This window comes from Syngnathus scovelli, chromosome 3 (genome assembly GCF_024217435.2).
Source record: "Syngnathus scovelli strain Florida chromosome 3, RoL_Ssco_1.2, whole genome shotgun sequence".
Lineage (NCBI taxonomy): Eukaryota > Metazoa > Chordata > Actinopteri > Syngnathiformes > Syngnathidae > Syngnathus > Syngnathus scovelli.
Window position 1 is genome coordinate 18,967,232 of NC_090849.1, and position 253,509 is coordinate 19,220,740.

Here is a 253,509-nt window from a genome sequence, read left to right on the forward strand (position 1 = left end):
CGAAATGAAAAAAAAAAAGAATCATTGATAAGCGGCAAACACACAAAAGACAACAGATAAGCGTCGCATCTAAAAAAAAAAAAAAAGGGCTGCAACATCCTCTTATCGGTAGTGTTCTAAATCTAAAACATCCTCTTATCGGTTGCGCGCCATTTTAAGGCACTCAGGCCTATGCGAAACAAGAAGAATGGGGGCCAACTGAATGAGGATAATCAATGTGAAGGACAGAGAAGCACTGAGCTGGCTTTTATACCAAGCACTCTGTTTAAACCCAATTAAAGTTATTACCGTAGATAAATACTTGACTCCGATACATATTGCATGTCCTCCAAAACGTTGCCCTAGGCTTTAATAGATGCTATGCTGCAATTAGCACTAAATAACCATTTTTTTCCTTTCCCCTCACTCGGTTTTAGTTAGTGGTTGTCAAACTGAGGTCTGTGGGCTCCCATGGGTCCGGGACTGCAAACTAAATAAATTAATTCCCCTACATAGCTTGGAGCAAATGAATAGCTCTGATATAACTATGTCACATCATTGAGTCAAACTTGAGGCTGGGCGATCGATTTTTTTTTTTTCTAAAGCTGCATTTCTTGTTTTCTTTTTGGAGGTGACCCAAAAAAAAAAAAAACACCCCGTCACTTCTTGATGATTGTCTCCTCCTGCAAATATTTTGTTAAGACACCGAAGCATGAGATGGTACGTGATAACTTTTATCAGAAAAAGACAATATTCCCTGCCCATGTTTGCAGCTGCCAGTGAATTTCCCTTGAGCCTTGTCTTATCTTCTGACCTTCGACAGACACCGGAGTCACCATCGGCACTGTTGGATAAGCACTGGAAGGATGGCGCAGAACATTTTCAGAGGTACAATTCAGAATACTTAGTGGGTGGAGATAATGAGCTCATGCATCCACTTTCTGGGTTATTTTCCAATCCAGTGGTCGATAGGGATGAGTGCACTTCATTACCTGATAATTCACCGAATGGCATCTATTAAATGAACACGTTAAAAGACTTGTTTGCGAAAGATGTTCCTGGTAATTACGTCATCCACCTACTGAGATGTTTGGATGAGGGTCTGTCATCATCGCACAAGTCGGTTAAGTTCTGCAATGTGCTGAATGGTCACCTCTCTCCCCTGGAGGCTGATTGATGTCGGACATGTGGGAATTTTTGCCACCATCTTTTGAAACAAATGTGACAGACGGCAGGGTGTCGTCTGCTTCAAAGGGGTCACTTGATTAGCCTTGAAAAATATAGACATCTTTTTTTTCCCAACAGTATAGCACTCTGACAAAAATGAGATATACCAAACTGTTGAACTACCTCAGATTGCCTTTAAATTCTGATCACGGCCTTTTAGTATCGCAGACAGCATGATGATGTTCCTCTAAAAAAAAAAAAAAAAATGTCAGAAGCTTCTTAACTCCCACTGCCTCAGATAGTTTTATTCTTGTAAAGTGGAATTAATGTTTGCCTGTAGGTGCAGACATCTTTCTGAAATACTTGATGACTCCAATTTAATGTGAGGATTTTCATGCAGAGGAAGGGATTTGATGAGCGCCCGTCAATCGTCGGCCCCTTAGCATCACATGTGAGCATTATACTCCATGCAAATGATGCAACTCATTATTATTGTTATATTATCATCTATAATGGGATTATGCCTACAATAATGTTGGGGAGTGCAAGTTTCTAGTGTGATGTCCCCTCTGGAGATGTTCTGTAAAAAAAAAAAAAAAAAAAACGTCTGGGAATGTGTCTATATTTACCTTCTCCACATGACTGAAGGCTCTCATGCGCTCTTATGAAATATACTGCAGCGATTCATGCACCCCACTGAACTATGACATTTGCAATGATTGAAAATTTTCATCAAATTTATTGGTACCCGGCTGTTATTTTTATGTGAGCGGTCATAAGGGCGATCCGTGCAGACCCTCCAAATGTTAGCTGACCTGGAAGATGGAAACACAATACTTTGGGCATCTCATACTAGGGCCTGAGCTATTAACCCTGAAATAAATGATTTTTGTATTATTATTCAAAATAAACTATATCTCTTTTTTTTATTATGAAGCTGTTTTTTAATGTAAAATGTGATTGCTTAAAGATCTTTCTTTTTTTTTTCCCCACCAGTTGAGAGTAATACATCAAACTCTGTCACATGAATTCGACCATTTCCACTTTGAGGCTATTCAGGTGAGTGACTGCAGGTACAGAAGTGAGAAAATGTTTTAAAAATCCACCATCTATTTGTCATCCTAATAAGTTTTAATGTGGACATAAAACTAAGTTGGATTTAAAACACATCCAAGAGCTTGCCCATCTTTAGTTTCCCTTATATTAGAAAAATCTCCCTCACAGCACACCACCAACCAAAAAGGTCTTCAAATATGTTTACGCTGAAATACTGACATCTCAATTTACTTGCAATTGTACTTTCTCAAGTGTGAAATTTGGTCCTGTTTAGTTCAAAACAAAGCTTCTTGCCGTTTTAGTGGCAGAATTGAGCTGCATGGTACAAGCTTAGCGCAACATATTTCTTTATGGCCACTTTAAAAATATTGACTGTGCATATGCAACATACAATACTTTGATTTCCAATCATTTGTTTTCTTCCCAATTAGTAACCAATGTTTGTTTTGCTTTTTTCAAATGTAATAACACAAAAATGTGTATACATACATCATCAGACTCGATAAAAGTACGAATTATTTGAATTGTGCGCTTAATGAGTTTTTCCTTTCTTCACTTAAATGATGTCGTTCCCAAGATTCCAATTATCACATAATTGCTATATGCGTTATTCTCATTGACAAAATAGATTCTATTACTCTCGTCTCTTCACTTGGAAAGCTCTTACTGTACAAGTGAAAAGTCCCAGAAACTGGTATGGACACCCACAAGAACATTCTATTCCTTAGTGTAGCCTCCAGCAGAGCAAAAAGTACAGGCAGCTCTTTCCTCAGAGAACCTCTCTTACTTTGGCTTCAAAAAGCCTGACATCTATTCTATATTTCATAGGAGGCTTTAGAAGTCTCTCTTTAGATGCAGCTTAGGCTTATTTGCAGTCAGTTCTGCTGGAGTCCTATACACTAACCTTTGTGGTGAGGGGGGAGTTCTTCTTGCTGTACTGCGAGCTCCTGTTCTGCTATTGGAACTTTTTGTATGTGTTACTCACAATGCATCGTGACCTCTTCGGTCACAGTCTTCATGGCAGTGCTGACACATACCTGACTGACATCATACTTTATTCCTTGTTACGATCTTTCTTTTGTACATACGGTAGAGTGAGGGAAATCATTATTTTTTTCTCATAAAAATAAGTGAATTTTATTGGCATTCATTAATTATGGTAATAGAATGTCAGTCAAAATACATTTGGAAACTTCATAGTAAGGTAAGGCACAGTTGTGTTCTTTTCGTGCCACACAAACATCACATTGCCTTCTTGCGTCACACACTGCAGGTATCTTTTGTTTTTCTGCTCTAAATTAGCCCTCAGTACGGCTTTAAAGACACTGGAAATTTTATAGTCCTTTGAAATAATAAATATCCATCCATCCATTATCCAAATTCCAAAACACATTTTAGAAACGTTTTGTTGTTATTGTTTGTGTGTACTGATATTTATAAGGGGCAGTTTGGCTGCAAGATGGTGGGAGGGGAAATTAGAAATCATGATGTTTCCCTGGAGTGGTAATAATATTTTTTCCACACTTTACCGTGGATGAAAAAGAACTATACACAGTCTTTAATTGGCAACCTCGCTTCAAAGCATTAAATTGCTCTTATTTGCTCAGCATGTCTCCCTCAGTGGGAAGAAGGACCATTACTGGTGCTTGTGCTCTTTTCAAAACAATCCAATTGACATTGACAACTGCAAATCAATCAATACATGTGACCGATGAAGTATAATATCTCACAAAGGTCAAAATATCATTACCATTTTTTGTAAACATGTTTTTATGAAATGATATGTACTGTGCCTTCAAAATGAGCACAAAAGTATGTTTACTAAAAATGCTGAATTTACGCACACTTATCACTTTGGGGTATCCTCGCTTTTCTTGGAGTTATTATATTGAATTTACACAAAATAAGCTTACATTGTTGCAAAGTGGCGTTTATTTCCCCCCCATGAGAAGATATAATCAAATGTGAGGGCTGAGGCGCACCACCTTTTGTGAAATACTTAATACAGTGAACTTCTGTAGTTGACCGATCATGACATTTCCAAACCGTTTCGACTTTCATTTTCCCACTAGAATATGTGAGGCTACTCCGACTTGTATTCAAGCTACACTTATGAAAAATAGTAGCACAGAAGCTCAACCCCCTAAAAAGAAAGTTGTAAGTTGTACAGAAGGCCTCCATTGATTTCTCATCCATCATGCATGAAGGCCTTCCCCTTCAACATGTTTGCAAACATCTCCACGGTGGAGCTCCACTTGCCTCTGAGGCTTTTCCTCCAAGGTCCGATTTTTGGAGCTACTGTCACACTATACATATATAAATACCGCTAACCACCATCATGCATGTTAAATGAAAAACTCTCTTAACAGTGTCAAACAAACTCAAAAGCCCACTAAAAACAAACAACCAGGCTTGAGTCCTTTTATGGAAAAGAAATGTCACAACAGTGTGAATGGCCATAAAAATATGGTTCTCATCTCAAGTTAATTGGGAAGTATAACAATATTGACAGTGATTTATAATGACACCGTGATGATTTATTCAGTATATAAAGTGTTGATTTGCGTCCAATATTTTCTGGCCAAATCCTACGACCAGTGCTGTCACACTGCAGACAAGTTTTAGCTGTTGCCTGCTACCTTGCTTGTACTAGTGTCCACACGTGTGCACATAAATTAAAATCATAACTTTAAATTAAAGCCTCAGTCATCATACATATAGCAAATCATACAAAGTGTTTATGCACTACACAAGTGTCCCCAAGTAAACCAGCGTTCAGGGTTGTTTTTCCTCATGCGTGAAATATAACTAGGACGCTGTCAAGCCCTCCCTGTCGTTTTTCACATCAGTCGCAAACTGTGTTGACCTTGACTAAGAGAAGAAACATTATAGCGTACTGGACGTCATGTAGTGATTGATTGGTCGCCCATCGGTCTAAGCCCGGTGCAATTCCAGCGTCATGTGTCGTACTGCACACTTTAAGCGTTGTCAGATTAATGTCAGAGAACCGCTGTATATTACACTAAATTTCCCATCACCTGTATGGACAATCAATTCCTATTTTATGGAATGTGCTGAGTTGGCTTTTTTTTTAATTTATTTATTTATTTATTTATTTATTTATTTATTTATTTATTTATCTGTTTATTTATTTAATATTTATATAGGGCGGAGGTTAGGTAGGAAGATTATCACAGGATAAAATAGATAAGTTCAACAGAAATGTTTAATATCAGCAACTATTGTGAAGATTTGCATCTTTTGATTTTTCTTCTTTGGCTTTTTATGATGAGTAATGAGTAGTTTTACATTATTTTAGTTCTATTTTTACTGTGGTTAACATCTTCTACAACATCTGATGGATAATGATGTTGAAATGCCTTGCCTGTGTGGCTTTTAAAAGCTTTATGGACCCGGAAGAAATTAATTCACTCAATATGATTTCCTATGGGAAGAAAGATTTGAATTTAAAACGACTTGTAAGTCATCCTGCATCACAGAATGGATTATATTGGCCTTTGGAGCTTCCACTGTATTATTTTTATTTCATTTTTATTACAATTTCCATTTATTTTCCAGGTGGTGACACTCTTAAAAATGGGACTGGTGGACAGTTGGGAACTTTGCAGATAAACATGCCGACAGTGGCCATCCATCTCCCCCAGTCAAAGGAACCTCCACCCATTTATTTTCTGCCACCCTATCAATCTGTGTCACACACATGCACACACACACACACACACACACACACACACACACACACACACACACACACACACACACACACACACACGCATGCACACACACACATGCACGCACACACACACACACACACACACCATATGCATTGAAAAAGCCTGAGATCTAAGATCGTGACTCACTAGCAATCTTCAGTGATGATTCAGGTCCTAGCTTTCCGTGTTCTCTCGGTGTGTCTGAGTATGTCTAATACCATAAGTACACAGCCAAGTTATGTAATATTCAGTAGCTTATTAATATGGCAATAGTAAACTCCCCTGTGGCGCACATCTCCAAGTCCTCTTATGGTTCCATGTGCTGACAATGCGACTCTAAAATCCCACTCGCATGACAAAGGATACCTGACCTATTGTTTTTATGCTTGTTCAGCCTCACCATAAATGCACTAGCATGCTGGTGCCTTAGTCTGTCATAGTCTTAATCTGTCATCTTGTTGCCCTTTGTTTCTCTCTGTGGCATTCCACAAGGATCGCTCCTTGATCCTTTTATGTTTACCAATTGGATGTTGGGAGATAATGTTGCATGGATGCAGAATACAAATCATTTTTTTTCCTCAAATAGCAGTCTGCCTTGATTCTTAATGTTTCTGTATGTTTCTTATTATAAGATTTAAACTCCTGTTACACTTGACATGAAACTTGTAATGAAAAAGTGACCTCCAGCCTGTATGCAATTTCAAACCTCATCATTGCCTGCATCCACGTCACATTCACACTTGGCTACAATTGAGCCCCAGTGATATACTGTAGTAGATTCGGCTTTTTCGGACAGATGACTTTCATGTTGGTGATTCCAGGAAACATCTGGTCATGTGGATGTACTTATAACTGTGTCACTCTTGTGTGTTTAAATGTTGCTGCGTGTCTTAAATGTGCCCAGAAGTCTTGCCTGGCACGCTGACAAACTGACAGACGATGACATGTTGAAAATTGCTTTTGGAGCACCTGTATGACCCATCTTAACCAGGAAGTGATGGGCACAGCAGGCCCTGCATGTATTGTATGTCACTCAAATGCATGAATTTGAGCTCAATTCTATGTATGAACTACATATATGTGTATATATATATATATTCAGGACCTATTTTCCCAAGTGTGCCCAAAATCTCAGAGAAAACTATTTTCTCCTGTAGTCTTCTTTGAGCCCAATTCCATGTGACATCGTCCTGAAAAGAGTTTGCCTTGAGTGACACGGAGATGATTACCCAAGAGTACATGTCATTCATAACTGCAGTAACGTCAGCCTTCTTCTGCCGTGTGATAACTTAATTGTATTCACAAATTCATCTGTTAGTGGTCCTTTCTCATTATTCTTTCTAGCACATCAGGTTTTAATAATAATAATTGATAAGCCTTCTCAAACAGACTCATCCTTCAAATAAACGCTTCTCTCTCCCGCTGGAGCATTATGCAAACTTTTCTTCTTTCCCCTCATGTGAACCTTAGCCTCTGTCCCATCCACTCCTCTCTCTATTGCCATCATCTCCTGCTCCTCCTCTTCCTCATACCTCCCTGAAGCATCCCTCCCATGCACCTGCCATCAAGTGTGAAATGAGAGCGCAATGAGTTGACTTTCAACGCAGAGGGGATAAGCGTGATTGGTCTGTCACAGGAGAATGGTCGCAACTGGCTTGCCTCCTCCCCCCCACAAACGTGAAGGCCATCATAGACCAGTTCCAAGAATCCAGTCAATCCACCACAGAAAGATGAAGTGCAAGTCGCTAATCAATCAAGACATACCAGAGTTACACCAACTGCTATTCTGCATTGCACACAAACACACTAACGATGCATTTGAGGTCCATCAAGATGAGTTTACCCCGGTGTGAAGGAGCATCCCAAGCAGTAATAAATATCCATTAGAGGGTCTGACGCTAACAAGTCTTGACGTGAGGGTGACGAGGGGGTACAGCGGCGGCGTGGTTGGACTTTCTGCCTTTCGCCACCTGCGGCGTCTGTCCCACTGATCAATGCGCCACTTTCACGGCTCTAAATGAATCCATCTGTGTTCTTCACCCGAGTGGGAGTGTTGCAACCAATTACCAGGAATGAGAAGTAATGAAGTACAAGTACTCTAATTTAAAGACTCACATTTGACAGATATTTTCTTTTCCTTACCTACCTTTTCAAAATAGTGCTGAACCGTTCATCAACTTTAAATCGACATTGCGATGTAATAGAATACACTTTTCTCCAAGGCTGCATTTTTGGAAGACTTTGTCCATTTTTAGATTCATGTATATTATTTATAAAGGAGCTTGATAAGTTCTTATGTGAGGTTTGCCTCATTTTGAGAGTGTATGTTTGAGAGTTGTATCTCGGTCATGGCGAGGGATTTAACATATCATCAGCTGTGTCCCTTTGAATCATTGCGAGTTTGGGCCTTTTAACACTCGACAGCCTCATCAAAGGTGGCCAGCTACATGGCCATCACACCCAATCATGAAAATTGCCTCTGTTTAAATGGCGCAGCCCCTCTCGGTGGCTTCTCAAGTGGGCCTTGGTGAACGGGTCATTTTGGCGCTCTTTGAACCTTGCACGGGTCCTCGCACTTGATCCATATCAACTGGCTGCTTGATTCGCCCGCTTCACACACTGATTTAATTGCCTGCTGCAGAGCCTGGCCATGAATCTTTTAGCAGCCTGATGGTGGAAGAAGTTACAAGACAGACTTTCACATTGCTGATTATCTGCTGTGCTGTGTTGTACCTATAACCATCAATACTTCTTTTACTGGAGGCCATTTGTCAAAATTTGGAGTTTCCTCTTTGCAGAGGTTCCACTTTTTTTTCCACCAGTGTGTCAAAAGCGGCCATAATTGTATGTGACATACACACACGCCGCCATGATTTAAGCTATTCACAAAGTCCGTCACGTATATTACATGTGAAGTAATTTTTGTTTTTTTCCTCCCTCTGCCTCACTAAAGCGTATCTGAAATGACATTGATGGATGTGCATGCTCAGTTCTGACAGTTGAGGAGAAGCCCACATTGCATTACCTGGAGGGATTTTTTTTTCATTAGTTTGTATTATATTTATTTGACTGCAGTTGCTACATTAGCACGTAATAATGATTCACCTGTCATTTACTTTCCAGTGAAGCACATATCTTGATTGACTGCTGGCTGGCTGATATTTGTGTCACAGGGGTGGAGAAAGACTAATTGATTCTCTTCCACAAGACGTCCCAGAAGAACAATGAATTATGAAGCACGATCCATAACTATTGGGTTTCTTGCACTGTGCTGTTGTGCAACAGAAACGTCTTTTTCTAAAATATCAAATGTGCAACAAATCGAAATGATCAGAGGCGTTCAAACCAACAGGAAAGCAGGCTGTCTGAAATAAATCGTGGTTTAAATCATCGATTTAAACTGAACCACAAAAAAGTATATAGTTAAATTACTTGAGGATACTTGGCTGACAAACGCGACACACATACAGGACGGCTCGTGTGTCGTCATCGCTGGGTCACGCGTGAATGATGGCGCGGTCGGTACGTAACGAAGCAACGAGATCATACATCAGCCAGTAAAGGACAACATTATCAGTATTAGAAAGTGATGGATGTGTGCCGTCGCTATGGCAGATTGATGATTTGTTCTGAGCATGTTTGATGGACTGACAAAGAGAACTGGCAAGCATACGTACTGTTCTCGGTTATAAAAAAGATTGCACACTATATGGGGGAAAAAAAAGCTTAAACTGGGTTTGAAAGTAAGGCTTCAAACTCTTTGTTTCTGGTTTCAAAGTAGGAGTTCAAACTAGGTTTAGGATTTCAAAATAGAGCTTTAATATCCCCCTCCCTCATCTTTTCGATTGTCTTTAATTGCTTTATACATTTATACACCACACTGTGTTTTCAAAAGATACATAAGCTTTTTTGTTTTTATTCTACTGCCCCTTAAACAGAAGTTTGGCGCCATCAATTCTGGCTCTCTGCCTGTTCTCTCATCTTAATCTGGGGAAGAGAATACACGCGCACACACACTGTATATGTGAAATCGGAGACAAGGGGCAAAGAAGATAAAGAAGCACAAAAGCACACAGGATGCTAAGGAAAAAGAAGAGGCAGACCATGGTGTATGGGATTAAAGTGACAAAGTAAGAATGGAGTCAGCATGAATGCTTTTATACATTATGCACCACGCTGTGCATTTCATGCCATACACTATTGACAGGAGCTACCGTGAATAGACGAATGTTCCCAATGCACATTGTGTCGTTGTGAGCCTCGGTTCCACTTTGGGGGATCAATGGGGTTTTTTTTTTAAACAGAAATTCTATTCATTTTTAATATCTCATACAAGAAAACTTAGGAAATTGCCCAAATGCAAAAACCTATAGTGGTATTAAAGTTCATTTTAGATGTTCATTAAAGAAAATTGGATTGAGTGAACATCAGCAAGAACCTTTTAATAATATCTGACATATGCTTGCCAAGGAATTTTCAAACCTAATTACCCCAGTCCACCAAAATCTTTGAACCAATATTCAAGCTTTTATGTTAGGTAATGAAGAAAATTTTTGATTTGAATGACACTAAACTCAATTTAAAATGTATAGAAGAACATGGAATCTACCAGTTGTAATTTTCCACTTAGGAAGAAACCATTAATTGAAGTTCAAGTTCAGCAAGACATGAACATATTTCGAATGATTTCTGACATGCTTACCGTGGAATCCTCCATTCCAAAACCAAGTCCAAATTTCAACGTTAGTCATGATTTTAGACACGTCAAAGCAAAAAAAGCCGATTGATTACGAACGAGTGGCTCAATGTGGCTTGGGGGAACTGAGCTGAACGGGTCCCCCTGGAGTCATTTCTGTATGTCAAAGTTGAAATGTATATTTTGAATACCGTCTGATCCGAAATGCCGAGGTCATCTGCTGGCTTCCTTTCTGCTTGAGCGCTCTGCTGGTTTCCCTTTCAAACATGTTTTCCTCCCTGTTAATCTTTGATGGCCTCTAAGGATGACACCCTTCCTCGCTTCCCTTGCTGCACACAAAAACATGCTTCAGCTTCAAAGTCAGAATCTCTTGAACAGAATACACTTCAGAATCTCTTGTTTTTATTTACCCTCACCACCCCCCACTTAACACACACGGCATTTAAATTATAGATGCTCGAATGCACGTGCGCCCACAAGGATGTTCTACCCTGAGCGCAGCTGATGTATTGGAAAAATTGAAAATATCTCAGAAACGTCTCCAAGGCCTCACTTGAGGCCAGCGCCTCCTTCTGCTGTACACTTCCTTATCAAAGTAGGCTGATATTTATACTAGCATCGTGCGCTACCTTTATTTTTTTATGTACACTGTGATATGTGTGTGTGTGTGTGAGTGTGTTGTTTCTCTTGGCATGTTCTATTCTCATATCGGATAAAAAAAAACAAAAAAAAAAACAGTAGCAAGACCAAGATATGAGCACCAGCACGGTGCCACTTGGCATCCAGACTGCTGAGAAATAAAGTCCAAATAGCAGGAGTAGAAGAAATACAAGAAGCCATGGACAAACATTCAACACAATTGCTCTTTTATTTGTGTCCCGCGACAGTGCAAACTGCAGGTTGCTATCTAATTGAGAACCGTTTCCCAATCACGGAGTCCCCGGCTCCTCAACAGGGTGTTAAACACACACACGAGGATGTGCAATCTTAAATAATAAACAGGCTCAACAATTATAATTGTCACCCCGACTGTTTTCCAAGCAGATTGGGGAGAAAAATCACTCATGGATCCCACGCGACAGATTAATTACGCCCAAATCAGCACAATATTTTATTATTATTACTCACAAACAAAATCCACAATGAAATGCAACTGACTAACCAATCCTCAACAAACAACTATTCAGGCCATCCAAATACCAACCAAACAACTAACTATCACGACCAACACAACACTAACAACAAACTAAGAAAAGATCTAATTAGTCAACCAAACAACTAAGTAGTCAAACTCAAAACAAACTAGCTAACTAACCAATAAAAAACAAACATAACCCAACTAAATAACAAACAAACCAGACAAAAACAACTAACTAATCTAACAGCCAGACATGTAACAAAATAATTAATCAAACAACCAATACCGTAATGCACAAAACAAACAACTCGGCAAACATCAATCAAAACTCCAAACAAACCATTCTCCACAAAACCAAACAACAAACTAACCAACCACCTAAGATAACAATAAAACACTCACAAACTCATCCAACTAACAACAACACACAAAGAACTACAAAATACCAGCTGAACAAACAATCCACCCCAAAAAGAACAAATCCACCATACTAACGACTAAACTAACAAAAACCAGTGAGCCACTCTTTTGTGTCAACATTTTGGTTGTACAGCTTTTGCATCTCATGTATTTCAACGGTCCAGAATACATGTGCCTCTCAGAAAGAACCACTGATGCGTTTATAGCGAGGAAGCTAAAGATGAAGGTGGTGGGATAACGGCCGCATAGCGCACAGCGGGAGTGCAGGATGAAGTATATCCGTGAGAGCAGATGTCACACTACATATGACGTAAAAAGTCGTATGTGGGATGGCACTTGCACCAACATGCTGTGGATTAAACATCAAGCAGCAGAAGAAGGATTAGCACACAGCGGCCACCCACTCGCCGGATATTAAATCTTTCCTTGCAATTCTTGCTCCTTTAGCATGTATTAATTAGATGTTTGCCTCTCTGAACTTGGTCCTGTATATTAATCGTTAATCAGATCAGGGCGCTAATTGTGAAAAACGGGCAACATAAAAGGAAATTCATAGAAAGAAAATGTTAAATATTTATATTTCTTGCAAGGTGCTTAAATCGTTGTTGTTAATTATTCCGGGAAATCATGAACACGACTTCACACAGATTAACATCATTTTAATTAATAAATTATAATTAAAGACAATTTGAGCACATTTGTTTTGCAAGTGTGGAGCCCTTTGCATTAATCAGTACCCAATAAGACACTCACACACTTTGCGAGCCTACCACTAATTTGTTTAGCAAAAGTGCAAGCAAAATATCACAAACGACTTCCAATATTCCCACAAGTGACCTAGCGTGCGTGTGTGTGCGTGTGTGTGTGAGCGAGCGGCGTATAGGAGGAGAGTGCAGCATGTGTGACGTCAGTGGCGGGCAGGGGGCCAGAGTCAGAGCGCCGCCTGCGTGAAGGCTCCGGTCGACGAGGTCATCGCTCGCTCTGTGCAGCAAACAATGCAGCTCACCAGGTGGAGGTTCATGCTGCATGACAATGGATGTGTCACGTTATGCGTTACGTTATGTTGTGTCCAATTTGGAAGGAGGAATTGTTGCTTGAGCTTTACTGTAGCTTGTTCATGTTTTTTTTCTCTTGTAGCAAAGAAGCATCTTCTTTCTTTTATTGACCGTCATCCCAGTGCATACTGGTCGACATACACGCTGGGATCACTTAGTAGAAAGTACATTTGTAACCTGGACTTTCCGTATTTCTCCCTGAGCAACTGATTTTTCTCTCACTTGCAAAAGTATTGGCCTTCCTCGTCATCCGGTCCTCAGCGTAGATAAAAGAAATAATGAAATATTGTCCTGACAAGCTCACTCTGATTGAAGACTTCAGGGAGGACTCTGAGCCCCTTCTCCAATGGAGATGTTCCAGACCGCAAATAATTAGCATGTGCATGAAAGCCACTACAGGCAAATTCATGACGTGGTGAGTGACTGCTGTTGTGGAGGGAATTAGAAAAGCTTCGCTGTTGTGCACACGCTTTGACCAACAGCGTGTTCCGCAGGTGCTTCCTTTTTGTTGTTGTTTGCCCCCCCCCCCCCCCCCCCTGATTGGTCTCTTCATGAACTATAGGAGAATCAATTGCACAATAGCAGAAACAAGGCATTGCTTTGCTTGCTTGTCAAACTGTCTGAGTACAGACAACTACTGCCGTGTCCAATTGATTGGCGACCAGTCTCGAGTGTACCCGTCCACTTGATCAACGTCTGCCGGGATTGGCTCCAACTCACCTGCTAGCTTAATGAGGATAAGCCCTATAAAAAATGGATAGACGTGAAGCCAATATTTTGATTCCTCAAGTCAATTTTGGCTCATTTGTCAAAAATCGTGACCTCTGAATCACTTTTGATACCTTAAAGGTTCCGTTGAAATGTGACTTATTAGGAACAGCGGCTTTGTAGGTGGCCCAGTGGGTTGCACCCTGACCACATCCTGTGCTAGATCATTCCCAGTGGGTCATTTCCCTTGTTGAACTTTGCCAAGGATCCACATCTTGACTAAATTTTATTCATCCCTTGGGATTGCTTCCTCTGGAAATTCTGGTTCCAGTAGCTTGTACAGAACTAGTACGAACGAGAATATTGCACATCACTAACAAACAAAGCGGAGAGCAATAGATAAAAAAGTGTAGCGTGCAAAATAAATAATAACAATAATAATAAATAATTAAAATAAGTAATAAAGTGTTGAAGGTTTTTGGTATGCCAATCATGTGAGATCTCCCTTTGTCCCGGGTCCTATCAGCTCCTTCCCCCAATTGATGAAAGTACGTCTCAATGGATAATGAATAATTCCAGATTTTTTTTTTTTTTTTGTTAAGCCGTGTTGAAGTGAAAATGGCATCCTCGCTCTTTATAGAGCAGCATCGCAATCAACGTCGCGGCCGCCTTCTTGAAAATGTCAAGATGATCCGAGCGTGAGCCCTCGTGTGTCACTCCAAAGTTCTTATGATGCAGCCGTTGCGTATGTGTGTGTGTTTATCTGCTTGTTAGGAAGGACCTGCGCGCATGAGGTCATCATCTGCCTATGAGCAGCAGAACGGTCACCTCATCGATCTCCACCGCCTCAGGCCCCTTCAGGTAAACTGTTGTTGCCTGGAGCGGCTTTCTCCCTCTGAATAAGTCCAATTACTGTGGATGGTCATTCTGATCAGGTCAAAGATGAAATGTTTTGAAACCAAAAATCTTGTTTTCCCACTTGCGCTGAAGTCACTTTTTAATGCACCCGGCTTGCGCCCGTTCTCCCTTCCCGACCTCTAATCTAATTATTGCATCTTTATTCATATATGGAAAAAAACTGCATTCTAATAATGCAGTATGCCCCCCCTAATCAAACCCAAATGTATTCTCAAAAATGTATTTTTCATCTAAAATGACATTTTGTCATATTCTTCTTCTCTCCTGGGTGTGCATCATGAATGAATATTCCCCACTTGTCACACGCAAACGGTCCAGTTGTCCACCCTGCAACTATTTGCTTTTTAATGCCGTCGCCTCTTTGATGTCACTCGATAATTGCTCCGTTTCACAAAGTAGAAAGCAAAGAGGCCCTCTCATCATTCACGAGATGCTGCTGTATCCATGGCAACCAATTTGTTACCTCCCACTGCAAACAATTGTTGATTGTACCTTTGGGAGGAACATGACTTTTCTCGTAAAATTATAAACCTATGTATTTATCGACACAATACTACACTCTTTGATTTTTCTGAAATATATCAAATTCCAAGAATTCCTGCTGTGGCAGGATTATTGATTGTCATTCTCGTGTGTCCACATGTTAGCATATTCCATCAGCGCGGAAGGAGCCACATGACGAATGACGATGAAAAATTCCAGGTCATGCATGCCAATCGCCTTCACACTCCATTGCAACAATGAAATTGGCCATCTCACATATTGCACTTATTAGCATTGGATAGCGCCAAATGTAATTACAGCTGCCGTCTGCGGCCCGACTGTGCCAGCCCGCTCTATCAACTTTATTGTATCTCTGGCCGGTGATGATTTATTTCTATTTTCTGGACGGGTGGTGGTACGGCCAGCTCTGTTAATTCTCCCAACTGGACTTATTATTTTTTTTTCCTAGTCGTTCTGATGATGGGAAAGTGCTGAGGTGGTGGAACTTTCTTTCTTGGTGACAGTGAAAACTGTTTTCGAGCAATATTACGCTGGTGACAGGGCGATGACTCAGGGCGAGCGACCCGAGTGCCGTTGCAGTGTTGGACATGCGCTCAAAAGGATGATGGATGAAGCACAGTTGGGCGTTTTATTGTGTTAGATTGCTCTCTGGATGTTCTCCACGCTTCTGGGAAGGCTTTTTAAAAGATGTTTTGAGTGTACTTAGAATTTATTTTTGCAAGTCTACCACTTCCCAAAAGTGTTTGATGGGGTTGAAGTCAAGTTCTTCTAGCTCATTTTACGCCGTAGAATAGAAAAGAGTCTTTCCCAAACTGATATTGCTTATTGCCTTCTGGCACTGATGCTGGTTAGTCTAGTCATAACAAACTTGAATTTGAAGCTAGATGATATTTTTTGTGAGTTTAACTTGTCCCCTGAGCTTGGCAATTCTCTGAAAGGATTTTTTTTCTTCCCCAAACAGTGCTGTCTTTGTTTGTACTTTATTGGCAAAAGTGACATTTTTGAAATGCCAAATCCTCCACCGAGTTTTACTAAGAGTTTTCACTTCCTCTCAGGAGACTGACAATGAGGATTTCTAATTGAAATTCAGAGCGTAATGTTAAGGTAGGCAGGGGGAAGTTGCTTCGAAAATGCATCATCGCTCATCACAATTCTTCCTGCTGGCTCTAATAAACTTCTAGGCAAGTAAGGGTGTTCAGTGAAAGGTCATGCTTCATTTAAAATCAGGTAAAATCCAATCAGAGAAAGTGCACAAAATATTATTTGCTATTAGTCGCAGCTTTGTGTGCATAATTCATATGATGTATTCAAACAGCATGCAATATCGACTGCATCCTTTTTCTGTACGTTCCACCTCGAGTGTTTTAACACAGCTGGAGCTACTTCATCTGCAGGAAAATTCCATTTCCAGCATGCAGCCATTGATCACATCCGTACTTTAATAATGAGCATGGCGGGCACTCATATGAGACCATTTGAAATGTGCCCGATCCCAACTATAGACTTGAAAAAAAATAATGCATGGTAACCGCCATCTTGAACAATCGCAAAAAAAAAACTAAAAAAATCCAGTCAGATTCCAATGGCTTCATGTAAATCACACAATGCAATGACATCATCCATTTTGATCACATGATTTTTCTACGAAAGGACACAAAGCTGTTTGTTCAAGCCCATTGCCATAATTACAATCTTTATTTCCATGCGTGACACTGTGACCGTGCGACAATTCAAATGAGGCCTCGGGGTCATAGGATAAACTTTGTGGGATTAGGCGTGACCCCATTCATCCTCCACTCACTATTCAACTCCATGTGGTGTTTATGTCGAGGGCCAACCTTTGAGATAACAGTATTGAGCCACTTCACCCCGGCGTATCTTAATTCAACAATTTCAACTTTTTACTGAATCAAATCACTTTATAAAGGGATTCATAATTTAACAATCACAATTCGTCTTGTTTCTTACTTTTTTAAATTAAATTCTCAATCAAATTGCCACTAAATAATTAGTAAATTAGATCATTTTTAGCCACTTCCTCACAGCCCTTCTTGATTTATTATCCTTAAAATATGTAGACAATATATTTAACTGTATTCCAATAATAAATTTGAAACAATTGCGATCCTCCCACATTGTGTGCCAGTAATATATTTTACCATTATAATATTTCCACTTGTCTCGTTCATTGTGTTTGCTCCGTCGAACAACAAAAGCTGTGATGTCGGCCGCATTCAAGTGGTTTGACTCACGTTTGCGTACAGTGAGCATGTCCACTCAACTCAAAGGTAGCAAATCAAGTGATTGCCACGCAATTGTGTTGTACTTTAACAAGAGACACATTGTCTTTTTTTTTTTCACACTTAAAAACAGTTCCCAAGTGTCTTTTGGTCAAATTACACAAATATAACACTTCGAGTAACAACCACTTGTCACTCTGTTGAAATCGCTTGGTTTTAGGGGCAGAAGGTCAGTCAAGGACAGTTTACAAGCTTTCGGATGCTGCCGCTATCATGAGGACAAGCCCAAAGACATTTCCACACGGGTTTAACTGCAGCTTTAAAAGCTAAATAGAAAACGATAGCCATAAAAAGCGTAGCCTGCTTTGTATTTGCACCGAATGGAGGCTGCTTTGTCTCATCGGTGGCAGCCCAATTATTGTCCGGTAGAAAACGGCTTCTCTCGCCCCAAACGCTTTTCGTTTCCTCTTTGAAAATTAACCAGCTGTGATGATTGCTTCCATTTCCCATTTGCTTTGGACTGCGATGATTGACAGCTCCACTTACGTACATCTGCGCCGCTGTTGTTTCGGTCCCCTGTGAGGCCTGCAAGTTACCTTTGAAAAAATATTTTGCATTCCGCCATTTTAATGAAATTGGCTTTCTCATCTGATGGACTATGATTTTTTTTTTTTTAACACAGACCAATGATGGAGGGACGAAATAAGGACAGACGGACGAGGTTACCCATGTCGTGGACGAAGACTGGACGGGCAAAGTTTGGTAAAGTGCCCACCTGTGATGAAATGCACAACAAAATGTACATAATAATGTGCATCCATATCAATCTGTGTAGTTGACACTTAGCACATTTAGTACATTAGGAGTAAATCTCATTCTAATGGCACATAGATTATACTTGATGCACTGACTCTGCAAATAGCAGCATTACGTTTCTCCCGAGAGTAGATAATTAATGGAAAGCTGGCACACATTATGGAAATGCCCGATATAGATCCGTGCAGTAGCCATTCCAGACATTTTTAATCTTCCCTCTTTCCTGTAGGCAAAAAACAGATTGGAAAATTTTGAGAACGTTTCCCCCCTTTCTTTTTTTTTTTTTTTGCTAGAACGACGTCTGGATTTATTCACTTCAACTTTTTTGTAAGTTATTTTGACATAAGACATGACAGTGATGATTAAGTTTCTCGAACATCTTGCTGTATTTTTTAGTATTTCATTTTTTATATTCCTTGTTGACCAGGTAAAATAACACTGTTTACCTAGCAATTTTGTTTTCATCATTACACATGATGCTTTTTTTTGGGCAGTGTTGAGTGTTTATCTCTGTGCAGATACAGGCACAGCATGGCGGAGTTTATAAAGGACATTTGAAAACACAGCAGACTTGATTGGCTGCCACTCGCACATATTTCAATACACTCCGAGTCGCTAAAGGGCATCTCATCAAAAATATTTTTTATTTATGACTAAGATTGCTCAACTCCCTCCGCTCTCAACTGGCTGTCCAAACATTATTATAACAAGATATTCTCAATTGCTCTTGAATAGCTTCTGGCTCTCTGTGGACAACATGCAAAGGACTTCTTAACATTCAAGGTGAGCGCTCACTCGACAGTCTCAGAAAGAGAAAACAAGTACAGAAAGGTCAGGAGTTCAGGGCAGGCAGACAGCCAGTGGCTCTTGCTCTTCTCTGGCCTGTTTTTATTTATGGCAAGTGGCAAGTGGATGAGATGAAGGAAGGAGAGAAAAAGGTTAGGAGTGAAAAATGGAAAATAAAGAAAGCGTGCAAAGCTGCTTTTACTAAAAGGTTTCAGGGAAAAAAAGGCATTAGTCACCGACAATTTATGCAATCTTTCCAATTTTCTTGCCGCTTCTCAATCGTACGAATAATGGTCTGACCAGGATTTGTTCTTTGCTAAGTACATATAAATTGTGCAATGACAAAAATTATTATCTGTATCCTACTCGACAATGGAGGAAAGAGTGAAAGAACTAAAAGACTAATCGAAAGCTTCTGACCAGTACGAAAAAATAATTACATACGCTTCTCCTCAAGAAGGTCGCGGGCGTGCTGGAGCAGCCTGAACCACTCGCCAGCCGATCACAAACCAACTACAGTAAAGAGAAATTAAAATGCCTGAACAAAACAAAAAATGAATACCAGAAAGTACATCTAATTGAAATCAGTCAAAATCATGCTCCAATCTCCGAAGGTTAAATATTGATCACCATTGTGATCATTCAAGTCACAAGTAACATTTTCCAAGGCCAAGAGACACGATGGGAAACCCCCCCCCCCAAGCTCTGATCAAGGCTAGCCGGCTGGACCACATCCATGCTTCACGCCACATCTCCTCACATCATGCCATCGTCATGAATAGTGCACAGGAGCGTGTCTATCCTCACTTAAAATATGTTTGACCTTAATGCTATCTTCTGTATACAATGCACACGCATTTCTGTTTGCGCAAATTGCCACGCATGACTAGTCACCTCATTACATGGACTATAATTTCCCCTTACACACGTATAACACGGTTGCACGTCCCATATCATCCCCCCTGCTAAATGGCGTGGCCGGAGGATCATAGGATAAGCCCCATGGCATCTAATTGGCCTCCTTTAGAGACTCTGCGCACACATGATGAAGTGTCAGCCCACTCTCAGGCTGTGGAAATGTGCCGCTGCAAACGTTCTGTGACAGAGACTAATGGAGAGTCTTTGCCACAGGGATCGCTGCTGAAGCCCACGAGCATCAGTCAGTATTGAGTCGGCAACACGCACACGCATGCGCGCGCACACGAAGGAAGTTACTCGAAAACAACACTGCAAAGATAGTGGAGGAACTAAATCATTGCTCTGTATTCAATCTAAAATTCTGCATCTAAAAGAACTTGATGAGCGGTACAATGTGATTTTCATTGAAATTGCAGTGACGTCACTTTGCGTTACCGTGCCAGCCTCAGCATCTTATTGCCGACATAATTGAAGGCAAAGGTGACTCAGAGGATACGCATGCATATGTATAAAAACAAGGATGTTATGCATGCAGTAATGGCAGCTGGCTTATAAACGCTAAAAGCACTGATTAGTGGATTTTAGTTGGGTGGGGAAAGGGGACGGAAATGAAACATAAAAAAATAATAATTTTAAACATGGCCCTGAAGCCAAAAACTGTCATAAAAAATGAACCTGTTTACAGGACACAAAAGTGCAACGCAAGAGCTGGCAGCGCATGACAGCTGATTTCATTTTAAGGTAGTAAATCAAAAGCTTGTAAGGTGCATGATGATGAGCAATGGTGATGATGCAATAGGCCAAGCGACGTTTCCTCACCAAAATGCCTTTGTCTCTCATCCGTGGACCAGAAAAGGGGAAAGCTGCCTGAGCTGATGAAAGACCCAAGTGACTTTTTTTCTTTTTTTTTTACTTTATCGTGCATTTACCACTTATAATATGTTTAGTCGAATAATTTTAAATCCAGAAAGTAGAAACCCTGACATAGTTCGGCAACCAGCAGCTCCATGGAGCTCGCTCGTTTACCTGCTGTGTAGGGGAATTTTTTTTTTTCTAAAGTCAGTCTTTCATTCCGTTGCTTGAGGCTGTTTTTCAGTGATAACTTTGCTTCACACGTCATCCTGTTACAAAGATAGCTCGTGCAGGTCGATGCAAGTGAGTGCACGCTTGTACTGTACATGCACCATCGCTCTCTGACATTATTTAATGCGCTCAACATGAGAAAAGATTAATTTTCCAGCCGTGGCGCACTGCCTGCTTTTTGCCATGCGAGTGAACGTATGGAAACCCAAATTGGCCCACTTGAATCTCAGAATGAATTGTCAAAATCATTCTCTTTGTTGTCCTTATGCCATTAATTATTACTATTAATATATTTTTTATGACTCGTAAACTTGTCCTGAAACTTTCTTTTAGGCTGAAGGGAAGTACAAAGCAAGTGAAATCTGTAATCTCTGCATGTGGGACCTCTTTGGGTGAACAAGGGACTTCATGCGACCACCTACCTATTTTGTAACAATAATCCCACAGTGGGTGGGATTACTGCAGTCCTACATCACAAAACCTGCAAGTACAAGATTACAGTAGCTCATCCGTACAATATAATAATGATGATGATAAGCCCTCATCTCATCTCTCTGAGAGCCACATGGTAGTGATCTGGATGGTATTCTCTTTTGTCCGACAAATGAAAAATATACCCGAAAGTCCATGCACGATCAAGCGCTCTCCTAGGCTGCTGTCATTTCAGTTGCGGGTCAGTAATTTCAAATAAATTTCCCCCATGAGCACTTTTGGATGTGCTGATGTCACTGCCACCGCCCAGTGAATGTAGATGAAGATGAAGAAGAGTTTTTAAAGGTGGCAGATATTTAATGCAAGTTTCTTTTTGTCTTATCTAGATGTGTCAAAAGACTTCTGATAGCTGTAGACCAATCGCTCAATACAGTGAAATTCTACACCATTAATCTACAACCTTAATAATATATGTTTTATTAAATTGGCCAGTGATTTAGTCCTGTGAAGACAAATTCAAATTTGAAATCTTAAAAAATGTCCCATTGCGAGTATCGTCTCAGTGATTGATTCTGAAGGCCCTGAACAAATTATATGGATGGAAGCTGAAATCTGATTGGACAAAAAAAGTACACAGACAAGTTTCAGAGTCAATGCAGCCAATAAATGCTTGGTAATGAAGAGAATGTAGCAGACTGCACTTCTGGGAATAAATTAATACAATTTCATGGAACAAATAGGTTTTGAATTAGGTTAGTCCTTCTGATAGTATTGATCCAGTTAGCTTTTTGCCCATGAGCGCCAACCATTGGACAATACATATGATTACAGAAGTATAAAATTTGTACAATCTTAATCCAGCAAAAGAGTTTGGAAGCTTCTAATGATTTAGCCATAATTTAATCAGGTAATGATATTTAAAGGCTATCCGTATGATGCAGTGCACTTCTCCAGCCACAATAAACACTTTGTCCTGGTCTTGTGGCCAGTGAAATGGATTTGGGGTCCCTTCAAAGAACTTTAGTCTTTTCAAGTGTATATGTGTACATAATATATTGACTATTGAGTGTGATGTTCTGCATCATCTCTGCCACCTTTCATCATTGTTTGTATGCCACAGGTGTCGTCTCGACATTGTGATGCCGTCTGGCTTTCCTCTCTTTCCCCGCCTGGTTCTCCCTCCCTCCATCTGTCGCTGACTCTTGATGCTTTGGCTTTGATTTGTTGCCATGACGATGAGCTGAGTAATCAACCGACCGCCCCCTGTGGGCTGTGTACATCTCAACTGGGGCTTCCTTCTGAAACTCGTGTTTCTGCTCATCCGCTCTAAGTGGATTTGCGGCCGGGTTGGGCGTGAGAGAGCAGAGTTACGCCAGCGGGGCTTTCCTGCATATTCTCATTTATCATTATTATCGTAGTGCTATACTTGGTGGCACGGTGATAATCGGTTTACGCATACGCCTCGCAGTTCTGATGTTGGCGGTTCAGATTTGTGCGTAGAGTTTGGATGGTCTCTTATACTGCCTCTTACTCCCCAATTCCCCAAACATGCATGTTAAATTGCTTTCTGTGTCCATATGTTTCCTGAGAATAGTTGGCAAGAAGGTCATCTGGGATATAGGTTCCAGAACACACCTGCTCCCCTACTGAGGGTCAGTGGTATGGAAAATGGATGGACAGATGAAACACTGTACTACATTTGGTACGTCTGTGCCTGAATTAGGCTTAAAAGAAGAGTTTTATAATATATGCTGCGCATTTAAAAAAAATAATTCCTGTTATTCATGTTAGACATACTGAGAGCTGCCTCTAATATTTTGCTGAACAATGCAGCCAAAATATTACAAACACCTCTCAATATGATGATGACGTTGATATTTGCAACACTTTTTGATTTTAGATTATTTTTCAAAGGATGTAAATCGCTTAAAATTTTATTTTAAAAATGTTTAATGATCATTACCTTTCTTTGGTGATATACTATTAGAATTATAGTCCATGAAGTTCCACTTTGTAACATTACCTTTCTTTGTTATTTAGCTGTTGTTATGTTGTTGCTGCTGCAATACCTGTGTGGAATACAATTCCTGAACTTTTTAAAAGGCTCCAGTATTAATGTTTTAAGTGTTTGTTATTATTATCATTACAAATGTACAGGAGTGTACCTAATGTGGTGTCTTCTATGTGTATTACGGGGACTACAACACACTCTCTGCTTCCATTCATTCCGTCTATTGTCACTTTCTTGTTGTTGTTGCAAATAGATACGGGAAAGTCTATGTTCTGTTTGTGTCTATTTGCAGACTGGCCTTAGATACGCTGCAGATAACATCATCATCCTCATCTTCGTCCTCATCATCAGTATGATAAATTGCTTTGCGCCCCTCCCTCCTCAAGCTACACTACACAAGATAAATGCCATGTGATGCATATGAAGATTTATGAGCAGAAATAAGTTAATAACCAGCCTGCCTCATTGCTCTCCTTGTTTCCCCCAACACGCTACAAAAATGGACTCAAGTTATCTTAATAAGGAATGACTTGGATTGCGTTTTATTGTTTCAGTGCTACAAAGCTCGTGATGTCGACCTGCATGACAGAAATGCGTGGATGGAGAGCACTTGGCAACACTGGGGCGCCATTGCAGACAGCCAACAAACACAGTGAGCACAACACGAGATAAACGCACGTATGAAGAGTCCTCACAGGCCTTGTGACACACAGAGACAGAACCTGAATTCAAGTCTGTGCATTTGGATGGTTTATCTTTTGAGTTTTGTTTCTTTTTGCCCTTTATACTGTCAGTAGACATGTCCTCTTTTCCTTTGCGTAAGTCCCCAACACGTGGTTGACCATGTGTGCTCATGGCACACTTTGTTAGGTACACCTGCACAAATTCAAGAGCTGTATCCCCCAAAACATTTGCCTTTACAAATGGTATTGAACAATTGTTAATTTTCTTTATTAAAACCTATCAAATATGAATATTTAACAAATAAATAAATCATACAAATTGTAATTAAAATAAATAAATTCAAGGATTTTTTTAAGTCAGAGAAAATAATTATTACATAAAATAAATAAAATTACTGTAGAGTTAAGTAAAGTAAGTTAAGGTTAAAAACTGAACCCTAAAATAAATTACAATTAAATTCAAAATTATAAATAAATAAATAACTACTAGCATTGGTGTTTAAATAATACACCTCTGGCAGAATGAATTGCATATGAATACAAATAATACAAGAATATAAAGATGAATAATAAATACATAACATCAATAGGTAATGATACATAACTAATAACAAATTATTAAATGAATGCAAGTCAGTGTCAGTTCTTTTTGTTCAACTTTAAACCTGCAGAGGAAGCTCTGGAGGGTCAAAGAATAAAAATACAGTTTGGTGTCAACTTTGATGCTAAAGGTGGAAGCTAAGCTAAGCATCTGGCTGGTAATCTGTATTCTTTTTAACGCACACAATGTGATGCAATGCTTACTACAAACACAGTATTAAACATGGTTAATACCAACAACTGAGATAAGGCTCTGATTCTGATACAGCTCTTGCATTTGGACGCCTGTGGACAGTGCAGTAGGTGCAATCTGATGGAGCGTTGCGTTCACGGCCTGTGGAATTTGCACTTGACAATCTTTTTGAAAGCACTTTGGAAGTCCTTGTTGAAGTAGGCGTAGATGATTGGGTTGAGCAGGGAGTTGGAGTAGCCCAGCCAATTGATGACGGCGCCCAGCCATTCGGGCATGTAGCAGCTCTCTCCGCAGAAGGGCAGCACTAGGGCCACGATGAAGAACGGCAGCCAGCAGAAGATGAACGTGCCCATGATGATGCCCAGAGTCTTCACCGTCTTGCGCTCTCGGGCCAGCGCCAATTTGCGTTTGGCACCGCAGTTCCTCTCGCTGAGGTTCTCGTGCGAGGATGACTGCGGGGTGTTGGGCAGGGCCAGGTGGCTTTTGGAACTGCTCACCTCCATCACCTCCAGGCATTCGGCCTCGTCGCCAAACTGCACGGCGCCGTTGATGCACGGCCTACCGCTACCGGCCTCCCCGTTGCTCTTCTTGTGGAGCACCGCGGGGGATAATGTCAAGCAGCGCTCACCTTTGACCTTCTCTGTCTTCTTCACTGTCTTTCGGATCCGGAAGCGAGCCGCCTTGAAGATCCGCCCATAAAGGACCAGCATGAGGATGAGAGGGATGTAGAACGCCCCGAAGGTGGAGTAGATGGTGTAGCCCGGGTCCTGGCTGATGATGCAAGCGTCGGGGTCGGCTCGGTCCTCGGCGCTCCTCCAGCCCAACATGGGCGGGATGGATACGGAGAAGCCCACCAGCCAGGTAACGCTGATGAGGAGCGCGGCTCTCCTCGGGGTGCGCTTGTTGACATAGTCTATGGGGTCCGTGATGGCCCAGTAGCGGTCCAGAGCGATGGCGCACAGGTGCAGGATGGATGAGGTGCAGCACAACACGTCCAGAGAGATGAACAAGTCACAGATCCCCTGGCCCAGGGTCCACTTGTTCAACACCTGGTATAGGGCCGCCATGGGCAGCACCAGCACCGACACCATGAGGTCCGTCACAGCCAGGGATCCGATCAAGTAGTTGGCCACGTTTTGGAGGGACCTTTCCAGGGCGATAGCGGCCACCACGCACGCGTTACCGAAGATGGAGCACAGGATGAGCGCGCCCAGCAGAAGGGAGGTGACGATCTGATAGCCCAGTTGCACGAACGGAAAGGAGTAGGAACCGCCGGTGTTGTTGTTGTTGTTCTTGTGGCTGTCGTCGGAGCCCAGCCAGTCCGCCACCACCTCCACCCCGGGCGGGTACCCGACGGTGGCGTTGCTGTCGTTGCCTCTGGTGGGAAGGTAATCCATACTTTCCCGGCGAAGCGCGGGGAGGGCATGCAGCCAGCCCGGGAAGGTGTCGAGGTTGCGAGGCTGGCTGTCCCTCAGCCGCTGCTGGTCACGGTACCGGTGCTCATCCCGTGCGTCCTGGCGCGTTCCAGCCGAGCTGGCAAGTTACTCTCAGGACGCATGACGCACGCTTGGGTGCGCGCGCGTACTGTTTACATGTGTGTGCGCGTGTGTGCGTTTAAATCAGTTTTGTGTGTGCTTGTGAGAGTGTGCGTGTGTCCCGTGAGGGGTGACAGCCGTGCGCGCTCACTGGTGCCGAGAGTCATCTGAGCTTGGTGACCACGTGAATGATTTTATAGCATCAGCCCCTCCACACGTCAGATCCAGGAGGTCTCGCCCCCTTTAAAGAGGGGCTCCTCCACCGCCTGCTCCCCCATTTTTCTCTTTTTCTCTTCAACCTCGCACCTCACTCCGCTGGAAAAGCTGCTCTCCACTCTTTTCAACTTTCACTCACGAAGGAAAGCCTATTTCGATCAACACTGATATGAGGTTGTATAAATTGAAAACAACCATTCCTGGTTATAAACATCCACATGTAACGGGCAAAGTTTGAATGTGACGCGATGTTTTGGTGTTAAAAAAAAGTTCTAAATAGGAATTTCGTGAAAGAGTACGAGCAATTTCTCAACTTGTCTATAGGGGTGAACGGGCGGCAGCTGCTGCTATCTGCTGCACACAGCCAGTATTGCATCCAAATGTGGCGCTGTGGTTCTCAATCTTTAACTAGTCCACGACACATACTTTTCTATGACAAAATTTGCACAGTAACACCACCAGATAAATATGTCATGAAAAGTATACGCTACAAACTGAATGACGTCAGATAGAAGGACGGATGGACAGATGTAGAAAAATTGACCAATTGAGTGAAAATGGATAGTCTGCAAACCTGCTGGTGAAAAATGCCATAAAAAATATCGATGGATGGTTGGAATTATGATTGTTTATGTAAACATGTTAAATGTTTTTTCTCTATATTGGTTTTATCTTGATTGATTGAAGGGTATAGAGAGGTATCTGTTGGAAATTGCTGACAATATGTCGACTGTGTGTTGTTGTTTTATTTATCATCTAATGTTGAACAAGCCGTGGCCGCTCTGCACTCTACAAAAAGGGGCCATGAGCAGGCCTCATCCTATTGTGATCTATTGTAACAAGAGGGCACTGGGTAGGGCTGTGGATCTTTTTGTTCCACAGAACGTCCCAGTGGGCTCACTCGCAGTCTGTTGAGAGTTGCACGAGCAAAGGTCGGCTCCAGGGTTCACCACCTGCACACTGGAACCATCCCTGTGCGCTTAAAATTATCCAGAGGAAAAAGAAGCGAGTGAAATGTAAGGATGAAGAGGCAGAGTGTGGATGGGGCTTAAAGGTGCAGCCATGAGCTCCCATGTGGGGGTCAGCGGTGGGAACGAGAGCAGCATCCGTGGGGAGCAACTTCTGCGACCGGTGCTTCCAGGAAGGAAAGTCCACAGCGAGATAAGACGGGATGGAGATGAAAGAAGACAGGCAAGAAGTTGGGAGAAAAGAGGGAGACTCAGGAAGTGTGTCAGTATTGAAAATGTTGGCAATGGATCAGAAGAGGGAGGAAGCACAGAGAGTCTGTCCAGCTCTGGTTCAGATCAAGTGGAATCTGCAGTTGGGTCAAACGCAGTGGCTAGCGGCGGTGCCATCATGAATAAAACCGCTCTTCAGCATCCACAAGCAGCGGGGAGGTGTTCACCCCCATCTCTCACCTCCGTTCGAAACAGGTCACCCGTCCCCTCTCGCCCTCAGAGAGCTTCATCATCCGGGACCACCTCAGTGAGGCCACCCAGCCGTCCTCCCAGAGAGCCATGCTGGACACCTGGCGGCTTGTCACAGACTTTGACCAACGCTGAGGGAGAGACCCACTTGGACGAGGAGGAAGAGGGCGGAGGTGTGATGGACGTGACGAGCCCATCTCGGATCACGGTGCCGGAGAGGATGAGCAAGAAGGAGAGGAAGAGAATCAAATGTGCGAGGAGGAGGCAGAAGAGGAAGGAGCGATGGAGGCAAAGTCAGCTGCAGGTGATCCACGCTGTTCATCGAGATCTTTTATTTGTATTCACCCGACAGCAGGCCCTTTGTTTGGAGCCACCTCAGTTAGTGGTTAACTTGCTTGAATGCAATGTGTCATCTGCAACCAGGCTTTTATTTATTTCCAAAATGATGTTTGGCAAAATAGTCATGATTAGAGAAATTGTGGTTGTCGGCAGCCGTCGTCATGCTCACATCGCATCTCAATAGGCATTGTGAGCTCAGCCTGAAGTGGGCTTGTGTGTGAATTAGCCGCATGATGAGGCTCGGCTGCAGTGGGCTCTTCAAGCACAAAAACAGACAAAGGAGCAAGTTGTGCTTTGCATCTTCCATTGAATTGAATCTTACACGCGCTACAGTGTTTTGCAACAATTCATTGATCAATCTAAGATGGAAGATGTCTTAGTTAGTCCCACCTGAAATATGGTTTTGCTTCCCTTGTGCCAGACCAGACAATTAACTTTTGGGTACTTTCCAATTTTTCTGGATTTTTTTTCCACCCAACGCCTCAAAGTAAACATATAAATCAGATTTTATTTTTCTGAAGATTTTTTTGGTTTAGATTTTTTTCATCCTTGCCTCCTCATGGTCCCTCCAAGGAAATAATCCAAGCTCCACCAGTGACTCCAATGTCATTCTACAGATTTCTTCTTAATTGCTATCTATTTTGTGACAGTGCTTTTATTTTTTTTCAGTTTCAACTTCTCATAGTTTCACCCTCTCGGGCGCCACCAACCTTCATATTGTTTTTATGGTTTCTATTAAATTGGCAGAGTTTCAGCAAGTTGGAGAGGGAGCTCTATTTTCAATGTCAAAACTTTTTCACAGTGTTGGGGTGTCACAGTGGCAATCGAACCCGCGCTGTCCGAGGTTTGGTTTGTCCTTGTCCATTGATTCAAAGCCATATGAAACATTTTGGTGGTTTTGCCAAATAATTATGGACATGCGCACAATTACGTAAAACTCCTTTTTGGCGCACTCTCCTGTCACAAACAATCTGCAATGCCAGCTGTTGAATGAATCCATCCACACAAGCTCCTCATTTCATTGCCTTTTTGTTGCTTGAGTTGCTCATTTGAGTTGAAGCTTTCTCTCTTCAAGTGTAAATGAGACATCAACAAATCGTTTTCTCCGAAAACATGTTATCGAGGCTCACTCGAGTATTTTTTTTAAATTAAATAACTTGCTTTTTCATACAAAAAGAAAAAAACATGCTGATTTTCATTTGACTTGAGAAATAGCAGGCTAGCCAGAAACAGGAAAAATAGTAACAAAGTAGAATTGCAATTAAGGGCCATCATGTGTGAAATGAATGAATTACTCACAGTCACATTAATACACCCCCCCAAAAAATCCGTAAAAAAAAAAGGAAAAGAATTATAAAATCATCCCCCAATGTGTAGTTTTGGACTGATAGTAATCAAGATAAAAAAAAAAAAACTTCCCAAAGTTAGTCGTCTGAAATCACTGACACTGTAGTGGTTCACCCACCTGAATTTGGTGCAGGCAGGACTGGTTCAGCTCCTTCTCAGTGACTGTGTGAACGTGAGTGTGAAATGTTGTCTATTTTGATATGTGACCTGTCACCTCCATTTTCGCATGCAGTCGGCTTATGTAGTCAAAAGCTCCCTGTGACCCTGAACACAATAAGCATTCCAGAAAATGGATGTTCGAATGGACAAACTCTACCAATACTTGTGTCATACTTCTTTTTTACAAATACACCCCGGGGATTTGAAGCGGTAATTACTCTGGAAGCAACCCTTCGCTCCGCTCATATGTGAGGAGTCAACATGTGTCACTTGTGTTTACGTGGCACTATTTCAAGGTGAAGACGGGGGACTCGAGGGACAGATGTTGCCACAAAGTGACCTGGCGCAGCCGCCCGGATGATGTTGTGGATGTGTGCGTGTGTGTGTGTTTGTGTATGTGCAAGCTCTTGGGAGGGTTGACCCAAGGGGATATAAGCGGTACAGTGAGGGTGGTGCTGCAGAAACAGATGCAAAGCAGGTTAACAATATGCCATAAGCAGAATTATTGTGTTCCACCTAACGCTCCTTCTGTTTGCCCCGCATTTTAATGCAATCCCTGATGTGAGAAAACATTAGTGAGAGACAATCTCACTCTGTGAAAATCTCACCTGACATGGTACTTTTCAGTCACACATATTATCTTGTGCACGTGGGTGTCAAATAACAGAGACAAAACTCAGAGTACATCACACATAACCTCCACACACTAAAAGAAGACGCCCGTGTTAAAACTCCCAGGAGGAGGAAGGATATTTCATAGTGATGATAAATGTTTAAAAGCTTCACCGGTGGAGTGTTTAATCTCAGGTTAAAAAAATAAATAAAATAATGCATCTATCTACACCTAATTGCAAAAAAAACAAATGCAATTGACACCAGCCTCAACTTTGAAGCTAGATTATAAATGCCTTTATAAACAGATGAAATTGTAACCATACAATAAATTATTTAAAAAAAAAAAATGAGAATTTTCATTTTGGATTAAAAAAAATGCAATGGAAGTGTTCATGTACACACAGGGACAAAAATGTTATGCCCCTAATAAATAAATAAATAAATAAAATCATACACTGCTCTAGAATTGGAGCTCAATGGACTTATTCAAAAAAAGACATTCATGAACTAGGCACCCCTAAGCTTGAAAATAATTTGACCACGAGGACCAAGATGTGTCCTCAACTTAGTCTAACGAGTGCTCTCGCTCTTTCCTCCGCTTGACAGGGTTCCACAGGAAGCATTACCAGCAGCAGCGATGAGGATGAAGAAGACGTGAGCAAGGAGGGATACATGTGCGCCGTGTGCCTAGACGTCTACTTCAGCCCGTACATGTGTCAGCCATGCAAGCACATCTTTTGTGAACCTTGCCTGAGGACATTGGCCAAGAACTGTCCTGCGAGTACGCCCTGCCCTCTCTGCAGAACCATCATCACGCACGTCTTCTTCCAGAAGGGTGAGGCCACGGTGGGCCCTTTGTTGGAGCTCATTCGACGTAACTAATGTTGTGGTCAGTCAGCACTCACTAAACTGTAAATAAATAATGACATGGGACGATGCACATTTTTCCCCCTATGGGCCAACACATCCATAAAAAGAGAGAGGATGCGGTCACAAGGAAAACTCAACCACACAGATGAGAGCTCTTTGGTGCTTAGATGATGATGATGATAATTTAGTTCTTGTGTTGATTAGCCGAGGCAAGGTCACGCACGCAAAGAGTGTTGTCATGCGTCATGCTTTTGCTTGTATACTGAATGAATCATATTCATCTTATACAATATTTAGATTTTTTGGTGTTTTTTTTCCTCCACAGAGTTGAATCAAATGGTAAGGACGTTCTTCCCAAAGGAATACGCATGTCGGAAACAAAACTTCCAGAAAGCGACTTGTGCGAAATGGCCTCTGCCGAGCTGCAGAAAACTCTTCAGAATATTTGGAGGTACGCTGGAGTCTATCACGGCTGACTTTGGGAAAGAGATGGCCAACTTCAGGGTGCAGTTATAACCAAACACTGACAAGATGAGTTTTAAATGAATGTATGGGCACTAGCTGGTTACATAAAATATTTGCTTTTGCTATTTCATCTAATTTCGAAGTGAACTTGTTAGAAAAATTTTTTGAAAATGGATGGATGGAATAAATGCGAATACATGTTTTTGTTCCCCCCCTTTTCAAATATATGCAGAGGAAGGGACAGCAGGGGGCGACACAGCCTCACTTGCCTACCCTGACTACAAGTCCCTGCAAAAGTGAGCCAAGTAATCAAAAAAACGGAGTCAATACATTTTGTCTTCCGCCTTCCAGGTTTCAGGCCTTCCAGCCCCATGGCGCGACGTCAGTTGCCCCGTGCGGGCGGCGGCTTCCGTCTGAGCGCGTTGGATTTTGACGACGACGGCCGCGGGTGGCACTTTGACATGGATATGGTCATCATCTACATTTACTCTGTCAACTGGATTGTTGGCTTCTTCATAGTTTGCATCCTCTGTTATCTCTTTTTCCCCTCTTTTTGACAGTCTGATGATGATGATGATCATCATGATGATGACAGGTATATGAGATTGAGCCGTTTGCTGCACTGTGGAAACAAGCAGGTGGGATGTTGAGTGGAGCAGTGTCAGCTTGTTATCAGCCGTTAATAAACGATTGAAAGGGCATATTGTGTAGGAGGCACATTTGGGCATTCCATTTTCTCAGTGTGCACATGATAAACAACATGTTCTGTCCCGGAATTGCGGGGGGTAGATCAGAAGCATTGAAATAGAAGGGACATTTGCACTCGGCTGTTTATTGATAACTGCACTTGTGGTGATTGTGGTGGTTTGAATAAAGGCACCTTTATTTTTTTACAGTGGAAAAATCTTAGCGCACACAAAACAACACCCAAAAAACTATGACTACTGAAATAATGATGAAGTCGATTGTCTCAATTAACTCACAAAATGACTTATCCAATGCGAATTTTGGGCTGGTTTAATCATGCACAAAGCTGATATTGCGGCAGGAAGTCATAATTTATTCTGGCAACTACTTTAATGAAGGCTACCTTCTGCCTTCCAATGGAAGAAGAGACTATAATTGTGCTGTATGTCAATACATATCACCATAGATATTATAGAGCAAAGACTAACTATATGAGATTGGATTTTTTTTTGCAGATAATATCTCACAACACACCAGTGGGTGGGGATTACTATTATAAGATTATTTTTTAAACGTTCACTTTCACGCCTTATATCACGGCTTTTCACCTATCGGGGTGGGGATGTGTTTCTCTGTCCTTCCCCAGCAGTCTGCTACAAAATGCTCCTCCAAGGTTACAAGAGGAGGAACCACCGAAAGGGAGGGGGAGGAGGAGGGGGGAGAGAGATTTGTGAATGAATGTGCAGATCTGCACGCCAAAGTGCAACCCAAAATTTAAATAAATAAAAATTGTGAGACGGTGACGTTTACAGCCTTCAATGCTGCGAAGAGGCAGCAGATGCTTATCGGCCGGCCGCCTCTGCCAGTGGTGCTCGGTGCAAATCATGGACGGGTTGTGCTGGGTGATGCGCGAGGAGGAGATGAAGCAAGGAGCCCGCTTGTGAGCTGCATGCCGCGGAAGTGGAGGTGACTTGATGCGGAGAAGAGTAGCGCGTCTTTTGCCTCCTTATCCTCATCGTCCGTTCTTATCTGAGAGCACATCTGGCTCCACTCTAGGGAGGTGGCGTGAGGGCTGGGGTAAGGCAGGTTTGGGTCAGGAGAAAAGAGAGAGGACGGTGAAGAGTTGAAGAGGAGGAGGAGAGAGGTGGCGGTGGTGAGGGGGGGTGGGGCCGCAGCACACGGGAGCGATCGTTCCGTATCAGGACTGTTTTATTAGTGGGTGTGTATGCATGAGTTCTGCATCGAACGGGCGCAAAAACCGCCCCAGACCGGCCGGGTCCATCTTCCAGATCGGCAAGCCCCTCTACCGAGACCCCCAGCGGCGGGAGAGCACCGAGAGCAGCCGCAGAGCCCTGCGCGCCGTGGTCGACTGCAGGATGGTAAGTGGCGGACGTACGCGCGTCCATCCCGTGCACCGCTGCTCTCCTCCTCTTTGTGTCTCCTGCACGCTCATGCGCGTGACACATATGACGACAAATTGCTGCATGTATGACGTATTGCACTATAATGTGCATTCACAGCTGTGGGGTGCTGTGCTGCAGCGTTTTTTTTTGGGGGGGGAGGGGGGGTGGGGGGTAATTCTCCCAAACTGCATGAATGAGTGCTCTGATGATGATGATGATGATGATGATGATGGTGATGATGATGATTGATATACTGAGACACGGAGCATGTCAAGTGAACGTCATTTAAGGCTGCGTGCAATGAACACTCTGCAGAGCCGGCACGGAAGTCGAGCAGCTGTTATTTGACTGGGAGGGAGGGGGGGGGGGGGGGGGGTACTCTGAGGTGGTGCAAAGTCAATAGCACGATCGATAATCAATGGAGTCATTAAAGCAACCTCTGTGCTATTTTGATCAAGGATCATGTTGACTTTTTTTAGGCTGCTATTTTGCAACCTGCCTGTTCACTTTGCATGTTTTTTTTAATCCTAGTTAGTTTTCTAAAATTAAGTAATAATTATTATTAATATGACCATTATGTATATTATTGTTTTTTTGCACTGGCTGTGTTGTATGATCGTTTTCGCTTTTTCAAATTTACATTTTATGATTAATATTTTTTGCCTGTTAAATTACTTTATTTTTTAATTTAATATTACCATTTCTTTTTTAAAAAATGCACATGGGGCATTTATTTACCATGTCATTGTATTTTACAATTTCTATTATTTTATTTGGATTCCAGTGTATTCTTTTGATACTGGCACTATTCAGTGCAATGTAACGGGACATGGATTCACAGGCCCATGCATGCCTGCGTTGTCTAGTAAAGATCCAATACAAGAGTTGGAGAAAAAGAATAACATTTTATTTAACTGGAATACTTGTATCATGCATTCGTATGTACAAAACAATTGTGTGGCATGTTCAAGTGTAATGTGCCGATTTTGCCACAGAGTGGCGCTGCTTTAATAGTGCCATCATCCACTTGAGCTTTGTAATCATGAACAAATATAGATGCCAGCTGGAATATATTGGTGTGGTCCTGTAAGTTGGAGCATTGTTGTCTTTTTAAAGGCAGACTTGTAAATACAGCTCTCGCTTGATCATGCATGTGCAAATGAACATACTTTACATGAAGTAGTGTTTACTTTCTGCTTGCATCACAGATCGTGCAAGAGTTCAACACATTGGTGGCGCTGTACCGACAGCTGGTCATTTCCATCGGCGAGATCACCGTCGACTGTCCCAACTTGAGGGCCGACATGCTGAGGACTCGAACCAAAGGCTGCGAGATAGCCAGGGCCGCACATCACAGTCTCACATTGATTGCAGGGTCAGTGTGATCATATATGTCCTCCACTAAAAAAAAATCCTCAAAAAGCTCCAACGCAAGTTAACAAAAAAGTAGAAAAAAAATATTGAAAAATGTAATTGAAAAGAGAAAAAAAACATTTTAAACTATTTGTGCAATTTTCTATTTAATGTTTATTTCAGTACTTTCACTCACCAGTACACGCACAGTTATCATCTGCTGTAGATTGAAGCATATGTGATGCTGCTACAGAGTCTCATAAAAACTGGTGATGAGCGACCAGTGGGTAAATAAATCATACTTGATAGGCTTTTTATGTCAGCACATTTCATTACTGGTCCTCGGGAAGCTAAGCAAATTCTAAGATAAACAATATCATCAAGCAAAAATGAAATAGCAATTCTGTTGCTTATTTGTCAAATTTGTTTGGCTGAAGTGATCGTAATGCAGTTTTTACGCATTTTATTTTTCCCACAAGGATCAAGAATTATAGCACATGTAAAGACACCATGTGAATAAAAAATGCTCACAGACACATTTTCACATAAACAGATACGTCTTTGCTTGAATGTACACTTAGAGGGCACTATTTAGACCCAACAAATAAATAGATATAAAGTCAACTTTTATAAAAAGTCCACTGTGGGGAATCGCTAATTTCTTGATGTGCTTTAGGCCAGAGGATGGCGAGATTCACCCAGAGATCTGTCGGCTCTTCATCCAGCTCCAGTGCTGCTTGGAGATGTACATCACTGAGATGCTCAAGTCATTCTGCTTGCTGGGCTCTCTGCAGCTCCACAGAAAAGGTAAACACCCGAACCCTAGTTTGAAACGCTAACCCCTGACATTCTAACCCTAAAACGTGTCCCCCTAACCCCCCAGCCCTAACCCTAGCCATAACACCCTGACCCTAACCCTGATCCCGAATTAGAAGTACATGTTTCTTCAACTCTTTCTGCGGTATCAGGCAAAGATCCCTGTAGCCTTCCCTCAGTGGACAGAAAAGCCGACGAAAGCTCAGACGTCCCCATCCTTGAGGACACTTCCTCCTCGCCCACCGACGGCCCTCCATCCGCATGGCTGGTGGCGACGGACATAGAAAACATTGAAAAGTAGGTCCACAATTGTTCAATTGTGTGTATAATGATAGAAATACATTTCATTGCTACTCATCTAGTTTTAGCAACAAATTCACTGTGATATCAGAAGTCATGGAAAATAGTGATAAGCAAATAGGTCAGTATGAAATGTATGCAACTATTTTTCAATTTATGTTCAGAAGGGATTTGTTGTAGAAAAATGTATCTGCCAAAATATCACATTCAGCCCAAATACACACACTTTATATGCAACAAAAAAGCATCTTTATTTGTTGCAGGGACATGAGAGAAATGAAGAACCTTCTCACTAAACTCAGGGAGACGATGCCTTTACCACTAAAGAACCAAGGTGTGTTAGGACTGTGGGTTGAACTACTGAAAAGTTTCAGCTATATTTTCAGCTATATTTTTTCACCACAGTGGAAAGGTCCACGACTTTGTTTGTGCCATTGAAACATAAAGACATATTTTGACAGACAGGCAATGGAAAGAATATGAAATAAAAATCAGTTTGCAATACTTTCTCTATGTTCTTGTGGCTTCCAGACGACAGCAGTTTGCTGAACCTGTCTCCCTACCCGCTAATCCAACAAAGGAAGAGACGCTTCTTTGGCCTCTGTTGCTTGGTAACCAGTTGAGGTATCAACAACAACAGTATCAAAAGACAACATTGCCCTGTTCTGTCCTCCACTACTCTACTACTGCCATTTTCAAACAAACAAAATACTAGCAAGGCTGCCTATTTTGGGAATTTGCTTTGTTTCGTTTTGTTCTACATGGAATAAATGGCAATATGTTGCCATGGTTTTGAGGTCAATGAAGTTGAGGCTGTAATCCATTGTTTAATGTAAAAGAGAAAACACGTCCATGGGCAAAACACCTCCACTTTTATCATTATTATTTTTTTAACCCTCCTGTTATGTCATTTTTTATAACTTTCAAAGGGAGCCAGTGCATGTTTAGGCATTAAACAAAATGCAAAAAATGTTTAATTAAAAGAAATGAACAAAAATACTGCTGTAGACCCATTTTAGTTTTCTTTTTTTATTTAGTCTTCCATGAAAGGTAAATGTCTATCATAACTTTACAACTTCTAAGCGCAATATACTGTTTGATACAACAGAGAATTTTCTTTACACACAGACAGACACACACGCATACGCATGTAGACTTGTACATCCAGTTATTTATCCTGCCCTCTTAGTAAATTCGCTTTTAGTTGGTGGAGCGCTGGTGAGCACATCCGTCTGACAGTGCAAAGGTGCTGGATTCGATTCCTGCTGTGGGCCTCCAGTGTCTTTGAATGAATGCTTGTTAGTCTTTGTCTGCCCTGCAATTGGCTGGCATGGCGCCACCTTGTGGACGATTGTTGTTATATTTCTGGCCCATTGGACGTACAGTTCGGTACACGAGGATGATGTAGATCATTTTACATTATCAATAAAACCTTTTTTTTAATGAAAATAAAGGGTTGAGTGGATTATTTTTCTCTTAAACCTCCACTAGGGGGAGACAAATCACCACTAAAAATGGTAACCAAATATTATGCGGTGTTTTTGTTATTTGCTTTCATTTCTATGCATGCAATACAGTGACGTCTTCAGAGGACTATCGAGCGTATCAATTAAGAGGGTTACAAGCTTTGAAGTTATTACTTCGAATCTTTTAAGAATCACAGGGCATTGTATCCACAACTTTTTTTTTTCCTTGCAGCGCCTCATCCCTGCTTCACATTCACTCAATTAAGTAATTAATTACTTGAAATGTGTTGCAGTAGGATTAATGACAACTGTAAAAAATATTTAAAATACTTAAAGATCCAGTACAAATTTACAGAAACTTGAAAGTTACATGCAGTAACTAGTGCAGTAACTCTTCAAATCTCTAGAGGGAGCCCACGCACACAGTTGTGTCCATAAGGGTCCCTATATGTGATTTGCAGTAGCAAACACAGGAGGGCAATAGAGATTTAGATTCAATTTGCACTACATAGAAATTGTTTTGTAAAGCATTTAAGAGAGAACTAAGTGGCCTGTTATTAGGTACACCTAAAAATGGTGGTGTACCTTATAGAGTGTCTAAATGACGTCACAGATCAAACAGCCAATCAGAAAGCGGGGGTGAGGCTGGGTGTGGCAACTTTCACTCAAACCAGGGGTGTCGACCGCCAGTCCTCGAGGGGCCGCGTTCCAATATGTTTTCCAAGTTACCCTCGTTAAACACACCTGCGTGAAAACTTTTAGCCACTTTCACGTTCAAAAGGAGCTAAAACTTTTCACGCACCTGCACTTAACGAGGGAATCACACGGACACTCCATTAGGTACACCGCCATTTTCAAGTGTACCTAATAACAGGCCACTTTATTAGGGAAATATCATGGTCAAAGGTCACAGGTGTCAAGCTCTAGTCCTCGGGGCCGCGTTCCAACATGTTTTCCAAGTGACCCTCGTTAAGTGCAGGTGCGTGAAAACTTTTAGCCACTTTCACGTTCAAAAGGAGCTAAAACTTTTCACGCACCTGCACTTAACGAGGGAATCACACGGACACTCCATTAGGTACACCGCCATTTTCAAGTGTACCTAATAACAGGCCACTTTATTAGGGAAATATCATGGTCAAAGGTCCAGTTTCCAATGCAGTTTCCAAGTGACGTCACAGATCAAACAGCCAATCAGAAAGTGGGGGTGAGGGCGGGTGTGGCACTTTTCACTTTCATTTAAGCTTTGACCATGATTTTTCCCTAATGAAGTGGCCTGTCATTAGGTACACCTGAAAATGGCGGTGTACCTAATGGAGTGTCCTCCGCTATTGGATTTCAGCCCACCCGTGATCCATTGTTTTTCTCTCGGCCGACTTGGGGGCGGGGCCACCTTATGTATTTACACATAAATACTTGTAATTGTGAGGTTCCAATTCTAAAACCACGTCTGGGTCTATGCTCACATCCGGGATCGAACCTGGGTCAACCTGATCGAGAGCCCGTGTCACTAACCAGTCGGCTATTTCGGCCTAGCGCCCCTCAGCCGTCTGTACTGCTTTGTACTAGTGATGTGCATTCCAGTTTTTGAGTGAACTGAATCTTTAAAATTGGTTCACTCAAAAGATTTGTTCAAAAGAATCGTTCACCGAATCGTTCGCTACACTTTCTTATTTATTCTTTTTTTTTCTCTTTTTTTTTACCTCGTGTATTGTACCTATTGAAGTGTCCATGAGGTGTACCTATTCACAGGCCACTTCATTAGAGAAAAAGCTTAAGTGAAAGTGAGGGGGGGGGGGACGTATCGTTGAACAACTCGTTTGAACGAAAATCTTTTGAGTGAACTGATTCTAAAGATACAGTTCACTTAAAAGAACTGGAGATGCACATCACTAATTACAGCAGGACACATATGAAGATGGTTTCCATCGATTTTGAGGCAGTCCTTCTCATTACATGCTGGAAATCACTTTCAATAAAAAAAGAAAATTGAATGATTTCCTTTCAAATCGAGGAAGAAAAATCATTCATTGCTTTCCAATTTCAGACAAACTTGACACTTTTTTCCTAGTTGCATTATTTCCTACATCCACATTTCCATCACAACGCTGCTGTCAACCTCATCTAGGGGCTTCATGCAATTCCGAGCCATTACAAGCTGTCAGCTCCAGAGCCAGTGCCACCGAGCCACAGGGCATATTAAGTTGGGACAGTGACAGATGATTCTTTTTCCATATATAAACAAACTCTGGGCTACTGACAGATTTAGCACGTCCAAGTCATAACGCAAAATCAATTGGGAACAAGCTGCAAATGACAAGTTAGGTGTATTTTTAATATGGCAACAATGTGTGTGTGTGTGGGGGGGTGTTATTTTTTCAGGCAATAGCGGCGACGTATAATAGAGCCAATTAGAACACACAAGTGCAAACAAATGTTGCTAGTGTGTATGAGAGGGGGACAATTAAAGATTTTCTGCCATAAGCATCCTGTTTCAGAAACCGTTGTATACACAAATTGGTTGCTGTTTTGTGCATTGGTGTCTTTCTTGTTATGTCAAGGAAGAACCAAAATATGTGACTATGATAGCCACAATACACTAGTACATGATTAAGATAAAATATTTGGGGTTAGTGGGTAGGGTTATTTTTTATATTTTTTTGCCACTTACTGGTTTTATTTGCTTCCTGGTTTTCTCACAGATTTTTCTCGATTGAGCCGGATTGGACCGATTTGAACCGGCTCAAGCCGGTCTGATCCAGTTTTAATCAAATTGAACCGTTTTAAACCGGTTTGAGCCGGTTTTGGACGATGAATGCACAAGAGTAGAAGTCAGGTAAAGAGTGAGAGTGGGTCATATTTGGTATCTATAAAATCAACAGTCCTGTCTCAGGGCCTCGGGCTACAATAACAGTTGGCTCAGACACCAGGTCGGCAGACCGTGGCTTCCATTAGTGCCGCCACACAATGGTCACATGTCCCTTTTTGGCAACCATCTGTTCCTGAAAAATCCAGGGCGTACCAGTGAGAAGGTCTCCCATCTCTCGGGAAAAAGAGACTGATTCCGCTCTTGTCGATTCCATGAATGTGATGAGTCAGCTTGTTCTCCCTTTTTCAAATCAAGTGACAAAGTGCAATGAGGATGAGAAAACACTCCCCCATTCCAAAATAAACATTTTATTTGTGTCCATGCGCCACATACATGCACAGTATAGTGCAGTGGTCACAACTTTTATTTTTGCACCTCATACCAGTTTCACAAAGCGACTGAATATACTACAAAAATATTTAATTTTCAAACTGAGAAACATGGGTGCATCGCATCTGTTAGTGTTTGCTTTATTATATTCTAGAACATAATCTTTGTGTGTAACGTTCAGCTAAGAACTAAATTTAGTCTAAGTTATTAAACGGACAAAATACAAGAAAGCCATTGTTGCCATGCATGGACATTTTTTTCTAAATAAAATCTGCAAGCCATTTATTTTCAAAGGTAATGTTGTAAAATGAGTATAGATGAGATGAAACCAGTTTGAGATAACAATTTTTGTAATAAAATAGGCAATTAAAACAAATATTATGGCGTGCATCAATAACTAGCCTTCTTGCTATCCCTCGTGACCTGGTCACACAGAAGTAGAAAAAATGTTCCCAATCAAGGACAATAAATGAACGTGACACCATTATATTGGTCCAATTCCAGCATATGCTTTTATCATGCCCGAGTGAACATAAGAATCCGAACAATTCCCCTCATGTCCCCCACGTGTGTAGTAATGACTTCATCTTGGTCCATTTCGTCATTAAGTATCTACCCAAAGTGCTTTCGTAGGCACCCCAAGAAGTTTTACGGCACCTTCCCTCCAGTGAAAGTGCACCCCAGTGTACTGTTAGCTGCTGCTGATCCTTGCGATGAGATGATCAAGAGGCTCCACAGCTCTACTTTGTCTTTACATTCCAAACTTAACCAAAACAAAGTGGCACATTTAAATGTGTTGAAACATCTTAAAAATAAATACAAATAACAGTATTCCAAGACCAAGACATCACAGAAAGTAATGTTACAAGAATAAAGTTGTGCTATTATCAGAACCTATTACGCTTACGGTCAAAATATGACTAAGTCGTTAAAAAAATTACTTAAAAATGACTTAGTCGTTTCCTTTTTTTTTATTATGAAGGGTTGTCGTGTTTCGCTAGAACTCCAAATATTTCCATCTCCAAAAGAAAATTGCTTTTGTCAATATTGCTTGTCACCATGTACTCCAAACACGGATGTAAACAAACAAGCGCTCCAATTTCAAGTCAGGTCTGTTTTCAGCTGTTACGTTGAATGACATAGTGAATTACATGAATTATACAACACGTCTGCGTAAGGTCACCCCATGTGCCACCTCTCGCCTACTTTCATTCTCATCACCGTGGTAACTAGGAATGATTTTTGTTTTGTATTTATGGATATGTTTTTAGGATGCTCCTGTGTATGAAGGCAAACAAAAAGTTCAATTGCTGCTTGGTCCATTGTCACACGATGGGAAATGATGGAAATTACTTTTGTGATACAAACAAAGCAGACAGAAAGGCGTTTGACCATTTTCATATTCTTCATATGCAGCTCATGGTCCATGTACTAGGCGGAATATTCAAAATTTCAAAGTTATTTTCAATTAATGAAGTATCTTGTCAAATACTTATACCACTTGGGACAAGCAATGTAACGAGTGCAGCAATGAAGTTTACCAGTAAGACTCAATTGCTAACCAGTTGTCTAAATGTTGCACCAGTAGAAAAAAAATTGATGCTAGGAAAACACAGTTGTTCTACTAGTGTGCTGAATTGTCTCACTTGTGATAACAAAGCGTGTACTTATAGGCGACATGGATCACAATGAATAGAAATAATAATAATAATAATAAAATCATAATATATGATATATAATAAATAATACTATAAATAATATGGCGAGTCAATCAGTTCTCCAAACACAGGGAGAGATCAGGGAAAGCGTTCAGTGTTCGGGGCTTTTATTTATCTGCCACTCTAGGAACAAAGGTTTCAGTTTTACAACAGCAAATCACTTTTTTATTGTATTCTTATTTTATTTTTTTGTACACCATAACATAAAAGCAATGACAAGCTTTCAACAGGGAAGACAATAATGACCTCACAACACAGGTTTGTACGCCCTTATCAAGTCTCAAGTCATTTGTGCAGTTTCAGCCTTTTGACTGCAGTCAGGAGAGAAAAACACGTCTTAAAGTCATGCAACTTATAAATAATAAAATGGATGCACAAAAATTGAGCATCCAAATGGTACTTTAGGAAAGTTTTTTCCGCTCATGCTAAGCACTACCAAATTTGTATTTAAAAAAAAAAGAAGAAGAATCATAGTAAAGTGGTAAAGTCACTGAGCGCTTTACAATTTCTTGGCAATATTGTCTTACAATTAAAGTATGTACAAACACGATATAAAACATAAAAAGCGCAACAATTTGAAGACACCAATGCGTACAAACGGGACTTTTCATCAAAAGCACACAAAACAGCTGACTTTTAAGACACATTCGCCGATCCCTAATAGTTTTTGTGTAATGGTAGCGGATGACACAACAATCCTCACAGGATACATTCTGTGCAGAAAATGCTTCTTTTTTTTTTTCTAGGATGCAATGACACATTTCTGTTTGAGGTGCCATAGAAGCCAAAATTCATATTTACCTATTACACACACAAAAGCTCATACACACACTTTTAAATATCTCAGCCCTCCGTCACGTAAAAAACTCTCACTCACATTAAAAAACTCACAACAAATAAAAAAATTCGTACACTTCTCTACACATAATGCTTCACCAAAAATTGACACCCATTTTGTCTACGTAGTCACCCAAATTATTCACACCCCAACAAATGTTAAACATACAAAAGCTCGTACTAACACCTAAATAGTTTCAAACTTTCCCTCTCAAATACACATGAAAAAAACCCTCTTCCTCACAACAACAAATAATAAATATTTTTGGGGTTAAATTAAGTTAAATTTTTGGCATCTACGGAATCTCATACTTCTGTCAATGCATTGGTCACCTTATTTTCTTCTCTTTCTCGCAATATATTTAATGAACACATAATGGAACAACAATGCCAGATATTGTGAAATTCAGAGCTGTGGAGACATTCAAAGACACCCGATAAAGACACCAATGTGCTACTGTTATCTAAACACGTTGAAGCGGTGCTGCTAAAAAAAAAATGACAAAAAAGCCGACTTGAAATGAAGTTCACCTCTGAAATTTTGTGTCAGCAGAAAGACTACAAAATCATGATGGTGACTCATGAACGCTGCACCGCAATATTCGATACAGACGCACAAGGAGGGAATTGAAAGTATAAACAGATGCTGGATAGACTCTTGTGAGCAATATTTTTATACATCACGACTCAGCACCCACCACCAATTCATTCCGAGCCAGCAAACTCTTCACAAACCTTTACAGTAACACCTTGGTTATTTCAAAAACAGCATAATCTTATTTGCTTCCCCCAACTGAGCAAACTCTCAATGGTTTAAGGTGAAATTAAATACAAATAAATAATGCTAAAGTGCAATGAGAAATTTTGTTGTTTAATTTAATATTTGGGAGATTATTGTGGAATGAGGCAGGTTGGAATCGATAAAAATAAATATCAATTAAAAATCTACAATATGAGAATTTTGTGAAAATCTGTGTGAGTGAGCATGTTTAACTTTTTTTTAAACCAGATACTCCCAGTGGTATCATCAATAAATATATAGATATTAAAGAACATGATTTTGAAAATATATATAAATTCATACATTAAGAAATAGATATTTGTAAAAAAGTGAAAACTTGTTTTACTTTGTAATTGGTCATTTTCCTAGATCCTTTCAATGGTACGAGATGGGTTTGAATTAATCAACAAATATTCCATAAAAAATGTATATGGATTAAAAGTGTATAAGAAACCTTTTACAAGCTGTGCAACCTTGTTTAATTGATTTTTTAAAATGTAAAATCTTGTTTTATTAATTATGATTTGGGGGACCATTGAATGAACTATTTTAGAGACGTTGCCCCATACAGTACATTCAATGGGATGTAGTGGGTTGAAATCAATCAATAAATACTAAATAAAAACTTTAAAATGAAAAGTCCACACCCAGCCTCACCCCTCCAAAAAAGTTGAAAATTATTTAAATTAAAATAAATAACAAATGTAACAAAGGAAAATAAATGTGAAAAAAAAGACATTTTAAAATACTGTATTGAAATAACTATGTATCAATAAAAACATTTTTGAAAAAACAATTTGACTATTAGTTGGACTAATTTGTTGGGGTATACATTTAAATTATTTCACATATGACCTTTGTGATTAGAATCATGCTTTGCAAAGATACCTTATGAGGAACATATATATAAAAAAAGCTTTACCTTTGTATCATGAAAGCGCTCACGTTTACAGCTTGGGTGGGACATCTCACTTTAAAGAAGGGATATTTTTCTCCCTAAATTACCAGGCTGACACTGTCACAGTCCACCACAACGTTTCTTCTCTCAACTTGATCTCAGGTCATTCACCATTCCACGATAGCCCTAAATAAAGTGAAAGGAGCAGCACATCTCCTCTGAAACAAATGCCAAGGAGAAAAGAGGCAGAGCACAGACCAAGACCCCTGAGCGGCAGGGGTGGGGGGGCGACTTGTGCTCACTAATGACGCAGCCGACGGCTCTCAGGTGGCGTCGTCGTCGTCTTCGTCGTCCATGTGGTAGTTGAGGGTGATGACGGCACTGATGAACTCGCCTAGTTCAACAAAGTCGGCTGTGATGATGTTGACGCCGCTCTCGCCGGGTCGCTGCGACCGGATCCATTGCATCATTCCCGGCAAAGCCCTGACAGGTACATGACAGGGAATGACTGTGGAGTTTACTCTCTTGGTCTGGACATTATTTATGGTGTTCTCCAGTGGTGTCTGGTGGACTATATTATTTCAAACAATCTGCACTTATACGTGTCCACACATGCTCACCTTTCTGTGATTGTCTCTCGGAGTCCACTAGCCACACCCTTCATCACCGTGCTGGCCTTTGGTGTGAGGACCACCTGGGAAACAAAGAAGGTTCCCTTCCTCCTGCAGGAGACAAGCAGCCCATATGTTTTTCCAATTCATCAGGAATTGAGTAAGCCTTAAATAGTGCCACGGATAGGAATCCAAGTAAATCGTAGTGGCACTTGTGAATAACATTCCAAAACACATATTTACAGCAGCTTGCTAACCTGCGGTCAGTGACAGAAGCCTGGAGGAACTGAACCAGCTTCTCCGGGTCAGTGGTGTTGGCCCACGGGGAAGGCATCATCTGGCCAGGCCAAAGGAAGGGCACCTCCAGAGCCATGGGGTGATGGTAGAAGACCAGAACTTGGTACTCCTTCTCCCACAGATACTGCAGACTCACCTGAGGACACGAGAAAATAGACTTACCATCATCTGAAATCTTATTTTATTCTTATGATATACATGCAGTTAAAATATATAATTATATCTCTTCAAAAGCAAAAATATTAATTTATTCTGACTACAAAACTGGGGGTAAAAATATTAAAAATAAAAGTAAAAACCTTTGGCACTCATCAGTGCACTCAGTGTGATAATATACTAGTATTTGAAAAATACCCTGATGTAAAATACAGTATGTTCTGGCTTCTTTTGTGCATATTAATCTCGAAGCTGTCTTTAAACAGCTGCAGTGCAGAGCGTTGAATCTGCTTGAGGAGAATGAATGGAAGCTGCCTGGGGGGTGTTCTAATACCTGTGGAGGATAGCAGTCATTTATATGCGCCCCATCTTTTAAGTCTATTATTTGCACTGCTAGTCAAGCATTTCCTCTTATTCTTTGTACCCATGATTCAAATTGACTAGCAGGGGGTGGATGGATGTGAAGGTGAAGACTCATGAGAATTTACATGCTGCTTGCAATGGGATTGATTTGAACCATTTAACTACCTGCTTGCCCAATTAGCGCATTTGGGGATTTTTTTGTATTTTATATTATAGTAAACAAAGTCACACTGTTGGCAATATAGTAATATTTCTTAGAGAGTGGAGACCATGACTTCATTTTTTTCCACTATTTTGAAGGCTTACCTCCTGGGCAAACACAACTGGGCAGAGCTTGTCTCCAAAAACATCCTTCAACATGGTCACCAGTTTCTCGTGGTGCAGGTTCTGAACGCCGTAGAAGTGGTTGAAGTCCAGGAACACCACTTCTCTGGCGTGTGCGGACAGGAAGCTGCTAATCTGCTCCAGACCTTCTCTCACCTACAGAAATCACATCCACAAGAGATTCTTTTTAAACTAGGCCACACATTTCGCTAATCTTAATTTGAATCAGCAGAAAATGAAACACCTTCCAGCATGTGCTTGAATTTTGATATTCCAAATCATGCATTATTCATTGCGAAAATCAAGAAAATGTGCCCCGTCTCACAATGTTAACATTTAAATGGACATTCAATGAAATTTGCAGAAATGCAAAAAATAACACTCTTGCTCTCTCTCAATCAAAACATAAAATAATGAATCTTAACCATTTTTCAGTTGAAAAGTTGAACACGAGCTTGTAGAGAAGACGACAGCTTGTAAAATGTAATGTGTTCTTCCTTGGCCATGGCACAAGTGCCTATAAAGCTTCAGAGAAATTGGCTAAGTCCCTTTTGGGTCGTCACAAACACATAAAATAGCGGCACTTAGTAGACCGCATACATCTGGCTAAACTGAAGAAGAAAAATTTGGATCAGCATCAAGTATATATTGTAGCAATTTATCTCCCGAGTGTGTACACATTTTCCCATTACAGCATGACTTCTGTTTCTGCATTATTCACTGAAAAATGAGGTAAAACATCCTGTTGAGGAATGAGGAATATCAACTGCTCATAAAACTAAAATTCCACACAGCAGAGCACAGATGGCCATTGGTCTTAATTTGCATCAGCACCAAAGAGAACATCTTCATTAGGAGTCAAGATTTCATTACTGAGAAACATGATAGAATGTCAAAGTAATTATTGAGATATAATTTGTATAATCCCTCTCAATTAACCACAAATTCTTTGGCAGAGGTGTCAATTTTTTTTTTTTAAATGTATCAATATGGATAGCTTGCTAACTAGCTGGATAGATGGCTCGTTACATCACTAGATTGACTCACAGACAGACAGACAGACAGACAGACAGACAGACAGACAGACAGACAGACACTATACTGACTGTGGCACTGAAGAGACCGTGGGCAAAGAAGAGCTCGTTGTCGGGGTCTCGTGGTTTGGTGGAGATGCGCAGGTCAAAGAAGCGAACGCCGGACTCCAGCTGACTGTTGAAGTTCATGGTCTGCGTGGCTAACCATTTCCTCATCAACTTTTTGGCCACCGTGCCGAAAACAGACACAAAGTTCTGCACAGTCTCGGGCTGCTCGGGGCCCACGGGAGACGCCTCGTCGATGTAGAAGCTGAAGGAGTCATGGGAACCTGGAGTTGACACACACAAACAAACACAGCCTTCAGGAGGGATGTTGTGTCATTGTGTATTTGTGTGACCCGCGCAGGGATGGAAGCGCCACGTTAGAACTAGCCTGGCGCCATGGCAACAACTTGTCTGAATAACAACATCAGGATTGTTAAGTCATGAACCGAAACAACTTGAAAGCATCCTCAGCACATGACCACGCTGAAGAGAAGACAAAAACAACTCAGCATGGCTGTCAATGCTGACTTGTTTATTTTCCCACCCCTCACTTCAGTTTCCTTATACGTATTTTTTTAATCATAGTACATCTGGCAGCTATCGACCTTTGAATGATGTTTGTAAACAATAAGCACCAGAGTACTTTTGGGTGGCAGAAGGCTAGTGACACATATTAAATTGGAAAACGCCGACAAAAATGTTCTGTTTGATCCAACTATAGCTGTATTTTGGTGTTTGCCTGGCTCGTTCAATAAAAGGCTGAAAATGTATCGACAACTGCGACTCTCCTTGCCCGTACGTTAAGTCATTATTGTGTCTTAATTGCTCCAATTTTGTTCTCTTCACTCAAGTGAAGCTCCGTAATGAAAAAGACGTCGGCTGAATTCTTGATCATGAAAATTGTCTTTCTTGTTTTGTGTCCTGATGTGACCTACTGCAGTGTGTGTGTCTATGTGTCACGTTACACAAACCAGACAAATTGTTTTATCCTCCGCTTGCTTGTTCTCATTTCAGCAATCGATTCTCCATCCTCTTTTTTTGTCTCATCACAGGCCTGTTCAGTCTCGCACAGTAACAACACGCGCACACATTTAAGCAGACAGACAGCCAGACAGACAGACAGGGAACCAGAATGAAGCCTCCAGTCCAGCCTCCGAGCCGCGGCAAGCTTTTTGAAGATGTTTCGAGACAAAGCAGAATTGACAGCTGGAGCAGGTGGACACTGCGGGGGTCGGGTAACGGGGTCACGTCGGGAAGCGGAGCATGACCCCAACACGCTCAAACTGTTACTGCTGGGAAGGACTTGTCTTCAATTTTAAGATTTGCCCAACTGAACAAACAAACAAATTCCAAATCGTGAGAGTGCATCCACTTTTTTGTTTGTTGGTACACCATGAGTTTTATTTATTTATTTATTTATTTATTTATTTATTTATTTATTTAAATGGAAACATATGGCTCATTAAATGTTGGAATCCCAAGACGTTTTATTCTGTTGTATGAATGGCAACAGGTGAATTGAACCTTTTTGCCATCTCTGTATGTCGCTGGTATAGATAAATGAATGAAGATGCATTATTTGTAGCAGTAAATAATTTTTGGACCAGTTAAGTGAATTTTTTTTTTTACTTGCAACACATCTTGGTCACATTTTAATGGATACAAAAAGCCACCGCAAACTCAAGGAAATAAAGCTGCATGACAAATGAAATGTGGATGTCATGAAGCTTGAGCATGATATATTCATGGAGAAAACCACAAACACCGCAGCCGTGGGACATCTTTAAGCCTGGAGGCTTTTACGATCCTTCCAAACTGTCCACAGGAGCAGAGCGATACAAGCCGGAGTTGAGTAATACTTGTGAGGATGAGCAGAAGATGAGATGAGGGGAGGAGATAAAGAAGACAGAAGAGGAGGAAATGTAGAGCGGATTTAAGGCGAGGATGACATCACATAAGGAAGTGGGTTTTAAGAAGATGGAGAGAATATCAGGGATAATAAGGAGATGAGAAACAGATGGAAAGAAATGCGTAAGGCAAGCGTGTCGACGCATGGCGGTTATGCTTCGATGGATATAACTAGTTTTGAAATTAAAAGCTAGTAAAATGTTCGATACTTTTCAATTTATTTCCATGAGTAAAGGATTGGGGTGAATGAGATTAAATAGGGAGCTGAGATACAATTAAGTGTGCAGGTAAGTGGGGAAGTTGGAGGAGGGACTATAATTTGGCCAAAAGGAGGGGAGGATGGAGGACGAGGGAAGGAAAATTGAAAATAAGAAGAAATTCGGACAGAAACAAAGAGACGAGTGATGAGGGGAGGAGATAAGAAGGGGAATGAAATGAGGAAAGGACATTTGGAATGAAAAAAAGAGACGCCAAGAGGAAAGGAAGACGAGGGAAGTACATTTGGAGAGGAAGTGAGCAGATGAGGAGAGGATTTGAAGATGGGAGAGGGGGATAGGAAATGAAGAGAGGCGAGATGAGGTGATACAAGGAGAGGGTGAAAGGACATGGGTGATGGGTTGAGGAGGTCAAATACCACAAGGAAAGACAATAAAGGGAGGAATTTAGAGCATTTGGGAAAGATGATCAAATGGGAGTGGGAAGGGAATTAGGCGAGGAAATGAAGAGATGAGGAAACCAGGAGAAAAACAAAGCGGAGGAATTAAGGTAAGTAGCCTAGAAGAGGGAGGTAACTAGGGAAGGAAAGACAAAAGATGATGGGTGGGGATTTAGGAAAAATGAGGGAGGAAATTAAAAGATGAAATGAGGAGCTGAGGATGGAAGGTAAAAAAAAAAAAAAAAAAGAAACAGTAGAAAAAAAATGAGGTGAGGAGCTGAGAACAAAACACCAAGTTACCAGTTCTCATTCTAATTAAAAATGAGTGACACATACTCATTTGGAGTGTACTGGAAGAGTAAGACTCTTTGTAACACACTGCTTCCTTGAAACTGAAGCACACCCATGGAGCATCATTGAAATCCAAGCATGTGGACATCCATTCCCTTCAATCTCCCCATGCGCTTTTATCACTTGTCCAGCCTAAAAATAGCTTTGAATGTGCACACGGCTACCTGGCTGGACTGTTCTTTATCGCTTTTTCCTCCCAAAACCACACGCACGCACACATGCACTCACGTTGCTGTGTACCAACTGGACTTTCCAAATCAAGACAAATGCCCTCCTGCAAACCCAATTAGCAGACAGTACCACGACTGAGGCCGCCTGGGTAGAAAATCCATACATCATTTTCTGCCTGCTTGTAAGACATCTGGATATAATCAGGAATGTTTGCAGGATTGCTCCCCCCCCCCCTCCAAAAAAAAAGAAAACACAGCAAGAATCTATTTTCAGTCTCCCCCCCCAAACATCTTGGTGCACTGGTAACTGATCATCATTCTTCTTGTTTGGGGATTAAGAGGCAACTGAGCGATCCAGTCGAGGGATTTATGTCTCCTCTTTCGGAGGAAGCCAGAAAGACACAAAAGATTCCTTCTGCGGCTTCTTTATTTATCGCCTGTTTGTCAACCAGTGTAAGGTGTACCACACCTCTCAATCAAAATCAGCACTTGGTTTAAAGATGACTAATTCAAATGCAAATGTGGACTCGGGAGAAAAATTGCAAATCCAAATCCTTCACTTTTTGCTCAGTCCCATCTATTACATTTTACAGCCTTGTCCAAAACAACTGCTGTCCGTTGTAATGATGCTAGATTGGTTTCATGGTGACATACGAAAATATGAATTCACACAGTATCTGGCAGCACGTTATTGGCCACCGCACTTGATGCAAAACAAACCAGTTTGCAGGAGTCGTCTCGTAGCTGCAGAAAATAGCCCACTGGGTCCCCTACTGTGATGTGGGGGGTGGGAGTAATGGGGAATGGTGGGTCAAATGGTGACTGTACAATATATTGCTGCAATATAGGAGATGGAGAAACAGTGGTGAATTATTACCAGAGTAGTAAGAGCTGGAGTTATGGCAAGCATTTGTTTTTTTTTTTGTATGTGCCAGCTTCCATGTTGTTAACACAAATCACCCTAATATCAGCCTAAATTATTCAGTCTAATAAAATTGAAGCGTTTCCTCAATTGGTGTTCCTCAAGGTTATGTTCTAAGACCCATTAATTAATTACAAAACAGATTTCTGCTGTCTATTACTGTAAATCAGCCTTATCATCCTTTAATAAAATACAACGTTCAACCTCTTCTCGGTCTCTTGCACACACTTTTCTGAAATAAAACATCGAACCGTCATCAACAGCAGCTGCTTTCTCTCCTTCCTACGTCGCAACTGTCACACATAATGATAGCATGACAATTACAGCCCTGAAGGTCGAGCTAATATGAGCCAACAGAGACAATGACAAATGTGTTTCTGGACTTCATCATTAAACGTCCTGATTTGCATCGCTGCCAGCGTGAAAGTTGTGCTCTGTCATTAACGCCAGAAAACTCTGCTCTAATTGTGCTCATCAAAAAATTTTGCATTGTTCTGGTGCAGCATATTGTTAATTTTCAATAATACAAAGCTGGTAAAGTGTTCATCTATTCAGCTTGTTCAGAACGCCGCAGCTCAGGTTCTGACCAGTACACAGAAATCAGATATTACTCCAAATCCAAAAGGTTTTACACTGGCTCCCGGTCAACTATAGAAGAGATTTAAATTTTTGATACTGCTCTATAAATTCATTAAGGTCCTAATATCTTTACTACAATAAGTGCATTTGTGCATATCTCCTTTTCAATAGGAACATTGAGCTTGTATCCTCTCAGGGGACAATAAAAGCACAGACCCATAATGATCCTTACTAATTGCCTGTCATAAAGAAGGACGACACAAGCACAGCTGTGCTGCCCCGGCAGTTGGTGAAAAACCAGGCAGGCGCTGTTTAGCTGTTTGGTAAGAGAGTCGCGTCATCGCACTCCTCAGCTCACACTGTTGGGTACTCCAAATTGACTCGGGATTAGTCAGTCTGTGTCATCTGGGGACATCTAAAAAATATATATTACAAAAATAAATAACATGGGCGAAGCATCTGTCATCAGGGATGCCTATTGAGAATCTACCTCAGTGGTTCTTATTTGTTTCTGTCCGTCCCAGTTTGGGTCCCACCTGAATACGAGCGGAGCACAATAAATTTTCCCTGTGAGAAGAATTACTCTCCAATTGCAACACATGGTTGCAGCTAAAATAGAATTCTTCTCAGATTAGGAAATCTTGACAAACAATTGTGCCAACACAAAAAGCAAGAATAGTAATCATCACAATGTGTTTATGCAGAACATGGATCCAAACGGAGGAGGTGGGTGGGAGGCGAGCATCTGAGCTTCACCCCACTAGCACCACCAGCACCCCCCAACCCTCCTCCTCCACGGTGGCAATGAGCAAGTAATGATAGCTAATTAAATGGGACAGAGCATGCTCCCATGCTGCTCGCTGCCTCGGCGCGTCTCAACCAGGCCACACTTAGGCGTGTGATTCAGCAAATTACTAGCATGACTTATGACATGTCAACGCTGGTGTGTGGATTCTGACTCATATAAGCAGCGGTGAGTCGTGTATTTAGTACCTGGGCCTCCAGATGATTCCCAACTTCATCCACCTCTTAACACCACCGCTAATCATATCGCTCTGATTGAAGCAATCATCGATTGTCATACTTGCCAAAGACGCTGATTATTAAATGTGTTACCGTGTTCAGAGCATTATAAATGTGTTTTGCTAATTGATGAATAATAAAAATATTCAGCAAGATGATGACTCACGTGGTCCATACTGTAGCATATAAACCATGATGGAAGAAGGAGAGATTTGCGCTTTCAAGCTACAAATATAATCACAATTTTGAGTTTGTGTCGGCGAAAAAAAAAAGGAATCTAGCTATGTCAAAAAAACGAACATGGATCACGAAACATTGTATGACTGCAGAAGATCCTCAAATGTAGAATATAAATGTCAAGTTTTTCATTTACAAATATAGGTGTCAAGTCAAATTGACTGCTTATTTAAAAATATTTTTAAGTGAAGTCTCGAAATACAAGTATCCTTAAGCGAAATTCCATAAACACAATTTTTTTTCAAATAGTTAAATTGCATTTCCAATTAAGTGGCAGGTTTTGTTGGTATCTGCTGAATGTAATGATTGTAACTTATAATCAATTAATCGACTAAGTTACTTTTCAAAGCAACTAGTCTGTAAAGTAACTAAGTTATCTGTGATCAACACAGATAGTTGTCATTCCAGACGATCCTGCTGCCCATCCGCCCACTAGCTTGCTCGCTAGACCGCAATGTAATGTGCCCCCCGAAGCTTTTTTGGAATTTTGAGAATAGCGGAGGAAACCAGAGTACCCAAATAAACTACACACAGGTACACAATTACGCACAAATGTTACTCAAAAACACTTGAAATAAAAATCCTTGGCGCACAGCAGCATGAACAAGTGAATGATGAATCTGAACATTACCTTAATGACTTTGTATTATTAATTGATTGTGATAAGATATTGCAGAAAAGAGGCGGAGCTTTTGTAAGGACAGCTGCGCACTGATAGGTTGGCACTATCTATCTATCTATCTATCTATCTATCTATCTATCTATCTATCTATCTATCTATCTATCTATCTATCTATCTATAAAATAATCATACTGTGTAAAAGCTGTCACGTTGCGCAACAGGTCTCGCACATCGAAAGAAACCACATTGCGTTCTCGGTTTACAACGGCACCGAGATACGACATTCCGGGGTTACGAACAGCTATCGAGGAGGAATACGCTTCACATGCCACACAAATAAATACTTTGCGATTGTTTTTCACTTGATTGCATTAAATTCATGGATGCTAAGTGTTTTTGCATATACATATTTGACTTCAGTACTTGGTGATTATGTGCTGACTAAAGAACACGTTCCGGCTTACGTGAAAATTCATCGTAAATGACCTTCGGTAGAACGTGTTGAAATCTTGAAGCCACACATTCACACACACGGGCAAACGCAGCCGATGAAACACGTGGATTTACTCACCGGGGATGGCCAAGTTGGTGAGCGGGATACTGTGCATGCTCTGCGGGAGACTCGACATCCAGTCGGCGAAGCGCATGTCAGTACTTCTCCCGTAAGACGAAGCCATGCCGCCGCTGCACCCGCCGCCGCCGTGCTCGACACACGCTTCTTCTCCAGCACCAGGATCAGGACCAGCTTGCCTCAATGCCTACCTTCCTCCCTGCCTGCCTGCCTGGATGGGTGGATAGAGGGATGGCTGAGTGGATGGATAGATGGATGAATATAGTGCGCGCTCCTCCTCCTTCATCTCCTCCTCCGCCCTTAGTGGACGCACACACGCTCCACCCGCAAGTTAAGCGACAGTCCACACCGCACACACCCCTGGGCGGGTCACGTCTGCGTGTAGCACAAGATGGGATCTTGCAAGGCAACAGGCACGTGTAGCAATAAGTTATAATATTTTGTTTTTAAACCTCAAATGCTTTAAATTCAAAGTTCCTAAATAAAAACGAGAATTATGTATAAATGCACTGTGCTGCCTTGTTAATAGTTTTGCTCATCTATTTTCATGTCATTTGGCTCCATCCTCACATCCCAAAAATATACTACTTATCATATCTTTGAAAGTTAGCATACATATAGCCAGTTTAAAAATAATAAAAGTTTTTAATAATTGAAGCGATTTTTTATGGACTTCTTGAGCCACTGATGTGTCACTGACACGTGTATCTAGATAGACGTAGTGTGTAAAATTTTCCCTTGAGGGACTTTGAAGTCATATCTAAGTGACTCATGAAGATGTACAATTAAAGGTTACATTAAATCCTATTAAATAAGACGCAACCGTAATATCGAAAAAGGTCAACGACAGCTTTGACGAGAATAAAAATGATGTGCCTTATAAAAACTTCCGACATTCACGACCCAAGTTGTGGCATGTGATAATGCGTTAAGCGGCGCTCCAGGCGGGTCTACTGCAAGGTGAGTCCAAAATACATGCTAACTTCCAGGCCCCACTTAAATGTAAGTGACAATTTTCATTAACCACCAGCAAAAAATCTTTCCAGGTTTTTCTGTCGTTTTTGTTTAACCCTTTAAATGTGTCGCTGTTTTCGAGCATCACTGCGCTAACTTGGTTGCAATGTGCAGGCTTAAGGGGCTCCTGTTGATTTATGAAGGGGCGTGCTGGATTAACATCAACAGCCGGCCGCCACAGGCCTTGTCACTTTTCCTCAAGATTTTCCGCTTGATGGACGAACCCAGCTGATCTGCAACCCAAAAGACGCCCGTAGGGCAAAATTCTTACAGTTACATAATGGCCTTCAGGTAACGCTGCCGCTTCTCTACTCGAGTGAGGCAAACGCATGGAGAACGTTGACGCGAGTCCACCGTTCCATTTATAGAAGTCAACGACCTGCAGCTCTTTGCTTTGCTTTCCTATTAGAATCAATGAGAAACACCTCGAAATCACTTCATTCAAAAACAAAAGAAAAGACATTTGTTCAACATAGCATCCAATATTGCATTTTATTGCTTGTACAAAAGCAAGGGAAATGCAGATGTATGAGTAAAAAAAAAACATTAAGGCATCTTTATGTTTTCTCTTGTGGTATTGTCAGAAAAGTAACAAAAAGCTGTTTTATGTCCACATGATCCAATCTGAGTTTTCATTGATATTTTGTTATATGCTGGGTGAGGACCAGACATAAATTGCTTCAAAATTCCCATTTTTAGTAACAAGATGATTTTATAGTAACGAGGACTCCCAAAACGAAAGTTTTTGCACCGGATGAGAGAGAGCAAAAAGAACATTGTAATTTTGCAAATGGTGGCCGTGAGGGGTTTATTCACTGTTAATCGATTACAGTGATGACAAGTGAAACTCGACTTTAAATTAAAGTATAAAGACTTATTTGGTAGAAAGGAAAAGAAACAAAGATAAAAAGCACCATTGTGGCGTGAGAACACGTTTTGTCTATTGAGCAAGGAATCTACAGTGCTGCTGTTTTGGTCAGCAAAAGACTCAAACAGCAGGGGATTCTTCATCGTCCGTGTGTGAATATCGGAACTCCTGAGAAGCTTATTGGTGGGGAGGTATTTACTTGCCTTTTGGAGGATGACGCAGCTGACCTCTAATATGGAGAGGGACGACCACTCCAGGGGGAATTATGTTTTGAAGCCACTCTCAAATTAATAACTTATAGCAGCAAGCTTTTTCTTTGATGACTACTCTTGCTGATTAGTCAAGTTAGCTTATCAAGAATCACTTCAACATAACTTTGGCCTGTCTAGTAGACAGAGATTCACTTCTAGATTTGCTGCATGGGTCTCAGGTTGGGGGACACCTAGATGACATTCAAAAAAAAAAAAAAAAAAAAAAAAAAAAAAAACAGTCAAATGATACATTTGAATATTTAATCATGTTTCTAAGGATGGACTGACCTCAAAGTCGGTACCAGTGCACCCCTTGATGTCGTCTGGAGTGATTCCCTCCCACACTTCTATAAGAGTCAGCCCTTTAGCCTTATCCACATCAAAGACCGCCTGAGTGAAGAGAAGCAGAAACACCATGACAGGAGGGGGAGGGAAAAAAAAAAAAAAGAGTGTTGTGTTTAATAGATGTACTTGAGGGTGCAAAGGGGTCACAGAACACAAAGCTAGGGGCCACAATTATTAAAGTGACCTTCAAGCTCTCGAAAAAAGAATTCAATCACAAGTGGATGGGGACCAGCCCTTCAAGGTCAACTATGCTGACGTGTGTATGTGCGTGCGTGTGTTTGTGTGTGACACTGAGCGTGACGCAGTAAGCAAGCAATTAATTGCTGACAACATCAACCATTTAATAGATGTGTTTTTAATTAAGTGCAAACGACAAGTTGCTAACAACCATCACTGGTTTGCTCAAACACAAATCTGAGCAAACGTCTCAACCCTGTGATTTTTGTGCGGCTTTAAGATAATCAGACTAAATCACGACTACGATGACTAAATCCCAGTCGGAACAAAAGAGGCTCCATCTCAAAGACATCCGACATGGAAGACGTACTGTACTGCAAGGCATGATGAGAGATTTCACAATAGGAGAGCTGGAGACAAAGTGACCTGGGTCCTGTCGCGTCTCCCAGCGGGGAGTGACAGGCCGAGGCTTCTTCCTCACAAAGCCTGTCACGGATCAGCTCATTAGATTCACGCACACACGTACGTGGCGGGAGGCTGACATCTCACTCCAAAATAAAAGACAGATGGAAGGGCATAGGGAGTAGGAGGATACGTAGACACGGGCACAGACAGGCGTCACTATATGACGCAAGCGTTCTCAGTCAATATTGGCTGGTGAAAAAAAAAAAAAGCTTTTGTACATGAGTTAAAAAAAAAGCATTTATTTAGATAAAATTAAAATTATTTTATCAAAATGTTTATATTTCTAAGTATATATTTTTTAATTTTTATATTTCTAAATGTAGTCACTGTTTTTCCAATAACACCTTACTTAATGTTACTAAAAATGCTGTTGGCAGTTATAACTAATATTATCAAAATATTGATTCCCATGTAGAAATTTGACAAGCTCTAGCTTTTAAATGTAGTTTGTTCCAAGATTTCCTATCGAACACAAAGAGAATTACAATTTGGTTGCGAGATAATTGCTGTCATTGGCGTAAAGGCCACAGCTAATCATTTTGAGTGAACATTTGAATAATTCATTGGTGAATAAATTACTTTTTTTTTCCCCAAAAGAGAACTTTTTCCGAAAGTGTGTCATTGAAGAAGTGCACGGTGACCAAATGAGGTGATTTTTTTTTTTTTAGTTCAATGCCAGATTCTTTCAACTAAAATTGGATTAACACTAAAAGTCCAAGTGGCCAATTCCAATGTAACGCCGATATCCGATTTTCTGTCAATTCCCTTTTTATGGCTGTTTACCCAAACGGAGCGCAGGAAACGACCAATATTTTCATCCGCCCAAACCGCATGGAGGAAAATCCACAAAGAAAAACCTCCCAGCAGCAACAATAACACGAATATCAAACATTATATTCACTTTATTTTGCTTGGAATGAATATGCTAAGCTAAAGCCCATTTAGGTCACATTTCATTGTAGTTTATTGTAATTATTTATTATAATCAAAACTGTGTCACTTAAACCCTGCAGTGAAAATTCATCCAAAATCAACGCTTTAGAAAACCTTAAGCGCAAAAAATAAAAGGTTCCTGGGTCTCATTTTGGGACAACACCTTTTATATGCCCTTTTGGGAGCTTATGATCAGGGGATGCTTTGAGAATAATTGTCAATTTTGGCTATGTGAAGCCCTTTGAGACTGTTTGTGATTTAGGGCTATACAAATAAACTTGACTTGACTTGACTTATATACAGTACAGTGTGACAGAGTATAAAGGAAGTAGAACATTAATTACATTTACAAGGAGTTATCTCTCCTGTCCGAGTTCGAGCAAAGTAAGACACAATAAAAGCAGGTCGAGCATTATGATGCTCATTAAAGTCATCATTTGCTATGTTTATAGCCTTTCATTTCCTACAGCTGATAGGGAACAGGCCATTTCCTCAGATAATTATCTCCAAAAATGTAACTCTGTTATTTACTTGCCTTTTTTTTTTTTGCCCCCACGTTTGCGCAGATTATTTCTCTGTGTCAAACCAAGAAGGCTATTGAGTTTGAAATGATATCCTCCACAAGCTACCAATGGCAAAAGGTCGACTTCCTTCTTAGCACTCTGCCGTGGCAAGAATACGACTCAATTTGATTGCTAGACGCAGGTTGGCTGAGGTAGTTGAGGTCAAAAGCCAAAACCATTACACTTGTTACATTGTTCAGCCCTCAGCGTGATTTTAACCGTTCTTTCGACTTCCAGGACTTTGGCTTGGAAGTCATTACAGGAGTTCAGCTCAATCAGTATCCACACTCTTAACTGTGAGAGGATGAAAAATATTCATGCACTTTCATTGCTAGTTTAGTCTTACTGTTCTATTTCAAAATAAGAACTTAATCCATGTTAGAGCCAGGGGCGAACTCGACCCATTTTGATATTCACAGGAAATTTGAAATAGGTCCAAAGTCAAATCGTCATATACAGTGCACGGTGTACCTAAAGTCTCAATATTATTCTTAATGCCGTGTTTAAACAATGGTTAACTTCTTTTTACTCTTGTGGCTGTTAAGAACGTTAAAGATGAATCATGTACATTTCCATTATTTCAAGTAGTGAAAACAGACTTCATCGAAATAAATTTGAACGGACAGCATTTGACCTTAAAGATTCCACAGTGGCAAAAGACACACTAAGAGAATGTCTGACAAGTGGTTTGACAGATCGAGAAAAGCAGCAGGAGACCAAATAAGGAAGGTAAGGAGGAAGCGGCGGCACCATGCTGGCAAGGGGTAGGAGAAACAGATTTAACCTTTATGGACAGAAAACGCCTCGCTGGGAAATTTTGTGCAATTATAGATCTCATCCGTCGAGCCCGTTGTCTGGTCCGTTTATCGACATATAAGTTTCAAAGGGGCCAAAAACAGCATGGTAATGTGATTTGAGCGAGAGAACTTAAAGATTCACAAAGTACAGTACTGCTACAGCTGCTTTGAAGGGCTTTTTTCTATCACTTCAGCAACATGTATTCTCATTGAAATTGTTGCACTCTGCAGCCAATATTGCTTACTTAAGTTTTAACGACTGGATTCTGCAGCATCAGGCTTCTTCTGCAATTGAAAGGAGGGGGTAAAGAGTCGTCTTGCCTCGATCCGCAATCGCGGAGGAGAGAGGATGACGAAAAATACTCATGCACGTTCAAAGCTTCACTCCCTTGGAGGACATTTGGCTCTCTTTAGTGAATGTCAAAGATTTATCTTCAGACTGAACTGCAGAAGATGTGAAGGAGCCCGGACAGTAAGATCTACAATGTCCAAGTATGAATTTCAATTCTCTGGACAGGGAAATTGGCTTGCAGGGGTCACCAACTCTTATTTTACTTTATTTTATTTTATACAGGTAGTTCTCACATGATATAATAATTTTATAATTTTTTTTCATAGGTAATTCTCACATAAAGGAGATGATAAATATTGAATTTCCTAAAATCGTTGCCTCCCACTTTTGATGTTTGGGAACCCTTCACATTACACGTGGATTTAAAGCCTGTGCATATGACTTCAATCAGTCATATTCCAGCAGGAGCAATAACATACCAGGTGGGGGGCTCGAGGTGGGGATAAGGTCTTCAATAAATGACATAATGAGACAAGCCATGCCCCAGTGTGAAAATGAAAACACTAAAACAAAATCAATAACTAGCCTCCAAAGAGACTAATTGGTACTAATTGAATCAAAGTCATATCCGTCCACCCTGAGTGCATCACAGCAATCATTCAACTTGTTTTTATACAAGTGTGTGTGCGCGTGCATGTGTCGAGAGTCGCTTATTACCAATGGGTAATGATGTTATCCATCAGCGGAAGCTCTGATGTATCAGTGATAAAGCCTTAATTGCATGGATAATATATTTACAGTGCAACCCCCAAACAATCAAGATTGAATGAGTCCAATTATTTTGAAAAGTGGTGAATGAGTCTATTTGGTGCTGACAGCGAGTTTTGGATTATTTGTCATGGGAAAATTTTCTTTGCATGAAATGAAAAAATAAATAAATCAAAGAAGTTGACCAGCATCACACATTGATTGTACAAAAACCCTGAGCTTTTTTCTATTATGCTGATAATCAAATTAAATAACCAAGTACAGTTGTTTTAAATGCACCAATATTTAAGTGCTGTGTGATTTTATAAACCGCAGTGGTCTTCAATATTAAATACACTTTTAAGGAATATAATCTGTCTCATATTTTGATGACCACTTAGACCGACTATGCTTTAATGCGGGTCCTGATGGGGTTACTTGCAGAGTCATTCATTTACTTGGGTGGTAATTAATGTAAAAGGTTTGCAAACCACTGTGTTAAAACATGGAGGAAATGCTGTAATAAAAACACTCAGCGGAAAAAAAAAGACATCTCAGTTGTCGGAAGGTTGTTTAACAGTGTGTGTGTGTGTGTTAACCAAACAAACACAAACCTTCTCCGTAATGATTCGGTCCACACACTGTTTCCCAGTCAGAGGCAGAAGGCACTTGTCCAATATCTTGTGTTTACCTCCCTGAAAGAAAGAAACCACAGCCTAAGGTTAAGACGCAACCATTAACCCCAGTTGCTCCTTTTCAAAGTGCAACAATAATTTCATAAATGGTTTGACAAGGTATGGATCCAGACAAGCTTTTAATCCCCAGATAGCTAAAGCACATATTTGAACATCCATTACAGTCTACCCACCATTAATCTTCAAGTGGGAGTAGGTCACATGACATAACGCACACACACATCCATGTGTGCTCCATCATGAATGACAACACCCTTCTGAGCAGTGAGTTTGTGTTCACCTGCTGCACCATCTGGACCGTAGCTGGGCGCCAGACACACTCCGATTATCCCGACTCAGCGTGTTTGTGCGGCATGTTTTCGCTGCCCTTGCTTTACATTTACATGAAGTCAAAATTGTGCTCGGAGTCGCCCGTCGCGGTGGTACCACTCTGACTAATCAGCTCTTGACCCCAATTTATTTTAGTATTTGAATTAGCTAAAGACAAATGAGCAGCGAACTGGTATGCACGCTGAGCCTTTTCTGCTTAAGAGCCATTAAGCAAAACCATTAGGAGAATTACCATTAATCAGTCAGAAGGCTCAGTCATTAGTGCAGGAAGTAGACGCAGAGGGCACAGATAAAAAAAACAGGGAACGCACACATACACTCAAATGACACAAACCTTTGCTGAGTGCTCCATGGTGACCACCACCTTGGTTCCGGCACTGGCCACCAAGTCCATGGCTCCACCCATTCCCTTCACCATCTTGCCCTAAAATTGCAAGATAAATATTGACGAGTCGGTGGAGTCCCTTTTAAACTTGTCATCAAAAATTTAAAACGTTTCGGGCAATATTTTTATGCGCTGCACAGTTCAAGAAAGACAGAGGAAAAGTAGAAAACAAATTTGTTCGTCACAAGCGTCAATTAAGATAAACCACAATTTTCCAAAACTTTTAATATAAGGTCTTGCCAATAACAAAAGAGTTGTTGTATTCCCTGCATGTTATCTTAAGTGGAGAGGCTGCGGCTTTAGAGACATTTGGCATTATTTGTCGCCAATGAGGAACGAAAATCTCTTTTATTTGTCTGAACAAAAGAATCCACGGATAGCATTCAGAAGACATTATGAAGCTAATCAAAATAATGTGAAATAACATTTTTGTATTTGGGCAGAAATGTCAGCTGAAGCCATGTCAAAGCCTGAGAAAATGAGAGCATCGCAATCGGTGCCAGAGGGACACCAGTGAATGTAAATTGATGAAAATAATGACGAACACAAAAGTAGTACTCGTAGTTCTAAAGCGGCTGTCCAAAGTTAAATTAACACAATCCGTCAATTCACCTTGCAAAAATACTCTAAATCTGACAAGATTTATATAAAAAAAAATCTGTTTGGGCAATAACATCTGCTTTTAACATGTTAAGAGCCATCTGAGCTAAGAAACAAATGTTTTCAACAAAAAGAACATTTGAGGGAAATAAAGTTTGCAACGGCAGGACTAAATCCAATTAAAAAAAATATCTGTGAGGTGAGGAGCGTGCTCAGGAGACATCCTGGCAATCTGATACGTTTGAGTGCTTTTGCCAGGAAGAGTGGGCAACTATTGCCAAGTCAAGACGGGCCATGCTGATAAGACTCCTACACAACACACTGATTGAGGGCTCTCATTAAATCAAAAGGTGCTTCATAAAGTATTGAGTTTTCCGATGTACGCCTTCCCGCAACCAACTTAGTATATTAATTTTCCCAGATGCATTTTTTTTCCTATTAGATTGCACACGTGATCATTCAAATGTTCTCATCTAAAATTATTTTGATTGCAACATGAAGGACAGAAGTTTCGCAGAAGAGGCGTGAATTTAAGAAGGCTCCATTGTTACTTACGTACCAGATCAACAAATGAATATAAGTTAGAGAATATGACATTCCAAATGAACTAACCCGGCAACCTCAACACGGCTGTCAGTTGAGTAAAACATTTCTTTTTGCTCGACGTGCCTCAGTGTCCCCGGTGACATGAAGAAATTGCCACGGGGTTGACGACTGAGTAACTGAATTAAAATCCCATTTGCTCATCAATCATGCGAAGAGCCTTCCTTGCTTTACTCTCTGCTCGATAACCGGGGGATATATACTATATATGCCGAGAGTGTTGTGAATCAGAAGGATCCAGACTGCCTTTGGGGAGGCCAGCTGGGTAGGGAAGATATCAACGCAAAGCAGTGCGAGGGCGGCGAGAGGAGCGCAGGGGGAAGTTTGATTTAATTGAATATACTGTCACGCATCATCTTGCAAAAAGCTGTAATGAGTCCTCAAACTACTTTCATGAAAAAAAAAAAAATCCACTTTGAACTTTAAGTATCCAACACAGATATAAAGCCCTGAACCTTTAGTCACACCTCTGCTTTTTTATTTCACGCCGCTGCTTTTCATAGGCTATTCCGGCAGGAAACGGTCTTTTTTTTTTTTTTCTACGCGGTCGATGCTAATGCAGTTTCTGACATTCAAAAAGCTCGCTAGTGTCCGCGCAGGCCCTCGGGGGATGACCACGTCTGACCTGATACTCGCCAAGTCTGGCTTGTGTGATGATGAGTGTGAGCCAGACACCTGCGAGCGAGCGAGTGACCCGATCTGTTGTGTACGCGGACAAACGTCAATATTGTCACGGTTTGACTACGGAGTTGGCTTCTTCTGATCTTCGGCTTTGCATCTGCTTATCTGTAGGCTTTAGGTTTATTTGATCTTGATCTGTATGCGTGCTCACGTTTGTATGACTCAGGCGGAGATAACTGGGTCAAATTTGAACATTTTAAATCACCCGCTTTTGATTGAAGTCATCAAAAGGCCCGACGTCTTTGAACGATTATTGCGAAAGCATATCCTGTGACGTGGGGCGTGTTAAGACAATTCTGCTTCCTGATCTGCTCTGGAACGAACAATGAACAGTGAGAAGCACCAATTGCAAACGCTAAACATTTCAATATTCACAATCCTAAGATCAAGCTGCAAGTTTTTCAAACGCACAACTGAGGATTTTCTCATAATGTGTCTTTTTCATGTCGTAATACTCGCCTGCTCTTTAAATTAATCCTCGCCAGCGGCAGCTAGTGCTAGTTAAATAGGCGTTAAGGGAAAATGTTAGCAGCTTAATGGCCTTTTCTAAAGCAAGAGATAATGTGGGGGGACTGTAGGAGGCTGGATCTGTGGCGTCGTACCCAGATTACAAGAGACGTACGGAATGATGTTCAAGTACTGCTGGGATGGCGCCGATCGGGATAAGAGAGACAGAGATGAGATTGAAGTCAGGCAATGCTCACTCAACAAGGTTTTTTATTTTTTATTTTTTTAAGAACGCTACCACTAAAGCTTTTCATTTTAAGCAGTGAAGCATCAACTACTCAAAATACTTTCCACACATGGAGCATTTGATGTTTGCATCGCCATGGCAACTTGTACACTGTGATAGATATACCAGAAAAAAAATGATTCCTTTTCCAATCCAATAGTTGCCACTTGCCCAGCCGCTACTTTTCTTTTCCGTTGAACATGTCTGACAATCTCCAGTGCCTGAGCCTGACATAAAAGAGTCTCCATTTAATCACATAGTGAAAGGCTGCAGCAAGCCTTGCTTACGCAGGTGATTAATGGATGAAAAGCGAGGATTTGGAATTATTACCAATTTGTTTCAAACTGAGGACGATGCCAGCAAAGCAATACCCCAACGCATCCCAGTTGGATTCAATAAGCTTTGCTTTTTTTATTTTCTCGTTTGTGTGTTTGTTTGTGAGTTATACTACTTCCAATTATTCCTGCCTTGAAATGAGTTATGCAAAGGCTTTTGATTAAAATCCAATTAGACCTGTGTAAACAATTTTGCTTCAAGATGAGCCATGGTTAATTCTACTGCCATCCACAATGGAACAAAGCACACACAATTAAGACGACCACTTAATATGCACATGAACTGACAGGTAATCTTTTAAGCGGCTCCATTTTGCAGCAGAAAAAAATGAGGGTAGGATTTATTTACATTATCGTTCATTTTACACCTAGAGTTCTCTGTCTGGGGTTTAACTACTTAATGGCATTTGTTCGTTCGTTTTTTTTAATGACATTTGTCCATTCACAAACGCATCACTGGCTAAATACAGCCACACAGTCAGCTGTACAGAGGTCGCGACCCAAGTTTCATCTAAATGGTTATGCTCAACTAAATAGTCAACTGAGTAAAAACAAAAACACTGCTCAGACAGCATGCCAAAAAGATTCTATTTCAGATTCAAAAACACAGAATGTGGAAGTCGAGTGTTGAGGAGACACATATCTTAATTTTGTATTAACACCTGGGCGCAGGTCCCCCAAATTTAGAATCGTTTTTTTTTTCCGGCCCTAAAAGCTCAATAATAGCCAAGCAAATCCTTAACTGTATTCGACTCTAGTGCACTGTCTCAAACCTTTGTTGATCCAGATATTTTAGCCTGAGTGGAGATGTAAAAGCATTTCAATGCCATCAACTGGAAAATGTTTATCTGCATTTGCATATTGAAAGCGTTCCAAATCGAAATCGCGCACAGAGCGCAGCATCCCCGACTCCTACGTTAAAACATTTCCAATTTCACGCTATGCACCCATTTTTAGATGGTGAATAATTTTCATTATCAGAGACGGAGTGGATTGTAATTCTCTTCATCTGTCCTTTCAAAGGGAGGAGGGGGGCATAATGAGGATCGAGGCGTAGGTGAGGACGGTGGTGTCGTGTGTGTGTGAGCGAGCAGTCCAGAACCAGTCTGGCTTACTAAAACAACTGCCATGTAAAACCTCCACTGCAAACCCAGCATAGTCAAGTTAATTCAGCATGGCCACAAACAAACAACATAACCGAGAGGTTAATAGAAAATAAATGAACCCTCTGAAAATGCTGTCTATCTTGGCCATTGAGGACAGCTGCATCTCGAAATGAAACGTGTACACTTCAGTCAAGCGAAAAAACTGCAATGTGCCGGGGGACGTTTGTGTCGAGTCTCGCCCCCTCAACATTCTCTACAAGCTTTTAATGGGTTCTTGACCTTCGTAATCACAGAGGAAGGCTGTGGCTGCCGTGGTCCAGAGACCAATTGACCAGATCAAACATCTTGCTAGAATCCCATCCCCAGCCATAAGCGCCTCCAGAAAAGAACAATAGCCGTGTTCTGATCGAGGTAATGACAGCCTTCAAACCGCCACGCATAAAATCGACACAATGGTGAAGAAAAATCAGGTGTACCCTGGAACAACAAAAAACCATTATCAAATAGGAGGTACCAAATAACTGCTTTCTTCTTCGCCCAGGCAGCAGCTCGGGCGCTGCCAGGAACATGTAATTCTTCCTCAAATAGGCTTGTCATTTTGGAAGTGAACCACTTGAGTCTGCAAAGTCAGGCTGCTCACGCTTGTTTTGGACTGAATGAATATGACAGAGAGAGGGAGTGTGAGATTTCATCCTTGTAAGCATTGAAATTCTTGCTTCACATGGGAAATTTGGGAATAAATGAACACATGGCACCAAAAGAAGGCATGTCCAGCATTACAATAACCACTACCATATAGAACGACATTATGAGTAAAGCGCAAACCACACATGAGGATGAACTGGGCGGGTGGGGGTGGGGGGTCATGAAGTGCAGCTCCATGAATTTGTTATGACAACATCCTGTTTCATGGAGGATAATCGACATTGCAATTTTCTCAGCGGTGGACTGTTTCATTGATGCCACATTGACTCAAAAAATGCTCGTATCTAGATTCTCATCAAAATGACTTCTTTCTTGGTCATTTCTGTTTTGTGGAATGGGTGGTGCATTTTCTAACTATCTTTCCATCTATGTTTTTGACCCAAGGGAGGTCATAAAAAAATGTAAGCTAGTCTTTACGAGCTACACCGACTACAGCATCGGTGCTATTCTATGAAATTGGATCCAATAAGGTTGCCACATGAGTGCGAGTTCAAACAGACTGATGATATTTGAGTTGCTGCCAACTGACAAGAAATAAACTTACCGGGATCATCCAATTGGCTAGGTCTCCATACTTTGAAACTTGCATGGCTCCGAGCATCGTCAGGTTGATGTGGCCCCTGAAGAGAAAAGACAGCTGTCACCGTTTGAGTCAGGGCTCTCGAGTAAGACGATGATTTTGCATCTCTGCTACTGTCATCCATTTTAAATGTGGACGAATCAAAGTAGGCTTTGAATGCGATGTTTTTTTTTTTTTTAAGCAACACAGGCCAATTACCATCATTTTCTGTATCAATTAAGTACCAAGGGAGTTCTTGACATTCGCATATTTTTCTTTTTATTTAGGAGCCTTGTTTAAATTGTGTTGGACCTTGTGCCTGACCACACCGCAACCCTTTGAGTCAGACGATAAAAATGAATCTATCTTTTAGTTACTTCTTCCAAACATCCATAAATCTTGCACAAAGGCTAAGACCGAGGTTCATTGTGTGGTCGTTGCCTATGTGACAGGAAAGTGCTATTTATGAGCATTATTGGATTTCCACGGGGTGGACGTGTGTGTGCGCACACACACACACACCGCAACTGATGTGTATGCAGGTGGGCAATGGCAGACAGATCAATAGTAACCAAGGTATTTGGGAATATTGGCCGGGCTGTCGTGTATTGCATTTGCCTTGGGATATGTATGACATTGAAGCTTGCGTGTTTATCAAACGGCCTGCAGTTCAAACACATACTTTGAAGAGAATATTGAGATTATGCACAAGAATAACTAAGCAGTAAAGTTCCCATACGTCATGCACATGAGGTTGTCAGAACTTTTTGAGCATTACCCTCGGATCATGGCAAATGACTCATCGCTGGAGAAGTAGGCAGCTCCGGGAAGCACTGTGACAGTCTCCTTTCCTACAGCGCATTGAAACAACTCTCAAATCCAGTGGAAAACTTCACCAAATGAATTTATGTTGAATAACAATGTGTAAAAAAAAAAAAAATCAATGACATGAATTGTATTTGTGTTATTTAGCTCTTGCTTTATTTTTTTAAGGCTTCGATTCAGCTTGGGCACATATTGATCGGGCTCACCTGCATTAATCAGGTCTGCGTCTACATCAGCGTCTGTTGGGTATGGGCCCTGCAAAGATTAAAAAAAAAAGATGCACTGGGATTTGATTTGTGTGCACACAAAGTGAGTCAGAGAATTGCATTTTTCTCACTTGACGAGACTGATTTTTGACGGGGAGAGAGTAGTGCATCGCTTGTTCAAAACTGGCACTCATAATTAAGACATTTTAACAAATCAGGCATTGCCATGGACGCCCACACTCTCCTGTCAAAAATTGATTGGCGAGTCATTCCATCTCAGCGGCAGCTTTCTTTTCTCTGGTCTCAGAGTCAATAATGATTTTGAAAATAAAAAGGAAGAAAATTAGTCTAGCCACCACAGTTTGTTCCCTAAATTGAAAACATTATTATCAAGGGTCCCCAAATTGAAGTACTAAAACCTTACCAGTCCTAAAATTCCATTTTCGCTTTGCAGATGCACAGTGATGTCTGGCTTAATGAAATTGCTGGCCAACATTGGGATGCCAATACCGAGGTTAGCTGGTCAACATTTCGTTAAGGATCAGATTGATGAAATGACCATTAAAAATATGGAGATTGGATGTTCACTCCCAGCGCCATATGCCAAACAATCTAGCAACCCTCCCTGTTCTGCACCCTCAGCTAGGCTGCGATTTAGAAGAGTTAGTTTCCTATTTGTGGCTTATAAGAGCCGAATTGTTTCCAGGAAATAAGAAGCATAATAGCAACCCTGATTGGTTTCCATACAGAACAGCTTTCCATTCGATTGAGCTGTCAGGGAAAAAGGATACCATACATCCCATCTTCAAACTCCAAAGCTGCACGACGAATGATCCTTTCACGGACAATATCGGAATCCTTTTTTGGTTTGGGCTTCTCCTCTTGGGGTTTCTTTATTGTTCGTTTCTGGAAACAGTCAAAGGTTGATAATGTCATGTGTCTAGAGATAAAATGACGGTATTGTCAACCACACATAATAGACATCATGAAAATGTCATTATCACACGAGTGACATCATTTTTGTTCTAATCTGGTAAATCAGAGTCGCTTCAAACGCATGTTTTTTTTTTTTTTTACCTCGATTCTTTTTTCATAGCTGCCTCCCTGGACCACCCTGTGGACGTAGATGCTGGGGATGTGGATGTCTTCGGCGGCAAAAGTACCGACGTCCACCACTTCTTCTACCTAAAGAGAAGAAACCAGGAGCGTTAGCATCAAATCATATGTATGATATATTTTGGGACAATTAAGAGAAAAAAAAAAGCACATGATAATGACGTCACCCATGTGCCTGAAGCAAGTTTGTCCAGAGACCAACTTTGCAACCGCATCACACCACATTGTTATCATCAACAGAGAACTCATGTGGGCAGAAGTGAGTTCAAGGTCTTTTCTATCCAACTAAAAAGACCCAGCAGAGACAATGATTTGAGGCGAGGTAGGTCATCGCGATACAAGTCCAGGCACGAATGCACCTGCTCCTTTCTCCTTAGATAACAATGTCAGAAAAGTTGTCTCCACAAGCATACCAGCTCGGGTGGGGGGGGGCATCACGCTGTTGACATTTAATCTGCTCGAGCATCAAAAAACTTGTGCTGAGATTCCCTGCAGGCCATGTGTTGAACATGGCTTTTATTTTTTAAAGTCAACATAAAGAGAGGGGGGAAAATACCACTGGTGGTTATTTTATTTTTGCTTTTTGAAGAAAGCAGATTTTCCGTCAACAAGCATGATTTGCTCCTTTCTGAAGATTGTTTGGTGAACAGACTTCAAGCTGACGACGGAAACCAATCACAAAGGAGCAAATGGGGACTTATGCATGACATTACATAATTCCCCCCCCCACACACACACACACACACAATATCCAGTACTTGCCTGCGTAACGTGGTGTAACCTACTTATTCCATTTACATGAGGGGCAAGCAGCCGTTGGAGCAAATTGAATTAAATCGCTTCTTATCTCAACTTCCTCCCTCAGCACTCGGTGCTGACTGAGAAGAGTCAGCGGTTGAGAGTGGATCTTGGTGTTGTCATGGATACGCATACGTGAGGAAGCTCAATACCATCATCTTTATCCCTTCTCTTTTGATCGGGATATGTTAAATGTGACACTCTGCCGTGAAAATCGGGCCATGCAAGATGAGATTGGTGGTGGTGGCGAACCGATAGCGAGGTCCCACACATCCTCCCACGTCTATCCGATAAGCTCGATCCTTTTTTTGTGAGATGGACGATTTGCATAGATGCCTTCATCAAGCAAGACTGAGCTCAAATTTTAAGATGACTTTAAAATAGGGCAGACAGGGAAACATTGTTAAATGACAATTTAGTCACCAATAGAAAAATGCTGTCACCCCTGTTCAAAAGTAATCATTTGAGGTATTTTTTTTTCCTTCACTTTTGCAAACCTGACATTTCCTGGGCTATATTTTTAATTAGCCAACCAAAGCTAAGGCGCAACACAAAAGCTCATCAAATTTGAATAAGAGTGTTCTGAAAACAAAAAGCAAAAAAAAAAAAAAAAACACCCTTTCATCTGCTTGAATGGTGTTCACAGACATAGTTCAGACAGCAGCTTTACAAACACATGGAATGGTAATAACAAAAATAAATGCAATGATAAACACAGATGAGCAACAACAAACACACAAAAAGAAAAAAACCCACAAAGGCAAATGAGCAGGTGTGCGGAGGGAGCAAAAACAAGGCACACAACGCATTGATATTCCTGTATGTGTACGTCAATTTTCACATCAATGAGAGCAGAACAAGGCGAGCTCGCAGGGATGCTGTGGGGAATCAAAGTGTCCTCCAGAGACGCTTTCTAGAGAGTTTCGGTGTGAGGGTTTTTTTGTTGTTGTTTTTTTAGGGCGTGTTTTTTTTTTTAGGTTACTTGCACATATGCTAAAAATTAAATTCAAATTCACAATAATAGCGAACTTATTTTTACACATTTAATAAAGGTTTGATGCTAACAGTATCGAATAGTAAAATCTGGGTTTTATAAAGAAAAATAAATAAAGACTATCGTCTATGGAGCATAGGTGTCGTTATACCACAAAACTTTCTCTGCACAAAGTAACTAAAAAATGAACAAACTTGTGTGTATATTTTTGATAGCTGAATGGTGAATTTGACGATGTGCATTTAAGTTTAATGCTTTCCCACACAGAAGGATGAAGTGGTAAAACTCCAAGGATGTCACAAGTTGTGCTTCAACTTCACTCAAGTGAAAAGAGAGCACCACAAACAAAAATGTTCCATCTTGACATCCTTGCCATGATGCCGACTCGCCTTCTCGTGCGAGCTCATGACATGCACACCGCATTCAAAAAAATAAAATAAAAGTGCTCGTGCTTACTTTTAAGGCGCTCAAGAGTCACACTGATGCGCTGCTGTGACTTCTATGGCAGACAATATATCCTCAGTTCAATATACATTATTTGCAGGTTCTCTTTTGCTATGAATCACACTAGACAGATTTATGACCAGCCTTACTGAGATGCAACATGTTAGGAAAAGTGATGGTGTGGCTCAAGGCGACAAGCGGATGAGGAGGACTGCGACACCACACTCTCATTATCCCCATGTATTTATAGAGCCTCCGTATGGGTGTCTACGTGCAGGCAACCGGCCACGGCCTTGCTGTCACTTTTAGGGGGGCTCGGCGCCAACGCTGTCCCCCTGCCCGGAACTAACAACGCAATGGATTTGTTTCCTCTCTGATTTCCAATATCCAAAGGAATGGAAGAAAATATTACAGAAACCCAAATCACATGCTTCTAATCAGATTCACTGCTAATTAAAACCAATGATGGAATTTAGACAAAAATAAATACCGCTAGCAACTGTACATCTGGTGTTTTGTCACATTTTATTATCTGGAAGTTGAACCCAGAAAGAGATAAACTTTTTAGGCCTTACAATCTATGTGGCTACCAGTACCAGCACTCAAACATTGCATTATCTCTGGTTTCGAAGGTACTGAAATATTCAGTAGAGCTAGCAAGAGTTTTATTTATTTCACTTCTAGGGCATATTTTTTTGCTGAAGTTGGGGTCCCTTTAGGCATACATTTTATAAAAATTCAAACACACGAAAAAAAAAAAATACATGTGAAAAATTTGGATGAATTCCAGTTCTTACATTTGAATTCTGAGGTCTCACCACTTCAGAACACAAGCGTAACATTTAGTTCAAGATGATGGAACTTTGCACCAAAACTCGCGTGTTTTGTGTAAATGTGCTACTTCAAACATTCAGTTGGTGCATATGTTAAACTAAAGTATTTCTTTATTTTTTTCCATCATTCAACGCTACAGGTCATTTTTGCATCGATGCCTGGAGAAACAAAAACATTAAAAATAATAATAATAATAATAAGATAAGGCCAGAAGCGGCAATCCACTGGACCATGCTCAGACGCTTACCTAAATAAACATGATAAGAATTTGCATAATGTACCAAGGCATTCATTAAACATCTTAAACCCACAAAGGCTCATTCATAACAATGAATAGTAAAAATTAGCTTCAATATTATGTAGAATGGCGCAGCCACAAGTTAGCATAGCAGAGTGCCGCACGTATGTAGTTCAAGTGCCTGCATGCCTACAGACAGTATAGTCTCATAATAATGGTTGCAAACACAAATATATTGCTTATCTGTGATCAACAAAAGGATTCAGTTGAATCCATTTGCGATGACAGATGTGTGAAAAGCACTGCTTCGATGTGGTGTCCTACCAAGCACCAGGACTTTTTCAGTGTACCTATGATAAGGGAATAACTGGACCAGCTGGATACCGTGATACATTCAACAATCCGATGGCAGCTTTTGGTTGCCAAGCAACCATGAAAAGACTAGGTGGAATTTGTCAATTTCCAAACTGCTTTGTTTTATCGGATGTATTTTTTTTTCTTTCATTTAAATTTATTATGTACCATACAAACAAAAAAAAACACATTGCTGTGTCTATTACTGAAGTGACTTAGTCATGAAAGTAGTGCTTGCAAAATTAATACAGCTTTGAGGAGAAATTTGGATCTTGTAACAAAATATTTACGGTTGCATGTCACGCATACAGAATGACAGAAAAAGCTTAAAAAAAAATAAAAAATTGACAAAATGTGCTAGTTTTCTTCTGCAGCTTCGACTAGCATAACATGACCGTGGCGTCAATACAGACGATTTAAGGCTACATTTATTTTCAGGTAGATGCTAAACAACATAAATGCAGTTTTAACAATCCGTGGAATGACACATTGGGCAATATGCACAGGACATAATTTGTATTTTGTGTAAATTAACATTTTAATAAAGCATTAGTATAAAGCACGAAAAATGCGCAAGCACACAGTTCTTGGAATCATTACTGTTCCCTGTCAGACCTTGTTAAGAGCAGTATGGCAGGTGCATCCTGGATGTGGGATTTAAATCTCGCCCACAAGATGTCACATCCTTCTCCTCAGAGTTTCCTCTAGTCTGACTGATTTTTATTTTATTTTTTTCCCCTCCAAGGTGCCTTCCCAACATTAAATCTGCTCTCATTATGACAGCTCCATTTACAAGCCAGTCTAATGTAATGCAAGGCAATACTAATAAAACAAGTCATAAATCCTTATGGTGTTTATATTTGGACATAAAAAGCTTGTCACCACTGTTGTTCCCTTCATGCGGTCGGTATACATTTTTCCTTCTGGGTTTCTGCTAAAGTCCAGCTTTTGAATTATGCATTGTGCAGCTGTTTTGGTGGAAGTTACTCAAAAGAAACACAAAAGTAGTTTAATGCACGACAACTCAGAAACAGCAATTATGATTTGAATTAGCTAGTGATACACAACAGCTGGCTTTCACAGTTTTTGACAGTACAAACCACTTCATCGCCACTTTTCAAGCTACCGGGTCAACCGAGACAATCAAACATTCAAAGCCGACAGTTCTCTTCTTTTTTTTTTTTTGTCCCTCACTCGTGCTGTCTTTCTCACTCAGAAATACATTGTCATTCATGTCACTAGCATCGCCATCACAACTTCAGCAGAAATTAACACATTTTTTGGCACCACTGCTGTTATTCTCTTATTATTACATCAGTGTGGAAGAACAGCACCGGGCTGTTTCTTTTTGGCCAAGTGTACCATCGACTTCCCGAGCACCACTCATATTCATCCTTGGCTGCCATCAAGGTCACTCTGATGCTGCTGTCTCAAAACTAATTAGCTCCACCATTAGTACTGCGGGCCTATCAACAGCGGTGTGGAGTTGAAACAAATTTTTTTTTGTTGCATTGAAATTACTGATCAGTATCAAATGCAGAAGGCATGACTGTCTAGACTGCATTAACAAAAAACATTGATTTGTTTTCAGCTTTTTCACACAGCAAAGATACTCAGCGGGTGCCTACAGAATATGGGAGGTGGGAAGCTGAGAATGCATGGAAAAGGACGGCAAAATAAAGGTTGCCTTTCCTTGCTGTCAAATGGCAGATAGTAAGTGGATAACCAGACACCAGATTGAAACGAGATGTGACGCGAACCCCAACGACCCGACACTATAAATGAGCCGAGGGGGCAGGTCACTGGAGATATTAAATCTTTCAATACTTCTGCAATATCTGAGAGTTACACAAGTAGAGAATAAAAAAGAAAGGACCCTTTGTCCTCTGTAGGTGGTTAGATGTGACGACTGTGGCGTGCCAGTGCTGCTTTAAGGTGTTGCTTGACTTTCTCTCACAGGAGGAGGATACACAAAGGCATTTTTAACTCCAATTCTCAAGAGAACACGTTTTTAATAGTGATCTTGACATACACAAAAGTATCCAAGTGCTGTCTACAGTGCACTAAAAAAAATACTGCATTGATATGTAAATTGTCTTGTGGCTAGATACACAAGGCAGGTCTTGGTGCTCCATTGAGAGCCATTAAGCTATTTATCTGTCTAGTACATACATGAATTTTAAAAAAATATTGCATTGCACATTATCTGGCTGGGACTTACAGCATGACTTTAACATTACTGATGTACATCATATTGAAAAGCCCATGTTTTCACAAGATCATTGATTTACCGCCGGCGTACGTGGGTATACGTGATCAATGATATTTCTAGAGTCAGGCTCGCATTGGCGGGGTTCAGATCATGTATGTATAGCATTGGAATCAATTATGGAGACGCATGAGCCACTCGTTAGATTACCATAATATGAACACAGCGCATTAAAATGTCATAAAAGTTTAATTCAGCTGTGGAGTTTTGAAAAGGGAACACTAAAAGATGACCACTGCAAGCTCTGTAAGGCAGTTTGAATGTGACGTGCGATAAAAGACCAACCTACCTCAACTATTGTGGTTTTGGCTGCCTTGCACATGGGCTGGTTGAAGTTTCGAGCAGTTTTCCTATGACAATCAAATAAAAGGCAAAATTGAATGATTTAAAACTAGAATGCACAAATGAAAGCACTTTCATGTAGTTTACTGCAAGACATTGCTCTCCTGTGGTTGAAGGTGGTACCACAGACCTTGGCTACAAATGTTTTGTGTGGTAAAACCAGTCATTTGTAATCAGTTGGTTCAGAAGGACCTCAGCAAAGCAATCAGCTGGTATAGAAGTAAAGGTTACGGTGTGATTGGTGATTTTGAATGACGCTTTGTTGCAATTTTATTTTAAAACATGTTTAATTGAAGTGCTAAATCATTCCCCGACCTTATCTTGGCTTCCTAAACGGTTCAGTATGTCAACCTTGATTACAAATTATCGCTATTGCGGTCCTAAATTGTACTGATTTAATTCAGTCGCACAAGCTGCTCTGGCCAAGGTCTAAATGAACAGTTTGCAAGGACAAAAAACAATAGGACCCAGAGAATTTAGTCCTCTATTCACCTACAAAATGAGTGGATTACTACTTGGATCTGAAAAGGTAAAATAAGGTGAAGTGCCATTGTGATTCGGAATTGCTTCAGCACAGTCTTTTATAATCATAATTGAACAGCTCGGTTTCACGATATTTCCCATGTTGCCTTCACAATTCAATGGATTGAGATTTATTGAGAATTGAGATATACTAGTTAAGTTTGCTGTCAATGCTAAAAATTAAATAGAAGTGGAATCACATTCAAATAAAAACATGGTTGCATATAACTCTATATGCATTGGGGACATATTTCAATGTTTTTTTTTTTCATTTTTTTTTTTCAGTGGTGGTGGTTACCTGAACACAATGTTTCCAGCCCTGTCAGCTTTCCATGCCTTGATCAGAGCAAAGTCTCCAATGATGGCCTTCTCCATGATGTAGTGTCTGCCATTAAACTCCTGCACCTATATAAAAATAGAAAAAGTTCAAGATGAAGATGCTGCATGGAGCAGAGCAACAGTATCGACAACTAAAGTAGTCAAATGATGCAGAATAACTAAACTAAATACATTAATTGTCATTTGCTTGCTTTTATTTTTGTGAGGACAAACAACAAGACGGGGAACATATTTCCGCAAGATTTGAATGAGTAAAATAAACAATTGTACCTCTCTTTTTTCACTAGCAATGGCGATACTGCCATCCTTGTTGTACTTTATAGGAGAGCCTCCTTCCTGGATCAGCGTGCCGTAGCCAGTCGCGGTGAAAAAGGCTGGAATACCTGCCCCTCCGGCTCGGATTCTCTCCGCTAAGGTGCCCTGTGGTGGAAAAATGGCAAAATAGAAAAAGAAAATGGACAATTGCTAAGATCTCATAACACACGCAACGGCACTCTGGAGAGTTGTTGGCTACCACCAAGTTGAAATTGTTAAAACATGAACTAAAAGTAAGTTTTCCTGACCAACCTGTGGAGTGAGTTCCACTTCCAACTCCCCAGATAAATACTGTCGTTCAAACTCGGCATTCTCCCCGACGTAGGAGGAGATCATCCTTTTGATCTGCTTGGTCTGAAGAAGCAGGCCGAGTCCAAAGTTATCCACACTGAGGGGGGAGAAAATGTATTTTATATTCACTTTGACATTGCAAAGCACTCATAGCTGCACACTTTCAGTCAAAACTAGACTCAAGAAAAGTAAGTAGCAAATAGTGGTGCTCTGGGATTAATAAATGTTTTATGACTCAATGCTTTAGAGGCCGTTCTAAGAAATCTAATTTATGGTCAATTAATAACTAAGGATGGGTGGAGAAATAAATGATGTCAAACATAAGATAAATAAATTCCACAGAATACCGGATGCAGTTATTTTTTCTCAGGCTTCTTATGGTGAATCTGTATATTTGTGTGAAAATATTGTCTTCATAATGCATACAAATACTATGTAGATGAGATTTATTAGGACTAAGGTTTAAAAAAATTCTGAAGATATGCTGCCACCTAGTGGTTTGAGATGTGATGCATCAATTTCCTAAATAAGTAATAATGCAAGTGAATTTTGAGAAATTTTCAAAAATAGTAAAATACAATAAATACCTACAATTATAAATAAATAAAATAAATAACACAATAATTACTCCAATTTGAAATGTGCAAGTGCATTGCAATATGTTGAACATTGTGCAATAATTCATTTCAGTAGTGAAACTCAATGCATAGATTCATTAGTTACTAAAGAAAGGCTGTAGGGAATTAAGTTGGAATTTCTCTTCCAATTTTTTTTTTCTTTTTAATACATTCAAAGATGTGCACTTCATTTTAATCGAACAAGTGAACTAAACCCACCCATCCATTTTCAACACCGCTTATCCAGACACAATGCAGAAATAAAATGGGATGAAGGAAGGCGATTTAAAAATCAATATTAGTCTCGCAGGGCTCTATTTTTCACAGGGTATAAGAGAGTCTTATTCTCTAACTTTTCCTTTCATGGCCCTCACCATCATGCACAATAATGAGGGCATTTAAATGTAGATAACAGCAGCTGACTGGCAACAGACCAGCTGACCCTGTGGAAAAAGTACTGCTCTCAGTATTGTTACAACAACACAGATCCCCCCCCCCCACACACACACACACACACCCTTTCACAATTTGTATTGAAAAGGCTTTCCAATATTTACAAGAAGCATCTACACATGTGCATGAATGTTCTGTATCGCCTACCCTGCATTGTTGCTGACTGCAGTAAGACCTTTCACACCGGTCTTCAGTAAACTGGTGATGAGATTCTCCGGGATGCCACATAATCCAAAACCTGTGTTGAGCAAAAACACAAGCATAAGTTTGCCGTCTTGCAACTTCAAGGTCAAATTCCAGCACTATGGTACAATCAGTAAACTTTTCAATCAGAGTATTCAGTGTGTTGTAACACATTGTTCAACTCTTGATTTTGACATAATAAAATATGAACACAAAGTGGGATTTTTATCATAGTAATTGAGGGCTGTGCAAATGTAGATACAGGATACAACTTGATGAATCCTCCTTCCTTTATTTTCATAATCCTACAATGTGCCATGTCGTTTTCTCTCCGTGTGGCCATTACTGAATGCAGGTGGGGACAATGGAAATATTTTTATAGCTGTCTCAGCTGACTTCACTATAAATATAAGCTGTGGTGTTATAAATATACATGTGTGTGTTGAGCGGACACTATTCAAGTGCAGAACAAAAGGACTAAGTAAGCAAAATGACACATTATTGTAAATGTTTGCTGACACTGCCATTTAGAATTAAAATTCAGATTGGCATACGGTCTGGCTCTAGCTTTTAATATGGTTGTCAGTCTCTCCTTGCAAATAAATTATATAGAATGTCTGGAATAGGTTTGGAATAGGAAAACAAACAATGACAAAACCAGAAATAAGATATAAAACATGTTTACTGACAAAATACAACAAAAAAAGTGTGGATAAAAGACTTAAAAATATGCTTCATTTAGCATTTACCTCCAACAAGTACAGTCGCCCCATTTGGGATGTCTTTGACTGCCTCTGTAGGATCAGAGTAGAACTTTGAACTTCTCTGGCTGGAAGTCGAAAAGTAGCAACTACACGTCTGTAAACACCCGAAAAAGAGCACAGATTCCAACCAAAACAGTTAAACTTCAGATAAGCGTATATCTTGAAAAAGAGGACAGATTAGCTTTTGAAAATGTATGATGTGAAGAAACTGAAACAACCCAGCCATGGTGCTGAAAAATAATCATGCTTGTTTGGTGTAATGAGCTATTTGCACAACCAACTAACTAGCAAAGCCACTGAACACAACCTGCAACAAAATTCTACTAGCTTTACTAATGCTTAATTCATGAGTACCTATCAATAAATATACTTGTGACAACAGTGTATAGAATCGTGAGCAAGGAATGATGTACAGTACTAAAAATCCCAATACATTATTTCACATTGAAAAGTACTGTTTTGATTCAACAACTCATTCACCTTGTTTCCCTTGTTCTTTTTAAAGGGCGTTGCCCATGCTACATTTGTTGAATCAGATGGCTGGCATAACACTAGTTAATATAAATAGCATTCAAAGTTAGTACAGGAAAACCTGACGGAAAAAATTACTTGGAAGTTAATTTGGGGCAATGGAGGTGAATTATGTAAACCCCTGTGACCTCCAATAGTCCAATTCAGTGCCACTACATTGTGCTTATGTTTATACTCATTTCATTCCAGTAAACATTGCTGTAGACATTGACTAACCACAGGATCAAATTAACCAGTACCCACCAAAAGAATTATTTAAAGCAACACGACACAAATAAATAGGCAAATGTGTTTGTTATGACCATCTCCACCATTGTGCAGCAAAAACATGACAGCCAAATACCAACCTTGCTCAATGAACGCTTATCGAAGTTTAACGTGGTTTTGCATGGACCAATGAGGTATTTAAAAGTGTCCGCTCGACATATGGCTTTGAATGCCATGGTAATACACACGCACCGGACGGCAGCGGATAGGAAGACGGCTATGGAAACAAGATACTCTAGCTGTTAGCATCCTGCTTATAGCTAAGTTAAAAGCCAACGCTGCAGTCTCATTGGTTGGATTCGAGGGGATGGTAACCTGATGCATTCAAGGTAATCGGAATTCACAACGTTTAAATTGACATTTATTATTGGTCGTCTTTTGAATAAACGATACAATTGTCGAATCAGATTTGGTAGCCTCGACTCTTAGTTGATATTATAACGTTCTTTTTTATTTTGAACGACGTATAAAAAACATAACAGAGGTATTGATCATTGCTGTGTGCGTGCGTGCGTGCGTGCGTGGGCGTGTGTGCGTGCGTGAGTGCGTGCGTGTGTATTCACTAATCCAATTAAAAAAACAGATACAACACAATTTGCAACTGCGTTGTCTAACAAAGAAAGTTGTTTCTCTGACAGTAACCACACACATGCAAGTTATATCGTCAAAACACTTCAACACGTCAACGAAAGAACATACGTCATGTGACGTCATACTACGTCATTGTGAAGATTCATTCATCGTGCTTGTATTCTTCCAAACTCCATAAACCTCCCAATGCATTTTGTGTTTATATTCTTCCCTGATTTGTATTATATTAAAGTAATAATAATACAAATAATAATACAAATTTAAACATAACGTTGTCGCATCCTCCGTTGCTTGGACACGTGACCTACCCTCACGTGACTAGTAGTTTTAGTCATGGCCGACGACTACAGGCGACAAGGCCTCGACTTGGAGAGAAGAATATTTGAGTTTGACGCCAAGTGTTCCGCTCTCAAAGCTGAGAAACAAGGTAACGCTTCAAACATTCTGTTTGTAATCCAATTCTTGCTATTTCTTGGCGTCGCCTGACATCCGTGCTTCGTTTTTAGCCGGCTAACGAGCTAACTGTTGTTAGCTTTATCTTGCGATGCAAACAGCAACTGCCCCGGTGTAACTTTGGATAACCCAACTAACAGACAGCGCCATCTGTGTGCATACCGGGACCTAATATTAAAATATATCGTTTAATAGTGCAATTATTCATCCCGTTGATGGTTTCTGGATGTGAACATTCCGAAGCAAACATTTTAGCTAGCGTCCCTCTATTGACTTTAGCTTAAAACGTGACCATAAACATTTGTAATTTTTAAGTCTATCCTGTTTCTATTTGGTGCCAGTCAAGTTTTGGACCGATTATGCCTAGTTCTGTCTTTAGTCATTTTCGATGGTTTTACACTACGGCAGATCAGTACGAAGTGGTTACCACCCCTGCCACACAGTTCTAAGGTGTGTTAGAATCCTGGCTCAGACCCTCATTCTGCCTCTCACATTCCATAAATATGTCAAAATAAAATATTTCAAAAACCATGTTCAATCAAAACTAAATCAACCGCAAGTCTGAATGAATGTGCGTGTGAACGACTGTCAAGATGTTTTTGAGGACTTTTTTCATATTGCACAATTAAAGGCGTGAAAAACCCTACAACAAAACAACATTAGTCCGATGCTGTGTTTATTTTGACAGTGGTTAACGTTCCATACTTGTCTATCTGTTGTTTCCTGTGGTAAAGTTAAAAGTAAAAATTACAGCATAGCAAACAGTGGTCTGCACATGTGCTTCTTCCAATTTGAGAGACCAATTTGCCAAAATGTGTGAGTACTGTTTGTTTTAATGTGCAACAGTGAATGGTGCACTCCACCTACTCACCTAAATTCAACTGGGATTGGTCACTGTCTCACCCTCAACCTGTATAACCAGGACTATTGAAAATGGATGGATGGATGGTTTTTCAAATCTGCAAGTGACCTGTAGTGACACATCCACCTGCAGTCAGTAATATTACAATGGCATGTTTCTCCACAGATGATGACTATTTACAAAATGCATCTGTCATACTGGACAAGTTGAAAAGCTATTACAGACAAGGAGGGGAAAGCAGCAGCCTTTCCAAATTGCTTCAGGATTACACACAGGTACTTCATTGCTTCAAACGTACACATTGGACAAGGAGTCCTCGGTTTACAGTCTGATCGAAGTGTACACTTGAGCTGTGATTTAAAGGGTTAAAACAAGTTTGACCATTTCATAATTGCCGTTTGTATGCAGAGTTTCCTCCATTATAACTGACTTGTGTTCATGTAAATCTTGCATTTTGTGCATGGCAGGTGATCCTCGATATTACATTTTACGAAGAGAATAAACTGGTGGATCAAGAGTTTCCGGAAGACTGTTCACCGTTCAAAATCCAGCAGCTCCTGCAAGATCTGACTGAGCCGGAAGTTCTGGTGGGGAGATTAGCGCCATCTCAAGAGGTGTGCTTGGTTTCTGTTTGTGAAATGCGTCATTATTTTTGGAGTGACATTGAACCAGAGGACATTGTCACTGTCGAACAAAATGTTTTTGGTTACTGTGATACAGGTGAATTATATGGCCTGACGTGACAGTAACAATGTGACACTGTTATTTGGTCTATCAGGTGCAGGTTGTTTTGGGCCTGGAGTTGTTAGAATGCCTCTATTGGAGACGCGGCGCGCTGCTCTACATGTATTGCCACACCCTTCATCAACGGAAGCAATGGATCAAGGAAAACAAGGAGACATTCCTGAAGGTACTGCTTGGTCAAAATGACAGAAGACAAAAATACAGAGGGAAAAATATATTTCCTCAAAGGATGGCATTTATATACTCATAGTGAACACTCAGTCTCTGTATTCAAGAGTTTATTGGGGCGTGGACTTTCACAGCATTAAAAATGCTTTTCATTTACCCAAATATTCCTGTAAAAGACATGAAAATTTAATTCCATGATACAACACTATATTTTATCACTGTTATAATACTATTAATACTGGCCAGTGCATAATGTGCTTCTAATTGTTTTTATGTTTGCATTGGTCTTCAGTAAATGGTTGACCAGTGCAACCATGATCAGTGTATCTCCTTTCCTATCTGCCAAGGCATTATAGTAAAAAACAAAAAAAATGCCTAAGGGGGTTAAATTTTATTCACATGAATGACATAGCCAGGAAGTTCTTGGAGCACTACAAATACGACAGCCGACTATTGATATTGTATTTGAGGAATTGTTACTTTAGAAGCCTAACTGTTAACTCGCTTGTTTGAATGCTTTATGTGACAATGATGTGTTTGTGCAGTGTATTCAGGAAGGAGTGCGCTACCTAATGAGGATGTTGCAGGTGAGGAACTCGGTGAAGCTCAATGATGGGGTGGTGCTCCATGACACTGCGGCCGCAGGCTTGCTATCTGAAGGTACTTTTTTATAGCCCTTCTAACTTTGGCAAATTGGCTGATTTTACCATATATGTACTCGAACAATTTACAATTATGTCTACAGGTTACGGTGTTCTCAAATTTTCTACATTCAGATGTAACAATTTCTTTGATATCCTCGGTATGATCACAATCGGTTATTTTGTATTTCTACATTCAAGATGTAATCATTTCTTTGATAGCTTCAGCATGATCACAATCAGTTATTTTGTTTTCCTTTTTTCTGGGTTGGTCAATGGATAAGTCACAAACTGATTTTTATAAGCAATGCTTGGGTGTTCCATTGGAATTTATGCAGAGCAGTTTACCGGGATGTCACCATTTTACATACAACCTAAACGCATTGTGCCGTGCAATGCATTCTGGGAACTGAGTGTCTTTACCATGAGTGCCACATATATGAATTAAAAGAAGGACCAAAAATGAAGTTATTATATATTATTTGAATAAATCAAATAGATTTTTGCAAAATTGCAATTTTGAATCGTGACGTATCCCTTGACTTGTTTCCCAAGGTATTTTCTCAGACACGCACCTGCTGACCATGATGTACATTGGCGAAATGTGCTTCTGGGCGGTAAAGTATGAAGACTACAGCGGTGACACTGTGGATTGTAAAGAAGACCGTCTCCAGTTTAGGGACATTGGCACACAGATCCTCAATAAGTACGTGCTCGCCTGCGAGGGCCCGCTGCAGGGCCAGGGCTGGAACACAGAGAATGCCAAGGAGATCCTCAGTGTTTTGCAGTGAAGTTCAGCCGCCACTGTGTCCAGGTCGTCCTCGGACACAGAGCTGACATCAGTATTCAATGGGGTTTTCCCCCCCGATCCATAAATTAAAAAAAAAAAAAAAAAAGGGAACCACCCGGGTGAGGTACAGTGTAACAAAAGGCTAAGGGGAGGAAATGTATTTGGGCAAAAATCACCTGGACCTCACTCCACATCACAAGGTCCAGGTCACTGGCATTACATGAGGTGGTGTAAAACTGACAGTGAAATATTTTTTTTTCTAATTTGTTCTGTGGGTTGGGGCCGTTCTTTTCATTTTAGACTGTTGACTAGGGCACCTGTTTTGCTCTAAGAATGTGTTATAGTAACAATAATAATATAAAAGATTCTTAGTAAAAAAAAATGTTTCCTTTTTTTTAAGAATTGTTTATTTGATAACAGCCTAAAATGAAACATTGCACAGTAACATTTTTATTTATTCTTAAGTTGCCATTTTGGTATGCTTTTACTATTTGACATCTGTTTATACTCTATACACAAGTTTGTAAATGTGTATAAAATACACAAAGCAAAGAACTTTTTCCAGAAAGTGTGGAAGTGTATGTTTAGATTTATTCATAATCCACCACTTGTATTCCCCGCTTATTGCAAAATTTTCAACATTTAATTAACTATTTGTTTAGCTTTTAATAGAGAAGTGCTGTTTTTGATTAAATTTTCATTTTTTATGTCCTTGGTGACAATAAAGCCCGTGTTGTTTTAATGAGAGGGTTTTGTCTGTGGCGCTGTTCGACTGGGGAACTTCAATACCCACAATGCACCGCTAATGTCATCAATAGGAAGTAAATCCAAAGCGTCACGTCACATTTGTTAACCGGTATGATTTCAACACAACTATGTAAACCTTCATATATCAACAAGCCATGGCAGGGAAGATTAACAATCATAGCGAATCAGTCGTTATTCGAAGTCTTCGGCGCTTGAAAGAGTTGTATTGGCCTCCCGGTGTGAGAGACGTCGTTGGGGATCATGGAGCGGAGGAGCCCGGTTTTTTGGAGTGTTTACCTGTAAGTTTTTATTAAGTTGACTGCCAACTTCCTCTTATGTGATAACTTTCATTAACCTACCCCAGTAGTCTTAAATTTGAATAACGGGGTCTATTTGCGGTCCCCTACTTGATCTCAAAGTTAGATATTAGTATGCCCCCCCCCCCCCCCCCTTCTTTGCCCTGTCTTTTTTTTTTTTTTTTTTTTTAAGGTTATTGAGGGAATACCATAGCTCAGGCTCGTGGTAGCCTTTGGTAAAATGTAATCCTCAAGTGACAACAAGTGGAAGGAAAATATATCCTGTCACCCAGTCCGAGTCATCAAGATATATGTTTTTATGATGAGGACAGCCAATTTCAAGAAAAACTAATCACTGAATGTTTTTTAGTTGTGGAGGACAGGGGCAATCTGAATCAAATACATTGAGAAAGTACTGGGTCTGATGGATGGATAGATTGATCAATATTTAAATAAATAAAAATGCAGATGACAATACTAACAATAGTTTAATTCTAAAGGTGGAAGTGCAGTTCCAAATCATGACCCTATTGTCCTCTGTGGATATCTGCCGCCTGGGAGCAACCAGCCGCTACTGGAGGGCCTTGATCCGGGACCCATTGTTGTGGAAGTTCTTTCTCCTCAGGGACATGCCTAAGTGGCCCTCCATCGATCACGTAACGATGCCGCAACTGGAGGCGCCAGAAGGCCCGGTCATCGCTGACAACGCAGAACAGGACGATTACGAGACAACAGAATCCAAAATTGACTACATGGCAGAGTGGGTGACTTTTAAATTGACTGACGTCATTTTAAGACAATTCAATTACTTTTATTTCCGCAGATATCTGAAAGGATGCCCTTCATGCAGACAGAAATGGCTTCCTTCGTGGCCACCGTACCATGCGTTGTCGTTCTTCATGCATTCTTTGGTGCCCTCATCTGAGCCACGCTACATCATGTTCGGGCCCGGCATGGAGCAACTGAACGTTTCTATAGTCACCAGTCTCATGCGTGCCTCTGATATTCTGCAAATGTCAGTCACTCCGAACAGTCACGTCAATGGTGAGGCACCAGACTCATTTCTTTAAATAACTGAAGTCACATATGTTAATTTTTGGCGATATGAACCCCCGCATATTAGCAGTGTGATTTTTTTTTTTTTTTAATGAACCTTTTGAATGTTATTTTCTTAAAAACTCAGCCACTTGCTGTTTTGTTTTGGAGTTTTTTTTTTCCTCAGGCTAAAACCAAATTTCGGTTTGGCGCCATCTTGTGGCCAAAGAGAAATGAGGTTCATGAATGATGCACTGCCTTGCACTGTACTTTGCAAGGATGCTTCGTCCACCAGAAGATGGCAGTCTTTACTTTTTTAAGTGTCACCTCACTTTTCTCCAACTCAAGCAACTTTTTTTTCCCATCCTTTAGGACCGTCAGTAATCGGCTCTGGCATCAGTTACATGTTCAACAACCAGCACAAGTTCAACATCTTTACACTATATTCAACAAACAAGTAAGCGTTCACTACCTTGAATGGTATGTACAGAGTGATAGATGGTCGTTTGGTGTTTGTGTGCAGAGCAGAAAGGGAGCGTGCCAAACTACAGAAGCAGTACATGAGTGGGAAACTCTTCACTTTAATAGGGAGCAATGACTCGGGGGACCCAGTCTTCAGGCCGGCTCCTCAGGTGCAGCAAGTGTGCCAGGTTGTAGAAGGGGTCATCTATGTGGCGAATGCTGAACCAGGCAACGGTGAGAGACCAATACGTGGGTTTATTTGAGTGAATGCTGAGAAGCAGTGCTTCCTAAAGTTGGAAGAATAGATTATTTTAACTCATCATTCCCTTGTTCAAGGATTAAAGTCATTTTAATGTCACACAGCCTTCACACGCAATTTCTACATTCACTCATTTTACTCTCCTTTTCTGCTAAGTGACACAATTTACACTTATTCAACAGGTGAAGATGAGTCTGAGGGGGCTCAAATCAGAGCTGTGCTGTGCTCCACATCCAAACCCTTGTTGGTGCTCTCGTGCATCTCAAGAGAGGAAAGCCAAGCAGTCGGGACCACCAGAATGCAAAGCAACCGTCGAACGCCCTGTGTTGACATGGCAAAGAGACTTGGCCTGCCTCAGTTACCTAATCCATGGATGGTAATTATTCTAATTTAATAAATGAATGAATGGCACGGCTGTAGCTCATTTGTCGGGACAAGTCGAGTCAATAGATGGTATGGACGAAATTTCAAAGTGTCCTTGAGCAGCCTGTCTTTCTCTGTCTTGAACCAGGTGCAGGATACAGTTGCAGAATCTCTCTCTGGTCTTCTGGATGGTATTTCTTGGTTGCTGAGATCCTCAGGTGTCAAAGTCTATGATAGTTAGTTACTTGTTTGTATTTAAAAAAAAAAAAATTACGAATCCTATATATGGCACAGAAACACGACAAAGTTCTTGTTTGCTGGCAAAAGTCAAATCAATATAAATAACGCAAAAAACAAAGCTAGTAGATGCAAAAGAAGAAGAGATTTTCCAGGGGAAAAGTTAGGGTAGCTATTTTCATTGCCGTTCCACTCCTAATGTCTTTTTAATGGGTAATTTTGTCTGAATAATATTGATCTAGAACAGATGGTGTAAAGAAGTCACATCCCTGAAATATGAGGAAAACATATCTGTGAGAAGAGGGCTATTTACGATTTTATATGTGAGGTAAATACAGTTGAGAATAAATTTAGCACATCATACATGTTTGTGTTGTACACTGTTTTTGTGCTGATGCTTCATAAGTGCGCCCTCTGTGTTTATAGTTCACCATCATTTTGCCAGTCCTAGAAAGATAATGTGTCTCCCTGATGCTTTTTTTGTTCTAGTTACCTAGGCAACAGCAAGTAATCTGTAAAAATTACCAACCCTACCTATCAAAATGTTCCCTAGGTTTCATAATATTTTTTATTGCAATGGAGGTTTAGTAATGTGCTGATTGATGCAATTTAGGGCCATTAAGGCAGAATGACTTGTACTTTGTTTTTCCCCCCGAATGAATTTTAAATGGATGTGAGGTCCATGTGTGCATGCGTGCTGCGGGACTACCTTTACCAAATAATTTCAAGAGTTCAGATAAACTTGTTCAAACTGTAATCATGCGTTAGACGTCCTATCAGCATGAATCGGAAGGATTAACTCCACAAGTAGCGGAATGGTAGCAGTGATGACAAAGAGAAAAATGTAAAATTGGGATTTTATGGAATTTACTGCAACACAGAAGAGCTTAGTCCAAGAGGAGCAATACAGTTATTTAAATATAATTGCATTAATCACATGCTTAAGTAAACAGCATTATAACATGATCTTAGAGACATATCATTAAATTTTTTTTTTGCTCGTCAAGGCAGCGCTTCATTCAGTACACTGCAGCTCTGCTTACCTTTTGGCCACACATAACAAGAGATGTGTCTGTTTCCGCTCTCACTTAAATGTGGAGCCTCGTAGAATGTTGGCTTGATGAATGAACAACAGACCTCCAGCTGCCTCTTGTCTTCTCCAAACAAAACAAAGGCCTCAGGGGTATGATGTCATGACGTTGGAACCACAGTTAACTCGGCCCTGGCCGTTTTACACCCACATACACACATATCCGAAGCAGCCTTATTTTCAAAATTGTGTCGAGAATGTTGGGTTTTGAATCGGACAGAACACGCTCTAGGAAGAATTTGGGTAATGTTGCACAGCCTGTTTGCTCAAACATGTAAGCTATTTTTTTTTTTTTTTTTTAGCACAAGGACATTTTGCTAATTCATCCAAATGATACTGACGACATGAACGTACAAAGGAGTGGCGACGTGGTGCCGGCGCCGGACATCAATCTGAGGCAGGTAATCTACAGACAACACCCCTCACTTGTCAATTCCATTATTTCCTGGGAACATTACATTTTGCCACAAATATATAAAACGATCCTTGGAGACACTTGCTTTGCACCTGACATATAAAAATAGAGATTCAAAGCTGCCCGTTCACATTTACAAAGCTCAATAAGACAGCATAAAGCAAAACAAGCACTTTACTATAAGTCATTTAATATGAAGTTCTCTACTATATCATTGCATACTACTTTCGCTCACCCGGCGTTTCATCAAGTTTAAGTCCCTGATTTGTATTCTAGGATGGCAACTGAAATTAAGGTAGTCACCGGCAAGGAGAAAAAGAAAAAAAAACATCATTTGCATGATGCTTCCACTGATTACGGCTAAGCCTTCCACTTAATTGTGTTGTTTTGCACATGAACGGGGCTCTCATGCTGACACGCTGCACTTCTTACTCGCCTGGCGCCATCTCGCCAATTGGCATCAATTTCCTTGCCACTTGCCCTCGCAGCCCTCCTGCTGTCACCTTTATTCAGGCCAATGTTCGTAATAGTAGATTATAGTTCAAGGGCATATTTTCAAGGCATGCTGAATGTAGCTTTTTGCTAATATTGATTAGTTTTTTTTTAGGGGACGGGGGCGGTGTGACCAATGTGGCCATTCTTGACTTTTTTAGGGAAAACCTTGGAATGGTTTGATATCCAACCCAAGAGCAACCCAATTCCCACTCACGTTCACTTTCAGACCTGGCAATTTCGAGTTTACATTCAAGACAACATGCACGTAAATTGAAATGTGGCAGGGGAAAAGTACTTGCAATATTCCAAGCACTGGATGTTTACCAGTGATGGTCAAAACTGGGGTAAAGGGGCCGGAGAATGTTTTGTAACAATGAAGGTCCACAAATAGATGGATGAAAGAACAAGGCATTTGTGCGCTTGTGTTTCCCCCCCCCCCCCTGCAGGCTTCTTCTTCACTTGGATCTAATCCAATAGGCAGCACGGCCGCCGACATCACTGGCAAGTGTCACGCTTGTGATGTGAGACCACCCTAAATACATTATAGGGGACTTGAAGGGGGGGGTGACACAAAGGCCACTCTCCCATTACGCCAGGAACAAAAACACACAGAGGACACAACATTGTTTGGGGGAAAAAATAGAATTTACCGGATTATGGGCCAAACAAAATGAGGAAAAAGACAGCATCCGCATTTATTTTGCCATTATCAAAAAAAAAAAAACCCACATGGTATGATTTTCATGAATATTTCAGCTCCCTAAAGCTTATTTCGAATGAAACAAAATGGCTTGAAATTGCTGTAAACAAAAGTCTACATTTTGTCATGAAATTTTAAACAGTAGTTGCGATATCTTGTGTTTCGCTTCATATGAAACTCTGGTGTTTTTCTTTTGTTTAATTTACTTTCTCTCTCTTCGCCATTTGTGTCACAGTTGAGTTGTTGTGTTGTAGCCTCATATCTCACTGCGAGTGTGGCTTTGTCCCGCATAGGTCCACTGGGCCAGATACATTGTTCCCCCGTCATATTTGATACAACATGAAAGCACACCATCACAATCACAGGAATGATGATTCCGTAACAAAGGAAATAATTGAACATCCGCCCCACCTAACATTGTACAAAAACATGGATTGACATGTCAAAAAAAAGACACCAGAATATGCTTTCACATGCAAGTTTCTTTTTCGGGACAACATTTAATCTCACCACCATAACTTGCATTTGTGGGAACTGCAACAGTATGTTTACGCAGTTAAAGATGCATATACAAAATTCCTGCAATTTAGTGTGAAGAGCAACTGGGCTGCCTGCTTCCCTCTTAAGTGTTTAGGCGGGTCCTTCCGCACTACTTGATGGCTTTTGGGTGGACAGGGGGATCAGAGTGGGGGTGGGCTGCGTTTGGGCTACTTGTTCTTCCATTGACAGCTGAAATTCCAGGCAAGCCTCAGACAGTGTCACTGGTGTTGTGGAAGTTCCTCGTGAGGCTTAAAAGAAACAAACGTCCATCTATTGTATGTTTTATCAAGCCAGTATCGTATAATCTACTTTTAATGTATTCTACTTTATCATGTTTGGTATTAGGGCTTCAACTAGCAATTATTTAGGTAATCGAATAATCTGTTAATGATTTTGATGATTAATCGATGAACCGGATTTAAAAAAAACAAAAGAGCGCATTATTTTAAATGGACAGTGTATGAATTTTACAAACATATATTATTCATTCTGATTCATTGTCTGATTTGGTTTGTGATGTCAGAAAACAGACAGAAATGTAGTATGTAAATGTTTTGTTTTGATTCACTAAGTCTGCTTTCATGGAAAACTAGAGAAATTAAATTATATATACTGGTGAGAATCTGAAATTCCAAACATTTGGACAAATTTAATAAAAAAATCTAATCGCTTATTATTAATTATTATTATCAATTTATTTGTTAATCAATGACTTGTTGATTAATCGATTAATTATTGCGCCTTTCTTGGCTATATAATGCATCAAGCTGTCCACATATCAACAAGACTAAATAATTCCACGAGAGATGCTCAATTTTACATTTTTTTAAAGTGTAATATATTAAATGTGAAATGACATATCTGTTATTTCTAAACAAGCCGACAAAAGTTTATTTGGACAACGAATTCAAACACAAATAAGATCAGTTTTGCCAAAAGAAAATAAAGTTCAATTTGAAAAAGACGATGCAAATACGAAATGAGCGTGTGCGCAGCTCTTTAAGAGGCGGATGTATTTTAGCCTTGGATGTCCTCCGGCTCCTGTTGGCTGCGGGTCTTGGGAAGGAGGTTGGACTTTTTCGGCGGATGGGGGCGCCTCACCGCCATGTGAGGGAGACGGAGCACTGTGGACGTGTTCGAGTATGTGTGGACGTGTTGTGTGTGTGAGCGTGCGTGGGCTTTCCCGGTAAGAAGTAGTAGTCTCCCGCATACATGGACACAAGCGAGTGGAAGCAAAAGGGACTCCAGTTTAAATCTAGTGAAGAAGACTTGGAGTGAATTGCGTGTGTGTAGATGAGCAAGTTGTGCAGTCGTGGGGAAAAAAAAAAAAAGTCCATCTGCTTCTTGCAGGATTCCATCGTGACGCTTCGTGCAAAGTAAGCACTTGTTTTTATAGCGTATTTCTTTTGTCACTGTGCTTGTCACGATCTTTTCGTAGTTTTTGCTGCGTGGGAAACTTTGGCGAACTTAAAAAAAAAAAAAAAAAAGCCGAGCTGGCTGCAACAGTCTTTCACGCATACTGTCACCACTGAGAAGTGATTAGCGGACAAAATACATCAGGTAATACATCGAATATTAGATGCGATTGAGTTTATCGGAAACGATGAGGTAATATTGCGCAGGCTTTCGTGCTCTCTGTGTGGTGATGCAAAGCAACATGTGTTTCTCTTTTATATTATCCTCCGGCCTCAACGAAAGCTTATTTCTAAATTATTGGACGCTAGGGTTATCCCAACCGAGGATCGGGGACCCCAAAAGGGTCCCAAGTCAGTTCTGATTGCGTTCACAAGTGAAGATCATCAAGCAGGCACCGTAATTAACGTAGTTTTTTTATTTTTGTAGTGGTGATAAAAAATTAAATATGACAAAAAGAAAAAAAGAGTGATTGCAGTGCAGAATATAAAAAGGTCCAATTCATTTGAAAATTTGATTTATTTAATTGGGGCAAAAAGATTGTGCTAGCTTTATACCTATATCTATCATTGATGACGTTAAGATGAGGGGGACACTCCCCCCCCCCCTCAAAAAATAAAAACTATTTAGGGTTATGTCATTGCATTTTCATATTTTTAGGTAATTTTATGATGTCTATGTAGCTTTGAAAACCTGAAAGACTGGCTGCAAACTCACTCACGGAAACATGCACCATTTAAAGTCTTAACATTTTGCTTAATTTAGTGGAAGCATTTGAAACTATTTGCTTAACTGCTAGGTTGAAAAGTGAACATTATGTGTTTTTGTGAATTCATGGCAACAAAGTTATAATTTGTATATGCTCTCATGGTACATGCGTTCAGAAGCAAAGCAACTTTTATTTTATTTTATTTCCTCTGTGATCTCGGCAAAGCTTACTTAATTATTTGAGTGTATTACTATTGTCCAAATGTGGGAGGGTTCCCCAAAATGGTGCCAATTTTCATTGGGTCCCCCCAAAATATGGCAATACAATACCTATTTTTCTAAGTTTGGGTTTTGGAGAGGATCTCGATTGGTTAGAAATTCTCAAAATATCTCCACTTTGTTGCATGCAACATCCACATCAAACTAAACTGCCGAATTAAAATCCATGCAGCTCAGGCTTGACATTTTAATCCTCCTTAATTTAGAATAACTGTCTCGGTAGACAGCCAGTTACTTGGAAAAATATTAGATGGGCGGATCGGGGTAATTATGATCGTTTTTAATTTTACTTGACAGTTGCTGGTTCAAAATTGGACTTGTTGCAAGTCCGCACATGCCAAGTTGACTTTTCACTTCTGAAGAGTGCACACTTTGCTCTCATCGTCTTGTTGCTGCTCGGATACGCACACTTGATTTTTCACACAGGGAGCTCTGCAGATGTGCGTGCTGATCTCCTTCCAGCCGTGGCTGCTCCCATGCCAGTGTGCTGACTCTGACTTTTCCACTCTCTTTTTCGAAACCGGAGAAGAGACATCGGAGCTGTCTGATATTCCAATGCGAGCGGGTTAGACAAGCTCTTCCTCTGTTGACATTTGTGTGCGACACACGTTTAAACACACATGAATATGCTCTGCATAGGTTTAATGTGTGTATGAAGGCGGTGGTGAGGAACTTGGAACAAGGCAGAGCTGTGGGCTGCTTCTTTTGCAGACTCCTCCTACTCCTTCTGAATCCTCCCTGCTGCAACATGCAGGCTCATGTTCACTGTCTGCGGTGTCTGTATACTACTTAGGTGGCTCACATATTCGTTAGACTACATACGTTCTGGATAACTCAATCTTTTTCATATTCATGGAATTTTATCTCATCGAGACATTTTGGACAATTGTTTGTTTTCAGCAACAGCATGCAGAAGAGCCTATTCTGTCAAGTCCTTAAAAGCACATTTGGATGAATTTTTATGTGGAAGAATTGACCTCAACGCAATCAAGCACCTTTGCAAAGGTTAACTGTCGATTAAAATGTTCAAATTGGGTAGAATTGCTTTTTCACAAAATTAGCAAGTACGCTGTAAGTAAAAAAAATTGCAGGCCTGTGTGAACAAGAGCAAGGAGAAGCGTCAGTAAAACAGGTCAAAGTTCAGATGTCAGGATAATGTCTGTGTTACCCAATTTTGATCTTCCTCACTCATTTCTCTTTGGCTCAAAAATCAATCCGTTTTACTTCAGTATAGGTGGGGGGTGACTTCTCCATCTTTGATAACTATGTTTATGAAGAAATAGAAATTGACAACACGGAGAGTTAATTGTCACACTGGTGTCATCTCATCAAAACCTGGCCCAGCTTTGTCATGTGCATGCACGTTACTCATTAGTTGTGTAATTCTGTTAACGAACTGTGACGTACATTGAAAAGACTTGCATGTAATTATGGCGAATGCTAATTTGCATTTAGATGTGTACTTTTCAAAAACTATTTGCAAAGCTATTCAAAATGATCCACAAGCCTGTAGGCTTAACTGCCACATTGTTTAACTTCTTCACATGTCAGCGACACCTTCACAGATAGTGTTAAGCTCGTGGCTCGACTGTTTATCACCTCGTGGTGTGCGTGCACTGAAGAACACTACTGGGCAGACAGAAAAGCCAATTAGATTACCATAATATATGCCCAAAAAAATATTTACTTCTTTAATAATAATATTTGATGTTCCAGTATGCAACACCAAACATGAGAAAACAGAAGTCAAAGCTCAAACCATCTCGATATGACACGCTTACAGGTCATGACTTAACTTCACATTGCAATCATTTTTCCCTCTTAACTTCACACTGCAATCCTTTTTCTCTGTACACTGAACAGATTTTTTTTTTTGCAAGGACCTCTAATTTGCCAACGTTGCCCTTTTGTGTGTGTGCAACTGTGCGCTTTGCCAACACGGCTCATGTGACTTCTTCCCCTCATAACCTTCTATCTATCTCTTCACTGTTACTTCATCTTAAATCCCATCGGTAGCTTTCCCTTTTGCCGTGTCAGCTTGTCTTTAGTAAACACAGATGATTAATAAGCAATGTGTATGTGTGTTAGAGGTAGTGTAAAGTTGACCGTATGTTTACAGAGGGACCCCTTGAGACCTGTGTCGAGCCTCCCTCTTCTCTGATTGGCTCTGGCGAGCTTTTTGGCGGAGTCAAGGTTTGTCGCTGGCTGAGGTCCGCATACAAAAAATACAATCTGTCAGTTTGTATGAAACCAGCAGTAAAAAAAAAAAAAAAAAAATCCTGCCGTGTCAAGGAAGAGACTTAAATGTTTCTGGCTCTCATTCAGGAGAAAGGTGGGCGGTGACTCTGGGCATTCACCTGAAGTTACATCACGCCACACACGTGCCTTTGAGCAAACACCCAATGCCCACGTACGAAAATATGTATCGATCACGCTTTTCTAAAGCATCAAATACATTTTCGTGCAACTTTAAGCCATTCTATTTACCCAGTTGACATGTTTCTTTTTTCATCTGCTTAATGACAGCGAGAGACTGACGAAACCTTTAATGAGCCTGAAGCATAAAAAGAGCTGCCATGTAATTTGGAAAAGAATTGTTTTTAAATGGAGCTTCTCTGTCAAGGCAGATGAGTTAATGGCTTCACAGCTTTCTTGCATGAATTCTTGCACTGTATGACTTGGCCTTGTGCGGCCTCTGGAATCTTTCCGCACTCACCCCTCCACCACTTCAAGTCCCCCCACTCCCTCACACATACACACACATTCAATGATTTATTGCTTTGTTTCTTTCATGCAATCCTGACTCATTTCTTAGGCTTTCAATGATTTAACATCATTGCATTTTGCTGTTTTTGTTTTTGTTCTTTTCTTTTTGGGGCATTTGTATTTGCTTGCACTTGCTAATGCAATATGGAAATTTGCGGGGGGGGGGGGGGGGGGGGTTTGGGAAGGGGCTCACTGTTTGAAACTCACAATACTATATTTTTACTCGCAAACAGTCTCTGTCGTTAAGCCTTGTTTATTTAATATGCTGTGAGAATTAATTGGCAGTGTCAACTTAAGAGTGTTCCTGTACGTTGTGTTCTTTGGGCCTTCCAGAAACAAGTTGCGGGGACACAGCTGTAAATAGCCTTGGGTGTGGGCAGAGTTTGACCTATATTTGGACTTGACTGTTTGGACTCGCACACTCTAAGCAGTCACCTATTTACTTGGACCTGAGGTTTTCCGTCTTCATTGATGACCGCTATACAATAACTTTTAATATATATATTTTTTTAATAATGAATTGTGTTCCAGAATTACCAGGGACTGAATGTTTAAATAAGCCTTCAATAGTCCCGTGATGGGATATTGTCAGAGTAGCAAAGACAAGCAGCAAATATAAGGTTAACTTTTGAAAAGTTTCTGAAAATGAAAATGGGCAGCACGGGAGGGAGGGAGGAAGACAGAAGTTTTTTTCCCCCCACTTGCCACTCGTTCACTCTTCCTCTGTTGCTCTTCTCCAGCATCATGGCGACGACGTCCTCAGCCTCATCCGGCCTCCTGCTCTTCCTCCTCACGTCCTCCCCGTCCTGGCTTTCGTCTCCGGCCTCGGCCTTTGACACCGACTGGCACCACATGACGCCATCAGGTAAGGGGGACGTGCCACTCTCTGGTTGCTCTGTATCTTAAATTCGCAGAACTCAGGTCAAGGCTAAATGCGTAATCTCGTGTTGCTGGCTACATTATAGGACAGGCCAAGTTATTATGTTTCTTTTGGATCCAAGCGCACGATAAGTAACAAGATCACAAATAAACATGATCAATTACAATCTCATATGATAAAATTTGAACATGTGAATCTGTTGGATAATCTGTTTAAAACTTTAGCTGGCATAGCATCTTTTTAATTTCATACACATGGCATGCAGATTTTTAAAATGTATTCGTATGTATTCATTATTTTTGTGACTTATTTTGTCATCGGTATGTATACATTTGAAAATCTTGGGGGGGGGGTTTGGTTGGGGGGGGCGGGGGGGGGGTCTTAAAAAAAAAACTCCTAGAAAAATAAGTGAATTCAAATGATATTATTTAAAAAAAATAAAATGATTATTATTATTTATGTGACAATAGCCAATAGCATTTTAGAATGACAACAGGGTCCTGTTGCCTTATGCATGTGGCATGTGACATTTCTTTGAGGACTACTGGTGTGACAAATGATCACATGTAGGTGAAACAGAACCTTCCTGGTAGAGGTCATAAGTTTGTTTCAGGTTTGAAATAAACTGTTGGTGTGTCAGACAGTCTGCACGTGACTTATCAAACATTAACGCATTCGATTAAGGGCAACACTTCATCACGTCTTATGTCAGACGTGTGTTGCAGAATGCTGTGTTTGCGCAGAAGGTTCAGCGTTGAGCAAACGCAGCGATTTCCTGATCGATATCAGCGCTGGGGGTAAACGCACGGACGCCCCGGGCCACTCTATCAAAGTCCAGGGACTGCTCAATTCGGGAACATTGGGCGGTGGGAACAACTGTCACCGAGCCGGGTGAAAGAATGATAGGGATGGGGGGGTTGTTACGATTTGACGTTGCCTTGACAACATTGAGCCCAGAGATGCTGACGGTTGGTGGAAGAGCACAGTAAATGCTGACTTATTGATTCATTCTTGTTTCTATAATTCCATGAATGTTGTCAGTATGTGTTGATACGTGATGTGATAAATGTTTCATGTCTTAAGCAAAATTTCAAGCACACTGACCATCAAATGAATCAAAAATCATTTTTTATAATCGATGATGCAAGACCAAGTTTAATTTAAAAGTTGCCCAAATCCTTGGGCCTCCCAAGAGTACATATTCTCTCTTTACACTTCCATGTAAGTATTATTATTTCTGTATCTTTATTTTAAATGAAAATATAACATTTGTAAACATTTGCTTTTACTGGAAATAGAATTTTTGCCGGACCAGTAACTGAATCCTAAATATGTTTGAAATAATGTCCTGTTTTTAATAAAGGGATGGAAATTAAAACATTTATTTGAATCGTTGATTAACCGACTAAATAATCAACAAATGAATTGAATATTAAAATAATTGTTAGTTTCAGCCCTACTATATTTCATTTACCAGGCTTAAAAATGTTCATTGTGCTTAAATTAGGCCTAAGAAAATCTGCTAATCTAAATTTGCGGTAATAATGTCTTGTCAAAGTTTTGGCAACGTCCATGAAATATTTTTGGATTGGTTTAAATTGGTTGGTTTGCTGGAGAACAAATAAACACTCCCTTCAAGAACAACCCCTTAGGATACACGTTTGTGTCCTTTTCCGATTGCAGAAAATCAATCTAAAATCAATATGCATGGCCACAGAGGTTATGTTGGTTTGGCTGTCTGTGTGTCTGTTTGTCTTTTGGACTCCCAGCAGGATTACACAAACCTCACCAGGACACTTTTCATGGAATTTGTTGGACACGAGTTGGCAGGCAGTTGGGACCAAAAAAAAAAAAAAAGCCATTCATTTTAGTGGTTTGGCTGTTCTTTTATTTTTTGTTCCTTCTGTTGGGTTTCTCTCCCTTGCTTCCACTTAAGTCCAAAACATTTTACACCATCATACAGCACTAAGCACCCATTTTACTACATCTGGCACCACAAAAAAAAAAAAGCTTGTTGATTCTTACCAAGTGTGGGCACCTGCTCATTCCTAGTGAGACAAGTTCCAATTCCTTAATATTGAAAATACACAATAACAATTTGTCTGTAAAACTTCTAGAGTATTGCAGGTTCAGACAGTCTTTGATTTTATTTTCTTCCGAAGCTCACATATAATTATGGACCGCTTTGACTGTTTAAAGTTATGTGCGTGGTTGTGCAGACTTTTTGCTCAATATTTATTTCAAGACATAGTTTGCTTGGATGCACATTCAGTGACTTGACCTCTTCTGACCATGTCCTTGTTGCTTTCCAAATACACAAGCTCACCTTTGTAAGTGCATGGGGGCCCTATAGCAAAACGGTCAAATAGCTGCTTCAAATGCAGGTTTTTCTGGATTGGGCGTTGCAGCGTGGAGGTATGAATTTGTGCTTACCTTTTCAGACACACCCACACCTGAAAGGTTTTTATTTATAGTCTGGTGTAAATGTGAAAGTATCGATGAATCAATCAAGTACGACGATTAATCCATGTCTTCAGACAGTCTGACTGGCAAATTGCGGAGGCTTCGGCTGCCAACTTCTACAGACTCTCGGCCAAACATGTTTTATCGTTAAGAACGGACTGGTTTAAAATCGAATCTATCATTCTTGTAGTCGCCAGAGGATATGCAAGCCAGAGCTGTTATGAAATATGACCAAGCCCTTGGGCTGGTATGGTGCTGTTTTTGGAAGAATGTCTTTTGGATATGCTGCATATTTTTTTTCTTTTTTTAAGTTTGTTTTTGGTCAGAACTGCCAAGATGAAATAGTCCTGACTACTGCATGTGGCACGCATAACACATTCTGATGACAAACAAATCATTTTTGAATAGCCGAGATGTGAGCTGAGCGTGGATGTGTTTGACACTCCTCACACAAGAACCAGACAAAAACAGAATAGTTGAAACTGAAATTGCCTGAAATTGAGTTGAGCAGACTCGTTACAAGGAAAGTGCACCTTAATTGTTACAATGTTGGATGTCGCATCTGTAAAATTGCTGGAAACGTTTCTCCACCCAATTGTACTTTTTCCCTAAACTGCAGCACGCTTCTTCTTATCTTGGGCTTGCGTTACCTCTCTGATAAGCCCTCAGACAACCGATGATAACGTTTGGACCGTTTTGGCTTAAAATGGTCCCCCCATCGATTGCTGCACTGTACCGGTGTTCTTCAACAAGCGTTAAAGTATCTGAAAACAACGTCGACGCTGATAAGGCGAGCAAACAAAAGTGCAGCTTGTGCCTTTCCCGACCCTCCACCTGTTGCCTGCAGTCCACCCCACGTGCTTTTTCTTATTAGAGCCATTTGAATCTCGCTCTTGCTTTCGAAAAAGTGTTATTCCAGACATGAGAGAAAAAGTCACCATATTTATTTTTTATTTTTTTATTGACGTGACCAACACAGCATACAAATTGTGTGACGTCACTTAAATGCAAAGTCTGTTGTAGTACCAAGACTGACCCGTGAGAGGCAGCATAGTGAATAACCTTTAGCATTATCTGTCACTCAAGACTGTTTTCCGGGAAAGAGGAAAAAAATTCTTAACACACCCAACAACACCACAGAATAACCACTCAGCAACGTCTTTACGGTCTTTGCAAAGCAACTATTATTTTTTGTATCAAAAACAAATGTAAGCCAAAAAAATAGTTAAGTCGTTAGTAACAATCCCAATGCATTTTTTATTATTTTGTTGCTTGACGCATGGAGCCAAATTCCAAGTGGCAATGCCAACTTCTTGCCTGGCTTGCACGTCACAGCGTATTTGTCATTTTTGTGTCTATACGTGAAATATTGCCAAAAATACAAAGAAAATAAAGAGTATTGACTTTGTGTTTGTGCTTCTGGTCTGGAGCTTGAGGACATTCAGAGACAGAGCCTTTTATTTCTAAGTGTCCGCTTAGCGTTTGGTTTGATTTTTTTTTTTTTTCATCCCCCCACCCTCTGTTTGTCAGGCCTAATGATTGATGCTGTTGCATGACACCATGTTCCACAGCACAAAGGTGGTAACCAGCAGCAACCACAGACATGGTCACTCCACCCGGCCTGTGCACACATTTCAACAGAGCCGAGTTCTGGGTGTGTGTGGACAACAATTCCAAAGAAAAAAGAAAATATTCAGAGGGCTGCAAAAATAGAGAAAGTGGTTCAACAGACAACACTGGAACACAGAACGCTGGAAGGGTTCGACAAATATTGAAGATAAAGGATTGAAGGATTTCACACTTAAGTGTAACCTGGGCTAGATTAAAAATATTTGCTTGTCTCGTGTGATGATGTCACACATTCTGCAGTGCAATGCCACGTTATGTTTGCAATCGCAGGTGGAATGATCAGAATGTTCGGATGTAATAAAAGTATGCTGTGAACTTTTAAAACAGCAAAAATGATTGACAAACCAGATTTTCATCAACCTGCTAAATGGATGCCCTACCCCAATTAACCGCAGATTATGCCCTCCTCTTCTTAAAAACGGTAGTAACTGTAAAGCTCTCCTCAGGTCATAAACGCTATCATTCACATGCAGTCATGGCTGGCCCCACGCACCCAACGACATTTGACCGCAAGTCCTTGGCAGTTGGACAATGGCACTTTGAAGTTGTTCACAGGTTCTTTATTTTCAAGGTCCAAGTTCACATGCATGTTGACGGTTATTTTTATCACCTGTTTTTATCTTGTTGCAAGATCTTTTCTCGACCTGTTCGGGTCCTTCGGAGTGCCTTAAGGCTTCACTTAATCTCTTTGTTTGTCCTTGTCATTACTACTTGTTCAAATTTTTCCAAGGTGTTCTATTCTCAAATCCCTTTGATTAATTTGACTTTGTTCTGCTAGTAAGCATCCATTATCCAAATTTGAACTACGGAAATGAGTCCTAGACATTTTGTTTTTTTGCTACTTCAATGGAAAACTGTCACTGTAAAATATCATGGCCACATTTTATTTAAATTATATTTCAAATATTCAGCTAAAGTACACCCATTTCCACTTATTTTGTCGACCTGAATCTTATGCGTCAAGATTTTTTTTCTTTCCATTATGCCATTAACCTCATGTTTAACTTGAATCTGCAAAATGAGCTGGAAGAAGGATATTATTGACACCGGCGGGGCCTCATTGGCTACCACGGACCATTTCACAATATGGCGACTGTCTGTGGCGAGGGAAGTGGCGCATTTGGGCCTTTCAAAGAGTGGCCCTTAATGGGCAACCTTTTACCCGACGTCTAGGATGCAAAATGGCCCAGCAACGTATAAATGGACTGCATGTTCAACTAGATAAGATAGTGCTCTTTATAAGGGGATGAGAATTATTTTCATGCACAAAGTGGAACTTCTAAAGTTGTGAATTCTAAATTATGCCTAGGGTTGCATAATAAGTCGAACATTCTGGAAGGTTTTTACTAAATTTCAATGGAAAATTAAAATATTAAAATTATAGGAGTACCACCATATCCTGTGGATTTGATTATTTAGGTTTTTTTTTTGAAGAAGAAGAACTACTCTCGCTGGTCTTCAATTTGTGTCCTCACCTTAGTGATTGCAAAGAGGGTAATGTAGGAGAAAATAGAAACAATATTTAATTGAGAGCATAACTCAGTAATTTTGAAAACAGGTTTGTCGAGTTTGCACAGTGTTGACTGCAACCGCCCTCCGCACGGGTTACCCTGTTTAAACTTGAACTTAAGTCGACATTATAGCCACTTTGTCACTTGGTGACAGGTAGACTTTTCTGAGATGACTGTAAGAAAAAAAAAATCTGTCGGCGTTAGCGGGAGATGAAAAAGGGTATTTGAAAGGTTTACAGGTGTCACTGTGAAACGTTTCACCTCTGACGTACATGCAGAGCCATCTTCCAAAAATGCTACTTTGCACATTTTTTGCACATATATGACTACAACAGATATTTTTGCAAAGATTATTCTGCTAGTTTTCACACTGTGTTCAGTCTGTTGAACCTTTGGTGCTGGCAGCTGAAATTTGTTGGATGAGGAGAGGAGGGGGGGCAGGCAGAAGATGAAGGGCCTGGTCCGTTGACGGGGAGGGTGTACGGCGTAGCGGACAGGAATGCAGTGATCTATCAGATTAAGCAGGCATCGAACCGAGCATAAGCAGTTGAATGAAATTATAAGGGTGGAAAAATCAGGGGGATGGATGGACGCACATGCTTGTCACTCAATAGATCAAAAAGTCTCAATCGCTTTGTAGTTAATGAAGGTGAATAAAGTAGATTTCTTTTTTTGTCTTTTCTTGCCAGCTCCCGCGGAACCTCACTTCACTAAGTGTTCATCCCGAGACCAGGTGACGTTCAGGTGCTGGTGGAGTCCGGGCAGTTTCAACAATCTATCAGACCCTGGAGCACTGAGGGTCTTCTATCAGAAACGAGTTATAGGGTGAGCGTCGTGACCAAGCAAAGAGCCCAAACAACTGCTATTAAGCAGACAGCATTTCTGTGGCTGACATGTTTGCTTTTGTTTATTTCTGACTCCAGCTCCTCCACCAAGGACGAATGGAAAGAGTGTCCAGAGTATTTCTACTCAAGGCGGGAGTGCTTCTTTGATAGAAACCACACAGCCATTTGGACCACCTACTGTATGCAACTTCGCAGCCGAGACAACATTACCTATTTCAACACAGATGACTGCTTCTCCGTGGAAAACATTGGTTCGTAGCTAGCTTATTTTTGGATTATAACTTTTGATAAAGTACAATATTGCATTTTCAGATTTTTTTCGCCATTTTTTAAAAAATGTTGTAGTGGGAGTCATTTTTTTTTCCTGTTTTTTTACCCTTATTTCCCAGTCACCATTTTTCTTAAAGAATTTGAGGATTTGTAAAAAAAAAAAAAAAAAAAATGTCCAATGGGGATCAACTCCACACAGATTTTCACATTTAGCTAAGATAATTTTATCCTGCTTTGACAAAGTCATTTTATAGACCAGTGTGTCACAAACTCCATTGAGTCAAAGAGAAAAAATCTGATTAAATTACTTTCATTATTAAAATGACCACATTGACATGATTTACAAGCAGTCATTTTCCTTGGCAGTACGTCCTGACCCTCCATTGGCTCTCAACTGGACCTGCCTAAATGTGAGTCCCTCTGGGCTCACTTACGACGTCATGGTGACGTGGGAGCCGCCTCCCTCTGCAGATGTCAAAGTTGGATGGATGAACATCGTCTACGAGGTCCAGTACAGAGAAAAGAACAGCACCAACTGGGAGGCAGTGAGTTGACAAGTCTTTTGTAAATTCCACAACATTTAAGTTTGCAAAGTCGGCCAAACAAGTGCACCATGTGTGCACTCCAGTGGAAAGTGGAAGATCAAATGAGGACATGTAGTTTCATGTTTCTTCCCTTAAACCCACTGGAAGCCTGAGCAAGGCCTCTTGGGAAAACACAAGCTTAGTGAAGGAAGTCAAGTGAGGGAGCGCTTGGTTTAGTGGTCATGGCATTTTTGCCTGGTTTGCTAATCTCAGCATATAAATCTTTCTCCAACTGTATCCCTGTAAATCTGAAACCTCTAGAAATGTAACTAATAATCACTCACTGGCCATGAAATTAGTTTACTGAGTGCTTTTCTGTAGAGACCCACCATGTTACACTTACTTACAAGTGGCAGTAGATGGCGCCAAAGAACAAACTAAACCTTTTGTGGTATATCTGCTGGCACAACTGCAAACAACTTTTTATCATTGTTTCAATTCAGTTTTCACCCACTTCTTATGAACTCTGCTCGACCCCCAAGGAAATAGTCCAAGCTTGGCCAGTTCCTTTTATTGGCAAACATGATGATACTGTCTGCTATCACTGCATCATGCAAGATGACCTCATGTCATGGATCTCTTGTTGCACTTGTGTGTTCTCTTCAGCTGGAGGTTCAGCTGGAGGCACAAACTCATCAAACAATCTATGGACTCCTTGTAGACAAAGTGTATGAAGTGCACATCCGCTGCAGGATGAAAGCTTTCACCAAGTTTGGAGACTTTAGTGAATCTGTTTTCATTCACATCGCCGCAAGTCCTAGCAAAGGTAACGTGTTTGTGCTTTTGTAGTTTTGTGTCCTTGTCTGGGTTGTAAGGCTGTTTCTATTCATCTGTTTTAGATTCATTTTCCCTGCTTACATTGGTTATCGTTTTGGGAGTCGTAGCTGCCGTCATACTCATCATGTGGATTGTGGTATCGCAACAGCACAGGTAGGAACTCAAATGCACACACGTAAAAGATTTTTTTTTTGTCTTGAATAAAATGAGATTGCTACTTTTGCAGGTTAATGGTCATTCTGTTGCCACCGATTCCAGTGCCCAAAATTAAAGGAGTGGATCCAGAGATGTTAAAGGTACAAATGTTTTTTTTTTGTAATATATACACGTAAATAGTATTTTTTGTAATTGTGGGTTAACCTATGCCCCCCCCCCCCCAAAAAAAAAAATCAGGAAAGCCACAGTGATGAAAAACAGTTTAATGCTATAGCTCCACAATCGAGGACTACATACTGTAGTTCTCGGTCTTTTCATGGTTCCAGCAATTATCTTCAAACCTATTTCAAATAATTTGTTGTGCCGACTCACCGAACCCCTAGGGTTCAATCGAACCCAGGTTAAGAACCATTGCTCTAAAATAATATTAATAAACTTTTTGTCAAGTATCTTGAGAAGTGTCAATTAAGTGGTATTGTTGTAAAGGATTTTTTAATTTTTTTTATTTTACTACAGCTCCTGCTTTGGATGTTGTTAGATTTTGCAAGTCAACCTAATGTCTTTTTGTTTCCATGTAGAAAGGGAAGCTGGATGAGCTGAACTTTATCCTGAGCCATGGAGGTCTGCTTGGCGGCCCCACGTACTCGCCAGACTTTTACCAAGATGAACCATGGGTGGAATTTATCGAGGTGAACGTGAAGGATCCAGACACTGGGGAAAAGGAGGACAACCAGTCTTCGGACACCGAGAGGCTCCTCGGAGGCTCTCAGCCTGGCAGACACCGAGCGGGCTGCTCCAACGCTCTCGGGTACTTCTTGTACTTGTAAAAGTTCAATTCAGATCACAGAATATTTTTCGGCGCTACTTGTTAACATCTATGCTGTCACATCAGCTTTCCTGATGACGATGGCGACAGCGACCGCCCTGATGACCCGAATGTTCCCGACGAAGACGACGACATGCTCACGTCCACGCTGTTGCCGGGCCAACCCGACGACAGAGAAGCCTCAGAAGGCTCTCCGGTGCCTTCTCAAAGTGCAACTCCTCAGACTTGGGTCAACACAGATTTCTACGCCCAGGTCAGCAACGTGATGCCCTTCGGGGGCGTGGTGTTGTCCCCTGGCCAGCAACTACAAACCCAGGAGGGCGAGTTGGCCTCAAACGAAGATGCAAAGAAAGGCGAAGAGGAGAAGAGGCAAAAAGAGCTTCAGTTTCAGCTCCTGGTTTTGGAACCGGATGGCGAGAACAGCAGCCGACCGATGATCCCCTCGCCTTACTGCGCCATGCCCGACGAGACCTACCCGCCCGTCGAGCCTCGGCTGACCGAAGCCTGCGAGTCACCTTACATCTCACCCGACTCCCCCCAGGCGCAGCTCTTTGCCCCCGTGGCGGACTACACGGTGGTACAGGAGCTAGACAGTCAGCACAGTGTTCTGCTCGACCCGCCTCCCGTCCAGTCGGCGCCGTTGTGCTCATCACAGCACCCCGTCAAAGCCCTCCCCGCTATGCCCGTGGGGTATGTCACCCCAGACCTCCAGGCGGCGCTCTTACCTTGAACGCAACACCTTTAGACCAGAAAATTAGCTGACTTTTGCTGGAGGCACATTGACTCGCAGCGAGCCGGGAGGGGACTTGAACGTGCGCCCCCGCTGTCTTACATCCGCGTCGCCAAAATGTATTTCACGCACTTTGTGTTCTGTTTCCCTGTAAACAGCAAAGGAGAGACATTTTTATAAAAGCAATCAGTTTACCGCTTGCGTATCTTTAGCGAATTGCCAAAGTCTTGACAGTCTGCTTCAAAGACGACAGAAGAAGCATGCGCCATCGTTTACTCTTAGCAGTGTGCATCATTGACACAACTTTGTGTGCTTACACAAGATATAGAACTATGAATATTCTACTCAAACAGCGTAAGAAGCTAGGATATATATTTTTTGCTACAATCATTGTTTTTGTCATTGCGTATTGTTCACATGCTGGCCAAATTTTGAGATAGTGACTTTTTATTTGTTGGATTTGTGAATGTTTATTTGGAGATGAGTGAAAACTCGATGGAAACAGACGATACGACAGCAAATAATCCTGTCAAAAAGCTTGCTAAAGAATACTTTAGCACCATAATCTGTAGTGCATTTTCTCTCATAGTGACAACCAATATAGGAAAGAAGTCCACTGTGAGGCGTTCAGTGACACTAAGGAAATTGCATAAGAGCAATTTATGGCCAGAAATGAGTTTCCCCCTTTTGATCTTGACCTCATTTTAATTTCAATTCATAGGAATCACATAAACTGGACTTTAAATCAGAAGGATTGCTTTACCACAATAAGCTTCTCTACATGTAGCTGATGGACGCACACACACACACACACACACACACACACACACACACACACACAAAGAACTAATAGCAGCTCAACTACTACCCACTTAAAATGTTATTTGAAATGTTTCATGTATGTTTATGTCAAATAATTCAGGGATGGCGAAGGGATCGAGTCGAAAGAATGTGAAGGTGTGTCCTTAGGTGTGACTAAACACAGTGTTAGCAATCGCTTTTTTTACGGTTGTGTTAAATGTTTGTCGTGCCTGTGTTGATGTATGTTTAACTACTCATGATCATAATAATGGTATTTACACTCGGCTAAGGAATAATTGCAAAGTTGGAGGTGTGTTTAGGTGAACATGAAGCATGACTGCGTACGTGATCATAAAATATATAAAAGGCTATAATTACATAAATATGAATTGAAAGTTAGGGAACTTGCGAAAGGGATACCCCCCACAATTATTTTCCTATTTTTAAATGTGCTAGAACGTGGGTGACTTGGGAATGGAAAACTTGAAAATTGTTTCACTAATACGACACCCGTTAGGTGACAAAAGAGATACGTTTTATTTTATTGGGAAGACAAAGAAAATATATTTAGATTTCTATATATTTAGAGATAGCAAATATATTGCTGCCCGGTACTTTTGCATTTGTTGAAGATTCACTTAAGGGAGAGCTAGCGTTACTGTACCGTTCATTTATATTTGCTGGGAAGAACTTACAGAGCTCACGATGCTGCTACCATTGCGCATATGTGCGTGCGCTTATGTCATCTGCATCTTGGTGATGAATGAACAGTAATACAAAGACAAATTTTCCGTCGTATGGAAAAGATTCTCTAAAAAAAACATGGAAGTTTCCTGCAGGGAAACCCGGTGTGTGCAAACTGGAACGCAATCAGTGACTAGCAATCGAGCGGTCATTTCTTCAAGCTTTGTGTGGAGGCGTTAACTGCGATGTAATTGTAAAATGCACCCGTGTCATTACCAGCTCACAATGAGTTCATTCTTTACGTAGTGCAGATGTTTTTTTTTTTTTTCAAATGTTACAGACACTTTATGAGCACTTTGTACATGTATGTCAGACATCAACATTGCATGAGAATTTAGTTAGATTTTATTCAAATGGTAGAGTTTACTTTTATTGTCTGATTTTGAATTAAATATTTCCCCGAATGATAGATTATGGGAAAATGTGGTTTTGTTTTTTAATGGTCTTCTATACCAGCAGTTGTCAACTGCTGGGTTGCAGATACGAGCTAGTAGAAAAAATTGCTTGTATTCAGATTTTTATTTTTTCCGGTACAGTACAGAGCCAAAGCTACCAAGGTCCCACACGGATTAAGAAAGGGACAAGAAATGTTGCTTCCTCATGTTCTAGGGACAAGTTCACTCTGTAAACAAAAATGCAACTGCCTCTGGCTGGCAGACCTCAAGGCTTGCAATATGCTTTTGGTGGTACATCATTGTTTTCATAGGCTATATTTAAACCCCCTAAAATATTGTTCTTAACTTCAACAATAGGAAACTGTGGGACAGCAGCTGAGAATCACTCTTCATGATTTTTTTTTCAAGGATTTCATCTTCCAAATTGCTTGTCCTCACGAAGGTCAAGGGTGTTTTTTCGAAAATACCAGGGAGTTGGTTGTTGGCTGTTGGTATAATTTTATATAATTATCAGATACATTCTCATTAAAATAAAAACTAGCTTTATATAGTATAGTAAGTATGCAGTCAAATATTTGAAGGTGTCTATAAATAATTTTATAATTTCCCAAGTGTATATGTATTTTATTTCGAGGGGAGGCATGTTTTTGTAACATTGTTTTTTCCGACTTAATTCTCCTAGCAACATGTACATCTTCAGATGTTTAAATGATAATTAGACTCACTATATTGAGTTTAGTCTTGTTTTTTTAATAATAAGACAATGAGGAACCTTTATTATCAACGAGCTTCAATTTGAAGCTGCAGCCTGCGTTTAAACATGGAATTTTACACAACCAGATTGATGGAATCATATACTGTGAGCTATATGTTGAATAATTTGCATAGAAGATGTATGAACAGCTTGAGGTAGGTGCTATAAGCCACTTTCACACTGTCTGTCAAAGCTGGCATTTTCTCATCCTTGCAGCACTATCAGAGGTGTGATGGGGTGGAAGCGGGGGGGTTCTTAAATGTAACACCTCGATCATTTCTCCCACCCTGATAGTATTTCATATCACAATTATGTGATTGTGTCTATAATCCTGCTTTTTGTGTAAAAAGCTTTGATGCAACAGGTTCTTCTGTGTAAAATTGGCTTCAGTTTCAATACTTCCACTGCAAACAATCTTGTGTTCCTACTGCTTTGCCAAAATGATGATTATTTCCCTGTGGCGGGCAGGCTGACTCACTGCTTGGTATTCAGTTTTTAGTTGTTGTTTCATAATTTAGTCCAACAGACCCATACGCCATCCAGGGTTCATGCTCAGCAAGATTGTTTATCCAAGTTCAATGGTGTCTTGACTTAAGTTTAATTCAATCAAATCACCCATTGACAGCAATGGAAATGCCACAAACATCATTTTTTTAAAGTAACACTCTATAGTATATATTATATAAAAACATACTATAAATGTACTGTATAAAATCATACAGGAAAAGCAATTAATAGATACTTTTGGGCTTAATATAATAATAATTAATATACCGTATTTTCCGGACTATAAGTCGCTCCGGAGTATAAGTCGCACCAGCCATAAAATGCCCCAAAAAGTGAAAAAAAACATATATAAGTCGCTCCGGAGTATAAGTCGCATTTTGGGGGCAATTTATTCGACAAAATCCCACACCAAAAACAGTCATGAACGAGCAACAACAGGCTAAACGATAGCAACAACAGGCTAAACGATAGGTATGCTAACGTGACAAACACAAACAAAGAGCTGAGAACGGGCCTGACGTAACATATAGAGTGATTAAGGACAACTATTACATGAATAACATGTTTATAAAACCATCAGTGTCACTCCAATTCATTAAATAGCAACAACAGGCTAAACGATAGGTATGCTAACGTGACAAACTCAAACAAAGAGCTGAGAACGGGCCTGACGTAACATATAGAGTGATTAAGGACAACTATTACATGAATAACATGTTTATAAAACCATCGGTGTCACTCCAATTCATTAAATCCATCGATCGTTCTTTGTCAACAATGGGTGCGCGCGACTGAGGGCGCTTGCACTTCAAAATATTCCACAGGCTCATATAACGATAGATAAACTATATTTCAAATAACTATAATATAAGCCAATAATATTATCAAACCATCCGTGCACTTTAAATCCATTAAATCCATCGGTCAAATTCCTCGTCCTTTGTCAACATCGCCGCGCGTGCGCCCTGACGTCAGCCTCGTCTTTATTCCACAGATCTAGTATATAACTATATTGTAGCGTTAACAAAGTACAAGGATAGACGTGGGTTTGGTATACGGCTCTTTATTAAACAAAACAAACTTCCAAGCGTGTGGCGGCGTGGACTTCCAGACACGAGAGCTCCATGGCATAGGACCGGGCGTGCGTAATGGCCATGTCCGAGCCCCGCGCACCGTTCAGCGGACAGCCACTCGGCCGAGCGTCGGCCCCCGACTCAGTAGAGACCGGGCGTGCGTAAAAGCCATAATAGTTTTTCAAACCTTCTATGTCACTCCAAATCCTTAATTCCTTCAAACTCTTTGTCCTCCGTGTCACTTAGAAATGATCACCGCTAATGATGGTAGTCCTTGTGTGGGCACGTTTGTATGTAAACAACCGGCGCGCCGCGCTACTGACGTCACTTGAAATAGTAATCCATTGGTACATCATGGTTCTCCAAACTTTCTTTCTGCTGCTCGATTACTGTTTTCAGCTGCATATTTTACAACTTGAAGTTTGTAACCTGCAAAATATGAGTTTCTTTTTGGTGCCATTTTTCTTAAGCCCACCCAGTTGATGAGTCACGGCCAACGGTAAAATTTAGAGCGCCCTCATCCAGTTTCGTCTGAAAATATAATTTTTTTTGGTTGTTTTATCAAAGTCAAAGTCTGCTTTATCGTCGATATATTTTTTTATATACTAAGACACACAAAGAGATTGAAATTACATTTCCACTATCCCTCGGTGAGATAGTACACATATGCATACAAGCAACACAAAAAAACCCCAAGAAGGCACTAACAATGAATAAATAAGAGTATTGAATAAATGATAAATAAACAAATAATAATAAATAATAATAATAAATATAAGAGGAGCAAAAATGGAGCAAGTGTACATACAGCAGACAGTGGACTTGGATATGGTGCTTTAAAGTGTTAATTGCTTTATTTGATGTTTTCTCTATTTTTTATGTTTTGAATATGTTCAAGATAAAGAAATAAAAGCATGTGAAGTGATCAACTATACTAAAAATAACATGGGAAGTGGTCAACTATACTTGTAAGTGATGTCTTAATGATCAAGTAAAAATTTGTGAAAAAAAAACATATATAAGTCGCTCCTGAGTATAAGTCGCCCCCCCACCCAAACTATGAAAAAAACCGCGACTTATAGTCCGGAAATTACGGTAATATAATTGAATGCTAAGAACAATGTTGGCCCTCAATGATGTGATATTTTCTTAGCAGTTAAATCTCGTCAATGTTGTATCTGTGATTGACACAATAAATGTAAATATGCCACATTGTAACTGTACTGGTCCTTCTTGAATTTAGCCTGAATGTGGCTGACCAACTGTTTAACGTTTCATTATTTTGTGCACAACTTGCTGTTCTCTACCAAGGAGCCGAACGGCAAAATTTAAGAGCTGGACGTTTGTGAGAAGTGTATTTCTTCAATTAGCAAACACCACACTGAAGAAAATTGTAAAAAAAAAAAATCATAGAATTTCTTTAACACTATTTACTCAAGTTTGTGCAATTTTTTTTTCTTCTTTTACCTGGCTATGGCACGAAGTTTGTGTGCGTGGTCGCTTGGTAGGATTCATAATTCTGACCCTTCGTCGAGTGCAAAATGTGTATGTGAGGCAATGTTCTTGTGTGTTCTTGTATTTCAGTTGTTTTAGTGCACAAAATGGAAGGCAGACCTCCTTTCACCCAGTGTGAGCGTGTGGGTGTGTGTGCAGGCACATGTAGTCAATTATATTTGTGTGTACAAATTGCAGGATGTCTGTGTGTTTGTGTACATGTCGTTCTATTGTCTGTGTGCAGGATGACCTCTTTTGACCCTTTAGTATGTGTGTGCATTGTTTCCAGGATGAGCACCTTTCACCCTGTGTGCCTAAGTGCGGTGTATGTGTGTGCCGTGTGCTCACACCTAAATATGCGTGTGTGTGTGCATGTGTGTGTGAGTTTGGAATACTGGCTTGTTTGTGATCCACATAGAGGCACACTGTGTGAATGAGTTCACATGTCATGTGTGTGCTTCGCTCTCCTTGGCCTGAGCGGTGGTGAAGAAGATGAGGGGGGGGGGGGGGGGGGGGGGTGCAGACCCCCGGAGAAAGCTTATTGGCCAATTAAGACGGAGGCTGTGTACCGCTGCTCTGTATGGGGGCTGATTGAATCACACTGACCGCCACTCACAGGACATTGCAGCTAATTAGCCATAAGTCACTCTTCCCCTTGTATTGGCTCTTCAGCCCAATTACGCCCACATGGACAAGATACACCTCGGCCTAACTCATCTCCTCCACTTGCTTGTTGACCTTTTCAGATGTAGGACATTCAGACACATGGCTCTAAGATGAAGGTGATGCACGTTGATGCTTGATGAGCAATGTGTCATTATGAAAATGAAATAAAAAGGCTTTATTGTGACACAAAAAAACAACTTCTAACATTTTGTTTGCCAATAGGTGATGTTTTTCTGTTGTGTTAGCATTAAGTAAGCTTGCACAACTTTTTTCTCGACTGTCAAATTAGTATTTATTCGTCAACATGGTTTTTTTTGTGCTCAAAGATTGCTGCTAAGCAACAATGCAAACATGGCTAAAATTAACAAAACATTAGTTTAACAATTTCATTCAATCGTGCAAGTAATGACGTGCCTTGTAAAACCAGAATTCAGAGACGTATATTCCTGAGCTGTATAAGCTCTTGTCTTCTTTATGGAGCTTTGTCGTCATCTGTTGGACACATTTGGTACGTGTCATGTCATAATATTAATTTAGACATGAAATAATTTATTGTTTTTGAGAGCAACATGGACATGAAATAATTTATTAGTGTGTTTTTAGAGCTGTTATTTTTAATTCATTTAAATGTATCTGTATTTGTCAGCAGTTTTTGTGATCGGTTACACTGGTCAACAATTTTTTTATTCATTTTTTTAATCAGAAAGGGAATGTTTTGAGGGTTTTTTTTATGTTGATTATGAATGCCTTCGTTTTCTCTCATTTTTTAATGCAAAAGACAAACACAGAAGAAGCGATCCAATCAAAGTTTATTTCACTGTCTTTTCACATCATGTATAATTCACAAACTCACTTTTCAATACATTCCTCTGTGGGGGCATCAGATTTCCGGGTGACATTTTACCTTCCCGCAGAAACCATCATTAACCACAGTGTGTATTACAAAAGTCACCCAAACTTCATTCCTCTCTCTTTGTGACAGTGTTTTTTTTTTTTAACTTTGTTTAGCTGTGTGCAATTTGCAAGTAAATCTAGTGCAAGGAAGAAAAAAAGATATGTGCATGAAAAACTGAATTAGTATTGTGCTTAACCATGTAATTAATGTGCTTTAATAAGCCAATGCATTCGGGCTATGCCTTCCAAAGAATAGTTTCTCATGCCAAACTCTCTTGCATTCTGTACTTCAGTGGTTTTAGCTGCATCCCCCTCAACAATAATATGTAGTTCATTTTTTTCTTTCTTCATCATCTATGGTGGAATGTGTAGTGACAGGCAGTCATGTTGGTTGCTAAGGAAGTATGAAGATGTGATACCACTCCACCAAAAGACAAGCTTTGGAGGAGCTAACGTTAGCCAAGGAGGTTCGTCGATCCTTTTTTTTCTTTTTTGAACCTATCATGTGTTAATCACTTGCCCATTGTAGTTTTTTAAAGCCTTGCCTACAAGACAAAAATCCTACTTTTTGAAAATTTGTCTTAAAGTCATACTCCTACTTTTTCAAAACAAAAATCACAAATAGTTGAATTGGTAGTTTTTTTGTGAAAAACTGTCTACCATGTTCCTTCATGACCTGTCTCCCATCCCTGCCATCCTGACTTCACCCAGACGCCACTAGAGCATAGTTTGTGCGCCTGGTTTCATAAAAGATGGAAGGGTTCAAAAGGGGAAAAGGTCAGTTGGGAACATGGCAGTCTAACTGGTGACGTGAGCTGGTGTTCCTATTCGAGAATGATATCACGGCCAGCTTTACAGATGGCCTCATTCTCAGCTCGCGACCCCCGGGGGTCAGGGTCACTGTTCCGGCTGAGGTGGCTGTCAGTCGACCGGGGACGAGCGTCACTGTCAGGTCTCGCTGATGTGATTGGACTCGTCCCTCCCGTGTCACTGTCATGTGGCGGGTAGCGCCTCTTGACAGCGTCACAGGGTCGGCTCGACTGTCTCACCCAACAGCCTCCGTCAGTGTCAGCATCAGCTGGCCGCGGTAGCGACGTCACCGTCGGAACCGGCGGTCCGTCAGTCGTACTTGGATTTTCACCTCGACTTCTCGGCTGCTCACGGCCGCTGCATCACTGGCGCACCTTGTGCCTCCTGGGGCTCTAAGTTCGAGTGCCCCGGACTAGCCTGTTCCCCTAAGCTATGGTGATTTTGGCTTTGGTGGTTTCCGTGCTGATCATGACCCAGACTGGGGTCGTGATTGTGGTGCGCATGCTGATGGTGGTGGTGGTGGTGGTGGTGGTGATGGGGGTGAGGGTGGTGATGCATGTGATGGTGTTGACGATGATGTCCTGTTTCAGTGTCAACTGCTGGGAGAGCATCGGGATGCACTTCTGTATTTGTTTGACACTCTGTTGGGATTTCAGCACTCTGAAAAATTCACATGCAATAAGTTAACATGTAAAACAGTGGCAGCTTGTAGTAGTATAAAACCAAGGTGCCATATGTACTGTACATATAAATATGTGTATATGTATATATTAAGGTTGTAACAAAATTTGACTCAGAAAATGGGTTTTGATTTAACCAAACTGAATGGAATTATTACATTTTAAAATGTACCGTCCTTGAATTATATCCCACCTCAGATGGAATCGTCTTTTGTACTTTTGTACTACTCCTCCTACTAATAATAATAATCATACCTCATATGTGCAAGTGCCACATAAGCGCTGGCAGTAGGTATCCTTGATGGCACTCTCAATGTGACCCTGGCCAATGATGGAATATGGAAGCGAAATATGGCGAGTAAGGCGTCCACATCTGATGGTTAAAATGTAAAAGAAAAGAAAAGAGAAATGCATCATCAACTCTGCCGTAAATTGAGTTTGCAAAATGGACAATCACATCCAGTCGTTCAAACCTGTCATAGATGAAAAAGTCATCCTTGGCTCCGTTCAGCACCTGCCAAACGTCCGGCTGGTGTTCTTCTTGTTTGAAGAGCGCGATGTTGGCGGACAACCTCTGCTCCAGCATGGGATGCAGATATCGTGCTTGCGCCTCCTGATGGTTGACCACTATGTAGGTCACATGTTTCAAACCCTGACTCTCCATCTGCAGGCGCAGGTTATCCATGCTAGATGGAGCAAAAAATTATTTAAAAAAAGGTTACAATCTATTATTCCTTTGCAGCAGAAATGTTACAACTACTATTTACCTGGATGCCTGCACCAAACAGAACAGTCAGGTAGCCGTCAAAAGGGCCACTACCGTCACCCGGCCCATCGTGGCCTTCATGGGTTCCACCGTCCCGATCTTCCAATCGGGCGGCGGCTGACAGCGTGGCCCGCCGTCCCCCTCGCTCTCCGCGCTGCTCCCCTGGAGCAGGCAGAGAGCGAGGAGCAGGCTGAGGCTCGCCCACATGCCTCCTCCTCCTCCTTGTCTTTCCTTATCTGCTGAAGGAGAAAGACAACACCAGAAATAAAATATCTCTTGTGCAAAGGTGTCCATCAGCAAAGGATGTTTAATGAAATTTTTTTTATTGCATGTGGCACAAATTATGGTCAAATAAATTATTAATATTTGTTCAAAACTAGAGGTACAATGATTTATCGACTAATCGACAACTGATTGATTATCAGGGATACCTTTCTTAGTTTAAAAAGTAAAACTTCTGCATTTCAGATTCTTCTGTGATTTCTGTAGACTGCCCGTCTGTGTTGAAACAAGTTCAAGCATTTCCTTTTACTTTGGAAAGCAATGATCAGCATGTTTGCATTTTTTTCCGTGACATGTTACAGACCAAATCAGTAACTGAATCTTTATGTTTGAGCCACTTCTACATTGTTAGTTTACTCATTTGTAAAGTAAACAGGACAATTCCGTCACACAATCTGTTCCTGTGAAATTTCTATGGAAGTAATGAACACAAATCATGCATAATCAGTAATAATCAGGCTGTGGATATTTATAAATATAATTTCAAATGAGTCTGATACCTTTTTTGTCGAAAGCTTGCCCCTGCACGGCGTTGAGTTGCAGCAGCCCTTGTGCAAAAACAAGTATGCCCCTCAGCTGCTGCCTCTCCTTTTATACTCTGCTTGTTTTTGTCTGCCTGAAAGCAGAACAAAGGTCAACCTGATGTTTTTCCTCATTTTTCTTCTTCTTAATTTTGCTGATGGCGCCATTTTTTTTTTTTTTTTGCTTGCCTAATAAAGTTACATCCGTTTAATTGTGAACATTTCATCAGGTTGGAAATGATTGGTGATATCTGTCAGATTGATAAATGTTTTAAAGACAAGAATGCATTGAGGCATGCATTTGCTTTGCAGTTTTCAAAGGAATCATTTAATTATTTCCTTTTTTTATTCGCATGAAGAAAGTTAAAAACAAGTTGTGCAACACTTTTGGAGAGAGGAGAGTTGGAAAGAAACAGAGGGCGGATCTCTGGTTGGTGGCCAACAATTTTGTGCACAGAGTGCGGATCTCTGGTTGGTGGCCAACAATTTTGTGCAAAGTCCACATAAAGACAGGCTGATTGAACTATTCAACATGTGCAATAAGTTGAAGAAAATATGTATTTCTATTGAAAGTGATATTAAAAGTTAATGTAGGGAGCACAAAGCAAGTTTTGGGTGGCTCGCTTTCATGCCTCTAAAAGGTTGCATCAATGTGTTTTATGGTTTCAGCTGTGAACGACTTTTTAACTGTCACGAACAGGCACATATAAAAAGGCTCAAAGTCTGAGCTGACGGTTGAGTGCATGCAGAAGCAGCACGGTAATGAATTTATGGGAGACAGAGGATGGTCAAAGGTCATTTGACCCGAAATGGATTTTTTTTGCAGAAAAGGCAATAAAGACTAACACAAGAGCAAGTGAAAATCAACATTTCTGAACCTTGATGGCTGCATGTACACAATATGCAATGTTTTCTATCTACAGTGGTGGACTTAAAGGAAATTAATTTGTTCTTGAAGTCATCATGAAGCTTCATGAGATTTTATGAGAGTCTTGCATAACATCACACAGGTGGACCTATAACTGATTAGAAGATGAACTAGAGGTAAAACTTTCTATTGCATAATTTTGCATGCATGCAAGACAATCAGAGTTGTCCTTTGATTGTAAAGCAGATGCACCCACTGACGATAAAAGAGATATTGGTGATCCAGGGCGCCCTGCCCGAAGTGGATGATTCCTGAAACTCAATGTAACTCATTGACAAAGGCTGGCACCACACAGCACATGTCGACCGAACAAGCGCCCCAGTTTAGTTTAGATTACAAAGTGCTTGTCAAGATTGCACGGCTGGGCCTTTATGATATGTGCTATGACCTTCTGAGGTTCAAAGGGGTATTATCACGGTTTATTGTCGCGACCTCAAAATGGTACAAACTGGAATTTGGCTTTAATATTGTTCTTTTCAGACTGTTCCAGTTTTACCTAGTTGTCCAGTGTCACCTGATGTCTTGTTCTTAGCCTTTCTTTAATCCGCCATGTATTTTGTCACAATTAAAACTTTTTACCTAGTTTATTTAGTGTAATTGTTATACAACCAGACGATATCCATGGATATCATTATTATTGCAATAATAAGCTTGTATAGGCTGCAGCTAATGGAATAATAATCATAATAATAGTAATAATAATAATTATTAATAATAATAATGGTCAGCTATAGTTTAACTATTTTTCTCTATGATTTCAATGCTATTGGCACTTCACTGGAGCAAATGATTGATGTAATTTTTATTTTATGGAGTGACTCCGCTGACCATGGAAAAATATAGCGTTTAATTTTAAGAATTTGAAACATCTCTGCTAGCTTAGACAGACTGTCATAGCAAAGCTTAATAAAGGAAAGAAAAAAATCATGACTTGATATTCCACACTAATGACAACAACATTTGATCGTTAAAGAAAAATAAACACGAATGAGAGGGTTGTAAAATTGAGCAGGGCCTTTGCATTACTCTACATGAAGGACACGGGGCGGTTGCTAAGCAACGAGGGGTCAGTCAAGGGCGCAAAGGATTCTGGGCATTTGAGGCCTTTGCGTCCAACGACCGCCCTTTTCGGAGCAAGCTAGTCAAGCACCACCAACGCTCCATACGTCGAAGGAATGCTCACCGACAAAGAACTCTCTAAAGAGTCATAAACGACCTCGAGGTATGCTTAACTACACTTTTCGTCGTGTGCTGTAACCTGTAGTGGTCCGAATCGGGACATGTGTCCGGAAAAAAGTGCATTTTAATGCGCGGTTTGATGACGTAATGTTGATTGTCAAACGCGAAATGGCGAGCATGCTAAGGGGCCCGTCGTCAATGTTATCGGCAGCGCTCAGCGGCTGCCCAGTGTTTATTTGGAACACTTTTTGTCACAGGAATGATTACATTGTCATTTTTTCAGGTTAGTCAATTTGTTTGTTTTTTAGTGACCAGGTCTCCTGTATCGAGTTTGTTGTTTTGATGTGGGTCGTGCTAACATGGAAGTAAACTAGCAGTATGGTTAGCTTGGTGACATTAAATATGTCACATTATATACCTCATTTGGGCCACAATGAATACCTCTTGTTGCCTTAATAGTCAAGGTGCACATGTATTAAATAGCCCGGATTTAAACTTCCGTTGGATTTAGTTATTGTTTAATCAGCAAGTTTCCTACTTTACGATCAGTCATTCAGGAGCCTCATTTGGACACCTCCCATGTGCACTGCCTTTCACTTAATCTTGTTTTTTTGGAGGGGGCAATTCATTAAAACTTGTAGATGACTTGCTGTAGACACTCGAAAACCCTAATTGTGTATACATACAAGCATTTAAAACTATATATTGATCAACAAGACTAGTAGTGGTCCCGAGACTTTTGTGCATTACTGTAGGTTGAAGTCATGTTCATACAGATTCAAATGCATGTTATTCTCTCCCTCCCCCACATACCCTGTCTTTTGTTTTTCTTGTTGGATTTTAGGAAAAGCTCTGAATAATGGCAGCTGAAGTCATAGAAGGCAGTGAGTTTCCTGCTCACTATAAAGTCATGATGGACAAATTGAATGAACAGCGACAGTTGAACCAGTTCACAGATATCACTTTGATTGTAGACGGTAGGTGGATTGTATAGATTTGACATCTATGACTGGAATTGCTCCTTTTTTAATTCTTTTTTTTTTTTTGTGGCTGTGAAACCAATTCAAATCTGTTTCCTTTCGCAGGACACCAGTTCCGAGCACATAAGGCAGTGTTGGCAGCATGCAGTCAGTTTTTTCACAATTTTTTCCAAGATTTTACCCAAGAACCCCTGGTGGAGATTGAAGGTACACTTTCTGGTAACTCATTGGCTAATATACCTGTAATTTGTTTGTAGCAAAGTGTGAAATGGTCATTTGAGGAAATAGGCTTGTTAAGGTATGACAAGCTTTGAAAATAAAATGGCAACAAGTTATATTCCTAAACCTTAGCCACCACTACTATTGCATGGTTGTTCTCTACAGGAGTGAGTAACATGGCTTTCCGGCACCTAATGGAGTTCACGTACACAGCTACGTTAGCTGTTGCGGGTAAAGAGGAAGCCTTTGATGTGTGGAAGGCTGCTGAATACCTCCAGATGCAGGAAGCCATCAAGGCACTCACCAACAAGTGAGACTTCTTTTTTTAAATTAACTTTGTTTGAAAGGCTTTTTGTTTGACGAAAACACAATCGCCTTGTTTCCGCGTGACAATTTACATGAACGTTTTAACCAAACTTTAGTTTAGCTTTGCATATCTTATCAAAATTGGCGATTCAAGAGAGAACTGGCCGTTATCAATATATGCAATGGTGTCATGTTTTGAACCACCTCGGTAAAAATGTTGTTGTGGTTGAGTACATGAAATGGAACAAGCATGTCTTCGCGCAGGATAAATGACTCGACTTCAGTGATGCCAAAAAGCAACAATAAAAAGAGGAAGATTGCTGAGACGTCTTGTGTCATCACAGAAGCCCTACCCACGGTGGAAGGGGAACCGGTTCGTAACCATTAATATCGCTTTTTGGGAGAAATCTTTTAAAGCGCTGAACTGATCTGGATTTGTTCTCTCAGGTGGAGATACAGATGATAGGGGACACTGTGATAGAGGTGGAGGAGTCCGGGCTGGAGGAGGTGGTGGGGGATGTCACAAAGACCGTCCAATCAAATGACTCCGCCTTGGCTCTGCTGGCTGACATCACCAGCAAGTATCAGCAGGGGCAACCTTCACTTGGGGTCATCAAGAAGGGAGCCATAGAGGAGGTGAATTGAGCTTCATGCTGGTTTGTCTTGTCTATTTTGACATCTGAGTTCATTAATATGTTCGCCGCTGTGTTTGTACAGGAAGTCCTGTGTCAGGAAGAAACGGTGACTGCTTCCAAGGTGCTGGAGAATGTGGCGGTGGTGGAGGTCCAGATTTCTCAAGAAGACAACACATTCTGCTGTAGCAAGTGCGACCAAACCTTCAAGATGTACTTCCAACTCAAGCAGCACATGAAAATACACCACAGTCTGGTGAAGAAGCCACATGTGTGCAGCCACTGCGGCAAAGCGTACACGCGTGAGGGAGCCTTGAATCAGCACTTGAACTCCTTCCATTTCGATGCAGAAGAACAGAACCAAAACCAGAAAGCCCCAAAGAGAGTTCACGTTTGCGAGTACTGTGAGAAGCAATTCGACCACTTCGGTCATTTTAAGGAGCACTTGCGAAAGCATACTGGTAAGATCGAAATGGTTTGTGTATCTTTTGATGTTTCAAAACAAGGAAATCATGTTTACATTGATCATGTTTGCCTTTCTGCGCGTAATCTGTAGGTGAAAAACCGTACGAATGTCCTGACTGTCATGAGCGATTTGCCAGGAACAGCACACTGAAGTGCCATATGGCGGCCTGTCAGAATGGGAATGGAGCCAAGAAAGGACGCAAAAAACTCTATGAATGCCAGGTACGAGCCAACACACAAGATTCAAGCCACCCTTCTTTTCCAATGAAATGTAAAGATTGCGCAACCCCCCTGCCCTTGCAGAAGAGACATAGCTTGAAATGGAAACAAAGTTTGTCCGGGTAGTGTTGTCCCAAGTTATCAATAACAATCGGCCATATTATCAGGGCGTATGTCCAGAGATTAAGATGTTTTTCTTCGTTCTTTAGGTATGCAGCAGTGTCTTCAACAGCTGGGACCAGTTCAAAGACCATCTCGTGAGCCACACAGGAGATAAGCCCAACCACTGCACCATGTGCGACTTGTGGTTCACTGACCCCGAGGAACTAAAGGCGCACCTGAAAGACATTCACTCCATAGAGGATGACAAGTCGATCGAAGAACTGGCCGTCAGTGACGCCGCAGCAACTGCGGCGCTCACCATCACCACGCAAACCATCGAGACCACGGAAACAGTGCTGCTGGAAGACGGCATCCAGGTGCAGAACATCACAGTGAACCCAATCGAGGTGATGGAAATGGAAGAGTCGGCCACGGTCGTGGTGGAGGACGGCGGCGTGGCCGAGATGTGCGAGGAGGATGTGGAGAGACTGAAGCAGGCCGGCGTGCAGTTCCAGATGGTGCGCATGTCCTCCGGCGACATGAACGAGGAGCAGGTGGCACACCCTCAGGTGGAAGTGGAGTTGGAGGAAGAGATGGTGAACATGGAGGAAACGATACAAACGGTGGTCGTATGAAAATACAGGCCAAAAACTGCATGGATATTGAACACAAAGTTCCTGTGTTTTGTCATCATCTTCTAACTTCCCAAACTCTGACACATGGACAAAGATATACATTTGCAATCGTATATTTATTGAAAAGTTGACATTCTATCTATGGCAAGTTGGGCTCTGAGTGATCAATTTTTTTTTTTTCATTTGGGTGTTTTTCGGCCAGCTCACCTGCCAAATTGAATTTGGTCAACAGCTTTTATTCCTCAGTGGTCATGTTATGGTTTTGCTCAAGCTAACTTTTTTATTTTGTAAAGAAATAACAGTAATAAACTATTTGTATGGAATTGTATCATTATTTATCTCAGAGCAGGTTCCCACCGTATTGGCATAAACATGACAGAAATGAAAATCTGTGAAATTAGAGAATTTCCAGCGGCATACATGATTATCTCCATGGCACATGAATGAGTGGGATTCGTAATCGCTTTATTGTATTATATCTTGTATACTGCTCTACTTAATGTGGTGATGTGTGTTGATGACGGAGATGTTATTGGCCTCCCAAAAGTGATGTGTACCTTGTTTTTGTCTTATCGTTTTTAATGGGCTGGAAGTAAGGTTTCCCTGGTAGGTAGTGCATAATAATAATTAGTTGTGAGGCATAAAGAAACTCGAAGTTTATGTACTTAAAAGCTGTTTTCTGCACTATGAGATTTTAACTAAGGTTAGGGTGGTTTTTAGCTCACTACATCGGCCAGACTGCCCCCGTAGTAACGCCCACCTCTTCATTGGCCAATGACCGAACGCCACAATCCAGAAGCTTCCTCTGATTGGCTCACTCGGCAGTCACTCAAAACTATTTCCCCTTGACAACAGAATCAACCCGGGTAGCAGCTGCGGCGGTCAATGTCACCATCCGTCAGGCAAGATGATCTTTCGAGAGATTCGGTGGAGCTTTCCCCATCAAATACATTAAGGTAACCGATGTTTGTGGACCCACCAAGATCGTAATCTAGTTTGTGTTTTTAGTAGAAGCAGGGTGGATCACGGGGAACGACTACTGCAAGTAGGTGCTAACAATTGACTCAGTGGACGCAAAATCACTTAAAGTGATGCACTTTTAAGATTGTGTTTTCACACCGCGTGAAATCAATTATTTTTTCAGGTGAATGTTTAATCTCCAGATATTTATGAACCGAGTTTTGTTGCTGTCCAGGTCTGTCTGTGATCTTGTCATCGCCTGGCACACGCACACTCTACTAATCTAATTGAGGATAACTGATTTACTAGCTAGCAGAGTTTGTCTCCGGCACCTGTTGCCTCCCGATGGGCTTCAGTCTACTTCATAACCGTTTTCTTTATATTTTTTAGAAACGAAACACTGAAAATATTTGAAAAACATGCATAAAAAACAACTTTTAAGTTTGCATTAGTTGATTATGCACAATTGTGCATGATGTCTTCCACCTGCAACACCTTTATAATACAATGGGATACTACGTAAGCTCTAAAACAAAACAAAAGTCACTTTAGTCGCAGTCGGTTCCTCATCACAGATTTTGATAGTCACGTTTTTTTATTTTCTTTACAGCTCTATCGGGGAAATTACTTGGACGTCAGTGAAGCAGCTGCAACCAGTAACATATTGCTGGTGTTGGACGGAATCCTCGTACCTTCAAAATCATTGCTTTTCAGGTGACCCCCAAGTTTGTTCCATTATTATTATTAACATTGCATCATCAAACAAAGCAAGCCATTTTCAACACTTTAGATTGATCAATAATTCTGGTCAACAGCAAATTTTAATCAGAGATGGCTTTATATGTCCATAAATGTATTTTTGATGGCAATTATGCATTTCTTTCCTAGCACATTAGCTTTGGGAGATGTTTTCATTTTTTGGGATAAATTTAAGTTTACCATGCTGGAATTTTATACACTTGCCACTCAAATTCAAAAGCTTGAGCGTCATCACTCAGTGTGCAGTTTGACAATGTGTCATATTTGTATTATGGATGGCTTGCCCCTCTGTATAGTCTCCATTGTTGCACTGCTGAGCTCTCAATCCTTGTCAACCGTGCATCTCAATTAACACGACGGGGAGCTTTGTGTGAAGAGAACCTGCTGCATGTGTGTGTTTGCAAGAGCACTTTTGTGTCTATATTTACTCAAGTGCACTTATACAGCGTCTGAATGTGTGTGTGTTTCCTTTGCGCCCAGATGCATGCCTGTGGTGTGAAATTGTCAGAATGAGTGAAAACGTACACGGGCGAAAGACAGACAAATCCAATTGAGGCAGGAAAAGTAAAACCAAACTGGTTCGAATGGAACAGTACCTAAAATGGAAACTGTGACTCATTTTTGATCCACAGCTGTGGTGGATGGGCTCTTGTGCTTTCCACTGTTCAAGTGTGTGAAGAGGCTGCTGATGCCAGCAGTGTGTTCAGCAGCAACGTGCAAACTCCCTCCGGGACTCTCAGACAAATCACCTCATGAATGGACTCGTACTCAGCTTCTTGGCTAATGAAGGGCAAGGGCGCACTATTTGTTTGCCATCACAAATGGCCATTGGAAATTTTAGGTGTTGATGTAAAGATGTTCCACAAGTCTAAGGCACATTTTGACATTAAATATTTTGATAAATTATTGTACCTGAGACTTCTGGAACACCCTGGATTGCAGAATCCTTTATAATAAAGTTCAACGTAATCTGGTGGAGGCTCCACAATCCCCAATTTGATTTCAGAATTTTATCAAAGTAAATCATAGAAGTGAAACAACAAAATGTGCACATGAGATGCAGATATTATTGTTATCCACCTGGGGTTGCCACTCACTCATTCCATGACTTTGAGTGTGTGTGGCTTTAAAAGGTGAGTGACATGGGCGTCAGCAAATGGGATTATAAATTACTGTAGATTTTAACAAAAGTTAATAGATGATTGGCCAAATAAGGTCTGTTGCAGGATTGTTCAGTTTTAGCAGATGCATATGCTCTACTTGGGCCATTTTAATTGATTTAATATTTTGATTTAGTTCATCATTACCTCCTCCTCTAAGTGGTAAAATAGTTTTTGATTAGTCCTCACCAAAATATATATATTTTTACTCCGGCCATGTCCATCAATATAGTAAAAGCTTAAATTTGCATCAAAACTACTCCAATAAATAAACAGTACACAGCTGCACTCGTAGCTCCTTCAAGTATGCTCATTTAACGTCTCTCCTAATGCGTTCTTTGTGTGCACTAATCCACCCACCTGTCGTATTTAACATAAAATCGCTCAGGTTAAATGCAGCGTTGCACAACGGCAAACATGGCGCTGTGTGCCCTTTTTCTTGACACACTCTCTAATGGTGGGCGCTCGGTCCTCAGCCTGACATAAAGACAAACACCCTTGCCAAGCAACCTGTTGTTTAGGAGCGATGAAGCACCGGACAATGTGGAGAATACGGCTCATCTGCATGCACTGGGGGTGTGGAGTGCTATTTGAAACCATTATTGCAAATGTGAATCCACCTTTTTTTTAGCTGCTTACACCAGCAACACAAATGAATAGCGTCAATTCTCAAGAACATCTCATTTCCCGTTAGTGCTCATGTGTTTACCTCGTTCTTTCAGTTCTTTATATTTACATGCACAAAAGGCCGGTATTCTCTATGCATGTTCTCGTCGGTTGCCCGAGATCAATGCTGAAATATTCATCCATGGTGTTTGATTGCTAAGAGATTGCACATCTAAAAAAAGACCCTTTGATTTTGTGGCATAGTTGTAACATGGGGCTCATTTTAATATGGAGATGAATGAGAGAATGTCTCTTTGCCTTGGTTTTTTTTAAATTAACATGTAGAGGACAGTAGGAAAAGACATAGTAGTTATTTTTTTTTCTACCAAATTTACGGTATTTTAAGTACAGTTGCGTAAATTGACCGTTTAGGCCTCACTAGTTTGCTGCCTAAACAGGATGCCAACATTTTTAAAATACAGAGAGGTTGGCAAAAGTTCATTTTGAAGCACAAACTGAGGTCACTGCAACCAGCAGTAACAAATAAGTCACCTAATGAAACGTTGATCAGAACGAAACAATCAGATGGTGAATCTGCAATCCCCATTTAAAACGTTTCATTGTTACATGTTTCATTCATTAAATCATTCATTCTCTGAACTACTTCTCACTTTATCATTAAGTGATCAGATCCACATGATAGAGAAAAAGATGCTTAAGAAATGACCGTCTGTAACCTATAATTTTAATCAAATGATGACTTTCCCCTAAAGGAGTGTGTAAACAAGAAGCGGATTAGTTGTGTCTTTTGTTTAGGTGCAAGAGAGTGATGAGGATGTGTGTCTTGTTTGTTCTGGCTCTCATAGCAACGTTAGCCTGCAGTGGACGTGCACGGACATGTCAACCACTTTTCTTTTTTTTTTTTTTTTACACAGGAGGTGATCTGGATTGCTTACTAATATCATAAATGTCTGGAGTTCAAATTGAAATAATGACATCTCAGTCTTAGATTTATTCCAGATAGTGGCAATAAATGTCTGCAACCCTGACACCATCATCTGTTTCTACCACTTTCCTACCGCCCTCCGCCCCTCCACTCCTTCCCCCCCCGCCCAGCCCCGCTAACCCTCCTCTTCAATCTGTGTTCTATTTAAACCTCGGACACTCAAATGAGCCCATTTTAAGCCACACTGACCTCTTGAGTAAACGCCTCTATTGTGGATGACTCTCATAACGCTTCCTCTTGCCCGTCACCAGCTTCTTCCTTCGCCCACTCATTGAAGGCTACGACTGACCATCTACCACAGACTCATCTTGAGATTCAACAAGTATATAAATTCTTTCAAAGTCAAAGGGAAAAGTGCTGCAGTGGAGCTTTATAATTTTTTCTTGATGTTTTTTTTTTTTTTAAGGCATGACATTTGGATAAAGACACTGACATGAATCAGCTGCTAATGGCTCATATAGCTGAAGGTAAGTTTTTTTTTTGTACTGTATATAAACATTACTCGATATATGTGTATGGTGTTGGTGTGGAATTGCCTCCAAAGTCGAACTGAACTTTTGAATTTGAGCCATCAAAACATGTGTCACCCAATTTTCGAGATTCTTCAGCTTTGTGAAAATCCAAAGTCCTATATCCATAAGTCTGTTTCTTTTTATTTAGCTGCATGTGTGTTTTTGTTTTGGGATGCCACCAAAGAAGCATGGTAGTGATGTCAAAGAGATAAAGTGAGATGATAGCTGGACTTAAGCATATTGTAGAAAAGGTCCTGGCCTGTTGTACGAGTGCCTGTAGTTGAAAGCGTAATGACTACTGACTAGCTGGGGGGGCTGACTCCTGAAATTGAATAGCAATATTTTTACAGTCTCATCTTTGTATGAGCAATGTAGAACTTCTATAAGACATTGCACGGAATACTCTTGAACAATACAATATAAACATTGTAACAGAATGTTTTGTTCTTCATCACCAACTGCCATGAGGTAAACCCCACTCTGCCCCTCCCTCCACCCAGGGCACCCGTTGGCAGGATGACTGCCGTCTGCCCCTCAGAGAGCAGCCCGGAGGGTGTCGAAGCAGGGGCTGGCGCCGCGGGAGTCGCAGGGTGCAGCTCCGTTTCCGGGATCGACACCGGGGAGTCCATTGAAGACTCTGCGGGAAATTCTGTTGGAGACCCAGCGGTCGTCCACCATGGCCAGAAATACACACGCTGCAGCACCCAGGACAGCTCCGACATCAACACAGATGACGAAGGCGCCAATGTCCGCCGGCTCACCCCGCTGGAGAGACTCAACCTAGATATGTGCCAAGATGAGAGGCAAGGCTCGGATTTGTGTATTTTTAACCCCTCTCTTGCTCTTTTCACGACATTTGCGTTCTGTTTGATTTTTTTGGTTTGACAACAGGGTGGTTCGTGAACTAACAGTGGGCAGAAGAATCAGCTTCTACAAAATTCGGGGCGAGATTGGCTGTGGAAATTTTTCCCATGTCAAGCTGGGAATTCATGCACTCACTAAAGGTAACTTAAGCCATTAACAGACTTTACCTTTACTGTTTGCTAAACTGAAATCTCGCCAGTTACGTTGAAGTCATCCATGATTTGAGTTCAACTCCTATTTCTTGATTTTGCTATTTAAACTGAAGTTTTATTTTACTCTAACAATGATTTTTCTCGCATACTACAGTTTGCACAATTTGTAAGTTGGGAGGTTTCACTCTAATTCTCAAAACATAACATCGGTTACACTGCATGAGCTTGGCTCCTGCTGTCCTGGTAATGAACAGTGAACAGTAACGCTAACCAAAGTGTCCCTTTGCTGTCGTTCAACATAAATAAGTGATGGAGTCCCTCACAAGGGGATGATTGAGGTGCAACACTGAATTGATTGTCTGCTGACCTTCAACAATGATTAGAGATCTCCTCGATTCCTAAGTGACATGACTCGCAAATCTAAAAACAGAAGTCAGCTGCTGCTTTTTTTTTTTTTTGTACTTTGTGTGTTGTGCTTGTTTGTTTAACATTTTATGTACTTCCTGACTATGCGCAAATTATTTGTTTGGTTTTGACAATAGGATGCATTCAGGCTAACTGACGCTGAATAATGCATATGGATCCACAATTAGATATCTCTGCACTGTTTTGTATATTCAATTACCTGAGGCCTTTTTTACTCGTGTAAATAATTTAACAGTGCATTCATTTAAAAGTCTCTGTCGTGCGTTATTGACCATTTATTAATACAGCGTATTAGCATTTTGAAAGGATCTATGTTTTGATGGAGGGTGTGCATTTTGATTTTTTTTTGAGTTGGTCAGGCCAAATCAAGAGTATCGGTAATATTTGACACAAAATTTGTGATTTTGATTGTCAATGGAAAAAATTGGATTGGCTGGTCCCCCAAATTATTTTCTTACCCAAAATTCCCCTGCTTAACTTCCCTTCAAAATGTAATCAAAAGTTTTCAAAAAGTGTTTTTCACTCTTCTCTCTCTGCAACACCAGACAAAGTGGCCATCAAGATCCTTGACAAAACCAAGCTGGATCAAAAGACCCAGCGTCTGCTGTCCAGAGAAATCTCCAGCATGGAGAAATTACATCACCCTAACATCATACGCCTCTATGAGGTTGGACATTTTCATACTGTTTTTAATTGACCCATTCTTATCTTGAGTTGTTCAGCATTAAAATGGATCATGACACTGCCATCACCTTCTTTCCTCTTTCTGAATGCGAAGGTGGTGGAGACATTGTCACGGTTACACCTAGTGTTGGAGTACGCCGGGGGTGGCGAGCTCTACAGCAAAATCACCACAGAGGGCAAACTTTCAGACGCCGACAGCAAAATTGTTTTTGCTCAGATCCTGTCTGCTGTTAAACACATGGTTGGTATGATATGCATAGAAAATCAAGTAGAAGAAAAGTGCCCTGAACAAGGAAGTGGTAGGAAATAAATATATATAAATAGGTGAAAACATTTCTGTATTATATTAATAATTTCCCACCACCTCTTTGCCATCCTAGTCTGCTCTCCACTCTGTCCCATTCTCGTTGCCGTGTGTCCTCATTGTCTGAACATTGACTTTAATGTTTCATCAACTGGGTGTTTTCTTTTTTTTTTTTTTTTTGCCTATAGCATGAAAACAATATAATTCACCGCGACCTGAAGGCAGAAAACGTCTTCTACACCAGCAGTTCTTGCGTCAAGGTGGGCGACTTTGGCTTCAGCACCATGAGCCATCGCGACGAAACGCTCAACACATTCTGCGGCTCTCCGCCTTACGCTGCCCCAGAACTCTTCCGGGATGAAAACTACGTGGGTGTCTTTGTGGACATCTGGGCCCTGGGAGTGATGCTGTTCTTCATGGTGACGGGGACCATGCCATTCAGGGCGGATACGGTGGCTAAACTGAAGAGGTGCATCCTAGAAGGCGCCTTCACGTTGCCCTCCTGGCTGCCGGACGCATGCCAGAAGCTGATCCGGGCGATCCTTCAACCCTTGCCGGCAGACCGCTGCTCTGTGGAACAGGTGATGAGCAGTGACTGGATGCATCATGTTGACTTCCCACGGCCCTTGGAGCCTTTCAAGCTGGAGCCATCTTACCTTGTGGAGAGTGATCCATCTGAACTGGCAGTGGAGGAGATGGAAGTAGTCACAGCTCTAGGGACACTTGGCATCACTTCAGAACACATTCTGAACAACCAGGGAAAGGACTGCAGGAGTTCCATCACAGGCGTATACAGAATCCTGCTTCATGGCGCTCACAAGAGACGCGCTCTCGAGAGTATACAAACAGCCACGCAGGCGGCTGGTCCAAAAGCGACTAAAACTAAAAAGGAGCGTCTAAAAGTGTACCGCAGTTTACGGCACACTTCCAAACTCTGTGTGATTCTGTGACATAATGCTAGATTGAATTTTATAAACAGTACTGTACACATTAGGCAAAACTGAATTTTGGTTTGAAAAAAGTGACTTTAATGTCCAGCCATCACGGTATTTGGAAAATGAAATCCGGCATTTATTTTCATATTATTCATTTAGTAAGTGAAATTAGTCTCTGTGAGAATGTTGTTGATTGATATATATTTTGACACAGACTTGAGGTAATCCACAATATTTGGAAAAGTGATTTCCTAAAAGATTTGTGGTCATTTTGGATGGGTGAATGTAGCTTACACTTGACTTTTGGCATGATGTAGCACAAAACATCCCATTATAATAATCGAATCACTGTAGAGTGCACAAAGTCTTGCATGCACGTACATGTGTTGTCTTCAGGATAAGCTTTGCATTTGCAATGTATTTAGGCTTTATTGCCTTCTTGCCTGATGTATCTCTATGAGATGTTCCGCAGGTTATTGGCCTGCTTAGAAAAGCCAATAAATGACTTGTTAATTTATTTTGAGTCTACTTTTCGACCCACACATACACATATGTGAACTTGAAAAAAAAAGAAATGTTTCAACTGTCATGACCGCTTTAGTCCTCACGTCGCAAAATAAAATATCAAAACGCTAAACTACTGTATATGTAGTACAATTATGCGTGACATTGAAGTTGTCGTCTTGAGTTGATCACTTATAATACGTAAATAAGTTTACATTTCTTTGCGTTCCTGTTGATTTTTTTTAAATCTTGAACTTTAGTTCTTAGTTTTTTCCCCGATTGTTATTGTGAATTCAAGTAGAAATGCGGAAAGTGCGTGCATAACTTCATTTCCCACAATGCATCGTGTAAGGGCTGCCGGAAAAAGTAATACGTAGCACTTCCGCCTTGAGACGCTGACGCAATTTTTGCCTCGTTGGAAGGTGTATTCCACAGAAACCGGAAACGTTGCGGCTGACAGTAACCGTTCAACATACAGACGAGGGGAAAAAACACAAAAGACGGCAAAACTCAGATACTCTCATTCGCGTGGCATTTTACCTTCTGTGGTAAGAAAATTAATTCCCATACGAAGTCGTTGTCTGGAACAGTTTGCCGCGTGTTTCATTACATATAGTGTATTGTGTTATTCAAGCTAATGCTAAGCTTCATTATCTTGAAGATAATGATCTAGCATGTCCGCCGTATGCTGTAATCGAAGCACGTTTTTGTAATGGAAGCGATTTACTGAAAGTACACAAAAGATGCGTGTCACTGATTCTACTATCACTGGGTATTGTATTAACGCCAAACAAATGCATGAGTATTAGTTTTGCCTGGGAGTGGTCAGTCACATTGCCCCTCGACCGCAGCCTCACAATCAAATTCCAACATGAAAACATTCAGGCTTTAACTCGTAATATTTTACTGCATGTTAAGATGAATGTCGCCTTTGTGTTGACATTGCAAGCACATCACGTGAGGGGGCGGGGCACACTAGAAGATGAGGTCATGTTGCGAGTGATGCAACAGGAAGGCCATACCGCACATGGGAAAGTTTGGAAACCTTTGACATCTCACATGATGGAGAAAGTCTGTTTTTCTGTTTGTCTACCTGGCTGTCTTTTGTGACATAACCTCAAGGTGGTGTTTTGATTTTTTTTTTTTTTTATATATATCCATGGCAGATGGCAATCACAGAGGATCAAGCAAACATGGATGGAGCAGACCTGCTTGGTTTGCAGTTAGATGATGGATTAGTTGGATCATCTGAGGACCAGCTCTTTGCTTACGTCAGTACGCTCATTGATTCGTGGCACTCCGATCAGGATGTAAGGCTTCCATATGTCTTTTTCATGTCATGAAATGATATGGTTAAAATCTAAATGAAAAATGTTCTATTCATATTCTTCTATGATCCAATTCATTTACTGATCAAAGTAATTTATTGATTTGTTTGATATGTTTGTCTTGTCCCTGATGAGGAAGCTGAAACAAATATCACTTTTCGTGATGCTGGAAAGAGACTGCCTACTAATGTGCAATAAGATTATTTAAATATTAATTACAATTACGAATTAATTTAACCAAGCAGATAATTCAATGCTCATTGATTCTAGCAGTACCTACAAAACGCCACCAGGTGACAGTATAATTCTGCAAACACATTACTCTTTCCTCTCATCCTCAAAAGTTTAATTGTGTATGTATTTTTTTGTCGTTGGTGTATCATAATTACACAACAATTAGATTAGATAGTAAAACAACTCCTTTGACTCCTTTGTAGTTTCTTCTTTTTTTTTTTTTAATTATAGCCGTACAGCATTGGCTAATCAGGCTCGTTTGGGTTCAACTCACGTGATGCAGTTGACTGAAAAATATATATTACTGTGCGAGTCAGAGAAGCTGCAAAGAGGAGCGATATATATTTGTAACGTCTCAATTGTATACGTTTGTAATGGACCTGTCTTCCCTGCCCAGGTGCTCAGCTTGTTCCAAGAAGAGGACATCTTAGAGAAACACTTTCCCTCCACTTCCCCATTAGGCAGCGATAGCGGCATCTCCGACTACAGCGGCAGCGCCGACCGCATGGAAAATGGCACCCTCGTGGGTTGCCTGAGCCCAGAGGGCGGCGACACCGACCTCTCTCACAGTCCCACCTACTCCAACCCAAGCCCGACGTGCTCCGAACCTGTCATCGTTGCTGAGGAGCTACCATCAGAGAACCCGGAGGCCTTGACGGTTCAAGCGGATCACAGCTACTCTTTGCTCAGGGGTAGATGTGAAGACACGGACGTCTTGCAGAGTGTGTGGGCAGAGAAGCCTGACACGGATGTCTTCATTGATCTGGGTATGTGTCATTCTTTTTAATACTGTTGATTGACAAGTGCAAATTTACCAGACTTCAGCAGCATTAATATCACTGAAATCAAGGACAATTGTATGAAAGTTGATGCGATTGAGACCTGTCTCAACTCTTTGTCGCTCGTCTCACTGACATACTGAATACGTATTTAGCTCTTAGGTTAAATCTCTTCACATTGTGCCTGCAGATAATTTGGTGACTGAGGAAATGGAGGATGACTTTGCCAGTGACTATGCCAGCGAGCTGCCTTGTACGCTTGCCATTGAGGAATCGACGCTGGACGCCATGCAGTGCGACAACATGGATCAGGTCAGTTCATTTAGAAATCCTTACAATTGTTTGTCCATCATACCAAAATGCAAAGAAGACTATTTGCAAAAACTATTGTGACTTTTTTGTAGTTCCAGTTCAAGGAAATTGTGCTCTCAGAGGAGGAGAAACGGATTTTGGCGAAAGAGGGAGCCACCATTCCCACCCATATGCCTCTTACAAAGGTAACCTCAGCCAGTGGAGAATTATAATAGCTATTTGTTTGTTGGACTAGCACATCGAATAATTTACATGAGATGCCTCAATGACATAAAACGTTTTTTTATTCAGCTAAATAATACATCATGCACATAACAGGAGTTCATCTTTTCCCGTGTAGAATGTGTGTTAATGGTGTGTTGATGTAATCACGCCGTTGTTGCGTACGCAGGCAGAAGAGAGGACCCTGAAGAGGGTCCGGAGGAAGATTCGCAACAAGCAGTCGGCTCAGGAGAGCCGCAAGAAGAAGAAGGTCTACGTAGACGGCTTAGAGAGCAGGTGTGACAAATTTCTTCTACATTACAATGCAAGCCAGACTGAAAGCAATGAAGGGCACCCTTGCAAGTGGGTTGTTATTTGTTTTCCAGCCAGCTCACTCTTTCGTCTCCATTCAAATGCAAAAACTTCACATTTCTCTCTAGTATCTCTCAGAACACTCACTTACCGGAGGAGGTCATTAATACGTAAATCGCATTCTTCGAATTAAAGACAATCAGGAAGGGCGCTAAAATCTTCTACTGTCATCCCTCCTCAGGGTGGCCGTCTGCACTGCGCACAACGTGGAGCTGCAGAAGAAAGTCCAATTGCTCCAGAAACAGAACATGTAAGAACACTTGATGATGCTTCAACTCACATTCATCAAAATAACACACGCTACCTCTATTTTCTTTCTCACAGGTCTTTAATCGAGCAGCTGAGGAAATTGCAGGCCATTGTGAAGATGTCCACCTTGAAGGCCAGCACGACCAGCACGTGTGTCATGGTGAGAAGACGTCCTTTTTGTTTTGAAAAGAATGACTTTCGTTTTTTTTCACGCAGCGTGCTTTCTGCCCTCTAGGTGTTCCTGCTCTCTTTCTGCCTCATCGTCTTCCCGTCGGTCAACCCCTTTGGCAGCAACACGGACAAGAAGGAACTCTACCTTCCCTCTTCCAGTAAGCGCTCTTGAACTGCACCGGCCTTATATTATGCTTTTATTAGGCTCATAAAATAAACACAGCAGGAGGATTTAAAAACAATGAGAATTGCAAACCGTGGCCGTTTGATGGGAAGCTCGCTGTGATTAAGACTTTTTAACGCTGTGTTTTTATATTTTGTGTGTGTGGCTATTTAACATGTGTTTACCAAAAGAGCCCAACAAACAAAAACGGGCTTTGTTTTGAGGGCGACAAAAAAATTAGCCACTCATCATTTTTGTGTTTTCTGGAGCAAATATTGCTTCTAACGTTTTGGGGGGTGGGGGGAGTAAACCAAACATGCCAGTCCACCTATATTAAATAACAAAGACAATACTTTTAAATGTCAACCTCTTCTATTGTTTTCATTTACGTTATTTGATTTTGCCTACACATTGAAAGTGTATTTTCTCGGGATAAGTAAACATCCAATCCATTCAATTTTGAGGGGTGATAACTATCAACACAATTGAATGTTTTTGTTGAAGAAACACACAACAGAAGATGTAGAAGATGTTACTGGGCAGATAACTTAGCCCCTTAGTATTTCAATCATGCAAATTTGCATTTCAAGTATAATCAGTGAGACTGAGAGCAACGAAAACGAGATTTGTATCCCATGACTTCACCTCATGATTCACTCCTTTTGATCAAAGTTGCCAAAGCCCAAGTTAGTGATTGACTGAGACATGTGATTTTCCCACTCTGATATACACGCAAAACAGATCATGACGGACAATTGTAAATGTTCACAATTAATTGGTTCGCCATAAAAAACTAACCACGAGTCAGTGGGGGTCTATTGTAGTCCGTTTTTGCATTGTACGTCATTCCTGCACAAACTTAAGTGATGTGCAATAGAAAAAAAAATAGTTTTCTAAACAAAGAAAAATAAAATTTCAGTTGAATTCAGCTGACGTCAGTTCGTAGACATGTGTTATCATTTAGATGCTTTATTCAACTTTCTTCTGTTGTTTTTGCGTTCACAATTGCAGTCATTTCCCGAACGTTGCGCTCGCTGCCGTCAGAGAGCACCGACGCCTTGACCTACCTGGAACCCGAAGACGACGAGCCGGATCTTCTTCACCTGCTGCCTCAAGCCGAGCTGGAGAACGTCGACGTCATCTTTGCGGGCGGGAAAAATAATCACACCCCCGACTACCAGCGCGTGGAGCAGCCCGACTCGGAGACGGCCGTCAACGGCAACTCTTCAGCGGACTACCCTGCCTCCCCGCAGGTAGCGGAAGTGACTCCGGGGTTGGGCGGTGGGGCTGGTGGCTTACAAGAAGGCTCCTTAGATTCCGTAGTGGTGGCTGCTGTCGCGTATGAGGTCCCTGGGACCAAGGGGAACTGGATAGACCGGAACCCTCCATCCGTTATATTACAGCAGCACCGTTCCGATGAGATGTAGCGCGGTTGCATCCACAAGTATCAACTTTGGCTGTTCCACTGTATTTTAAAAAAAGAAAGGGAAACTTCTGGTCATCCCAACAGCCTTCTGATTACTACTGTTACTTTATTTGCACTTTTTTTTAATGACGTTGCAATGGGCAAAAAGGACATGCTCCGTCAAGAGGATATTAAAATACAAGCATGTATTTGAAAAGGCCCCCAATCCCCCAACAAACTAAAACTAATAGTTATTTTATGGATTCTACGCAGTAGTAGATAGGCTTCCATCATTCATTGCTTGATAGAAGAGTAGGCTGCTTGATTAAAGTGATTTGAATCTGTTGCATCATAAAGCCATTGCAGGACATTTGGCCATGTACATAGATGACTTATTAAGTGTTTCCCTTGCAACAAGGGTTTCCGTTGCTTTGTGTAAATGATCTCCCGAATCCCTACGATACTCTTTTGTTAAGATAAGGAGCGATTCTTTTTATATACCTGTCCAAATCATGCAAACTATAATGTTGCACAGAACAATGTTGTGCAGTTAACTAGAGTCCAAAAATGTAATGAGCTGTTTTGTCAGTGAGACATTTTTAGTGTATTTCTATGTTACCATAAATGGTAATGGCATATGCTCTGTATTATGTATGACCAGTTGAGATTTTAGATGTGAAGAGGGGAAAGGCACTGATTAAAGAATAATGAAATGTCAATAAGCTGAACTGATTGTAGCTTTTCTGTACATTGGACCTCTTTACGTATATGTTAATAAAGTTTTTATGCATCCAAAACAGTTCTCTCGTCATTTATTGAACTTCATGAGCTTTCCCACACCGTGTAGCCCGAATAATCAACACACACCACCAATAGTCTCTCCCAACTCAGCAATTCTTTCAAATGACAACTTTTTTCTGAGCAGACTTAGGAGGAAAAATAAGTCTGATCACATTTCACTCTGCATGATGTCATGATAACTGAGAGACATGCAACAATTGGCCATTTGATGACTTGAATTAAGAAATGGAAAAATATTCTCTTTTTACTCCAAACTCCAAGCTTGCCTTGTCACATTCATGCAGCTGCACAGTCCCGTGCTGGGCAAACAATTTGTAATGCATTAGACATGACATCAGCCCCTTTTGAAGGGGGAAGTAGCGTCAGGTGACTCATCACCAGTCCAATGACTCACGATTACGAAGCAACAAGCCCGGACTAGTTTGTGTGGAGGACAGGTCACGATTTGAACGGTCTGAAGGTGGCGATGTTAGTCTACTCAAAACTGCACAAAGGACTACAGTCCATGCAATCAAAACGTGTTATGTATGATAAAGGTGCTTTAAAAATGCATATGTCTTACTTGACATTGACAATGCATGCATTTGTTTTTAAAACAAAGAAATACGTCATGTGGTCAAATAAACATGGGATAAAATAAATTAAAATACGTAAAACCCTCTGTTTTTTTAGTTTATTTAATTATAATTATAAATTGGATACAGATACTTTTGGATTCTATGTATATAAATATTTTTCTAGAATAATGCAGGCATTCCAATTTGATTTTTTATTTTATTTTTTTATTTCAATGGCTATAAGTCAAACGTCATCATAAGGAAGTCTTTGCCCCAATCCGGAAGTAAGCAATCGTTGTTATCTTTCGCCAGGTAGCGAGGCAAGCCAGTGTGCAACATTACACGCATTTCAAAGATACTTCCAAACAAGCCAGCTTATTTGTTAAACGTCTGTTGCTTTACAGGGAGTTTTATAAAAGTTGCTATTCATAGACTCTTAATTCCCCGAGCTGGGAAAGTCCTGCACTTTGGATAAGGTTGCACTGAGGTCAACTCGGAACCTTTCCCTGCATGCATTCTAAATTTCAACAAGTCTTGGGAAAAGAGCATTAAAATGCATGACACTTATATAACCCCCCCTAAGAAATTATGAGCAAAGGTCGTTACACGAAAGAAACACTTGACTGTTGAGGTTTTTCTTGTGTGAGGTTGTGCAAGTGAGACGATAAAAACATTTCTTGAAAACCTATCAAGACGCAAAGCGTAAACATGTTTTGCAATGCACCGTGTTTTAACTTTGGAATTTCCCATTAAGTGACAACGCGGCACTTTTGATCGATTGAACTGGGCGAGCGGACAACAAGAGGTCAAACCCCACAGTTCCTTTTGACCGTGTTTTTGTACACTGGTTATGTTGACAAAGAAAAAAAGGTGGGGGTGATTTCTTGAAAGTTCGTAATCCTTCCCCGCGTGGGCTTGTCAACAAACCTTGAGCAGTAAATGCCGGTGAGGAAGGGCGGGGGAGAGCAGGGGGGACTTTTGCTTTGCTTCTGACCGGCTTGCTGTGAACCAATCCGGGCGAAGCGTGAGCGGAAAGGGCCGCCCCTTGCCGAGAAACCACGCCGAGTTCGCTATAAAATCTCCCTCTGCTGAATCTGAGCTTAGAATAAAGCCAAAGAACAGAACAGCAACCACCAAACTGGAATACACGCGCTCTACTTGCCTTTTTTTGCCTCACGATCACGCGTGGATTATAACTATGACTCTTGAGGAGATTCGAGGACAGGAAAGCACGATGGACCAAAACGAAAGGTAAGTCTTGGACGCACACTGAGTGCATACTCGGTGTTATTTTGTGGATGCGCGCAGTCGTCTAATGTGTTTTTATTTCTCGTGGCATAGGGTGCAAAGTGCAGGCACAGCATTGGAAGAGCTGCTGCTCGCCGCTAAGAAGCAAGACTACCTGACAGTCGGCGTTTACGAGTCAGCCAAAGTTATGAATGTGTGAGTATTTGAGCAGTTTTTACGCATGAATTTTAATTTTTGCGCACAAGTTGCCATGCAAGATCTAACTGTCCTCCCCTTTCCTTCAACAGCGATCCGGACAGCGTTGCTTTCTGCGTGCTTGCCACCGATGAGGAGCACGCATGCGACATCGCCCTGCAGATTCATTTCACGCTCATCCAAGCGTTCTGCTTCGACAACGACATCAACGTGGTGCGCGTCACCGATATCGAGCGCCTCGCCGATCTGGTGGGCGCATACGAGGGCGGCGAGCCCAAGGACGCCCACTGCATCCTAGTCACGGTAAGGGCTTGGCTCTTGACTCACTCTAAATTTAGTTGACGGTAGAAATTACAATGAGAGCTCACCGGCAGGCAGCTGACGTCACTCGGCTGTGACTCACAATCCAACATGTTAATGCTGCAGTAATTAGTTTCATAAGATGCTTCCACTGTCATAAGTCATAGCCTCTTGCTATTTTAATGCAATTATTTACATTTTCCCCCTTTATTTCCCCATTCCAGAGCCCCAGTGCCAATCCATGGAAAGATCCCGCTCTGGATAAACTGAGTCTGTTCTGCGAGCAGAGCCGCAGCATGTGTGACTGGGTTCCCACCATCACCTTCCCTGAACGCTGAGTCATTCATTCTCCCCCAATCCCTTGAAGATGCATCGACGATGATGATAAAAACAAAAAAGAAAGTCAAGGCTTCACTCGAGGGTGTTAGAGCCTTTCTGCCTCCCGTTTGTCTGGATTAGTGGGCTGCGTGGCCGGGATGGAAACTCACCATGACATTCCTTCCCCTCGTGCCCGATCTCTGCTACCACGTGCAGGGGAAAGCAGTCAGTTCATTGTGGGTCAGTACGTTGTGGATTATACCCTGAGGGGTGAGCCAGTGAAGGGGGTGGGTGGCTCGGCCGTGTGCCGTGAGGACACCACAACGGACACTCGGGGGAGGCGTTGCCAGAGCGATGACGGCCCACTCGATGATTAGTGAGAAGACGTCGGCGGCGCGTGGGCACGACTGCATCAGACTGTGCAGAGGTGGATGTGAGAATGCGCGGAGGCCGGAGCGGAGCTCATCAGATGGGAGTGATGCTGATCCGAGAAGAGAGTGGCTGAAAAAAGAAAGAAAGACTGGACTTTTTCTTCAAGTGCAAACATTAATAGCAAAAGACTTGATTTGTACTGCACTTTAATAACATTTCTCAACTTTGATGAGTTATTACTTTCTTGGAAATTGTGCAAGCAAAGCAATGCAACATTCATTTGAATTTGCACACATTTTGTTCATGATCTGTGAATAAATACTTGAAACCAAATGACTGCTTGAAGAATTCTTTAGCCTTTTGCTTTGGGCGTCTTAACAAAAGGTAACAACAACGACTATTCAAAAGCCAGCAGGCAAAAGCATGTTGGTCATTCTTAGTCATGCAACATGACTAACTAAGGTGTGATGTCTTTTTGAGCAAAGAAACTGTAATCCACACCAAAGTGTATTCTAGAGTCATGCAGACACTATGCAAAACCACCCAGGAAGCCAACACCAAGTCGCTCATTAGTAGTCCTGCAAAAAGATTAATTAAGGATACCTCTATTAGGGCAAGACTCATTATTGATATGCTGATTGATGGTTTCTAAAAAAGCAATCATGCAAATTGAGTATGCTAGAGCTAATACTTATTCAACTGACAGTGTATTAAAAAACAGGTTGCAAAAGTTGACAATCAACAAATGCTGTGATATAAATAGTTCTGCTAAAATACCAAGCCGTTATGGAAGCATGGTGGGAAAAAAAGACTAATTGATGTGTGGCGTCTATTAGAGCAGAGTAAACCTGTTGAAGTACATTGGAGTGTATTCCAGTCAGACGATGCAAAACTTTTCAGGAAGTTGGTCATTGTGAAAGGATTAATTGAGGCGGGGCGTGTATTAGAGTCGAGAAAGCATACGGCAAAGTGTAGTCATGCAAAGAGCATGCAAAACTTCACTGGTAGCAACAGGTAAGGCATATTTGAAGAAATACAGCATGAAGGTATTTACAAGATGGCCACACAGATATTATGTAGAAAATTGCTAGCAACCAAGATAAAAAAATGTTTTGCACACAGGATAGCACCCAGCTCTGTATTTCCTTCTCACTTATCAAGTGACAGTTTTGGATGGTGGTTGCCTGAGTCTGAAGAATCAGAAAGTTGGCGTGGCATTCTTCCTCTTTCGCCACTTAAAAATAGAAAAATGTGATTGTAGCAGCGTGATGGATCATGAGTTACAACAAGCCCAATGTGCTTTTAGTGCTGACTTGGCAGTTTGCAGAGTGGAGAAGTTGCAAGTCATGCTGGAGCCCAACCTCGACCCCGGTAACTTTCTGCACAATTAGGGTTGTTTGCAATCGACTGCAAAAGCAAATACAACCAAAACATTTTTTTTCTTGTTTGTCTATGTGACAATGGCGTTTGGGAGCCTGGAAACACAAAGCTTGACCGGTATCGGCGATTGTTGCTGTCTGTCATCGCGGGACTACTTCTCTTGTTGTTGAGCACTTTGTTCTGCCCTTTCCCCTTCTATCCGTCTCGCTTTTGTCACGAGCGGCTTGCTCACTCACAGCTCACTTGATTATCTTATACTTAAAATGCAATCAATAGTGTGGCTTTTGAACGACTCAATGTTTCAGGTGCCTCAAGATAACTTGTCGCGTTGTAAATATAATAGACTTGACTTGGCCTTAAAGACAGTTCTTCAACCAATAATGCTCTGCAGCTGCTTTTGGTTAAAGTGCACTTTTAGTATGTAGTTGTCATTTAAATGCACACTCAGACGAGCCACTAGAAGCTCTTTGTGTATTTAGTTGAGATCTTATTCACCCAAGTGGAAAACGACTATCTGGACTGTCTTTTAAGCTTGTTTGCATTTGCAGAAGGCCTTCAAATCACTGGCGACCGTCCAAAACATCATATATCCAAAGTAGGGTAATTGCATATTTTTTATCCACAAATCTATATTATTGGTCAATCCACCTGTGTGGGTGTCATTTATTTTCCCAGAGATTATCGACCAATCCGGACAGTGAATAATAATAATAATAATAATAATAATAATAATAATAATAATAATAATAATAATAATAATAATAATAATACATTTTATTTGTAAGGCGCCTTTCAAGGCACTCTTGGTCGCCGTACAGAGACACAAACAGCATACACAATTGAATATAAAAAACAGTATAAAAGCAAGGAGACATCTGCAGCAGAATGATGGTAAGAAATGGTGGTAAAAAAAAACAAAATTCAAACGCTTGAGGCATTGCAGTATATACACATACTTTGCAAATACATTTTTATTTGAGAATACTTTTTCTAATTCACGCACAGTCTCCTGCAATCACCCACTTGCGCATAAATTAATGTAGAGCAAAGTTTAATAGTGGAATATGGGTCAGATGTGATGATCAGGTGAGGGAAGTGTGCGCGTGTGTGTGTGTGCGCGTGTGTGTGTGTTGCGGTTGCGGCTGACAGTAAAGAGCAGCCACTTTAAAGAAAAAAAAAACACTCGGCCATATGCTCAGTCACACACATGCACACCTGTACATGCATGCAAGCAAGCCACAACTAGCAAAGCGAGCACTTTCTCCTTACTCAGAATGAGGTCATTCCAAGAACAAAGAAAGTTTCCTCAGAGAGGGGATGCGAAAAAGTGTGTAGCCGTGCAGAAAGGGGCTTTCCGTGGGCATTTTGTGTGGTTCAGCAGGTTTTTAGGAATACTCATGCAAATTCCTGTAAATGCTGACAAACGTCGCAATTTACTGACATGTAAAGACTTTTGAATTGACTCTTGTGAGAGTCTTAGGAGAGACACTGTTTTTAATTGGTAAGAAGAAACTCCAGAAATCTAACAAAACTCAGTGCAGCTCTGCTTACCTTTTGGCTTGGACAAGATACAACAGACATTGAACCGAGAATATTGAGGAAGGACATTTATGAGTGAACTGGGTTGGTATTTGGACTGATACATCAACTTTGTGCCATGCGAGGTTTGCCATGTGTCAGAACAACTCAACAAGCATGACGCAACATGAGAAAACACCATGTCTGTTTTTCTCCAGCTTTGTTCCTTTGGCTAGCCGGGCAGAGAAGAAAAACAGGCGCTGCTGGTTGGATAAATCCAACAACATCTTTTCTTCTCTGATGGCTTGCGTCCCAAAGCCTGCAGCGAGACGAGCTCAGACGTCTGCGTGAGCGAGGCGGCAGACACGTGTCCTCTGACTCCTCGTTTTCTCTCAAGTGGGACCAGAAAGATGGTAAACATCAGGCAACAGAGTGCCTGCTCTCTTTTTCCACGAACTTCAAGTCAACAAAACGCACATTCATCTTGCCCCGATGAATACAGCACACGCAACAAATGATGCTCTCAGAAGTAAAAAGTAGCACAAGCACATTAACCCAAAAAAAAAAAAAAAAAAAACAAGACACACCAGGCCAATTGGACTTCAACACGGAGCTAAAAATAGAAAATCCTATCAAATGATCTATTCTGAGGGTGTGAGTCATCTGGCAAATTGAGTGAAGCCACATGGTAGATGATTAGGGACTTCTAGACAGACAAATAGACAAATAGACAAATAGATAGCTGGATAGCTGGATAGATAGATAGATAGATAGATAGATAGATAGATAGATAGATAGATAGATAGATAGATAGATAGATAGATAGATAGATAGATAGATAGATAGATAGATAGATAGATAGATAGATAGATAGATAGATAGATAGATAGATAGATAGATAGATAGATAGATAGATAGATAGATAGATAGATAGAAAGACAGACAGACAGACAGACAGACAGACAGACAGACAGACAGACAGACAGACAGACAGACAGATAGACAGACATATAGATAGATGTGTTTTTGTCAGTTCACTGCAGCATCCTACCACCAACCGCCTAATGTATGCTATTTTATGCTGCTTCTGTATTGGGAAAGCCTCCGATTCCCAGACGTCGGGGTTGGACTGTAAATGCGGCGCACTTATGTGGCGTGTTGCTATGGCGATACGCGGCCCTTCCCCGACTCCTCGCTCTCCTGCGGTCCCCGCGACCCATTCCCACTTTTGCAGATCACTTACAGTAACCGCAAGGGAGATGAGATTACAAGGACAGGCAGAACCGCCTACTGGACCCACGCCCCTCAACCCAAATCACCCGACCCCGGTCTAACCCAGCCTGCACTCACATGGCCGCGATGGTACCATGAGCTCAACTGGCAACCCCGTGGAGTGATTGAGGAAAGGTGTTGGGTATCTCGTGTTTAAGTATGTGTCAGTCATTGGAGAATTATCCTTTGGAGTGGACTCACCCCTCAGGGGCAGCTTTAAAATGTCTTCATGGATGGATGCATGTGTAAAAAGAGTCATGGTGGATTCACTTACAGTTGTTTCTTTATTTATCTTCATAATACATCCATCAATCTGCTTTGCTTACTTCTTGTCCTCATTAGGATCACGGGTGGGATACACTTGATTGGCATACTGTACTAGTCACTTATATAAATTTTAGAAAAATCCTCATATACTATATTGAGAGATATTCTCTAAATTTTGTTGTGTTATGATATTAGAGTCAAAGATTATTGTACATCAAATCATAGAATCATCATGAAAATTGTAACACGCTTATTTTACCAGAACAAGGCCTAGAAAGCACCGATATCTCACGTAGAGAGTAAAAGTAAAAAGTCATCAGATAAAAAAAATACTCCAACACACACATTTCTCAGCATGACGTATTCTTTTTTTTATTCAAATTGTTATGGTTACACCAACACCACGACACCTGTTATGACCGCACCACGCTGCATGTGGTGAGGTCACATGACGTTCACCTGAATTCAAAGGCCGTGATCGTGCTTATGTTTTTGCCCAACCGACAATCACGGCAAAACAGCTGTGAGGGGAGGGTGACCTGGTTAAACACAAACACACACACACGCACGCGCTCACATGCACTCGCACACACACACCTGACCTACACGCTGAGATCCATGGTGTACCCTGGAGGGGTGTAATGTGACATACACACAGCAGGTCATTGCAGATGAGGGCATGATACACACTGCTCCCACAATGAGATGCACTTTGTAGATAGACGGGGAGATAAAGTAATTGTCAACCAAATAAATCAAAGCCCTTTGAGGCTATTAAGTGATTAAGGGCTATATAAATAAATTTGACTTGAAATAAAATGTTGTTATTCTACAAAAATACAGCAGTAAAACAGGTTGAGTGGAACTGACAAACACACATGTTTTCATTATGTAATGGAATTATTAACAATGAATTACGTCAATCTAATAATCTGTTTCAAGAAAACACTGACTTTGAGCAAGAGCAAAAGTGCAACCTGACCTGGGTATCAGCCAATCACAGGGCACAAAGGGACAAACAACTTCTCACGCTCACATTCACATGAAAGGCTTATTTGGAGTATTCAGTGAATTGTGTAAGTGATCTGGAAAACCTAATAAAAAAGCATGCAAGCACAGGGAAACAGAGGAACTTCACACAGGGAAGCCCCGAGCTGAGATTCAAACCCAGAACTTTCCAATTGTAATGTAATCATGTGCAGTGAGTTTCTGAGTAGAATAATCTTGCCTTGAGGAGTTGTGCCTCAGCACCAATGTTCCACTTCTCAGAGCTGACATAACTGGAAGAAATACAGCATAACAAAATAGAGAAGACAAGCAAGAAAAACAAGAGGCAGAGAAGGTACCCAACTAAACTGCAGTAATATTCTTTACATTGCAGAGAGAGTATTATGTATATGCCAGTATTGCTGTATTCTATTTTTTTATGTTTTCCTGCTCCATGTGCATTAAAACGTTAGTGGCTTGAAGGTTAATAATCATCATAACATTTCCCGTAGCCTGTCTGGGGCGTTTGACAATATATATTAGCACTAAGCTTGCAAACCTTGGTTATGTTATGGTTTTGTAGAACAATGTACAATGTTGAATTAACATAAAGTGACAAATAACACTGGTCAGCAGCAATTTTAATTGATTAATTAATTAAATATTAATCATCCATCCATCCATCCATCCATCTTCTTCCGCTTATCCGGGGTCGGGTCGCGGGGGCAACAGCTTCAGGAGGGACTCCCAGACTTCCCTCTCCCCAGCCACTTCATCCAGCTCATCCCGGGGGATCCCAAGGCGTTCCCAGGCCAGCTGAGAGACATAGTCTCTCCAGCGCGTCCTGGGTCGTCCCCGGGGTCTCCTACCGGTGGGACATGCCCGGAACACCTCCCCAGGGAGGCGTCCAGGAGGCATCCTAATAAGATGCCCGAGCCACCTCATCTGGCTCCTCTCAACGTGGAGGAGTAGCGACTCTACTCCGAGTCTCTCCCGGATGACCGAGCTTCTCACCCTATCTCTAAGGGAGAGCCCGGACATCCTGCGGAGAAAACTCATTTCGGCCGCTTGTATCCGAGATCTCGTTCTTTCGGTCACGACCCATAGCTCGTGACCATAGGTGAGGGTAGGAGCGTAAATCGACCGGTAAATTGAGAGCTTTGCCTTTTGGCTCAGCTCTCTCTTCACCACAACGGACCGGTACAGGGTCCGCATTACTGCCGACGCTGCACCGATCCGCCTGTCGATCTCACGCTCCATCCTCCCCTCACTCGTGAACAAGACTCCAAGATACTTGAACTCCTCCACTTGGGGCAGGATCTCATCCCCGATCCGGAGAGGGCATTCCACCCTTTTCCGATCGAGGACCATGGACTCGGATTTGGAGGTGCTGACCCTCATCCCGACCGCTTCGCACTCGGCTGCGAACCGTTCCAGCGAGAGCTGGAGATCACGGCCTGAAGAAGCCAACAGCACCACGTCATCTGCAAAAAGCAGAGACGCGATGCTGAGGTCCCCAAACCGGACCCCCTCAACGCCTCGGCTGCGCCTAGAAATTCTGTCCATAAAAATTATGAACAGAATCGGTGACAAAGGGCAGCCTTGGCGGAGTCCAACCCTCACTGGGAACGAATCCGACTTACTGCCGGAAATGCGGACCAGACTCTGGCATCGGTGATACAGGGACCGAACCGCCCTTATCAGTTGGCTCGGCACCCCGTACTCCCGAAGCACCCTCCACAGAACCTCCCGAGGGACACGGTCGAACGCCTTCTCCAAGTCCACAAAACACATGTGGACTGGTTGGGCAAACTCCCATGCACCCTCGAGGATCCTGCCGAGGGTGTAGAGCTGGTCCACTGTTCCACGGCCTGGACGAAAGCCACACTGCTCCTCCTGAATCCGAGGTTCGACCTCCCGACGGACCCTCCTCTCCAGCACCCCTGAATAGACCTTACCAGGGAGGCTGAGGAGTGTGATTCCCCTGTAATTGGAACACACCCTCCGGTCCCCCTTCTTAAAGAGGGGAACCACCACCCCAGTCTGCCAATCCAGAGGCACTGTCCCCGATGTCCACGCAACGTTGTAGAGGCGTGTCAGCCATGACAGCCCCACAACATCCAGAGCCTTTAAGAACTCTGGGCGGATCTCATCCACCCCCGGGGCCTTGCCACCGAGGAGTTTTTTAACTACCTCAGTGACTTCGACCCCAGAGATTGGAGAATCCGCCTCAGAGTCTCTAGGCCCTGCTTCCTCAATGGAAGGCGTGTAGGTGGAATTGAGGAGGTCTTCGAAGTATTCTCCCCACCGACTCACGACGTCCCGAGTCGAGGTCAGCAGCACGCCATCCCCACTGTAAACAGTGTTGACGTTGCACTGCTTCCCCCTCCTGAGACGCCGGATGGTGGACCAGAATTTCCTCGAAGCCGTCCGAAAGTCATTCTCCATGGCCTCACCGAACTCCTCCCACGCCCGGGTTTTTGCCTCAGCAACCGCCGAAGCCGCGTTCCGCTTGGCCATCCGGTACCTGTCAGCTGCCTCCGGAGTCCCGCAGGCCAAAACGGCCCGATAGGACTCCTTCTTCAGCTTGACGGCATCCCTTACCGCCGGTGTCCACCAGCGGGTTCGGGGGTTGCCGCCACGACAGGCACCAACGACCTTACGGCCACAGCTCCGGTCGGCCGCCTCAACAATGGAGGCGCGGAACATGGTCCACTCAGACTCAATGTCCCCCGCCTCCCCCGGGACGTGGGAAAAGCTCTGCCGGAGGTGGGAGTTGAAGCTCTTCCTGACAGGAGATTCTGCCAGACGTTCCCAGCAGACCCTCACAGAGCGTTTGGGTCTGCCAGGTCGGACCGGCATCTTCCCCCACCATCGGAGCCAACCCACCACCAGGTGGTGATCAGTTGACAGCTCCGCCCCTCTCTTCACCCGAGTGTCCAAAACATGCGGCCGCAAATCCGATGACACGACTACAAAGTCGATCATCGAACTGCGGCCTAGGGTGTCCTGGTGCCAAGTGCACACATGGACACCCTTATGTTTGAACATGGTGTTCATTATTGAAAATCCGTGTCGAGCACAGAAGTCCAACAATAGAACACCGCTCGGGTTCAGATCAGGGGGGCCGTTCCTCCCAATCACGCCCTTCCAGGTCTCACTGTCATTGCCCACGTGAGCATTGAAGTCACCCAGTAGAACGATAGAGTCCCCAGAAGGAGCGCTCTCCAGCACTTCCTCCAGGGACCCCAAGAAGGGTGGGTACTCTGAGCTGCTGTTTGGTGCATAGACACAAACAACAGTCAGGACCCGTCCCCCCACCCGAAGGCGGAGGGAGGCTACCCTCTCGTTCACCGGGGTGAACCCCAATGTGCAGGCGCCCAGCCGGGGGGCAATAAGTATACCCACACCTGCTCGACGCCTCTCACCGTGGGCAACTCCAGAGTGGAAGAGAGTCCAGCCCCTCTCGAGAGGGCTTGTACCGGAACCCAAACTGTGTGTGGAGGCTAGTCCGACTATATCTAGTCGGAATCTTTCTGCCTCGCACACCAGCTCGGGCTCCTTTCCAGCCAGAGAGGTGACATTCCATGTCCCAAGAGCCAGCTTCTGCAGCCGGGGATCAGACCGCCAAGGTCCCCGCCTTTGGCTGCCGCCCAGCTCACAGTGCACCCGACCCCTTCGGCCCCTCCCACAGGTGGTGAGCCCATGGGAAGGGTACCCACGTTTCCATTTCGGGCTATGCCCGGCCGGGCCCCATGGGCGAAGGCCCGGCCACCAGACGCTCGCCTTCGAGCCCCGCCTCCAGGCCTGGCTCCAGAGGGAGGCCCCGGTGACCCGCGTCCGGGCGAGGGAAAACTAAGTCCATTTATGTTACTCATCATAAGGGGCTTGTGAGCCGTGCTTTGTCTGGCCCCTCACCTAGGACCCGTTTGCCATGGGTGACCCTACCAGGGGCATGAAGCCCCCGACAACATGGCTCCTAGGATCATAGGGGCACGCAAACCCCTCCACCACGATAAGGTGACGACTCGCGGAGGGGAAATATTAATCAATTAATTGATTTTTTTTTTTTGCGCCTTATCTGACTGTTTACTAAATCTTGTCAGACTAGACATATGTGGAAGGTGTTTGGCTTTATCTCATATGGAAAAGACTATGTCTTGGAATTGCATCAGGTTTGTTTGTTCACTGGCATCTGGATGGATTCAAACGCTGTAACGTGTGACGACTTTGTGCAATAGTTCGCTGGAAATGGAAATGTATTCCATCAGTGTGTTCCTGTGTGTGTGTGTTTTTTCCCTCGCTGACACTGCATACAAAATATCACGTGAGTCGAGTTGAACAGTCCTATTTCCGCCCCTCCCCTCCGTGTTTAGCGTGAAACGCAGGAACATTACAGGAAATGAGCCACGAATCCCACTGAGGTGTGTAAACACGTCGCACTTTTGTGCAAATCAAATTGCATGCAATATAAGGAGTGACACGAGGCAATGAGTCCAGTAGAAAGGCGTTTGAATGTTTTTCCAGTCAATGACTGCAAACTATTTAATGAATGCACCTTCTTTCCCGTGCATGTATTCAGGCCTGGGGTGACATTCCTGTCATATTTTTGTGTTTAGTGCACAGAAACCAGACTGGCCGAGGTGGAGCGACGCTAAGTGATTTGCCAAATATGGGGAGTAGCCTGCAACCTCTGCGGGGCTGACACATTACTGGCATAGCTGAGTTTATCCTTCCAAAGGCACATGGACTCTGAGCCACGCTAGGAATCCCCGGGACACAAGGTACAAGTTTCGAGGAGGAGGCGTAGACTAACGCGAACTCTTCACTGTGCATACATGCAGAAACAAAAAGCACTTTGCTGGCCTGGCATGCAGACAGTTATTGTGACTTGATTTAATTCAAGGACAGACAGAAAGTGTTTGGAATAAATGTCAAGACACTTTGCATGGTTGCAATAAATTCCAAATGCAATCATGTTATTTGCAGCCTTGCAAAGTGCGTGCTGGAATAGTAGCATTCATTCTTACCCCAAGAGATTAATTCAAGAACATGCACGAGGGTCAGTACAAGAGTTGCATAATAAAAATCTAGTCTTTAAAACACCAAAATGGCATACTTTTCACTGGTATTCATTTAACATGATATACTTATTATTACAGTTGCTATTAAAGTTTCTACAATGTTTGTAAATAATAAGATTTTTTCTTGGGGTTGCAATGAGACATATCCACAAAGGTTTCAAATGAATTCAGCATGTCCAATTTAATTCTAGTGTCACAGACAGGGAACCAAACCTTCAAGACATATTTCCCTCAGATAGTATGGTTAAAAAAAAACACCAACACTGAATATAATACAATATTGAACAAAATACATTGGTCCAGATTGATCTGCAGGGCTTAAACTAGTCTGCCCGTCCGTTCGTCCATCCTATTTTACCCCAACCCTTTTTCTTTTTTTTTTCCCACATAACTATTTCAAACTAAAGCGGAAGAGAAAATGGCTAATAATAGGCATTACATCGGAATTGTGCAGCGTAAATCCTGTTTAAGACTTGTAGTGCTTTTGTAAGCCAATCAAATTGTATCAAAGCAGTTTTCTTCGAGAGCGAGTCAAGTGAGGAGGAAGAGGAGGAGGGAAATTCTGAGTAACCATGTGATTTCCACACTACACTTCTCTGCTTACTCGAAACCCCGACAGCGGTCAGTGACTTGAGTTGCAGAGCAGACAGATAGAGAGCAAAAAGGAGCAAGTCACAGCGTAAAAAAAAGGCAGAAAAGGGAAGTAAGGCAAAATTGGGAGGCCGTGTGAAGGCCGTGTTTGCTCACTGTTTGGCGTCATTTGTGCGCAGGTCAGGGTTACGAGGGCAAGTCGTCATTCGGCAGTTACTCGTACACAAACAACCAATGCTTTTTTTTTGCACAGGGAGACAGACATACTGGCATCAGAAAATCTGTAACGGCTCAAATTTATCACATTTTCCTTTCACGCAGAACCCAGCAAAACAGGAAATTGCCACTAGGCATGGGCCGATTACCGGTTTGATGGCTTCCGTGATTTTCATGAATGCGACCGTTGCAACTGGACGCATGAGTCACGATCCATCCAAGCCACGTGTCATCAAAAGATGAAAAACATCACAATTGTTTGACAAAACCGACAGGGTGAAAACAATGCTAAGCTCGACACACATAAGTACCAGGTAAGCTCAGTGAAAGGAGTTAAAGATTACATTGAACACACAGCTTGTTTTCACGTGTCTTTTCCAAAACACCCTCCTTTTGAAACAGCTTGGGTGTTGCGCAACAGAAACTCGATCCGGACTGAGTGTCCACCCTTGCCGCGCTGTATCTTATCTCAGCGTGCCTCTACTCTTCCAACAACAACGCTAGCGCCAAACAAACGGCGGCTTCTACCCTAAGTTTGAAAATTCCATTTGATTTCTTTTAACTGACACAATTGGGATATAAATCATGGAAGTGAAATAATAAAGAGAAATAATTGCATGAAATTTCATATAATCTGATTGGAATGAAGCCACTTACAAATTTGCATAGAAATCCATATTGGCAAATATCCGACCTCTGTGAGCGCAGCAAAAAAAGTTTGTAACTTTTCATGTTTGGAACTTTTATAAATTATTGCTTACTTCAGTTTTGTCACTGTCTGCTATGATGATGTTATTTATGTAAAATTAGAACATCTGCACATGCATTTTTTTCCTCAGCTGTGAATATAAACACGGCCATATTGGACATATTTACTTGAATTATATGTTTTAAAATAGCATTGTGGGCCAAGCGAAATGATATTTTCTGCAAAAGCTTGTGGGCCTCAAATTGCTCTTTAGACACCTGTGGCGTCGTGACTCAAAAGAATTGCATTTTAAATCGGATTTGGACCTGCTGTGAAGTTGCCGTAGAAGGCTCGAGATTAACTTGACATTTACACAGAAACCAGCGGAGCAGGATATTGTCCACATCATCCTGGAATATTATAATTAGCTTTTCTTGTCAGGTGTAGTCGACTTGTCAGACTGACAATTACTCTCAACGCCACACGACAGGAGTGGTTAGTATCTGACGTTAGAAGTCACACCCCTGATGTGTAACTGCGTGATTCCTTCACACACCCAGCGCCAACCCACCTTTGTTGAGTGTCTGAAGGCGGAGGTGCTCCGATTTTGTCCTGCCCATTTAAAAAATGTCAAGAGCTGGAGGATTATCAGTAGACTTTACGCAGATCTGATCGGCAGATATTTTGCATTTTATGTCAAGTCGGGCGATTGGTTGTAATGTCGTAAGTAATGTCACCATAGATTGGAACACTGCAAACACAATATTGTTTACATTCTGTGATGGCATTATTAACAATATGAATTAATTTTAAAGATATCCATGCAATTAATGGCAATTTTCTATTCTTCTAATTTATGCGGCCTCACTGTAAAACAAAGACCCTCTCGTGGAACTTGTTGGTGTACAGTTATTTTTCATGCAGCAGCCTTTCATGTCTACATTCCACAAGTTCATGGTAGACATTTGCATAGCTGAAGATGTTTTTCAAGGACTTTGCAAGGAGGGTCTGATGCAATTGCCTCTCTTTCTTGCACTTGCTTTTTTTTCTTAGCAACACACCACACTTAACCTAGTAACACACTGAGGGTGCATGGCAACAGGCGCACAAGTTGCCCCCACCCTCCCTTCCTCTTCCCTTCTGCCATCCTCTTTCACTTTGTGTACCCATCTCCATTTCTCCCCTCCATTACGGCAAATACATTTGGATCTGAATAAGTCCACGTATTTGCCCGGCTTCACCGTATGTGATGAAAAACAAAAATAAGCCCTTTTTGTTTTGGCCGGTGTTACTTAATCTGTAGCTATGGAAAAGCAGGCAGAGAGGGGAAGAGGGGGGGGGGGGGGGGGGGGGGGGCAACGCTCCCGGGCCCCTGCCGGTAGCCAATAGGAGTGCAGGATTAGGCTGAGGCAGGGATAAACAGGAGCTGTTGCTGCTGGTAACAGAATTGTGATTGGCTCGCTGACGTGCTTGCTCAATGGGATAGGTGTCTCGGCGTCGGGGGGTGCTCCCGTGATGTTTTCCATGTGTTTGGTTGGTGCTATGATCTTTAATAACCTTGTTACCGCCCCCCCCCACCAACCAACCTCCCATCCTTTTGTTGTCATCAGCCATGGGAGGATTTTCCCCTGCCCGCACCCTTGCTCTTCAACACACGAGCCGTAACTACATAGTGCGTACAATTATGAACTTTTGTTACCCAAAGTGCATGAGAGCTTGCTGTGACGCTGGAGTGAAAACACGAAAGAGTTACGATGTGACGCCAGTGCAAAGGTCACTGTCACGACCGCACAGTCCAATGACGCACCTGCACTGTTTTTCTCAGCCTACCGTACAACCTTGAACAACATCACTCTATTTAGTTATTTATTTATTCGACATTTTATAAATATTCATTTGATCTTTTTAGCTTTAAAATTATGACTCAAGTTGATATATCTTATGGTTGCAACATTGCAAATGTATTATTTATGATCGTGCCATAATTTAATCTTCCAAAGTTACCTTTAATCTCTTAACGTTATCACTTTATTGTTTATTCACTTTATTATTGTGACATGAGGCCTTTATTGTTGTAACTTTGCAACTTTTTCCCCTGAATGTGACGACGCTGTTGCTGTGAAATTACTTAATTCTTATTGTTTGAATTTTATTTTTATTATTATTCTGAGCAGAAGAATTTACCTGATTGTGGCAGTTCTAGATGCAGTAAGCATAAATAACATATGAATGTACTTATATTCCCTTGCACATTTAAAGGGTTTAAAACCTAAATAAAATATTGCAAGATGAGGTCACCAATGAGTGCACATTACACAATTCTTCCCCTTGTTTTGGTCAGACAAGATGAAGTCAATAATGTGATGTCCATAAAGGCACCACAACAACATGTTGCATAGTAGCGGTCGGAGTCTGTTTACCTCCGAGTCGGATGGAGCTCACCAGGCTGCACATGCTGCTTTTGTTGACATTCGACTCCTTCCTGAAAGGGCGGCGCTACACACGCCAGGCATTCCAGCTTTGCTTTGGAGACAGCGCCAAGGTGGCGGCCAATGACAGGGCAGGGGGGGATTATGACGTGTGTTTTTGAATTAATTAAACAGAACTATCTATCTGCCCATGTGTTGACGGGCGGAGATTTTTAATCAGCTCACTCAAAGAAGAAAACACACTGTTCTATAATACCGGGATCAAACAAGCACGCGCTGTTAAGCCAATTAAAAAAACATCAGTGTAATCTCTCATGAAAAGTGTGAGCACTGCATGCTGCCTTCGGAATCATTTTCTTGAACTTTAGGCCAGTTGAAGTCCTGTTTGCACATTTTGCAGTAATAGTAGTGAAGCACATGTGCTCTTGTGTTATGCTCATCCAATTGTTATTGTTATCACGGCAGAGAGTGACCGATGGCTGCTTATGACACCTGCCTGGGGCTGTTGTTGTTTTACTACCACCCATTGTAAAATCATTCATAAGAACACAGCGGCGGCAGTGTTTTCACCCGTGTTCAGACGGGAAGGGAACACTGTGCGCGTATTGGCCACTCTCCACACTCTTCATTATCTATACTAGGAGTTGCAAAATTCTAGGAAGGGTCAAAGAAATTTTCCATTAGTTGCTGAGAGGACAGGAATAACTTGTACGTTTGCATGTTATGTTGGATTAGATAACCAGGAAGGGTAAATAAGAGGGTAATAATAAGGAAAATAAAAAAATAACATTGCAACATGTTGTTCAATGAAGGACATTGATTAAGGTGATATCGTATGGGTGAAACGTTTTAATTGCACCTCTGAATAACCATTTTTTTTTCATTATGCACAGGGTTTCAAAGTATGGTTTAAAATTTGTATTTTCAGTTTTCCTCATGTTTTAGTTTTTTTTTTTTAATGGAGCCTTTAAGAATGTTAAATTTAATTTAAAACATTACCTGTCTTTGCTTTCATGACACTGACAGGTATAACTAATATTGGATAATTCATCAATTTATATATATATATTTTTAATTATTTATTAATCCAAACATATTGTAGGTCAACTTGCGTGCAGGATCAGATTTTGTTTAACCATCCCAAATCTCTTGTGTAAGATCTAATACTGAATGTGGGCTAAACAAAGAATGGTTGAGCCAACCACATGACCCCCCCCCCTGGAGATTCTTCAGTTCTACCTAGCAACTGCAGCCTGTGCATGCTCAAAAATAAAAACATAAGAATCTTTGTCGTTATGCATGAATGAGCTGATGGCCTTTGTTTGGACTGATATCAAATCATCCTTTCCCAGTACAGTAGCTTACACTGTGCACACAGCATTGTGTGGGAGGTCACTCGACTGCTGACGGCTTCACACTGGATGACTTTTGCATGCCTAACCTAGCGGCAACACGCATTGACGTCTGACTCTGAACAAGAAAGGACGACAAAGACGCACTTTGTTGCCTTAGTGGGCGCTGGAGTGTTGCTCTTCGTATGCGTGCGCGTTGGTTCGTAGGTGTTTGCACGCCGTGATGACAGCCTCCTCTGCACCACCTCCCCGTTGGGGTAGGTGCACACGACTCTATTTGCGTACTGTATACGTGTGTGTGCCGTTCTACTACGTCTTTTCAACTCCCTCCACGGCAGACATGAGTCGCCTTTCATTCAAATGCAATCGTTGTTGTTGGCAGAGAGTCAGTGGATGCCTCCTCAAACACACATAATCGCACATACGTCCCCGAGGGCTTGTTTCCTTTTGATGTGGGTCTTACTCAACCATATACAAGAACAGCAGGTGTGTGGCGGCCGTCAGGTGTGCGTGAATGTGTCATCGGCCATATGGTCCCTTTAGTTGCTAACTACACACCGAGCCCACCTGACACGCGCCCACTCAAACCAGCCTCCATGCACGCACACAAACACGCACACTTTCACCCAAGCAGCTGCACTATTTGGAAAACAAAAGGCGCACGGCGAATGGTAGCGTTTGTCTTGATACAGACCAATCAGGCAGAGCAAGCGCAAAGCTACTCAGCCAATCAGGGACAAGGATGAAGCGCGAGTCAGTAGTAGCACGAACCGGGAAGCAAAGTGGTCGGAGATAAAAGATAAACCAATCAAAACATGGTGATAGGATGAATTGTTTTTTCTGAAAGTTGATAATGTGCCATGCAAGAGTTTAAAGACTTTTTGTAACTCCCCAGAGCAGCATGTTATGTTTAGAAGAAGCTATAGTTTCTTATTTTTGAGCGTCTGTTCAAGTATCTGTTGGTGCTTTCGTTGTCCCATTCCGTTCTCCTAGTCTTGTCATCCACATCATGTCGGCCACTCAGCTTTTCTGTTGCCCTTGTGTCTTGGCCAGTGATCAACCATTTTGTTGTGAAGTCTTCAAGTTTTCTGTAGTTTTGATCGTGCACGTTCAATTTTGCACATTGACTAAATACTCTACCGACAAGCTCATGCCAGACAAATTGTGTGCTTAAGCAAAGTCATCCTCCATGTGATCCTCTCTCACTATCTTTGGGGTTTAGCCTCAAGCCTAACCATCCAACTTGTGACACCACATCTGTCAATGAACTCCATTAAGGAGCACCTTCAACTCAGACCTGAAGCCAGATCCCATGAGGAAAAAGCTGTGCAGTCACCCTGCACACCAAGAGACATTTTGTTGTAACTAAATGCGTCTTACGTACTACCTCATATTGTCGCAGTACGTTCATGGAACTGTGAGTTACACCCCAAGCTAGCGTTTCTCAATTGGTCCATGGGTCATACAAAATCTCCATACCAAATTGCATTGGAATCTGCTCACTGACATGTGAGTTATGACCATGACACCAAAAAATGATCCAGATCGTGACTTTGTTGCGTGAGTTCTTAGTAAAATGAATCAATCTGTCTTTTGGCTTTCAACAGTTGAACACTGAATTTCCTTTGATTCAAAGCGATGAATGATGCCAAAAGGTGCATCCATCCTTGAGCTGCTTTTTTGCAAGCCTCTTTAGTTTCCTGTAAACCTGTCAGTATGTTGCTGGCAGGTCACCGGGCTGAGCCCTCGCCCTGCACGGACAATAAAGCAGAGAAGCGTGTCATCGGCACACGTGCTGCCAACTGTTGCCGGGACACAAAACGAACATAAAGACCACTTTAGTGACTGTGAAGCCCTGCCAAACCACAGACCACTGCGTCCCCCCCACCCACCCCCCTCCATACTGTGTCAACCACCCCCCTGCCGCCTCCCTTTGACTATGGCACACTCCAAAATCATGAGCCTCACACACGCCCTTAACATGGTCTCCTTTGTCCCAAATGAATGAGTAGAGGGGCGTGAGTGTGTGCGCGAGGAAGGCTGGAGTGTGCGAGGACAGCTGGCTCTGTGGCTCCATCAGTGGCAGCTGCCCCGGCCTCAAGCCCTCGGGGTGGAACCGTGCAGATTAGAGGGTGCCAGGGGTGGGGTGCAATGTGTGTGTGTTTTACACAAGTGCGGCCGGCCATGCACTTAATGCATGACAGAATGCTAAAGAAGCCTTCTTTGTCCTCACCCGCTGACTTTCTTCTTTGCAGTTTCTTATTTGTTCTCTGCAACTCGACAAGGACAGATTAGTTGATTTCTTAAAGGAGGCAACGAAGATGGGTCGGGAGACAGTGGGATGAAGGGAGTGACAGACAGATGAAGAGTTGTGGGTCTCTGCTGGGTGCTGGAGTCCAGGCTAGCCATGGTGGCTTAGCGGCAGCTGTTCTGCCTGCCTATAGGATATCTGAGCCAAACAGGACGAGGACCAAATGAAGACTTCCAGGGGGTTGACTTGTCCACAGGGCCTGCAGTTGCAAAGATGACTGGATTTGTGCCAAGCTATACAAAAAGATGGCTTGCCTCCACCAATTTATCTTTGAAACGTTACAGTCTAATGAGATCCAGTAAAACTACAAACTAGAATGATACTTGTGCCCTTTTCCCATTGCATGGTACCTAGAAAGCATGAAACATCTCGTCTGGCTATTGATGCATTTCTATTGGGCTAAACAAGAAACTACCATTCTTGTAACTGCCAAGCTTTTTTTCGCCACAGCTAGCAACTCGTGTCTCAACACTTTCTTGCCTTGTCTTATCTTTATTGCACCATCAAGTGCGACAATAATCCCGATCCACACCGAAAGGATTTTTTAACCATGACAATCAAAACTTAGACCAATATTTGTAAAAGCTGAATTTTTGATACAGCTCTTGTATCAGGTTTGATTTCATGGTGCAGAGACAAAAGTACAAACAGGAAGGGGATAAGTAGACTTTCTGTTTACGACCCTATTTTTATGCAAGCTCCACTTATAACAGATCCAGTTCAACCGCAGTCTGTTGACACAGACAAGCCTTTCTGAGGAGAACACAAACAAGTGAGATTTTGAGACACTATTAGGCCCATTATATATTGTGATGCTGTTTCCCTTGAAGCAGCCAGCGTGACAAATGCACTGAACTGAGGGTTAACGACCTTAAATGACTTGTCATATGAAAGCCGAACCAGTTAAACAAATCTGAAGTTATCTATAGCAAGGGTACAAATGAGATGAAAGATCACTTATACTGATTCTTAGGACAAGGGTGTTTTTGTTTTTTTTAATACACACACCAAACACGAGTGACTTGGGTTGACTCTTCTTACACCATCCACACTTCTATCCTCATGTACCCCCGCCGCCGTAAACCCACTGACCCTCGTTACCATGGCAACACGTCTGTCTGATCCAAAGTGACGGCTCTATTCAAGTTGTCATTGTCTCCCGTGACGGGCAACGAGCGACATTTAATTGGGTCGGGGGATGCTCCTGTAATTAGATTGTCGGTTGACGAGATTAGGAAGCCTTTGACAGTGCTTTGTCTTATAGACGTAAAAAAAAAAAATCAGTTTGTTGGTCTAACGAGACAAAAGACCACGTGTTGGAAAATGTTGCGCTCAAACGGCTGCCTGGGATGAGGACGGTGGCCTGTAATGAGAATTGTAACACGGCCTAACTAAAATAATCAATAAGCATGTTTTGCATACCAGTCTCATTTTACTAATTACGATTTTCACACATCGGTTAACTCACATAAACACGGTCTAACGCATTGTATTAGTATTTGACTCTTGTGACAACATATAGTAAATCGGTCAAATGCGGCTTTAAACAATATCCTGGGGCAAATATAAAGTACACATACAGTTGTTTGTTCACTTGCATGGAACTGTCAGTATGTCTTTTCATAACTGTTTCACCACGCCTGAACTGTAAACCCACGATTCGCCTTGAAACATAATTACTTGCCTGTGCAATTTTCCTCCGAAAGCTAAGGCATGTATTCCCTCCAGTGCAAACACAACTTTACGTCCCTCTAACGTTTGTAGCCGATGCACACACAGACGCACACCTGTTGACATCAAATACGCTTCTTCTATTATGTTTGCAAACATACGCACATATGGATTCATATGCATCAACATAGACCATACGTTCTGCTACAGACGCTATGACTTGAATTGTTTGCACTCAAAACACGTTCTGCTACAACGCTGATAACAATCTGGCACCTATCCAGACATTGTCTACCAGTCGAAACCTGGCTTGCCACCTCCCATTATTATCGTCAAGCCAATCCAACCACAATAGTTTTGATTCAACCAGATGACTTCATCAATATTTATAGGAACTCTGCATAAGTGCAGACAATTAAGGTGTGGAACTCGTCTTTCCTGTAAGAGATTCTATCTGTCGCTATCCGGAGTACATGTTCCGTCTTTGTGCCTTATTTTACCTGCATGAGTCAAAAGTTTCCTTGTATGGAGTTCATCAAGACAACATGAGTGGAGGCGCCGCTTTCGTCATGCTAGAAGGGTTGGATGCAAAAATATGCAAATAATTATGTCAACGGGGTCATGTTACTCTTTCGCTATCTGTAGTTTTGATTCTTTGGCCATGTTCTCAATCGACAACGGGGAAAATGGCAGCACGGTGCACGAGTGGTTAGCATCTGCCTCACACTTCTGAGGTTTGGGTTTGAATCTTGTCTCCAACCTTCTTTTGTGGAGTTTGCATGTCTCCCCAGCCCCAATTTGTGTGGATATTCGTTTTCTACGGTCATTGCGTGAGAAGAGGCGAATGTTGTGACAGGAAATTTTGTGACTGCTTCACAAAATTTGCTCTGAGCATCCGACAGTTCCCGGCAGGGAATGAATCACCGTGCTAGAGTACCTGTCTCCATATAATTTATTTTCTGCTTTTTCAATCCTCTTTTGTCTTGGATCAAATTTGAAAGTAACACCTTGGTTCCATTCTTGGAGGTCCTTCTGTAAGTTTATTTAAGCTGCAATTTAATGAGATCAAGATATCAAGTTGTAGTGGACAACTTTGGTGAAATCTTCCCCTTTGTCATTTTTATTGGGTAAAACAAGCGGCAGTCGTGCAACCTGCAGCTTGCACGTGCACATAAAGATGCACAAAGTTGACACACCGGTGAATTAACATTAGCTCCGGGCAGCGTGAGTGTCGTCATAAAAGTGCTCTGGCAAAGATAGGAGCATGTGCGTGTGCTCAAACACTGAGCAGCAGGTCCAGATGTGCGGCTCGTGAATGTTTTACGATCCAAACAGAGCTGCATTTTATCTCCTCTGTGCAAACAAACGGTGAGGTGTTATCTCACTGATCGTCAATGTTGGGAATACAGTGGCGCTTCTAAGAAACTAATAACGTAAATAAACGTCAAATTGTCGTCATTATTAAAACCGTATTAACTGTTGGGGATGTTTTAAGCGATTACAAAAAGCACTGGCCACTGTATAATAAAACAAAACATAATTAATAAAGTAAAACTAGCAATATTTTGATATGTTTGCAAGCTTCTCTGCGCTTTTGGACATGTAGTGAAAATTTTGTGAACTTTTGTGCTGTTCTGGGAAAATATATGAAACATGCTTGCCGTGATACGAGCCAGCACCATTAGTTGGCATTTGTATATGAAAAAAAAATGGAGGAGAAGCTTTTACACCACCCATTCATTCCAGATGACCTTGTGGAAAGTATTCAAGTTATGGAATGGTGAAATGAAATGAATTAGAAAGCAGACGGTCACTGAAGGCCTGATTTATTGGCTTGAGACCAGACAAGACCAGTTATGAAAATTTTGGAAAAAAAAAGTGGTTTTATAAAATCTTCCTCTCTCCTTGTAAAACTTTAATTGCAAGATGTTCCAGTGTGACCGCTGAGATTTTTGTAAGTCACTGGTCTTTATTTACAGACCACAAGCATTTCATGAAACGTCTTCACAGCATTCAACACCTTCTACCGAACCTCGAGAAGCGACCGTTCGCACCTACCACGGGTTCAGCGGTTTGTTTGTTCTATCTCTATCCAAGGAACTCTCGGTATTTCTTAGGTGGGCTTCACGCTAACATGCAAAGCAACGGCACACTCTCGCACTTAAGTAACAGTACACTCAACCTGTCCAGACTTTCTTGGTGTGAGCTGAAAGCCAAGCCTCACACTTGCATGTGACATGAGGCTACCTAATTCATAACCCAGGGGGAGCATTCCTGGGCTCATTTGTCTTTACACAGGTCAACAAGCTATGGCTTCGGGGAAGAAGGTTAGTTCAGTGAACTGCTGTTTATAGCTGGGGTTAGGTTCCAGATGTAGCCGAAATAAATTCACAATGTAGATCTTGTTGAAAATTTAAACATTTTTTAGTAGTTATGTCCACCTCACAGACCTTTTTCCTTAGCGACTCACTCTTTTGCAGTTCTCAAAGGAAGAGGCCAAGTATGCTTGCTTCAAGCTTATTTGTAGTTAAAGTTTGTTTTTAAACTATCACATGTATGCCAAAGAACTATTGGCCAAAATGTGTGTGTTAAAGAAGTGGGAAAGTGCCTGCATACAGTGAAAACTCATTTTAAAAAAACACTGACATCGCAAGGTCGTGAACGATGAGTCGCGATACAAGGGAGGGAGTCACACTCTAATAAGGAGGACGGTTTGATGGTAAATACTTTGGAGGAAGAATAAAGCAAGGCATGTTTGCATTTGCCAGGAAAGCATTTGTGAGTTCCAGCGAGGCCTCGTGGAGGAGAGTCTGGAAAGTCCGGGCTGACTCAAAGCGCCGTCACCCTCGCAGAATGCAGCGAGCCAGCACAGACGACTAGCGAGAAAGGCAGACAGGCAGACAGCGAGGCAGCAGGCACGCTGTCTGAAAACGCAGCCGGGCTATTATTAGACGCGTTCATGTTTTCTGGCTGCTTTCACCTTGCAGGCAGCTGCCTCTTGCTTAGCCCCCCACCCCACCCATCCCTCCCTTTGTGAGACGTTTGAAGGCTTTTGAAGCCTAAAAGATGGCGAAAAGCGATCTGAAGATTTTCTTTTGATCATGAGCTTGAGCATTGTGCTCTTTGTTCTGGAGATGAGTGAGTTAAAGTAACCGTCAGTGATCTGGCCACAGAATACAGTGCTTTTGTGCGCAATGCGACTTTGTCACGGAGTCGTCTTTGGATAGAGATTAATTGAGGGATCTGAGCTTTGGAAGATCTTTCCAGAATGAAGACGCCACAAAGAGATAAGAGAGTAATCCTTGATCAAGTGATGCATTTAGTGGAGGATTAATCATGTTAGAAGAATCATCACTGAATAACCAATCAAGTTTTATGCAGACTGCAACATTGCAAAAATGATCCATGTTTGCACAGACCTACAAAAATCATCATCCCAGGAACGAGGCTAAGGAAACACTGTGTGTGGAGTTGTTATGCTCTGCAGGGCCCATGGTGATACAGATACTTTCTTCGAAGTACATTCTGTGCCTCCTTTTCCAAGTAGGACATTGTGTCTCACTCCCTCCCCACTGGTGGCAAGTTATTGTTTTCCCGTGCTTTTACTGTTTATGGGACACACCTAACATGGCAATGGAACTCTGTAGCTCTGCAATTAGCAAAATAGTTTGCTTACACAAATAAGACTTTCCACAAGCAGACAAAATGTTCACCCGAGCTGTGAATCATCAATGCAGTAACGCCCCTGTTGCCTGTCTGCCACTTCCTAAGGAGTGAAAGAGAAGCCAAAACTCGGCTTCTTTTTACAAATTAACATGTGCCTGTTTAAAACAGTCATAAATTTAGTGTGTCAAGTACACATTATCGCAGCAATGACGGAACTGCATCCTTGGCTATTGTCTGCAGATCTTCGAGTTCCCTTTTGCGGTGTCTCTGGAGGACAAACTGTGCAGCAGCAGGCAGTAGTTAGGTTTCATAAACACAGACACATTTCAGGGGGAAAGATTTACTAATTCCCTCTCTGTTGACTTATCCGCACACTTGTGGGCAATTATCCGAAAAGGGGCCGAGAGAAGTGTGCATGCACGGATGGATGGATGGATGGATCTCGTGCAAGAATGCTTAAGACCCCCAAACAGTGGCAGCTGCCCCCAAGAGCATAAAATCGTCCTCTCCACACTGGACAGGTAGCACCACATGTGTGGAATTAAAAGGCTTGTTGGAGGGAGGGGTGGTGGTGGTGCAGGGGGGAGGGGGGGTCTCGAGTTACCAGCTGCACGCGACAGCTGCCCAACAAGGGATCTTGTTTCTGGTGGTTTTTATACAGTTGGTGATGGATGCACAGCAAAAAGTAGAAATTGTTAACCCCCCCTCGGCCGACTCAGGGAAGGACAGTTAGACTGTCAGGAACAGAAGGAGCATTATCTAACCTCTGCGAACTCACTAACTCACCAAAGAGGAGGCAACATGTCGTTAATTACTGGCTTTTATTTGCTTGTGTAACTTACCACCAAAATACCACCGAATTAGGTTAAATTTAGCCGCAACTTTCAATAGCCACAGATTTGATGGGATTTTGGTTCTGAATCGACTGTCGCCATCTTGTCGGAATATTTTAATAAGTTAACCATTGTATTGAATATAATATTGGTTTACATTGTCGTTCAACTTCTTTTCACAAAGTCGTCTCATGCATCGTATTTCTTGAATGATTCAACTAAATTTGTATTATTTACAAATAATTGAGTGACAATAACGTAGAGTGAGAGGCAGACCAAATCAATGTTCTCGTATCAGATGGAAGACGGTTCGTTATAGACTGTGTTGCAGATTTTTGTGACATTTTGTGGTGTGTAGTAAGTTGTGTAGAAGAGGTGTCAAGACTCAATAAAGGCTGGGAAACACTGGATTCAAGTGTTTCTATTACCTTCACTCAACTTTACGGAACGTTTCAGCCACCCTGGGGTCACTTTATTGTTTCGGGTCATTCTTTATAGTGTTACCTTTGTCCACAGCTGCTGTTGTAAATGGGAGTGACGGCTAATCGCTTATTAAGTTGAAGGTCAGCCTTTTCCCGCCATGGTTCAGTTCAACAAAAGAAATAAATACCTGCCGACAAAATACGGTAGTGTTTATATCAGTGAGGGATTTCTTGCAGTGTTGTAATATTTGCCTCATCGTCTATATGTATTACATTTGGCGGAGGGATTGGGTATAGAATAAACAGCTTAATCTCATCTCAGGCTCAATACGGGAGGTAAATGGCTTCTAAGACGTGTGGAGAATAGGCTCTTGTTTGTCTGGTAGATAGTGGCTGATGACCAAACTTGGATGACAGAATGGGAGGGTTCACGTAAGGATGTTCCAGATGCTCCCGAGCATGGCCTGGTAGGACCTGGAGATTACAGAAATGTCATAACAAAATGAATATTGCACCATTTATTTCCATTTTCGACTTTCTCTGAGGACTCTTTCGATTATGTAGTTCAGGAAAACTTAATGATTATAAAATTAATTTAAAAAAAATAGCCGGACAACGTAGAATGCTGTAACGTACCAGGAAATATCTTTAAAAAAAAAAAAAGCAAGACTCAATCACATTTTCCTTGTTATGTGATGAAGAGATATGCAACGTCCAAACAAAAATAAGGCAGCAAATACGCAGGTGCAAACAGTGCTGGACAACCAACGTGTCTGTTAAATCAGCTGTCTCATTGTTTACCTTCAGCCAGTCACCATAATGATTTTCAAGAGTGGTGGGAGCAAATCAATAACATTGCGTTTTATCCTTTTAGCTGCCGATGTTATCGCTGTTGTTATTGCGCTAGTGCGTACACAGCTGCATCGCGAAATCCAAAGAGGAGCCTGCCAAGAAGCCATTTAGGGTAAAAATGAATGACTCATGTCAGTTGTAGCAGACTGAGGTCAGATGGCTAAGTTCAATTAAGTTGAGTTTATCAAATATTAAAAGATGCCATTGTGAATGTCCCCCTAGGCAAATTCTCATCCATCTCAGTTTTTCTAATAAGGAGATACACTGAATTTTAACACATACTGTAGACTCACAAATTTGACTAAAGAGATCCGGATGTTCATTTTATGCTCGGCATGTGCCTTGCCTTATTTGACCCAGATAACAATGTTTGTCTTGACAAAGCTTATCATTGAGCTCTCGTGCTGTTTTTCTATAGCGCTAAAATAATCTAGCTATCTTTTTATGTAGCACACAAACACATCAGCAATACTCAGCAATTCCATATTTTTCTAGTGTTGTATATATTAAAGTGGTTATCACGCCATCTTCTCTTCGCAACGGTTGTTGATGTTCCTCTCGATCGATGCCAGAAAAGGATATAATTAATCGTTGGTGTTTGACGGATCACGTTTTGTGTTTCAAACATACATAGACAGAATTGGATTGAGGTCGTAATCCATTGCATAACTTGAAACGTGGCCCAGTGCACATTCCCACCTGGAGATCAGCTCACGTTGCAATGGTCGCTTGCATTTGCAGGTACCTGCTGTTAGCCACCCGACAGCATTGTGGCAGAAGTATCAGCGTGACAGCAAAGCACGTGCTCCTGTTTGACAATGTGATCCAACGTTGTGTAACGTCATGGGAACACTGGCGACATATGCTGCGAGTTTAGCAGGATGCTGTCTGTTGCTGGTGCACACTCTTCTATATGAAAGCATACACAGGAAATGTGAAGTGTCACATGGTGTCTGCACTCAGCAACACTGCTTACATTGTTGTAGCATCCTCACATGAACTGACGCGACAAAAAGATTAGCAAAGCAAACAGTAAGGTTTGTGTTTTTGTGTAGCTTGCCTTTGTCTTTAGTATGAATTAGTTGCTTTGTTTGGTAGCACTGTTATGAGACCCAATACAAGTGTTGCATCTGTTTTTCCAAATAATGTCTTCTCAGTATAGACGTTCTTTGTTTCAAGGTTATGAACAGCGCACAAAAAACAATCCATTGGAATCTTCTATGGCCTTTAAGTGTCTTTAAGATCATCTCCAAAATAACTTCTAAGTGATGCACTTGCACATGGCTTTACGTCATAATGAGTCACTTTTGTTAGTTGTGTTTGATGTACAAATGTAAAGATTCAGACTCATCCATAGAGTCCATTCAACTGCTCTCCAACATGATCATGATGTAATAACCTTGTAAAGCAGCCAAGTTATCCAGCTAACTAACGAACAGCAAGAAAATCTTAACATCTAAATTAACACTCGCATATCGTGTATCAGATATTTTTACCTACACAAATGGGTTATGTAACGGAAATTTGGGAGGCAACTTTTTCATGGCAGTTCTCTACTGAAGGCCCCTTTTAGATTAAAGTCCTTGTTATATATAGCTGGGGCATCTCGGGCTAACTGTAATAAGCTGCCATGCAGTAATATACAAATCCATTACCTTTAAGATAAAGCTTATGTCCACAAAAAGTACTGTGTATTTCAACAAGTTGGTCATCTGGTTCTATTTATTTGCTTGCCAACGTGTTCTGCAGCAGGCCTCAAAACACAATATGGGTCAAAATGTTCCATCTTTGTGAAAGTAGTTGTACAAAATCCAGGGCAGTGATTGTCCTCGTCCTGTGATGAAAACAGAGAACGCTGAGAAACCATGTGACCATGTGCTCATACTCAAGTGACTCCCTTGCTTCCAGTCAGTCATTTGTCATTTCAACTTGAATTTGAAACTTACTTCCTGAATTACGCGAAACAATGGTTAATATTATACTGGATTTATGACAAGTCAGACGACTCAGCTTTGCACGAGAGGGAGTAATTTCTTTTTTTTTTTTTTTTGCCGAGGGGGTATTCCTATATCACTGATTTCACTTATTGCAGGAGTTGTGGAACCTAATGGACTGGGGGGGATTTACTGTAAAGTTGACTCAACAAATATTTTTCATGTTCTGCAGTTTGGGTTGTTAACTATGGAATTGAAACATTTGTTTATCCACATATAACGGAAACCATTTTGCGAATGGACTTGTTCCTATGGAGCTTCAAATAGCAGCACGCAGGTACATGTGAAGTTCCAGTGACTCATCCACTCCAGATATACTGTGGTTATTTATAATCTTGTGTCTATGAATAAAGGCAGTGTGTTACTTCTGGATAGTTTCTGTGAATCCTGCTCGATGGAAAAAAATGTTTGAACCATACCAGTCACTTTACTTTGGCATTCTTATGTTTCCTATTTGCCCCCTGAGTGGAAATGTGTATTTGAATTAAGGAAGGTGTTGTGACTCGGAAAATGTATCAAGGCCTAACCAATATCTACCACCATGCAAAGTCGCTGGAAGAAGCTCCTGGAGTTTCTAAAGAATGCAAGATTGCACTCTGATGTTCTTGCTATCTGAAATGTGTCTGAGGTGGGATCCAACTTGGGTCTCAGATGCTCAAGTCAGAAGCTCTAACCATTGCACCACCTTGGACTTAAGAATCAAGCTTGAGTCTCCAGAACTGCTACACTAAGATACTTCCCTGCCTGTGTAGCGTTTGCATGTTCAAATTTAAGTTAATAATTAAGTATATGTCTCTGAAGATGCATGAGCCAAATTGGAATTGTTTGGTCTTGGCAGATGTTCTCTACTCCATGTTTGTTAAAAACAGTGCCAACTTGTTTCTAACTTGAAGCATCAACCTGTTGTTTCATCCACACAAGTTCCCACTGTCTTCCCACTCCCACAGTCCCACTATCCTCCCACTGCACCTCCTCATGTGCTTTGCAGTGACCACTGCCCACTTGACGCTGTCTCATCTGGCAGTCATGCCACTCAACCACACGCTCATTATGGCAGGACAGCTCGGCCTCCGATGACTATCAATAGCCGGCAATGTGAATAACATGACTCGCATATGCTGTCATTAGTCTTGTGGTCTCACATGACAGCGCCTCTGGAGGAGCAACTGGAGGTCCACTGTGTGGCAGAAAATGTACCGATTGTGTAAGCATGGCATTAGAAGATGTCATTTTTTATCATCTCCACTGACCGGCTTTTTGTTGAGTGTGGAGGTTTATGAGTGAATCGACGATGGTAGGAGGAGGAAGAAAAGAAGAGAGTCTTGAAAGCAAACAAGCAAGTCTGTTTGTGTGGATTATGAATTCTCCATCAAGAGGGCGGTGGGGTTGCTCTTGAACCCTCCCTCATTTTCCTACAACCAGCGAACAAGGACTTCTCCACACCCGACTCCCCTCGGGCAGACAAAGAATTTATTCTGTGACGTCCAACGATCCATCTCAGGACAGCTGAAGCCGAATAACGTTTACAATGTTCCCGAGCTAATCAAGGCCTGTAGCAGCTGATTATCCAGGGAGCACAGCCAGCCTCTCTGTGGGACTTGCATCGGGACTCAGAATCCAGCGCTGCGGGCGTGATACAATCACACACGGCCCAATGTGTGCTTTGGCTGCCGTGTCCAAATGCATACATGAGAACATGCGCGCAAACCAGCGAGTTGCCTCTGGCTGGGTTCTTCTCACACATGTCTTTGATGTTCTCTGTTGCTTTTTGTTGCATCAGCACAGGGTTGTCTTTGTGCGCTTGCTTGCTACTCTGCACTTCTTAGTGCAGCGTTGTAAAGTCTGGATGTTGTGGATGACTCTCTGACCATTGACCTCAGAGGGGCAGCTGAAATTGGGTCACATGTTATAATTTGCATGGTTTCACAACATCACTATTGAACTTGGAACAATTTCATCAGCTGAGGCAACGTTAGTAAAAGAAGTGTGCATAGAAGTGAACATTATCCCAATGGCAATCAAACATCTGATTGTTTTAGGTCAGCAAAAAAATGTGTGGCATGGACCAGTATTATGAAAAGCACAGTTTTGACGTCACACAAAAAATGATAATAAAATACCTCTCGGCATTTTGCTGAATGTAGGAATGTAGTTGTAATCACAAGGTGACCCTGCACTTCCTTCTCAATAAGCTAGTTAAGTCTTGGGGTCATGGGAGACTTGTGACCATACGAGTTTGTAACTTTTTTGTGGTAGTCATCACTGCAGAAAATCACAAGGCTGTTGAAAATGGAAGTCATTATTGTATGATTTTTGGGCGTTTTGAAGGCTTCAATACTTCATTTGTGTCGCCACAAATCATGCAGAGCAGATTTGATGTGTGAAAATTTCCAGTAACGATAAATCCGTGTTTTAAGCAGATTTTCAAATAGTCTCTTTAATGCTGCCTTCTTTTTCTTGAAAGTTATTGTTTTGTCTCTTGTGTTTGTGGAGCACGGCATCTTCGCTGGGCGCAAAAGGTGTAAAAAAAAAAACCTCAGGGATGTTATACTGCCACCATCGCGACTAACGGGGAGACTTAAATGGCTTGGAAAGGGGAAAACTGCTTTTATTAACACCATTAATTAACTTTATAGGCTTAAACATATCAATATTTTTACAATCATCATGAATACAAATAATAAATGTAAACATTGCAGAGACTTCTGCAGTGGAACCTCCCATTTCCAATATTTAAGAGTAGCAGAACAAAAACAAACACATTTCATTTGAACGCAAATACCATCGGCACATCAATTAATATTGACATTTGCGCTTGACAATCATGAATGAATCCATGTTGACACGTAACACTATCCGCAGAGTGTTGTTTCAATTACAACAGGCACGCTTACGATGCACCGCCACGTAAACATCGGACATTGCATAGTCAAGCTGTCCCTTAACTGATTCGTCCTTGCCACGTGGAATGTCAACAACGTTACCTTTGATACAATACTTCCCAAAAAACAACAGTGACTAAAAAAAAAAAAGCAGAGCAGCAGGTTGTCAATGTGTTTTGTATATTGACACATAGGCAATCTCACAGGATCAGTGTTGGATAAACCTGCCCCCTGGGGTGACCCCCCCCTCCCCATCCCCCCGGGATTTATGCTTCTGCTTATGGGTTTATGTATAGTAGCATAACAAAAGAGAAGAAAAGTGAGTGTGGAGTCAGAACAGCTAAATATGGCTGAGGGGATCAGCTGCTCTTACTTAAGGGCTTCCTTGTATAATAACTCACGTTTTGCCCTTTGTTCTGCGATTTTTATTGACATGCACATCCTTTCGCTCTTTCATCTCTAATTCTATCTTTACATCCTTAAACCGGGAATATGGATGTCGTATTACAGAAATGGATTATCGCAGGAGAGGGTGGCTGAGCAACATTTTTATAAATAACCTTATGGAAGCGACTTATGGTGTTAAGATGGAGACAGAGCGTTGTGGAAAGGATTTTCACGCATGCAAAAAGCATTTAAGGAAATCACTTATGGCGGATCATCTCGACAGAAGAGATGTTGTTGTAATCGGCTGCTTTTTTTCTTTGTCTCTCTAAATCGCCCGGCCTGCAAACAAGGTTGGCAACTAATGCCATTGGAAATAACACCATTGTTTTCCAATTTGTAATCTCGCGCTCAAGCAAAGAGAAGGAGATAATGAATGTATGGAGATTAACACGAGGATTAAAGACAACTGTGAGATCACTAGAAACTCGCCTCTCCAGTTATTAAGTAAAAATGTTTACTGTCATACACTGATGGGAAGTCAGGAAGTGCAAATATGTTGTATGTCTTCTTAAGCGGTTTTGTGAACATGTGAAAACAAGATTTCTGTTCTTTGTACTTCCATGTCAAAAGAGGCTTGTTACTTTTTTTGCAACATCTGTCGACAGAGATGTCTAAAAATGTTTTTAGGAAAATTGTTTGCAGTTGTCAACTACAAGGGTGACTTGTGACGAATCTGTTATGTATAATCTGGGGCTCAAAAAATTTTGTCCAATTTAAAAACAATAATAAAGAAAGTATTAGTGTGTTTCTTCATTAACAAATTTAGCATTTTTTTCTTCCCTTTTTGAGCACTAAGTTTATGCAAATTTCTTTACTTTAACTTAATACAGGAGTTGTATTAAGTATTTTTAACCGTATAACATAAGTGTCCGTACCCGAGCGTGTAAATAATTTTGCCACTTTGCCAACACAAATGCTTGGGCTTCAAATGTGTGTTCAAGTTCACCAAGCTTCATGGCTAAACGCTGACGCACTGGGTCTGTTTGCTCGACTTGATGTTCAGCGGCAGGTTTCACGCAGCATCACACTTGTGCCTGCAGCTGCTGTTGCGGGCATTGAGTGAAGATAAGGCCTCGTGGAGCATTCCCTTAACCACCCCGTGGGCATTTGCGCAGTTTGAAATGACTGGAATCAATGGTATGCATCCTCAGCCTCGAAAGCTGCAGCACACATAGTTGAGCATGACATTCCTGTGGAGACGCCTCTCTAACTGAAAGGGTTGAGCTTGTTTGGCAGAAAATGCAGCATACCAATTACCCCTTCCAAAAGTGAAACGATTATCAACACAGATTATAGAGCTCTTGACTGCGCCGAGCATTTATCTCTTTTGAAATTTAAATGGATAAACGCTAGGGACACGATGACGGCTCAAAGGATCATTTGCTTTTTAATTTGGCTTTTTGTTTTTAAAGTGATGAATGAATATACGGCACCACTCTTTATCAATGTTTAGTCAGTCCATTTTGTTGAATACATTACAGGACACTTAATAAGCTCTTTTAACACTGAGGTGATAATTATAATGCTGAAACTATGCGTGGCAAGCCAACGACGCCACTTAGCATTAAGTCTTTGGCATTCATTGAGACTTGTTGCTTTGATGCATTAATACGCATTAACCATGCTATTTTCACACGAGACAGTTGAGAACGTTTGAATGTGACTTAAAAGTTGCCTGTGGCCTTAATAAAGGGATTGTGTCCTACAGCGGTTTCATTGTACAATCGGACCCATTTTAGAGTATTTCGATTACAGGGCAGCAAATATAATTACAGTGAACATTGGTCATGTCATTTAAAATTAATAGCTAGCCTTTGCCTGAAACAAATAACCAATATTGCATAATATAATAATATGTAGGCAATGCATATGGTAGACCCCCTTGCAAGTGTTCATATGAAATGCACTTGTCTGCCGATTTAAGGAAAGTGAGCAAGCGAGTCATTAATAATGCACGAGAGACCACGCTGCATTTACCACTCGCAGCAGGTCGCGTTTACGGTCAATCCTCTCCTTCAAGTACATTTTCACTCTGTGCAAAGAATGGCCTTTTACGGTAAATCTGCTCAACTGCGAAGGCTCCAAAGCGGCAGCTCACTTTAAAGTCACATAAATTGTGTGTGAGTGTGTGTGTGTGTGTCCACATCCAGTCACGATAATGAGCTTCACGACAGCTCGCCGTAGAGCACAGAGGAGCCAGCCGTGCGGCCCGGCGGGGCGTCTTCAGGGTGCCGTGTTTGAATAACTCTGACCAAGCAATTAATCCCACAACTAACCATCTGATAAGTAGCTCATTATCTTTGTTAGCACGCACCGCCGGGAGATTAGCTCGAGTGAATGTGGGTGTATAGACATACTTGGGTAGATTTCTTAACAGATGCTCAAGAAATTCCCCTGACCGTGCACATTTTTTTTTTGTTGCCTAACTTTAAATTACACCCACTAGTCAAAAGTATTTGGACACGTGGCCATTACAGTATATGTAAGGCAGCCGAGGCAGGAATATGCTGACACAGACAAGAACGCACGTGTCAGTGGCGTGAAAACAAGCCTTGACGAAAGGACCTGTGCTCTACATAAGAGTCAGCTTGAGGCCGGACTTGGGTCAGTTATGTGTTCATTCCAACAAGAGCTTCGACAGCTCCATGAAAGCAGATAAGCCGTTTTGCATTGAACTCATTTGCATAAACAAACGTTAGGACGTTCCTCTTTGTCGCTTCACCCCAGGGGTTCCTTGAAAATGCCCCCCCCCCGCAGCTGTCTTTTTTTATTTCTTGTTTTGAAAATCATACATTGACAAGATAATGATGGATAATCACCTAGCAAACTTGTCAAAGGAGGGGCTAATTACTACACTTAGTTATCTGTACCGGACTAGCACCTTTTATGTTGACTCCACCTAACGCAAAGCTTGTTAGTTACTATGCAAATGCACTTACCACATTTTTAGAGGCGGAGATACACCTTAAAATGTGGTTCAATCCACATAGATCAATCAATTGCCGTCTGCCCTCTTCTAACCGTTTAGAATGTTGTTACCATCAAGAAACAAAAGTTCAGTTGGGTATGATACAGATTGATAGCTATTTTCCAGTGGATGAAAATTTGTGTATTAAGATCCATTTACACTTTTTTAATTTTAAAGAAAAATTGATTTATGATTTGGTATTAAATTAAAAGATTTCTATTCCAGGACTTTTTCTTGCTCTAAAATAACAGCAACAAAATCATAATTGGAGGCTGTATAGAGAGAAATATTTTAGGCAAAAATGCAAAACGGTTTATAGGGCACTTTTCACATAACAACTTTTGAAAAAAAAAAAAATCCTTTTTAACATTGTCTTAATTATATCCATCCAAACACAGAGAATAAAAAGCTTTGAAAACAAATGCAGCTATTGTCATATTGTGGTTGTGCTTTTAAGATAATAAACTTGATTATACTTCAGTATTTTTATTGTGACCAACATTAATAACTTAAGGCATACATTTATACAATTTTTACCAGATTATTCACATCTAAACATAGTCATAAAATGAATGTACCGTAGAGAGAATTCCAAACTATTCATTTCGAACAACCATCGTTGAAAACACAACCCTGTTTAACGTTTCCCAAACTGAATTGTCCCAGGGGCGAATTGAACTTAACCGCATAATGGAAACATAGCTTAAGGTCACCATAGATTAGCCTGACGACTGACAACGAGGCCCCAAAAGCTGTTTATTGTCTAACATTTCACCTCTAGGCGGAAATCTGCACTCTTCAGAGTGTTACTTTGGTTAACATATTTCACCCCTAGTCATTTGTCAGACATCTTTCTCGTGATTGACTTTAGGGACCTACTGATAATCACGCTGAGGTCAAACATCTGTCGGCTTGTTCTTCAGCTGGAGGACAAAGCCGACCTTCACCGAATTTCTTTGAGACTACCTCCCAAATGTCCGCACGCTCATGCAGACGTAAGCAGTCCTAACCCCCACGATGCGAAACACAAGATATACCAAGGCCTCCAGACTGCTCCAGCAGGTGTTTATCTCACTCACTCTGACCCATGACCCATACGCCAAGCTGTGGTTGGACTGAGGCCTGATAGGATGCAATTCGTCAAGGTCAAGGAGGAAGTGGTACGGCTAAATCTTGTTTATCAGCTCGGCCATGGTGGACACTGGAGGAAAACAGACAGTTGGAGAAAAAGTGAAGTAACTGCGAGCTGTGTGGGTTACCAGATAGTCAACTATTTTATTAGATGTGAGCTGAAATATTATCAACCATATCATCACCTATGGCTTGGGAATTTAAATAATGACATCTGTAGCAATTAGTGAAGATGTATTTTCAGCATAGTTTGGATCACTTGTAAATATTAAGAGTATAAAAGCAAAAATAGCCTCTAAAAATTCTTGCAGAGAAGCTCATATTACAATTGTCTATTGTCTTTGTTAAATTCTGTCGGTTGGCGTTCTACTTCCTTGTTTGTTAGAGGAAGAAGAACTGACATTTGCTAATCACTTCATTTGATGACATCCTCATCCAGATCTTCCCCAAAATGCCATCTTTGACCCATGTGCCACTCTGCTACTATGGTTCGTAAAATCTGGTTCTAAATTGTTTTGCATAATCCCATCTGTCCAACTATTTGCTGTTCTACTATGTCAAACTGACAGTTGTGAAAAGGCTTACTAAAACAAAGTGATGCCCCAAGACTTTTTCACACCATTGTATGATTGAGTTTGTTATTTTAAAAATGGAATAAACCTTCCACTCGCGCTCATATTTCAATTGGGAATACTCGGTGTAACAGAGCTAATCAGGCTATTATTTGGAGGTCATGAATGTTGACTGAGCGCCCCGGGCATGTTCATGGCACTATTTATCTTGAAGTCTCCAGCTGATGCGTGTTTATGAAGCCAGTTGCCACAGAACGTTCTTGCTGGATTCCCCTCTGACAGATGTATGCAGATTCTTGCAGCTGCGCTTTCTTCACCTGTTGACTCCAAGTTAATGAGACGTGAGATGTCACCGGCCTGCCGCTTGAAAGGAGGCCTTTCAGCGCGACCACAATAATCTGAGTGACTCTCTTACGTGAAATAGTCGCCACCTGACACACTGACCTCATTTTTGCTGCCTATATGTCTCGCTTCAAGGAAAAAGACAAAACCATTGACCTTTGGAGGATATTTGAATTGCTTATGACTAGTATTTTAATTACTGTCAATCCTTAAATTTAATGGATTAATAGACGACATATTTTTGGTACTATGTGATGAGAGTTGAGTTGAACTAATCAATTATTTGGCTTATATTTGTTGCACAAGTGACTTGCAGATGGCCTCAACCTTCTAGCGTCATGGACTGGTTTCACATCAAGACACATTTTGACAGACAGGCATGGATTTACAAATTTTTTTTCTACCCAAGTGGTACAATTTGGATATGCTGTCTTGGCAGTAAAATGTATTTCATGTATTGAACTGGGTGTCTTTAGTTCTGAATAAGACCGTCACTCAATTGGAATTACTGTACTGCAAATCTGCTTGACCAGCAGTGATTTTGTAACAAATCTTGCAAGCTTGACTGAAATATCTGTTTTTCCACTTGTTGACAACAGTTTTAAATATATTGCCAAGTGTTGCTCCTCAGTCTGCCTATAAAAATTGGTCATTGGCTTTGAATATCAGGTAGAAGCGATTGACTCGTGCAGAGCAAATGATGTTCTGGTCGTTGTGAATTGAGCCATCACTCAAGGCCTACCACATGCAAGTACATATAGCTTGCTGCAGCACAGCTGCCAAGGCTCTCCATTACAAAGCAGCCAAAGACAACCTTTGTTCCTCTCATGCACCTCACTCCCTTTTCTTCCTTGCATGCTGGCAGTGCAGGCATGCTCTTGGCCTGAGGCAAACGTGGCTCTGAGGCGCTGGCCGACCATGAAAGGAGATACATAAATATGCCGCAGGTATTTTAGATGGGACAAACCTACTGAGGAAAATAAAGGGCGGGAGAGGAAACGCATCATGTGGACTTAGATGAAAAGCAAGACATAAGGAAAGTCTCTGATGTGGTTGGAACGGTGCAGCGCTCATGTGCGCTGCACCCGGTGAACTGGCGAGGGCTGGAGACATGTTTAGGGAGTCAGGCTTATCACGGACAATTTCATCGTGAATCCACTGGAAGGCTGCAGAAACGCTTTTGTGGGTGCGCTTCTTCAAAAACAAGCTCCTCTTTACTGGATGTGGAAAATGATCTATTCCAGGTTTCATTAAGAAACTGAAAATGGGTGAAAGTGATTTCTGAAAGTTAACCATGCACCAATAGCCCGGCATGCGAGCATTAATAAGCAACCATCAATTAGCGGTACATTTTTAATTTAATAGCAGTCCGCTGTGCTTAATTTGCAAACACGCAAACACTGACAACTGGATAATAAGTAATTGTTTTGCTACAGAAAGTACATTAGAAGGAACATCTGGAGGATGCTAATCGCTCTGCGTACATCACAAATGCAAATACCACACCATCATCAGATTTACGCTTAATGAGTAATAAAGCCAACGCGGTTGCACCTTTAATCCTGGTTGCGTGCGTGTGTGTGTGTGTGTGTGTGCTCCCTTACTTGATCGGCTACCCATATGCTGGCGCCTTTTAAGGCATTAATCAAGGATTGAATTACGGGGAGGGTTGGAGGGAAAAAAAATACGGGATTGAGCAGGATTATGCAAGTGGGTTTGTTAAAACGTATTCATTTAGCGCCTCTTCCTGTTTGTGTAAAGGTCAGGGGGGCCAGAGGGGCTCAAGCCCTGAGCAGGAAACACAAAGATTTGGAAGCACGACACAGAATCCAAACGGAAGGAGCGTCTGGAACACCTCCAGCACGTTTGTAAAAGAAGAAAGGGGAAATTCTTCCGAAAGCAATAACTCTGGGCGATAAGGACGCATAAAAGCTTCCCACAGATGTGGAGGGGTTTCACCTTTTTTCCAAAATCCCCCCAATATACAAGTAGCAAAATGTTGGTGTGGGATTGGATTAAAGCAAAAACATGTCTGCTGTTTTCTCCTGTTGCTGGACTTTCCTGCACAAACAAAACAGCTCAGGGTCAGTTTCTGTGCAGTCATTGTGGCCACAAGTGGCACGTCAGCAACAACAACGCCTTTGTGTCTCCCTTGGCAATCCACAATCTCAGCAAGGCCTGAGCTCCTTATTAACGCCAGTCCTAACCTATTGTTTGGGGTCTATTTTTAGAACCACTGGTCTTTTTTTAGCCAGCCGAGACATGAATACGGGGAGCGAATCACAATGTCAGTATTGTATTTTTAGCCAGGCAAGGCCTGTGATGTCATCAGCGCGGTAACGTGGCTGTGAGTAAGAGAGCAGACTTGTTTTCATCCAATTGAGGGTGGGATCCAGTCATCCGGTGTTTTTTAACGCGGCGCTAAAAGGCTTTTTGTTTAAAGAGGGACAAAGGAGCATAACATGTGAGATGTCTGCTTTTAGCTTTCACTGGAAACCTGTTGCAAATGACATTGTGTCTGATCAGCCATGATAAAACTCAGGTTCAGGTTGTAGACTACATTTAATACTAACTCTTAGCCCGACTCTGGTAGCAATTATAGTTCCAATGTGTCTGTTTATCTTTCCAAGACAATTTTACAATGCATTGTGACCTCTGAAGCACATGCCAATAATGACACACAGGAGTGGTGAGTAGTTCCTCCATGTCCAGGAAGCAAACGGGGGAGTTTGAGGAATCAAACGTTGGCCTTTTAGTCACAGGCTACTTTTTTAGCAACTCGCCCACGGCTTTCCACCTCCCGTATCGTACTCCTGGAAAGTTTAAAGCTTTCTACGTTATGAGTGGAGCACTTCAAAAGGACTCTATAGTGGAACGTCTGAGGTTCCACACGGTCTGTTCCAGGCGAAGTGGAGAATGTGGTTAGCACGTCTGACTCTGTCAGAAGTTCCGGAATCCCGTCTGGGGCTTTTCCGTGTGGAGTTTGCCAGGTCTCCATGTGCTTTTCTTCCGTCATTCTCGTTTCCTCCCACGCAAAAATATGCGAGTTAGGTTAGTTGATGAATATAAATTCAGTTGTCTAGACGTGGGAATGTGAATATGGTTGTTTGTCTGTATCTGCTCTGAGGTTGACTGGCCACCATCCACGTTGAAGAAAAAATTTATTTGGTGGATGTCCCCTTAGGACTGTGTTTCTCAATTTCTGTTACGACATCCAAAAAAGAAGGAAAGATTTTGCAAACTTGACAATAAATAGTATCACGTCTACAAAAATACAGCTCTGCATAATGTTGCGCTCTTATTAACAATATCCAATTATCCATTCAATAAATGAAAAATGAGAGGAATATAGATCAACTCACAACAAGGAATAACTTTGGCAGTTACTAAATAAAGAAATGAACGCACCACTGCCACCTACTGTAGTGGATGTGCAATTACACTTCATTCTTGTATGTCCCAAAAGAAAAAGGATTTTCCCCAGAAGGACTGGCTTAGGCAATACTTGAAATGAATGGCCAAACAGTCGTACATCGAAGGCATTCACGGCCTGGTGTCTCAAGTCATTAAGGACAAACTCTTCAATCAAATCAACACATCTAGTTTCACATCTAATAAAAAAAAGTTAGGCAGAGCTCACAACATGACGCAGTTCGACACCTGCTCGTAATAAACATAAACTCAAAACTAAGCATTGTTTTTTTTAGCGAGGCCGACTTTTTGAAGCAGCTTGTATCAGCAGATGATCCCGCTCCCTTGTCCAGGTGCACCTTCTGTTGTGGCCCGCTGCGGTGGGTAATCCCTTTTGCTAAGCGTGACTCATCAGTGAATGTGCAGCAGTGTAATGCAATCTGATGCAATCGTGCCTGCAAACTGTCTCATTGTTTGTTTATCTATTTCCCTCACTCTATATACGGGAAGGGAACCTGTCTGAAGTTTGGAGTATCTCATCCCAATTTTTACTCCACCCGTCTGTGCTGTCACTGTCAGTTCCAGAATGCAGACAGGTGTATGCACATCAGAGAAAAAAAAAAAAAACAGCTGTACTTTTCTCAGTTGTTACTTTTCACATATTAGGTAATGGAAAAATAAATGCAAATGGTAGTTTGTCTTTTTGTGCCCTGCGATTGGCTGGTTATATAGTTATCTATCAAACCATCTATTGAGCACTTTGCACGTCTATGTCCAAGTGCATGACTTGTATTACAAAAATTCAAATTGCATCTATTTTTGGTGGGTTGTTGATAAAATCTCAAATTCAGAGAAAAGTCCTTAACAGTCATCAACCAATTTCCACATGCTTTCGTTTCATTTTCCACTGTGTCCATCATCATATTGATTCTTTCCTCAGAATGCTGGGCGATGTTGCAGTTAGTCTGGGAGGAGAGCTTGATGAAAAGGAATAAATGAGTCAGAGTCTTGCACAAGGGATTAATGGGAGATTGCAGTTGCAGCAGCTATCATCATTTCTTGAGTATTATGGGCTGTAACAGGAAGTTATGATACAATTTTTACTGACAAGCATGTTTCAATGAAATTGAGTGATGCATGGTTTTATACTGAACGGAATATTTTATCAGTAATTTCTTCTGAGCCCTGTCTAGATGGTGCACTATCGAGTCGAATGCAATCCATCACATCAGGAAACATCACATAAACGCTCGGTGCATCTACGGTCGCTCGTCTTTGAACTTTCTCGAGAGACAATTCGACATGTCAAAGGGTTCCTGTTCTCTCTAATTACAGTTTTCTTATATTACAGGGCAGTCGTGGAAGTCCTACTGTTCTACTCTGTCAGGGCTTTGTAAATGCGTGCTTCAAAGATGACTTGAAATAGGAGCGTCCCCTGAAGCAGCCGTCTTATATTCTTTTATGCTAATGAAATCAAAGCAGAGCTATCAGACTTCAGTTATGTGCCCAAAAACTTAAAGGCAGGGCTGTGCTCGAAGAAAAATAATTATATTTCTGTTTAACTCTGCTCCTAAGAAAATATATATAGGGTTAGGGTTAGTTGGGTTGTTTAATTTATCGATTTCACTAAAATTATATTGGCATTAATCAATAATTTCTTGTCTGTATAATTATTATTATTATATCAAGTAGAATTTACACAAAATCTGATTGACTGGATTTAATGGATTTTTTTCATGTTGAACGATTTGCCATGGATGAAAACTTGGCAAATGTGGCATTTGAAGTGGCAACATCTTTGGTGCTCAGTGGTCGACTGGTTTGCCCATCTGGCTCCCAGCTCTGAGTTTGCGGTTCTGATCCAGGTTCCACGCCTTTCTCTGACTGTAGTTTACTCAAAAAAAAGAAACAATGGCGTTTGCTTTATTAACCATACTTATGTTCACTCGGCATATTTAGAATTAGTTGGCGCAACACAATTGTATTTTGCTAAATGGAGACAATATGGCTGACTTTGGGTCTGGTTGCCAACCAAATGTAGGCATCGGAAGACAAACGTAGCTCAAGTTCAAATGGAAAATCACAGTCTACTATCCTGACACTCAATCTTCTTCCACAGTCCGAACAAAAGCTTACGTGACACTCTATTTTTCCCACCAACACATTTCTCCATTTTCCCACTCCTGACACAATGCAGCGAATATAGGTTAAGATATCTGGGCCAGTGCATAACGGTTCATCTGACCTGCTTCCGAGGTCTACATTTAATACAGGCACATGATTTGACCCACATGCAGCCATACAAAGGTGTGCATGTGTGTCATAAAAAAGAAACGCCATGGATGAGAGCGATCGCCTTGAAAGAGTGAGTTTGTTTACATCCGCCGCGAGCGAGTATCGAAACCACCGAGGGAGCAGATTGTGACATGTTATTTATACCTGAGGTTATGTTATTAGTCATTTGCTGACAACGTAGGAGATGTGCAGGGAAGGCCAAACACGCTGATCGTTGCTTGTGTGCATTTGACTCACAGCACTTGGTCCACGCGTATACGGACGCAGAGAAGATTGAAGCATTTCAGAGGGAAGTGGATTTAGCAGCAGGATGTGTCAGAGACGCTCCGAACACGCCTGAGCGGGGCCGAACAACACACGAGCCTGACAGAGAAAGGCTAATGGAGAAAAAGAAACAGAGGAAGGAAGTTACGCTCCCTCCCATCACAAATGATTTTTCTGATCCATGAAGTTTTTGCATGAGCTCAAGTTCGACTTTAGCGTTTACATTGCATTTTGGTTCGCACATTTAGCGTCACAATTGGGTCCGAATATTAGAAGCAGCTCTCAATAGGTGCACATTGATTTTTTTTTTTTCATTCTCCCACTGTCACTCACAAGTGAGCTTCATTCATTTTATTTTATTTTATGTTTCAAATAGAAAAATATGCCGGATTTTAGCTACAAAGCCAGTTTTCATCCGAAGTCCCCCAGAGTACAGCTCTTGTGTTGCCTCACATTACATTTGGCAGGTGCCTGATTTATTCGTAAATACTCATTGCAAACTAAATTAGTTCGGTGTGAAGGCTTTTCACCATTGACTATATGCTTACCAAACAGTTGCATGGTGCTTGCACACGTAGATGCACACAGACAGCATCAACAAGTGGCAAGTTTAGAACGCAACATCCTATTTGGTCCACCTCTCACCTGGACGCTGTGGGTAATCTGTCTGCTCTACTAAGCTGCCCCAAGATAGAGATCTCTTGAATGTAGGGCAGCCTGAGAGGGAATCTACCCATCTTTAAGTGGATGAGAGCAGTAAATACCCCCCTTAAGATAGCCCTTCTTTTCCCTCTGCGCATCTTCCCTCACAGCCTTGAGCCTGAAAATGTCTATTTTAGCTCTTGTGGTTACTTTAAAAAGAACTTTTTCCTTCTATTTCCAGCAGACGGCATCGAGCGGTTTCCATCTTTAGCTGTCAGTGTTTCCTAATCGGGCGTCTAAGCTTGTCAGACCAAAAACGGCTCCCATCTGGAATAAGGTCATGCGTTGGTGTTATACGGAGGGTGTCGTGCAGCAAGGCACGAGTGACACGGTGGCGCAAACACTGACGAATATTGGATAAAATCCATCCTCTGTCGGCTCTGTTTGCCTTGCAGACGATAATAAAAAGTGTCTGTCATGACAGCAGACTGTTACTCAGGCTTTTAATTGTTGGGTAAACACCCTTGATGCAGTTTGTCAAATAACAGGTTTCCCATTGGGCCGCTATCACCGACTTGACTGCATGAGTGTACGTCTGAAGCTCTTCCTATTTCCAGCTTTCGTTATGTCTAGCAGGGCTCTCCCCGTGCCATGTGTCATTTAATGACTCCCACTGTCTGTCTTAACACGGAAGCCCCTGCAGGAGAAAAGACTAGCTTGAGCGAAAGGGGAGGGGCGGGTGCTCTGTTAATACGCCAGCAGCAATTTCTGCCAAAAGAAAAACCCGCTCATTTTGGCGGGAAAAGCTGTAAATCATTTCCCTCGTGACTTTGCTGCAACGACATCAAGAGTTGTCTGTTCAACATGCTGTCTGGCTGGAGCGTGTGGTGACTCTGTGCTTGTGAATAGAAATGTGTGTGTGTGTGTGTCTGTGTGTATATTTGTGAGCATATGTGTGTTCTTGACTCTTTACAGTCTCTGATCCATTTTAGCAGCGCTTGGCTTGACATGCCCACAAGTCTATTCTACTATCGTTTTAACATGCAAAGCAAGAAATAAAAGCAGCATGTAAGCAAGATGCCACATGTCAGAGCTCAGCTGCAATATGCAAAAAAAAAAGTCCTAAGCAAGCTGGTTTTATGTGGAGTTTCTAACCCCAGCACGCAAACCAGATGAGAGCTTTCTCGATGCAGACCTGAAGCTAAGAACAGTGTCCTGAGTTTGCGGCACAGCCTAGGCCTCATTCTGTAAGATCAAGGTGATGTCCTGCAAGGCTTTTAATAGACTCAAAGAGCCCTTACACAACCCTCGTATACTAGAGACAGTGCGGCCTCTCTGGAAGTCTCCAGAATGCAACCGTGCAGAAACCTAAACATAGATGAAGAAGATCAAAGTGGTGCAGTGCAGTTTTTGTAAAGTTGCACTGAAGCGGAAGAGTTTGACAAAATTCTCATGAAACATTATTTCATGTTTCAAAATTTGCAAGGGAAAACAAAAATCTGAACAAAATGGAAGTTGACCTGAGTCCTGGGATGACCTTAGATGGTTCTTAATCGTTTGCAACATGTTTTTTCATCGGCACACATTAAAACCGAGTCGGTTTGGACATGGCAAGAAAATCAAAGTGTGGTGCCGCTAGCAAACCGGGCCGCCCTGCTGCTCAAAAAGGTCGTGTGGCCAACAAAGTGCTGCTTATGTGTATGTTACTTGTCTGTGGTTAACATCAGGGCTGCTAACTCGTATAGCGATAGACAGCCTTGTAAAAACCAACGCCAGACCAAGGCTGTAATCCCGAGTTGTACCCGACATCAAGATTCAAAAGAGCCTCTCCCTCCACTGGAGCCGCAAATGCATACATTTAGATTGGCTGGCTGAGGCTCATTGTCCTGCGTGCATGCAAACAGATGAGCCACAGTCGCCACTTGAAACGTGTCAAATGATGGGTGTGCGAGAGCATCGTAAATGGCCACCACCAGCAAAGAGACACCTGCACAAACAAGCGAACTTCTCTTCTCTTTCTCACTCAAAGCCTCGCAAATACAGCTCGACCCTTGCCAACGAAAAATGACAAGTCACTTAAAGGTCAAAGCCTGTATCAAATGGGATTGGAAATAATCTACATTCATCAGTTAAATGTTTAATTTCCACCTCCTTGATCATGAAATATACTTTGTCGCAAGCCCTCCCAAAGAATCCAATTTTTTTGAGTGACAGCCAAAGTACTCCACGTTACATTTAAATACAGCGTACGGTGTGCAGGTGTTCCTAATGAAGTGTCCGATGAGTTCATATTTAATCAATACCGTGTTGACTCGACATTCTCTGTTGTGCTCAGAAATGTGTGTGTGTTTTGTCATAGGCAAGCACACATGCGAAAGGTAAACAGAAAGCGCGAGAGCTCACGCGAGACCACCATGGAGGCGCCTGCTCACACTGTGGGGTCCCCATAACTCAGAATTCCTGTGAAATTTAAAGTGCACACAAAAAAAAAAGACTCAGCAGGGGCAAACATTACAATGAGAACTGACAGGGACCTAAAGGAGACGCGGAAAAAAAAAAACGACTGGAGAAGTAGAAGGAAGAGACGGACGGCAAGGAGCCAGGGGGGCGAGGAATGAGGGGAATGTTTGCGCTTGTATCTAGCCACACGAGACACACCAATGGAATTTAACGCTCAGCTATGTGCTAATCAGACTCACAAATTCACAATTAAGTTACAATCAAGCTGCATATTTCAGTCCACCACAGGCAGCCTGGTGGTCTTGTGGTTAGTATGCCGGCCTCATTGTCAATCATGAGGTCTTGGGCTCAAATCTTGCCTATGGTCTTCCTATGTCGCATTAGCATGTGCTCCTTAAATGTGAGTTTTCTTTTCCCACATTCTAAAAATATGAACATTAAGTTCATTGGAGACTCTAAATTGGCAATATTTTTTTAATGAGAGTGGAAATTGTTGTTTGTCAATATATGTTTTGTTGCCTGGCAACCAACCAGTCCAGAGTTTACGTGCAAACTCCACACAGGAAGGCCACAGCCGAGATTGCAACCATAAACTGCAGAGCTATGAGGCGCCGCAGACATGCTAACGACTAGAGAACCGTACTTAACTTCTCGGTTCCTTAATACTGTGTTGTGAAATGCACTTTGCACATGTAATTATGCACACTTTGTGTAAAATGATGACATACTGTGCGTGTGGTTTAAAAAAAAAAAAAATACTCGGTTGCATTATTGAGTTGTACGTTACAAGCAGCTCCAGCAAAGCAGCTTTTCAGTGCACAGCACACTCGAGTCATCCACGCTGCAGCCAGCCAGATAACCCCGGAGACAAAAGAACTTCCTGGCAGCCAGATAACAATCAGGCACCGCGTTCACTTCCTCTAACGGCGGAAGCCACGCCCACTCCAGCGACGACACGGAGACGGTCCGGGTCGAGCGTCCCCTTCTTCACTTAGGGTGCTGACTCTCGGTCAATACGGACTCTGGTTCGGGTGCGGGTCATAGGTCATCGTACTCCATTAGAGGGGTCAATCCGATAATAAGCCCTCGTCTTTATGGCACTCTACCACCACGTGAATGCGGCAGTCTAGGGAAAAGGATGTTAGTTAAGTTGATTTACGCACTTAAACAACATGGTGTTTAACAGAAGAACTGATTAGTTCAGATTTAAAGCCACCCTCTTCAGTTTATTGGTAGAAACTTGAATTACCGCCAAGCTGTCTTTAAGTTGTCAGTCTCTGGCCACAGTCTAGACTTTTAGATACCAATAAAGTTAGCAGAGACTAAAACTGCCATGTTTAGTCATCCCTTCTTTCTCCTGCTTGTCTTCATTAAACTCATGGATAAAATAGTCTATCCCAGGATTAAATCTAGAAATTAGAAAAGTGTAGAAAAAATATATATAATTTTTTCATACATATACATTGTTTTAAAATAAAAATAATAATGATAATAAATAAAAAAAATGGTGCTTCATCACTCAGTTGACACGTAAGAAAAATAAGTAAAATCATCAGGCAAGCAAACGAATTACAGAGAATAAGTTCGCCAAAATATCATATCATATTGATCTAACTCTCATATTGGCTTTTATCATATGAAAGTGTAGCTTATGTTGTGGCTGGTGAGTGTACCATGTGTGGGTATGTGAGGGCGGGGTATTCCTCCACTCAGGGGAAACTCCACTCTGCTAACAAAGCATCATGGGTGCCGCAGCTGAGGGCATTTGCATACGTATGAAAGGAAACTTCCTTGATCGCTGTCGCAAACATCCTGAGTCACCCGTGCCCGATTTCTCAGGGGACCTGATAGTATTTTTGCAAGTGATATTATTCCTGCGCCGACGACTCACCGCACACCCACTGGGCCCACACACGCGCACCAGCCTACCGCCCTCGAGACCCGAAAGGGATAAAGAGAGTCGTGAGTCATTTTTTTTTTAGCTGTAAGGCACTCTCCCTCCCAGCATGCAGCCAAGTCATGTTTTAAGGCGCACTGACTCATTATACTTTGGTTTTGAAAAGGTCGCAGTAGCACCAATTAGGATCACAACGTTTGCAAAACGGCCTCTTTTGCACCCACTGTGAATTTCTGTTTCACAGTGCAGAATTAGGCTGTGCGTTTGCTAGCTGGGCCTTCCAGATAATCTGCGTTTTGGCACCTTGAGAACAAATTTAAAATCTGATTGGGTAAAGAAACAGTCTCATTACTTCTCGTTGACATTGCATGGGCCAGCATTACTGATTCTGTGAAGATTGCAAGACTCAGAAAAAAAAATTCTTTGCAGAGTAGTTTTGCAAATTTCATTCGAGGTTTGATTGGACTGCAGCCAGAAGTAACTCACGTAATGATTTTTCTTAATTGAAACAATTTCAACAATATAAGACTTTGGTTTATAGGTCAGTGCTTTTGATAGTCTTCGTGCCAGCAAAGAATGCCCAAGATGTCCCTGAGCAATTTTAACAGAGAACTACTCTTCAGATTGCATCAAAACAAGTGGAGAGCATGCTTAAAAGCAGTCCTTGTCATAAACCACAAAGCTGACAAACAGCGCTTGCAGTAAGCAGAGACACAATGTTTCTTGGAGAAGTACTGCACAACAGTTGTCGTGGTGACTAAGGTGCCTCTCTCGAACTGTCCGCCTTGTATGGCACTCTCTGAGCACTGAAGGCCAAACGGCTCATCGCTGCGCCACTCGACAGCATTGCCGGTTCTCGGCGTACTTGCCACCATTATGTTCTGTCCCGCTTCTTCTCCTCCTCCTCTCATCCTGAGTCACCCGTGCTCCCCGGGGAGAAACGAAGGGTTAAGGATGAATCATCACTCTGATGCGTGCGTGAGCTTTTTTTTTTTTTTTTTTTTTAATGGGTACTGATGTGATTCAGGCGTGTGGGCTCTGAAAACTGAGGAAGACAGGAGGATCATGCAAGGGGGGGGGTCAAGTAGCATGATAAGTCTCAAATACCCCTCTCCTTTTCTTGCCCTTGGGGGATTACGACAGCTGCACCAAAAAGCGAGATAGGCCCATTTAGCACGCACTCAAAGCACGACATTAAGCATATGTCTCTTTGGAAGTGAGCAAAGGGACTATTTGATTATGTTTTACACTCTCCGGCCACCTTATTAGGTACCCCTCTGCAAGCTTAGAAGATCCAATGCAAGCTCTGCAAACAAAATGTTTGACTTTTTTAGTTAAAATAAGAACTGTATTGATTTTTACAGGATGTCTAACCAAAAAATGTGGGGGCTGATTTCACACTGCATAATACCGACTTGGCTTTACTTGCCTTGCCTTGGTTTGAGGGGGCTGGTTATCCATTTTCCTCATGTTTTTTTTTTATACATTCAGTGATTGTAGGCCACATGAACAAATATGGAGACGTTGTTGACTGACTTCCTGTGTGCTCCGCGATAACTACGGGTTGATGATATGGTTTGAATCCAGACTATTTCCTTTATCACTTGTGTTCTTTGGACCAAAGGTGAAAACATGACTACAGTCTTTGTGATATCCAACGGAGTGGACGGCAAGATTGAATGCTGCAACTTTCATCGATGTATTGTAAATCTCATCCTTCTGCTGCAACCATTAAGAGTCAACCACAGTTCCAGTTTGCACTTAGCCAGGGTTAATGTAACTTTCCGGGGTGAGGACAGCTGCCTAGCCCCTCTTTACACAACCCAGGGGATGGCATAATTACAACACAGACCCTAAACGCTGACCTTCTGACTTCTTGGCTGGCTCCCGGTTAACCTTTCACCTCTTATTGACAGTGCAGCGTGTGTCTTTTACTATGGCGGTGGGAGGAAGGGTGAGCCCGGGGGGCTTTCTGCACCCGCCGTTCGGACAGTGTGGGACCAACTCCACCGTGTTTAAGGAATGCTACCAAGTAGGGCTGGTCATCATTTAACGTCCGGCCTCCATACCAAAATGATCCCAAATCTGGACTCAGTATGTTACGCTTATTTGCAAGCATGTGCTTTAACCAAGACGTCCTGTTCTAGGTGGGAGGGCTATTTTGAGTGTTTCCCCCGTCTGTCTGTAAATCAATTATAAAAGAAAGTCATGTGTTTCTGGAGCCTCTTGAACCACAAGATCACTGCGCTCCTCTATTTATAAATGCGACTCTATGTGCTGACCGGATACTTGTGCAATCCAGTGAGAGACCAGTCAAGACAAGTTTCCCGTGGTAAAGGAAGAACATTTGAATTCATTTGCCATGGCGGGCAAACCATGGTTGCCCGAATTGCATCTTTAGGAGCTGACCAAAGAGCAAAAAACAATTATTGGATCACAAAATTGTAAACATATTTGGATCAATTTTAGTCATAATTCAGGCTGGAAATTGCAGTGTAAAAATATAATGTATATATATATTTTTTTTAGGAGAAATGTTGCAAAAAAAACAATGACCACAATGAATCCTTTGAAACTGAAAGCTCATTTGAACTGCAAAGTTTTATAAAACATTTCAGTGATATTTGACTAAATTCTGCAATCCACCACAATGCATACTTGACATTTGCATACTATTTAAACCAAAAGAACAATAATAGCCACAATATTTCTGCTTTTCATAATGCTGCATGTTCATTATAGGCTAGCAAGTAATTGTGCAACTTATGGACATGAAATACTACAAATACAGATTGTTGAAGCTGTGCTGCTGATAATACAAGTTACAGTAATAGTGTGCAGCTGAAAAACGCCTGTGAGCATTTACTGACAAATCATAGCGTGCGCACATTAGAGGGAAGAGTAACTCAAGCCTGTAGTGCATTTTTAATAGCTATTGATCTTAAGAGTGTGTGTGCGTGTGTGCTTGACTGTACAGCATGTGCACAATTGCAAGTGTGTGTTCAACCACCCTTGTGCTGGTGAACTTTTGATAGGGCTGGCAGTACAGGGGAGGTGACGTTGGCCCAAAATCTTGGACACGCACACTCGTTTAGTGTTTGTTCCATTCTCTGCACACTAGGTCAGAATGTCCTGCACCATTCTCTTTGTTCCATTTATTTACCTGCTCCCCTGCCTTGCTCCTGCCGACTCCCCCACGCTCAGTGCTCTTTGGATCATCTGTGAGTGACCAATATCAAAACGAAGTGAAGCACCGACTTGGCAGGACACGTTGCCTCATCTGCGTTTGAAAAATCAACATTGCTGTGAGGGAAAAGTCCGCTGATGTCAAACCTTTGTCGGCAAATACCTCCCACTGTCTGTGAAGAGGAGGCGAAAAGACATGGGAAGGTGTTTGAACATTAGAGTCACGTTGACACGGTGCACAGGTTGTCTTAGTGGAACATTGAGGTGTGAGGGCAATCTGAGAAAAAGCGCGTATTACTTAGGAGCTAAAGATGAAGAACAACTCAGTGTCCCTGAATGGTAACAAGCGAGACATACAGTACGGGATATGATGGTACTCTGTGTGGATGGTGGTTATGCCATCATGTGCTCAAAAGTAAAGGGGGGGGGGGGGGGGGGGGTCACATTCACAACAATGAAACACTTTGCAAATCAGTGAACCTGAGAAGTAAATTTTGGTATACTCAGACACTGTAGACCGCAATGAAAAATTTTCATCTCTATTTTGGCTCGCTGGAAGTGTAGAACAGGACTTTGGTCACAGGTCAAGTCCTTTATGGCCGAGCAAGACCATAAGTCACTTTAGAACAAGCTGACTGAGTAAGTTCTCGCTAGTCTTGCTGATAGCTTTTGCCTCAACTTAGCCTCAAAGTCATGTGGCACCAGTGTAACTGTAACAGTGGAACTCGGTTGAAAACTGTGAAAGAGAATTCCACATATCTAAAGTGATATTTCTGCAGGCTAAGGCATGCTGCAGAAAAAAAAAAACATTCCCAGCAATGAAAGATTGTGACACTAGCTAACGACATGAGCATGTGAGTTTCCTCAGAAGCCACCTACTAACATTTTAATATTTGACAAATCTTCTCAGTCTTAGATCCATGGTGTGTGCTTTTGGCCTTGTCATAATAACTCATGCTACGCTTTTTAGTACTTTTATTGACTAACGATGAATGACAATTTGCAAGCTGTCCAGTGGGGTACATACCTGTCATAGAAGTTGAATGTTTCCCAAACTTTACTGAGCCATGTTGTAAATAATATGTCACAAAAGTGCATACTGTATATTGAAATATGCTGCAGTAGTCGAAGAACATTTAATTGTTCTGCCTGTCACTATATGTCACTGGCATAGATATGCATTAAATGTCGGGCTAATTCAGTTCAAGTAGAATCACTGTTCTTTATGTAGCATCATATCAAATTTAGCATCAACGGGAGAATGAAGTGTATTCAACACTGTTCCACTGGTATTGAGCGTGTAAAATGTGCAACGTCACACCCTCCCCACTCAAGTGTTCAATGTGCGCAAGAGCTGAAAGGGCCTTTTTGACCCTACGCCTGCTGTTCCGAGCACAATTTCACAATGTTATCTTTCTCTTCTCTTTGAACAGGACTGGATATTTCATTCTGGTGGCCATGACTATTCCCAAATGTGTAAAGCCAAAAAATAACTCGCAGTGCTTTAGTCTTACATAAAACAAAGTAGGCACTGGATATTTCTCACCCACTAGCGCTACCTGTGGGCGTGCACAAAGAGAATGTTTTGTTTTGCAAAAGACTTGCAGAAGATTGTGTCTAAGTCTGCCCTTTACATACTGTACTGTGACACTGGATACTACGTGTTACATAATAACCCCCCACCCCACCCATCTTCAAGTTGGATTTGACGTTGCATGCAGAAACTCCCTTGAATAGGCCCAATGTTTACTTGGCCCGCAGGGATGCACCATTTGTGGCTTTCACAGGCCACTAACGCCATCGCTTGCAAAGATGAGCTCAAGGCCGCAGCGGTTACGTCACTGCAAACGCATGTCCTCCTCCCTGTTGGGTTGGAGGGCGCTGGCGTTCCACTGCATGCAGACACCTCATGACACTCATCATATGGCTCCCCTCCTGCTCTCAAGTATGCAGCCACAGAACCTGGTGCATCAGCAGCCTGTGTTCTTTTTCTTGCATGTGACGGCATGTGACGAGATAAACTCGTCTGGTCTCGTGTTCACCTCTGACCTGGATATTCAGGGTGTTTTTATGTAAAGGGGACTCTAATGTGTTGCGGCATGCGGTCACTTGTGCAACATGAGATCATTTTTGATCGATGTATGACTTAACAGTAAGCAACTCTGGCTTGAGCGGTTGAGTGGGATAATGTAAAGATCATTTTTCCTGTTACTCCGTCAGTATCAATCAGAAGTGAAAATGATTATATTTGTAAACAGTGAATCTATCTAACATGTATCTATCATTTGCATTGGATTTGCATTACACTAAATGCTGACCTAATAGAAATGGTCACTGTTGATGAGTCCCATTTCAGTGGGGTAATGTTGAGTCATAGTCCACAAAACTCGACTTGGGATTTATTATTATTATTATCCTCTGCTTCCCCCTAGTGGTCAAAGTAAAGCAGCTCTTTCTTCCCTTCATGTGTGAGTCAGCTCCAAGCAAATCAATTTTCCAGTAAACGCAAGTGCTTCCCTAGAAGCAGGTTTAAAAGCCAGTTTGATCGGAGTTCAGATGAAACACACTGGAAATATAAATTATTAAAAAAGGAAAGAATGCCAATTCTGACATTGTCTTCTGACTACATGCCCAACCAAGAATGACAACGAAGTGATGCAATGAGTGATTTAATCGGAAAGTGATCTCAGCGCATCCCTCCGCATCCTGAGATGGTGCGGCTATGCGCTCTTCCAGGAAGCGCGATTATGCACCTCGCTCTGATTGGTCCAGACACATCGGACCAGCCTATTCTAGTAAAGATATCCACAGAAACACCATCGGCGATTATCCAAGATGTTTTGCCGTTGTCACACGCTTTCCCAGAAACTCCCACCTTCCCTTAAAGACGAAGTGTCGATTTATGGCTTGCTGCCGAGGCGTGGGCGAGGCAAGCAAAGGGTCTTCCTGTGCATCAGCTGACATTTCCTGCTCGTCCGCTGCAATATTGCAGAGAAGTGCAGATTTAATCAGGAGACCAAGCCTTTGCTGAGAAATTCACAATTTACTGGTGGGTTGAACCCTGTCTGACCAGAGACAATGCAAGAGCTATATTTAAAATTCTGCATAAAAAGATACAATCTATTTGAGAAAAAGATACTGATTTATTAATATCATCATTGTGGAAAAAAAAATGCAGTACGTGAGTCATTTCATGATTGAATATCTCACCCCTGAACGAAATGCGGAAATATGGACTCAGCCCTACTGCAAAAAGAAAAGTAAAACAACATAAAAGCAAATTATTGATCCTCCCCATCAAACATGCACATTCCATCACTTGAGGAAAATGATCACTTGCACAGATAGACATATACTTAATGACTCCCCCAGGGCAAATACAGTCAAAGTAAAGGAACATTGAAAGCTTACTGAATAATTAATACTGCACATTTAATTGCATTGGATGTTGTTGTGTATATGTAACCCTTTGGTAGCTGTGGAATCCACTATTGTCTAATGAAATTTGGAACCTTATATTTATTTGCAGAAGACAAGTTTATTGATCGAAAGTGGGTGTCAATATTAATATATAATAATTATAATAATTAATATATATCCAATATAGATGGTAAAATCCCCCATGAACGCAGACGTCAGTCCCTAGTTAAAAAAGGGCTCCCTTGTTGCGTTAAAGCAGTACCATAAGTTTGTCTCCCTCTAGTGACAAAGTCACCACTGTGTAATTTGCAATTGCTCCCAGCTATACATAGTATGAGTAATAATAATAATAATAATAATAACTTATTGTACAGTGAGAAAACCATCTGTTCTGACCTTCAACAAAGAGGCAAAATCATCCTGAATTAAAGATGGGCTGCTCTAAACAAAAACTTATCTGAAGCCCCAGACTATGACATCATCACTTTGCAGCCAGTACACTTATAATGTATGCAAGCCTATTTTTCATGCTGATCTCATAAAATGCTCTGTAATGCATGTCCTTTTCCCTAATCGACATACTCAGATTACAACGTGTATTAAAGCAAAAGTGGACGTTTGAAAAATTGTAAAATCAACTATTTGCCTGAAAATGTAACATTTTAAATTAAATATTCCGTTTTTTATAACATGAGATTGAATTATTTTATAATTATTTACATAACCTACATACACATTAGTTTATCTTTTAAAAACTCCCATACAAATAACTTGACCTAAAACAAACTATATTTTATTTAAACAATTAGAATAAAAGTAATTGTAAAAAATAAATAAATCTTGCTTTATATTTTTTACTTACATATACAAAAAATAAAAATCACTAGAGTACAAATGTTTGCCCAGCCCTAATCTAAAATCCCATATTTTACAATATGAGCTCACTCAGGTAAAATTTGCTTTACTACCATCTAGTGGACAAACAACCAGTTACACTTACATTACGTCATCCTAATGTAGGTTTTGCACAAGTGGTTTTACAATTTACTATATACACGTCACAGGGTTTTGGTTGAAACATATCTGTTTCCTCCCACATGTGCGACAGACAATTTATTAGCTGAAACAGCAAAGACCTGGCAACGGGGTCATTAGCATCTCCCGGGGAAAAGCACTGCGTGCCAAAGCCAAGGTGGGAAACTCATTTGGGGAGTTGCACACTTGATAAAACAGCTTGCTTTCCAAAGTAATCCAAATGAGACGGGCCTGCGAGAGGGTCGGACATGACAAATAACAGAAGAACGAGAACATATGTGCTGGCGGCGTGTGCCAGCAGACATGGCGGCTCAATGTTCTCGCCGTGTAGATGTTGGCCCACTGTTTGCTTTTCACAACTAATCAATTGTGTCCCCGCTTGACATTGGGCTTCTGCTCAGCCATACTCGACCTTATAAAGGAACATTGTAATCACCCGCGCGGTCTGTAACACCTCCTGTGTTGTGCTGTGTATTTATTTGACATGAAACAACAGGTGTGAAGCAGCAGGTTGCACCGGGCCGTGACTGCCCTCGCGGAAACATGTTAACAGCACATCAGTAACAGACGCACTCCGTCACCATGCTGTCAGGTCCATATGCAGGAAGCTGTCGTACCTCATGCTTTCTCTCCCCCGTGTAACTCCAAGCGGACCACCCAGTCTTTTAAGTTTGTCGCCGCCATGTTGCACAGTTAACCTGAAGCATCATTTTACACACTTCCATGATCAAGTGATCATTTTGCATGTACTGGTGTGTGAAAATTTACTGTAATTCTTTATCCTTGAGGTATTTTGAGCAAAGCACGTCACAGACACCGTTATCAAGCTATTAAAGACAAATTAGATAGCACTGTAATGTAAATTCCGAGATGCATCATTGGAGTTCTCTCATCAGTCTATGATTCTTGCTTGTTATAATTGACGAGTGTCAAATTAAATATTTTATGGTTGTTGTTCACATGCCAAGATGACTTGTATTGTGGAAGCTAATTAGGCTGCTGCTGATGTCGAGAATACAGAAAGGGGGATTTGACGAATGACTTTTCGATGCTGTTCATGTTCCCATCTTGGCCACAAGAGGGCAGTAGCCGCCTAGTAACATGAGTACCATCAATGTATGCCTGAATTAAGAAAAAAGGAAGTGTGACAAAAATGACAGAAGCTTTTAAGCAGGTGGGTAATGCGAGAGAATCAAGCTGTTTAATCTTAGGGAATTGCCTTAACTGACGTGCTGAGTTTGCATTGACTTTTTCTTCCAAATGTTGCTTTTTTTTTTCCCCTCTCCCAACAAAGTACCCATGTTTCTATTATGAAAGCGCTGCTTGTTTATTGTATGCATGAGTATTGGCCGATAGGCATTTGCAGGTTAGAAGTTAGAAAGACATACATGTACATCAGTGCAGCATATGATGCAGACCTGTCACACATCACCTGATACGTATGCTGTTAAATTCCGTCCGCCTTTGAACAAGGGGGGCAGGCCCACCTGACAGCCTGATTCTTGAGCTGTCACCCCACTGGACGTGTAATCTACGCAGACCTGACCGCTCGCTTTCACAAAGCACACACACTCTGCAACAAACACGCATGCACTCTCACAAACAGGATGTTGCTGGCCTACGGTAATGCGAGGGGATGGTTTTGTAATGCCCCAGTGGCTCGCTGACAGCCTGTCAATCAATCAAATCCATCCGCCTTTCCCATAGCGCACCTGTAAATGAGCGTCTGTCCATCTGCGGGGGCCATGATAGGCTGATTGGCTCCATCAGTCAAAATGTTAGGACCGTGTGGATCAATGAGGGCGGGGGCCGGTGTGGGGGTAGATTTTCCTTCAATGGCCTACACATTGAGTCATTTTAAATTATGTTGTAGTAGAGCTGAGTGTTTATCAAATGTTACCCATTTGACTCCCATTAAAGCTTGACATGCATAGCAAATTCTGTCTTGGGCGATAGATAGGGCCTCGGTGGGGCGCTACAATTCAAAGTCCGAACTGCTGAACATATTGTATACTTCATTGATACCAATTACGACTATCTCATTCAGTCCAGCCTTTGAGTTTGAAGATTTAAGTGAATCTATAAAGATCCACAGAAAAAATTACAGAGCTAAATTGATGAATAGCGAACCCTAGCTAGGTGGGTGTTGAGTGTAATCTGTCGAGAAATGTTATTCTTACCACAAGTGTATGACAATTTGTGCATTATGAGAGGAATAATATTTATTCTACATCTCATTAAATCTAATTAGCAGTTTTGTTGCATTCCTAACACAAACATCGAAACATTTCCAAATGCAATTTGTCCTGCTTTTATCATTTATGTAATTATAATAATGATTGCGTGTTATGTAAATTCACAAATGAATATGTCGAAATGCTAGGCTACAATTATCGACCGTAAACACGAATGCTATGAAAAGAAATTGATTATTGCAGAATGAAGCCATTACAAAATAATTATCTACAACGTTTTTTTTTTTTTTTTTCAATGATTGCAAAGCGTTATTGTACAAATTCTGCCAAACACACTTGAAGCTTCTGCTCCTTGCTCATCCTAATTAATAGTGTAAAAGAATAGTGTATTCACTGTGGGCTTTATGTGATGTCAGCCTCGCAGCTTTGGAAAAAAGTCACTCCATAAGATTTTTGACTGCTCAGCTGTTGCCTTCTGAAGATCCACTGTACATTTCTTGATTGAAATGCATGCTCGTCTATCGACGCCGGCTGAGAGAATCATTCAAATTTTCCAAGGAATTCAACAGAGTACCAATATGAAAGCCAATAAATTTAATTAAGAATTCATCAAGATTGGCATCAAACCCTAAAAAGATGAGCAGCTTCATGAATACATCAGCTGTGAACGCGGTGAAGATGATTCTTCATCTAGATTAGTTGCCCTCCACAAATGAATACTAATCAGGGGGCTTCTCTTTTTGTTCAATGCTCTTTTTATTGCCTGGATTGAGCAACAGAGTTTTCGCCTTTTATGGTGGCATCCACTCAACAATTTGCCCTGGATGCTTTCCCCTTCTTCTTCCTTTACTTCCTCGTTGTTTTGAAGAGAGGCTAACTGCCACTTCAGAGACCAAAGGCATGAGGTAATCCATGCGGGATTTGTAGGCCTCTTTTGTCCATCTCCTTAAGACTTCCCACAGCATCATGTGGGAAAGTCGGACCACCGGTCGGCATTCAATTGAAAACATCGGGCTGCGTATTCACAGGTGAAGAGGCGCCTCTTTTGTTTTTGATGAGGAAAACTTGGTTCTACAAATATTTTGTCGTCAAGTACCCTTGAAGGAACTACCGCTCACCGTTGGTGCCAACAACGAGCGAGCGAGCGATGAGAACTCACTCGGGCATCTTTTTAGATTGGCTTCGACAATAAAAGACTAACGCAAAAGGAACAATCTTTAATGAGGACTAGTAAATGTTGCCTGGCAGCGTCGCCGCTCGCGAACGCTGTCACACTAAAACAAATTGTGTTCATTGTATGCGAGGGAAAATGTCTCCACCTGAATGTGGTATTCTTTCCACATTTCAAAAATACAAGTGTGTTTTGAATACATAATTGTACATTTGCTTACAGATTTGCCCGGGGACTTTGCTCTTTGTTTCCCAGCGCTGTAGTTTATTGATGTGCAGTGATGCTCAAGCTGCACAAAGCACTTTATATTGCTGCCTTTTCATTCCCATACCCCTAAGTCATTATGCGCACACAAAAATTACATTTGCTCAAATCCCATTGGCTCTTTGTGGAGAGGGCTTGTTTGTCTCCCCGTGCGTTTGCTAATCACTGCAGCATCTCATATTGACAGCTTGTAGCTGGCTCTCATATGTGTTGCATCACTTGGAAGGAGCGCTATTCATCTTCATCAGACTTGCATATAAGAAAAAGCTTGTATCTAGTCAGCAGGTCCGACAAACGCACGGGCACCTGTCTACCAAAATAGGGCCCCAAGTGTTCATTAACAGCAGTCCTCTTTTCTTAACTGCCAAAAACAATTACCTCAAGTTTTTTGGGGTTTAATTGACATAAATTCTGAGTCATCCAGTTCTATATTGGTTTTAGACACTAGTAGGATGTTTCAAATCTACCGTAATTTCCGGACTATAAGCCGCGACTTTTTTCCCAAATTTTGAACCCTGCGGCTTATAGTCAGGTGCGGCTTATATAAGATTTTTTTTCGTGATTTTTGTGATGACTTGATCACTTTTACACACTCGTAAAAAGGCTGTGGACCATTGTTGTGCGGTATCTTGAAGAAAAAAACAACAACAAAAATACTATTTTGAAACACTACTATGGCTGCTGCTTATTCTGGCTGTGTTGCTTGTGACTATTATGAGTTTTAGTAGGAATGCACGCTAGGTGACCTGCGTCAAAGGGCTCTAAACCCTTTCTCTTACTCTGCCATGTGACTCAGAGATTACACAAAGCAGTGGCACTGTTTGGACCATTTGCATTGTATTAAAACCCAATCAATCAGCATTTAAATTCAATTCTTCTGACATTTTGCTCATCAAAAACAAGTTGTAATGAATGTGAACTTTTAATGCATTTTATTCAGAAGGTTACTTTGAACCCTGAGGCTTAAATGGCGGCGCGGCGTATTTATGGATTTTTACGGCTTTCTGTGTACTGTCTTTCTTTGTAAAAAAACTCATGTGCACGTGCGGCTTATAGTCCGGTGCGGCTTATGTAAGAAAAAAACTAAAATATCCCTGAATTTTAGCTGGTGCGGCTTATAGTCCGGTGCGGCTTATAGTCCGGAAATTACGGTAGATGGACAATTCCAGTCAACAAGGAAAAACAATGTAGGCTTTTTATCATGAGACGTGATCAGCTAGCTCACTGAGTCCACCGGCTAGTCCACAAGTTAGTAACGAGCCCTGTACGGGGGTCACTGGGTCTTACACCCTTGAGTTAAAAGTCCCGAAACTAGGTCAGGAACCTGTTATGTTTTAAGTTTAAAATGAATTGTTGGTTGGTAGAGGACCATATGCGTATACCGTAATTTCTGGACAATAAACCACACCCGGATATAAATCGCACCATCTTAAATTAGGGAAAAATCCAGTTTTGTTCATATATAAGCCATACTAGACTATGAACCGCAGGTGTTTTAATGGGAAATGTCCATATATAAGAGAATATGCACAAATCATACAATATCATAAAAATCGTGAAAAATACCTAGATAGACCGCACTGGACTATAAGCCGCAGGGTTCGAAGCTTGTGCAAAAAGTAGCATCTTATAGTTTGGAAAATACGGTACTCATTTTCCCAATGAGCCTAACCATCATTGCAGATGTAAGTACTTTTTATACACAGATAATCCCTGAAAGCCCTTTTGGGGACCTGGAACCTAACCCTCAAGTTTATCCTTTGTTTGTGACAGATTGAGGCAGTGCAATGAAGTACTTAGCTCAGGCTACAGTTACTAGCAATGGGGAGCAAACTCATTGGGTGATGACATTAGCGCCGTCATGTTTGCCTGTGATCATGTAAAGCTTAATGTAAACATCATGTTTGCCATATGAGATCACCCACCTCCCACTCTTCATCTTTACTTCACGTCTGGCCCACCAAAGAGATGAGACTATCACTGATTACGATAGCGTACACCGTTGTTTGATCATTGCCATGAAGGGCATCATGTTTTCCATGAATTGTAATCATGCTATTGATGAAGATGCACAACTTCTTTAAGAGTCTGCTCATTTTATTTTCTTCTCACTTCCTGTAAATCCTGTTCGATTGGCGTCACATCCCATAAGATGAATTGCAGCCACTGGGCCGAGTAAATTAAAGAGACCAAGACTATTGAGCGTCATGGAGGATGAAAAGAAGAAAAGGACGAGAGAAACCGCAGGATTGTGGAACTTCCCTGGCTGATGTTACGATGCTTTGGCATCAGACCAAGCTGGTAGTGTACACTCGGGGTTGTTTTTACTTTTAGATATTTGTCCGTAACAGTGAGCATTTTTTTGTCTGAATATTGGTGTAATTCCAAGTTAAGGTTTCTTCAATCTTTTATGGGTTGTTGCCGCTTGTCTTTTTTCATTCCCAATAATGCCGGTTGCAGTTGCATCTGTGGTAAAACTGAAAAAAATCTTTAAAGTACCTACTTTTCGGTTTTAGGAGATTACAGTTCCATTGCTGAACTTAAATTCATTTCAACAGCACGTTTGGCGTGCTTCCCTGCAGTTGGGTCCTTAACCCTGGCAGACCTTAACAAGTTGACTTGGTTTTGATGATCTTCGAGGTGTTGTTAATGGGAAAAACATACACTTTGATCTCTGGCATCGAGCGAAGTGAACATGGAACCTTAATGGTGTTTCTCCATTAGGCAGAGAAAGCAATCTGTTGTCAAATTCTACCTTCACCTTTCACCTTAACTGCCTCGTAATGGTGAAGCGAATGTACTGTACAGCGTGCCTCTACTATAGAGCAGATTCCATACTGTATCAATCTGTGTGTCTGGATTTACTCTTATGCTCTACCCTTGCATGTAGGAAAGGTTGCTGATGCACCTTACAGCTGTTTATTAAACACTCAGCGAAGAACAGTGAAGAAAAAACACTCATTGAGAAGCTGCTGTGGATCATAGCTCACGTCTAGAGCCTCACGCACAGACTCATCAACGTCCCACGGCTCCCTGCCAGGCCCGCCTCTTCCGACACATTCAACATGAATGTGAATGAGAGCTTGCGCCTTCGATTATTTCCCGTATCTCCGATGGAGATGGTGTTATCCTCGGCTGTCGCATCGGTTAATCTGCAGCCTTATCATCTTGTTCCAGCAAGAGCTCTGTCACACTAAGTCCCATTCCAAGGTCGCTTTAAAGTCACTTTGAGGTCACTCCGCTCGCCGCCGTGCCTCGGAGCGTCTGCTTGCTCAGTAGGGGCCCCGCGTCTCTCCCCTCAATCACGGGCAAATTTATGATCCGCGGAGGTACCGTGGCTCTTATGCTACTGAGCGCCTCCCTACGTTTAGCCAGCTAATCCCCGCAGGAGATGGGGGGCAGCGGACCATAGTAATATGGATGGCGAGAAGCTGCAGATGTTGAGCGAGGGTGGCCCTAACAAATCAGCGACAGTCGGGATGAAAAACGCCTAGTCGCAGCACTTTCCCTTAAGTGTCCGCTATCAGATGAGCTGAGAGATTTAGTTAAGACTTCATATTTAGAGCACGGCTTAAGCTGTGAGACGACGTCTCAACTGTGCCGATGCCAATGTCACATTGTGCCTGCCACGCTCCATTTGTCAAATCGGATATTATCGGAGTTTTTAAAGCTGTAATTCTGCATGCCTTCGCCGAATTATCCGCGACCACATGCGGCGCAAACACTAATTTGACCCATCGTCTCCCTGTAGTCGATGCATGTCATATCAGACGTCCCCTTCATGACATCGCTATAATCATCATCAATATTCTATTGGAGGAAAATAGCATTAGCCGCAATCTTTCTACACACACACAGACACCCACACACACAATGACGTGTCATTTTGCATGATTACGAAGCGGCCTGAGCACATTCAAGTTGAGCCAAAATGTCCTTGTGAGAATTCAGATTTCACTTTTCTCCCATTATACCCCTCATGATCATTAACAGGAATGGATGTCGTCGGTTATAAAGAGACTTCGGAGAGACACATCAAGCGCAGATCAGATCGTCCTCCACATGTCACTTTGTAATAATGCTGGCCGCCCACAGACACATCATCATCGTCGTCATCATCATCATCCCAGTGAATATGGCTATTTCCTGGCTTGATTATAAACAATTTTCTGATTCATCATTCTGTACTGCAACAAAGTGATTTACAGCTAACCCTCATGAACTGAACGGAATATCAACAATGGCAGAGGAGTCAGTTCATCACGCTAGATGATCCGCATTTCGAAACTTCTCGACAACAATAGCCACTTTAATTCGGCAACCTACAACATGGCTATAAGTGGCTGTCAAGTTCAACGGTACAGCAAAAAAAGGTGTTTTCATGAAATTAGCCTCGAACAAAATGAGAGTGACTTATGTTGTGTGACAGCAGAGCGTGATGAAGAGGGTGAGGGAGTTCTCGGTGCACATATAGCATATGGATCTTTTTTTTTTTTTGAGGGGGGGGGGGGGTTACCGGTGTTCCTGTGCCTTCTGGGTAACATGTAATTTATCATTGCTACAAAAAAAGATCAGACCAAGTCCAACTGTGATCAGGAGAACATAAATAATAAATCATATTTACCGGCTTTTGCCATATGGCTTTAAGGCGTTGCGATGCGTCATGTCATCACACTTCAGTGTCCGGGCCATGTGAGAGACCTCCATAATGGTTAGGAGGAACATGGAATAAAAGTCAAAGGTTCGCTGGGAGCTTCTAGAATGAATGCAGACCTTGGCCAAGGGGAGCGCTCGCAGGAAATAATGTTGTGTCTCACTTTCCAATAAAACAAAACAGTAAATTATTTACAACGGGCCACTGAGTGTGCATCCACCTCATTTGCATTCTTGTCGCCATGGGGATGGATGTGACATTGTGCTGATGAATGAAGGCGTGGGGATTTTAAAAAGAGCTTCTTCTGAAAGGGAGGACAGATGGTTATTTTTATTTTTTTTTATGAGCGGTGCAGGATAATTAAACCCAATGAATGGGACTGTTTTGGTCGACAAAAGAAGAGGTTTTGTAAATTTGAAAAAGATACGGCAAAGTTGGCATTTCTTTCCGACAGGTATCATCACATTAGAAGGATTAACGTAACATGGTTGACTTAATTTTTGACTTGTTATCCTTGTTGTGTAGTCAGTTTTATCCCCTACACTAAAAACCTGAATTAATTAAAAATGGTGATTTATTGTTGGTACAGTGATTAATTAAGACAATCCAATATTATTACCAACTTTATTTTAGTGTACAAAAAGAGATTTAAAAAAAAAAGCTCAACAGGAAAAAAAATATATATATAGTAGCTCAGACATACAGGCACAGTCACAAGACTACAAATGTGTTGTGTCACAATCAAGGTCAACACTGGCCTTAAAAAATAAATTGCCCCTGTAAGCTTTCCCAGCAGATGGCGGCCATCTTGGCTTATCTGTGTGTGCTGTTGTTTTTCCAGTCAACTTGCGCTGCACACAGCCTCACTGACTGAACACAGGTGGAACGGCCGAATTACAGTCTGAGCGTTGGACATTAACCCGCTCTATCTGGGCTGAAATTGTCATTACTGATGACACCCAATGTAATTGCTAATTTTACGCTCCGGCAGACACATTTTCCACACGTCTTCTCCTTATTCAACTCTTCTTTTTGTGTATAGCAGTCCAGGCTTAAGTTATTCAGCCCTCTTTTCTACCTTTCTTAAGAGCTGGTAGAGAAAACATAAAATTTTCAAGAACACTCTTATGCCCTGTGATCCACTTTCCAACAGTAACCCTCTGCCGCATACACAAACAACAAGTACGGTTAAGGAATCAAATCAAAAGTTTACACTGAGAACATGAAGAGTACAAGTAGAGGAACCGTGAATGGACCAAATGCAAATACAGCAAAGTGCAAACGTCAAGATTGGCAATTCTGGCCTCTAGTAATCTTGGTAGCGTGAGTTCAACCAGGAGGAAGAAATCCTCTCATGTTGCTGTCCTACGTCAGAATAAGTTTGATCTCTAGATTTATATGATCTTTTATAACTTATTGAAATTTTGCTTGGTACGAAGGAGCACTGCAATCTGTAGACAAGTTGGAATGCTCAAATATGATAATACAGTCGTAATGTAATGATGTTGGTAACTGAGTCACGTGATGTATTTGTAACCTCAAAATAATACGTCGTGACCGTCGTCAACCACTACTATACTGTATTTGTATAAAATCTTCCTTGCTCTTGAGGCCCTAAATCAAACATGAGCGTGTGACACTCAAATAAAATTGATATGGATTTTGTCATTGTGGTGTCACTCATAATTGTACAAGGCATAATTATTTCACCAACTCTTGTATCCGATTATCAGCGGGTTGCTCTACCGGCCCTCAGTGTGCGACACCATGACATTAAACTCATCATTATCGCATTGCACTGTGAAAGGTTAGTGCGCTCTGCCAAATTAGAGGAGAATGTGCGGATCACTTCAGAGTACAAGTGGGCGGACGGGAGCCAGGTGCATGGAGGTTAGGGGGAAAAAACGGAATTAATGTGTCCTGTGATATATTTTTTTTCAAGGCCAAATGCTGCAGCTGTTGTCACAGTGTTGCAAGCAGAGCAGCTCTTAATAAAATAACGTAATCAAAATCAATCAATGTTTCTTTTTTTTTTGACATTTTGTCACAATAGAAATCTTATTTATTATTATTTATTATCTTATTCCAAGTGGTGATGGACAGGTTGCTGATAAAAGATGAATGAGATGCAACAGACAATATAAATGTCTCTTGTGCAAAGGAAAAAAAAAACAACAGTCAAAATAATCCCTTATGTTGTTGAAACAGAGGGAGCAAAGGTCGTGATTCGGACTCGGCATCAGCCGCTCGCTCATCTGCATTCGCACTGAGGGTCAGCGACGCTCACCGGGGAGCTCAAGGATAAGGTGAGTGAACTGCCCTTGACCGAGACGCCGCGTGTCCATACAAAAGAGTTAACTGAGTGGTGGGACCACAAAATGGGGTGTTTACTTGGGTAGATAAAAAGAAGCATGCATGTTTGATTAAGAGAACAAATTCAATTTAGGTAAGGAAACAAAGCTCATCATCTGCTTTTAAGATGGAAAACAAGGCTTTTTAGATTATGTTGTCTGTGGGGGCACCACTTCATACCAAGGTACTTTGGCACCGTGCCTTTAAACATAATAATTTTAGGAAGTCTAGTATTGACACTTTTTGTTGCTCTTGATGATTGGGGTATTTTGACAAAACAATCCCACAGTTGTTAAGAGACCTCAGAACTGTTTTAAATTGTGACCCTCGCCACAAATGCAGGCTGCAGTGTATAATATATTTTTATTTAGCTGGTAGTCAGGCTGACATAATTTAATATAATAACCCAAATACTTAAGCTGTGAATAATAATATGGGACATTCCTTATTGGGCTGCACATAGAAAATAAACCAAAACAAACCATTGAATAACATTTTTGCAGATAAAGCGCATAACTCTGCACACTGAACTTTCCCTAAAATGCTGCATTGTGCAATTTGCATCTTCTTCAGCTTGTTTACTTTTGATGCAGTTATTTAACAAAGAGTTTTAGGTGTCTTCCATTTCAGTAAAAAGTCTTAAAACGTAACATTTTTGCCCCACTTGCTGCCCTCAATCTACACACCTGACTTAATGCCTGTGCGTGCAAATGCTAGAAAGATGCATCTTTTCGCTCTTAATCACCAACACGGTACTGATTGGACAGAGGTGATCGACTGAGGTGATTAACAAGAGGAGAAGAGCTGAAATGGCAACGGCTAATGAGGCACTCTGGGACTAAAAGGTTCAGTGCTTGCGACTTTACTGAACAACACAGAACAACGCAGCGACATGGGCAGTCAGGAGCATTTTTTTTAATTCATGGAATTAAAAACACTTAGCTAGGCTATATGCCAGGAAAAGTACAGTATAGTACTCAACCTAAAGTTTCAGAAAAAATAATACTCAAAAGTTAAAAAATTTTGTGATGTCACGTGAGTGTGAGTGTGTGTGTGTGTGTGTGGGGGGGGGGGGGTTACTTGCTTCATAATCAACATTTAGAATTGCCTAACAACTGTGGAAAAAAACAGTGCCAATATTGTTAATAATTTTTTTTTTTTGGTGGCTTCATGTTAAATCTGTAAATTAAAGCATGTAATTCACTTTAGACAATTTCCTATGTGAAATTTTTTGTGTGTTTGACAACTGGAGTTTCCGCTGAAGCTCCAGGTTTTTTTTCAACGCAAACTTTGTAAAGTGTGACATGTAGCACTTATGGAGATATTTGACATTTCTCATTTTTCCAGATTTCCCTTTTTTCCTCTACCATCCTCACCTTTACTCCCTAAGGAAATGCAGGAGGGGGGTCCACTTGAATAGTGCAGACACAGCCTTGAGGGAGATTGAGGCACTGAATGACTCTAGCAGATGTGTTCTCCTGTTTGTGCACAAAGACCAATGGGGCATACATTTGGAGAGTCACAGTAAAAACGATGTGAGATGTTATGTATTATTATTTGTTGATCAACATCTAGAGTCATCAAAAGCAAGTTACTGTTCTCCATATAGGTGTCGCTTACAGATTTATACACTGAATTCAAAGTGTAAACTGCATTGGGTAAGCATGGAGACCCAAGCCTTCGTCATAAATAGTCTTTGTTCGATAACTCAATAAAGTATTTGAGACAGCAGCTGCTGAGGGAGGAACTTCAGAGTGAGATATGGAGAAGTCGCACTTTATTGTATTTATGTCAGCAAGAGGACAGATGGGGAGGAAGAAGAAAGTTAGATGGCAGCAGGTGAGACATTACTTCATGCAAGTCTACTTTTTCTCTATATAAATAGTGCTTTATATGCATCATGCAATTAATAGCCTCCCTTATTTTTACCCCCAGGCCATTGTGGTTATTCCTTAAACCCACGTCTGCTTAATAACGTCCCACATTTCATTTTCACTTCTAATTCAGTAACACCGTTAATGATGGGAGTCGAGGCTTTGTTTGTCATTGTCCAATTATGGTGTAGTTGTTCCTCATAACCGTGTGCTTCATTGATCTGCAACAAACTATTACAGTTCTCGTTGACGCACTTATACATCAAACTTGTTCGCTTTTAGTACTTCATGCACCGTTTGCCAAATGTACTATACTGGGGATTTGTTGGGGCATCCCAACCTAATTAATGTATTAAAACTGTCAACTGGACAAACAGAAACAGAGGGAAGTGAGCATGCTAAAAAGGCAATATTAAGCAGCATTCCAGAATTCCTTTTCTTCTCTTTTAATTTTCAATGGATTGTACATTCTGCAAAGTAAAAATTCAGATCAACAACATTTAGTGTTACTGTAACACTTTATTACAGATAACTCTTACTATCAACATAGCAACAGTAGGTAACGTTACAGTGTTAATGCTATCTTAATATTGCTAGCGCTGCCATCTTGTTCAAGCTGCAAATGCATTTCCTGTAACTATGTAATTTCATAATCCAATCAATAATCACGCGTCAGTGAGGACCATGGATTTATAGGGAGGGCGAGTACCGAATGAGGCTATATTCAAATCTTGCTAGCAGCTTCGACACTGCAATCTGTTTGATTTCAAGTGTCATGACAACAACTTGTGACAAAGAAAAAGTACTTGTACATGATCAAATATTTTGGTGTCTGGTCTGGTGTACCGCATTTTCCGCACTATAAGGCGCACCAGATTATAAAGCGCATCTTCAATGAACGGCCCATTTTAAAACTTTGTCCATATATAAGGCGCACCGGATTATAAGGCGCACCTTCAATGAATGGCCCATTTTAAAACTTTGTCCACATATAAATCCATATATTTGGACACGCCTGCCGTAGTGGCTCAATATTGGTCCATATATAAGGCGCACCGGATTATAAGGCGCACTGTCGGCTTTTGAGAAAATTGGAGGTTTTTAGGTGCGCCTTGTAGTGCAGAAAATACGGTAATTGTTTCCGGAGAGATTAGCCATACAGTACAGCATAGTCCGGTATATAGCTAGGTTTAATAGCCCACCTCACATATGAGTGCTCTAATCTCTCACAGGAGACACAGAGTGAGACATATCAGGTATTAATGTACTGACAGCCAAGCAGTTCTGACTCTCTCATCCTCGTGAATATGGATGAGCGAACCCACCGGGGGCCTTTGCGCAGCTGGCTTTATCACTTTAATGCGCATTATGGCAATAATGAGCAAGAAGCTACTTAGATCCTATAATTCTCCCGAGTCTCATCATAAATAACAGCTTACATGTAGCTTACTTACAGCAGATAAATAGTGGGAGGGGAGGAGGTGGTGGGACACTCGGAATACCTGTGCTAACTTAAAGGCAGCTTCTTTGGGATCCAAATTTGAGAGAAAGTGAAAGTTCCAAGGGGATCAGTGGTGTTGACACTTGGGTTGATTTAAATCTGATTAAATCTGAGAAAAATATCCCACACCACTTACAAATCTCTGCACCATTATGCCACAGCGCTCATTATTCAATATGAAGATGTATGGGTCTAGAAAATCACAATAACTCACTCCTCAGCAGGTAAAATTCCTTTTGAATTATTAACAGAGCTACTCTTCATTGATATGTGGAAGAAAAAATATCATATGCTCCTTTTTCTTCACAGCGGCAAAAAAGGCCTATTGTTGCATTCATATGTACAAAAGCAATAAAGTGGAACACGCATACGCAGATATAACAACTGCAATCAAACACAACATATTTATCGAAGTGTGTAATCAGCCATTTGATCACAGTGGGTCAATTAAACAATCGTATAAGCCAAAGAATGCTGTGTTGCAATACATGTGCAACCAATTATTTTTTATGAATCTATTTCAAACTGAATGCAGTTGAAACTGAGAGTCAATAATAACAAAGGAATATTGTGGGACTGTTTTTGAACTCAAAGCTGTAATTATTTTCTTTTTTATCTTAAAAAACAACAAAAATGGTGTGTGTTTCTCAGAGCGCAGGAATAGATTAACGGAATTTTCTTTCATTTCATTGGGGAAATTTGATTGAATATGCAAGGACAGTACATTTCGACGATATGTTATATCTTGGCCCAACAAAGATCTGGAAACAATGGTTTCTAAATAAAGTATTTAGTGTGGAATAGCGATTGCTTGATGTACCCTTGAGTATGAGAAATGCTTAACGTTCTGCTAGGATTTATGGATTTTTTTTTGGACAATTTGTACTTGGAACGGACATTGATGCACAGAGGAATGTAATGTTCTATTGCCAGTTGCTCTGTGTCTTCATTACTGCTGTTTTTCCTGTTAGTTTTCCTGAGAGGAAACCTTTTTTCTTATTGGCTGTATATATATTTTTTACAAAACAGTGTTGCGGTAGAATGATTCATGGTTTGGGTTCAAGTTGAGTTTGAGCACAGGTTTGATTATGTGGTAAAACACAGACAGTTGTGGGAAATAACACATTTTACAGTTGAGTCTTTTTGCGATAAAGCATTTTCACCCATTAGATTTATGTATTTTTAAATGCCAGATATAAAAGTAAACCACTGTGTGCATGTGTATTGACCACACGTCTGCAGAGTACGCGGGAGGGCCGATTGAGGGGCTTCCTGGTCATGTGTGTGTGCACAGAGCATATCAAGTTTATGCGAGATTAGCTGAGCCTATTGCACCGACTTCCTCTGTTTTGACAATGAACGATGCGTGCGTAATGAGGTGTCGACGGACATGCTGCGTAATGCAAACTGCGAGACTAACTATTCACCCTCAGTAGGACACATGACCTGACTCTGTTCACGGTAATTAGGAATTTTCTGTCGGTGAGGTCCTGTCTTGGAAGAGAACACGTACCTGGCCTCCCTGTAGGTGCAGCATCATGCATACAAATAGAACTCCAAGAATAGCCTTAACTCATGTAGGTCAGGTCACAGCATTATTTGGATTCTCGGAAAAGAAATACAAGTTTATGTGGAGCACCATATGGCAAAACTTATTTGTGTGTATTAAAGTAAGGATACTTTTCTTAGAAGAAGAGAAAGATGAACACGAGGTTCAACCCGTCTATCACTTTAAAACAGATATAGTGTTGATGTGTAATAATAAGTTAAATGTTGTAACCATTTTATTATATTCAGTTAGGCATTCTGAAATGTGCCATGAGAGTTTCATGTGGAGGAACCCACACAAACACCGGAAGAACAAGCAAGCTCCAAACAGGAAAGCCACAGCCCAGATTCTAACCGCGAACCTCGGATATGTGAAGCAGATGTGCTAACCAATTTTTCACCGTACCACCTGGATTAAGAAACAAATTTAAAACATCTTCATAAACTTGTATTTCAGTTTATGTACAAGATGATATATTTAATATATATGGAATGGATATGGAATATATGGATCTTAAAAGTGCATGAATTGGAGCTTTAAAATGGTCGAAATAACCACAAAGGCTTCGAGCTAAATATCCACATCAGTCATTTCATTCCGTCAACAAACAAACAGATAAAAACTTTTTGAACGTTTCATTTTGAGACTTTTAAATTGTCAGCAATAAACCGCCAGCCACTAAAAGTTTTGCAAGTGTTCAGAAACCCTCAAGATACTTGTTAAACTGGATCACTGCAGAGCTCCATGTCTGCCAAGCCACTCCATAAGACCTTCAGTTTTTCAACTCAACCAACTTTATTTACAGAGCCCCCCTCCCAAAAAAATGTCACTGAATAAAATGTGCAAATCAAACAATAAATAAAACATTATGTTGGTCAGCAACCTCATATTCCGCATAATGCTTACTGGAAGCAAATCTGCTCTCCCATTCAGTCTTCAACCTCACAACTCCTTGTACAATCGAGCAACAAATGTCAGAATCAGGACAGTTTGACTTATGTACATGATACACTTTTATTGTTTATGCTTTTGTTACTGTTTCAGCATTTCCTCCAAAGATTCAAATAATTATCATAGACTGTGGGAATAATTTTCCCATTCTTTAGTCCCCGCTGACACCAAGCCTGGCCAATTTACTCTATTTAATGTTTCCTTTGTCAGATTAACTCTATTCCACCCATCTCTGGAATTTCCCCTTATTGGGCGAATAAAGGCATATCTTATCTTATCTCCACTCCCTCGCACCATTTACCTGTAATTATAAACACCAGCACAGATGGAAGAATCATTTTTGTCCACAAAGTTGCTCAGCTTCATCTTGGTGGTCTTTATAGCTCGGAGGTTCTGGCCGAGCGTTTTCACGCTTGGGCTCATTGTGGTCGACTCCACGTTTTTACGGCCCTTTGGAAGAAAATGATGCTGAAGCACGCATGTGTGCTACAGAATGTCACCATTCATTTTGGTGCTTGAATTAGGATAACTAGATTTCTGAATCGAGAATTAACCATTAGTGGCACTTTGACTAAAGACTGCTGTGAATTTTTGCTTAGTTGTTGCGAGCCAAAATTTGAGGGTTTGTGTGTCTTCAGAGGGATATTTTTTTTATACTTCATATTTTTATATTTTTGCAGAAAACTGGTTGAGCTGTCAATTGTGCAATCTCAGAGACATTCCTCTTAAGAGGTGAAACAAGCAACAATAAGTTTTTATCCAAGCCATCTTTTATCTAGTTTTCCAAGCAGTTTTTCCCTGGATACGTCCACCAAATCATTTTGAAGTACATCAGTGATTTTTTTTTTTTTTTTTGCACAGATGGTGCATACTCGCTTCAAAACTGGCCGATATTGGCTGGTGGCAGCAACTGGACAGTCGTCATGAAAAACGGCCATATGTTGCAATATGCTGCACAGATTGAGGCGGGGACGGCCAGGCTCAAAGTGTGTATTTAAGGCCACTGATTTCGGAGTGGGAGCAACCATCGGTTGCCTGAGCATATGTTTGTGTCATATCTACTCCACTTTATTTTATGAACTCATAAGAAGACTCATAAAGCTGCCAAAGGCATTTTTTAGATTAAAGGAGAAACTTCTCCTGACTGTATTTAAAGAACATTACATATTTACTGGTTTATTTATCGTGGGCTGGACTGTTGCCATATTGTTGTGTTTGCATTCCAGCACAATCTTACGAAAAATAATATTAAAGCTGTAGCAATTATTCGCCATAACAATTCGCAAAATACCCAAAAGTCGATTATCTGCCCCCCTCCTGCACAAGTGATCCTCAGTAATTTCACAGCCAGGACCATGCAAAAGAAGTTTTTTCTTTTAGAGAACCCACAAATGCACCTGACCAAAAGTAAGTCATATGAGGAAAATCGGATCTTAATGTGCGATGGAGGCCTCTCCGGATGAGGCTTGCAAACGTTTTCCCTTAAGTGACATGTGCTGGCTCAAAGTTAAAGTGACATTTTGGTTTGATGTGGAACACGGTGCCAGGACAAGGATGGATCATTGCCTTCAAGTCGACCAGATGGACAATCCTTCACAAACGCAGGTAGAAAATGGAGACGTGGCTGCTTATTTTAGCCACAAAGCCACAATGTCATCCATCAAAACTGTGTTTCCCTCCCTAGACTGTTTAGTGTTTAAGGACACACATCTTGCCATTAGACGGCCAGTCTAGAATAATACATGTCATTGCAATTGCACTCCCGAATGGATGGTCTTACAAAGTGTGTTTGAAGACTGAGCCATGTGTAGTCATTTTAGCTTATTACATACTGTATGGTTATTTATTTAGGCAGAATAGGCTACAGTACAGTATGGAAGCCAACAATTATTCGTGAGTGAATTTTGGGGCGGGAGAATCGGTATCTTCTGGCTGGAAACGATTCTAGAACGATTCTCACCAGGGAAGGAATGATTTGGTTCTAACTGCATTCTAGCATTGAGCCCTCTTTATGAATTGAAAACTAGCTTGTCCTTACCAACAATATCCACAAATCCATGCATAAAATATTACATTACATAATAAATATTTTAGTCGTATACTATTGTGAAGTTATACTACATTATTACAGACTGCAACCAGAATAATAATAATCCAAATTGTTCGTTCATACCTCTCTGGCAAGTGACAATCCAAAAAATGACATTAGGAAAGAAGAATTTTCACGACAGCTTTTGCTTTAAATCTCATTACTGTGTGCCGATGCACAGTGTTTAATGAAGTGTCAAGTGAGAAAATCCATTCAGGATTGGTCGGATGATTTTTAGTTATTTCTTTTTTTCCTATACACTTTTGTCACTAATTATGTGTTTGAGGACAAAACAGACCAAAAGGCATTGGGTAACTCATTCATTTCCCAACATGACTCCTTTGTTGTGCTCCCAGGCAATCTACTTCCAAAGTATCATTGAATGGCTCGGTTACTTGATGGCCCGAAATCAGAGCAAACAAATGAATGCTGCTCTCAACCGCCCACAAAATCCTTTTGGGTGATGAAAACAAATGAAAGCCGTCCCTCTCCCCGGAGGAGCAAGTATTGCTTCTATTGACCAGGGCTGCACCTCGAAGATTCGTAGCATGCGCAACACATTACCGCCTCGCCCAAAACAGAACCTAAACAAAAACAAATGCTGCTGGGAGGCACCCTGCTGAGCAATTACCAAACAGCTGGAGTTTTGCAAGATGAGGGTTATTTTCAGGGTGCAAGAGCTAATTAACAGTCTGCTCGAATACTGAATGAGTGGAAAGACAGAGCTTTCTGTTGAGCCGATGACGTCAGTGTGACAAGTCTTCCCTCACTAGTTTTGCCCTACTTGTTGACTTATAGTTGTAATTAATCAAAATATCAGACTGTCAGACGATCATAATTTTGTGCAAACAAATATCAACATAATCCATATATAATATAAAATATAAATAACACCTAAAGATTTATATTAATATACCCTCTCTAACTTAATATTGTTTATCGTGATTTGTATTTGATTATTAGTCTGGTAGCATCATTTATTGACGTCAACCACTGTTTCAAAGTATTTCATTCCACTGTTTTCAGAAGCTCAGTTAAATCAATCCCAAAATAAAAAAGTCACATCATAGTACACAAAGTACACATTTGAGTATCTTTTGTAACATACAGATATCATTTAGATACAAAATAAATAATATTGGTCTAAGAATAGATCCCTGGGGAACTCCGCATATTACTTTCATTTAATTCGGATTTGACTTCCTTTAATTTCCTTCCTTTAAATTTGCATCACATGCTTATTTGTCATTAAGACCTAGATACTTATTTTTGTCAACTTACCACCCATCCGTCCATTTTCATATAAAATTTTTTGTACTCTCTAGGGTCACTCAATGGGTGTCCTTCCAAAATTTTAACCTAGTTGAGTGAAAATGTGCAAAACAAACTTTCGATATGCCATTTTCTATTTGAGACTGCACCATGAGATTCTATATGAAGACATCTTTATGCCACAAGACAATCGGTTGACAGTCAACTAAAGTGATCATGGACAGATTGCTGATCGAGCGGGATTTGGAAGAATTTACTGTAGTCACTAAACACATTATCTAACTGTTCGAGAGGCAATACAGTCATTTCAGTGACTCCAACAGAACTTGCCATGCTCGAACACTCTGACCTATTAGTCGTAAACGTGCACAAGAAGTTGAAAAGTAACGAGGGGAATGACCCAAGCAGTCGCTAGCTCAGCAGTATGCACGGCTAATTTGATTAGAACAACCACATTAATGAAGAGCGGACCTCTCAGGGGTGCACGTGTTTACGTTACACGTGTAGTTTGCGTGCACAGCCACCCCATAGGTCCTTCAACAAGACCCTCATTTGGAGGAAATGGAGGCCGTTTAAATGTTTTATGTCTGCTGCTATAATGGCAAGCTTTCAGTTAAGGCCGCTTCGATGGCCGATTCTGTCAAAGTGATGGCATTTAAGAAGGGACATTGCAAGTAGAGTTTAAAAGTTCTAGTCATTGATTGACTTCAGCCATTTTCATCCTGATTCCTTTCCTGCAGAGAATAGTAAACTTGAGATACATTTATACAGATGTTTTCTTCTTTGTTTTTAACACATATATATGTAATGATTTTTCCGAGTTTAGCTAGTAATCTACTAAGCATTTCCGATATTAATAATTGATCAATTGTATCATTGCAGTTATTTTTCTGGAAGAAACAGAGTTAAAATACTACTTTTACTAGACACTGTTGATTCATTCTTAACGACTTTGCTGTCTCAAGAAGACAACTTATTAGTTAGAGAAGTTAAGCTACTTTTACACAATGGCAACTCCTTTGAGGAGCATTTTTCTACTCAATACAACACTGGCATTGAAACAGGAGTTTCATTATCCCTCTGCCTTTCCTCGATTTGTCTTACACAAAAAGTCACAGTGTCCAGTCTCTTGTGGCAGTTAACACCACCTACACAACTTGTGTGCCACTTTCTGCACATGACAAATCTTCGGAGGTCATGTAATGACTTTGGCGCCTTTTTGGATGCCTTTTCTTTGCAGCTAGTGATGGATCGGTATGATTTTAAAGTCGGTTGCCAGGATTTTATAGGAAGGCACAGCTCAAATGGAATCTTTGATATCCGATAACATCTCTCCACTCAACCCATGGCAAATTCTTTCATCTTTTTCTTTCTGCTTCCCTTTCATTTCTTCTCCTCAAGCTGTACAGTGTATTTTAGCAGATTGCGATGAATAGTGATGTCAGCGAGGAACAGGTGGTCAAGAGGGCAGAGTGGTTGCCAGCTACCACAGTGAATGTGGTTCAATCACTGATAGACAGTGCCAACCTCAGTTTGCTTGTGGTTTCCAGTGTATAGCACTGGCCAGACCAAGCAGATGGAAGGCTAGTCAGGGATCACGGTCGTGTCACTGGGCCTGGTGTCTCTTATTGGCAGGTAGGACTTGTATGGACCAGTCTGTCATGATCTGTGTTTTTGTTGACTTTGGTTTAATCAGATTTAGTTTTGTGTCATGTTTCCCGTGTGTCACTTTTTTATGACTTGTCAACTCATTAAACTGCCGCACATCAAAGCAATGTTAAGTGTAAAAAGTAATTTCTTGCATTTTTTCAACAATAATTAATTGGAAAAAAAAATCTTGGTGCTATGTTTGTCTTAGAAGTTATTCCAAATCTGCAAAAAAATTAGTAGACCTGTTCAGGTTGTAGTATGGGACATTGCAAGCGCAACTAAGCCAGAACTGCCATCTAGTGGTGAAATGTGCTAGTACAACTTAAAAGTGGAACCCCCAGCCTGCAAATGGGAAAATCCGGGTTTAATTGATGACCAGTGAAATGCATTGGGATTTTTCTTTTGTAAACTCAAAAAAACTAATAAGTATACACAAAATGCGTGTTTGCTAAAAAAAAACAAAAAAAAAAAACATGAAAAAGTGAATCTGGGGTGCCTGCCTGCGTGTGTACCAAGTGTATTATCAGTGTATTTTTTAAATGAATCGAGTTCTCACTAGGTGTGGCCTCATGACATCCTTCCCTTATTTCTATACAGCAATGCTGTATTTGGAGCTTGCAATGTGGCCTCATGCATGTTTAGTGCAAGCATGCAGGCTTCATGTGCACACGCTCGAGTCTATTATAGCGTCGTCTAAGCCGGGGTTTATCCGCTGCTCAGTGAGGCGGGAACTGCACCAAGACGTCAGTCATCGGGCTGGCCAACCAAAACCTCTTTATTTGGACTGTCACTGGAACCCATTTGGAGGGGCGCAGATTTATTTGGGCTCGCTTATCTCTGCAGTCCAGTCAGGAATCACATAGCTGTACTTGTGTATCTTTTCCACCCTCTGGACAGACTGAGGGTAAAGGGGCTCCAGAGGCTAAAAAAGTCCTTTGTGAATATGTCCCACAAATCTGCAGCGTATGTCTGATAACGTAAAAATATAATCCACCGTGCTTGGGACACAAATACACAACTTTTTTTTTCTGTTTCAACAGATTTGTTTCTTGGGAATAGAACATGCTGCATATCTTGTTTGTGAGTGTTCTGGTTGGAATTGTGACTATGCTACTATTTGCTCAGGTCAAGGACTATGTCAAAATAAATGACAGAATGCGTCACAAGATGAAAAGTTGCCAATCTTCAAGAAGATGAGCAGTCTATTCTTTGACTTTCCACATTATAAAAGGTTTTGCCTCACGGGTAATTTTTGCAAATCGCATTTCAATATCCTGTTAAATTTCCGACGAATCTGACCGCCAGAAATGTCCGAGGGAGAAGGTCACAAGGGAGCTGGAGGGAAAAAAAAAAAAAGTTAAGCAGCATGTTTCCATTTTAGCCGCGTGGCCTGAGTGGGTTTGCCACAGGCATGCATCAGGCCAGTTAAGAGGTTAGGCCTGGCAAGTCATTACTGTCAGAGCTAATGTAGAGAGATGAGGAGAGGGACTATAGAGGTAAGCAGTCAGTAATGAATGAACACACTGCTAAATTCAACAATTACACGCCCATGTAAATGCAAGCATAACACAGCAACACAAGCAGGCAGCTGCTGAACTAACATGGCCGGGGGCCTTAAGACAAAGTCCATCCAGATACGCTACATTTGTTTGGCAAACTATGAACTGAAGCAGATATCCAAGAGAAAAAGTAGTCTGGTGTGGAAATGACTCCATTTTATACTGTTTGCACTTTTAAGTTTTAATTCAAATTTATATTATTTTATTAAAATGGGGATTTTAGGATAAAAATGATATGAGGGGGTGCACAATTCTTGCGCTATTAGGGGGACACAAAGGACCATACTCCTCCTAACAAGATTAAAAAAATTGTACATATTTCACATTTATGAATATAAATAAATAAAGCATATCTACTGATCAAATCATTCCAATTATTAGCCTTTGAGATTTTAAAATTACATTCAACTAAATTGTAAAGTCGATTTGAATGACTATTTATTTATTTATTTATTTATGTATTTATGTATTTATTTATTTATTTATAGTGCTATTCTTTATTACAAACAGGCCTTTTTGGGGTAGCTGGTATTTTATTTTATTTTGATTGGGAAAACTGACTTGATTCACACAAGTCAACTTTATTTATACTTGTAAATTGAGTTACAAGCTTGGTCACGGAATGAATTTTTGCTTTGTTCTGGACGTTTAAATTCTAATCACCAGAGGCAACGTCATCTTCAGCCTAAAACCAGGGTGGTCATACTAGGAGGATGTGAGTGGCCTCATTTCAAACAAACACAACATCCCCAAATGCCCTAATCAGTCCAGTACTCAAAAACAAAGCTTGTTGGACTTAAGCAGAGACTGAGGTCTACTTGTTCCTTTCAGTTGCTTTCGGGCAGGACACCGTGGACCACCAACACTGACACCCACACTCTTGGCAGTGTCAACAGTCCACCAATCAATGGTGTTTACCGTCGCCCGACTCATGATGTCATATTCCGCTCCCGCTATCCAAAATAACGACGCCCTCCGAGCCTGAAATGTGCGTCAAGGCTCACAAGGATGCGTATCAAGAATTCCACATGCCACAGTAAACTCTTGTCCCTAATGAGTCCTCACTTGGAAAAAGGGATAATAAAGTGTGCGGGTTGTGCAATGAAAGGTCCGAGCCATAAACGGCTCTGATGGGTATCATTTTTTCCCCTTTTTTATTCTTTTTCTTCTCCCATTCTTTAAGCCCAGCGGTCACTTATCAAAGCTTGGGAAATAATCATGTTTGACATGGAGCAATTCAGGGACGGATAAAAGGAATACAAATAGCACTGACACCAGCTAAACTAATTTTCTTTTTTCTCTAATCTTTCAAAGAAAAGATTTTTATTTGTCCTCTGCGGATTTCTATTGTTTGCCAGTGGAGAGAAGCTTTCTTTAAATACGACGTGTTAATTGAACGCCAACGGTGGTGAAATAATTACTTCGGGGGCACGTAACGAGTTTGTGTGGTCCATGTGAATGTCTTTTGCCTTCATGACTTTAATTTCTTTACCTTGCGTTTACCCCGAAGACATCCTTCTATTTTTCGATTGTCCGTGTGAGTAAGAAAATGACATATGACTGTACTAAAATTGGATTATGGCAAAGAGTGTTATTTCTAGCAGAAGTACTCAAGAGGGAGAATAGATTTAAGGGATTTAATTCCGGCTTTGGCACGGGGACTCTATGGTCCAGGGCGAGGCGAGGGAAACATAGTGGAAACGTCTTAAAAAAATACACTTGTAATGCTGCTGTTGGGGAAATTGAAGCGTGAATGTAACTGTGTGCCTCCAAGTCTTCCCAGTGAAATGTTTTCAGGTCTTTCAATTAGCAATTGAAGTCAGATGGTGACGTGAAAGACGAGCGCAATGCAGCTATGAATCAACAGCAGTGCCAACTCTTTACTGGTAGAGATTTGGATTAAGACATCATTCTTCTTCAGTTAGGATGCCATTTCTAATCAAGTCCAAACTTCAGTGAGTCAGGACATGAATAAGCAGAACAGCTCAGTTTTCATTCGGATGTTTAATAGAGAACGGAAAAAATAAAGTAATAAGTTCAAGGATTGCGACTCCACTATAGAAAGAAAATTAGATAGAGTGAAGCTTTGGCTATAGCAGGAGGGATTGATAAATAAAATAAATATATTGGCAAAAAGGAGGGATGAGAGGAGAGCAATAGCCAGTTGGTCCTTCATCCATCATCTGTTTGGCTTGGATGCCAGCTTGTTACTGGGAACATTGAACTGATTCATATTCAGCACCGGGTGGAGGGAATGCAGGAATTTACATTCTCCCCTTTACTTGACTTTGCATTATACACTGTAAAAAATCTGGTCAGCAATATGATACTGGTAATATTTCCAAAATACACGCTATGAGATTATATATTATTCCTTCATCCTCGTATTTTAGCCATTTCAGTATTTATATTTTTTGCTTTTTGTCTTGCACGCCCTTAAAGGGCTGTAAATTGCTGCCATGCCCGGTTTAGAGGAAAGTAGTCGCTGGTGTCAAAGAAGTAAGTAATACATCTAGAATGTTTGGGATCTTTATATGTCAGGGATAAACTGATTGTTCGCAGAAGTTACAGAGCGTCTCAGCAGTATTTGCTCTGCTGAGTGGCTATTAAAAAGTTCCAGCTAACAAGTCTTGTTATTGCTTGACATTTGTTTTTATGTGCTGCCAACGTGACATATATACATACACTGCCGTTGCAGTTTTTTTCCGAAATCATCCAGTCATTATTGATTTTTGTTTTGTTTTGAAATTATTCTGTTGATTTATGATTTTAATTTGTTCTGTGACCAAGCTAGTAACTCAATTTGTTTCAATAAATTTTCCCCATAAAAATAAACTGAAATCCAAAATACACCACACGTTATTGCTACTGATAATATATTTTTTTTAATTGGCGAATAGAAACAGCAGTAAAATGGTGTATCAGGTGTTTTGTTAAAACTGATGGAGCATGCTGTACATGATGATCAGCCTTGAATTTGCCCGCTAACCTGCTTTGAAAGTGAAAGCGTCAGCAGGGAACGGCGCTTAGATTGACCGACGGGGTCGGCGTAGCTGTCACTCGTACCAACGCCATTTGTGACCAGCGCTCAGCAGAAATGTCACACGGCCTCCGGAAAATGGCGCAGCAGTCACTTTTTTTTTTTTTTTTTTTTTTTACTGCACATTCTTCCACCATATACTGCATTCCAATTCTTTCTTTCCTCCACATACTCTGACATGAGCAGAGGCACATTTCTTTTGACGTTGTTCTGCTTTGGGGTAAAACACTTGAGTCGGCAACATTGGCATCAACAAGCTTGCCCTGTTGTTGTAACTCTTAACGTGCTATATATTGTGTGTGACACTTGTGTGCTCACAACAGCTCAAAATGTCTCACCCGTTTCACAACTATGTAAACACACCTTTCCAGGGGATTTGACGCCACCTCTGCCAACTTGTTCTGTAATCATTTTGAGTGGCTGACCTTCTGTGCTCTGAATGGAATACAACAAAAAAACTCCAGACAAACACAAAGTAAGAAAAAAACAGCGTGTGCAGAAAATGTTCGACGTTCACATAACTCCTGCAAGGAACTACTTCTAAAAGCATGTCATTTGTTGTATGATGAGCCAATAACGAGCAATTAAACCGAGAAAATAGCCTTGATGAGTGTCGTGAGAAGAATCTTGCTGCAAGAAGCATAAAAACATATTTAATGGTCAGTTTACCTGCCCGCAAAAAAAAAAAAAAGAAAAACTAATGTCTCCCTCCACCTCAGTGTGTCCTGCACATAATTTGGGTTTTATTGGCTGTGGCTATGACAGCTACATCTCTGTGATTGCCGCCCACGGCAAAATGCAGCAGCAGCAGATTGAACTTGCTTTTACTATGCTGCATAATTTAAATGTTTAATTTGAAGAACTGACCAACAAAGTGCCTCTGTGTAACCAAAGTCATACATCATTGTTCACAGGGCTTGTTTGTCACCCAGAGAGAACTCATGTCCACAATGCAAGGTGCTGGGGAAGCTGATAACAGAGAGTGGTGCATAATTTCAATTTTGTAAGTGTCACATAAATTTCTGAGAGTTTATCATGAGAATGTAAAATCAAAGCAAACCGATTGTCGGGAGAAATATTGTTGTTATGTGGAGAGTTAGTAATAAAGTGTGGGGTCTCAAAAATTGGTCAAGGGCAGAGGCACTTTTGGCAATTTATTATGTTGCAATAAGTTCTGTTTTTATGTTCCTTTTGTACCCTTCCAAAAACATAAGTGCATTTCTCCAGCTGCTGACATTTTTAAATTATATTGCATTTTGAGCTTCCAGTTGGGAGGTACTGCTGTTTTCATTTGGTTGTGATTACCTTAAATAATAAGATTAACATTTTGTCAAACATCGCAACTCCCCTCTGTACATTTCTGGGTCTGACAATGATAGCTGCCATGCCATGCACCACCTGCTCCTTAAATGTAATGTTTCATCCACCCGTCACACCTGAAAATGTAAATTTGTGTGTATTTTATGCCCCCCAATAGGATACTCCGGTTTGTATTAGTTAATAAGTTAATCTGCAGACACTTAAGGAAGCGGAGGCAAACTATTTGGTGCATAGAACCAACATACCGGCAATGCTTGGGGAGCGTGAGTTCTAAATGCATACGGCTGACCTGTCTCAGTTTTCAATTCCAGCTCGAGGTAAATACACCGGCCAAGCAGATGGAGATACAACCGGCTAAATTGGACTTGGCTGTCCAAATATTACGACCTTACACAAGCTTTTAGGGGTCATTGGAACTTGTGCTTAATGTTGTTATAGGCAGCTTTACGCCTCAATATAAAGCTTCACACATGCAACAGACAATGTTCACTCAGTACACGTTGTCATACACACTGTACTTAGTGTCCCGTAAGCCATCCAGCATATTTTTTTTTTTACATCGCTGATACACGGGCTACTGCATAACTCTCTTGAGCCGTAGTAAAATTCTATTCAGGCTTCAGTTTCATATTTCTGATGCCCTGTGAAGGCCAAGGTCAAAAACTGTGGTTATCGTAAAACTCTATCAGGACCACGAGATTGTGACTCCACCAAGTCAAGTTACAGTGGTGAATAGAAAAAATATATCTCATACTTGTTGCCTGTTAGGATTCTATCTCAGCAAAGCTGTCGGTTCTGCCTTGATTAGTAATCTGATTTTTGGATGAAGCAGACTGTCGATTAGAGATTACAAAAATCCCTTATTATACATCTTTGACAGCGCCATATAGTGAACCATAAAATGCTTTTGGCAAAAGGTACAATCCACCATTTTCTATTCATACGACAGAATACTAGCTCAGTTCAACTAAGCAGGTCCATATTTCACACTGTGGGTAATTTGCGAGTAAATTGAATCACCATTATTTCAGTAAATATACTTTCTGGGACAATTTAATACATATATGTAAAATATTATGTGCAGTATGTCAAGATTGAAAAGCAGCAGTCTGAGGAAGCAACAGCTATCGTTAGTTACGAGAAGTTGAGCTACAACTATGCAGACCTTTCAGACTTTCCAGCCCAACTTAAAAAAATAATTGACTCATAGATTTGTAATTTTACCCATTGTCAATCAAAACACTGTAGTTGTAATCCGCCCTCATGCATTGCAATTGCAAATACCGGAAAAAGGAACAAGAGCGATATAGCAATGCATTGTAAGCAACTACTGCACTGGCATTTAACCTTTCAACTGCAGCTAAGGAGATGCCGACAGACTGTTCCTGTGGTTAATTTCTCAGTGTGAGGAGAATACAATTGCGTAAACGTGCAGCAAGGTGAGGTTTCAAAAGAGCGCACACGCTGAGGCGGCTTTCCATGGACCGATAAAAGCCGACTGCTTCAATAAAAGATGCCGGTGATAGAGCACCCTTTGGAACAGATGTTGATAAAGAGCTGGTGATATTTTGTCTTCAATATCTCCTGAAGACAGCACACCATAATCACAGACTTATTACTCCAAGATATGTGAGATACAGTACCTTTATCATCTTATGAGAAGTGTAGGCGCTGCTGTCTAAGATTCCGACGCTTATTTGTTCTACGAGTTTTCGATGAATGTCGCAAAGAGCACGTGTAGCATCAAATGTTGTTTTTCTCTCCGTGTTGCTTTCTTTTCATCGCTGACTTTCTGCTACTTGCTCCTTCTGCTTTCAGAGACAGGTAGCCATTACTGAGGTATAATCTAAAGGAGGGAAAATCAATGGCGGGACATTAGGCTTTTATTTGGGGTCATACAAGGCCATTCCATCTGTAATGTGTTGAGAAATTAGACACACTGCTGGTTAATGGAATGCCATTCTCACACAATACGTGAGCTGGCCTTCATGTTCTCTTGTCTTGTTTCATGCTTGGTATGTTTTTGACCTGACCCATCTAGCACATTAAGCCGTGCAACCACACACAGATGTTTGCCTATTATTCCATTTCATCCAAATGGGGTCCAGACTTTTAGCCCTCTTTCTTTAAAAACTAATTGCCGCAATTGCCATCAAACAATATTTTAACTACTGTTGAGCGGGCACCAACGCCAGAATCGGACTATCGTACTGCTCTGAGTTAATGCTTTACGTAATGTGGGGAAAAACTTGTTCCTATCGAGAATGCCTGAGATAAATCTTTGAAGACAAATTAACCTATGTGCAATTCATTATCTTTGCAAATAGGTCAGACATTTCAACATGGAAACATGCAAGTTGACGGTTTACTTTCCTACATGCAAATGGATTGGACGCATATTACAGGAAAGTGTAGACAATTAGTCGGATGGAAAACTGTATTGTAGGATTTAAGAGGGGCCTCAAGAGGGAATGCATGCAGTCCATCATTTGCTATTGTTCATGATCAGACAAACTGCAATTGCTTTCATCATCTAAGTAGTCCCAATTGTTGCGATTAATTTTTGAAGGTGCGAAAATGCATCAATTTTACGCAAACTGTTCCATGACATGGATTTCATACATCGTGCCGGTTCAACCACCAGAATGTTGGCCAATTCCAAATAGCGTAAACTGTGGGGAGTTTAAATACTGAGCATCCGCTGTGATTATTTTAAGAGTTGGTCAGTGCACGGCCTCAGGCACAAAATGGCACTACTTTGCACCAAGCAGTCTTATTTCTTAAAGGTTAAATAAGCCTATAATTGCAAATAAAGTCACAAGTTAAGTGAAGGTTCCTTCGCTGTGGCTATTGAGCATGACTTAACTTCTGATGCAATTCCTAATTTTATATGTGCAATTGGCTCACAGGCAATAATCATATTCACTCCACATTTTTGTTGCATTTATTCAGTTAGGTTTTGAGGCTTCCTTGTGAAACACGATCGGTTCTCAGATGGCTATAAGGTCAAAACTAAAGGCCGTCGCTACCCCCTAAATCACTAGACCATCAGTCATACCATTTTTGACCCATAAATAATCTTGCGTGGGATGACATTTTGCGATAGCCTCAAATCATTTGCAGATGGTGACTCTAATGGGAGAATGGGATTGCCCATTGTCTTCATGCGCCAATCAACTTGCCTTGTAAGGGGTAATTTATTGCCGCAAAATCAAAAGTAGACCCCCCTCCACTCTCCCCCCCAAAAAATAGAAAGTCTGTCTTTAGACATGGAACATCGGTTGTGCTTTCCATTCTGTCAAGGGCATTTCGGAAGGATGCAATCACACAGGCAGGAAATTCAGTTTGAAATGAGTAATAACCTGCAGAGCGCTATAAATCACGGGCCCTAAACTCCGCACTCGTCCTGCATTCAAGCAGACACACACACAGAGCAACATGTTCTCAAGGGAATTTAAAGTTAAGCACTATTACATTCCAACTGGTACATTTTTTACAATAACATGACCGCACAGCTCAGAAAACTAGAAAGTCTGGTGGCAGCAAACTTTTACACAAACTCGTGCAACAAGCTGTGATGAAAATATTGTATAGGTTTTTGTTTTACCATAACAGCTCATCATTTCACCATGCTATATTTTTGAAAATTGGGCTGGTGATTTTGTTCCACTGGGATAAATCGAATGAGTTGTTTGTCACAACTGCAGAACATACACTTTTATTGGACCCTCTTTCCATTTTATATCAGCCCTTCATCTTACATGATGATAGTTTCTGAATGTAAAAAGTATTGAAAGTTCACTGAGTAGTTATTTATAATTCCCGACCAACCAGAGCAACTACACTGCCAATTAAAATTACAGTCAGGTTTTATTGGGTCGTTGACAAGCTGGCACACTTTTTGGCAGCAGGCTTTTTGATTCATGTTTATGGTAATAAAAGTTTTGTGTGGTCTTTATTGTTACTGCATATGTGTAATCAATTATATATCCTTTTATGATGTACAGATTTTTGGAAATTTTCTTTTTAAATTTTGGTGTGGAGATGAAAAATATTTTGGAATCATCCCAACCAATGAATCCAAGTTTGATAAATGCAGGCATGTAAAAAAAAAAAGTTGTCACTACGGATTGCTCATCATAATTTTGAGAGCAAGCTATGCCATGAATACCAAAAAACAGCAATTAATTGACTAGCCTCCAAAATATTTGTATTGGTCTATATTATAATTTGAAACAATACATTTACCATTACCTATAATCCTAAAACTGTAATATCATTTTAAACTCAGTTTACAGTAGTGATGGGAAAATGAAGCTTCGAGTTTGCTTCATGAACCAGTTATATTCTTTGACTCCTCTAGAGGGCACTGTTGGCTCAAATAAAGGAGTTTAAGGAACAGCAAGTCAGCATACTTTGAGCCCAATGTTGAACAGAGAAAAAGAAAAACCAAGTGATTCATGCTGCACATTTGAAGCTTCATTTTCCCATCATTAGGAAACTATTCCACTAAATAAATGCAGTTTGGTGAATCAGTGAATAGTGAACAGTGAATTTTTGTACATACTTGTATAGGAAGCCCTTAGCAACCATGCATACAGACAGGTATGCATGAACGCCCAGGTGGACACACAGTTTGCATGTTGCCTTCGTTTAATTATCCTCAGAGGAAATTCATTAGCATGCAGTGACTTTTATAATTGACTCAGTTTTCTCGGTAACGCTTCAGACTAGAGAGACTGGAGAGCAAGAGTCAATTCCAGAGAAACTGCTAAAAGACTGATCACTGATCAGAGTCAATAATGTGCACTAGCACTTAGTTGGTGCTTATTGAACAGCTTGTTGGGAAAAAGTTGGCATCAAAAAGCACTTCCATTTACATAAAAAGGAGCAAACACACCTCTTGCTGTATGTGCCAAGTCACTATACAGTGACTGTTTGTGGTTGGGATTTTTGCAATTAGGCTTTATGGTAGTGGTGACTGTAATTGCTTTTCCTCCCTCATATGATGGTGATCATCATCACTCCCCTGTCATTCACAGTGGCCATGAATATTAAACGCCACCTCTCTATGTGAGCCTAATTGGAAATAAAGCATCTCTGTGAGGAAACAATGAAAGAGAGAGTGAGAGGCATGGAAGTGATTTTGTTGCGGTTTCCATGCAGTGTTTACGATTTTTCACACACGTAGACGCAATGCTCGCCCATTTAGGTGGTCCAATAAAAGATCAAGATGATTCATTGTTGGGGGGGGGGGGGGGGTAGGTTAAGGTGGGGCTCGACATAACTCTGCTTATTTAAATGAAATGTGAAGTCATTAATAGACTCTTCTTGATTACCAATTCTGTTCAGTAATTTTATTTCTTTGAATCATAAATGCTGCATATATGTGTAGAAAGTTATCCGCCCCATTCCGTTTTTTATTTAGTCCTCAGTGGACCTCTCAAGCAAAAATCCCACTATCAGGCATACCAACAAATAGCAAATGAGAACTTCCTGAGTGGACTGAAATGAAGACTAATCCTAATTACGTATGTGACATCACTGTCGATCCCCCCCGATTTTACTATTGGTCGTTAAGGTTTCCAACCCATTTGACATGGGTAATGCATCACAGCAAACATCCATTTGTGTCAGGGGTTGATCTAAGGCTATAAAAATGCTTTGAGAAATTTTTATTGGCGTCGGCTGTGTAATATGGACTAAATTGCCACACGCATTCAAAACCATTAGTGTGGTCCTTAAATTGCTGCCATCGCCATAATGTGGGCAACTTTCCTTCCGTGACCCCCCCCCCCCCCCCCCCCCCCCAAGATTCGCCAGTACACTATTTGCAATTAGATCTCCTGCTGGGGGCTCAATATGGAGTCCTAATTGAAACGGTGTGGTGTGTCTGTGGTTACATATTTGACATTGAGTATGCTTTGTTGTGGGAGGCTGTTCGTGGGAAGTCCTTTGCAACAAAAGAATCATTGATCAATTCTACAGCTCCAGTCAAGATCACACGCATGCCTGCAAAATGGCCTCCATCACAAGGAGTGCATCAACATGCCATTAAATTTATAATCTATAATTTCGTGTCTTAATGAGATACAGTAACAGCAAACACCTTTATATCACCGAAAAAACTTTATAAGGATTTTAACAAGGCATGACAACAAATAAAGGGTTTTATTACAGACACACAACCTAGACAACTTTGGAAATTGGAATACACGTTAATTTGTTTTTCCTCAGGGCGTTGGGAGAAGAAGAATCCGAAGATTGCAGCTATTGTGTGTATTTACGATTTTCAAGTCACTGGACTTAATATGGCAGAAACATTACCCAGTTTTTCGCCTGTCCTGACACCTTATTTTTTTCATTTGCTGTTTGGTTCTGTATAATGCACTGAGCAATTTTCCTATTGAACTCCGGATCAGCAATTTTTACAGATGTTTTTGTCTGTCGTTTTAGAGAACAGATTGATGAACCTTGTCACGGTGGTCGTGTATGCGACCTGCCCATACATACCAGAAGCCATGTTGGGGTACTGATCCACAGGCTTCGGGCATAAAATTGTCCCAAAAGTGGGATGGCCATCTGCCCATTTGGAAGCACTCTTGGGACAAAGTGACTCGTGTGTCATAACCCCTGGAGATGTTTAAGCCACTTAATAACTGAAATCCAATACACTGAGAACTGGAAATTCTACTCAGTGATGTGGTATCCATATATGCATTCCGGCAGTACAGTCATGCACAATTAACAGTTTAGCTCAAGCCAAATGGGTCTAATGAATAGTATATGTGATAAGAAAAAAAATGCAAATGTTAACAGTTTCTTTGGTCCCTGTCTCTAGCCTCATATATCACCTAACCATGACCTGTCAGACCTCGGAGACTGACTTTTCCCAAGATGGAAAAACTTGCGGAGGAAGTGAGCAATTCTGGTGGCTTGGCACTAACGTGCCGATTTAAGTCCGGTCACGTCCTCACCCGTAACTGCTTGAAAAGGCCCTAATGTCTCCTCCAGATGCAGAGCCTGACCAGTGGATAAGGGTCATAGAGGAGAGGGAGTCGTCATTGATCACTTTAAGACCTGAAATGACTTCTAGCGTCCATTTGTTTGTGATACAAAATTACCGCTTTACCTGCTGGACTGGCGTGATAAAAAAAAAAAAAAAAGACAAGATGTATTGTGTGTAATGCACAATCTAAAAACATTCTTTTGTAATAATGAAACGAAATGTGCTGTTTTAATTGTCTTAGCAGCTAGCTGTCTGTTGTGGTCGCGACCTATTTTTATTTTAATTCAACACCGCAGTGCTGCTTTTCCTTGCCCATGGGTGAGGAAAGGAAAGTTCAAGTCTTATTTCTCTTAGCATAATATTAAACGTGCCCTTTTACCAGTGATCGTTTTAATCCACCCTTGACATCCATCAGCACAAATCTCAAATTCCATTCCATACCTCCACGTCAGTCAGGACTGTGGAAGCCTTCCCAGCAGCTTAAAAAAACATAGCATACCTCATGTCAAACCCAAATGATTCTTTTTGACTCAATTAAGTGGAGTAGTATTAAATGAATCGGAAAAGTTTTCCTTTCTGAGCGGGATACTGGAAAAAGCGTTTGACCTTCCAGTGGCGGCTTGTACGCCATGTTTGTTCAGACCTTTCTTATCATCTGGCCAAGATGGAAAATAATATTAAAAAAATAGAAGCATTTTTGAGGTGCACAGTAATCTTGCGGCCCGTCCCCTCCGATACTTATCAGAGGGTGGAAGCATGTTTTCAGTTAATTCATCCCAGGAAGGTGGGTGGACATGAAGTGGTGGTGGTGGTGTTGGGTTCACAATTCCCTCACAGACATGTCGAGAAATAACAAGATCAAATAAATACTGCAAGGGAATAACAATCATGTTCATTTTGCTGTGTAAATATAGGAAGGGGATAGGCATCTCTTCACAGCTTGAGAGATGTTATCCTTGGTTTTTCCTCTCCACAATTCCTTATTGACTGAGAGCATGCGACAATTCAGAAATTTCATAGCTTTACTGTTGCGTGAAAGTAGCAAGGCAAGATATGAATCAAGACAGATTTCATATGATGCCATATGAAACGTACATAAAAAATCCAATGTCATAATTGAGGTCCATAAAGTAGAGCTAAGGGGTTAGCTGCCCTGCTTTCTGTGAAAGCCGAGTGAAAATGTCTGCTCAGAGCATGAATGTCTTCTGCCTCTTGGGGGAGACACTTTGTCACATCCTCGTTCATCCTGCTGTATGCAAGCTACTTTTTATAAAGCTAATTTTATTCGAAGATTTGGAACTAAAACCCTCGTAAGTACCAAGGCACTGACCTACCTACGCATATACAAAAGTAGATCACAGCCCAGAGAAAATAATCAGACTCAATATAAGAGTTTTAGCTGCTTTTGTTTACAATTCTTAGTGACCGGAAAATTATTATTTTTCATAATGTGGGCATTTTTAAAGCATTTGTTTACCTGCAATTGAGCTACATTTAAAAACAACTATTACCGATTTCCTCCTGAATTCCAATTTGTCCGTAGGTGTGATTGTGAGTGGTTGTTTGTCTCTGTGTGCCCTGTGATTGGCTGGCGACCAGTTCAGGGTGTCTCAACTGACACCCTTAGACTCCTGGCGTTGGCTCCCGTGACCCCTATGAGGACACGCGGTTCAGAAAATGGATGGCTATTAAAAACAGCCACAAACTTTTTGTTGAAGAAAATAAACTAAGATAGGCATCCCAGTCTTTATGGGCAACCATTAGTGCTCCAAAAAAAAATGACTTAAACGGTCCAATTCTGCTTCCCTCCACAGTCATTGCGCCGTCTCAGATAGATTGTAATGTCAGAACGAGGCGTGATCCCTAACTCAATCGGGCGTCTGTGAGAGAGGTCAGTGCTACGGGCTGCCATCATGCCACCTCAAATGACAATAGATGACGCTAATAGCAGACGCAACCATAAAAACTTATCAGATTAGGGAGCCCAATGAAGCTGTGACGTATTACTGCTGGCTAAACACCAAGTTGCTGATTGTGGGGAGTTTTACTGCTCTTTTATAGCTCCATCTTGGTTATGATTTCACAAGACCTATCTGGCCTTCGGCACACTTTCTTTGTTCAATTCTCCCTTTGGAAAAGGGAAATATCTTTGTTGTTTTCTGTTAGCAAGCTGTCATGCCTTCAAAAATGCCCATGTGCATTTGATAAAGATCTCTCCGGTCGGTCTCAATTTGTCGGCAGCCGCTAAGCAGCTCCAGATCGGTTCTCCGCCACCTCCCATTTTCTCATGCACGTTGTAATTATAGCCAGGTCTGAAATGGTCACGCGCGTCTCACAACCTTTTAATATGTTTCCCATTGAGCATTGCTGGCTTGAAGAATGGTAAAGGTATTCTGCTTCGAGTGAGTCAAGGATGTTTATTTATGTATGTAAAAGTTCTGTAGTCGAAAGCAACTCAGACAAACTGCGATTGCTGCTTTCGTCAACATTTGTTTAAATGCTTCCCTGTGGGAAAGTAGAATCGAATGTTGAAAATGCTGTCAATTGTGTTGAAATGGCTGTTGATTAATCGTTTCTTGCAGCAATTGAAGGAATTGGACTACGCTGTTGATTTGGTGACAACTTGTTTGTTGTTTAAAAAGAATAACATTTTTAGGAAGGTGAGCTAAATCCACACTTGTTTATTCTGCTTAATTTGATGGAGGCGGCAAAACAGCAGCTAAGAAAATTCAGAGTCCCCTATTCTGTTTAGAAAAATAGATTTGGAAACCTAACAATCTTTTTTTATTTCCATTTGTTAAATACAGGGAAAGCTCTAAGGTTGTACGCAATCTGTCAACTTCCAATTTGTTTGTATTTTTCCAAGTACCCAATCGTAAATGAAGATAAAATAAATATGTGGCAGAGGTAAACATTAGTCACTATTCAATATTCTGATGTCACTCAGTTCAAGAAAGTAGTTAATTGCTGTTAATAAAAAAATAACAGGAGCCACTTTTGAGCAGTGTTCCATTCTCACTGCATTAACATATCCAGATTTTTTTGTGTGTGTCACCCACCCATGCTAATGAGATTGTAAAATCATAATTATGACTATAATGAAAGAAATATGACATTTTTTTTGTAACTTCTGTGCAAATTAGAGCGAGAACACTGCGTACATACAGTAAAAATGTCACCAAATGAGTGAGCTTCTATTAAGCAAATTATTTAGCTGCTTCAGTTCCATAAACCTAACAATCACATTCCAACTGTCTTCGGTTTAAGAGACTTCCCGCTGCCTCACACTTTCTCCTTATGTGAAGGTGAATTTTTCAGATGTTCAACACACCAGTAAAGAAGGCCAGGGGGGTCAACTTGTCTCCTGTTAGCAGACGGAGGAGGCCGAATGGAGGCGGAGGAACAGATTTTATTTTGCCCTCTGGAGAACACACACACACACACACTCCCAACGGGTGAGTTTGCGTGTCCGCATGCATAATGAGGAGCGTATGTTTTACTGTATGTGTAGGTAGAGGGAGAGAAAAAAAAAACTCTTGAGAAGGGCATCGTACTTTTTCATCACACTCTGATGTTTCTCTTCAATTGGCAACATTTAATTTGGCCCCACCGCATTTTGTAATAACGTATAATGGAATGAAGTTGAATCGAGCGTGCGTGATTATAAAGAGAACAGTAAAAGCAGTTCTGGCATTTACTGCGAACATCATTTCTAACAGACAGGTCATTTGCAGCTTTATATTCAGTTCACACGACTCATTTGGACGCTGTTTCGGAATTCTTGTGCATTGGATTCAAATTAAATGAGCATAGTATAAAATGTAGCAACGGTGTTGGACATTTAATGCAAGACGCAATCCTCTTTCTTTAATGTTCTCATTCATAAGACATACTTGTAAATGTCTCTTTGCAATTCCCCTAAAATGCTGAAATTCAGACATTTTAAGGTCTTTGCTGTAAATACCATGGCAGCCATGCAAAGATGGGATTTTTATTGGCTTTTAGTGCAAGCTCCATGTTGACCTGACAGATGTCTGTAAAATGTTCTATGTATACAGTACAGCGCTTTTCTACATTATGTGAATTTGTCTCATAAAAAATTGGTGCTACCAGGTTCTCTTTTTAACATGGAACAAGCAAAGAAATGTTGAAATAATTTTAGTTAAGTGGCTCGTTTGAAGCGACACAGCTCTGCGGTGTCCATTTTGTTGCTGTGCTCCATTTTCCTGCTGCTCCTGTAGTTTTTACTTTGTTTCATCACAATGACCAGCAGCCTTCAATGAAAACCTTCGGTTCTTCATAAGTTTGAAATGTTTTCCTGTTGTTATAAAACTGCTGTTATGGCAACACCCCTCGCTGCTGTCTATATTTGGATGGATGGATGGATGTCTGAACCCAAGAACCTGAACACATTTGGAGTAATGCATGTGGGAGTTGAAGATGCAACCACACAACTTCTCCATTAATGTATGTTGAGAAGCTTTTTTTTTTTTTTTAAATTGAATATACTTTAATCCCTGCAAGGCCTGTTTTTTTTATTTTTTTTCCTGTATTTTCCATTCAAGAATTCTTGCACTGCTTCAGTGGCCATGACGTTCTCAGTTAAAGAGCCTGCTGCAGGGAGGCAAGTGTTCTCAGAAGAATATAAGTGTATAATAAGGAGGGCTCTCGACGAGCATTTCGGAGACATTTAAGACAAGACGCTGATTAATACTTATTGGGTGGTTGTATTTTTATTGAGAGAGCACTAGTTGATATCCTTTCTTGTAAATATTGTCATCGTGCAGTGAAAACCTTGTAACTTCACTTTATGGTGATTTTGGCTTGTGGAAAGTGTGTGGTTAAATAAGCATTGAAAACAATAATGCTTTTTGGTTATTTGCATGCTTATGGTGATAAAGAGAAATATAAAAGAAATATACTGAGCGATTGCTTGCATTTTAACTTCCAGGTGACAAGACTCGGGCAATTCAATTGTTTGGTAAACGAGGTTGTGTTCCCAATGGCCTTGGATAAAAAAAATAAAATAAAATAAAAGAAATATATATAGCAATGATCACACAAGTTCCATAGAAGAAAACAATGAAGCATTAGTTCATCTGAAACATTTTCTGTGCTTCTTTACTATATGTTAACCACTTTCAGGCTTTGTTCAAAAACATTTATATTTAACTCAAATCTCCAAGGGAATTGCTATACTTTTTTTGTCCGTCACTGACCTTGAGAACCAGCAAGACTTAAGTGAAGCCTAGAATAGAAAAAAAGCAAACAAAACAATGGCATATGGAATACCTTTTATGGATGCTTAATGGGTTATGTGATGATTTATTGATGTAAACAAAAACAAAATAAAAGAAGTGCTGCACTTTATTGTGCCCAGCCATATATTACTCGTCGATGCATTGGCATTCAGTACAGGATTGCCGATCCAAATCAATAAAAGAAGAATCTAGATTCAACATCCACCCAGATAGGCTCCAGCACGCCCGCAGCCCCCGTGGGGGCAAGCGGTATAGAAAATGAATGAATGGATGGATGGATGGATGGACATCTACCCATCCATTTTTTATAGCACTTATTCATATGAAGCCTATCCCAGCTGACGTTAGGTAAGAGGCAGGACGCATCCTGGACTTAGTGCCAAACCTCAGAACAGTGAGACAGACAAGCGGGTACAATGGAAAGTATGAAAAAAAGTTTGAAATGTTGACTGTCATAAAAAATCTGAGGGGAAATAGAGCAGTCACACGAACTGAAACAATGGCAGTACTGTTTTCTTTGGTGACCCATTGAAAATTTGGGAATGGTTGTTAAAATGTAGCTTCGAGTCATTGATCCATAATTGAACACAGGTCAACGCTGCTTCAAGGCAAAGTTGTAAAATATGGATTCCTTCTTGTATTAATTTAGTAGCAATAGACACTGAATGTGGTAACCTGTAAATTGCCTGAAAGCTGATATGTTTTGATATTTCAAAAATACACTACTGTGAATTTTACAAAATTGTACCTGTTGTTTTTTTTTTTGTGAGTGAGGGAGTATATATCAAGCTCCAACTGGTGCATGCAACTTTGAAATAATATGTTGCTTATTTTTTCGCACAATGCACAACTATTGTACTACTTAGCTGTGTGTGAGCAACTGGATGAGAGCTGTGGCTCAAAGCAGCTTCTGTTGTTTTGTGTTTTTCATGTGTTTTACTGTATTGTACCGCCAGCTGCAAAGTCAAAAATGAAAAGTACTGTAATCTAATATAGAGCCGTTTGTCTTTTCTGTATTGTCTCATGTTTTACATTACAGACCGTGTTTACTGCCTTTCTCTCCTTTCCACACAATGCGTTATCATCTGCAAACACAATCACTGTCTTTAAGAGGAGCTCGCTGTTTGTTTATTCAAGGCTTATTTTTATTGTTTAGTGTGCATTGTGTTACTCAGTCACTACAATGCAACAGGGTCTTAATTAGGACCTCATGTTTTCTAATAAACTTGTTTCCTGCCTTTTGTAGTTAATAATAATCTGCCTTGGGATGGAAATGCAGGTGCATCATTTCAGGCAACATATTAATCATTGTGCAGCAGCAGTGCAGACAGCCTGAGGTATTCATCATTAGAGTCCCAAATGTTTTTATTTGCTTTCACAGAAGCACTGTGTGGTGAATGGTGCAAGGTACAAAAGTATTAGTATTCCATTTACAGCTTGTGACAAAGATATGCTGCAAATAATTCTCAAAGGGCAGTTTGATTTGCAATGCAGCTCCCTTACCAAACCTAAAAAGACAATTTATTGTCTCCGGTTCGAAGAAAACATCATCTTTCATAGAGCAAAGTACTCGAATGCTATATGACTCGGGATTGTTCTCCGAGAGAAGAGCGCTATGAATATCGTATTTTCTGTTCTTTTCTGAACTCAGCCAGAGGCAAGACGGGAAGGATGTTCTCACTCTCTTGTGGGCATGGTTTTACATTTGACAGTCAGCTTGTACTTAAATTGACACCACACTTGTTTGGTTTGGAATGTAAAGCAGATTTATTAAGCCATCGTTAAGAATTCTGTCATTTTTGTGGAATAGATTGTTGATTAATTATGTCTGGGAATTATTGTGTGCAAGGGAGCACTGCTTGTAGCAGTGATGCTTCTCATTCAGCTTTGTCTAGTTTTAATTTTTCAACATTGTTTGGTGGATGATTAAAAAACAAAAAGGAATACATCATCCTCATTTCCTTTATCACTCATGGTGGTACGCATGAGTTTGCTTCATTTCTCACTGAGTTATCTTGTGACCAGTGATCAGGTAACCAGTTCTGGATGTAATGTCAATGTTAATGCTAATGTAATTTATGCAAATCTATTAGCAAGTGGTTTCAGATATGATACATAATGATACATTAGATTTTTTATGGTAAGTCTTCATTTGCTTGTTCCATCTAGACTTGATGAATTGATTTTTGTCCAAGGTCTTTTGTCCACCATTATCACCAAGTCTAAATAATAAATCAATTTTACTTTTAAAATGTTATTTTCCATTTCCAATTTCCTAAGCACATGCAATACCGGTACAGACCACCGGTTAACGATCCCTGATCTAGCCACATAAATGATCGCATTTGAAATCGTTATAATTTGCGCCTACGGATCTAAGAACCTTCCAAATTAAAAATTCATTAACATTGTTTATTAATTATTTGAGTAATTTGGAAACAGGATATGTCTTTTTTTTCAAATTAGCCATTCACTATTAAATGAGTATTTGTCACAGTCCATTAAATCTAATTAGCTGTTTTATGAAGTGTTATCTTTTGTCCTGTGACCTTTTGGCGCATCTTCTCTGAACTGCTGCTGAACTCAGGGTGGATGCAGTTGAAGGACGAAAAAAAAGACACTCTTTAATGATTGAAAAAAGAAAGTATGATCTGTCATGGCTTTTTTTTTCCATTCATTGTTAAGCATTTCTTACCACTGCTTTAGGCCTGAGCACCAGGCCCTCCTGTTATCATGTTCACCAATGAATCAGTGACCCTTTTTTTTGTACCTGTTTGTACGACATAGTATTTTCACACTAAATTGCAAAAAAAGCTTGTTTGCTATACCATCAAATGTGGCATACTGTCACAGGCATAAATAATTTGTAGTAAAACATTTTCATAGAAATATTCAGTGTCGCATGCCACACTAGCCTGTGGAGCTAAAATATGAAGTACATTATAAAATACAGCGTAGGCGTTCACTAGTCTAGTGGTAACACCATTGTGTCTATTTGGTATGGATTGCTGAGTACCAATGTCCAATCTTTGCACTGGTCTATTAGTATTGACCCTGAGAGTGGAAAACAACAGCACTCATACAGAATATTGATGCCAGTGAGGTGGCATACGGCATGATTTGTGCACACATGCTTCCTCATTGATTGTTTATTACAACTGCACAGTACAGGGGGGAAAGGCTCCATCTATCACCCGCCAGTAATGAGTATTTACATGCCGACTCAATTCAGGGTGCGGGCATCTCCAATGGGCTCTGAGAAAGACAATGATTGAGGAGCAATCATATCCTATTATGTGACCGCACTACAAGAGTGGGGAAAGGAAGGAGTGGGAGTCGCGTGCTTTGGAAGTGACGCTTTTTGGGTGCAAGCGTGAACCTTTGCCGCAAGCTAGTGTTCAGCCTTGCCTCCTCGGTGCTTGGATCAATGCTAGTGCTTCATCACGTAGTGGCAAAGACTAATGTGCCTGTTTTAAAAAGTAGACAAGTATCCTGATGTGAGCTATGCCCGTGCTCTAATGAGCTGTGCCGCTGCATGTTGTCGTGGTGATTACCATCTCTTGTGGACATTGATCCCGGCGGGTTAAAAAAAAACACAGGAGTGAATTCGGAAACAAAGGCAACGGAACAGTGTGGCGCTTGGCTCAGGCATCCCACCAGGAACACCACTGTCTTTTCGAAAGTGTTCTCCTCTAGTCAACCTTAAAGAGGAAGTTGCCCCCGGTTATTCAACTGTTGCCAGGTGAATTAGGCAGTGGGTAACATCAGATGAACATCAATAAAATTACATATTAAGAACCGACGGAGCCCGTGGAAAAACAACCAATTACAGACAGAAGGTGTGACTAACAAGGTGTCCTTTTTACCTTGAGCTTTACTAAAACAATAGCAGAATATCCACCTCTGAAATACTTTTCACTCCTTTGCCAACAGAAGCCGAGCTTATGATACGGGAATCGGGATTTATTCTCAAGACCAGTCAGGACAGCTGTGCTCCAGCTATGCATCGTGTGATTTGTTTGTGATGTACCCAGCCTCAGAGTATTGTGGATCGACTGTAGTTTGATGTCATCCATGACAATGCACGTTTCTTCTGGGCCATCAAGCATGACAGATTACCGCTTCGCCACAATTTGGCATTGAAGGTGTTATCAGTCCCTGTCTGATCATCACTAGAGGGGAGCGTTCTTTCCAATACAGAATGTTTAATTCTTTCATATGTCTGAAATCCACCCAAACAGTGTAGATAATTCCCCATCAATGTCTTGTTTTTTGTTGTTTGACAACTACTGTTTATACTTGGGTGAGCTTAGATTTGCAAAGTGAGCTTCTGCAATTTGTGCTGCTGCACAATGACTTGTCATTTTTCTCTTTTCAGATAAATAATTTGTGCCTGTTCTAAATGGTTCAGAGCATAAGCAGACTATGAAAACAAATTGTTCATCATACAGGCCTCATTTCTTTCTTGGTGTAGTCCTTGTCTCGAAGTTTTAGTCAGTTTTGTGGTTTTACTACAACAACACACAATGTTTGTTGTTCTGGAAGTTTAGGCTTCTGTGTCTAAGCAAGAAACCAAAGATGACTTATGTTCTGACAGTCAATGATAACAAAGTGCCCCCTGTGTCCCGTCAGGATCCGCTTGAGAGCCAAATGTGTTTTGACTGAACTGATGAACATTTATTTGTAGAATTCGATGTGTCGGACTCTACGGCTGCCCCCGCCATGTCTTCCACAGAGGCTGCATTGAAGTGGCTACGCTTTCCTTTTTAATCAATACTTGTCATTGACGAAAAACTCTTTGAACTGCTTAGGAAAACTACCAATGAAGCGCACAAAGAGACGCCACTGCTTACATGACATTGTGTGCACTGTGGTTTGAGATGCAAGCATGACTTCCTGAGATGTCAATAAGAAAATTTGGGGAATTATTCTTAAGATCCATCCACTGCTTTTTCAAAACAGTTGACTATTTTGGCATGAACTGAAGAAACAAACTAAACGGCCTTTCAAATTTGATCACATGGTTCTTCTGGCTGTGTGGGGTCCATTTGGGTGAGTATGTGAGGGGAGTACAAAGAAACATTGGTGATGATCCATTTAACAAGGCGTATTTTTACACTAGAAGAATGTGTTTGCCTTTGACTACCATGAACACTACTCAGGGTTTTTCACAGCTTCCTGCAGTTCTTTCTTGAGGTTGATAGAGTTCAATAGAAAAGCCTGATAAATTTACACCCTCGATAAAAGAAGATTGTGGGCGTCGATTTTAAGAGCGAAGGCATAACTGCTTAATTAGTTGACCTCTGCGTGTTTTACTGAGAAGTCTCATCAGTTCGGCAGTCGAGATTCTGTCATTTGCGGTCTGGTAGTTCTGCGAAGAGGCTTCAATTCTGCAGGGATGCTTCCACAAAATCAACAAAGATGGATGAAATATAAAAACAACAAACTGATATATTATCCAGAATCTCTGAGTATAAATTTACATGTCTAATTTCTTCGACATTTAGTAGGCAGTCTCACAGGCCAGTACAGATGTCTTTGGCTCTGACCAAACTTCATGAATATGCATGCTGACAAGCAACAAGAAGTAGAAGAGAAAGACTCAAATTGCTCTTCTCTTGTTACAGCTTCTTTGGGCTTTGAGTGCATCAGGGAGAGTGCAAAGCTGTCCAAGAGCACATCATGAACTCCCCACTCACCTCATCCCCCTTGCCTCTCCTCCCCTCTCCTTCCATCTGGGCCAAATGTGTCTGTGAGAGTTTGTCGTGGGGGTTCGAGCTTATTAAGAGACATTTAAAGAGGATCCCTTACTCAATTCTCCTTTAATGTATTTGTTTAGGTATCAGGGCTCATGTCCTACCTTGTCAGAGGGGAAACGTCTTTTGTTGCGCCAGAGGAAACAGTGATGTGATTGTTCCATGTTTTTTTTTTTTTTCATCCTTTTTTCCTCTGGTCACATCTTCGACAAGTTAACCTCTTTAATTAAGAGTACTTAGCTGTGTGGGCCCGGACGGGGCAGGAAGCGATTGTTGAGACCTTGCCAAGCTGGATTGGGTTTCTCGGCAGCCCCTGCTTCCAGCCAAGACTTGAATGGGAGACTGGCTTGTCAGCAGATGCTGTGCTCGGGGATCAGTGTCTCTCTGTGAGGTTACAAGAGCCCTTTTCCTCCAGACAAGAGGAGGGGGTGGACAGAGGACAAGTAAAGGGTGTAGTGACCAAACGAAGATGAGGAGAAACTCTTATGTCGGAAACTGAATACTTGGCATTGACTGTCAGTTACTTTCTGGCCCGGTGAGCACGTCAGCATAGCATTGTCCTCATGGAGGAAAGTGGTAGTGGTCTGGGGTTAGGGTCCATCAATAGGGGGCACTGGGACCCACTCGCTGATATACATACATGCCACATCGTTTATGAAATCAACATATCCAGTAAAAGCCAAATGTTCAAATGTTATTTCGCGGGTAGAAATGAAAGTACACCACTAGTGAGTCAGAGACAGATATCGTACTAGATATGTCAATCAATATTTTCATAGTCATCACTTAATGCTGTATGTGTTTGTGTAGTGTAGTCACATGTGTTTTGACCTTTACGATATACATAATTGATTGATACAAGCATGTACTATGTTTTCACAAACCTCAAAATGTCATTGGAGGATTGCATTGAAATTTAAAAAAACATCCATGACTAAGTAAAAAAAGGCAGTATAGTATAACCACTTTGTCTAAAACTCACCCTTTGAAAATGAACATGAATGAAATACAGTGGCCCTATTTTCATTTTCTTCCTTTTGGTACTTTCTTAGACTTTGCACAAGTACAATTTGGCACAAGACTGAGTTCACATTGTTGTGGGATGAGACTGTCCCTGTCCTCACTACTGTGTTGTTTTCAAGTAGTGTTATCTTATTTTATTGGACTAAATTTTTGTTTATTATTACATTCATTTAATATATTATTATAATATAATATATTTTAATAAATAATATAGTATATTTTATAATATTTAATTATTTAATTGTATTATTATATAATTATTTTATTTGTTTCTTTTCTCTATTACTTTTTAAAGATGATGCGGATTAAATGGAGAACAGTGAAATTTTGTCCTGACGCACCAAAAAAAAAAAACTGTTCTCAAACAAGCAATGAAAGCATATAGAAGTCATCCATGTCCCAGTTTAAATACAACCTTGTTTGCAGTGAAGAAGGAATTCCCGCTAGTATCGCGACTGTTGGACAGTCGCAGAACCTCTGATACCAACATGTAATCTGGGACAACATCAAAGTGCTCACACTGGTAGACAAATTAGACATTGCAACACGCTGGGACCCAATTTGACTTGATCACACTTATTGCACATGACTGTCATAACTAAATATAAATGATTGCCATCATAAAAGATGTCATTTTCTTTCTTTTTATCTCTTACAATTACCAAACTAATGAAGCATTTCTCCTCATTCCCGTTAGTAATAAGAGCCAGCCTGCTGTGTTCGCATTGTAATTTCATCTTGCACTCTAACCCTAAATGAATACATACGTCATGTGGTTTACATGCTGTTTCTGTATTAGTCAACCCAGCGTTCTGAAAGAGACGCCTCTAATTTCAGTTTTTGATATCCTAAGTGTGCTTCATGCTTGCGGTGGCAGGGAATGTTGTGCAGGGGACAAACCCATAATCTCGTTAGCGTTACGGGTCTGTTTGCCAGACTGCAGAGCCAGACGACGGCATGGTGGAACTTTCCAGTTGTTCACGGAGCTCCGCTTTCAGTACAGATTAAGAAAAAAAAAAGTGAAAATATCCAGTACTATAAGTCCATAAAACAAACCTTGTCAACCGATATTAGTCATCTGCATGGTTGCAAACCTACTGCGGGTTGACACTACCCGATGCGATGCAACTTCATGTGCATACAAATTTGGCGTTTAAAGATAATCTGTACTGAAATATGATTCATTAAAACATTTTTTTCCCCAGTACATTTTGGTAAGGATATATTGTACGAGGTAAATGAACAAAAACAATATTCCATGCAGTACAGAGGCTCCCTTTAGTGGTATGCAAAAGAATCACTGAATTCAATGTGTCCAATTGCAGTAAAGTGGCTTAAACCTTTTATTTATTGCATATATAATAATGTTCAAAATACAGTTTTGTTGTAGTTGACTTAAGGTTCAATTAACGTTTGTAAAGTTAACATTTATTTGAATACAATTTATCTAATCATAATTTAAGTACAGTTTTTCATTTTCCTACATTTCAGCAAAGTGTTCATAATTCAAGAACAGTTTTGACCTTTTTCCTAAATTTAACCAAAGTTAATGTTAAATATACTTTTTATGAATACAATTTCCACCTTGTTTTTGATGAACATTTTACTGTATTTTGATGTTGGTTATGTAATAAATACTTGGAGAACCAATTTCATAATACAGTAGACTTATCTTAGTATAACAGTGATTATTTCAGCAACATCAATTGAACCCGTCTACCTCTTAATGTAGCCATGCCCACACACGCATACATATCGGATTACCCTGTCATGAGCTAGAATACACACATCAGGGTCTACAGGAGTTCAAAGTTCTTGGGTGTCCTCGACACTGAAGCGAGTTATTTTAGTCCCCCCATTGACCTAAATTACCTTTTAAATTGCACCCTTTGTGTCCAGACCCAATAAAGGGATGTAATCATTTCTTAACCTTGTAATATATCTTAATAGTGAAGCATGAGTTTCTGCATTAACCTCATTATCCCCCAAATTGTTTGGAGTTCATTTAAAAAGCTACTGCAGATGTTTTCCTGTTCCACATTTGTATTAGTGATATTTTAACAGCCAAAATAGATGACTGTGTCAAATTGGCTATTTTCTTTGAAGTGGAATTAAACTCTACCACATAAGCGGCGGTTTTCGTCGCAGGCAAACTATAGAGGAATGGCAACCTCATTTCCCAAGTTTACCACAAGGTTCAAGCATGCATAGCCTGTGGTCAGAGTGTTGCTGTACACTCTCGTAATGTCTGTCTGAAACCCGCCTCACTTCCTCCTCTTCCTCTCCCAGGAAGTGTTCGCCTCCGAGGCCTTTGGAGCTAAAGGTGGCGGCCTTTGTCGTAGCGCACAGTAAACCACATCCAATGTGATTCGTATGTCCCTCAACTCAAGTCTGGGCTTCATTTGTATTCTCTGACCGAGGCCAGATCAGACCTAAAAAATCTGTCATTGAGATTGAGCTCACTTAGTGTTTTCGACAAGCTTAGAAATGTTGTATTTTGAATGACATGAAAAGTGAGGACTGTCCACAAACAAGACATTCTCACGATACTTTGTCATAATTTAGGTTTTTTTTCCCCCCCTCCCCTACTTTAAAGGTTTTACTTGAGCTTCAGCAGTCTGCAAAGTTACTCAGGCTAATGTGGAGCTGCAGGCTGAAGTGCGGATAAATTAAATCTCCGCATGTATCCCATTATCCCAACACAGTATGCCATCGACGTTCTCTTCTAAAATAAGTTCCATAAAAAAAGAATGGCATATTTTGTCCGCAAGTGTGTCCTGTGGCTACCTTTTTTTCCTTGCCGTTAGTTTCCAGATTAGTATTGGGTATTTCAGTAAATTAGTTATGGGGAGGCCTACAGAATGAACCGAGAATATAGAAATTGGGACGGGAATGTTTTGACATGCTATGACAGACAGCGTGAGCAGAAATATGAAATATCGAATCAAGGGAGGCCAAGTCTCTCGATCTGGTAAAAAAAAATACTTTGCCACTCTTACCATGGAAACAGGAGACTTAGTATATTATAAAGATCTGATAATAGATATTAACAAAGGCTGATGATATTCCAAAATGTGATTTTTGATTTTTTTTTTGTTGTTTTTAAGATTGACCTGCTTGCAAAGTACTGATTTTACCATATTATTATTATTATTATTATTATTATTATTATTATTGAAACCTTACATGCTATAGAAAAACAAAACAATGGCAGATTCAAAATCAGTACCCAAAAAAATAACCTAGAAGAACATACTTGTGTCTGTGATTGCAAAATGTTTAAATTTGTAAAAATGTTCAATTTATTTCATCCCAAAACCAAAAACTACAGTTCAGTGACATATAATGTAATGAAAACTATACTTAACTCGAGAGAGAATGCTTCCGTGCAGTAGTGAAAAGGTCACATTCAAACATCAAGGTCCAATGATTAATTTGAACTTTTCCACCAAACTTAGTTAATCTGTGGAAATGGTCAAAAAGCAATTTGCAGACATATGGAGCACCAACGGCAGAATGGTTCAGGTTTGGGCCCCCCGGTGCACGAAAGTTGAGATGCTCAGAAAATTGGGCTGGCCTGCTGCAGTCTGGGCTTTATTCCAGAAAGCCTGAAAACGTTCAGTGTCGATCCGTCATCCCCCCCTTAGTAAGCGAGCTGCTCGCCACAGAATCAGGTGGTTGCAATTAGAGAAAATTAGCCCCGCTAATATGATTATTATAAAAAGTATTTTATGAGGGTTGCTGGTGGTGTTTTGCTGAATATACACCAGACAGGATGCAACATTTTTTCACTGGCAGACAAATGATCCATTTGCATCTTAAAAGGAATTCGTTGGCTATTTTGTAATTCCTCATCAGCACAATTAAGCCCATTTATTCCTTCCAACTTTTTCCGAAACATCCTTTTTTCATTCCCCTCGGCCAGCTAGCTCCGTGTCAGCGCGACAGTGCTGTATCATCTTATTAAATAAAGAAGCCAACTAATTTAATAATAAATTCCTTCTGCGCCGCAGAGGTCATTACCTTGACTCATGGAACAAATCCATTTAATTTTCAAGTAAACAATAAACACTTGTTGATCTAATAAGAAAATGTAAGAAGATTAAAAGAGCAGTGGACACGTAAATGCAAATTGAATCAGTGTGTTATTGATATTAAAAATTTATAACGTCTCAAAGAAAATGTCAAAATATCAGATCAAGATGCAAACATCTGGGAATAAGAGGGAATTTTTAGAAGTATCTTTTCATTGTCTTCATTGCGTAATTTTTCTTTGTCAAATTTGACAATTGCAACTTTAATGAAATATTCATGCTGAAATGATGCATTTAGTTAGTTACAAGCAATAAAATGTAAACTTTTTGCAACTTTTTCTCCTGGTTAAACTTGGTGAGTGTTAAATTTGCTGACAAATATTCCAGTTGTCTCACTAGACACGCCGCCGGTCCTTCAGAGGCGAGTCCTGGTCAGAATGAGCTCCCTGTGGAGGTGCTGAAGGAAGAGCCCGAGCAAGTGATCCTACCTGCTGCATTGTTCCTAGTTTGTAAAGTCCTCCGGATTCAATTGCCAATGCCCTCGCTGCTTTGATACAGTTGCTTGGATACCGAGTCCACCTGGACCAGCATATGGTCGCAGCATGCTGCTCTTCATGTAAGGCAGACGCTCAACCCAGTTTTTTTTTTTTTTTTTGGTCCCTTTTCTCAAACTCCCACTCTATTGATATCTCACTTTTTTTTTTATCTAGCAAAAAAAGAAAAACAACAAAAAAACATCACCACCCACTTCCCAGCTACTTTAAACTTCCCTCAAACTTTGCTCACTGATGAGGCTGCCCTGCCCGTGTACTGCTCTAATCACTTCTGCAGACCGTCTGAGGGTAAATGTGTGGCCGAACCAGCCAGTGAGAGAGGGCGAGGAAGCTGGATGGAATAATTATAAGCTAGATGACGGATGGGTCATAGCCCGTGACTGTCAGGAGGTGTACGGCTTAGGGTTACACGGGCCAAAGCCTGAGAGACTTAATGTTACACGGGAGAGAGCAACTGAGGTGAAAATCATGACGTGGAAAGGACACAATAGTTTCATTGTATGCTTTGATATCAAAAATTTTCTTGTCAACTCATTTCTTTTGAAAATGTTGTTGACTCAAAAACTCCCTGGATGAAAAGCTATTAACATACACAATCACAATAAGAATTGTTGCCACTTAAATTGATATATACTTTTCTCAGTGTTAAATTTAAACATGGATAAAAACAAAATGAAAAATATAAAATTGCTGGTACTATTTACAAAGCCTTACGCTGGTTCCCTGACAGCTGTAGAATAGATTTTAGAATTCTGCTTATGGTAAAAAAAATAAAAATAAAAAAATCACTTCACGGTTTGGGTCCTGAATACTTTAAAGAAACACCCAGCCTGCAGTGTACTAAATGATTTTAAATCCAGGTTAAAACCTTTTTTTATATTCCTTTAATTAAGGTGTTTTAAATATTTTGAAAACTTTTATTCAACTTTTATTTTATTTAACTTTTATTTCTTTACTCAATGTCCTCTGTAACTGTGTCAAGTTTATCTAAGAAATCCCATCAAACCTCCAAGACCATTCACTGCTGATAGAACTCAATTTATTTCTTTTAAACACAATATATGCTAATATGATTAGCATCATTATGTCTATTATTTCAAAGTGCACTTCCATTTCAGCATCACCCACAAACAGGTTGCAACATTTGTCTACGGTAGCCGCAGCTTAGGGAGCAACCGCATGAATAAAAGATGACTCGGCGTGTCGTTTAGCCGATTCCGCATCAAATGTGTTCGCTGCGTCTCGCTTGAATAATGTAGATAGGTCCCGTCGAAAAGGTCAGCGGATATTACCTTTCATTTTGAGATTCACTGCGTTTTCTCCAAACATGTGGCGTCTAATGCAAACAGCATGAAGTCAGGAGGCCTCTCGGTAGATGCCCACGTAGAGACGGATCATAAGATACACTGTAAAATTACACAAGTTCATTACGTGTTTCTTTGACTTTTTGTCCTTTCTTAAAAGCAAACATGGCTGCACGATATTCGTATTTATCTCCGCAAGAGGTCATGTTTTTTGTTTTTCAATGCAGTTTTCTGAATTATACAGTGCAACTATCATTCTCGAACGGCTCGACAGATGTACGGTGTGGATGGAGGTTAACAGTTGTGTAAAAATGGTGCGTCATATGTCATATGAAAATCTAAACAAGTGTGGTTTGCATTTTATATATTTTTTCAATGGTAATGGTAAAAACTAGGGTTAGGGTTTCAAACTAGGGTTAAGGTTTTAAACTAGGGTTTCAAACTAAGGTTAGGGTTTCAAACTAGGATTAGGGTTTTAAACTAGGGTTAGAGTTTTAAACTAGGGCTTCAAACTACGGTTAGGGTTTTAAACTAGGGTTTAATATACGGTTACTTAGTTCTCTTCAATGATTGTTTAAAATAGGCACAAATATATCTCAAAAGTTGCTATTGCGACTTGTGACGGGGTCAAACCAAATTTATGTCACGTTTGGCAGTGATTTAAATCTGTTCCTTCCTGGTACACAATTCACCTCACTCTCTTTTTCAAATGCATTGGGGAATATTTAAACGTGACATTTAAACAAGAAACCTTTTGTATTCTGATGAGAACTGACAGAAGAGAACCGAGGTCAAGCCCGGGCGCTACAAATCCAGGATGGACAAACCACAATACATTATACAATTAACTGCAAAGGGTTTACCTCCCAAGTGTAATTCAACATAAAAATCTCATCAGATCACTACCTAACAGATATTATTTTATCTCGGAAACTTCCCTGAGCAATAAGTCTATATCAATAACAGTAGCTACTGAAAGTCTGTTAGATAACAGATATACGTAAATGATTTCTGCCACCATTATTTTTTCCAGATAAGTCCCATCAATCATCTTCTCAAGCTACAAATACCCACAAAATTTTGAAAAATCAACTGCTGAAATGGTTCTGCACTACCTTTTAATGTTTTGTTTTTAATTAATGACAGCCACACAAGAGCAATTAGGAGGTGAGGCCGACGATGCGTCGTCACGGGAAACAGCTCAGGGACTTCTGCTCTTGTCAACATTGATTAATTCAGCGCCACACCGAACTTATTTGTCCCTCCGAGGCCCGGTTTGTCACTTGCACTTTGCATCATCGCGTTGAAGCGGAGATCATGTGAGATGTGATTGACAAGTGATCCGAGTAGTCAGAAGCGGAAGGAGGTTGTTAAGTCGTCATTCCCTTCACCAGATGACTCTGAAAAGAAATTCATAAAATGTTAATTCATTTGACGTCTTAAATGGCTGTGGCGCTTTTTTGACAAGACATCCAGTTGTCACCTAAGTTGATTGCCTGATTGTACTTGTCGGCAAATACACGGCCCGGGAATCTGCACAACTCCCATACTGGTCCAAAATATGCAAAAATTCTCTCATGCACAAAGCAGCTCCTTCATGAATGCACATAACTGGAGTACTTTAAATATAAAACATTTCTTTTAGCCTTAAGGGTTCCACTTTTCAGTCTAATTATGAGGATTGATACAACATTCATAAGTCCCTTATGGATCCAGCATCCATCAATGATTTACGCTGACACATTTTTAACAAGTCACTAAATATTAATTGTTCCCTTCAAATCAAAAGGAGCAGGATTTAATATTCAATGTGCTGCTCAGTTATCTTAGCCAGACATTACATTTCCTGGATTATTTCTTTTTTTTTTTTTTTTTTTTTTTTAGTTTTTAGTAGTTTAGATATATCTCGATGCCTGGGGGTTAAATTGGGGCCCAAAATCAAATACCAAGGTAAATTGGAATTCAACATTTGAGGAGAACGTGCAGCCGCTCGTGTGACATACTGAGGCCTCTGCATATCAAACATCTGTTCTAAAAAAGTTGGGACCATAACCATCAGATTGACACACTCCTGAAGAGGTTGGTCGAATCTAACTTGTGATCGATTTGTGCTCAGTTTATAGTCCAGCGTGCAGCCGTTGGTGCGCTCAGCTAGCCCAAGTCTTGTCAGTTGTGAGTTTTCCCTCCACTGGCTTTGTCCTGTCAGCTTTGAAACAACTTCTATCAGCGTCGTCTTCGGCTCTCGCTTTCAATATTCATCTGGTCTTCTCACTGCCTGTGATAGTGGCCAATACAGCGGCTGTCTCCACCCATTAGAGTTCAATAAAAGTCCTGTTAGAGCAGAGAGAGTGGCGCATTTGTCAAAGTGAGGACGACGCACTTGTGCACAATGTGTGTCTGCCTTAATGCATCTAACAACTCTGTGCCAGCTTCACCGTTAGGGTTTTTTCAAGCAAATGCCTAAAAAAAGCCCACTTCATTCATTTGTCTTTCTTTTGCTTCAATCTTAAATATAGTATGTCTGCATTTATCTACTACTGTAACATTACACCTCCTTAACACAGTTAGACCAGTGGTCCCCAATGTTTTTTGCGCCACGGACCGGTTACATGTCAGAAATATTTTCTTGAACCGGCCTTTACATGAATAAATAATACATTTATATAAATAAATAATAGATTTATAATAAATATATAAACACAATGAAATAAAATGATATGACTATTTCTTTTTTTTAGTAGGGTTTTTTTTCAGTTTTTCCTTGCCCTCTTGGGAGCTTAGGATCAGGGGACGCTAGTGTTCGTTCAAAACAACGAATTATTTAAGGTTATCCAATATATCTACTGCAATTTCACATTGGATTGCTGGTTTGAAATTCACTTTTATTATTATTATTATTATTATATTATTATTTTTTGTTTTTGATTTAAATAAACATTTATGTTAAAACTTGTCTGGTGTTTTATTCCTTGTTTTTATATTCGCCAATTAAAACATAAAAATTTCACATCGGATTGCTGGTTTGAAATTTACTTTTAATATTATTATTATTATTATTATATTATTTTGTTTTAAATAAACATTTATGTTAAAACTTGTCTGGTGTTTTATTCCTTGTTTTTATATTTGCCAATTAAAACATGAAAATTTCACATTGGATTGCTGGTTTGAAATTTACTTTTAATATTATTATTATATTATTTTTGTTTTAAATAAACATTTATGTTAAAACTTGTCTGGTGTTTTATTCCTTGTTTTTATATTCGCCAATTAAAACATAAAAATCAGACAATTGGTTAACTGGTGTATGACAATATGTGTTTTAAAGTTAAAGTCCCAATGATTGTCACACACACATCTGGGTGTGGTGAAATTTGTCCTCTGCATTTAACCCATCCCCGTGTGATTTTGATCCATCCCCTCGGGGAGAGGGTAGCAGTGAGCAGCAGCGGTGCCGCGCTCGGGAATCATTTGGTGATCTATATGAGGTTTTTTTTTTTGCGTTGTTATATGAGTTGGTACCCCCCAAAATAACAATTGTCGGCATAACGGACTTTTTTTTTTTTTAACCTTTTATTCAAACACAAACACATTCGGCATAATAACACCATCAACTACAATCCAACAAATACAAAATTAAAACATCAATGTCGGCACATTTTGTGTCGGCTGGCACAGCAGCGACGCTGTCTGTCACTCGAGAATCTTTGCGAACGAACCTGAAAATGGCGGTGTTCCTATTAGAGTAAAAAAAAAAAAAAAGAATAAATAAATAAAGTGTAGTGAACGATTCTTTAGAACACATCTTTTGAATGAACCGATTCTAGATTGGACTGGAATGCACATCACTAGTACAAAAGAGTGCAGACGGCTGAAGTCTTCCATGGCGAAATAGCCGACTGGTTAGTGACATGGGCTCTTGTTCGGTATGAACCTGGTTCGATCCCATATACACAAATGTGATTTTAGAATTGGAACCTCACAAATGCAAGTATTTATGTGTAAATACATAAGGTGGCCCCGCCCCCAAGTCGGCCGAGAGAAAATCAATGGATCACGTCCACTACCTAGGGGGCAGGGTGAAATCCAATAGTATAGGACACTCCATTAGGTACACCGCCATTTTCAGGTGTACCTAATAACAGGCCACTTCATTAGGGAAAAATCATGGTCAAAGCTTAAATGAAAGTGAAAAGTGCCACACCCCCACTTTCTGATTGGCTGTTTGATCTGTGACGTCACTTGGAAACTGCATTGGAAACTGCACCTTTGACCATGATATTTCCCTAATAAAGTGGCCTGTTATTAGGTACACTTGAAAATGGCGGTGTACCTAATGGAGTGTCCGTGTGATTCCCTCGTTAAGTGCAGGTGCGTGAAAAGTTTTAGCTCCTTTTGAACGTGAAAGTGGCTAAAAGTTTTCACGCACCTGCACTTAACGAGGGTCACTTGGAAAACATGTTGGAACGCGGCCCCGAGGACTAGAGCGTGACACCTGTGACCTTTGACCATGATATTTCCCTAATAAAGTGGCCTGTTATTAGGTACACTTGAAAATGGCGGTTAACCTAATGGAGTGTACGTGTGATTCCCTCGTTAAGTGCAGGTGCGTGAAAAGTTTTAGCTCCTTTTGAACGTGAAAGTGGCTAAAAGTTTTCACGCACCTGCA

At 41.1% G+C, this 253,509-nt stretch overlaps 12 protein-coding genes and 2 long non-coding RNA genes across 24 annotated transcripts; 9 read left to right on the plus strand and 5 right to left on the minus strand.

Annotated features, from left to right (window-relative positions):
* Nucleotides 1-24,171: 24,171 nt before the first annotated feature.
* htr1aa (5-hydroxytryptamine (serotonin) receptor 1A a) lies at nucleotides 24,172-26,856 on the minus strand. The gene has a single exon (XM_049763796.2). The coding sequence runs from the start codon at nucleotides 26,532-26,534 to the stop codon at nucleotides 25,272-25,274; it is 1,263 nt and encodes a 420-aa protein (XP_049619753.1). The 5' UTR covers nucleotides 26,535-26,856; the 3' UTR covers nucleotides 24,172-25,271.
* Nucleotides 26,857-27,505: 649 nt separating this feature from the next.
* Nucleotides 27,506-32,829, plus strand: rnf180a (ring finger protein 180a). The gene is made up of 4 exons (XM_049763797.2): nucleotides 27,506-28,619; nucleotides 31,382-31,610; nucleotides 31,971-32,096; nucleotides 32,462-32,829. The coding sequence occupies exons 1-4, from the start codon at nucleotides 27,930-27,932 to the stop codon at nucleotides 32,665-32,667; spliced, it is 1,251 nt and encodes a 416-aa protein (XP_049619754.1). The 5' UTR covers nucleotides 27,506-27,929; the 3' UTR covers nucleotides 32,668-32,829.
* A 319-nt stretch (nucleotides 32,830-33,148) lies between these two features.
* On the plus strand, nucleotides 33,149-37,722 carry rgs7bpa (regulator of G protein signaling 7 binding protein a). Its single transcript, XM_049763798.1, has 6 exons — nucleotides 33,149-34,176; nucleotides 35,409-35,575; nucleotides 36,230-36,360; nucleotides 36,522-36,666; nucleotides 36,933-37,003; nucleotides 37,201-37,722. The coding sequence occupies exons 1-6, from the start codon at nucleotides 34,027-34,029 to the stop codon at nucleotides 37,290-37,292; spliced, it is 756 nt and encodes a 251-aa protein (XP_049619755.1). The 5' UTR covers nucleotides 33,149-34,026; the 3' UTR covers nucleotides 37,293-37,722.
* A 5,417-nt stretch (nucleotides 37,723-43,139) lies between these two features.
* plcxd3 (phosphatidylinositol-specific phospholipase C, X domain containing 3) lies at nucleotides 43,140-56,765 on the minus strand. Its single transcript, XM_049716623.1, has 7 exons — nucleotides 55,434-56,765; nucleotides 48,423-48,679; nucleotides 47,299-47,472; nucleotides 46,434-46,609; nucleotides 46,186-46,287; nucleotides 45,868-46,048; nucleotides 43,140-45,751 (listed from the first exon to the last, which is right to left on the minus strand). The coding sequence occupies exons 1-6, from the start codon at nucleotides 55,537-55,539 to the stop codon at nucleotides 45,889-45,891; spliced, it is 975 nt and encodes a 324-aa protein (XP_049572580.1). The 5' UTR covers nucleotides 55,540-56,765; the 3' UTR covers nucleotides 43,140-45,751; nucleotides 45,868-45,888.
* Nucleotides 56,766-56,920: 155 nt separating this feature from the next.
* oxct1a (3-oxoacid CoA transferase 1a) lies at nucleotides 56,921-81,581 on the minus strand. The gene is made up of 17 exons (XM_049716621.2): nucleotides 81,400-81,581; nucleotides 80,507-80,615; nucleotides 79,722-79,812; nucleotides 78,466-78,601; nucleotides 78,169-78,318; nucleotides 77,858-77,964; nucleotides 76,981-77,045; nucleotides 70,726-70,829; nucleotides 70,440-70,554; nucleotides 70,073-70,167; nucleotides 69,649-69,697; nucleotides 69,396-69,468; nucleotides 68,603-68,678; nucleotides 63,245-63,334; nucleotides 62,500-62,580; nucleotides 57,855-57,956; nucleotides 56,921-57,757 (listed from the first exon to the last, which is right to left on the minus strand). The coding sequence occupies exons 1-17, from the start codon at nucleotides 81,493-81,495 to the stop codon at nucleotides 57,722-57,724; spliced, it is 1,575 nt and encodes a 524-aa protein (XP_049572578.1). The 5' UTR covers nucleotides 81,496-81,581; the 3' UTR covers nucleotides 56,921-57,721.
* Nucleotides 81,582-82,184: 603 nt separating this feature from the next.
* Nucleotides 82,185-86,310, plus strand: rimoc1 (rab7a interacting mon1-ccz1 complex subunit 1). Its single transcript, XM_049716633.1, has 6 exons — nucleotides 82,185-82,337; nucleotides 83,391-83,500; nucleotides 83,693-83,839; nucleotides 84,004-84,135; nucleotides 84,683-84,797; nucleotides 85,334-86,310. The coding sequence occupies exons 1-6, from the start codon at nucleotides 82,244-82,246 to the stop codon at nucleotides 85,567-85,569; spliced, it is 834 nt and encodes a 277-aa protein (XP_049572590.1). The 5' UTR covers nucleotides 82,185-82,243; the 3' UTR covers nucleotides 85,570-86,310.
* A 1,139-nt stretch (nucleotides 86,311-87,449) lies between these two features.
* Nucleotides 87,450-90,209, minus strand: LOC137840188 (uncharacterized). The gene is made up of 2 exons (XR_011086673.1): nucleotides 90,011-90,209; nucleotides 87,450-88,395 (listed from the first exon to the last, which is right to left on the minus strand). It is a non-coding gene; the product is annotated as an uncharacterized lncRNA (long non-coding RNA).
* ghra (growth hormone receptor a) lies at nucleotides 88,668-113,536 on the plus strand. 6 transcript variants are annotated; one of them, XM_049716625.1, is made up of 12 exons: nucleotides 88,668-88,743; nucleotides 88,879-88,948; nucleotides 90,360-90,454; nucleotides 98,114-98,238; nucleotides 104,546-104,681; nucleotides 104,780-104,952; nucleotides 105,338-105,516; nucleotides 106,162-106,321; nucleotides 106,395-106,485; nucleotides 106,559-106,628; nucleotides 107,067-107,296; nucleotides 107,381-113,536. In XM_049716625.1, the coding sequence occupies exons 3-12, from the start codon at nucleotides 90,402-90,404 to the stop codon at nucleotides 108,042-108,044; spliced, it is 1,881 nt and encodes a 626-aa protein (XP_049572582.1). In that variant the 5' UTR covers nucleotides 88,668-88,743; nucleotides 88,879-88,948; nucleotides 90,360-90,401; the 3' UTR covers nucleotides 108,045-113,536. The 6 variants fall into 6 exon arrangements, with proteins under 6 accessions (XP_049572582.1, XP_049572583.1, XP_049572585.1 ...); XM_049716626.2 differs by lacking the exons at nucleotides 88,668-88,743; nucleotides 88,879-88,948 and adding an exon at nucleotides 88,969-89,295; XM_049716628.1 differs by lacking the exons at nucleotides 88,668-88,743; nucleotides 88,879-88,948 and having other exon boundaries at nucleotides 90,360-90,458.
* A 1,733-nt stretch (nucleotides 113,537-115,269) lies between these two features.
* Nucleotides 115,270-118,572, minus strand: selenop (selenoprotein P). Of its 2 annotated transcripts, none has more exons than XM_049716630.2 (5): nucleotides 118,411-118,572; nucleotides 117,630-117,864; nucleotides 117,336-117,548; nucleotides 117,118-117,235; nucleotides 115,270-116,842 (listed from the first exon to the last, which is right to left on the minus strand). In XM_049716630.2, the coding sequence occupies exons 2-5, from the start codon at nucleotides 117,833-117,835 to the stop codon at nucleotides 116,531-116,533; spliced, it is 849 nt and encodes a 282-aa protein (XP_049572587.1). In that variant the 5' UTR covers nucleotides 117,836-117,864; nucleotides 118,411-118,572; the 3' UTR covers nucleotides 115,270-116,530. The 2 variants fall into 2 exon arrangements, with proteins under 2 accessions (XP_049572587.1, XP_049572588.1); XM_049716631.2 differs by having other exon boundaries at nucleotides 117,630-117,867; nucleotides 118,411-118,541.
* Nucleotides 118,573-120,423: 1,851 nt separating this feature from the next.
* Nucleotides 120,424-124,419, plus strand: znf131 (zinc finger protein 131). 2 transcript variants are annotated; one of them, XM_049763598.1, is made up of 9 exons: nucleotides 120,424-120,581; nucleotides 121,383-121,515; nucleotides 121,624-121,725; nucleotides 121,903-122,047; nucleotides 122,308-122,416; nucleotides 122,491-122,679; nucleotides 122,761-123,136; nucleotides 123,232-123,362; nucleotides 123,569-124,419. In XM_049763598.1, exons 2-9 carry the CDS (start codon nucleotides 121,398-121,400, stop codon nucleotides 124,094-124,096), a joined length of 1,698 nt encoding a protein of 565 aa, XP_049619555.1. In that variant the 5' UTR covers nucleotides 120,424-120,581; nucleotides 121,383-121,397; the 3' UTR covers nucleotides 124,097-124,419. The 2 variants fall into 2 exon arrangements, with proteins under 2 accessions (XP_049619555.1, XP_049619556.1); XM_049763599.1 differs by lacking the exon at nucleotides 120,424-120,581 and adding an exon at nucleotides 120,664-120,821.
* A 142-nt stretch (nucleotides 124,420-124,561) lies between these two features.
* On the plus strand, nucleotides 124,562-132,981 carry nim1ka (NIM1 serine/threonine protein kinase a). 2 transcript variants are annotated; one of them, XM_049763601.1, is made up of 9 exons: nucleotides 124,562-125,052; nucleotides 125,667-125,770; nucleotides 128,839-128,909; nucleotides 128,994-129,054; nucleotides 129,600-129,902; nucleotides 129,991-130,103; nucleotides 131,087-131,208; nucleotides 131,320-131,466; nucleotides 131,718-132,981. In XM_049763601.1, the coding sequence occupies exons 5-9, from the start codon at nucleotides 129,616-129,618 to the stop codon at nucleotides 132,477-132,479; spliced, it is 1,431 nt and encodes a 476-aa protein (XP_049619558.1). In that variant the 5' UTR covers nucleotides 124,562-125,052; nucleotides 125,667-125,770; nucleotides 128,839-128,909; nucleotides 128,994-129,054; nucleotides 129,600-129,615; the 3' UTR covers nucleotides 132,480-132,981. The 2 variants fall into 2 exon arrangements, with proteins under 2 accessions (XP_049619558.1, XP_049619559.1); XM_049763602.1 differs by lacking the exons at nucleotides 124,562-125,052; nucleotides 125,667-125,770 and having other exon boundaries at nucleotides 125,786-128,909.
* Nucleotides 132,982-133,348: 367 nt separating this feature from the next.
* creb3l3l (cAMP responsive element binding protein 3-like 3 like) lies at nucleotides 133,349-138,979 on the plus strand. Its single transcript, XM_049763600.1, has 10 exons — nucleotides 133,349-133,516; nucleotides 134,135-134,278; nucleotides 134,928-135,297; nucleotides 135,500-135,621; nucleotides 135,714-135,806; nucleotides 136,013-136,119; nucleotides 136,376-136,444; nucleotides 136,519-136,603; nucleotides 136,679-136,772; nucleotides 137,789-138,979. Exons 2-10 carry the CDS (start codon nucleotides 134,135-134,137, stop codon nucleotides 138,202-138,204), a joined length of 1,500 nt encoding a protein of 499 aa, XP_049619557.1. The 5' UTR covers nucleotides 133,349-133,516; the 3' UTR covers nucleotides 138,205-138,979.
* Nucleotides 138,980-140,627: 1,648 nt separating this feature from the next.
* gadd45ga (growth arrest and DNA-damage-inducible, gamma a) lies at nucleotides 140,628-142,306 on the plus strand. Its single transcript, XM_049763605.2, has 4 exons — nucleotides 140,628-140,791; nucleotides 140,882-140,983; nucleotides 141,076-141,286; nucleotides 141,508-142,306. The coding sequence occupies exons 1-4, from the start codon at nucleotides 140,739-140,741 to the stop codon at nucleotides 141,619-141,621; spliced, it is 480 nt and encodes a 159-aa protein (XP_049619562.1). The 5' UTR covers nucleotides 140,628-140,738; the 3' UTR covers nucleotides 141,622-142,306.
* A 9,343-nt stretch (nucleotides 142,307-151,649) lies between these two features.
* LOC125994326 (uncharacterized) lies at nucleotides 151,650-238,216 on the plus strand. 3 transcript variants are annotated; one of them, XR_007490594.2, is made up of 5 exons: nucleotides 151,650-151,821; nucleotides 152,017-152,181; nucleotides 206,951-207,048; nucleotides 234,214-235,375; nucleotides 235,474-238,216. It is a non-coding gene; the product is annotated as an uncharacterized lncRNA (long non-coding RNA). The 3 variants fall into 3 exon arrangements; XR_011086645.1 differs by having other exon boundaries at nucleotides 234,214-234,363; nucleotides 235,309-238,216; XR_007490593.2 differs by having other exon boundaries at nucleotides 151,653-151,821; nucleotides 234,214-238,216.
* Nucleotides 238,217-253,509: the final 15,293 nt, after the last annotated feature.

Coding starts and splice junctions, on each gene's coding strand:
- rnf180a (XM_049763797.2), top strand. CDS start 27,930: ATGGGGCTTAAAGGTGCAGCCATGAGCTCCCATGTGGGGGTCAGCGGT. Junction 31,611..31,970: donor GCACGTCTTCTTCCAGAAGG/GTGAGGCCACGG, acceptor TTTCCTCCACAG/AGTTGAATCAAATGGTAAGG. Junction 32,097..32,461: donor ACTCTTCAGAATATTTGGAG/GTACGCTGGAGT, acceptor TCCGCCTTCCAG/GTTTCAGGCCTTCCAGCCCC.
- creb3l3l (XM_049763600.1), top strand. CDS start 134,135: ATGGCAATCACAGAGGATCAAGCAAACATGGATGGAGCAGACCTGCTT. Junction 134,279..134,927: donor CGTGGCACTCCGATCAGGAT/GTAAGGCTTCCA, acceptor TTCCCTGCCCAG/GTGCTCAGCTTGTTCCAAGA. Junction 135,298..135,499: donor GGATGTCTTCATTGATCTGG/GTATGTGTCATT, acceptor TTGTGCCTGCAG/ATAATTTGGTGACTGAGGAA.
- htr1aa (XM_049763796.2), bottom strand. CDS start 26,534: ATGGATTACCTTCCCACCAGAGGCAACGACAGCAACGCCACCGTCGGG.
- rimoc1 (XM_049716633.1), top strand. CDS start 82,244: ATGGCCGACGACTACAGGCGACAAGGCCTCGACTTGGAGAGAAGAATA. Junction 82,338..83,390: donor TCTCAAAGCTGAGAAACAAG/GTAACGCTTCAA, acceptor GTTTCTCCACAG/ATGATGACTATTTACAAAAT. Junction 83,501..83,692: donor TGCTTCAGGATTACACACAG/GTACTTCATTGC, acceptor TGTGCATGGCAG/GTGATCCTCGATATTACATT.
- znf131 (XM_049763598.1), top strand. CDS start 121,398: ATGGCAGCTGAAGTCATAGAAGGCAGTGAGTTTCCTGCTCACTATAAA. Junction 122,417..122,490: donor CCACGGTGGAAGGGGAACCG/GTTCGTAACCAT, acceptor TTGTTCTCTCAG/GTGGAGATACAGATGATAGG. Junction 122,680..122,760: donor AGAAGGGAGCCATAGAGGAG/GTGAATTGAGCT, acceptor GTGTTTGTACAG/GAAGTCCTGTGTCAGGAAGA.
- ghra (XM_049716624.2), top strand. CDS start 93,501: ATGAGCAAGTTGTGCAGTCGTGGGGAAAAAAAAAAAAAGTCCATCTGC. Junction 104,682..104,779: donor TATCAGAAACGAGTTATAGG/GTGAGCGTCGTG, acceptor TTCTGACTCCAG/CTCCTCCACCAAGGACGAAT. Junction 104,953..105,337: donor CTTCTCCGTGGAAAACATTG/GTTCGTAGCTAG, acceptor TTTCCTTGGCAG/TACGTCCTGACCCTCCATTG.
- gadd45ga (XM_049763605.2), top strand. CDS start 140,739: ATGACTCTTGAGGAGATTCGAGGACAGGAAAGCACGATGGACCAAAAC. Junction 140,792..140,881: donor ACGATGGACCAAAACGAAAG/GTAAGTCTTGGA, acceptor CTCGTGGCATAG/GGTGCAAAGTGCAGGCACAG. Junction 141,287..141,507: donor CCCACTGCATCCTAGTCACG/GTAAGGGCTTGG, acceptor TCCCCATTCCAG/AGCCCCAGTGCCAATCCATG.
- nim1ka (XM_049763601.1), top strand. CDS start 129,616: ATGACTGCCGTCTGCCCCTCAGAGAGCAGCCCGGAGGGTGTCGAAGCA. Junction 129,903..129,990: donor GATATGTGCCAAGATGAGAG/GCAAGGCTCGGA, acceptor GTTTGACAACAG/GGTGGTTCGTGAACTAACAG. Junction 131,467..131,717: donor TGTCTGCTGTTAAACACATG/GTTGGTATGATA, acceptor TTTTGCCTATAG/CATGAAAACAATATAATTCA.
- oxct1a (XM_049716621.2), bottom strand. CDS start 81,495: ATGGCATTCAAAGCCATATGTCGAGCGGACACTTTTAAATACCTCATT. Junction 80,616..81,399: donor ATAAGCGTTCATTGAGCAAG/GTTGGTATTTGG, acceptor GGGTGTTTACAG/ACGTGTAGTTGCTACTTTTC. Junction 78,602..79,721: donor GCAGTCAGCAACAATGCAGG/GTAGGCGATACA, acceptor CTCCCCCCTCAG/TGTGGATAACTTTGGACTCG.
- rgs7bpa (XM_049763798.1), top strand. CDS start 34,027: ATGAGTTCTGCATCGAACGGGCGCAAAAACCGCCCCAGACCGGCCGGG. Junction 34,177..35,408: donor CCGTGGTCGACTGCAGGATG/GTAAGTGGCGGA, acceptor CTTGCATCACAG/ATCGTGCAAGAGTTCAACAC. Junction 35,576..36,229: donor AGTCTCACATTGATTGCAGG/GTCAGTGTGATC, acceptor GATGTGCTTTAG/GCCAGAGGATGGCGAGATTC.
- plcxd3 (XM_049716623.1), bottom strand. CDS start 55,539: ATGGCTTCGTCTTACGGGAGAAGTACTGACATGCGCTTCGCCGACTGG. Junction 47,473..48,422: donor ACGGTCTCTTCAGTGCCACA/GTCAGTATAGTG, acceptor TGATTTCTGTAG/GTGAGAGAAGGTCTGGAGCA. Junction 46,049..46,185: donor CGAGAGACAATCACAGAAAG/GTGAGCATGTGT, acceptor TGTACCTGTCAG/GGCTTTGCCGGGAATGATGC.